Below are 262,316 nucleotides of genomic sequence, written 5' to 3'. Positions count from 1 at the left end.
GGCACCAGGGTCTACCACATCGTCACATGGAACATGCAAATACGTTGACCTGGGTAGGGCCTTTTATCCCCAGGGAATGGCAACTTTTCAACACCGTGAAATGTTCCTTCGGCTCCCCAGAGTGACCCCTTCCTCTAGCCCACTCTGGATGTCCAGAGGGACTCACTGAAATTGCCTGTTCGAGAAGGTGGCACAGCTCGTGTAGACATAATCTTAGGATCAGGAGAACCGGAGGCAATGCACTTCCAAGGAGCAGGGTCCCGGGTAGTCCTCCCTTTTCAAATCCCTACACAGGCTGTGCGAGGAGCTGCCTTCACAGAATGGGCCAGGCAGGACAGATGGGCTGTATGAACCAAGCCACTCAAGTGCTACACGTCAACTAGGCCCCTGGTGAGAAGAACTAGGCCTTGAACATCTCTTCTGCTGCATCCTGCATCTGACCTAAAGCCTGCACTGGAGCGAGGGTTTCCACCTACGTGGAGAAGATACCAGCTGAGTTTGAGCTTAGCCAGCTGGAATAACTCCACATTAGTGAGGGCCATAACAGGACACCCAAGTCTGTGGGGCTTATTCAAGGCCAGCGTTCCACTCTGGGGGCCATGGGGCTCAGTGCACTCTGTACAGCGACCGTGCTTCCCTGGTTCCAAGCACCTAGATGGAGAGTGCCTCAAGAGAGCCTCTTTTAAAGAGAGAATAGTTTGCATAGCTTGCTTTGCTTGCTTTTGCTCTTTTTTTTCTGTCTAGGCCTGTCCAGCCCACTAAGATGTATTCATCTCAGACATGTAAATATTGTTTGAACATGTGATTGATTGTGCCTTTAATCTGATTTACTACAAGGCCCATGTAATCACATTGTCTTACCTCCTGCTCTTTTCTGTCCGTCTCTTAAATTGTAAATCTGTTTGCAAATCTCCGCCAAGTTTGATAGAGCAATAGAGCTCTTAAAGATACTAAATTCTTGCAAGTGTTGTGAAAATTGGAAGCTGGGTAGATTAAAAGTGGGAACTCAACATTTAGCTGGTTTTGTGGCCTACTGGCAAGCTAATCAACACCCCCATAGCACAGAACCAGACACGGCACACCGCCTCCTGCCCAGCAGGGAGGATATGGGGAGGATAAAAGGATGGCATGGTTGGGAGGGCCATGGGGATGGCGTGGAGTGACTGCTGGGGAATGGTTTAATCAACTAACTCAGGGGAAAGCTGCTTTATTTTGATGGGCAATATCAAAACTACAGCTGACATCAGAGGAAGGGCCATTAGATCAAAATCGGGAGGGTGGGTTTTTGCGTCTACGTTGTTTGTGACATCTGTGAAATCACTGAACTCTTCTTCAGTTCCTCCATCAAAACAAGGTAGAGCGTTCAGAGCTCCTCATGTAGAAAGGGCCGCAGGTTGTTATTTATGAAAGTAGTTTGGTGTTTCTGATACTAGTGAGGGTGGGAAATGCTACAGCACTCACAAATCAAGCTCAAAAGTGTTGTATCCTTTCTTCTTGCCTTAGGAATAAAAACGACTGAGGGAGGAGGACTGGGCTTAGCGTCAGTGCAAGATGAGAGAAGGGTCCCGTTAGTCGGTGTTCAATCCAGCGCAGCGCCTCATTTCCCGAAGGCTCATTTAGAACAACAACAGTTCGTTTTTTGCAGCTTATGAAAGCCACGCTTGCTCCACACTCTCTTTTGTACGGCCGAAAGCAGCAGGAGAGCCCCGACACGTAAGTAACGCTGGTTTCTAACTACCAGCCTTCTTGTGGCCGTGGGGTAGGCGGCTCTTGAAAATTTGGCGTCTAATTTTAAAACAAAGGCTGGCGTTCAGCAGCCTCTGGAGGAAAGGCTGGGGTTTCGGGGTGTCTCCCGCTCCCCGAGTGGCTGCGGCCGGAGGAGGCTGGCTGCCTGCAGGGTGCACTGCTGCCCCGCACTGCGCCCGCCGCCCACCCCGCAGGGCATCCCCGCCGGCAGAAGCTTCTTCTCCAACTGGGCTGGCAGGGATTTTTTTTAAAGCGTAGCAATAAATACACCAAAATACACTGACTGCGGGCACGGCCGTGCTGTGTTTGTGAAAAATTAAACTTTACCCTTGTTAAGCGCCTGCGTTACCAGCTCAGCCCTTCAGTCACCGGAGGACAAAGTGAAGCCACTGTTACGGTTCTCCGGAAAAAGAGCCGAACGAATTATACTTAGATATTTTAATGTATGTGTCCAGTGGACCCTGTGACAGGTCTCAGTTGTTGATCTTGCAGTTTGTCCTGTTTAAACGTGAAGTTCATCGCAGGCTAAGGTAGAGGTCGTATTGCCACTTGAAAAGTCATCCTCTGGAGTTTTGAGCCTGTGGAGCTGTTTCACATGAGGCAGAGTATGACTCATGCTAATGAAAAGGGTAAAGAAGATTTTTTTAAAGAAATATATCGCAGTTAAATTAGTTTAGACAGCATGACATCAGAGAGTAATTAAATAGGTTTGTTGGAATTCCGTTTCCAATTCCTGAGTTCAGGTTTGTAAAAGATTTCTGAGCACCTGCAGGTCTCTGTGTGTGAAATATTTTCACTGGAAAGGATTCAAAACTTTAAAAAAACCTTTTAACACAGAGGCAGCATTACGCCATTCTTCCTTCTTGGAAAAAAACCCCTTGGATTTAAACAGGACTCCTTCAAGCTTTCAGTCAGTTTTACAGAAGAAAACGAGGTGGTAAACTTTCTCTTTTCAAGAACAAGTTCTTTATAGCTGCTAACTGAAGTCAGGGGAGATCGTATCTGAGTACATGAGCATTTCCACTATGGGACTGGATACAAGTATTGAACAACGAGATTTGAAATGTTTTAATCTCAAACGAAAACCATTTTTGCTGACTTTGGTTTTTAATTTCTTTCATGTTTTCTTCTGCCAAACTGGAGGAACCTTTTCTGATTTTTTCTTTAGTGGCATTCAGAGGAAGACCAGAGGATGAAAATCTTGCATTTTCTCACTTTACTGCTTTGGCATTTGACTTGGCTGTCTCTGGATCTAGTTCCTGGAGCGCTGAGTAATTCTGAAGCAGGCCAGAGTAATCCAGGATCTAAACTAGGTTTTTTAAAAGCAGAAGGAAAAGAGAGGAATCCCTCAGCACGGGCAGGTACACTGAGGACTGCAAGCCATGGATATAGTACTGGGACCTCAAAGGCTAGGACTAAAAGCAGTGCTGTTCAGGCTGGAGCTCTGCTGGCCAAGAACGATGAATCAAAGAAGGTTCTCTCAAGAGCAGCAGCCACGGAGGGCAAGGTAGGACATCTCCCCAGCAGACCTTCTGGAGTAAGGACAGTGACTCCAAAGGTTCCAAATCTTAGCAGCAAGGTGGCTTTGAAAAAAACTGGCACAAGCAGTACTGACACTGATTCTTTCAAAACCAAAAAGACTAAAGAGCCTGTAACCCAGAGGGAAACTAAGGAAACTTTCAGACATCCCCCTATAACGCCACATGAATACATGCTCTCTTTGTACAGGACTCTCTCAGATGCAGAAAGAAAAGGTGTTAATGGAAGTGTAAAACTGGAGGCTGGACTTGCCAATACAATAACCAGCTTTATAGACAAAGGACAAGGTAAGAAAGGAGCTCGTGTGTGTGTGGACAGAGAGAGATGTCTGAGTGCGTTTATACGTGCAGAGAGTATTAGAAAATAATCATACTGTGTTAAAGTCAAATAACTCTTTTTAATGTAAATGAAGTGGTACAACTTTGCTGCAGATTTCGTCTTCCTGCCTTATCTTGGAAAGTTCATTTAGAAGCAGAACTAGATGGTTGTGTGTCAGCCAAATAAAACATTTAGAAAATATTTTAGATGCATATTGTTGAAAATCAATCGGTCTTTGCATGCTTAGGTGTTTAAAAACCTTTTAAATTTTTGTCTTATTTTCTTTCCATAAAGAAAGAAGCTCCTGGAAACTGCTAACATTAGATTTCATTGTAAAGTATGTCTAAAAACACGTGATATGCTAAGAACAGGGCTATTCCATGAAAAAAAACACAAGTTTCAGTATCAAAGGGTCAGCCTGATTTGTTCAAGGTAGAACTGTGAGGAACTACACTGTAGACCCAGGAGTTCTTATAGCGTAGGGTGGGTGTCTCTGTATTAGCTCAAAGCTCGTGCTTTCAGGTACCACTGACCTTCTATCCACAGAAGCCCACAGCTAAGCACACACTAACAAGAGTAAATAACTCCTGGGACTCCAGAACTTGTGGTTCAACATTCTGGTTCCAAACATTTTTGGAAATTTGGACTAGTGTCTGCTTTCACACAAGAAATAACCAGGCTCCCAAAGAATGATGCTCACCTTGCCGCTCTGGTTGGAGACCCCCGTGTTGCTTCCAGTGACGTTAGTAAGAGTTTTGTCGTGTACTTAATGAAGCAACACAGGCTACAGCTGATAAGGCAACGGTGATGGAAGACTCAGCCGGGACTGGATTTGTTTGCCATTTAATTATGAATAGCTTGGCTTCTGGGAGGGGACGATACGCTCCTCACAAGTGGTGCAATCAGGTTCTCAGCTCGCCACTGGAAGGCATTGTTAACGTAACGTCGCTAAAACATTGGCTCAGCCATATTCCTTGTTAGTGCTGCTCACGAGCTTAACCAAGCAAATGTAACATCAGGTTAAAGGGAGGTATGTTTTTCTGCCCAATTTGAAAAAGTCGTGAATCATGTGGAGTTAAGTTAATAAGGCAATTATCCTTGTGTCTGGCAGTTCCTGAGGGATGTTGGTTTTAAAGGACTAATTCACTATTGTATCGTCTAAGGGTAAATTCGCTCATGTTTGGAGCCAGCATGAGGCCTGGGCACCACTGAAGCTCTGTTTCGGTAATTTAAGTAGGATATAAGTGGTGAATAGGCCCTGTGAGTTCTCAGCCCTGAAAAAGGACTATTTTTCAATTGGCTAATTGCTACTTTGAAGCTAGAAAATGCCTGCCGGTGAAAGAAATGAGATTTCTACAAGGCAAACTCAGAAACTCATTTTCCTGTTGAGTCACCGAGTTCTTCTGGGTCCCTGCACAGAGCTGATCCCTTACACAAAAATCACTCTTTCTGTTTGGTGGGCTAACTGAGGAAACTTCTAGGCTTATGAGCAAACTTCAGGAAAACCGTTAAGAATCGAATAGCTGATACTGATCTGTGCTTGATATACACTTAAAATTGTGTGTGCTTTTTTTAGATGAGCGAGCGCCAACTATAAGAAAACAAAAATATATTTTTGACATCAGTGCATTAGAAAAGGATGGTTTGCTGGGAGCAGAGCTTCGGATATTGAGGAAAAAGCCTTCTGATACGTGGAAGTCTCATTCTTCTGGAAAAACTTCCCAAGTGAAATTATTTAGTTGCTCTACAAACAGACAAGCAGCAACACTCCTGGACTCTCGTACTGTCAGTATCACAGATACACCAAAATGGGAAGTGTTTGACATCTGGAAACTTTTCAGGAACTTTAAAAACTTGGTTAACTTGTGTTTTGAACTGGAAACTTTTGACAGGGGGAGAGCAGTTGATCTCAGGAGTGTGGGATTTAATAGAACAGGAAGACAGGTCAATGAAAAGGCTCTCTTCTTGGTATTTGGGAGGACAAAAAAAAGAGACTTATTCTTCAATGAAATCAAAGCTAGATCCGGCCAAGATGACAAAACTGTTTACGAGTACTTATTCAATCAGAGGCGGAAGAGAAGAGCTCCTCTAGCAACGCGGCAAGGGAAGAGGCCCACTAAGAATCTGAAGGCAAGGTGTAGCAGAAAAGCTCTCCACGTGAATTTTAAGGATATGGGCTGGGATGACTGGATAATAGCCCCTCTAGAGTATGAAGCGTATCACTGCGAAGGGCTTTGTGAATTCCCCCTTCGATCCCATCTGGAGCCCACCAATCACGCAGTTATCCAAACATTAATGAACTCAATGGACCCAGAATCGACACCCCCGACTTGCTGTGTCCCAACCAGGCTGAGTCCTATTAGCATTCTTTTCATTGACTCTGCAAACAACGTGGTCTACAAGCAGTATGAGGACATGGTGGTGGAGTCGTGTGGCTGTAGGTAGCAGACGTAGGTAGCTCACGTGAATATGTTGTGAAAGGTAATATGACACACTGAACATAACCTCTGCTCAAAAAAGGTTAACTAGATTTCTTACCTCTAGGGTAAGCATGTTTACAAGGATATAGCAATAAATCCAGTGCTTCTCTATGCCTCTCCACCATGGGTGTATTTCAGTTGTGTTTGGATGCTGTCATGCAGCCTGATGTACGGCCTTGTGTCGGTGACGCGAGACTGGCTCTAACTGAAGTCCCTGATCGGGAAGATTATGCCTCCACGCCTCTAGATCGCCTGCTTTTAGCCTCGAGGCAGTGGGTAAAGATGGTATCAGTGAGCTGTGGATATGACCTGTTTGATCCTTTGAACAATGTTCTTGAGACTGAATTTATGTCCGAGTCCCACGTGCTTTGTCCATTAAGAAATGTAAGAAAAGAGTCCTGATGTCTACAAGAGAAGGCTGCGTTCTGGTGTGCTCCCATCTTGGTGTAAATAGTTACACTGTAATATGATTTCTTTCTGATTAGCTCTTGAACCTATGCATATATAAAAAAGGAGTCATTAAATATAATATGTTGATTTAGTTTTAAGTTTTACATGGAGATAGGTGATGCAGGAGATATTTGCTTCCATGTATGTTTTCCTCCAAGCTACATATCTTCCTTAAGTACCCACCTTACCATTATTATCTAGCAAGATATATTACTCTGTATAAGGTCCAAGTTGTTCTCAAATGCTCATAGTAAAAGTGTTCAATTATGGCATAAGATGTAATAAATTATTGACACAGTGCTACATTGTGTCTAGCTGTCCAACTCTGCATAATTATAATGCTATTAAGAAATGGTTTTTAATGTTTTTGTACAATAAATACAAGTGAAAGGGACTTTTCAGAGCAGCAGGATACCAGTGGTATGCAAAACATGTCCATGTATTTTGCTTGCCTCTAACTCTGCTGCCACAGAGAGAAACTGTGGAAACATTGGAAGAAAGATCTGAAAGTATGGCATGGTTTGATCTGGTGGGGAATGACACTATCACTTGATGTATCTGGGACAAAAATGAGTTATGCAGCCGATTGCAAAAGAGCTCTGGTATCCTTTCATTCCACCCTCCAGGGGCTGTGTGTTTGCATATCCCCTTTATCTATTTTAGACATGGATTATAAATTTGTTGTGGGATTATTCCATGTATGTTTCCACCTACAAAACTAGGTACCAGGTGTTCAACTGTAGACGGATCAGAAAGGCCATAAGAACCATCAGAAATTATTGAAGTAGCTTATCAGGAGTACAAAATATAAATGCTAAGGTCTGATATGGTTTCATCACAGTTTAAACCATAAAGTCACATCATTTCCTGGATCCGAACTCTCCTCCGCACAGCATCACTGGCATGGGTAGTGACAGGGAGCTGAACATGGCCCCTGAGGTCCTCCTGGTCAGTACCCTGGACTGGACGTGCTCTAGCTCACACTAGCGGCAAACCGTCCTAAATTCCTGGTCAGTAGCCATAGAGAAACAGTGACAAAAAGCTCTGCCCTTCCTCCTGCACTCTCGAGGCAGCTGAGCCTTTAACCAGCTTAAAATACCTGGTCAAGCATCCTTGCTGCCAGACACGTGGGCTTCCGCTGTGCAGGCAGACCTGTCATGTACCATAACCCACAGCATGGTGATACGGAAAAAGCACTGCAGGGAGCTTTCATATGTGTGATCTCTTTGTAATAGCTTAGGTGCTGTGATTTCGACCCGCAGGAATTGATATTGCTTGGTGCAGGCCATGCGGTAACACAAAACGAGGTGGGTCAGAATGCTCTACTTGCCAAGAGGGTGAATCACTAACTAGCAGGTTAATAGGCATGTAGAATGACGAGCGCTTGAAGCTACTTCATAACACGTGCATGAGAAATTCTGGCATCTCATGGATCTATTTTGTGGGTCAGGGCTGTCCCCAGAGCTCCTCTGTCGCCCTTCCGGACTCTCCGAGTGTGCATGCTTCCCAGGTCCTGCTCTTCCTTGTCCTGATGGAGTCTTAGGCCAGGACCAACAGTTGCTGTCCCCTGCACTAACTGCTTATCACCAGCCAGTCTCGTATGACTATCAAAACAAGGGTTTTTAATGCTAAGCTTTACTACAAGCTTATTTAGATATGATTTACCATTGCTACAGCTGGAGAGAAAACATTCTCCTGCCAAGTCCATAGCCAAGAGGGCATCTCAGACTTTTTTTGCCCATTCTGTTCAAGCAGTTCTTTCCTTGCTCCTGGCTGTTTTCTAGGTGACTGGCTTGCAGCTTTTAAGGATCCTTTCTCTAGCACTGACCACAGCTGCCTTCTGGAGAGGTTGGCTAGATGACCATGAGAAAGGGTTGTCTCGGCTAGATGACCACGAGAAAGGGTTGTCTCCTTTCCTCCTTGCGTGAAAGAGTGCTGCTCCCCACGCGTATGCCTGTTTGCACATTCCCAGTGAAATCTCCGTTCTCACGTATGACAGACACAGTTGTGCCGTGGCATTTGTTAACCACACAGGCACATTCCTCAACGGCTCAGGGGGATCGGTTTAAAAGAGCAAATACTGCCTATTTAAATTCACTTGAAGCAAATCTAAGTTGTTTTAACAAACACCTTAACTCCTGGGATTACAACTGCCTGCAAAGGGCAGTTTGCTTCAATTCCAGCTGGATTCATGAGATGCTGTGACAGCTTTGGAGGAAGGTGGGATTGGTGTTACACGCAATGCATGATAGTTTGGAAATCTGAGGAGGAAAATTGCTATACGCTTCACACCGCAGAGCTGTTGATCAGCCTGAGGATCCTGGTGAGGCTGGTCACGATAAAAAGTTTTAAAAACCTAGTAGGTCTCTCTCTGAGGTTCTTGATTCCTGTCCTTGTATGAATTTCTCAATACATGAATAAAGCAAGATAAAGATTCAGGTAAATGGTAATTAAATTGAGTATGTATCAGCATCTAAATGGAAAAAAAATGCTAAGGTTTCGCAGTTTTCCCAAAGCAAACAGTATGAGCTGAGGAAAAACTAAAAGACATACTGACATACTAAAGTCTTAAAAAACACCCTTTGGTAATGGTTCAAAAACCAAAATTCTGCCAGGTAGTAGTTATACCTTGAAGGGAGAAGAAAAAAAAAGCAACCACTAGTAGGTCTTTGATATCCGTTTAAACAAATTTGAAACTACAGACACAAAAATGCTAGAATTATAATGGATTATTACCACATGAAAATCGCCAGATATTGGGTTTGGCCTAAACGGAAGCAATTTCAGCCCATGTGTTCAGGTTAGGAGGTAACATGACATTCACTTCGCTTAGTTGGTCGCTCAAATGTGGTGACATCCAGAAGGGATGGGCCTGGCACTCCTCAAGTTTGGTCCAGCTTAAAATGAGGAGTTTATACTGGTGGGCATAGTAGATGGCAGGATTAGGGTAGTTTTTTCACTTTTAACTCTCAAATTCGATATTCTTGGTTTACAACACTGGTTATAAACCGGCGCTGCAATGTCCAGAGTATCCTTTTGCATTGACATTACTGAAATTGTTTGATAACTCTGGAAATTCCAGTTCAGCGCTATTTTATTCTGGAGTGGTCTACTGACTTTCCCCATGGTGTAAATGTATACTAGCCTATAGGTGCTTTATTGGTGTCTTGTTTGAGCCATTGGGATCATCTGGCACAGACTTCTGTCCCTGTAATTAATTATAAGATACTTACTGAATGGCTATGATCACTTAAATCTACGGTGTTGGAGGGAGCGACCTCTTTCACTGCTCTTCTCAAAGCAGTTTCTGTTTTTCTTAATTCACCTAAAATTTCAAGAGCAACAAAAAGATGCTGCCACAGCGAGCTGTCATTTTTTCCCCCGAATTCCACATATCCATTCAATTTCTACTCACAAACCGCTGCAAATCTTGTCAAGGCTTTACCTGGATCTCTGCAGTTTCAGTTACCTGGTGTGAGAACAGAAGCACGTAGCGGAACTTCGCAAGATGGGTGAATGGTGGCCATTACAAATTGCGTATCACCGATAAGCACAAAGGCACAGCCCAGGTGGACTTCGCTCAACCTTCGTTCCTCCCTGAAAACAGAGGTTTGGGGATAGGGCACGGTCTGGGGCTGGCACACAGCAAAGAAACTGGAAAGAAACAGAGAAATTGCAGAAGTTTGGCACGACTTTCTTTAGCCTGGTCATTGTATAATGTGCAAAGATAGACACCCGAAATGATTGTTACGGCTTTCTTCCCATGGGTGGGTTGGTGTTAGCAACTGGATGGCAGAAAGGCGCAGAAACCTGAGCTGTAAAGCAATACAGGTTAAAAGTTCAGCTTTCCACCTTTATGATGGCAGGTTTCACTCTCTCACTGAGAATGCCTCATTTGTATTTACTTTTTCGGGTCATTATCTGTCCCACGAGAGTCTTTGTGAACGTCCAAATTTCAAATAAACAGTACACTATAAGACAGGTATGTGTGGATAATTTTTGTTGTATTTGGCTAAAATATGGGTACTAAGCTCAATAGGTAAACATAAAAGTATGCCATTTAAAACAATGCATTCCCATTAGTGTTTGAATATGTGCCTAAACTCCATGTACACTTTTACATGGTTATGTCATTTCCTGTGTAAAATGTGCTTGTTTATACAGCAGCCATATGAAAGATGCAGTAACCCGCTATGTGGGCTATTTGAAGCTTTCTTTAAGAAACATAAAAACCCCTTGACCCTTGTATAATAAAAGGTGTTAAAAGATACTGCTTTTATAACATCTTAGCCAAGACTAATAAGAATGTACAAAGCAAACAATTTTTTTTTTTTACTCCATAGTCCTGGTCCATCACGTGTTATTTTATGAATTTACTGTTGCTGTTGGGTAATAAAATGATATTTAAAAATAAAATTGCATGAGATTTCATTGCTTCTCAACAAATTTAATAAACAAGGAAATCTTAACATTTTTTGAAAAACAGTAAATACACTTTGCTGAGTGCTCAGAATAGCCCATTTATTCTGTCATTCTGAATTCACTGATGCCCCTTAGTTTGCTGGGGTTTTTTTTCAGAACTAGTTTCAACTTTCTGCAATGATTTGGCTAGCTGAAGTAATGCAAATGGATTCAGTTTTCCCTGATGTCATTTTGAAGGGCACAGCCGTCAAGAAAAAAATCACTCAGTTAATAATAATAGTGATTAATTGGCTGACCCTCTGCTAGGGGACAGAAAATGCTCTTTTCCCTGTTTTTTCTCTAAGAGCCTCTTTGCTATAATATCTTATGCCAGGCTTTGCCATCCAGGAATCCAGGCTGAGCAGATTCCGCCCATTGTACTGCCAGAGAAATGCCATTAAAATGAGAGTATTGCTTCTGCACATTCAGTTACTGTCTGCCTGGTTTTTACAAGATGCCATTTATCACGGCATAAAGTAAAAAATAAGCCTTTTCTTGATAAAACCAGACACAGTTCATTTTGCTCATTCAGATGGCTTCGAAACATTAATCTTTCTGCAGAAATGTTGGAAGAGAAACACAACTTGGGTCCCGTCCCTGCCCCGCCGCTTAGAGGAGGGGCTGTATATCTTCATGGGAGCTCTCTTTTCTGCAAAGGTGCAGTAAGACTCATAAAGTTTAGATGGCAAAGAAGTCATTAACTCATATGGTTAGTGATCAGATTACAGGAACCCAGCTAGAGAGGCTAAAGGGCTAATGGCAGCGCGGGGAGAAGCACATGCCGCAGGAGGAGGTGCTCTAAAGAAACTCTCGAGGGTCCAGAGAAGGGCGACGGAGCTGGTGAAGGGTCTGGAGCACAGGGCTGGTGGGGAGCGGCTGAGGGAGCTGGGGGTGTTCAGCCTGGAGAAGAGGAGGCTGAGGGGAGACCTCATCGCTCTCCACAACTACCTGACAGGAGGTTGCAGTGAGTTGGGTGTTGGGCTCTTCTCCCACGTAGTTAGCGATAGGACGAGAGGAAATGGGCTCAAGCTGCGCCAGGGGAGGTTTAGGTTGGAAATTAGGAAAAATTTCTTCATGGAAAGGGTGGTCAAGAATTGGAACAGGCTGCCCAGAGAGGTGGTGGAGTCCCCATCCCTGGAAGTGTTTAAAAAACGGGCAGAGGTGGCACTTGGGGACATGGTTTAGTCTGGTCTACCCTTGATTGGCTTAGAGTAGACTTGGTAGTGTAGGTTAATGGTTGGACTGGATGATCTTGAAGGTCTTTTCCAACCTAAACGATTCTATGATTCTATGATGGGGCTTGGGAGAGAGGATGAGGGGAGAAGCGGCTTTCGGGGGGAGGCAGGTGGGCAGTCCCACAGCAGTGGAGGACAGCAGGGGCTGAGGGCCGGGTGAAAGATTGAATAATGAGATGAACCGAATGCAGGTTCATAACCGCAGAGTGAGGGTACAGCCAAAAGGAACAAGAGCTGGGTTGGGCGGCAGTGCTGCTGGTGGCAACAGATGTGTCTACGTGCCTGCATGGGGACAATCTTACTAGCAAGGGCTGTTGTGACGGGGTGTTGGGGTTCAGCCCCAGCAGCGGCTCAGCACCACGCAGCCATCGCTGCCCCTGCCCCGATGGGATGGGGGAGAGAATCGGAGGAGTAAGAGTGAGAAACACTCCTGGGGTGAGATCAGAACAGTTTAATAATTGAAATAAAATAAAGTAAAATAATAATAATAACAATATAATAATAATAGTAATAGCAATATCCAAAGCAAGTGTTGCACAATGCAATTGCTCACCACCCGACGACCGATGCCCAGCCAGTTCCCAGCAGTGATCGCTGCTCCCCGGCCAACCCCCCCAGTTTCTATACTGCCCATGACGCCGTATGGTATGGAATGGCCCTTGGGGCAGTTTGGATCAACTCTCCTGGCTGTGCCCCCTCCCAGCTCCTTGTGCCCCTGGCAGAGCATGGGAAGCTGAAAAGTCCTTGACTGGCATAAGCAGCACTGAGCAACAACTAAACCATCAGCGTGTTATCAGCGTTATTCTCCTGCTAAATCCAAACCACAGCACTGTGCCTGCTGCTAGGAAGAAAATTAACTCTATCCCAGCTGAAACCAGGACACGGGGCAAGGAATAATGGATTTAAACTAAAGAATAGATTTAGACTGGATATAAGGAAGACATTTTTTACACTGAGGGCGGTGAGGCACTGGCAGAGGTTGCCCAGAGAGGCGGTGGAGGCCCCATCCCCAGAACCATCCCAGGCCAGGTTGGCCGGGGCTCTGAGCACCCTGCTCTGGTTAAAGCTGTCCCTGGCACTGCAGGGGTTGGGCTGGGTGATCCCTAAAGGTCCCTTCCCACCCAAAGCATGCCATGATTCTGTGATTCTATGATTCTGTGATTCTACCAGGAAAAAAAACCTTTTTCTGAGGGCTTGATGTGAGTAATTCCTCTTTCTTTCCACTTGCCTGTCCTTCTCATGCTAGTGGTTTTCAGGGCTTAACTCGGACCTCTGGCCCAGAAGCTGCTGAAGGCTCGGAGCAAGAGCAGGCTGCTGACGCCCAGCGAAGGCAAATGGCTCCTGACGGTGGCACCGAATAGCCAGCAGCAGCGGTAGCCTTAGCACAGTACTGACGGTGGCCACGTGTGCTGTTGTGGGAGGCCCAAAGCAACAGAGCTGAGAAACCTGTCTGGATGATGAGGCACTTCCATTTGCGAGATTTTCAGATGGATCACAAATTTCACTGCTAGGCCACAGGCAGACCAGCAGTCTGGCTTCTCCGAGCCACGTGCAGCCTGAGGTTAAAAAGACCGATCACGCAGCTCTGGACGGTTACTTCGAGTGCCTAACTTTGGCATTTTGGTGCTTTTCGCACCGGCCCTTGGCTCCAGCAGCCTGAATCAGAGCACTACAGTAAGCGGCGTGAGGAAAGAGCCAGGCCCCGAGAGCGAACTGAAGTGTTGGGATTCAGCCGCAGGCACGAGAGGGTCTTACTGCCTAGGAAAAAAGAACGGTGGAGAGGCTCCCGTTAAGCAGAATAGTCCCTGGTTTTGTTTTATTTTTTGCTTGGCGTGGAGGGCTTGGGCCCAGTTCCTTTTCCCTGCTGCACTTCTACCTGGCTGGAGGCACCAGGAGGGGGGAACTCCTCACGTCTCCCACTGCGCAGCCGCGTTCGGACTGCTGCTTGGGAAAGCGACGTTCCTGCCCGCACCCTGCAGTGTGAAGCCGGAGAGCTTGCAAAGCAGGGCTGAGATAGGCATCTACGCCGGCACACCTCGCGGGGAGCGCGCCCTTTGGGGAAGAGGTGGTCTGACCTAGATTTCTGATATAAATCACACAGAGGAAGGACTCGTACTAAATGCTTCCACATTCAGCTGATCCCTTTTACTGCCGGGTCCTTAGGTAAACAGCTGTATTACAGACAGCCTGGTATTTTAGGTACATTGTGAGGACAGCTGCTGGATGAGTCCTACAGGCAAGAAATACCGAGTGCGAGGAGGGAGAGAGGAGAGAAAGAAAGGACTTGAGCGACTGGCAGCAGCATCGCTGATACTCAGGCTCTGGGCATGCATCCAAACAGCTACTCCGGCACATGAACGCGTTTGCAAGAAGGTGTCACTGACACCAGCGATGATACATGTCGCGGTATTTTTACAGATCCCTGAGCTATAGCCTGGTGCCCAGGCTCCGTCAAGGCTGAGATGTTTGAATATCCAGTGCCTACAGTCCACGCATCTTCACTTCATAGCATCTATACTGGAATTTAAACGCACCCGGTGTGGGTCGGTGGTGGAAGATGAATCTCAGATGTATGCAGAAATATTACAGAAATGGGACGAGTTTGTGGATGACTTAATTGTTTTTCCTTTGGAATAATGTTGTGTGAATAATATTTGATCAATAAGTTCCAGAAAATGTAAACTGGAATCTTCCTGAGGCATAGGAACTTTAAAAACAGATTGATGGGAGTTCTGAGAAAAATGGCCTGCTATTTATCTCAAAATATAAAGACAGTGGAGCTATCTGTCTCCCAAAACATTATAACATTTTTGGTAAGAGAAAAAGCTGTAAGAAATAATTCACTCCTTGCAACAGTAATGAAATACTCCCCATGCCAGTAAGATAAGAAAGTGATGAGGAGCATGTGCTGGCGTTGTCAGAGTTTTAAAACACTTAACGTGCCCCAATAAGCCTACTGATTTTTAATAAATCTTGGAATTCTGGGGAAATTCCAGAGGTTTGGGAGACTCAGGAGAAAAGGAATTTAATTCAGCACTATAAAGGGTCACTGTGCTGACCTGGCAATTATAAGCAAATTATGGGACTGTTGATACTGACTGAATCTTGCAATGTGATTGAAGGATGGTAGTTTAATTCACAGGCAATAAGGGCAGGGAGAACAATTAACGATCAGTTAGCCTGATGAGCTTTGCTTACTCTAGGTAAGAAATTTTACCTGAGTCCCTGAAATGTCAGCTCAGTTTTTACAGCAATCAAGGCAGCAAATGCGACTTTAGGAATGACTGGGACAGAACAAATGAGAAAACAATATGCAGGCACGCCAGGGATTTAGACGACTCTTGAACACTTTGTGATCCAGCAGAGCCGGAGAAGGGCAAGAAGAACGACTGGAAGTATGAAACAGCTTCTGTGAGAGGAGTAATTCGATAGACTGGAGCCCTTCAGTGGGAGGTGACTGGGGCAAGAAGGAAAAGTGTTGAGGGCTAAGAATGTGAACTGGGAGCGAGTTTTCTCCCAAACAAGAACCACAACGCACCAAATGAAACCAGTCCAGGACAGGTTTGAAACAAGCAGAAAGATGCCAATTCCTACAGCGTAGCCCAGCTGCAGAACTCCTGCCCACACTCTGGTTGGGATGCTGAAAGTCTACATATGTTTAAAAAAACTGAGCAAGTTCATGGAAGAAAAATCCATGAAAAGCTGCTGAACATGCTGAGCTACTGGTAGCTGGAAGCTGAGCAGCCGTGCCAGGAAAACCTCGCTGCACATTTGTCCTGTCCTTATTTTCTTTTTAGGGATCTGCTGTTGCCTATAGGAGATGGGCCAGATGGATCCATGGTCTAACTTGGCAAAACCATTCTTATGTCCTGTATGAAGCCCGAATCTTGCAGTGAACCTGTGACCAGTGGGACCTCCTGGCTTAACCTGTTGAGTAGGACTTAACAGGGCTTTGGCCACTGTCCTGTTAGAGAAGCATGGCTTTCTGATGTGGTCTCTCTTTTCCCACCATTTTTTTTTTTAAAAGGAAGTATATTTTTAAAGTTCCTTGGAATTAAATGACGGTACGTAATAGCTGGGCATTATGTATTTGGAAAGAGAGATCCAGGATTGATTTAAAGACCGAAAGTTTTAAAAAGCTCACCACATTCAGCTCTAAGCTAATTCTGTGAATATTAGCACTTCATTTTTTAATAAGCAGCTATTTCTACCTACTGTCCAGTTTCCACTTTGAATCAGTGAATTGGCTTCTTTGTCTGCTACATGAAAAAATGTTCTCCCATGGGCATTGTTCTACCTACGCAGACTGCGATGAATTTTTTTCTTTTATTTTCTATGGAAGAGGTAGATCAACTTGGTTATGCTTTTGCTGTGCACCTTCCTTACCCGATTTTTTTTCTTCTTCTTGTGTTTTCTTCTTTAGTCTCTCACTTCTCCAAATACTTTTTGTAGTGTGAACACCAGAACTCATTTAATGTTGCAGTAACAGTCTCATCAATGCCACAGAGACACTACTAACTCTGTATTTTTACTGGATTTTGACCTTCATTATAGTCCAGGGTTCAGCTTTCCGTCTCAGCCACAGCATCACATTAGGAGCTCAGTCTCAGCTTTCTATTATGACCAACACTGCTTTTCCATAATCACTGCTTTCTAATGAAAAACTTTCCATTTTATAAGTTCTTGCCTCATAGTTGAAAATCCTTGTTTACAGCTGAGTTAAAAAGCAGCTCAGTCCCACTAAAAAGTTCCTGCTTGACAAGATTTATATAATTCCTGTTACTCATTATGAAGTAAAAGTTACTTTGCTTTTTAGGGTGAGGCACTGAGACAAGTGAAGGCGCAATCTCACGAGCCCCGTCAGTGCTGGAGTCGGGAGCAGAGGCCAGTGTCCCAGGCTGGAGGGCTCCCCACCGTCCTGTGCCTCCAGGAGGGGTGAGCTCTTCAAGAAGCAACCGAAGAAAGATGCTGACAGCAACCTGTGCTTCTTGAATGTCGAAGCGCTGGGCTTCAAGAGGTGGGCAGACGACTGACAGACCTTCTGCTGCTCCCACATATTCGCTAAAACCCTTTCTCTCGGGACATTCTCCAGACATCCCAAGGATGTGAAGATCAAGATGTGCTCTCTTTGGCATGGATTTAAAGGTTACTTGAAAGCTGCTCTGGAGCAGATGCCTGGTTCATACAGATTTTGTTCTGCTGTCAGCCCTGAGAAGCACATGCCTCCTGGTCGCTGAAGGTTTGCACCTCTTGCTGCGAGTCCGTAGGGCTGCTCTGCAACCTGCTTGTACCTGCTTATTCCTGCCCAGAGGGTACGTGGCACGCAAAAGTCCTTACTGGTGCTCTGCTCTCCCTGCACAGTGCCGGCTGTCTTGAGGAGGCATTAATTCTGGACATCGGGTCATTTTTTTTTCCTGTGGTCTCCAGTGCAGACAATACGGAAGGTCGACAGCAGTGCTCGCGTCCGTGGGCTGGCAGGGGGGTGTGCGGCACACCGAGGACCGCTGTGCTGCTCCTGCTCAGCAGCCTCTGAGAAGCCGTGGCAGCGCACTGCTGGACAAAAAACGAGGCTGGGGCTTTTGCTTGTTCTTTCGGGATATGGGCGATGCATTGACGCTGCACGAGCCGTCCTGTCGCTCAGTCCCTCACGGATTCTTCAGAGCAGCAGGAGCCCCTTGCTGCCACGGGAGAGGGCCACTGTTCCGCCCTGCTCACAGCACATGGCCAACTCCCGTGGCTCTTGTTGGGAGCCACGTGAAGGGAGGGAAGAGGGAATGGCTGCTGGAAGGCGGTGGGGTGAGGGATGATGGGGACATTTCTTAGCGAAAATTGCTCAGTCTTTGCTAGGAGGGACTGACAGCATGCCTCTGATAGATTATCCTGGATAGCCAAACCTTGCCCCATATTATATGGTTTTCATCACAAACATAAATGTACTTGGTATAAAACAGAAGGTCAGGAAGGTTTAAGACATGGTATATGAGAAAACATTTTCCAGATTTCAGCTTCCTCCAAGGTAATATGCAAGTGTAATTAAAACAGAACCTGGAAATATAGAGTACAGTACCCTATTGAAAGTGTGTTGTATGAGCTGAACTCCCTTCATTGATAGTTTTCCAAAACACACAGCTGCAATAATCTTTATCCAGGAGAAGGGAATAAATTAAGTCTGAACACCTCTGCATATAGTACAGTACAGTGTATAGCACTGCACCCCATATAACCTCTTAGAGGTAATGGAAAGCTGAAGGAGGCGCAAGTGGAAAACCTCTCTGACCAGCAAACACTTTCTTCTTCAGAAAGCATACAGATGGGAAGAAAAGCTCATGAAGCAGAGGCGGCTTAAGTACTGGGATGTCTTGTTTCTGCGGCGGTCTGCTCAAGTCGTTGAGACTCTGCAGTGGCAGGGTGCCAAAGCACACTCCACGATTGACAGGTGGGGAGGGAAACGTCCTGGGCTTGCCCCAGCAAACACTGAGTACTGATGGCAAGCTAAAGTGAACAAATAGGAGTTTATCATATTTAACAGTAGCAGCAGCCACTAGGATATAGAAGCTCGGAAAAAGTAATCAGGTCCTATTTCTACTTCCCCTGAACAGTTCAGTCATGGAGTTCAGGTTTTGCTTGCGAGGCTTCACCAGACTCCGTGAGGTGCAGCACTGAGGAGCCTGTCCTGCTGCTTCGCGTCTGCTTCTCCTCCTGCAGCGCTGGTGCAGGAGAGGGGTAACTCCCTCCTGGAGACCAGAGCAAGGATCACTTTGCCCCCCTAGCCCAGGAATTCCAGATCAGGGAATTGTCTCCATACTTGCCAAACCTTTCAAGGTCCATAATGCATTGTAAGGATTGTACTTTTATTGAAAAATTCTCTTAATTTTCATATTTTAAAATAGCATTTATCCTGGGAAACAGCAGTAGCAAATGTATGCACGCTGACACCCCAAACTGAGTATTCAGTCTTATGGAGAGGCCTAAGCATCTTTAAGTTGCTAAAAATATAACTAGCTTCCATTCAAAGTCCTTTTCCAGCTTGTAATGTCATCCTAAGGGTGGACTTGGTGTCAAAGTTGTCCAGATTTACTCTATATGCAAAGGAGAAAAAATATGTGAAAGCGAAGTACGACGAATTTGTTATAAACTACCAGTTCAACCTTAGCAATGCCATCTTCCTTCAGCGCACAGCCAGAGCTAGGAATCCAGCGGAACTTGGGTTTCCCCACGCGGTCAGATGGCCCCTCGCTGCATTTCTGGAACTCAAGAGTTCTGGTAAGAGCGGTGCAGAGACATCCAAGTAAGCTCCGGAGGAAGTCAATCCACGTATACCAGGGCTCCAAGGGCCTGTTATCACTGATCTACGCTTCAAGTCCTAAAAGGGCGTGTTAGACAGGATGTAGTGCCACACCTGCACTGGCTCCGTTGGTACATACAAGGCCCTTTCAGAACCTGGAGCACCGGGCAAGTATGCTGCAACGACACTCAAATAGCTGCAGGGGCCAGCTGGCAGTCTTGCAGTATTGGCACTGAACCAGAGTTAATAAGACCTGCTGGACCTGAACTGAGTTTTCGCAATTGGGTTTCTCTTTATCATGATCTCCAGAGCATCCTGGAATACCCATACGGACTCTTCTCCCTCTTGTTGTCCGGAGTGCCCCAGCCCTGCTTGTCCCAGGTAACACAGAGAGATCCTGTTTCCCCAGATCATGCCACTTCCTTTCACTTTTCTTCTGCAGAAGCAGGAGCAGGTGGTTAAGAGGGAAAATGAACATAATTTTAAATCCACACTTAGACAGGAATTCTAGACTGAGCATTGGAAAGACTGAAGTTGAAAGATCTGTACTTTTGCCCTAGTCTAAAGTATGTTTGTTTTTCAGATGGAGGGAGCTCTCCGCAGCAAATGTTGGGTGAACAATTGCCTTATCAAGTTAATTTTGATTCTTCATGTGACCGAGAAAAATACAAGAAGTTGTTATGGGACTTTATATATTTAGAATATTTCAAAATGTTTGATTAACCTGCATAGTTACGTTTTAAAATATAAAAACACAGGCCTACATAAAAATGATCGGTCTGCTTTTCTGTGTGAAAATGGAAAAAGCATGTTCTACGATACCATCTGAAATAAAATGACGTGCCGATAGGAAATTAGGAGGACGGGAACATCAAATATTTTTAAATGCCTTTGTTTAAAAGTTATTTATTATTCCTTGTTAATTAAGTCAGAAAAGAAACAGAATTGTAGTAATGACCACTGAACCAGCTTGGGAGAGGTTAAACACGTATGTAATCTCAGGACCGCAACAGCCCCAGGACCTCTGTGCAGCGTATGGAGAGTCTTTTGAAAGTGGACAGAAATACACAGATTAAAAAACCACACAGAGAATCTGTTTCCTGGTAAGTTACGCACAGAAAGTCTGACTGCAGAGTGGTGTGCACAGAACACCATCGCCGCTGGAGAGGGGGAAATGTGGCGAGTCCAAAATACCAGAAGAGGTCATAGAGGTGCCTGTCTCTGAAGTTCAAAAAGTGGAAAATTCAGGAAAGATTTAACATGGAGATTCCAGCTTGGCAGATCAGGCAGTTCTCACCGTGCTAAATTCTTGGGTGCAGCCCCTTTGTCTTTTCAGTGCTGTATTGCTCACTCTGAAAGACATAAGCATTCCTCAAGGCAGAGATAAGTAGAGGCCACACAGGACCTGGATTGCTGGCTCACCATGCTATGTCTCGTATTTTTGACAATATAGTCTCCAGGTGCCCATTTGTGCTCCTTCTGATGGTGCAATGCAACAAGCTACTTAAAAAAAAAAAAAATCAAAACTGTTTCATTCTCTTTTATTATAAGGAAATATGTGCATATCCATTAACAGGGTGAAAAACCAAGTAATGTAATAAAGGTTATATAAGAAAAAGCTCGCAGAGCCGTGATATGAAGCCTCATCTCCAGAACAGCCAACCAAGAGTTTCTCCATAGCTCTACAATGCTTCTCACAGCAAATAGCCTGAGGCTGATTTCTTAAAGTATTAGCTAAACTCTGCTCTTACCTAATACCTTTAGGAACTTCACATCAAAGGCAGAAGAATGGGGCTCACACAGAGCATCTTGATGTTAAGTATGAGAAAACTTTCACAGCGAAAGATAGGAATGAGCTTCATACAGAAATTGGGAATCCCCTTACTGAAATTTTTAGATGCAGGTCAGAGAAACGTGCACCAGAGAGGTCGAAGCACATTTAGTACTGGAAATGGAGAATGGTCTAGATAATCTTTCTGGCTGCATACCTGCAGGATTTGCAAATGTCTGTAATTAATTATGCCAACCAAGGAATAATGTAACAACCCAGCATCAAAGTCTCAGTCTCTACCATAGCCTAGAACACCCAAGTGAGGGCAAACATTTTGAAACAAGCAAATCATCTAGGCATCATAGCTGGTGTGGAACATTTTGTCAACACTTCTTCACGTAAAAATGACAGTTTCTCAAAACTGAAGTTTTGGGGGTAGATAAATACCCAGTTTTGACAAGGTGGCATTCTGAGACCAGCATGGGATTGTTGGACAAAATACAGAGCCTTCGTCCCACTCTCCCCATGGAGAACAGCCGGTGACCTGGGCTGGGGTACTTCTGTGCAATACGATCAATCTTCAAACTTTACCCTGATTAAGATTAAAGGATTTTAATCTGCATTTTTCACACCGAGGGTGGTCATCGCAATTATGCTAGAGAGGCCTCTCTCTCACTTCCAGTATTTCTTGTGGCACTTTATATCACTAATTAGCAGTTCACTGAATCAAAAAGTCAGATTCTGTTCTGATAAATATTCCATTATCAGGTATCCCAGTCTCCCAGTTGATAATACTCAACTCTTCCGTTGCTGGAACTTTGCTGCCCTGTCTCTGGGACTCCTTGTTGCTGGTTAAAATGCTCTCCCAGGAGCAGTTCCGCACGGAAGATTCATTATGACTAAGACTTGCGCAGTTGTGGAGCAGAGCTGAATGGTAGGAATTTGAGGACAGCAAGGATTGTACATAAAGGGGAGTAAATTGCCTGTGCTCTGACTGAGGAAATCCCCTTAAGAGTTGAAATTGAAATTCAGATCCACCTAGAATCATAGAATCGTTTAGGTTGGAAAAGACCTTTAAGATCATCCAGTCCAACCATTAACCTACACTACCAAGTCTACTCTAAGCCAATCAAGGGTAGACTAGACTGAACCATGTCCCCAAGTGCCACATCTACCCGTTTTTTGAAACTTGTTTTTTGAAACCTCCGACTCTTCCATCTCCACGTCGCCTTCGGAAGCTGTTCTGTGCGTATGAGGTAGCTGTGTTCGGCAAGACTGACGTGAAGAGGGCTTAGCACTACATGGAGGGTGACATAACAGTGGTAGGCAGAGGAATCTTAGGTCAGACAGTAATTTTCTACAACTGAAATGTGTCAAAATCCTCCTGTGCATCATTAGGTAAGACTAACGCAAACCCAGGTGAGCGTCAGGAACCAGCATTCTCAGCGTATTGATCAGACACACGGCTCCGGGTTAGAAAGTGTCTGCTATGGTGGGCAGACTGCTGCACCCCACTGTGAGCCTCCTCTGCTGCTGACCGGAGGCTTGTCTCTGTTCGACTACACACTGGAGGGGTTCTTGAACTTCATAGCTTTTAATGACTCTAACTCATTAATGGCAAAGAGGAGGCTTCAGAAAAGCGTAATCGTTCTCCTTCATCGCCCTCTCACAAAAAATTTGCTGTTAAGAATGGTATTTAATATTGCTTTCAGTCTAATACACGGAGGACAGCTAAGCAAACAGAAGGAAGCAGAGCTAGCTTTAACCTTCCTCCCTAGAATTAGCCGCAGGCACAAGAGCGAAACAAAACGCAGCATATCCCTGACAGAGACCTACAGTTCCCTGCGTCGTTCAACACCCCGCCCCGCGTCAGAACAACGCGTTCACTAAACACGTTGTCAGATACAGCTAAACCCGTTTCAGCAGATAGCTGCGGTGAGCCAGAACATCTCGGGGAAGCCCGACTGCAGGCACAGGGATCTGGGATGCCTGTGGAAAGGAGGTCCAAGCAGGTGATTCCATTGGCCCCCCGAGGCCTGACATTTAAGAACATATGAAAGATTTCTAAGGACTACTGTGGAGTTTCAGGGCCATTAAAGCAGCTGCTACTGCCCTCTTGAGAAGCCGACATCCCAGTAAATATGCTGGGAAAGAGAGGAGTAGAGTATTACAGTCCCCCAAGCCCTTTAAGCCGGCAGCGCTGCTGGAAAGAGCAGCCCCGCTCTCCTCCCCAGCTGCTCTCGCCCACAGCTGCAGCCTCCCGTGTACCGGGACTAACATTTGCGAGGTGCTGGGGATGTGATCCAGATTAAGGCTAACCCGGCAAAACAAGCCAGCTCGTTTCAACCCGTCGGGCCGCTGCTCAGGTTCACCCTGCGGCCTCATGAAAGCTGGTGCCAGCAGAAGCCAGGAGCAGGGCAGAGGCACCAGGGACGGGCGGCAGCGCTCCTGGCAGCACGGTGCTGGCTGCGGGGGCTGCGGGGACGCTGGCGGGAGGGGCTCCGCCACGCTGCCCCGGTGCCACCCCCGCGAAAGCCCCGTGCAAGCTCACACGGGCGCTGCCTCCTGCCTGGGGCAGCCCGCACGGCCGCCATCAGCCTCCGCCAAGCGCCAAGCTCGCAGGGGAGCAGGCCGCGGCCGCCATCAGCCTCCGCCAGAGCCAAGCACCGCTGCCTCGCAGGGGAGCAGGCCGCGGCCGCCACCGCCCTCACGGGTCGGGCCTGCCCGGAGGAGGGGCCCGGCACCGGGATCGGGATCGGGATCGGGATCGGGATCGGGACCGGGACCGGGACCGGCGGGCAGGCGCGGCCCCGCCCCGAGCCCCAGCCCAGGCCCGGCGCCGCCCAGGCCGTGAGGCAGCGCCCGCCCCGGACCGCGCCTGCGCAGCCGGGGGGCGGAAGGGGCGGCGCCGAGGAGCCATGGCGGCGCTGGTGCGGGCCCTGGTGAGTGGCGGCGGCCGGGGTCGCCTTCTCCGCCCCGGGGCGGCGCGAAGCCGCGGGAGGGAGCGGCGGGCGCGGCCCGCGGGCTCGTCCCAGCGCCCCCGCCGAGCCGCCCGCCCCGCCCCGCCCCGTCCCGTCCCCGCCCGGTGCGCGGCGAGGCCTCTCCCCGGCGCCGTGCGTGAGGGAGAGGCCGCGGGGCGGGCGCTGCCAGGCCCGGGCGGGGGTTGCGGCAGCCGGCGGCTGCTCCCCGGGCCCCCTCGCCCGGCAGCGGGCTGTGGGGACGGAGTGGGCCGAGCTTTTCCTTCGGAGTTTGCGTTCACATAAGAGTTGTGCGAGGCCTTAGTGCTCGTGCCTGGGCGTGAGGAGTTTGCTCTTTTTTTCGGTCTGGTGCTTCTCGTGTTGCTTCGGGCGCGGCGGGTGTGCCCTGGGGGTGGGGGGTGCCGTCCTTCGGGATTCCCTCCTCACTTTAGAGGCGTTTGGCAGTGAGGATAATGTAAACCATTATTCCAATTTCTGTGTGAAGTGGGAGAGGCGGGGGTCCTATGAACGAACGAGAGTGGGTTACTAATCATGCAATCCCTTGCTTTCTCATGCGCTTGTGTACTTTGCTTTTTTTTCTATTAACCTCTAAAGTCTTTGCAGCAGACTACTGCTTTTTAGCACATAGTCTGGAAGAGGGAAGCTTGTGCCTGGGTCTGGCGTTCTGTCGCGACACAAATACAGGGGTGGCCAGCGCTGCTAGGTGGGGATGGATTTGCCGGGAAGGTGACAGGCCTTTAGTCAGAGGGCAATACCCGCTTAGGAAATCAATCACTGAGTTCTTGGAACCGATGTCTCAGGGTGTGGTTTTTACAAGCATGGTGAGTCCTGTCCTTCCAGCTCAAGCTGAGAGCAAACCTGCCCGGGAGCAACCGAAGCAATGAGCTCGAATTCCTGCTTCCTCCTCCCATTCCTGCTCTTTCTCCTTGCTCATGTCTTTGCACTGTTGCCTACCATTGCCTCCTCCGGCTTTTTTTCTTGGCGCCTATGCTCCGAATGCTGGACCAGCAGAACTATGGCAATATAAAAATAGGTTCCTGCAGTTCTAATGTGTTAAAGATGTGTAGACGTGTCACTCTGGGACATGGTGTAGTGGGCATGGTGGTGCTGGGTTGACGGTTGGACTGATGATCTTAGAGGTCCTTTCCTACCTTAATGATTCTATTCTAGCTTTACTTTCATTAAAGAATAATCCAGCCACCAAGCCAGGAAATGTGAAATTAATTATTCCTTTACCCTTAATTGGTTTAGTGGTGGACTTGGTAGTGTTGGGTTAATGGTCGGACTCGATGATATTAAAGGTCTTTTCCAAGCTAAACGATTCTATGAAAGAGGCAATCACTAGCAAAAAGGGAGGGAGAAGCCAGGCAGGAGGGGAGCAGGGAGGGTGGTAGAGAAGCAGTGGGTCACCAGATGGGCTCAGCTGTCCGTGGAGCCGTACGCCCAGGCTGCGGTTCGCAGCGAGGACCTACTTGCAGAAGGTGAGGGACTTGTCTCCTAGGCTTACCTGTCCCTGGGCAGCTCCTCTCCCAGCATCTGGCATTCATATGGCAAGTAAGCTGATTCAGCTTTTCAGCCTGGCCAGAAAAGTTTCTCTTTGGAGGGGAGGAGATGTAGTTGTTTGCCATTTTTGTGATCTGAATTGCCTTACTTCATAATCAGAGAAGCACCTGGGCTGTAATAAGTGGTGGGTACACAGCTGGGAGGCAGGGGAGTTCCGACAGCAGCAACACGCTTCAGCTCAAGCTTTGCTGATCCTTGGCATTTCCCGGCATCTGCTTTTGCATTAGAATTTAATAGTTGCCTAGTCGTATGAAAATAAGTCTTCAAACTTTCAGTGTCTCTTCTTTGTACTGGAAATAAGAAAGGAATTTTTTTTTCATCTTCTGTCTTAAAGCCTTCTCAGGAGCTCACAGTCCTGGTCATTGTCCAAACACTTCAGCTCTACTAGTTAATACTGCCGTTGTGATAAAGCTGTTCTTTACCTAAGAAGACAGCTTGGTGAATAGTTTGTCTGCTGCCTAAGGATTTTCTAACAGTTGCCAGGAGGATTTAGAAGACCATAGTGATACTCTTTCATCCGTATCTTGACAAGGCAGCTAGCCGCAAGAGGTGCTTGCGCTGTCTGCAGGCTACTCCTGAGTAATCCTGTTCAGTTTATGCTTGGTACATTTTCTTTCAGCCAAATGGAGAAGTAAAAGTAGCACTTGTGATTTCAAAGGAAGGTTATGTTCTGCAAACAGTGATGCTGGCTTAGGGAAGATTCCTTAGCTCACCGTGTTCCCTTTCTGTTGCTCTGCTGCTTTCTGCTGTTGTCTTTTTTTTCTTCTACCCATTCTAATAATATGTACATTATTTCCAGTATGAATGTAGAACATGTATGAAGGAGGCAAATATCGTGCTAACTTTAATATTGCAGAAAATGAAAGGTGCAAAGAACCCCCCCCCCTTTTCCATATTACCTGACATTTTCATTACAGAAAATAATTACCTTCACTGAAATTTATTGGGACAATATACACTTTTGAAATACTACAATTCTTAGCTGTGCCTGAGTAAAGAAAGACAAAGATGCATAAAAGCTGAGCGTTGGATAAGGGCTTTTTAGAGATCACTCAGTCAATTGAAGAATGTCTTAAGCATTTGAATTCATTGTATAGATATAAAAATTGTGGTGTAGTTTTATGATGTAGACAGCCCACCATTTCCTTTGACTGATATGTTTCTGCCATCAGACTTCGGTTACATGCTTGTTCTGGAAGGCAAGATTATTTTTAAAATCAAAATTTGTACTTCTGTCAAGTGCAAATTGGGAGTTTAATCTGAGGATTGTTGTATAAATGAATAAAACTTGTGGAAACAGGAGGACAGTTAAACTGTTTCTGAGTGTTTAGGGTCCTTTTCTTCATTGCTAGTGTCTCTGTTGCAGAGCTGCCAGACTGGAGTAACTCAATGGATAGCAGCATGCAGTGGATTATTACAGACGACAGCAGTCCAAGGCCAGTGTAGACGGATGCTCTATGGTATTTTCCAGGTAGGATATCAGAGTACATGAAAGTGTGTAAAAAATGGGATAAGTTTAATTAGTAAGAAAAAGTCGTGGCTTTTAAATAAAGAGGCTTCTAAAAGTGATGTCTTCACTGGCTGTGTATTGCTGAAGTATCAAGTCAACTTAAAAGCTTAGTAGTCTTTTAATGGATCCAAATGATCTGTCATGAGTGGATTAAATGCAGAAGTCCAAATGTAGGTGTCATTTTTCCAAAGCAGCTATTACAAGCTAGTCATGATTGCATGTAATTTCCAGCACTTTATTTTATAGGACATCTCCACTGTACAGTAGCCTTGGACTTACGTTTACTTAAGCACAACATTAAGTAGTGTTGTTTTAGTCGAAAGCACTGCTTTGCAGTTTTGCTTCCAGTTCTGTAATAGCATGCGTAGTGTCAGATTGTGTCTGTCCATAGTAAATTAACCAGAACATCATGTAATAGCAGTTAATAATAAAGAGGTGAAAAATGTGTAGAAAATGGGAATAGATGCAGGCTATCTGAATGGAATTAGAGTACATCTCTTGGTGTTTCCTTCTTGCATACAATGAAATGAGAGGAGATTAAGCTTCCTCTTTGTCCTGCTGTATATTACAACTTGTATCACAGAGCCATGACTTAGAGTTAGAAATTTACCTGTAAGCTCTTTGGTTTGGATGTTTTTTCTCAGATTAAGACCTTCCAGTCCTGGGAGAATTGCCTGTGCTTTTGTGACACAGCCATACTATTAAAGCACCAGTCCATATCCAGTAGCATACGATGTTGGGAGTAGAGAGGGAAATGAGCAGTCGTGAAGTTGATGGATAAAGCTGGGCTTACTCTGAGCTGCCAGTAGATTCGGTGGACTTGTGGGGATGACTGCTCTGAACAAACCAGCATATTTACTTTGTCCGAATGTATTCATAAACAAGTTACTGCTAATCTGGGTGTGCTGGGAGGCTGTGATAGGTGTTCTGTTCAGTGTGCAGCTTCTTACCTGGAGATCCCACTTGCTCCTACGTGATAGTTTTCTTTATTGTGCAGTAGCTCTGTAATACAAATCATGTGCTGTGAAGTTATAGTGGTTGTAGTGATAGCTTTTACCCTGTAACTTGTTTTGCTCAAGTCCTGGCCACAAAGACAATTGAATGGACTATAAAGTTGTAGATAAAAATAGCATAAACTGTTTCTCTGCAAGGCTAGGAGAAAGAATTATTCTTTATTAAGAGACAAAACCTGTAATTAGAAGTAGCGTATGAGAAAATCAAAGCAGGTAGCCTGTGGTTTTTGAGAGTGGAGTGTTCTGCCAGCCTGTTCCGTCAGTACATTTACGGAACACTAGAAAATGTGTGGTGTGGAGCATTAAGCATGGGCAACCATTTTGTTTGTAACAGTTATGATAATACATTTGTGCTTTGTGTGATATAAAGATTTTCAGGATTAGACTGAACTGTAATTGACTTGGAAGCAAACGAAGAGTCATTGGTGTGAAGTTAAGTGTTTACCAGTCAATGGTCTCCTAATTTTTTCTTTTATTTTCTTTTATCATTTTTACTAGAGACACAAGGCTGGCCAGTTCCAACTATCTAAATCCTGTGGTGGATTGATTCAAGCCAATGGAGCCGTTGCACAGCAAAACAGATTGTTTTACTATACAAATAAGGTTAGAAGAGTTTGATGTTTTTATTGTTGGAGGGCACATTGTGCTAGGGATTATACAGATACATGTAACAAAGCATTCCTCAAAACATGGAGGAGATGATTCAACTTTTTATATAAAATGTTTTAGTATAGCGTGAACAGCGAGTCCAATAATTTGGGAAGTGCTCTCTGTTCCTTTCCAGAAGATGAAGTGCTAGCATAGGAAGGTGCAGTTACAGTTGGGTTATCTGGGGTGAGTTTTCCAGTGATAAGCCTGAGGGCTTCTTTCCAGTGAGGAAAGAAACTAAGTTAAGGAGAGTAGTTATTGGGGTGGGGGACAGATGTTCCTTTCTTACCTTTAAAAAGGGAGACACTGAAGTTGCCCATACATATTAGAAGTGACAAGATGTTTTCTGATTCTTTAGCTTGGGAATAATGTGAAATGATAGTTTTGCTATCTGCTAAACACTGAAAATTGTCATGCAATCTACTAATAATGACTAACTATTGTGTAATAATTTGTTTACTGTTCGTCTGTAGTATTTTGTTAATTTGTGGCCTCTGCATCTCTTACATTTATTGTCTTTTGTCTCGGAATAGAAGGTTTCTGGAGCATGAATCATCTCCGTAAGATTAGTTTAGCACTTAACTCAAGGGAGTCAGTGTCTCTCAACTAATAAATATCTTGATCCTGCTCTTGTTAACGCAATGTGAAGAAAATGGCAAAATGGAATGTGTGCACAAGAAATGGGAGGACAGAAGGAAAAAAAGTTAGGGGTCGATGGGTAAAACTTGCATAAAAGCAACAATCCCAGTTTGCTGTCTGCCTAATTGTGTATTTTCATAGAATCATAGAATTGTTTAGGTTGGAAAAGCCCTTTAAGATCATCCAGTCCAACCATTAACCTACACTACCAAGTCTACTCTAAGCCAATCAAGGGTAGACTAGACTAAACCATGTCCCCAAGTGCCACCTCTGCCCATTTTTTGAACACAAAAATATCAGCGCACCTAACGTAAACATTACCTTAAAGAGTCTTTGTTCTGGCCATGTGTGACAGTCCTTATGTTGCTAAATTGCTTGCCTACCAAGAAAATTCTCTTCTTACTATGTTCATGTATTAGGAGGAAGTGTTTAGGGTAAAATTCCAGGAACTTAAAGCAATTTAACATTTCTTTGGTCAGGGAACTTTTCTCAGATTACAACGGCTCTCAGCTGTATTCCTCAAGTATATGTAGGAGATTCACATGCATTAGATCTTCGTTAGATGGGTTAAAAGTAGAGTAATTTGTTGATAACAAAATGTTTATACTGCATACTTAATTCGTTAGAAATTATTTGCTGGAGTACAACTGGTAGTTACTGGTGGCTGATTGCTACTGCCAGGATGCTCGGAGGCAGAATGCCACGGAGATTTCTTATCACTCCAGTGGTGTTTAAGGTGTGTAGTTAATCTGGAAGAGAACATCCATCTTCATGTTTGCAGGCACTGCAGATCACCGAGGACTAAATACTTTCCTGATCTAGATTTTCTGCAAGTACCATTTAGATAAACTGTAAGGGGAATAACAATCTGGGGGAGATTTGCAGTAAGAGCAGTGGGTTCCTGTAGCTTCAGTAGTTGTAAGATGGAGCTGATTGGTTTATATGATACATAATTACTCTAGAATGATATGCCTGTGAGAGTAAGAGAGGGAATGTGAAAGGTTGGCTTTATGTACTCTCTTTCTGCGATTTGTTGCTCGTTTTATCTACAAAAGGTTTAAGACCAAGTAAAGACATACATCTAGAAATAATATGAGAATCTGGAATGGGAGCCATATTTTGGGAAGCAGGTTTCTGTACAAACTATTTGAGTCTGAGCTTCCGATGGGATGCTTTTATCAAAACAGCTATGCAATGTTTGCGTTCATAAACAGAATAATGTCACATAGGAAAAACAATGTAATGTTTTGCAGAAAAGACCTAAATATGTATTTGTTTCATTGAACAAAGTAAACAAAACCCCTAAAATTCTCTATTAAACTTGTAGCTTTTCTAACTAAAACGATTTGTCAGATTTAATTGCTGAGACTGAAATATGTGATATTTCAATTTTACAGCATCTTTCTGCAAAAGATTCCTTGCAGCCATCTGAAGAGAAAGTGGGTGCTTTCACAAGGATAATAGAAGCAATGGGTTTCACAGGACCACTGAAGTACAGCAGATGGGTAAAGCATTCATTTAATAATTCTTTTGGTTGTTTGATACTTTCAGAGTTCTAAAAAGCAAACAAAAAACCCCCTGCTTTTTCTTATGATAGGAGCAGTACTTAAGGGAAAAGTTCCAGTTATTACCCATGTAAATTCCTGGTTTGTAATGTAAGGAATAATAATCCATAGCTTGAACCTCCCTTCATCTATCGTTGCGGTCATTGACATAAGTAGGAATATTGTATTTGGTTTGCAGAGTCTTAAGCCTTCTTTAATTTCTTCAGATATCTTATTTTTCCCTTCATTTGTGCACCAAAGAATGCAATAACAGCCTTGCTATCTAAGTCAAACACCCACATAGACCATCATCTTTTTTCTAATAATGACCAATTGCAGTTACCTAGAAAGAATTTAGTTACAGGAAAAGCATATTATGATACTTGTCTCATGTGTTCCTCCAGCCTACAAAGTTGTCTGTTTCAGGACTTCCTGCATGAAACTACACATTTTTCTGTAATATTTATTGATGGATTTTTCTTCTATAAATTTGTCCAGTTGCACTTTGACCTCTTGTAAGTTTATAGCATTCAATATTAGGGAGGTCCATAGCTTGAGTACCCACTGGGGAAGAAGTACAGTTGTTTTCAGTTGGTGCCTTTTAATTTTGTACTTTAAAAAAAATGGTGATTATTCTTTCCTCGGAGTATATATTCACATTCTCCCTTCCACTGATGATTTTAGACTCATATATTCCATAATAGCTTAGTCTTTCTCCGGACTGAGGAGACTTAGTCTAACTTGTTTCTCTTATTGAGGCTCTTTCATGTTTTGATTTTTGTTGCCCTGCTCTGAACCTCTTTCAGTGTTCTGTATTCCTGTCACAGGAGCATCTCCCAAGCGGACAGTAGTGAGATATGTTATAATTGCTGTCTGAGTCACTGTTCAGTAGTAGCTGACTAAGGCAGAGTCACATTAGATCCTTCTCTTTCGTGTTTTTTAAATAGTCCTTTCGTAAAGCTGTTGCTAATGTTGACTAAATGAGAGCAGTTCTGTAAGAGACACCTTCAGTTCCTTATATGCAGAAGGAAGAAGAGATGAAATTTGTAATTCCTTTGCTCTGAACTAGGACACAGTATAAATGAGTGAGAGGAAAAGGCGGCTTGACGGAAGGGCTGAGCCCAGCTGTGCAGGAATTAAAACCTATAAGGTGCTTTGAGTGTCTGCAAGGCGGAGTGGACCTCCTCCAAGACTGATCCGAAACTGTTGCTGATTGCCTCTCGCTCCTCAAAGAAAATACAAAGAAAAGATAACTGACAAAGGGGGTTAGGTATTTTGGTTAAAATCAGTTGCTTTTAATCAGGTGATGCTAAACCTCATGAGAGAGTAGTTTCTCTCCCATGCGCTTGTGTACATATTGTTGTAATAAAGATTCTTGTTAGCTCTAAGTGTTGATTCAGAGTTCTCCTTAATTGCTACTCTTTACTGCCTGCTTTTGGCTAGCGAACTTGGGTTTGGAGAGAGTTATTTTGTGGTTAGGGCCCAAGAGACCTGAGTTCATTTTTGGCCTTGCCAGTGCTCTCTATGAGATCTTAGGGAAGTTTCTTAATATTTCTTTGCTTTTTTTCCCCATTTTCTTCTCCCTTCCCCCACACCTCTTCTACACCCTAAAACTTCCATGATTAAATTTCACCAGTTTCTCCTGTGCTACCTGCCTTATTTAAGGGCTGGATTGCAGGGACTGTTCTTTACAATATGTTTTTAATGTCTAGTAATGCCTGGTCTGGGGCAGTGGCTTTCACCAGGGAGATCTCTACTCCCAGGCCAGGCAGCGTTTCCTTTAAAGAACTCCAGTAAGCAGTGTAAATTATTTTACTGGAAGAAGTTTAGATGTATACTTGATTTTTGACAGAAGCCTGAGATTATTGAATAAGAAATATAATGGCTCCTGTGTTTCCACAGCAGATCAGTTGCAATTTCCTTATTTTTCTTTTGGTTGGAGGAGGCACAAATAATTACTTTGGTAATTTGACCTGCCATTTGACAGGCATAGTGCTCATCTCTGTAGTATAGTGAGCACTGAGATGATTCTTCGTATATGTCACTAAAAATAAAAAGAAAAAAAAACCAAAACAGCCCAAACCCAGTGCTGCTTCCTGGCTTAGGTAGGGGAGTGGGCTCTGGAATTTTCAATTTTTTTATTTTTCTCCCCTTGATGTTAGTTTATAGGAATGGCTGACAGCTCATCTCTTTAAGATCTTTGCTATCAGTTACTGTGCTCTTTGAAGCTTCAAGCACATGTATCTTTGTTACAGATGATGCACTGAAGGTGTTCCTGGTGCAATGGCAGGCCAAGAATAAAATTAGAAGTGCCAAAACACCTGATTATACCTCATGTCATTCATCATTTGGGATTCCTTCCTCACTTGTGAAGCTTAGTTGGTCAATTTTCATTTTTGTAGGAAAAAAGACATTTTAAGGACATATCTGGTATGTCACTTCTTTAATATTAAAAACTTAAATTATACAAAACACTTTGAGTGGTATACATCAACCAAAGTTATTGGAGGAAACCAGGAATCGTGAATTGGGATATCTGGAGTCTCTGTAAGGAAAGCCATTCCATATATTTTTCTGTAATGACAGTATTATATTAAACTAGATTTGGAATGGTATTCAAGAAGCCATTTAATTATTTTTTTGCCTCAAAGCAGGATTGATGATACTTGTGTTGTTCCTGGGAGATACAATAGTTTAGCGTGCTCCTGAAAATCTTAAGTGATTGTGATTCTCAAAAGAAGTCTTTTCAGAAAATGATAATGTATGTATTTAACAAAACCAGTAGTGTTCACTAGCTCTCATGATGAATACTTTAAGTATTGTCTTTTCTTTTTCTTTAGAAAATTAAGGTAGCAGCTTTGCGCATGTACACATGCTGTGTGGAGAAAACTGACTATGAGGAATTTTTTAACAGTAAGTAATGGACTTGATGGTATTTGGACTACTGCCCTGGTGAGAGAACTTCTGATGAAAATTCATTAGATATACCAATAAATAGGACAGCAGGAAGACTTATCAGACACTAATAGTGCATGGTCAACTAGAAGCTCACTGTACTACAGCATTCCCTTAAGCTCTGAAGAGGCAAGGGCTCAAGGGCAGACTCTGGAGTCTGTGATTGTTACATTTTGCCCACTGAAATAGAGAACGAGAACAAGGGTGGGACAGGTAAAACCCAGAATATCCTGGACTTTGAAGGATATTGCCTTTTTTATTACCAGGGGTGGGATAAACTAAGAATCCAGATATCTCTTCCATTTTTACTGTGGTCAGATGGTCTCTGTGTCCTACCCTGTCCCATGAGCAGTTGTGAGAAGGCCCAGTATAACTGGGATGCAGGTATGAGAACCATCCCCGTCCACTGATGCACAACTTCCTTTATGATACAGGGTCAGCTGGATCACAGGGTCCTACCTGTCTCTCTTCCACATGGCTGGGGCAGGTTTGGCTAGAACTTAGAGACTTTCTACGCTTTACTGACCGTGACAGCGTTAAACCAGGACGCATCTCTTGACTGGGTAGAGAGTGTGACTAGAACAGAGACATAAGTTCCTCCTTTAGGTATATAGGAATAATATTGGCTTGAATTGGGATGGCTTTTCCATGTTGCACACAGTTTTTTAGCTATTGGCTAAAAAAATCTGTTGCTGCTTTTATTGGTATCAAATCTGGCTGGTGGATGGGGAAGGTGTGCTTTTGAGACGTACGTAGGCTTCAATAGTATTTTATTCTTAGGTGAATTATTTCCTCTGTCAGTGTGATTTAGCTGGTAGTAAACCCATTGCCTTGATCTGGCCTGTCGCCTGAATTCCTGAGCTACCAAATGCTTTCTTATGGCTTTACAATGCACCAGCACAGGCTGGGGCGGCTGCTGCCGCCTCTTGAGAGATCAACTGAAGGGACATCTTTGTGTGTTCATCTAGCGCAGAGCTTATTGAGGGTGGTTTGGTACATGGTGTTGCTGCTGCAAGATTTTCCAGTGGCTTTCAGAAGGTTTTCCAAAACTGTGATGTGGTTTCAGCGGTTGCAGGAGTGAGAGAACTCTGTGAGCAGTAGGATTCATCATTAGTGATGAAAAAATTAGAACCTCATTTTTCCCATGCAGGCACCTCTCCCCAGCTGTGTGCCCTCTCAGGCTTTCTCAGATAAGTTCGCTTCTGTTTGTCGTATTTGCCTCTCAAATAGAGGCTTTGCTATTTTTAACTGGTGTTTCACTATCTCTGCTTAACAGGTTAATTCTACAAAGATATATAAATGTTGCCCTAGATTAAAATTTAAAGGAATTTCAAAACATGTCTGTGAAAAAGATACTGGCACAGATTTTCAGGCTCAATACTGAGTAAAATTACTTCAGATGTATTCTTGGTATTGTCTTACTGTGAGAAAATTCGCAGAACTCCCCCTCACTTTAAACGTATCACAAACGGCAGGCAGCCTTTCCTTCAAGTTTCACCATTTTCTCCAGAATGTCCTTGTTGCTCCTTTTGTCTTTTTGCTCTGTCGTACAAGTTATAGCCAGTCCACCTCTGAATTTACATGCAGAGAAACCTATGTTTGCATTGACTTGAGTCTGTTGTTAGTTAGGGAACAAGATAGTTTGTTTTGCTGAGATTGACAGAGTGCATGATGCACCCGCTGGTGTTGTAAGAATGGCTGTGGCCTTGGGGTCTATGGTTCTGGTTCCAAAGAAATCATTGCTTTCATATAAAAACAGATATAAGAAGTTTCTGTTACTTCTGTCTGCTTAGAGCTGCAGCTGTTTGGGGGAATAGCTCTAAAATTTAACAGGCATGTGACCCATGTTTAGAAAGTAGTTCCCCTAAAACACAGACTGTGTGGGGTGGGCAGGAACCTTTTAAATTGATTTTTGCCAATGAAGAGGCTTTAGGCTGTGGTTCCATGGGCAGCTGAGTTGAAGTAGTGGCCAAAGGGAAGGGCTCACTTCATCTTCCCCTGCCTGTGTTCTGGGCTGGACAATTATCGTGTCCTCCGGTGAACTGTTTAGGTAACTGAAAGAAAACGTCCCATTTTTTTACTGACTTACTGTTTTGCTGTGTTAGTGAATTAAAGTGGCACATGGAGGGGTTTGATGGACAGCAGCTGTGGCATAAAGTAGGTGGTGAGGAGCACAGTATTAAGAGAGGGGAATGTGGCATGAAGCAAGATACCCAGCTTTGAGTTCAGTTCATCACGTTGTCATCAAACGAGGTCAGTCAGGAGCTGTTTTTTTTCTGTTCTGACTTGCTCCTTTTTCAAATAAAGATGGGCATTGCTTAAGTCAGGACTGCATCTCACTCCTAAAAGAGCAGCCTGGGGGACTAGTAGGAACAGGAAGCAATTGACTCTTAACTCTTTCTCTTGGTGATGCAGCAAGCACAGGGGTGCCTGCGACTATGCTGATGTGGGTGCTGCACACCCACACGATGAATTGCACTGCTTAGGGACCCTAAGGTCCGCCTGAGCCGATGCTGACTGTGTGTAGACCCAGCAGTGTCTTTAGGCTTTGCTGCCCCCAGCACTTCTGTCTGGTTGCCTGGTGTTGAGATATCCAAGTGAACTGCATAGAGGCAGCTCTGGTCTCTGGAGAGCTTATTAGCTTTCTCTCTGACGTTTGTGAGGGTTGTTAACCTACTGAGCTGACCTTGGAAACCGTACATCCATGCATGTGTAAAAGCATTTGTGGGCTCATTAACCCTGCGTGATCAGAACCAGTTCTTCATGGAGCCTTCTTCAGTGTTACTGGACATGCTTTTGTGATGTGGTTATGTTGTGGCGTGAATAACAACTGCAGTGTGACCTTATGGAGCTTGGATCGGTACGTGGATATTGGCAAGTAGTTCTCTGACAGAGGTGACATAGAGCGTAAAGACTGGATAGTGCGGTGTTGAGGACTAGGACAACAGTAATGTTTCATGTCTTATAGGCTATCTTGCTATCTCGGTGCATTTCTGCTGATACTGAGTGAAATTTCTGAGACTTTGTGAGGCAGTATGAGCCCTGTGAACTGCCTTTCTCTGTATTATGCCTTAGAACATCAGTTCCCAAAATATGGACTCTGGATATGCAAGTCATGAGGCCACTGTAGTATATAAGGGAGGTGTTCTAATAGACTTTCTAGTATTATACCACAGTTAACTTTGTTATACCTGCCATTCTGTTGTCTCTTTGTGATCATCCATAGACGAAACTTAGGGAACTCTGCTTTAGAGCCTACATCCCAGATGTCTGTACTGTGCTGCTTATATGGGAAGTGGAGCTGGTTTAGGACTTCAGCTGTTTCTTGTTTAAAGGAGAACAGAGAAGTAGTAGAGGGAGTAGCAAGATTACTGGTGCCAAGCTTTCTGTGCACAAAGCTTGCAGAGCTTGGGTAGTTCTGACAAAATGAAGGAGGGAAGGCACCTGTGAGGAGAGTGTTTCATGCCTAATCTTATACTTGAAAGGTCAAAAGAGCTTTTAGAATCAGGTAGGTGATTCTGAGAGCTGAGCTGAAGTTTGTCTGATGAACATGGAGTGTAGAGTGACCTTGAATTCGTCTTGAACTGTTAATACTGTTAATTGCTCCATGGTCATGCAGCTGCAGTAGTAAAGAGCTGACCCTATCAAAACAGCCTTTCAGATGGCTCCTAGTAGGGCTACCAAGCAGCTCGAAAGGGCTGGAGTTTACCTACAGGACCCTGGATGCTTCTGTCTCCCTTAGCCCATCCGGTCCCTTATAGGCACTTGCTGCTCTCTGTCATGCTCAGGGGAACGCTGACATAGTGCACCTGTTTTTTTGCAGGATGTGGGGATATTATCCCATTGCGTCCTTCCTAAAATTGTGGTAGTGGCAATGATGATCTGTCGTGAAAGAAAGTCCACGTTCAAGTTTTGCGTCCCTTACCTGATGAATTTTAAGTGCAGAATATGACTGGAGGAAGAGGTATGTCCTCATAATCCTGAGCATTCATGTCTCTTATCATACACAGACATGTGAACAGGATGTGTTCTGTAGGCATAATAGATTTATCCCCCAGCTGATAATATTCCCAGTAATTTCATAGGTAGCTTGACCATCAGACATTTTTTCTGTATCTAACTGTATTCTGAAAGGAATATTTTCTGTTTAATTATAGGATGGATCTTTCTCCCCAGTTAGTTTCCCAGAATAAGGTGTTCCAAACCCCCAAATTTTAGAATTGCGTTCTTTTTAAAAAGCTGATATCTGAGGGCAAGCCTGTTGCTTTAAAGGAACCATCCCTCCTTTAAATTTATGATGTAGACAGTCCTAATTTAGAAGTTAAATGAATTACAAAAATAGAAGTGCAACACTTGGAAAGTTAGAGAAAAAAATTCTTCACTCCTGGGTACTGAATAGGTCTTTAAAAACTTTCCGTATTTCCAGTAGTATAGTTGTGAGTTTTGCTTTCCACTGAAGAGTGATTTCTGTGGTGGGAGACTGATACATGGTAACTTCTACTTCAGAAACCTCTGTCTGTTGAACTAAGTATTTTACTCTGAATCTTGCCTGTGGAACCTTCATTTAATGAAACGGTTTGATTAATGCAAGCATTGTGTACTCTTGCCCTGGTTAGAGACGCCTTGGCATGCCTTTAGGTCAAAGTAGTCATTTCTAGGCACATGAACTATTTCTAATAGGAATGAGAGAGCCAAAAGTGGAGAAGGGTGAGGGAAACTTGTGTTTAATCTCCAAACATAGACTGTTAGTGTCTTTATACTGTCTCAGAGGTGGCATAGGTGATGTATGGGCACTGGTGCTGAAGCTTGGCACCTCCTAGGCACTGATGGAGTCATCTCTCTGGGGAGGGAGGAATAGTGATGATTTGCTTGGTTCTTCTGGTGGTTGCCTGACCATAGTTGGCATATAAAAAGCAAGAGGCTGTGAAAAGTATTGCTTCATGATCCAGGTGAATCTCCTCAGTAATACTTGAGAGCCAAGAGGTATAGGAGTCAGGAAGGAATATATTCAACACAGAGAAGACAAGGTTGATTTCCTTGGGGTACATCTGACTGGAGAGTCCATTTCTGAATACTCTCTGGCCTTCTTACAGCTGGGTTTGAACAGTCCAGAAGACAAGACCAAGTGCTGGGTAGGCCAAGGTGACTGTGTCAGATCCTTCTCATTAGGTACTCCTCTTAAAAACTTCTCCAGGAAACAGATGCAGAGGTGACTTCCTAGGAGGAAGGTTTAAGATTGACAGGAACTGAAGGACTTAATGTGCCCATGCTTTTCAAGCATGAGGAAGAGGAATATGGTTTCTGTGCCACATAGCCTAAATCTCCAGCCTCACATCCTAATGGCACGTGCAGATCCGTAGTGTGAACATGCATATGGACAAACCATCTCTGGGAAACCCAGTGGCTATCGGAGTAGAGCTAAATCTGGGAAGAGAAATTGTTTGTGTGGTTGGTTGGTGGTTTTAGTCCTAATGTAGAATGCCTAGAGGTGAGGTACGCTCAGAGTGCTGTGGGTTGTACAGCCGTGTAGTAAATCAGAACAGCAGAGTTGGGAGCGAAGACCCAGCTAGCACAGTATCCTGTCCCTGGCAGGAGGCAAGAGCACATGTTGAAGGAAGAGGGTGAGAATGGAGCAAAGCACCTATTGGTACTTCCCTGTTATTTTCTACTGCTTTGGGACTTCCTGAGCTAGAAGCCACATGTTTGTCTAATTCTCCATTTTGGAATTCTGCTGCCCCCTCCCCCGAAATGTTATCTAAGTGAGTTCTAAACACATGAAATCTTTTGGAATCTACAGCATCCTGTGGCTGCATGTTCTAGAGTTTAAGCGCAAGTGTGACAGTAAATTATGTTTCCTTCTGATATGTATGTACTGCGTAGGGCCAGAAATTAAATTATGAAAATGTATTTAGACTTTGGTATACTGAATTCTGTTAGGTGCAAAACGTGATGAAATTCATATTAATACTTAGTTTTGGTTTTGTGTTTTTTTTTCCTCCTCCCATCAAGGGTGCCAAATGCCTGATACTTTGAATTCATGGTTTCTGGTAGCCCAGCTTCATGTCTGGTAAGTGAAAAGTTACATAGTAATATAATATTTTCAGGAAATAGTGATATGTGCCTTAACGTGAGTAAAAGTAGACTCTGTGGTTATTGATAACAGTGGTTATATTCAGTTTACTAATTACTGAATTTTAGCCGTTTTCTACTAAAGAACAAAAAGTCCATAGAGAAGCTAACATCTTTTACATCTCTAAATTCCTTAGTAGTGGAATGATCTTTGCCACGAGTTTTCTAAAAGCCTTGCTCAGCCTATGTGGAAAAATCTTACTTGGGTGTTTTAGGAAAAGTTTAAATTTATGTAGAAGTGGTTTAAATTGGGAGAATTTGTGGTGATTGAAGTTGGTGCTTGTCAGAAGCATTTAACAAATTATAGCGTTGGCATTTATTCTTGCACCTCTGAAACATACATGCAGGTTGGTGAATGCCAGCTTGGCTACATGTAAAAATACTTAACACCTTAAAAGTTAAGTTTTTTCCTTTTTTCATTTGTGAAAATAGTAGCCAAAAAAATCAGGTTTTCATCTAGCATTACATACTTGTAAAGGTCAGAGGGATGCACAAGGGAGTACAGTAATTTTTGTTAAGTGCCAGATCTTTCAGGAAACTGAAGTCTATAGACTTACGTTCAGCTATCCAAAGGCTGAAAGGAAGTTTGTACTGAAATAGCTGCACTTAAGCATAGGCCCCTTATTTCCTTGCCTCCTTTTTTTCCCCCCTTCCCTCCTTTTAATTTCCTGTCTCCTCAATATATTAAAAGATGGGGCAGCTCCTTTCAGTAAAGAATGAATAAATTAGCTCAACCATTGAAATTATAATCAGTTGATGAAATCGGTAGAATCAAGTAAGGAAGACCCTTGAGATTTGCAGTTTGTTTATTTCTTACTGTTCCCTGTGGAAAAAAGGCTTTAAAAAATTGATAAGCTAATCATTCATACAGATATTTGGAAAACTACTGCAATAAATGTTCAAAACCAAACTGTTTGTAAGTATCTGGGGAAGGACAAAGAGCGGTAACAAGAATCTGCAAAGAACACACTTTTTCACATCATCTTGATTTCACATTGAGGGGAAGATGTACTCTGATACACAGCATCAAATTCAAGATACATAATCTTTCATGGCAGGCATAAAAATAAACAAGGGGACTATGATAGAGATGAAACTGGTATGGGATAGACAACAAAAATTCTGAGATCAAAGCTACATTGGAGAAGACCAAGAGTTGCCGTGCTTTGAGTGGTGATGTTAAGGAGACATTTAATGAGGGAAATTCAAGTACTCTTATGTTTAGGATATGGTGGACAGGTTGACAGCGATGTACTACACGAGCAGGAAGGAACCAAATCCCTCTACTTCGTATGACAGCAATGAAAATTCCAGTGTGGAGGTTAGCACTAAAGCTTAATTTTTTCAGGGTTTGTGTGCCTGGCTCCTCCATGTTCCTGGCAGCTTGACCTAAGGAGCGCTGTCGTTCTGGACCACAAATGAGAGATCCAGTTTGATACTCTAGGATACAGAGAAACCTGTGATAGGCCTGCTCACTACCGGGTCACTGGGAAATGCTGCAGGCTTTGCTTGTGATTAGCATGGTGACCAGGATCCTGCCATGACATAATTTTGCTTTCACAGTCAGGTTTATTGCTATGTTCTCTGTGATTCTCTTTCTTTAATCAGTTTGACCTCAGTAAGGTGGGAGCAGAACCTTATTGATTCTGCTAGCTCTGGCAAGGGGAACGACATCCTACCCCTGTCTGAAGGCTCCAATACCTCTGTCTTTCCTGCTAGAGGAAGAAAGCTAGAGACTAGAAAGCTTCTTCATCTGGTGGCCAACAACCTGACCATGTGGATTCCGATCACCGTCTGTTAAAGTGTTCCTGTTCCCCCTTGCGATGCAGTCTAGTCACTTTCTGGTGTACTTGCTGCTTCCCTCCTCTTCAGAGTTTTAGTTTCAGCTGATTTAGAGTGTCTTCTGGAGCTGGAGAAGATGAGAATTTTTCCTAGGTCAGTAAACCCCCCCTCCTTTCTTGCTGTTGTCATTGCCAATCACGTTCTAGTCAACTGTGTTTCTGGGCTTTCTGCATCCCACCTTTTATAGACTTAAGGAGCTTGTCAGAGCATATGTTCTTGTGTTACAGATTCTGGTGGGTCCTCTGTTTGAATCTCTGGCTCTTGTTTCTTCTTGTCTGTGAACAGTTTTCCTACTCACCTCCAGTCAGAAAGCGGGGAAATTCAGGCTCTTGTGTTTAGCCTCTACTTTTACTAACTTCTTTCAAGATAATGTTCCTTTAGATACACTCCAGTGCCTTCCAATGCAGTGCTAAAATTACACTTTAGAAAATCAACCTATCAATATTCTTTCCTGAATGACATGTTTTTACAGGACGTTGCTGTTACTTCACACCTTTGATGTTAGGAGGACTCTTTCTGTATGTGTAGAAGTCCACACCTTTTAGAAAATCTCAAGCTGTTCATCTCCACTGCTGGGTTTGCCTTTTCCCATGCAGTGGCAGTCTAAATGGAGCCTTGGTTGTGTCCACAGCTGTTATAGCTGTTATGAAACTGCCAAAGAGATTACGTTGGTGGCCGTACTAAGAAATGTCTTGGTGCAGGGTGTATCATGTGGATACCTAGAGCTCCCTTCATATTTTCACCGCACCAAGTATGGTGACATCTCTAAAGTATTTAGGATCAAAATAGAGTGGTGCTACGATTCCTGTTCTGAAAGACTCAAAGATCTGTCGCAAGAATTCATCTGAGCGTTGTTTTTCGTAAAGAAATCTGCACTTGAGAAAGTGTTGATCAGCCTGAGAGAGTCCAGAGGAGAACAAGAACCACCAAGTATGTAGAAAACAGTTCCTGCAGGAAAAGATTTCTCAGATTTTCATAGACAAGACTGAGGATACCACACCATTTTGAAAAGTGCTGCTTCAGAAGGGGAATAAACGCTCTGTGTTTCATGATAGAGAGGGCAGGGAGAAAGGGGTTTAAATTACATCGGAGTCTTTCTTGGGAGAGGTTTTAAGAACAAGTTTATGTGGAATGTCTTAGGCATTTGGTTGATCCTGCCTTAACGTGAGGGAATGAGCTGCATGGCCTAAGCAAAGGCACCAGGGGAAAGGAAGACTGCACAGCCAAGCTCGGTTCTATTAGCTTGTGCCCCAGCAAATGCCTGTACCCGGCTGTAAATACAGTAGTTGGTGAACTTGCTGGGCTGGGGCACGGGGTAACATGTAAAGCTAATCAGGAAGAGTTCAGAATTCTGCTCGTTAACCATTATTCATAGAAGTGTGCGTCACAACGTATAGCTGATGACAAAGTCGATTCAGGAGCTTCCTTCTCCTGGCCCCCAAGGTGCTGGCCATTTGTGAGTGGGTTAAACGGGATGAAGCCTTCCAGAATTGCTGCTGATACTTCCGTTAAGCCAGAGTAATTTCTCTGAACAAGTACAACGTAGCCCCAGAAACAGCGGCCAGGCAGGGGATAGCGGGAAGCTCCAAGTGGGCTTTGCCCTCAGGCATGCGATGCATCACCGCACCTTGACTGCACGGCCCCGAGCCGCCTCGCAGCGGTCGCCAGGGCGGTGTCAGCTGCCGCTTCTGGTGTTCAGGCGTGTGTCGGCACTCTGGGAATTCTGACAGAGGCTGCTGTAGCTGAGGCTGTTGTGGGAAACTGCCGCATCTCATCTAAGATGCGTCGAGTTAGAGGTGTTCCTTTTCAGGCATCCTTTCATACAATTTTCTTCTAACATAATCTCTCTGCGTAACTTAAATAGCATAAATTATCCAACCCAACCAGTGTCAGGTTGACAGCTTTCTAAAGATAGTTTGGAATAATTTTGCTTTGACGAAGATGAGTCAGTATTTGACTAAACTACGGAACAGATTCTGTAGTGAAACGATAAAATGTTTCACGCTGTGTTGATCTAGTTAGAAGGTTTATAGTCTTTAAAGAGTCTGTGTCTTTTAAACCTCAGACGGCAGGTGTAGTAACAAACTACCGAATTTTCAAATAAACTGCAAAATTCCATGATCTCACTCGTGGTGCTGCAGAGCAGCTCTGTGACAGCACTATGCATCCAAACACAGAGCTGCCTTTTAGGCTTCGTGGGTAGCAGGTTTTACTCTGAACACCGCTCCAGTCCTGCTCATCAGTGACCAATTGTTAGCTGTTGGTCTGTGCGCTGCTCTCTCCTCCTGCGTCACCACCACTGAAGGCAGACTGGATAGGAACCAGTATTTATGCTTGGGAGGAGGTTTTCTTGCCAAGCCACTCTTCCCCCCCGCCCCGAGCTTACGTGTTCAGCAAGAGAAGTATAAAAATGCTTTTCTTAGCCCAAAATTAGTCTTTTAAACTGAGTCTTTTTCTCTCTGACTCGTTAAGAGTGGGTAAAAATTTGGTATACAGTAACTCTTACTAATTAAGTTTTTCATGCAGCTCAATTATGTAAATGCACAAGAGGAACAAAGGTTTTAAAACTGGTGGGAATTAGATGCAAAAGTTTTAAGCTCTTTGTGCATTTGTTTTGTGGAAGGACTGGTAACAGGACAACTGTTCTCTGAGTTCTGGACCACTCTTTTAGCAGAAAGCTTTGTCCTCTTTCTGTGAGCGAGATGAGGATTCATTTCTTGATACAGTCTTAATTGCATTTGTTTGCTGCGACAGTGGTGCTGTTGGACAGATACAGAGTTGTCACTGCCACAATATAAACCTTGGGAATCCTTACACAGTTCTGTTTCCTGAGACAGAAATTGCCGCAGTCTTGCCAACGTTCCCTTCGCTGGCTGCTGCCTTTACCCTCCTCTACCCACCCCCTACCCAGATTCTCTCAGCCACTCCGCCCGCTCATCATCGCTCTCGTCGTGCCTCAGCCCCTCTCTCCAGTCGTCTGACCTCATTCCACCTGGCTTGTGTTGGAGCCCGAGCTGTCTCTTGTATGGCCAGCGTCATTTTCAGGTCTCCATCTAGAAATCAGATTCTGGTCCACGGGCTTTTCTTCTTTCAATTTTGGTGTCTCAGTTGAATGGCCCTTGTATGGGACTTAAATGTATGGTTCTAATCAGGAAAAAAGAATATAGGACTAATGCAGTTTTTGTTACCTTCAGTTTGTTTTGTCTCTGCGACTCATTGCTGGCAATAAGTTTTGCTTCCTTTGCAGGTTAAAACATATCTTTCCTTTACTAATCAGTAGACAAGATAGAATCCATCATAAAGATGGACCCATCATAAAGATGAACCCGTTGTGTTCAAAAAACGGGCAGAGGTGGCACTTTGGGACATGGTTTAGTCTAGTCTACCCTTGATTGGCTTAGAGTAGACTTGGTAGTGTAGGTCAATGGTTGGACTGGATGATCTTGAAGGTCTTTTCCAACCTAAACGAGTCTATGATTCTAAGATCAGCATCTGTCCTTTTACAGGTCAGCTCAACAGACAAGCTTGAAATGTTTGTCATTCTCCCTGTTGAGCTGGCATTCATAGATCACCAAATACTTCTAATGCCTGGAGGGAGGCACAGATCTTATGTCCACTGAAGAAATGAACAGATAAAAAACAAAAACATCATTTTTACTTTTCAACTCTTGGGGCACATTCACTGCTGTTAGTATGCAGCTGCTTCAGAGTGGCCTCCAGCAGCTCTGCCCTGTTGCTTTTACATAAGCTGTGAGAAGAATTCCCTGCGAGCAGTTTCCCACCTGTAGCATGTCTCTGTGCAAAGCAGTGACTTCTTTCAGCTCCAGTGTTTGAGCATCACCTTGTCTACAGTAGCTCACTCAATCCTGGACAGGCACTTCTGACTCGAAACACAGGAGCAGAGCTGATCAGTGAGGTAGAGAAGGTGGCGCCGGTGGTGGGACTGGTCTCTTCGCTTAGTGAGGGATTAGCCTGTATTTCAGTTCATGCTGTTTACAGATGTTGTAAAAGAGGCAAAATAAAATTTTTGGTCTGATGATTTATTTTTTAGACAGAACAGCAACAATTAAATTCAAGTGGCTTTAATGCTTAAAAAAAAAAAAGTAAAACAAGTCAACCTGGTATTCTCATTAAGATCCCACAATGCACTTACAAACTTGTGAGTTCTTCTAGCATGTACTGCGTGTAGGGGTTTTGCCAGGTGGTTGGACGTATATCCAAAGACCCCTGTAGCTGAAATAATTTAGGACATTGCTAATGTGAATTTGGGTGAAGTCTGTAACTTGCTTAAGCTTTCACAGCTTGGCTAGTTCGGACGCTTATAGCACTTTAGTATACCAAGCTGAATTACAGCTGGCTTGTAGCCTAGGATTAGACAAGCCATTTGTTCCTGCTCCAAAGGGTGATATGTTCTTAAGGCTGAGGAATTTAGGTTGCAGTACTGTTTTAACTAGATTACAGTACTGTCAGCCAAAATAGAGTCCGCTGTCACTCTTCCATAGCTGGATTGGCCAAAATCCAGCAGATACAGCTCTTGAATACAGAATAGAAAAGTTTGTGATAGTTAATTTAAAAAAAAAAAAAAATCTGTGTGTGTGTTTTTTCCTGATCACAAAACCACAAATACTGTAAGGAGAATCTTAAATGACCTGAAATATATGTAATTCACTCTTTACGTTTGAAGAAAAGCTGGAAGCTATGAATTTGGTGTTCGTCTTCTTGCAGGATGTGTCTGGTACGAATGAAGCAGGAGGGTCGCACAGGAAAATACATGTGTCGCTATATAGTTCACTGCATGTGGGAGGATGTCGAACAGCGTGGTAAGGTGATGGGGGTAAGTCACCTTTGGTGTTGATAATCTTGATGAGTCGCATCTTTCAATGCTTTTGTAACTTTGCATATCTTAAAAGAATGCCTAAGAATCAACCTGTAGCTGCTTGTTTGTTTCTTTATTAGCTTAAGCTGGTATACATAGCCCTTACTCCTGACCATTCATTCCCACAGCCGTACTGCCTGTTGTATTGCGCCACTGACCTTGTTTCTGAAACTGCACCGTGGCCTGGATGAAGATACTGATTTGTCTGAAAGCAATTGATTTTCCATGTGTTTTGCTGTGTGGTTGCAGAAACAGATGCTGCTATAGCAGAATGGGCATTTGTGGATAGGAATAAGCAGCTGAGGTAGGGAGAAACATGACTGGTGCCAAATGTGTAACTGCAACTTAAGTAATTCCAGCAGAGCTTTGCCTTTTCTCTGTATCTAGGATGGTGAGTAAAAGGTAAGTTAAGGGACAAGGGTCTTGTGTTAAGTTCCTGTACATGACTATAACCAGTCATTAGTTTATTTTTCAATTTGGATTCTTAGTATACCTAGTCTTTATCACAAAAGAAGCGTTGTAAGGAGCGAGTAGCTCCAAGGATAGTTCATTTGCAAGCCTGAAGGAGGAACAAGGTTGGATCTTTTTAGCCTATTCTGAGTAAGGTTATGCTAGTTAGTTGTAATGGTCATTTCTGGCCTTAAAGTCTGTAACTGCATTTCTCCAGCCTTGTGCTGGTGATAGTCTTCAGAGAAGGCAGTGCAGAAGCAGTGGAGCAGGAGATAGTTTTCATAACCTCAGCATCACAGTGGTGACAGGAGACCCGATACGGGTGAGGATGCCTACGTTCAGGGCACTTCTAGTGGGAGAATAGGGCTGGGGAAGATCTCCTGCGTTGTGGAAAAAGAAAAGAATTGTTCAGTGATTAAATAGAGGTTTGTCTGTGATGAAAGCAAGCTAGACTGTTAGAGAAGTGACAGTTTCCATGTAGCAATAATGGCATATTGTCAAGTTTTAGTTGTCAGCCAAATAACCAAGGGAGAGGCTGCTAGGGTATTCCTATTGGTGACAAACAAGGGAATTAACCAGTGAGTTAGGATTTGGTATGTGACCACATTAGTAATTCAAGAAGTTTCTCTCTGATCCTTTATTTTGTACGGGGTTTTAGAAAGTGTTGATGCTGGTGTAACTTCAGTTATTCCATCAGCTATGCTTTTTTTTACCTAGTTGTTGGGAATTTTGTAGCTTTACTATGTTACAGCTTGCTTTTAAAGACAAGTCATGCTCTTAATCTTCTTTTGGATTAAATCTAAATTCAGGCATCTTAGAATTTCTTGCCACATTAATGGGCTTACGTAGATTCCAATATGGGAATCTCCACTTATCCTGGTCAGATGCTATAAGGCAGTGTGAGTGAGCCTAGACGAATTAGATGATAGTACCAGAGAAAAAGATTGAATGAAATAGCTTATGCATTTTTGTCCTTATCCAGTGCCTTCCATATCATATCAGTAGTTGATTCTGCTTTCTGCAGGAACTGGAGACAGCTCAGGTCTTTGTTCCAGGTGTAAATTTAAGGCTGTTCTTGAAAAGAGGAAAAAAAAAAAAAAAAAACGACCAAAAAACCACTTCAGCCAAACACCCCACCTCCCAAAGCCCCTGAAAATCTCTTCAGGGATCTTTTGATTCCATCTGTGCGCAGAGAGAATGCTGCTTTGGAACAGAAAATTACTTCTCTGTTCCTTTTGACCCTACTTTTGCCTTATATGAACTAACCTCAAATACCATCTTGTAGTTTTCCTTGCAGGATTTGAAGCAGCAGCAAACAGCAAAGAGAAGCAAAGCTAGCTGTTTGCTACCCGTAGAAGCATGCAGAACTTAAAAGTGAAGCATGGTGTAAGTTAGACCTGTATCAAGATTTTTTTTTTAAGTAAACTTAAAAGGAAAAAATGATAGTGCTTACAGTCAGTTCTTTGTAAAGGGAAGCACAGGGTTTCCATTTCTGCAAACTAAACTATTCCATTGCTCCCCCAAATTCCCCAAGGTGTAAAGAAAACCCACCAGTGTCCTTATATTTTCATCCAACCTGGAGCCTCAAATGTTAATACATGCATATTATAATGGTATGGTTGCTGTATGATGAAACTGTAAGGAGATCTTAAGTTGTTTGAATGCCGTTCATTCTCTGCCTTGGCAAGTTAGGCATCTTTTCAGTTTATCCTTGAATTTACATTTTGCAATCTTTGTTTGTAATAATGATCATGCAATGTAATAATGAGCATGCTTAGTTTGTAATGATACGATTCCTATAATATACTTTTGACTGTAACCTAGTGTTAACATAGCTTTTATGTGGCAATAGCTGATGCTTAAATGAAGTATGTACACATTTAAAGGCTTGATCTCAAAAACAGTTACATCTGTGTGTATATTTAATATAGTTTAGCTGCACAGAGGCCCATTGATTTTAATGAGACTCCTTGTGAGAGAACGTGAACTCTTGAGGTAACAGCTAACTAGACCAGGCACTAAGGGTGTGTAAGAAAGCATAGTGAGCTCTCCTAGATTGTAAACTTGGAAATTAGGACTGTTCTCTTCCCCACAGTGTTTGTGAAGGCATAGGGCTTTCATAATCTTTTAGGGATTTTTTTTTTCTTTCATCTTTTAATTATTCCTAATCTTTCAGTCATTATTTTGTCAAGATGAAAGACCTTTTTAGTCTCTTCTGGTATGACTTATTGTACATTAGATGAAAATAATTTATGCATTGATGCTTGAAGAGATTAGCTGTTCCCTTGCTCCTTATCGTTGCTTTATTTTCCTTCCTTGGTGCCAGTGATCCTAGGTTAATATACCACTTCACCCGTGCCCCTGCACGGGCAGTTCCTGTTCCTTCCATGCTTGTTCACTCCTCTTCACTTACTTCCCTTCAGATGGATGTACCCTGGTTGAACTTTCTCACATCTCAGCTTTAGCAATTGCAAGGAGTTTTAAGTGATAAATAAGTAAAGGGCAATAACCCGAGGCGTTAGGTTCTACTTATTAATCTTGATGTATTTGTCCCTAATGGTTCTTTTAAAATGAAGCTGAGGTAATGACAAAAGGGTTTGTGAGCTGATTGAGGAATATGTGTAACAGCTATTTATTTTCAAGTAATTTAGTCCGGCGATCAGTATATATTCTACCTCCAAAAGAAGATAGTTAAGCATATCAAGATAAGAATAGTAGAGAGAAAGATGACATTAATGTTCCTCTGTTGATGCTTTCAAACTTCAGAATCTGAGCCTTTCTCAGAAGTGAGTTAAGTGAAAAGAAACTTTGCTGAATAGTTTTAGAGCACTAAGTTATCATCTGCATAGCTCCTAGGAGGTTAGGGAATTCCATTCCCTGCTTTTTCTCTCATGCAGGGTATCAAAGGTCAATATTTAGCTCTGATTGGTATGTTTCTGTATTGTGGTATAATATAGCACCTGTATGAAATTGCTGGTTGGATGCAATTAGTTTAACTTGTTGACAGACGAAGCTGCAGTTCTTCGACTCGTTTCCATATCTAGCAGCAATTCCAACACTTGATGCAGAAAATGGATACTGTATTCCTGAATCGATATTGATGGTTTATTAAAATATGCCATCTGCTCTTAAATACACAAGTTCATTGGAGCCGAAAGTGATAGAATGTAAGGCATTTTAACTACTAATTTACATCAGCTCCAACTCCAAATGGAGTTTGTATTATTTCAAAACCTGGTTGTTAAAATTGCTGAGATCTAAATCTCAGCTACAAAGTTTTGGGACCTGTTAGCCTGAGCTCCTTCAGCACTCCTGAATGTCGGCAAGAGTCAGAAACCAAAACTTGACACAGCTGTAAAAACACACGGAGAGCCTGTGGCCTCAGCAAATTCTACTGGTGCAGGCATATTTCAGATATAAATTTTACTCTGCTGTCCCTAGTACTAATGAAGTCAGTTTCTTTTGGTGGGTTTGCAGCCAGGTGTGTCCAGTTCTGTGGCTAACCAGCGCTCTTTACTTAATTTTTCCACTAGTGACATTTCTATCAAACTTTAAAAACAAACAGAAAAATTGGCTTGATGCAATGGCTCAAAGTGTTAATAGTAACATTAGGCTGGGTAAAAGACTTCCTTTCGATCCTACTTTGCCAGAGATCTCCACCTTGTGGCTTGCAGTGAATAGATTTATACTGTGCAGCCTGGCAGCTGCCGAATCGGGTCGTACGGGGAATTCGGTCGGTACTAGAAATTGCTGCTATTTCTCTTCCTAACAGAGTTCTTTAGCAACCTGAATATTAACCTTACTGACCTGAGTATTGTGTTTTAGTAACTGTGTGTATATAAAAGCAGTTTTAATAAGTTTAAGTGCATTTAATACCCTTAGATGAAGCTGCAGAGTTGATCTGAAGGACTTGTAGATGCTCGAGTTCCCTGGCACGGGATTTCAGCTGATAATTGGACAATAGATATGAGGTTAAAAAAAAAATGACACCCAAAAAAACCCCAAACCCAAAAACCCAAACACCCAAAAAAACCCAACACCCCTTCCCTGCTCCCCTCCTCCAAGAACCCCGCAATAATACTTCTGGGTGCAAATCGCATGCTGTCTTAGAAAGAGCCATCGGGCTTTATTCAAATACATGGAAATTGTTGCAGGCTCATTTGAACAGCATTAGTCTTGTGTGTTGTGGTGGCATTCTGCTTCTGAAATGAGTAAGGTTTTTTTCAGTGCAAAATAACAATTCGTTTTATAACCATACATGTTCTAAAAGCTGCAGAAGAGATAAGAATAGGAGGGGCTGTCAAGCCCCATGTGCCAAACCTGTTTTAATTTATCTTAATCTCACTTTCCTGTTTTCCCACCAGACCACTTAGACCTCTGCCCCCTTTTTTTCCAGGAACACATCTAGGTGTCTTTTGAATTCGTTTATTGGCTCTGCTGTGCATAGCACAATACAGTCTTTGTTATACTTTTAGCTAGAGCTGTTTATATACAGTGACCCATAATTTGCTCTCGGTTACATTGGTGTACATCTGAAGTAATGCCATCAGCATCAATAACGTGGTTCACATCAGTGTAACTGAGAGCAGAATTTAGCTCTGAACTTGAACACCATTTTCTGTCTTGATACTCTTTGCACAATTAGAAGACTTTGGCTGATTAAAAATGCCATTTTACCTTACAGTAGCTACAAAACGTCCTAAGTTTGATACAACTCAGTTTAAGTTATTCTTACTGCGGACAACAAAAAGCCCGACTCTTCTAACTAAAGACTCAGAAATCATGGTCAGAGTGAGACAAGTAAGATTCTAGAATGGCTTTAGGAGATGAGAGGATGTAAAATGGATAGAATTTTAAAATAGAACCTGATCTTTGTATGGATTGAACTATTGCAGTTGATTGACCTACAGTGGGACGCTACTGTGCGTGAATACTCGGGGGCTCCTTTCCAGGCCTGTCTCTAAAATCTGATGGGAGTCATGGAGGCAATTTGGGATGCACCGAACAGAAACTACGTTATCGTGGGAGAACAGGGGCAGAGCTGGGGCAGAAGGAAAGCGTGTGCGCTATTCTGGCAGCGCAGTGGAGGGGGGAGTAGAGATGGAGGAGGTGTACTGAAGCAAAATATTATAGAGAAGGTAGTGATTTTGTTTGAGGAAATGGATTGGGGTATGAGATAGAGGATAGTGTTTAGTACAGTTGAAAAAGGTTTTTAAAAACCTATAAAACTAAAGAGGAAAAGTTTTAGTTTCAAATGGTCTATGTGTATTTTGAAATGTATAACTTTACTAGGATGTTTTAAGGAGAAAAATGTTATGAGTTTTTTAATGACTATTTAGAAAACATAATATATAAAATCTTACCGGTTTCTCGTATTCCCTTTTAAAAAAAACCAAAAAACTTGCCAGAGTAGTGAGATACAAAATTGCTGTGTGTCATTTTTGTGCCTTTTTTGTTTAATAGAATACCAGGCATTGTATGATACGTTTTAACTGAACTTAGATTTTTAAGAACATCACAAAAGAAATAGCTGATCAATCCTTGATCCTTTCTCAAAGGGCTTGAAAGTTCACAGCATGTTTCCAGTATTTTGTCATTTCATAAATGAATAATAGTATCAGGTACTGTTCCAGAGTAAATTCAGGAAATTTGATTCTGGAAATCTTAATACCTTGAAAATATCTTGACCATGATCAGGTCTGGAACCAACAGTATGCATGGTGATGCAAATTTAGCTTTACCAGGTCATGGAGTTTTGAAATAGGGGTCCCTTTCTCATGTTGTTTTTAATGTAGTTGTTCTAGAACCAGCGTCGTGGAACTAACACACCTGGATGTCTGAAATACAGGCATGTTTGGGCCATGCTAAGGATACCTGGTGTTGAAATCAAGGTATAATATCTGATTGGGTTCTTTTAAACTGGCCTGCCCCAGTTTTCTGTAGAGTCTAGCATAAAAAAATCAGCTCAAATTTCCCAGATGTGTTGGATCCTGTTACTATAAGGTAGTGTCCTTGGTTTATTTTGTACCTCCCTCTGGTGCCTGCAAGAAGTACACTGGAAGCTGCTTTATAGCACCTTTTCTAGAAATACCTTTCTCATTATTCCCCACGTTCTGCACCAGTGAGACTCACATGCCAAAATTGATTTTACCAGGCAGTGCTGGTAGGTGTTAAGTGCTGCCCCGTGTTCCTCAAGGTCTCCAGAACATCGTGTAGTTGCCAAAATTCAAACGTTGAGCGATGAGATGACTGCTCACCGCAACTGCATTGTTTTTATTTTGACGGTGTAGAGATGATGGTGGAAACAGGAAAATGATCCTTACAGAACCCGCCGCAGTCTCCGGGCTCAGCAGAACGGGTAGCAGCTCAGTTGTCACTGTTGCCGGGCTCCTGCCAGCGCATTGTGTATCGCTCACGATCCAGTTTGTGATTTGCCTGTGGTCAGTTAAGGGTTAAGTAACCTGTTATTATGCTATGTATTTTGGACACTTACATTATCAGCTTCCTATCCTTTTGGAGTTTGCCCCAGAATTCCTTAACTGAGATCAGCTGGTCTGCTTGGCTAAGCCTTTTGAGACTCTTGGGAGAAAGGTATCTCATGTTGTCGTCGTAATTCTTTTTTAACAACTCTAAGCTGCTGCAGTGAAAACACAAATGCACTTTTAAGTTCCTTCATAAATACAGAAAAATACCAAGACCGATACCTCTTCTAAATCAGAGTAATCAAACAAACCATTGAGAGGTTCTGCGGCGTTCCCGGTACGCGTTAATCGTATTGTTGCTTGTGCTTTTTGCTGTTGGTAGAACGTCACTTCTGCTTCCTCTTCGGGAATGAACAACTTAACTTTTCCTTATGTTGTTGGTACCTGCCTGTCTTGAAAGACAATAACATAAGCATCAGTTAAGGTTCTGATACGGTGCAGGGGTGCTGCAGGGCTTTGAGGGGCTGCTCATTCCCTTCCCCTTGCACAACTTCTTGTCAGCCTCTGGCAGGCTCAACAGCACCCATGTGTCGTGGCTTTGATTAAAACAGTATGCGGCTGTTGTTGGCTCTCCCGGCTCACCCATTGCCACTGCCACCTTCCGCAGTGGCTCTGGCTGTTCCCCTCCTCCTGCATCGGGAGACTCCGGTTGCAGGCACTGGACGCTGTTTGGTAGCCGCTGCCGACAAGGAGAGGTTGGTTGGTTTTCTGTACACATCCAGCTTCCGCTGAATGCTTCCGCATGCTAATTGAGGCTAAACTAAGGAGTGGCTGAAGTGCTGCATTTTGCACAAATTCTGGACTTGTCTTCACAGGGCACAGATGGCACAAGTGAGGTCTGTTCAGTACTTGGGATCTCTTCTCTAACCTTTATTTTTGGGAAGAATTAGTAACTTTGTTTTATTGCTTTGTTTCCGAGAGCAAAACGTGAGTGCAGCTTTACGGACTACGGTGATTGTTTCCAGGAGAGAAAGAGGCACAGTGTGCAAGAGAAACTATTTTCTCTGTTTTCTCTGTGACAGCCAATGCAGTTGGGCTGATAGGATCTTCATCAAGCTTCTGTCTGTACAACTGTGGTAATTAGTCTTGTTCTCTTTCAGTCCTGCTATCCTGCTAGAAGAGCATGGTCCTGTTCTCTGGGTTGCCTTCCTTGCTTGACACTTTCGTTTTATCAGGTGCAGTGAAAATTTACTTCCCCATTGGTTGCTCTGCTCTGTGGTATGCTGACTGTATTCCTCTTTTCAGGTATGCCTAATTTTGGCATTTACTTGCAGTATATAAGCAACTACTTAAGATCTTAATTCATCGCACCCATTCTGAAAGTTTTTTCCCCTCCTTGTCCTTGGTCGTTTTTGTGTTACCCTGATGCCGGAATTCACTGGAGCTTGTGTCTGATTCCCTTCTCAGGGTATGCATCTGCTTTCACATTTCCCCTCTGTCAGTATGTCACATTCTCCCTTCCTACTTCTTATCTTGTAGAGATGTTAGTTTATCTCTCTACCTTTTCTTACCTCTTGTTAATTCTCTTTGTTTCTTTGCAGGACCCCTTCCTGTATGTCAGACTGGCACCACCACCTCTCTCCCTTCCCTTGTGTTCCTTCGTATTCAACTGATCCTTTTAATCATCCTTTAAAGTTGTGCCTGCTCTCCATCACTGGCATGCTGCTCCACTGCTGCCTTTATTCAGCATGGTCATCCAGCACCCTCCGGTTGCAAAGGTCCACGATGGAAGCTCAGGATCTGTCCTCTTGTCTGCTTGCTTCAAACCCACCCTTGCATGTTGAAACGTCGTTGTGACTTTGCTTCTTTCAACTCCAGATCTTTTGTTCTTCAATTCCTTTATTTCTATGTCTGAACGCTCGTTTTCCCATCCTAAATCCCAGTTGCGTCTTTGCCATCATCAGCGCTTTCTTCCACTGTTATCCTCGGGCCTCATCTCTTTCTCTCTCTGACCTAGACATCACTCGTATGTCTTCTGAAAACCACTGCAAGGGTCATCTCTCGGGCTTGTTGCTCACTATGACGTTACATCTCCCAACTGTCTCCATTAGTGGCTTTTTTTTTTTGCTTCCATAGCCTGTAGTATGTGCTGGGGGAGTGGGTTGGCAGTCTGCCGGTGCTGGCGGTCTGGATGAGCTTCTCCTGCAAGCAGCTCTGTGCCGCTTTGATTGCTGAACTCCTTCAAAGGCCAGTCTTAAATTCTGCTGCAGACACAATGTCTTCTTGTTTACAATGCACATACTACAGTGCCTTGTAGCCTGGCTAGGTAAGTGGGTTGCAAATGTTTATATTTTCCTATTAGAACTCAGTTTATTTTGTTCCTTCATTTTCTGGCTTCTCTGGCCCATTTTATCCATTTATGAAACTGGCAGCTCTATGAAGCGCCTATTTTTGACTGCTTCTGCTAACAGCTCCCACACTAGAATAAACGATAACGATCGGGAAGTGCAAATGCAATACATCCAATAATTCCAATGTTTGCTTTCATGCTTGCTTGCTTCTTTGGTTTCTTTAACTACTTTAGTATAAGAAACAGCATATGATGCTTTTGCACGCGTCTAGGTGAACTGATATGTTTTTCTGTTTTCCGTTCTGGTTTGGGAATCTTAGAGTCATAGAGTCATAGAATGCTTTGGGTTGGAAGGGACCTTGAGAGATCATCGAGCCCAACCCCCCTGCAGTAAGCAGGGATTGAACCTGTGAACTTGGCGTTATTAGCACCATGTTCTAACCAACTGAGCTAACCCGGCTGGTCAATCTCAGTAGATTCTTCCTATCCCTTGTCTGTCCTCAGTTGTTGTGTCTTCCTCTTCCATTTCTGGCCATACATAGCACTTGCTGTGTCTCTACTGATATTACTAGTTAATTATCATTACACTTCTCTAAGAACTTGAATGCTGTTTCCATATTCAAAGCGCAGGAAATAATTCAAAAGGTTAAAAGATTTGACCAAAATACCAGCCTATGTGATCTTGAGATCTCTGTGTTGCGTAAAACATACATCATGTTGATTTTTCAAGTTAGTCAGATGGCTTTGTGGCCACAAGAATGACTGCACGTAAAAGGGAGATTGAGCTAGTGGTATGGGTATCATGGATGGAAGATGGGGTCAGTACAGTCTTGGTGTATGTGAAATGAGCCACGCTGCTCTGAATTGGTTTTCCGATGGCTTGGGCATGGATTCCATAACTCCAAATACATTTGGTAGGTAACGAAGGCTGGCAGGCCTGTGAATGACTGGTGGTTTTAGGGGGTGTCACCTGAACTATATATTCGTCTCGTTTGTGCTAGAAGTGCTCCCAATTCCTTCTGTTTGTAGATGCTATTTGAAGACTTCACTTGTTAAAAGTGAGGAAATAGCAGAGACCCTGTAATTGCTAGAAGTCCATGGCTAAAGCCCCAGAGGACAGAGCTATATACCAAGGAGCTTGAGAAGAATGTGTCTCATTGAGAGCATCCCGAATTTGCCCTTTTGTGTTTCCTGTTTTACTGTGTGCTTGCAAGAGAGAAGATGGCCCGTACGTAGGTTTAATCTGTGCTAGTCAGCAAACAGTGTGTAAGGAAATTTTTGACTTCTTAAAATCCTTGCCCATGCTTTCAGGATCTTCTGGAAGTTTATTTATTCACAGCAGCATCAAGTCTGAATGAAATACAGACGTAAGATGGAAAACTCACAGTATCTTACCATACAGCTTTTGCATGGTTCGCTTTCCTCCTTTGCCTTTTACTTGAGGGCAGAACTAGGGTAGAGAAATAATTTTTGTTCGCTTCTGAAAGGTTACAGTAATAAAGAAACTCTTGTTAACATCAGAGTATATGGCAGGCAGGAGTTTTCACAGTCTGGCATTGTTTATTTTACCAGCAATCTGGAACCTTCTGCACTCTTAAAATATTGGCAAGAAAATATTTAACTGTTAACTATTCTGTGGCATGCGTGTGTTTGAAGCCCTGGGGAGGAGGAGTGCTTGGGGAAATCGGGTTTTTCTCAGCTTATGATTGAAACCAGAAGGTGCAGAATATTGGTAGAAGGTGAAAGCAATGTGACTTCAAATTAGAATTTTACCCAAATGTTTAACTGATGGGAGAATGTCAAACAGGTCACGTATGAACGGCGCTGTGCTGGGAAATAGCAGGAATTCTGATGGAGCAAATAGAAATAAGCCGGTCTGCTAAGCACTACAAAAATTAATTTGAAAGTGAGATAGTAAGAGTGGGTGTTTGCCTTTGTCCTGGCCTCAATCACTGGATAAAGGTGTTAGCATCAAGGATTGGGCTTGTTGATGGCTTACTAATTGTATGGACTCTAGCGATTGTCACTCCATTTTGAAATGAAATAAACTTTTTGTGAAGAGTTTTTTAGGAGAGGAGATATTGCTTGCTTTTTTGGAGGTGAGATGGGTGACATGCTGTTCCTATCCAATAGAAACCTGTTTGGGTCCCAAATTCTTGGAGAAAGAATGGGAGGTTTTAATTATTTTTTTTCCCCTAGGGGAGGATGATCTCTTTGGTATGAGCAGGATCATTCTTGCTTTAATTTCTACATAAAATGTAGCCTCTTCCCATGATGGTACTAAAAGCTATGGTAAAGGTAGCAATTTTTTTTTTTAATTGCACTAGCATATTTCAGGTGAAATTGCTATCAAGTCAGCAAAGTGACCTGATGACTGGTATCCAGGATCATCTAATGAGCTGTGGCTGTCTTGCTGCGTCAGGGCAGGAAGAGAGACAGAGGAGATAGCAGTTAATATCTGCAAAGATCAGCAAAACATGAACAAAACTGAACATACTCAGAAGTCATTCTTCTAATGTCAGATGAAGATCCAGTGTACTATTTCTAGCAATGATGAGAGATACTTGGAAAAAAGTATAAGAAGCAGAACTGTGGTTCAGTATTTCTGGTATATTCTCTCGGTATTCACTAACGAGTAATATGAGAGTTGCATGGGGACCATCATATTTACTGTCTACTAACAGAAATTCTCTGTGAATGCACAGTCCTTTTTTTTACCCCTTTCATATTTTTTGCTCTTTAATGTCCGGTGGCAATGACTTCTGCAGCTTAACGGTGTTGCATGAGAAGGTACATTTATTTTATTTTTCAAGTATTATTTGGTCATTTCATCAGCTTCTTTTCTACATCTTTTTTTATGAGAAACGGCGAACAGTAATTCCTTGTTTACCTGTTCAATACCACTCATGATTTTACCTCACCATCGTCTTCCTCCTCATTTCTTCCTGAATATAACTAGTGTTTCCTCATATGTCTAATCACCTTGGTCTTTTCCGTGTGTTTTCTATTTCTTTTAGATTTGTTCTGAGATGAAAAGGTGATAAATGTGCAGGATTTTTTATGTGGCACACTATGGATTTAAGGTAGAATAGGGTTCCTCTTTTGTTCTATATTCCTTTCACAATGATTCTTAAAATTTGTCTTTTTCTTCACTGTTGAATTGTTGAACTAAAATTTTCTTGAGATTTCTGCACAAAACCTCTTTAAGATCCATTTCCGGAATTGTAGCTGCTAAATGTGTGCACATTGTTATATAATTTTTATGATTTTTTTTTAACACCTGCTACTAGTACCTTTATCAGCACTGAATATTACTGGTCCTAATAATTATCTGTGACTTATTTTCAGTTACTGTGTTTTCTACTAATTTGTACTTACCTGGTTGTGCTGAAATACTTTTCAAAATGGATGCCACCTTTCATGGCTCTGCAGCCCTATTAAATGCTATCTAATACTTTTCATTTAGTTTAGTACTTTATGATCCCAGGGATTTTGTTGCTCTTGACTTTTATGGAGTTAAGTCTTTTTCTACGGGCAGATCATGTCACATGGAATATGATGGACTCTCAGAATCCCGAGTGCTATGAGAAGGTGATGGAGCAACGTGTAGTCACTGTCTCATCCAGTGAAAAAACTGGGCCACCGGATGAAACGAGCAGAAGCCAGTTTCAGAAGAAACAAACAGGAGGTGGTGGTTCTCATCGTGGGCAGTAGACCAGAGTACTTCTTGCTGAAGCATGTTCTGGATGCAGAAAGTTTACTGGACAAGTTGCTTGACATAGAGACCTTTTGAAGGTTACTATATAAACAAATATGAAGGGTTGAGAATAGTCCGGAGCTGAAATTGGTTGGGAGAATACTTGGAGGAAGCACATATCAGCGTATCTTTTCACTTTTCTCAGTGTATCTGGCTATTGTTGAAGGCCAGATAACCACGTTCGGCGGTCCCTTGGTCCGATCCAGTACAGTGTTTCTTGTGTGTGACTTTTTCTGATAGTTACTGGGATGATCTCAGTAAAGAGATTGAGTTTTACAGGATCTCTGTAAGTGCTCGTGGTGAATATCTACCTTAATTTATTTACCTTTACTCCTGGCTTCTCCATGTGCCTCTTTTAAACTTGGTTATGTAACTTCCTTTCAGTTTATCAGACTGAATTCTGGATTCTGGTGTGTTCAGAAACATGTTCATGATCAGTTTTAGGCTTTTAGTAAGTAGTTTTTTAATAGGCATTACAGGAAAAACCCTCTTCAACTCTTGCCCGTACAGAGAATCAGCACAACTAGACAGAGAGCACAGCCATTTGACCTCTTTTCCCCGATCTTGCTCTTCAGAGGTGGTCAATGAGCTGTGCCAGCAACGTGCTACAGAGAAAAAAGAATTCGGAATAAGCCCGCATATATTTAATACAGATTGCACTGTGATCTACTCTGTGTCTTTGACTGTTTCCATGGCAGAGTTTCCAAATTAATAGACTGCAAGATAGAAACATACCTCATTTTCTTGATACTAGACAGCTGGGGGTGACCATCTGTTTTTGCTGAAATATGTAGATAATGTTGTATAACTTGCTTTTCTATCTCTGCTGGAAATAAACATGCTCTAAGGAGCGTTACTGATGGTTATGCAATTGTTATGAAGGTAGCAGAGCATGCAAAAGTCTTTTTCCATTAACATGTTTTTATGGATTGAAGATTTTGGCAGGAACTGGTTCTGATACAATCTAATATTTAGCTTTTGTCTAGGTTAATACAATATTGAAGTAGGTTGTCACTGAACATCGAAGAAGGCTGTGAAGAATATTCTCTGAAGTTAATTATCTAGTGAGGTGCATTACAAAATTACTTACTTTTAATTAGAAACTTACAGAATTTGTCAGAAAAGTTAATATTTTAAAGTATATGGGGACTCACAGCTGTAGCTAATTACAAGCCAGTAAGCTTGTTTGCAGACAAAGTAACAGTTGTTAATAAAAGACTAAAAAAATGAAGATTGGAAAAATAATTTCTGGAATATCTTTGTCATTTCACAACCGTGTGAGATTGCCTGAAGGAACTGGCCTTTTCAGCCCCTTGCTACAGAGATTTTTAATCTGTTTTATTAATGTAATCTTTTTGATCCTAGCTACAGTCTCAGTCATTTTCAAAATTACTGTCCTACAAGTAATAGTTGTGTTATTGGAGGAAGTAAAAGGACTGTATGCAGGTTTTCCCATTTAATGTCATGTGCATTTATTAAAAGGGCAGCAAACACTTAAAAAGCCCACCACCAAATATGTGGTTATATATTATTTATAACTAACGTACACTATGTACTATAAGTCATTCTTTCCAAATGCAACTTGAGAGAAGGTGCGTAGAAAAGCCTAAGTGTTTGAGCAGTGACATATTTTTACCATGAAGGATTTGTCCTGTATCTCCTTCAAGAACTTCTGCCGATATTGAGTGGTCCAGCAATCAAAAGTGTCAGTAGGAGTTGATGGATGTTTATGGCAGTGTGGCTAACAGAAGTCCCCGGAGTAGACTCAGTCATAACCCCAAAAGTGTACTCGTACCTGCCTAATTTGTTTTGCACAAGAGACGGATTAATTTTTACTGTATCGGCATAAAACACTACCTTGCTGTTACAACTTTGACCACTCCAGGAGCGTGCTGATGATGTAGTGAATCATAGAATCATCGAATCGTTTAGGTTGGAAAAGCCCTTTAAGATCATCCAGTCCAGCCTTTAACCTACACTACCAAGCCTACTCTAAGCCAATCAAGGGTAGACTAGACTAAACCATGTCCCCGAGTGCCACATCTACCCATTTTTTGAACACAAAAATATCAGTGCACCTAGCGTAAACATTACCTTGAAGAGCCTAACCTTAGTTTGAAAAGATGACTCTGCTAACGCATCTACTGCGCACAGGTACAGGAGCAAGTACATTGTACAGAAGAGGCTTTTTATTCTGGAATGGTATAATGAGAATGAGGGGGTGGAAACTTAAGCCAGAAAATTCAAATCTGAAATGAGATACACATGTTCAACTGTGAGGGTGATACGCTTTAGCCAAACACAACTTACTGAGCTTAGTACTGAGGGAACTCAGTGAAATGTAATGGTCTGTGATACGCAGAGGGTCAGGTTCTATGATCTAATAATTTCTTCTGGCTGAAGTCTCTTCATAAAAAAATCTAGTTCAACCATAACTTACGGCCTAAAGAGAGGAATTGCTGCATGAAATTCAATGACTAGTGCATGTACAAGGTGCAGTTAGAAGCGTCCCTTCTGGCTTCATAGTCTACGGATGGATTAATGCGTCAAGGTAGCTTAAGGGTGCAACACATGCTGGCAAAAGCCGTAACAGAAAGAAACCCTGGTAAAGCGCTTTCAAATTGCGTAGCCCATGAACATCACAGCTATGTCTACGCGAGCGTTTAGCGTGGTCTGACCGGAACACGTCTGTTGAGTGAAACAGTTGGTTATCCAGCGTCCCTGCTCCACGGGGATGGCCTTTACCTTGGGCTGGTTCTCGGCTGATCCCGTGGGCTGGATGCCTCGTAGCGGGTAGAGCGCGTTAGAGCACGTTTTCCAGCCTGTGCATGCTGAGGCTTCTCTGCAGTGTAAGCCAAAGCATGGTAAGTGGGGATGAGGAGGAGATTCATTATGAAAGAATGCTCTCAGTCCAACAGATGACATTAATATGGACTAATCCTATAGCAGCTTTCACTTTAAAAACTGTGCCCACACATAAGATATTTTCATACATGTCCAGCATATAAAGTAGTGTGCTCTTACTTTCCTAGAAATGTTGTTGGAATACAGAACATTAACTGAGAGTTGATATTGTAAATTGTCCGATATAGCAGTAAGCCTCACCAGTTGGCCGTTGAATGATGCATATTGAACTCGTTGAGGCTGAAGATGAGGTTTCTTACTGCAATATAATAATGAAAACGCAGTAGCCCTATGCTGTAGTCATCTTGCAGGCAGAATGCGGGATCGTGGAGTCTTTCAATGAAAAGTTGTGACACGTAGTAGGAAGATACGTTAGCTGTACATTTCCTTTTTTTTTAAAGGTCTTGTAGATGTGAGAGATGTACCAAAAATGTATTCCTTGTTTTGAACCAAGATAGTTCTTTGTGTCGATTTAGACGGTGGTATATAAATTTATTCTGGTGACAGCTCTGCAATGGGTTGTTCCAAAGAAGGCAAAGGGGCTAAGTTCCTAGAAGAGCTCCAGATGTTACTGATTTTTTTCTTTTTATTAGCAATTACTCACTTGGAATTGTGTAGCGGTTTTTCTTCTTAATAAACTGTGGAAGAGTCAGCAGAATCATGACCAACCAGATCATGAAACTTGCCAGTGGTAAGAACATGTACAAGCTTAAAAAGAGGAAGCGTTTCCAACAAATGCTGATTTGGATTTACTCATTTTCCTTGTTTTATAAAGAGAGATTTTTTTTTTTTTCCCCTTACAATGTTTGTACTTAACCAATGCTGGTTGTATTCTTCAGGAACTGCAATATTCCTTTAAATGTAATTTTATTGCCTAAGATACTGCTCCATCCCCGAAGTCATATTTTATATTTTAAACTGTTTGTCTTTTAAGATGTATTTATTGCCATGTTTGTTTAACTTGGTTATCTCCTCCGTCAATCTATTTCTTGCTAAGTTAAAGCTGCTGCTCTTTGTTTTCAGTATAGAAAGCTGCTTCCCTAGGGATGTATAGTCCAGGACTTGTCTCTGTAATGGGACTATTTGTTTTCTTTGCCCCTTGCAGTTGCCTGCTGTAACATTTGTAGTATGTGTTAAGTAATCCTTGAGGTAACATTTTTATTATGTCATAAAAAGTGCGTGGCGAATATATAATAACTCATGGAATTTGTTTGTTTAAAATGGAAGGATAATTTATTGAGTGTGTTACATGAGACCTGCTCCCCCTTATTAGAGCTGTAGAAGTGCAGCTTATTTAGAAGTATGTTCTATTGAGAAAAACCACGATCTCTGACATGCATAGAAAGTTTGAGCATGGTTGGGTAGAAATGACATCATAGTTTATGTACTCAATAAAAATTTAATTAAGTCATTACAGAAGTTGCAGTCATCATTTAACCCTCTGATTTCTTATGTTTAGTTCTTTTTTTAAACATTCAGTAATAACCAGTCTCCAAATCTTGATAGCCTATAAAATATCTGCATGAATTTTAATAGTTTATATTAATGGAAAAATATGAGTAACTGACATAAAAGGAATTTTCCTTGTGTTTGCACTATATGCATTTCTATAAAAATCAACAGATGAAAAAAGATAGTGGTTTAATGGAAGAATATTTGAACTGGAGATTTGCTAGCGTGGCAAAAACTAGTTTATATTTTGATAGAAAAGCTGTTGCATAATTACGAAGGTGAGCACTCTTAAGGATACTAAGAAAGTGTTTAGGACACGTGGCTCGCACTGTCGTAAGTACTAAGATTTTAGATATGTGAGTTCTCACAGCTTTTTCTTAGCCTTGTGATAAGCTGTGCATCAAAGAGAGCAGGGCTTATTCCGTAGTAGAACTGGTGTCCTACCCTGTATTCCTGTTTGCAGTTGGTTTGTACCGTGTCTCCAAGACGCAGTCTCATACCCAAGCGTTCATAATGTTCTGCTAGTATGCAGGCGTGAAGAGCATGATCCTTGTCGTTGCATGTGAGAGCTGTAGAAAAGAAATGCTCCGTATCTCTTGGATCCCTCAGGAGAGTCAGCGCAAAGCAGCAGCTTTGCCAGTCGAAGGGCAGCTTAGCCCTCAGCAGAGGAGCTGTTTATGAAATCCTTTTGTTGCTAGAAGTAAAAAGTGCAGGCAACAGGAATGGAGGGTTTGCGTGAGGGAGGTGCACGCGAGGTGTTTCGCCATCACTCTGGACCTAGCAGTTTGATCTCTTGGTTCCCTCTTAAGCTCACGTGGGGTCAGTTGTGCAAGCCAAGGGGTGGCTTAGGCCAAACCAGCAAATAGTTAAGCAACTGTTCAATTCGGTTAGGTCAGTGTGGAACTTGGACTGAGTCACGCTCACAGTATAGGGGGAAGTAGCTGGATCATCACAAACTCTGAAAGAAATTTAGTCACAGCAAAAACTAGTAAGTCTGAGCTTCTAGTGGGATGCTGTAGAAACAGAAGGCCCATGATTCCTGAATGAGACAGTCAATATTGACAAGTAAGGTAGGAGTAGCGGTAGGGACGGTGCCTCTGTCTTTAGCGTTACGGTACTTTTACTGTCATAGCACATCCCAATATTGACAAGTAAGGTAGGAGTAGTGGTAGGTGCCTCTGTCTTTAGCGTTACGGTACTTTTACTGTCATAGCGCATCCCAATATTGACAAGTAAGGTAGGAGTAGCGGTAGGGACGGTGCCTCTGTCTTTAGCGTTACGGTACTTTTACTGTCATAGCACCTCCCAATATTGACAAGTCAGGTAGGAGTAGCGGTAGGAGTGGTGCCTCTGTCTTTAGCATTACGGTACTTTTACTGTCATAGCGCATCCCAATATTGACAAGTAAGGTAGGAGTAGCGGTAGGGACGGTGCCTCTGTCTTTAGCGTTACGGTACTTTTACTGTCATAGCACATCCAGCTCTGGAGTCCGTGCTTTAGAAAAAAAGTTGAAAAGCCTCCGAGTTTCCGAAAGACCCGTGTGAATGAGTCAAGGTCTGGAAAACCTGCTTAATAGTTAAAATACAGAGGAGTCTTCATTATCTTAGCCTGTGCTGCCACTGAAAGGACAGCCTTGCCTTCACTCTTTCCCCAGCTGCATTTTCTATATGTCAGCGCTGTTGGCTGAGGATTTTTCTGCCGTTCATATATTCTAATGCTGACTTTCATTTGTGTACAGAATTAACGGAGCTGTATTGCATGTTGCTCTAAAATGTTTGACTGCCCTAATGTCGTTACTTACAGCCGAATCCTAACCCACGTGGGCCAAGGCACTGTTTCTTCTTTGCCCGCTCGGAGCGAAACTGATAACGTTTTCTCATCACCTCCTCTAGAGCCTGTACAGATGGTTTTCTGGTTTGTTTTTCAGATTAATTCCGTTGTTCTAAAGGAAGATTTGAGAAGTATGGTAGAAAATTTCTACGCAGCTCTGTTTGGATATGATGAGGTAAGAAGGATGTTTTCAGAGAATGCGCAAGCACAAATAGACCGCCTAACTCATGAACACAGAATACTCCAGATGGGTAAAACATTTGCCATACATATCTTTGGAGAAACATTACCTTATGGACTTCTTAGTTATTGTGATCATCTTATGCCTTGAGTTGAAGTGCTTTTAAGACAAAAGAAAGCGGACAGTGTATTGATTTAAACCATGGGACATGGAAGGAGGGATGTTCTTTGTACTGCTTCACCATCACTGCTTGACCATCAGTAAATCGTTTCCTCCCTCTGAATCCCATTGTGCTCAGTTAGACTTTGAAAGCAAAGAGTGTATTTATAGGGACTCTATGTGAGAGGGTGTTTATAGGAAGTATCTAATAATGTGGGGAGGCAAAGCACCACTGTGCACAAGTGTCTGCAGGGCCTTCAAGAAGAAAATACAACTACATCATCTCTTTTAGTATTTATTTTTTTGCTCTCGTGGGTGTTGCTCTTCAGATGCTGCTCTTATTCACACGGTGATACTATTTTTTGCACAGTGATTTGCATTAGTAATATCTTGTAAATGTAAACTTCATAGAGTTGTGGACAGTGTTATGCATGCAAGTCTTTAATCTAGTTTTAAGTATAGCCAGGATGTGTCTGCCTGTGTCTCTCTTTTTTTTTTTTTTTTTTTTTTTTTAAATTTTCTCTTTTTTGTTGACACTCTTTTTTGGAAACAAAATGTCTAGTTAAATTAAAGACAAATGTTGACCTCTCTTATTTTTTAACTGAATATTTTCAAGTCCTCTCTTGCCTTTGGCAAATGTGTCCGCAGAAGGCAGGACTTACGAGACCATGGTGATAACACCGCATAATCTAGAAAGACAATAAAAGTGGGAGAGACTTTAGACAAAAAGTGCTCATGGATGTGATTCTTGTATAAGCCAAATTTAATATTAGATTTAACTGGAAAAATCTGGATAGTTCTTGATGATGAGGAGTTCTCTCTCTCTCTCATTTAGAATGAAAAATAGAAAAGCAAAGCAAAATAGCAAAGTCCTGACTACATTTCTGCAACATTGTATTAAATGTCCTGTAATTTTTCTTTTCCAAGTGTCATGGGCTTCACACAATTCTGTGAGGTGGTGCTGTCTTCTCTGTAAGGCCAAAATTTTTATGGTAAAGATTTTGTAACATAGACATGCAATTATCGGCTCCTACATTAACAATACCCTGACCCAGTTTTTTCGCAAATTAACTTGCCGGAGTATTTGTTGCAGGGTGCTCTGTAAATTAATTTAAGGCCGGGGTTGTTTTTCCATTATGGGAAAGAGTGATGTTGATGCCTTTTCATATGTACAGTCCATAGCAGCTGTGGGTTTTGAGACGGCTAATATTGTCAGTTGCCAAGTAGAGCAATGTGGTTGCCTTGTGTTCAGACCCTCTTCACGTGCGGTTTTTAATCCCGCTCTGTACTTCCTTTAGGGAATCTTGTCTGATGATCATGTTCTGGCAGCAGCACTTTGGAGAAACCTTTTTAACAGGAACTGTGAGGACCCTCGGCATCTGGAATTACTCGTAGAATATGTGCGCAAACAGGTACGCTACTGCTCATAGTGTGACTTCTCTTCATTCTCTTCTTTAGAGTATTAAATATTTTTATTGCTTGCATACTATGTAGCTCAGTTCTTCTCATAAATATAACTGATTTTATATTCAGTGATTATTTTTAAGGAGAAAAGGGTAAAAATATAAAAAACTAGCTGATATTTATTGCAATTTGATGAATAACGGCTGCAGAGAAATTCACTGAATGTTGAAAGCAATCCTGCTCACCTTTTTCCGGACCTGTGCTATGGAGGGGCTTGACGAAATGCGTCAGAAATGGGCTGCAACTTGTTGTAGAATTATAACTGATGTTGCGGAGTTGAGATCCTCTTCATAATGAAATAGCGCATAGAGCTTGAAAGTCTCCTGATGATCTTTGTGGGAAAGAAGTAAAAGGTTGTGTTTTCCAGAATTATTTCGGTTTCTTTCCATTATTACCTGGAGGAAAAAATACTAAGTAGTGTTTGTCTTCTCAACCCTTAGGAAGTTTGTGAACCAGGTTTCTAGGAAATGTTGGTAGGATATAGTCCAGGTGGGTACCAAAGACAGCAAAGGGGTGAGAGAGGTTCTGGAGAAAGAGTGTAGGCTGTTGGACAGGGAATTGAAGACCACAACCTCCACAGCAGCATTCTCTGTAATGTTTCTAATACCATATTCAGGACCAGACTGAGTTTTGGAGAGACGGTGTTTCAGAGCGTGTCTGAGAAAATGGTATGGGAAGTAAAGGGCTGAACTTTGTGGGACTGAGGACACTTTTGGAATGCTAGAGGGTTTCTCAGGAGGGACAGATTTAATTTAATGCTTAAGGCTGCTGGTGCTTAACATCAGAGAGGCTGTTGGGAAGTTTAAAACTGAAGATTGGCAGGGAGCAAACACATTAAAAAAGTATGTAATTTGGGGCAATTTGTTGCACTTCTGTATATTCAAGCAAGGGATAGGACAGAAGCTATCGGCAGTTGAATAGAAAACAGCGATCACACAGATAAATGTGGCACATTGGGGAAGAGTCAGCACAGCTTCTGTGAAGACAGGTCATTCCTGTAGACAGCTCTAAAGTGGTGCACTTGAGAAAAACAGTCCAAGCTCTACATATATATTCATGAGCTCTAAACTGTCTGTTACCACATGGGAATGAGTCCTTGAGATTATAACTGTGTTATCAAAATGTCAGCTCAGCACTCTGTAGTGTTTAAAAAAAGTAAAACAAATGCTCAGAACTACTAAGGAAGAAATAGAGAATAAAATAGTGTTGTCATGCCGCTTTTTAAATCCATGGTACCCTTGTGATCTTGAACATTGTGTGTGGTTTGGGTTCCGACCATCAAGAAAGATAAAAATCAAACTGCAGAAGGCTCAGAGAAGAACTGTAAGGATGACATGAAACAGCTCCTTGATTAGCAATGAGTAGGATCCCCTGCCTGAAAAACAGCTGAGAAAGAATAGGAGCCAGCTCTGGGAAATCTTGAAGGCGTATGAAAGGTGAGCAAGGAAAGACTGTTCACTGATGCAAGAATGCGGGGACATAACGTTGCCACGGGTTCGTTGGGATGCTGCAATTGCACGTGGGTTCCAAAGCCACTGGCAAGTTTATGGAAGAGAAGTCTGTCCAGGGCTATTAAATCCACAACAACCACTTCGGGCTCCAAATCCCCAAACTAACAAATTTTGAGAGGGAGGGAAGGAAAATAAACAAGGCAAATAACATTGTGTGCACGTGTTGTACTTAACTCCTGGGGAATCTGCTGCTGCTGACTGACAGAAACAGGACATTGTGCTTAGGTGGCTCTTCGCTCTGACCCTCTGCGGCCAGTGGTGTATTCTTTCCTCTGTTGAGCAACTCCTTGTCAAATTATCTTTTGTTTCCAGTAAGCATTGTGTACAAGGCCTTTCCTACAATTTCTTGCTGATCCTGTCTTTAACAGTGGCTATTAGTGGATGCCAGAGAAGAATATAGTAACAGGGCAAGCATGTGTACTATTTCCCTGGCCAACTCTCCTAGCAATCTGCATTTACAGACTTCCTGAGCCAGAGCTGGTGTTTTTGTCTTTTCCTGACCCTTGATGGACTTTTTTGCTCCCCGCCCCAAGCCATATTTACACTGTGGGTGGCAAGTTAACACTATGTTGTGTGACAGGAGGTTTTTTTTCTTTTGCTTACGTTGCACCTTAAAATTTCATTTGATCCCAAGTATTTCTTGTATTGCGAGAATGAGTGTTCATTCTGTGTTCATCTCCTCCAGCTCATGTGCTTTTATAATATAAATATCAGGTGTTCCCTGCTGGTCAGGCTTTTTTTCTATTGTGAAAAGACTTGGTCTATGTGAAACCATTTTTATGAGAGCACTCCATGCAGATGAGGTACTAGCAGTGTGTCATCTGAATTAACTGCTGGGAAGATAAAACGACTCATGCTAGCTTTGTGTGGCTCTTCTTTGTCCTGTTGCCAAACTTTCAGACGAAGCGTTAGCTGAGGTGTTAGTGGAAGACCTTATGCAGTTAACTCCAGTGGATCTGCAGATACTTATCTCCTAGCCTTTCCGTGACGCTTAAGCAGCCGTAAATTATCTTTTTAGGTCTACCTCACACAAATGGCAAAGTATGCTAAAATCAACCTGTTCTGCTTTCTTTTTGGAAAGCAGCGTGTTTGCATAGCTCTTGAGGAGCTTGAATGGGTGATGGGACACCTCGCACTAACGTCCTGTCCTTGCAGGTGCAGCACCTGGACGCGCTGAGCGGGGAGGACCTGCTGCTGACGGGCGAGGTGAGCTGGCGGCCGCTCGTGGAGAGCAACGCCCACAGCATCCTCAAGCCCATTTCCCCTGTTTACAATGACGAAGGACTCTGAGAGCGCCGGCGCCCGACGTTTCTATCAGTTTGTCAGATCAGCTTGGGAGGCATACCTGAAATTGAACTGGGCTGCGGCTGTGGGGGCAGGAAGGAAAATCTGCTGTTGAAAAGAAAATATTTAATTAGATGTCCTATCTGTGGTGACTCAGTAGCAAATTGGACGGCAATACTCTTCTGAATAATCACCCGCAAATAAATGGTGGTTTGAGAACCTCTGTCCTTTTTATGGCACTGAGTGGTCCTTGCTGACAAATTGGAAGACCTGCCTTCTGTCTTTAGGAAACCAGATATTTTACCATGAGTTAGAGTTATCTCAAGAAGACGTTTCTGTCCTTTGCCTCGTTTGGAGAGCTGCTACGTATAGACACAACAGTGTTCCTCTGCTCACTGAATGGTTGTGAATGCAAATCTGAGCTTTGCATACTAGATGTTAATGTATTTTAAAAGCCTGATCTCAGGATGGAATGGTCTGTTTTTTTGCTTTAGTGGAGTTAAGAATTGCTTTAACAGATTCAGAAGGGTTTTCTGTGAAAATCCTTTTTAGGAACTCTCTGCTCTGTTGCACAAGGATAGGAGGATGCAAAGAATAATGCACAGTCCCCAGTAATCCTCTCCGACTCTCGCCATCTTAATGAGAATAAAGTCCAAAACATGGCTGGGCTGTCACTGAAAGCTGCCCCAGAGTACGTGGTATTTCAGTCTGCCTTGCTGATATTTCCACATTCTTTTTAGACTTGTGGTCTAAGAATTTCTTTATGAAAAGAACATCCCTGTTTCTGTCCATGGCTCTCAATGGGACAGGACTATGGTATCCTCCATCCCCCAAAGCAGTGGTCCAGGGCTTTTTAACAAGACCTGTCATCCCCAGTGAAAACTTTATATGGCTGCGCAGGCAAATTACGCCACCGTGGTAATTACTGGAGCAAGAGCTCCGCTGATTAAATCAGTAGAGGCTAAGGTGTACTGCGTAGGTGGATGGTTCACTGGGCTGTTTCCAGGTCAGTGACAAAAACAGCTTTCATTTCTCTCCTGTCTAAAATCCTAGTCGATAATAAATGTCAGTCTGGGCAAAACTGGTGTGTATGTGTTTTCTGTGCCATGTGCGCTTTTGATAAGAATAAGCCCTATAATATCAGGACTTATTCCTAATAAAACTATTAAACACAAGTCGAAGCTGATAATCCTTAATTTGTGAAATTAATCCTTGATTTGTTAATCCTCAATCTGGTGAAAGTGTGACTGTGCCCGGCTGTGACTGTTCTTCCTTCTGAAGCTGCTTTCTTCATATTGTGTGTTTTGGGGAATATCTGACATATTCTTCTGTGTAAAGACCAGTGGGATGCAGAATATAGGCTCCCAAACACTGGCTTGCATTTTTTTTTTTTTAATCTTCTCTTAGGGAGCCTTCTGTGTATAAAAAAGGCATTTTGTTATTTTTTTTCCAAGGCGAACTTCCTCAGTTTAACTTGTTATAAAATGAGTCATGTAAAGAAACCCTCTATGTGTGAGGTGTATCCCTTCTCTGTGAAAACATTACAGACCAAACAACTTGCTTGCAGTTTATTTAAGATGCTTTTGTTGAAAGCTGAGCTAAGCAGAGAAACCTCTTATGTGTGAAGTATTATACAGTGTGTGTGAGATAATAACACCTTGTAATTCATTACAGCTGGGTTGTATTTACATAAAAGAAGGCTGAGCTGTGTAGGAATTTGCTGATTAATTTATTTTTAATGAGAGTGAAGTATACCAAGTACCAAAATAAACTTTACTTTGTGTATCTTACTGCTCCTGAAATAGGTGGAAAAATTAATGGTAGATATTTTGGCTCAAAGCTACATACATTAATTCATATACAAAACAGTCATTTAAACTTTAACCCCTTTCCTGCTATGTAATTTAAACCTAGACTCATGCCATGGGAACACAGGAGTGGGCGTACGCCATCGTCCGACCTGGTGCCGCGCACAGGTCAGGGATCAGGTAGTGTCTGTGGTGCCGATGATGTGAAGCCAGCAAGCTCGTAGAATTCATGGGACCACTGGTCTGGAGATGACAATGCCTTTTGTACTCTGAATATGGGACAGCCAGGTGGTCAAAGTTGAACCCTTTCCTATGTTTATGGGCAGGAGGCTCTAGAAATCATGGTGCCAGATTGTGGTCATTGGCATCTGCTTTTGCACTTTTTATTAATATGAGAATAAAGACCTATAATCATGGCTCTCTGCTTGTTCCATAAAATGCCTTCAGCCACCCCGCTGTTACAGAGCTGAGCCAGCAGTCAGGGTGTGTTTTGGACAGAAGTGCGTGGGGCCTGTTAAAAGACTAAGGCAGAAACTGTCTATGAATTAAAAGAGTAATCTGTTAGAGAGGAAAAACAGACTGGAGGCTACATAGGACAAGAGAAGACTTTGCTTCCCAGCCATGAGTTACCTGGAGACGGGATTTGGATGTAGAGTATGACCCCTCTTACTCTTGAGAGGTGCATGTCAATGGGCTAGAAACATGCTATTGCTAATATCTTATATATGACATCTTTACAACCAGAATTGAGAGTCCTTGAGAGAGAATACATTTCCAGAAGCAAAATCTGCACCTTGCAAGCATTACAGCAGCAATGGTTAGCAGTTAAAAAGTGATTCCTATGTACAGTACTGCTTCAAGTGAAGCAGAATGCAGGGGGTTTTAACCAAACATTGTAAAGCCCATCTTTTCCCATTTTCGAGGTTTTGCAGAGGGAGTGATTGAAGGTATTTTGCTTATGGAGAGTTCTTTGTTTATGCTGCTGCGTTTTTTGAAAGTGGTCTCGGAGCATCAGTAAATGTCCCCAAGCTGTATTTTAAGTGAATATATGCATGTGCATTTCTTCTGGAAGGAGCCATGTCGAGTTTATCATCCAACCTGATCTCCTGTCTCCTACATGGAATTTGGACATCGCTTATTATTCAAAAGGACTTCTTCCCCCAGCTTTCCTAGGTGTCTTGAGACACGAGCCTCTAGGAAGCACTCATTATTTCAGTTGGATCTTGGCTTTCTTATTTCTGTGAGCAGAAAAGAAGGGCCAGCGCTCAATGTCTTCCTCCTTTGTTGTTTTGCCCACAGGGTCAAACTTGGGAAGTCTCTTGCTTCAGACTGATATTCTGAGACAGTTTTGGGGTGGGGGGCGAGGGGGGAGTCATCTGATACCCTTTGATGCCTACTCTGTATTTGAGGTGGTTAAATGTTTTTCTGTGTCATCCTGGTTTCTGTGTTCACACCGCCTTTTGGTATTTGTATCTAACGGTTTTCTACTGCTTCTTTAAACAGCTGAAGTGCTAAGAGCACAGGCATCCTGATGGATCTCCACATTTCCTGTACTGTCCAGGTGCCTAAGCCCTGTTAAAGAGCAGTGACGACTTCCCAGATTTCTGACTCCTGTCCTCACCTTCCACAAAGTGAAGTTTTTAGTCATGCTTCTGCCACACCAAGCCCTCGGGTCAGAATTGCTGCTCCTGACATAGCAGTTGGACTTAACCGCTGACCTGTCTCACTTACCCTGCCTTTGGCTTGGCAAATAAGGTAAGCAGAAACTGGAGACTGAGTAAGAGCAAATTTTTCCACCAGAGCTTTAAATTAGATGAAGGTAGAGTAGATGAAGAACAGCAAAGCTGTGGGAGGGTAAGCATCAACTGGGAGGGGATGGTGACTGGTTCTGCAAGCATAGTCCCTGTGATGTATGCCACTGTGTTGACACCACTTTGAGGAGCAGTGGGAGCTATACCATTATGGCCCACTCATATTTTTCCATGCTCTCCTACTTCCAAAACCCTGCAGAGGAGGTCTTCCTTCAGAAATTCAAATCAACATGGACCTGGTGCAGTCTACTTGTAGCGCTTCTGGGGGACCAGTTTAATCCTGAGCATGTAGCAAATGGCTGCATCCCAGAGATGTGCTGAAGCATTTGGAGAAGATTGCTGATCCCCTCTACAGGTATGCTGAACAACTCACTGCCCGTCTTGAGCTCCAAAACTGGACTGTGTGTGCTTTCTTCCAGGAAGATTTAAATACCAGTTTTGGGAGTCGTAAATGTTTACGTTAATACCTAGAAATTACTGTCTTTCTAACTCTTTTGCTAATAGAGTTGTGCCACGAACACAGCCGTCATCTGTTGTGACGTTCTCCAGCTTTTCAGGCCCTGGTGCAGATGTTTGGTTGTGGTCTTAGCCTAGCACATGGGGTTTTTTGGATGATGCTGGTGGCAGCTAATTTCTGAGTAGACACCCCCCTGTCTACTGCCCTCCCCATCTGCCTCCTCACATTTGCCCTGCTTTGTCTGATCTCTGTTGTCTTCTTGGGTAATAAATTCTAATCAAGACGTTTTTTTGCTCTTTTCTCTACAAGAGACTGCGATAATCCTGTGCCCTGTTCTTTCTGCTCAACGGTGCTGCATCAGGCTTGACTGGGCCTTTGGTGTCCTAAGGCCAGATTAACACCTCTTCCAGCGGTCTGGGTGATGGTACTTCCACCGCTCTGCAGCATGCCTTAGGGAGCAGTATCTCCATCTTTTGGGCATTTTGTATCTGCACAGCCTGGCCTTTGGTGCTGTCTGTCTTTTCCTGAAGGTCTGAAAAGTCAAGGAGAGGGTAGAAGCTTACACAGGAGCCTGAGAAAGTTGGCAAGAGCATAGGCAAGACCCTGAGTTTCAACATGAGTGAGTGGTAGGCTCTGCTGCTTAGGCAATTGTGCTGTGCTTGTGAAGTATCCGCTTCTCTGCCCGCAAAGGGAGCATCACCCACTGGCGCGGTGGGCTGCCTGGCCTCCTGCACTATGATGGAGCAGTTGCGTATTAAATAGTCTCATGATCCTTCCCAGGCTCCGATAGTGAGCTTTTTTTTACCACTGCTCCTTCTTCAGGTGTTTAGGCTGTCCTGTGCATCCTACATTGTTCTTCCTGAAGTTGCTGAACATGTTGAGGGAGTACTTGCTTTGCTTACAGTCATTCAACCTGCTTAACAGCTTCCTCTGCTCATTTGATTTGTGGGACAGAAGAGATGTTTGGGACTCATCCTTCCACTGAGAACGCAGAGCAGGAGCTCCCACGAGCACGATTCCACCTTCTGCTGTTATATTTCAGTGGCTGCTCCAGGTACGATGTGCTGGGAGCAGCCAGGGAGTTTAGGTCAAGTGGCAATAGATCTGCTTGAGGGACCTGGGGCAGAGTAGCGTAAACAAATTCCTGCACACAAGTGCAGGAACCAGAAATATCTACTGTCCTGTTCTTACTGTGTTCTTACTGTCTTGTGCAGGTATGTTCATGTAGGAGGACCCTGCAACATGTTGCTGAGGCTGGATCCTGCTGGTGTTGGCGTACTACTGCAGCTCTCCCAGGAGGTAAGAGCTTCTTCGTGCTTATTTAGGAAGCAGGGAGTCTTGCACGTGCAAAGCCTTCATTAACCATTACGTCACTGACTAAAAGAGTGACCTGGGCTCTTTCATTCCTCATCCCACCTGCCAGCCTGCTGGTCTGCTCCACATCCTGTCAAAGCCAGGCATCTTAGGAGAGTTTGCTCATTGTCCCACATCCTGCCCTTCATACCCTCTTCCTGCTGGTAACTAGACCCATTGATGTTACAATGCCCAATTCTATTTCTGCTTATTTCCTTTGGAAGGAGAGAAGGAAGAGGTGTCTGAAAGTGTTTTTTCACATGTTCAGTACAGGGCAGCAGCCTGGGGAAGAGGCACGCTGTGGTCCTCCTCATGACAGCTGTGAATCAGCACCCCGAGCAGCTCAGGGCTGGACCTTCAAGGGCCACCAGAGCAACTCCATGGCCACACGTTGGCTTCACGTGGCACGTGGGTAGTAGGGACCTCAAAGCGGCAAGTGGAAAGAACCTATGTGCTGGGCACACCACTGCGCCGGGAGCCAGCGGAGGAGGTAGGCTTGTCTGCCTTCCCTGCCATCACTAGCGGTGAGATCATTTGGCCTGTAGCTGGCAACTGGTGTCCAGTGCCCTCCTTCAGCCGAGTGGGTGCAAAGCTGTCTCTCCCCTGGTTTGGAAGAGTCTTAACATACGAATGGAAAAAATGAAACAAGGAATCTGTGTGCTGCTGCTGTGTTTGGAAGAATGATTCTGTAATGCCATGGTCGGGAACCTCAGGCAAAAAACTGGGACGTGACTTTGCGCTGCTCTGTGAGTTCAGTGCTGACGCAGATCTCAGTGCAGTAACTAAAATGTGGACTTTTCTTATCTAGTTGCGTTTGCTGTTTACATCTGGCCAGTGAATTCTGCACAGTGGAACGTGGCTATGCAGATGCCTTCCAGAAATGCCTATAGATGTGTGTTTGAGCACCATGATGTTTTGTGGTGGAAGATGTGGATTTCAGTCTGAAATAAAGAGGTGGGGGAAAAAGCAAATCTGGGTTCTTGTGTTCCCAGGTGAGTGTTCTCCAAGAACTGTAGTATCATGAAACAAATTGGTAGGCTCCCTTCCATTTGTGCTTGAAGAGGAAGCAGCAGGTACATTTTGTGGAAAGCCCAGGCAGGGTGTTTGTGTTTGGTGAGCTCCAAGAACATCTGTAGTGGGACACAGGAATGAAGTATTGCCTAATGCTTGGATCCTGACTGAGCTCAGGTACCAGCCAGAGTATAGCTGCCTAGGGACATTGACTTGGAAGTGGGACTTGGGGTGTGTGTTTAGCCAGAGGGAATTTTCCCCATGGCTTTCTCTTGTTGATTGCAGTAGGTGTGTAGACAACACTTCCAGATAAGATCCTTGCTTTTAGCTGGCAAAAATTGGCTGATGGGATTCCCACATCCTGTGTTGGCCAGTCAGCCTGTGGAGCGCCGATTATAGACATCCCTTTGCCAGACAGCAGGGACAGGGTACCTCTCATCTAATTTTAGATGTCTGCATGGTAAACCTCTGTCACTGACTTTGGCAGCCTGAGCTCTCCTTCTGCTCCGTGGAGAGAGATAAGCACTTTTGTGGCACATTTCACCTGACCTGTTTCAGATGTCTGCTGCAGGGTGAGGTAACTGACTCCCTAGAAATCTCTGCCTCTCCCCACCACCATTGAAGAAGCCCAGCCTGACGAGCTTGGCTGGAGATGTTTACATCGTATGTGCTGAGGTCCATGAGAAATTATGGGAGCGAGAGTAGATCATTACCAAACACCAGCTGGAGACAGTGGAAATCCCTTTACAGAATCAGCAGCAGTTGTTTATCTGGCAGAAAGCATGCATTTGATGTCTTTTTTTAAAATTCACACTCTTTTCAGCTCTTTAGGAGGGCAAAAAGTAGGCTGATGGTACCCTTCTTTTATGTTATCACCAAGGTGACATTATCACCCTGGCAAAGCAGCTCCAGAAAAAGGCCCATCATGTTATAGCCCCTTCCCTTTGTTTTTTCCCCAAACTTCCTACATTGTGTTGGGCTGTTCACCTCACATTGTAAGTTAATGTTACTCTTTAAGCTGCTCTTAGACTTATTTACACCTGTAACACTTCTATGCCAGCAGCTTTATTATGATTTTGCCCCATATCTATTGTCCACAGCTGCTAACTCTGCACCTGTTTGCTGCATTGCAGCACAGCTCTGGCAGGCAACTTAGATTTTCTGATTAAATGTACCTTTGCTTCTGTTCTTGCAGTTTGCACAGTCCCGGTAAGAATTAGTTCTGACTTCAGGGATCTAAAGACTAGACAGCTAATCTAAACTCATCATCCCACCCCAGCTGTAGACCATGGAGAGTGATAGTCCCTTGGGGACACGATTCATCCCAGCTGACTTAGAACTTAGGGTCTGAATGTGCTGGTTCACACTGGGCATGGCTGCCTCTCTCCACTGACTATAGCCTGGTGGTTATTAGAGAGCAGACATTTAGCTTTTAGATGACTTAATTTATCCTGGATTCATTTGATCTGCAGGGTTTTTGTAACTTGTTGATAAAAGGCTGGCCGGTGAGATCAGCTATCCAGCCAGTTCTTCATTCTCTGGTTAGCCGCTGTGGAGTTCAGTAGCTCCAGGGTAAGTGAGCTGAATGGGGTGGGGGAGGTCCGCTCTGCGGTCTGGGGACTCCTGCGTGCCTCCTGCGCACAATTTTTCTGGTACTGCATTGTTTTCTGGGTGGTGCATTCCTAACGTAGCATTTTAAATCACATATTAATGTCTGCCTGTATTGTTTCTCCAAAAATAGCTCCATGATGCTTTTGGAAAGCTGGAGTTAACTAATCCAAAAAACCACAGCATGTGGGTAGTGTTGTCATTCACATAGCACCAGACTCCGAAGTTTGAATGTCCCTCCCTCGAAGGATTTCCAGGGAGGTGCTAAAAGACCACATGAGCTAGTGCTCTTGTAGCCTGTGGTACCTGATGAGATGAGCTGTGCTAAGATTCTTGCTGTCCTTCATACAAACACTGTGATATCAACAAAGGCGGTGTCTTGGCTTCTCTGCCGGCTGCCAGTCTAGCAGAGCCCGGGCTCCCAAGAAATGCTAAGGAGGAGCGTTAGCTATGGTTCAGGGATGAATAAGTTTCTTGGCCAAGTCTGATTACCCACTTGGGATATTTGTATTTCATTATAACTGACACTGAGAAGCGTATTTGATTTGGAACAAATTTCAAGCAGGAACAAGTTTCAGCATCTGCATTTCCACTGTGAGCACAATGAGGGACAAAACAGGTTAGAGCCTGCTTGGCCAAGGGTGGGACTTCTTGGCAGGGAAGGGGAGGGCAGTACATGAATCAGTTACAAGGAAATGGAAGGAGCGGCTTGAAGAGCTGATCTTCCTCCCCTTGCAAAAGGGATACTCTAAGCACTGAGTATCAGGTGTGTGTCTGAGGAAGCCAAGTGAGGGAGCTGGGGAAAGCCAGCTCCTCCCCCAGAGTGGGCGGCTGTACCTGGTGATTAACTCCCAAGCAGAGGAGTGGAGCTCATGCTGAGTCCTGAAGGAACTCGTTGGGAGGAGCTCAGGAGTGCAAGAGGGCCAGAAAAGACCTGGAGTCGGACAGAGGACTAATCCAGCTGGAGAGGCACTTCTTAGCGTTAGCAGCTCCGGTCATGTTCAACTACCTAGCAGTAGAGGTGAGACCCCAGTTCCACCGCAGCTATGGGGGCCAGCAAGGGGTGTCTGGGCCTCTGAAGAGCCGTCTAGAGCAGCTGAAGAAGCCGTGGTGGAGGGAGCCCACCCCGCTGGTGCTCCAGCACAGTGAAACAGCCAGGCTTGCCATAGACGCCTTTCTTGAGCAGGGGGAACGCGGCTACCTGAGTGCCATCGCTGAGGAACGGGAGCTGCCTTTTCTTTCTGCCCTGGACATGGAATATATGAGCCATCAGAGAAACCAAAGCTTTCCAGATCCCAATGCAGTGAAGGATAAAGAGGCTGACTCTGGCGACGCGGACACTGGAGACAGGTCCTCCCTCGACTCTGAACTAACGTCTGGCACCTACTTTCCGCTCATGTCTGATGTGCACCCTCCAGAGCTGGAGCTGGGGTGGCCAGGGATGCCGCTCCTCACGGTGTCTGGCCAGACTCAAGCCACTGTGATTTTCCAAAGAAACAAAGCTAACAGCATTAAGGATTTGCTCCGGTCTCTGATCAGCCGGGCACGGACGGTACGTATAGAGCTGCGTCCCTTGAGTGGGGTTTTGTGCCACAGCACCCGAGTCCTGGTGGCTGGTCCCACAGCTGTACACCAATGCTCCACGCTGTTGCTGCTCTCGAGGTGTCTGGCATGATGTGACTGCTTTTTCTCTAGCAGATCTGTAACTGTTCCTGCTCTTTTCCTTTGCTGTAATTTCTTTCTGCCTGGGATTCCATGTCATACAGGCAGTGCCCTTTATCTGCGGGTATGCAGAGCACGGTACCAAAGCCTGGAGCGAGTGAGTGGCAGGGTGTGCAGCGTTAACGCTTTGCTGTCCTCAGCTGGCAAGCGTGCACCGGCCGGCGCTTCTGCCCTCTGCCAGGGAGTTTGCACAGCCAGGGCTTGTCTCGATCCCTGGACATCATCTTAAATGGGACAAGAGGATACCACTGGTGAGTTGCTGTGGGAGAACATAGGACCTGAGTAAACTTGTGGGACTGAAAATCCCTGTCTGTGGTTTGAAGTAGGTTAGAATACAGCATCGTATCTTCTAGACTTGACATCTGTGCCTCTCTGAGGATGAGTAAGATCAGCCCGTTTTGCCCCATCACACAGTTTCTGCTGGGTAGAGATTGCCAACCCTCGGATGTAATAAAAACTGGACAACTACGATACTTGCCTACCAAGCACAATCGTGGTGTGAATTTACTCACTAAATTATCCTCCTTCTTGTTTCTTTTTAGTTTGCCGCTATACTGTGTACTAAAGCAGCAGCTCGGACAACTGTATCTCAGACACATTTTCAGCTTTTATTGTCTTTGTCCTCTTTACGGTTCTTTTAATCTGTTCCATGTTAATTTGCTTTTGTAGTATTTCATTTCAATAGCATGGCGATACTGAGTAAACTTTTAGTGCAAAGTTCACTTTTAACCAGTCAGCTTCTAGGCAATTTCTCTTATTACCCCGTTAGTTTCTTACTTAACTTTACAGTCACTCCTTAATTTCATTACTGCCTAGTGCAGAAAGCAGGAGATAAAGAATTGTTAAGCACGGACTTCAGTCGTGTCAAGAACACAGCTCAGGCAGGCTGAGCTGAAGTGTTATCTTCTATCACCATCTGCAGCATTGAGCAAACAAAGTTGTGTTGTCCCCAGCAGATGAAACAGGGGCCATGCAGCAGCTCAGATTGCTGTGCAGCTTCGTAGCATCATCAAAGAACCACGTATTGAAATTTGGGCGTGATATGAGGCAAATGGGGATCTTTTTTTCTTTTGTCCACAATAAGACTGCTTTGCCACGTAAGCTACTGCTCAGTTGTAAGCAGGCATTGCTTAATGCCTGAACTTCTGCTGCACCTTTGTAGGCAAATACAGGAAGTTTTGTCCAGAAAATAAGCGACAAAAAGCCTGTCCTGGCAGGCAGCTGATTTATGATATCTTAAATGATCTGAGAAGTCCTGTGACACTTACTGCATCCTTTTCAGCAATGGGGATTAAGACATAGTTATGGCAGAATGCATGTCACTTAGCACATGTCCCGGATCTCTGATGATAATATCCTTTAAACCACGTGAAAAACATCTTCCTGCTTCCTCAGTTCACAGGAACTTCTCTCTTGCTGCAGGGAGGTTGCCCAGCAGTAGGTGCTTTATTGTACTTGAAGTACACTTTGAGCTTTTCACTTTTTTTGCTTGGCTTGAGAAAGCACTGACAAATCTTCAGCCCTTTGTGTTCAAGCTGGGGATTTTCACGCAGTGTTTTTTAACTGTTGCGTGAGATGTGAGAATGAGTTTTCATCCATTTTATTGGTTTATTACTGGTGTTTTACTGGCTTCTAGGTTGGCAGCTCTGGCCAGCACTTCCCATGATTGCCTGTGTGATTGACAGCAGTTCCAGCTCTTTCACAACCCCAGTTACGCATCTTTAAGTAGTTACTGAGCCGTTTGGCTCATCACCCCATCCAAAAGCATGTTACCTGTATGTCTTTTAATGACAAAAGAGCAACCAGAGGTAAAACCATCTTTTGCTTGAAGTGCCAGTAGCAACTGTGTGGAGAACCGCTTGCTTTTTTGCTTTTCAACTGCTGGTTCTGCATTTCAAATATTTTCTCCACTAGACTTTACGCTCTCGTCATAGATCCCTCCTTTAGAGAGTTTCTCCTCCTGAGTGCTTACAGCTAACGTGGAAGGGAGATCCCCGAATGCTTTTCCTGGGTCCTGTAGACAGGAAGGCGTGTGTCTCGAAATGTTGTTTGCTGTTTTCTCCTGTACAGTCATACAGAACAACATCAGCTGACATATTTTGCAACACCATATTTGTACTGACAAATCAGCAAAAAGGGCATTTGTTTTATTGGTACCTTTTGCTGGTGTGGTTTGTCTTTCTATTTTGCTGTATTTAACCAGCTGTCTTTGAAGATGTATTTTCAGATTTGAGCTTTTCTCTTTGCAGACATAAGAAGATGCAGCGCAGCCACACCTTAGCCTTCATTTGATAATACTATTACAATTTTACTTTCGTTGGGTGAGCTCCAATCTATTTTGAACTGTCCATGCCGCTTCTTTCGCCCTTCTTGTACAGCTCTGAGACTGGCTGCGCGTATGCATTTACAGGCGATGGTAGAAGGGTCCCTGATGGTCCCCCAGAAAAGCAATGTATGGCTTTCAAATGGCAACACTACGGTAATGACCAAAACCGCACTGCTATTGGCAAATACCAGTAAAACCAGCTGTGCTGGTTAGAAACCAGACAGATGGCAACCCCAGTGGGGTGCTGGTAAGTGCTGTAATTCCCAAAGTGATGACTGCAGTAATTGCTGAATTGTGAGTTTCCAGAAGTTGATTTAGAAATGTCATGATTTAACCCTACAATGGCAAGGTGTGAATTTTCTAGAGCCTGTGGGGCAGCTGTGTCTTTGCAGTGTCCTGACCGTGGACTTGGAGGCCGTGATGAGCATGGTGAGGAAGCGGGATGCTCTGAGCCAGCCCCAGCCTTGCAGCTTCCACCACTGGAACCGAGGGGCTGGAGGCACTGGATGTGTGTTGCTGAGGTTTGTAAGGCCAGATTGACTTAAATGCCCAAGGCTTTTAAATGTGAGATACGAGTTGTCAGGAGCCTGAATTGGAGATGGTACTTAGGTACCTGACTTCCACTGCTTTACAGAGCTATTGGAACGAGAGCTTTACAGAACGAGAGCTTTACAGAGCTGTTAGGACGAGAGGAAATGGGCTTAAGCTGCACCAGGGGAGGTTTAGGTTGGAAATTAGGAAAAATTTCTTTACGGAAAGGGTGGTCAAGAATTGGAACAGGCTGCCCAGAGAGGTGGTGGAGTCCCCATCCCTGGAAGTGTTCAAAAAACGGGCAGATGTGGCACTTTGGGCCATGGTTTAGTCTGGTCTACCCTTGATTGGCTTAGAGTAGACTTGGTAGTGTAGGTTAATGGTTGGACTGGATGATCTTGAAGGTCTTTTCCAACCTAAACGATTCTATGAAATTATCTTTGAGGCTTTGGACCTCGCTTTTGTGACAATGTGTTCTTCAAGGGGAAGACTTCCAGGGTTATCTTCCCCCAGAAATTCTTGGCTTTGGGGTTGAGCTGATGTTATTATAAGAGCTGCCTGCTTTGTTTACGGAGAGGATATGGTGATCTGAGCGGCCCTTACGGTTCTCCTGTGGCACCCACGCTTAGAATGAGCAGCCCCACCATGGGTGCCTGCATCTCCACCATGCGAGGCTGTGGCAGGGCACAACCTCCCCTCTCTCCCTGCTGCAACGCTCCTCGCTGCAAACTGCAGAGCACACGGGGCTGCCAGCCTTCTGCCCCACATTGGCTGTGGGTGCTTGCCAGCACCACCAGCAGCAATTCTACCTACCAAATCCCTCCTGTGAAGGTATCACACGTGAGGAGGCTGTCAATAGCGCCATAGTCTGTTCCAACTCCTGATGCCAAGCAAAGACCCGCTTTGGAAAACATGAGTCTGACTATCACGCAGGGCTCCACCCAGCTTACACAAGCTGGCGTCCCGCTGCCTGGGGCACTTGCTCCCGCGCTGACGCCGGAGCCCTGCCGTGAGGCTGCCAGGAGATGCAGGTCTGCCTGGCCAGCTGCATCCAGCCCAGGGCACTGGGTGCCACGGGTGACTCTGTGCCACATGCTGCCATGCGCAGCCATGCTACTGCCTGCTCAGCCCCATCCCTCTCACAGCGAGCGCTGCAGGCTGGCAGTGCCATTTCTGGGCAAGCAACAGCCCCGAACTCTGCCAAAGCCTGTGAGCACTGGTAGAGAAAAGCAAGATGATGTGGACCTTCTGTGCACGCTACGCGCAAGCAGTGCCTCTGAGCACGTGGGGTCTGGGGACAAAGGAGCATCGGTGTCTCCTGACTCCAACACATTGACTTCCCAAGCCAAGTTTAGATTGTCTCCAGGGCCAAGCCTGCCTCAGACCTAAGCTTGAGATGAGCTGGAATATTGTGAGGCAAGTGTGGCTGAGAGGGACTTGCCTGAGGCCTTACACGATGCTTGGCCTATAGTTTTTTCTGGGTGCTTCATCGTTAGAGGATGGGTGGCCCATCAGAGTCATTTGGCTAAATTGCCTTTGGTCTTTGGCTGAAGGCCAGTATAGGAAGACATGGTGAAGTCCTACTTTTTTGTGCGGGTCTCAGCGGTACCTAATGCTGATAGCCCAGCAGTAGCATTAATTAGGGAAGCTGAAGATGCTTCTCACTGCTTTCAGAGCCCTTCCAGGGTTGATTCTGCTGCCTGTGCCAGACGGGCACATTTCAGGGGGGGAGAAGAGTTTGCCAGAGCCTCATGAGTCTTCTGGGAAGACAACACTGACACGGGCTACAAAAGAGGTGCCCTTCGGCGTCAGGCTCTGAAGCCTGTATCTCCCAGGGCCAGGGTGAGAGGGTGGAGATGTGGTTTTGGCCTGGACAGTAGGAATGATTGTTAGCTCTTGATGACAGCTGCCTTGTGTCCCATGTGGATGCCTGGGATCACACCAGCCTCCAGGAAAGTTCTTCCCCAAACCCCACTGTGGTCTTCTGCAAGATGTTGAGGATGAATGACAGTGTGTAAGGCATCATCGCTGAGATGGTCTTTGGGAACAAATCAGATAGAGCCAAGAAATCTTGTCCATCTGCAAAAGGGATAAATCCCCAAGGCAGCAGGAAGCAACTTTTTGGCATTGCTGCCATCTCTGCCATGGCTGCGGTGCAGAGGGTCTCTCCATGGTGTGTGCAGGCAGAGCGGGGCAGGAGAGCATGGGGACGCCAACGGGGCCCCTCTCTGCCCGTGGCAGCTGCCTCCACTCTGCACCTAGGCCATGATGGGCCTGGAAAGAGGCAGTTTATTAATGAAAACAGAGCAGAAGAGCTGCTGGGCAGTGGGCGATCTGGGGCCAGCGTGCCAGTCTGGACCAGAGACATGTCCCCACATCCAAGGGCAGTGATACTTGGAGCTCCTCTACTCTTTCCTGAAGCTTCACCCCAAAACTCAGTGCTTTTTGGGTCATCTTTATTTGGGCATTCTCTACTAGGTGCAGAAACTCAAAATCAGAGTTATGCACACAACTCACAAGTATCAAACAGTTATTATTTACTTATTTACTGCTAAGATATGGTAAAGACTGGGACTAATGTACTTGGTCACTAGTTCCATTATTTTTTCAGCTTTTGAAATGAAGCTGGCCTGTTGGTAAATACTTGACTGCTTTACCTTTTTCAGTCCTGCAGTGTGTTGCCATCTTCCATGAGTTCTCAATGTTAACTGTTAATGGTTCAAGGTCTAAGTCATGGGATTGCTCTGCAAGCACCCTCAGGTGAGTGCATCAGGCCTGAGAAATCATCCAGCTCAGCAAGTGCTCTCCTGCCTGTTCCTGCCTTCTCCAAGATGTCCCCCTGATTCCTGTCACTAATGGTGATGGCCAGCAGATGGATCCCAGCAGTTCCTTCCTGATCCAAATAATGGATCAAATAATGCCTTGATGTTGTCTGCTGGCAGCCTCACTCTGTGAGGAACAGTGGAACAGCTTCTCCAGTCATGTCTTAATATTTACTGATGATTGATCCGTTGTTCTGGTTGCAGGTCATACTGTACTTTGAATTTTGTAGTTCTGGGTCAACTCACTTGTAGTAGGTACTTGTCATGACCTACCTTCTAGTTTTTGGAGAATTCCTTTAGCCAAGATGGTCTGCTGCCTCCCATCCCGTCTCCACAGTGGGATGGGTTGTCATGGCCACCTTGAATCTCATTCTTTAAAGAACTGGCAGTTCTCTTTAAAATTATTTTCCCCTTTAAAACTCCTCCCTTGGAGACCTTATCTTGCAAGTCTTCAGTTTATTGAGATAGACTTTCTTGATTTTTTTTTTTTTATTTTTTTAAAATATTGTTAGTGTTATTCCTTCTTCCTACTGTTGGGTTTCATAACTATCGCTTGCATCCTGGGCTGCGTTAGCAGGAGTGCTGCCAGCAGGGAAAGGGAAGGGATCCTTCCCACGCATGTTATTCTACGATGTTGCCTAGTCACCCCTAGGATGTAATCCTGGAACAAGGACATGCACGTACTTGATCAAGATACCTTCTCCCTTACCTGGCAGTGTGTCCTTCCTGAAAAAAATGATACTTCTTTATATTAATATGCTAGTGATCTGTGGAGTCACTCATACTGATGGAATAATGATTTTGGTCAGTTTTGGCTCTTCCGTTTATATGCTGTATTTCTGGCCTATTTGCTTAAGGCAATACATACTTGTTGCATCAGTGGTATTCAGAGTTTGTGCACATGCATTAATTACCCTTTCAGCTATTTCTTTCTGTGACTGACAGATGAGAGAGGAGGTAGCTGGATGGGGAATGCTGTCATAGTTATTAGAAGTGATTTTATCTGCCATGGTGGGGTGAGGGCTGTTAAACACAAAAGTCCAGAAGCAATCTCCACTCATGCGGTCACAGGCGCTCAGTAACTCAGGAGGTTTGAATACTTAATTCATAGTTTAAAGCACAATTCACTTGGGCGTGAAATTTCAACAGTCTCTTGTTTTTTTTCCTCCCCACCTCTTTTCTCCTGGCTAGGTGATAGCAATTGTGATGGATCTGTTTACAGACATGGAAATACTGTGTGACCTGCTGGAGGCCTCAAGCAGACGGCACATCCCCGTTTACCTGATCCTGGATGAAAAGTACTTGAAGCATTTTGTGGAAATGTGCAATAAAATGGCTCTTACTGAGGACAGCTTCCCAGTAAGTTTTCAGTCACACGCTGGATATGATAAACAGGTCTTGGAATCAATGAAAACCAGGTACCCTGTGTTCTGTTCCCTCTGCCTGGTGCCTAGGACCTATCCTTTCTCCCACTGTCCCAGGCTAAGAGACCGTGGCTGTTTGGTCTAGGAAGTTGAGATCTGTCTAGAAGCACAGGGGAAGGAGTGGGGGAGCCTCCTAGTCCCATATCTTGACGTTTTGTGGTCCTCATTTCAGTTTTACACGCAAGAAGTGTGAAGTCAAGGCCAATAAGATGCAGTGCCTTACTGAACGCTTTGCTGGGCTGGTGCAGATAGGCAGACAGAGGTAGACCAGCAAACTTATATTCATGTGGACCTGGATGATCTCCTTTCCTTGTCCCCTCTCAGCCCCTGCTCTAGGACATAGAATTGCAAGGCTTAAATTGCTCATAATTTGGATCGCTGAGCTCAGTTTAGATTCTGGCCAGAGCTGCTGTAGTGCAATAGCTGGGTGGGGAAGGGGAACGGTGAGTCCCTTCAGATGTCCTGATGCAAAACCTACCATTTCCTCCTAGCCCTGCTGCACCGCCTCAGTGTAAAACCACATGTTAAAAACCTCATGTTAAGAGCTGCTTTTAGGCTTTGCAATTCAGTTGTGGGTTCATGAGGGATTTGTGAGGAGCCCGATTCCCCGCCCAGTGGGGTGCCCATCAGCAATGGTGTGTGGTTGCCCAGAGCAGGCAAACAATAAAAATTAATGTGTCAGTGTGACAAGCTCTCTTGGGAACTTGCAGACTCAGAAATGCACCCCAGCATCTTGCTGCTCCCCATATAGCCTTTCTGGCTACCACCTATCAACGGAAGTTGGTTTTTTGTTGTCATTTGTTAGTCCTGCAAGGCCAGCAGTCCTGGCTGTGCTCCTTCACCCGGTGCACAGGATTCCCTGGACTGATTCTCTTCCAGCCACTGATTTCATAGGTTTTCCCTTCATCTTGGTGGGGACTGCTTGGAAGTTATCCAGTTACCTCAAAGCCATTCTTAACTAAAAAACAGGCTAGGGAAAATGCAAAAATAATGTTTTACAGCATTCAAAATAGATGCAGTTACAAATGTCTTAATTTCCCCTCATTTTTAACCTGTCTGCACAAAGATTAATTTAGAGAGGCTTCTTTCCCCTGACGTTGGTGATGCTCTGTCCTTTCTTGCTTCTCGCAAGCCAGACCCATTTCATCCTGCCTCTTGAGATGGTGACTGTTAGGGAAAACTGCTTCATGCTGGAGCGTGTTTGCTTTCATGAACAACTGCATCACTGAAGTTACCTGGTGGATCCAGATAGATTCCATCTCTCCAAAATGCATTTTATTTGCTTCTTATCCAAGAGCCTGGCCATTGTGTTTAATTAAAATTAGAATGAGTTTACATCCATGGAGATGTCTACGTCCCTTTGTTAGACCTGATGTCATCTCTTGTGCTTGAATGGCTAATTAACGCTTGCCTCCCCCGTTCAGTGACTCATTGGCAGGTCTCAATGAGAAGTGCCTCTTAAGCTGATGCATCTCAAGCAGTGCATTAACATACATGCTTGATATTCACATCTAAGTGGAATGAGTGTACATACTTTATTCCTGGCTCTGAGGTGCGACAGGATGTGATGGTAAATCTCTATTTGGAATAATTGGTGACTATTTGGGGTTTAATGGGGAATTTGGGGCAATTGCCCCTCCAGCATCTTACTTCTAAGAACATTGTGTGAGCCTGCTGGTGTCAAATCCTGGTGCTGAACATCAGCAAATCCCACAGTGGTGCATCGAGCATTGGCAGCGGTCACAGCAGAAGACTTAACTGTTGGATTTTTTCAAATGGCCATCTGCTGAACCTAAAACTACTGTCTAAATCGAGTGAGAGTGGTACCTGGCAGTCTGGCTTTCCTGCAAGACTGTAGGATTCTCATCTTATTTGGACAATTCAGGACCTGGATTGCCAAGAGGACAAGAGGATGGAAAAAATGAGCCAGATATCAGAAACTCGCCCAGCCTTGGAAAGGATAAAGGGAGTGAAGAAATACTGTGGCAACAAATCTATGGGATATCCCTTACTTGAAGTGGTTTTAACTTCCTGGGGCAGGGAGAGGAAGCTCCTCCCAGGGAGAACTAGTATTAGTTAAACCTCAGCACTGGAAGAAAAAAAAAAAATCCCTGTGTTGATTTGCAGCAGGATTAGGTGAACACCTCCCCAGGCACCCAGCATATCTTGCTTTATATCAGCAACTCGTGGTGGCATTTCAGAGTATCACAGGTTAATGCAAGTTAGCAGGGACCTCAGGAAGTCATCCAGTCCAACCTCCCGCTCAAAGCAGCATCACCTGTGAGGTCAGAAATAGTTGGTCAGGGCCTTCTGGTCTAGTCTTGAAAACCTCCAAGCATGGAGACTGCACAACCTCTCTGGGTAACTTCTTCCAATGCATAACTGTCCTTATGGGGAAAAAGTTTCTCCCTTCTCATAGGTGACAGATGAGGACATGTTCTGGGACACAAGAAGGCAACAAGTGAGAGCCCCAGTGCAAAGATTGTGAAGCTTCAGCTCTGTCCCTGCTAAAAGTTTCCATGAACTCAAGAGAAGACTCAACAGGTATTTGGAGAAGAAGTCCAGGGGAGGTTCCCACTAAGACAAACCACAAGAGGCTCAGGAAATCCCCTGAGCAGAAAACAGTCAGCAGCAGTATTAGGTGGCAGCATCATAAATGATTGCCGCCTTCCTGCTCTTCCCCAGCTGCCATTGCCCATGGCGAGGGAGAGGCTCTTGGGTCAGATGGACCCCGGTCTGGAGGAGATTTGCTGCTGTTACGAAGCCCCGAAGGCAATGGTGCTCCTTGGGTGGGCAGGGAGGCTTCCTCAGCGCGATGCGAGAGTCAAGCCTTTCCCACCCTGCTGCGACGAGCTCCCCAGCAGATGTTTCCGGGAAGCCCACCTCCTGCCCTCAGGGGCTCTGACGGAAGAGGAAGGCCAACAGGAATGGAGTCACCTGCTGCAGGGTGACCGCCTCCCGCTCCTCGCCCCCGAGGCACAACTTCCGCGCCGTGAACCCTGCATGAGGCCAGAGACTGGGCGAGCCGGTCCCCGGCTGTGTACAGGCGGCCCGGGGAGCCCCCCCCTCCAACCCACCCGGGAGGAGGAGGAGGGGGACAACGGGGTGCAGCGATGCCCAGGAGCAGCTCCTGGAGCCGGGGCAGGGCCGCGGGTCTGCGCCCTGCAGAGAACATCTGTAGGCAAAGCACAACTCTTCGTGCTGGTACAAACTGCCGTGTCTGACCAGACCGAAATCTGCTGCGTGGCGGAGGGAAGGCTGCCCCCTCCACCGGCCACGGCCAGCGCCCGCCTCCCCCAGGAGCCAAAATGGCCCCAGCGGCGCGTGCAGCCCGTCCAAACTGCTGCCGGTCTTCGTCTTCCGCGGGGCTGATGCTGGGCGGGAATGAGCTGCCCGCTGAGGGACCTGCCGGGCCGAGCGCGGGTGGTGACGGTTTGTGACGGCTCCCGGCGTGCCAAGGCCGCTGCCGGTGGCGGGGAGCTGGCCTGGAGGGGCAGCGAGGGTGATCCGGCGAGGCCGGCCTAGGTGCAGCCTTAGGGATGTTTATTTACACACGAGATGTTTTGTTTGGCGCTGTATCGTATAGACCAGGCCGGTAACTGTTTGCAGAGACTGTTCTCCTCTTCTGCCTTCCCCAGCCGAGGTGCAAATAACTTTTATTATGGGCAAAACCCTCACATTACGCAAAAGGCTCCTGATGGATACCGAGAGCCTTATTTCCCATTTTGTACCGGGCAGTCGGTTTTACAGGCCAAAGTTGTGCCAGAGAACTTCTTTGCAGTCTTTAAAACAGATGAGGATCAGCTGAGTACAGCAGCTGAAAATTTTAATACAATTTTAAAATATACTGGAAAAAAGCAATTCTTAAAAACACAGACATGCCTTTCTGTAAATCTTTTGTATTGAGCGATGTTTTGGTTTTAAGAAGCCTGTCACTGTATAAAATCAGGACAGCACATTGACTTGATTAGAAACTGGCTAGTTGTTATGGGTCAAAATTTAGTTTAAATGCAGAGCCATCAGCTAGTGTGGTTAGTTGAATATTATCAATAATCTGGAAGAAATTGTATAGTCTTACATACTTTAGAAATTATCTGTAGGCTCATAGGATTCTCCAAATTTTTTTCAAACCAGCATTTGTACCTAAGTGCAACTTGTTAATATTTCCTGTTATTAATTTTATCTTATAGAAGCAGACAGTGTGACAAAATATTTGGTATGTAGAAGCCAAGGAATACTTAATGTCTTGCTGCATTCTACCTCTGGGAGCAGAGCTCCTGCTTGAGGGAGGCCATTCGTGATGCATAAGGGAACATTTCAGTTTAGTTCCATTCATGTCCCCTTACCAACTCTGCTTCCTTTGGTTTCAGAACATGCGCATAAGATGTCTGAGTGGAGACACGTACTACAGCAAAGCAGGCAAGAAATTTGCCGGCCAGGTTCTGGAGAAGTTTATCCTGATTGATTGTGACCAAGTTCTTGCTGGTACCTACAGGTAAGAAAAAGTAGCAACTACTGTGACAAAAACTGGTGACACTGAGAAAATATTCATTACCAAAATACTGAATGATGTAGCTTTTATATTTTTTTCTCCATGATAATGATACACTGTTTTCCCTCTTCATTTCCCCTTATAATGTCAGGTTTCATTTTGGTGCTTTACCTTCTTCTACTCCATCCTCTTGCTCTTACCTTGCTGTTTAGCTTTCAGATACCATTAACTGCTTGTCTGCCAACACCGACAATTCCTAGACACATCTGTCTATGAGTATCGCTTCATTTCTTAAAAATTTAAAAAATGTTCTGCCAGGTCAGATGATGCTCTGCCTAGCCTAGATTCTGTCTCCAGCTGATGCTGTTTAGGGAGAGCGGCTCAAACTCCTGTCTGTGGTCCCTCTCCCTTGTCCTCTCACAACACGCGCAATCGTTGCATTCATCCCTACGTACTCCCTTCAGTACCTGTTCTGTACCTATTGCCCGTGAATTTGCTCTAACTCGTTGTCCATTCTAAACCAATCTCCTGCTAATTTCATGAAGTGCCCCTAGTTCTAGTGCTGCAGATTGGTAAAACAGCTGTCCTACACTCAGTTAAGTCATTGCTTTCACAATTTTCCAAGCCTCCATCTTATCCACCCTCCCTGCCCTTTTCTTATCTAAAGTGAAGACCTCGGCCTTTTCAGTCTCTCCTCGTACGGCAGCTGCTGCACCCCTCAGTCATTTTAATTATCTTTCTCTGCACCCTCTCTAACCTCACTATGTCCTTCTTGAGATGCAGAAACCAGAACTGCATGCAGCCCCCAAGATATGGCTGCAGCAAGGTGTTACAGAGGGTCAAAATGATGCCCTCTGCTTTGTTTTGATCACCCTTGCTGACAGTGGCCCACATTCGTTGAATTTTTTAGCTGCCATTGCACACTGAGCTGATGATTTCAGAGAACTGCTGACGATGATTCCGAGCTTCTTCCTGAGCTGTTCCAGATTCAGCATCATACAGGCCCGATTCAGATCATTTTTCTCTGTGGGTACACCACATTTTCCTGCAGTGAAGTTCATCTGCCACATATTTGTCCACTTGCTCAGTTCTGTGAGGTCCTTCTGGATTTCCTCACCTTTGGTGAGGTATCCCACCACCTAAAGGAATTGAGGATCCTCTGCAAACCTGGGGATTTCACTGCGCCGCTCCATGCCTGAGGTCACCGACAGGATGAAAACCAGTCCCAGCACCAGTCTCTGGGGCCTCGCTGCTGACTCCTGCTCATCGCTGCTGAAAAACGACCATTAAGCGCTCCCCTTTGCGTCCTGTGCTTTCACCAGCTCTCGGTCCGTAACAAGACCTTTCCTCCATGCCCATGGCAACTCAGTTTCTTAAAAGGCTTTGGTGTAGAACCTTGTCAAAGGCTGTTTGAAAACCCCAAAATACGTAGTTGACTGGTCCCTTTACCCATGTGCTCACTGGCTCCCTCACCAAACTCCAGCAGGTCTGTGAGGCAGGGCTTGTCTTTCCAGTAGCCCTGTTGACCTTTTTGCAAGAGGCTGTGCTTCTCCATGCCATCAGTAATCTTGTTCTTCACAGTGCACTCTGCCACGTCCCAAGGTGGAGGTCAGGCCCAGTGGTACGTGGGCCTCAAGGTTACGTCCAGAGCCCTCTCTGTAGATGGGATCATGTTGGAAACCTCCCAGTCCTCAGCAAAGATGGCTTTGCAGCGGCCCTGGTACACAGCAGTGAAACATGTCTCAGTGCCACCAACATTAGCAATGGATGCAAAAAATTCATTGAGGTTCTCTGCTATGGTCTTGCCAGCACTGAATGCCCCTTTTGACCCATTGGTCTCAAATGGGCCCAGCAATTTCTTAACTGTCAGTACAGCATTTTTGAACAACCTACAAGCCGTAGTCATCTTGGGTTTTTTGGACCACTCCTTTTCATCTCTTTTTGACTAATTGCTGCATTTTTACATAGTTACCTTTCTTGAAATTGAATATCCATGTGCTGCTGCATTTATTTAGATCGCTCTCTCCAACTACAGAGTTAAAATTGCGTTGTGAGCGTTATTACAAATGGGCTCTTCCACTTCTACCTCTGGAACCGAGTCTTATGCATCATTCCAGACCACATCCTGAATAGCATCCTTTCTTGTGGGTCAAACAATTTAGACTAGTTAATTCTGGCAAGTAACCATTTATTGCTTCCAAAAAGTTTTTCTCCACAGCTCATCCCAGTGAAGCATTAACCTAGTATGTATATGAGTGGATGAAATCTCCCACTATTACTACCTGTCCTAATTTTGCAGCTTCTGTAATCTCAGTTAACATTGTCTGATCCCCATCACTGTTCGGATCAGCGGGTCGGGAGTACTGTTCTTGTACTAGATTTTTATTACTGACTCTGAGTTTTCCACCTACAGGTCTTTCCCACAGTATTTTCACACTGTTGCACATCATATCATCCTTCAGTGCAACTCCCCAGGACAGACTTCTGATATTTCTGTGAATTTGGTGCCCTGGCGATACTTTATTCTCCTTCCACCAGCTCTCCTTGAACACTGCTCTCCCTCTCCCTTTCTCTCTCTTTTCCATCTCCCAGCCAGCACATCTGCTACTGGGAGTACTGCAGCCTGGTACTATACCTAGTACAGTAGATATTTAGATTATTCTCCCTGCAGATGGGAAAGCTAGATTCAAAGGATGAGAATAGTTACTGAGTAAAGTCAAAGATCCAGGGTGGATCCAGGGGTGTCTTGGGATGATGCAGGAAAGAGGGTAAGAACGTTCCTACCCAGTGGCAGGTTTTACAGTTCAACAGTCTTGTGCACACAGATCAGAGGTTTCAGAACCTCCAGGGTTTTATGCTGTATGTCCTTCCTTATGTTCAATTTGCCATAGGAGACTCTTTCCCACCATGGTTGGCCTCCGCGATACCCTGTGGCAATGGGTTATACAATTTAATTTATGTTTTGTGTGAAGAAGTGATCCATTGTATTTACATTAGACCTACTGCTAGATAATTATATTTGATGCCCCCAAACTCCCATAACCTGGGCACAGTCAATCACTGTTTCCTGTTTACTTTCTTGACTGCATCCATGATTCCGTCCTCCTCCATTATAATCCCTCATGTGAATCATCTCTTCTCCAGCTGAAGTATCCTCAGCTGTTCAGTTGTTTCCCATGCAGGAGAGCTTCTAGACCTTTAATCATAATGTCTATCTTTTGTGAGACAAATTGACCAGAGCTGCATGAAGTGGTCAAGATATCCCCACCCGCTGCACGTTAGCATTGTTGCATCTGGCAGTTCCTAGTCTGCAGTTTGCCTTTTTGACTAGTGCTAAACATTGAAATGATCGTTGTTTTTTTAACTGTCCATGGGAACTCTGGCCTCTTTCCTGAGTGTTAATATCTGAGAACTCATCAATATATAGAGACTGTCAGGGTTTTTGCAACGGTTTGAATTTATTGACATGGAATTTTGTCTACCATTTGGTCACTTATTCACCCTATACCGTAAGATCCTCTTGCAGCTTCTGGTTATCCAGTTTTCTTTTGACCACGCATGGCAATTTTGTCATGAGCTCTGACATGGACGATGTTTCCACCATTTTTCAGGACTTTCTGAATATGTTGAACAGCAGCGATCCCAGCACAAAGCTTGTGGGATTCCAGTGGGTAAATTAAAACTATTGCTAGCATTTGTATCCCATTTTTAATCAACTGTTACTCCTTGGGAAGACCTTCCTTTGTAATCCATGACCACTTAATTTTTTCTAAGAGTCCTTGCTGAATGACTGTGTCAAAACCTCTTTGAAAATTCAGGTATCCAACATCAAGCAGATATATGCATCTGTGTGCTTGCTGCCTCCTTCAAAGAACTGCAAGAGGCTTTTGAGGCATGGCTTCCTTCCACAAAAATATGCTGAGTCTTCAGCGTTATGATTATAGTTATTTATGCATCTAATAATTTTACTCTCTATTTGCTTCTACCAGTTTGTTCAGTATGGAAATAAGACTGGCTGGTTTGTAGTTTTCCAGGAGCTCTTTAAAAGGTTCACATTTACTACTTTCCATTCCTCTGCTACTATGTTCAATTTTAAATGATAGGTTATTCACTGGTTAATAATTGGAAAATTGCTGACTTCCAGTTTCTGAAGGCTGTTTACTTTAATATTTTCCTTTAATGTGCCTTTTAACTATGGTGACTTTTTGGATGTTTTAAAATGCCTTTATTTTGATAGGTACATTTTCTCTGAGACTCTAATATAGCATCTTTAAACAATCTTAGTACTGCCTCAAGCATTTAACCTTTTTGGTTACTCTTTTACATTTCTTTTTAATAGCATTCCTCACTTTAAGTATTACTGTTGTGGATTATTTCAGTCCTGAAAGAATATTTGATATGGGTATGTCATGGTTATTTTTTTGCCGAGTGGCCTTTCCAAAGAAACTTTCTCAACTGGTACTGTTATTTCTCCTTTTGTTGGTTTTCTGGTTAGTTCTCCAAAAAGCAGTTATTTATAGTGTCTAAAATGCAGTTTCTGCAACTCTCCTAATAATGGCCCCCATTTAACATGGGTATAACTGAATCTCCCTTTATTCCTCCACTTTCTGCTGCCTTAGCCTCTCAGCACTTCCTTAGCATGGCATATTTGCCATCAGCACTCCGCTCAGAAAGTTCACAGTATAGCCCTAATACTATGGTTTTCCTATTTGGGAGTGGAATTTTAATCCAACAGAAATATATTTCATTTGTTAATATATCATTTACCTTATATGACTTTTTTTTTTTTAAATGTATTGTGCTACTGCCCCAGCAACATATCCTCTATTTGTCCTTTCTGTATAATTTCTACCCCTGCAGTTATACTGTTCCTTGATTTTCTTCTACCCAGTAAGTTTCTGAGATACCTCCTGTGTCAGAGTCATCATTTGAGCTCAGGTATTTCACAACATCTATTTGTTTCTTTAGCTCATAAAATGTATGTATGCATGTAAACATTTGTATCTGATCTGGTTGTTCACCACCGAGCACTTCTCTAAACACAGTTTTATTTGTTCAGATGCTCTTCATTGATTCTAATTTCTTACCTAAGTGTCATTGATTTCCATCCTGTCCTTATGTTTTCTTGCTTTTATTCCTAAGGCAAAGTGGGCAATCTCAAACTGTGTGGCCTTCTATACATCACAGCTTTGCTCCACATTCCAATTTAAAGCCTCCCTATATCTTCTGCATTATATTGTGCAGCAGCCAGGTTTCATTTAGGTTAAGATGGAATCCAGCCTTCTTTATGGAGTCACTATGTTCCTACAGTTTTCCATTTCCTTATGATTCTACCATTCGTTCCCTAACATCATTTCTCTAACCATGTCCTGAAATGCTCTTTTACTTCTCTGTCCCATTCTAAGTATGGAAGAGGGAGCATTTTATAAGGCTACCAATAAAATCCTGATCTTTTTTAGCTTCCTACTTAGGTGCTTTTATTTTACCCCCGAGACTCATCCTATCTCTTTTTATGTTAATGGGACCTATACAGACATTGACCGGTGGCTTCCCTTAGTGCTCCATAACTTGGATCCAAATGTCTCTACTGTCCTTCATCCCAGTGAGCAACTCACTCTTCATTCTTTGCTGTCATCCCGCCTGAGCACTGAATCATGGAGGACTACATCTGTGTGCTGTCTCCTATGGACACCAACACAATTTAGTACCTTCCGTATAGCTTGGTTTGTACAACCCGGGGACAGTTACCACGCTGACCGTCAGCTGTCTCTTTTCCAGACTCAACTTCTCCTGTTCCTCAGAGGATTCAAGTCGAGTGAAAGGATTACGCATGTCTTGTAGGCCACGATGTAGTTCATACACCCCCAGGATGTTTGCTTTTTTCCTCAACACTGTGACGCTACGGACGCGTGTTTTCCTTAAGACATACTCTAACCCCCAGAGCTGCTGCCTACTCATTCTCCAGCCTGTGTTTGTGCACCTGATGGTGACTGCCTGGAATGTATTTTCTTTGAATATTTTCCTGTTGAACTGCACCCATTCTTTTCAGAACCTTTTTCAACCTTGTGTCTGTGCAGTCCCTCTCCATTGGATACTATTTGTGAATTTAGAGAGTGTACACTTCCATTATTTATGCTGCTCATGAAGATATGGGATAGCACCAGAGCCAAGACACTAGATCCCTCTAGAGCTTCAATACATCCTTCTACACTGACAGTCAATCCAGATGTCTAGTCTCTCTGCATCCTTTCTTGCAGAGGGGTATTTTCCTACTCTATTCTTGACTATTCAGGTATTCAGTAAGTGTCTTTTTAATCCTTCAGCTGTAAGAGACTCTTTTCTCCTCAAAGGCATGCTCAGATCATGCCTGAAATCCATTTTTAGTCTCTAGTTACATCTCTAGCCATCAGATTCTCTCTTCTGAGAGCCCTATATGCAGTATTACATGCACGCAACAAGAGTAGTATACATATTGACATTCTCACATTGAACCCCATATGTTGATACTGTTCTCTATGCTGACATTTTCCTTGATAGTTTGGTAAGAACCCTTCTTATTTTCCAAAATACTCTTGGCAAGCTGAACTCATTCTGATATATTGCTGCCTATTGATATGAATCGGGCACTTTTTTGGAGAGTTTTCTAAATATGGGAACCAAGCTCACTGCTCTTATCTTACACAGCTGTAGGCAAATTTGTTTAGACCCCTCAACTCTTCCGTGTTTATTGATTAAATATTTCCCTGTGTTTTCCATCTTTAACATTATATTTCCTCTAAATGAAGACAAGGAGAAAATGGGGTTTATTGAGATATCTAGGAAAAGCAATAATCTAAAATCCTAAATATAATTATATATCTAGTTATTTAGTAGTATTCTGGGCACCAGAAGAAATAGTATGTTTCTTTGAGCACTTAACAGAGTGAAGGATGTGAAGACTAATTTACTAATGCAGCAGATGAGAGGAGCCTAAGGGCAAATGGGGCTAGAGCTAAACAGGATCTTGAACAGGAAAACTAGAGTAAACATTTACCAGGTTAGGAGTAGAGAAAAGACGTGGCATTGTCAGCCTGAAAGGGAGTTACGTGACTGTTTGAGTTGCCTTAGAGGAGATTAAATTTCTCAGCTCAAAATGGAAGATGGTCAAAGTATCGGTATGTGTCCTGGCACTGGCACAGAGAGGAAGGAGCTCATTGTTTGCTATATCATAGTGAAAGAAACTCAAGATTTGGGTTTGAAGCTGACACGACAACTGAAACTGAAAACTGAGAGGAGAAAGTTGAGGATTACAAAAGCTCTGCACCTGGCTTCAGTACAGAGGAAGAAAAAACTAAGTGCGTTAAGTGTTTGGCAAAGGACAGGTAAAGCTACGTGGGTTTGAAGCTGGAGGAAGCTTGGAATTTCTTTAAAAGAAAGGTGCTCGTACTCTCAGGTATCCACATCCCAAGCAATAGGACAGAGCTTTGAAAGTGAGTTCCAGGTCTAACTTGATGAACAGTCACCTCAAGAAAGAAATTCTAATGAAGCAGAAAGTGCGTGCATAAGGAACGGGAAGCACAGTTTATCAGCACGGAAACCCCAGGCTGATATGTACAGCAATAAAGTGAGCGTTGCCAGAAGATAAGTTATCTATAACCTTGCAGAGCACACCAAAGCAGAGGAGGAAGTCCTCAAGTGTATAAATAAAAAGTGAATCCTGAAGAAAGAGACGAGGCATGCTGCTGTAAGGATGAATAAGAAGTAAGAGATAACTGAGATGGGATGCCCAAATTAACCGAAGATATTGCACTGTTTTTAATCAAAATGAAGATGAAAAATGAGGAGTGGAAATGATTTCAAGTGCTTTGGAAGCAAGCTTAAAGAGCTTACTACAAGAAAGTCAGATTATTGTCATTTTACCAAAGAAAATGTCACTTGAAATTTAAGGTCTAGTAGTGAGTGTTGCGTAGTATCTACAGTTAGCAACGAGCAAAAATGATACACGGAAGTTTGTACCGGCAAACAGAAAGAAAAGAATGCCTTTGACAGCCAAAGTGACAGAAAAGCAATAACAATGAGTACGAGAAACTACTGAAAGTAGGAAAAAACCTGCTGCAAATTGGTATCTCATCAGGTGGAAATGGCTGAAGCAGAGACACTGGGTGTGAAGCCCTGCGGGTCACCCGTGCGGTGCAGCCGAGGAGGGGCCCTGCAGCCCTAGACCCTACTGCGGTGTCACCCAGGGGCACCCAGAACTGATCCTGCTCTGGAAAATGCTGCTGGGACTGAGGCTTCGGCTGGAATACCACAGGGCGCTCTTGCCACGGGTGCTGCGCGCCAGCCAGCGCAGCAGGGCAGGGGTGCTGCGGTGGGACGGGATGGTCTCCCACCTCCTGGGAGGTGATGTTGTGACTCCATCTCCTGGCCAAAGGCTGAGCTGCACGGGTTGCTGGAGGGTTCCTGCTCCAGGAGTGTCTGAACGCCAGACAAGGAAGGGATCCTATCCCACAGCGATCCTTTCCCGGACTCCCGTAATTTGTGCCCCAGGGTGATTCAGAACTGGATATGGGATCTCTGCATGCAGCAGTTTGTTATGGAAAAAAATAATGGCAGGGAAATCCTACTGGTTTTAGAAACTCGTGTGAACTTTTAGCATCCGCAGAGGCCTGCAGCGAGGAGCTCCACAGCTTGCCTGTGCGTTGTGTTGTGCACGGAAGCACCTCTTCTTGTCTGGATTGAATCTGTGACCTGTTCGCTTCATTCAACGCCTCATTTTTATACCAGAAGAGACCAGGAATGATCATTCCCTGGCTATTTCCTCCGTACCATTCATGGAGGAAAAGACCTTTATGGGTTTGTAGCAGTGGGAATAGCCATGGCTGGCAAGGCCACGTCATCCTATCATGGAAGCCTGTACTATGGCAAGGAGGAGGGCTGTGTCACTGGGGGGACTTGGATGATTCCTTCCAGGTCCTGCAGTGACACCGAGTGGGCAGGCCCCCGTTGGATGGGCATGGGAAACGGGGACACGGCAACGCCTGGGCTGGGAAAGAGCCGTAAGAGGCATCAGTGGCAGGGACAGCCATACGACCAGGGGAGTGTACTGCTGGATCTGAGGCTGCTCCCCTTACGGGGGAAGGACAGTCCGTGTGGATGAGAGGAGGTGGCTGGGTGTATCTGTCTCGGGGGTTTCTGTAGGGAGGCAGTGCTTGGGTCAGAGGGTGCTGGGAGAAGACAGAGGGTGGAAGTCACTTCGGCTGGGGAGGGAACGAAAACTGAAGCAAGACCTGGTGTTTGCCTCCTGCTAAGGTAAGGCCAGAGGCCTTGACGGGTAGCTGTTGCGATGTTCCTGCTCGAACATTTGAGTCTGAGACATGAAACCTCCTAGCCAGAATGAGGAGGGCAAACGTGACCGCTTGCACAGCTCTGTTTCCAGGTCTGCTGGCAACAGCGGTGCCAGGCTGGGTGAACAGGGATGGGAGTCGTTGTCCTCCACCCGGCTGACCCGGGTCCTCTTGCGGTTCACGGGACAACGCTCGCAGTGCGAGGGAAGCGAGCCCTCCAGACGAGAGGGCGCTCAGCCCTCTGAGCGCGGTGGTGGTTTTGAGGAGTTCAAGTGAACACAAAAGTACGTGTGAGTGGAGCGGGTCCTGAGCCGGGATACGTCTGAGCACTGTGCGGTGCAGATACAGCATCCTTCTGTGGAAGGGTAATAGCTGTAGGCAACACAGACGGGAATGCCAGCGCTGCTGGGAGCCAGGCAGCGCCCCTGGGATAGACGCCTCTGGCAAGGTCGATACAGGCTACGCGAAATCTCCCCTGTCTGCACTCCTGGGTTTCTTCAGAGAACTCTCACGGCTTTGAGAGAGAGAACTTTCCTTTGCAAAAGCCTCCTTTCCTATTATATCATATTTACCTATGTGGCCATTAATTGTAGTCTTTGGAAGAGACTCTACTAATTTGTGCTGTGCAGTTATGAGACTTAATGGTCTGGAACATTAAAAAAATTGTATCTCATTAGCAACTCCTCTGATAACCAAGGCACTTTCAAGTGAGAGATAACACATCCTGATCAGTAGTTGAGCTATTTCATCCTCACATTCCTTCGGTGCTCTTGGGTTAATGTTACCTGGTCCTGCCAATTTGTTACTCTCTGCTTCGTTATGTTTCCTAATCTCTGTAGAAGAGATTTCAAAATGAGACTGATCCTCCCTTACGTTCTGTATAAAGGTGGGTTCGGGGCAGGGATCATCCCAAGCTCCTGTACGATAAACACCAGGGATCATCCCAAGCTCCTGTACAATAAACACCAGGGATCATCCCAAGCTCCTGTACAATAAACACCAGGGATCATCCCAAGCTCCTGTACAATAAACACCAGGGATCATCCCAAGCTCCTGTACAATAAACACTGATGCAGAGGAATTATCTGAGCCCTCCTATTACGCATGCACCATGTGCTAGCCCCGCAGAGACCATGTTATTTCTTATGCCTTTCGCAATGTGTGACCCAACCTTTTGGAAAGATGGGCTTTCTGGTCTTAATAGCGTCTCCTGTGTCATTGCGCCATCCCAGCTATTTTCTGGGTTTTTTTTCTCATGTCTGTATGTGAGGTTGTATGCATTTGCTTTGAGTATGGTATTTCTGAATACTCTTCATGCCACCCGCAGAGGTTTTTCACTCTTACTACTTCTTCATTCTTACTTAATTTCCCTGTTTTGATATTAAGCAGAAGAGTATTGATCATTTTATGTTGCTCCTTGGGGGGGGAGCGTATGCTGAGCGTAAGTATACTACTTTCTTAAAACAATATTATGAACCGTAACAACTGCGCACTGCTCAGGAACAAGCCAAGAGCGGGTTTTCCTACTGCAAGTTCCCAAATAGCTGTCTTGTGAAGTAAACATTGATGAGGTCCCAAAAGGTAGCACTGCACGGGCTGACAGGCCTGCCCGCAAATGGTTAGCGGGTACTCTCCAGCACACGGACGGGGCGGGGAATGGGAAACGGCGGTTCCCTGCTTATGGGCAGAGGAAGCTGGAGAAGCAAAGCCCTGAAACGTGCTGCCGTGCTTTTTAGGCAGCGACCAGTTGCTGCTCTACATCCTTCATAAGGCTAAGGAAATCCGGCTGATTCTTGTTTGTTGTTTATATTTTCATACAGTTCATTACATCACCAAGCTGATAAATGACTATTTTAGGGTTGTTCCTTAGTAATTATGTAATGAGTACATTCATCTCTACAAGTAACCTCAGACTTGCATCCTTCAGAGAAAGTTTTAATGACATAAATTGGGTAGCAATGCAATCACTCAAATGTCAAAATCAATGCTAGGTATCTTGGCGCTCTGTGAGCAAAGTTACATGTGCGTTTTTTTTCTTTTTTCGCAGTTTCACCTGGCTTTGCAGCCAAGTCCACACCAGCCTGGTGACTCACTTCCGTGGTCAAATTGTTGCGGAGTTTGACAAGGAATTCCGGTACTTGTATGCAGAGTCCAGAGCAGTGACCAGCTTCTGTGTGCCAGATCCTGGAACGTGCCCCTCTTCTCAGAATACCTCAAACGTTGCCAACTCCCTTCTAAAACCCACACAGGTGAATGATGCTGAAACGTCGAGCCCCTCCAGCAGCCTTTCCAATGTGAGCATCAGAAGCATCAAAGTGTCTCCCTTTCTGAAAAACTCCAGCTGCAACGTACACCAGGAAAAGCAAGATTCAAGCTCTGATTCTGGTAATAAGAAGGGGAAGGAAGACACATCTCTGAAGCCCGCTTGCCCTAAGCAGCAAGGCGAACCACCAGACTCACCGAACAGTCCTCCCAATAAATCCACCCCAGCCTTGTATCACAAATCAAATCTCATCACAGGAAGGACATTCTTGCAGCCGGAGCCTTCCCCTGCCCTGAGCTCCAATAAACCTGGTTATGAAGGGGACAGTAAGGCTGACAGCAGCCACTGCTCCCCACTGAGGCAGGAGCAGACGTCGCAGTCCCTTTCAGAGGGTGCCAGTAGCGACGGGACAAGCGTGAAGCAGAAAGGGCCTGCTGCTACTTCCAGGGAAGCGACAGCAGAAAATGACAGCGCTTTTTATGGGATAGAAAAAAGGCAGAGTCCCGGACAAGGAAAATTGGACCTGCTGTCCCCATACAGCCAGCCAAAACGAGATAAAAAGCCTGTAGTTCCTTGCTACGATAAACTCCCTGAGGACATGCTGATGGAAAAGAGCAGCACATACGGGGCTGAGAAGAGACTGACTCTTGGGCACAGTAAGCTGGATCTGATCACCAAGTACAACAAGCTAAAATCTAAACACATACACAGTCGGTTCGAACTCTGACCTGGGCCTCGAGGTATCCTTTGGTCTTATTTTCAAGCGGTTGCTTTTCCCCACCAATCATCACGTCTGGGGCTTGAAATCAAAATATGGGTGGCAAATTAGCCTTGTTCCTATTAAAAGGTGTCTGTGCTGTTTCTAATATATGCAGAAGACTGATTCAGCTGAGATTAGCAAGTACAGTTCAAATTTTCAATTACAAGATCATGGCAGGAGAGAGAAAATGACATAAGCATAATCCACATTTGTAGGTTCTTTTTACCCGTTGGCGAAAGAACCGTTTCCCCCCAAACTTACAGCAAAACCATTGCTACAGCTGGAAACTGTTTGACCACTGAGGTCTTCAGGGCGAACCCAGGTTCTCTTTGTAGTGAGTGATTCCTCTCCCGCTGTCCACGTGCTGAATATGAAAGGGTCAAAGGCAGGGTAACGTTAAGAATAAAGGAATAAAGGCGCTGTTCTGCTGGAAAGAGCTGTGTTGGGTCCCTCGTGGGGAGGTGGCCAGGGCCCCTCTGTGCTGGGCTGTGCCGCGCCAGGAGGATACGGGTGGCACGTCCGGGTGCATGGTTGGCATCTCACGGTTGACATTGGCGTGTAAGTGGTGTCTGCACATGGGTGGGATCACCCCATGGGTGGTGTCTGCACACGGATGGTGTCTGCACATGGGTGGTAATCACCACACAGATGGTGTCTGCACACGGATGGGTGTTTGCACATGGGTGGGGTCACCACACAGATGGTGTCTGCACATGGGTGGGATCACCCCTTGGGTGGTGTCTGCACATGGGTGGGATCACCACACCGGTGGTGTCTGCACATGGGTGGGATCACCACACAGATGGGATCATCCCATGGATGGTGTCTGCACACGGATGGTGTCTGCACATGGGTGGGATCACCACACGGATGGGATCACCCCATGGATGGTGTCTGCACACGGATGGTGTCTGCACATGGGTGGGATCACCACACGGGTGGTGTCTGCACACGGATGGTGTCTGCACACGGGTGGGATCACCCCTTGGGTGGTGTCTGCACACGGATGGTGTTTGCACATGGGTGGGATCACCACACAGATGGTGTCTGCACATGGATGGTGTCTGCACATGAGTGGGATCACCCCTTGGGTGGTGTCTGCACATGGGTGGGATCACCACACAGGTGGTGTCTGCACATGGATGGTGTCTGCACATGGGTGGGATCACCACACGGATGGGATCACCCCATGGATGGTGTCTGCACACGGATGGTGTCTGCACATGGGTGGGATCACCCCATGGGTGGTGTCTGCACATGGGTGGGATCACCACATGGATGGTGTCTACAGACGGATGGTGCCTGTACACGGATGGTGTCTGTACACGAGTGGGGTCACCCCATGGGTGGGTCACCACACGGATGGTGCCTGTACACGGATGGTGCCTGTACACGGATGGGGTCTGTACACGGATGGTGCCTGTACACGGATGGTGTCTGTACACGAGTGGGGTCACCCCATGGGTGGGTCACCACACGGATGGGGTCTGTACACGGATGGGGTCTGTACACGGATGGTGCCTGTACACGGATGGTGTCTGTACACGAGTGGGGTCACCCCATGGGTGGGTCACCACACGGATGGTGCCTGTACACGGATGGGGTCTGTACACGGATGGTGCCTGTACACGAGTGGGGTCACCCCATGGGTGGGTCACCACACGGATGGGGTCTGTACACAGATGGTGTCTGTACACGGATGGGGTCTGTACACGGATGGGGTCTGTACACGGATGGTGCCTGTACACGGATGGTGTCTGTACACGAGTGGGGTCACCCCATGGGTGGGTCACCACACGGATGGTGCCTGTACACGGATGGTGCCTGTACACAGATGGTGTCTGTACACGGATGGTGTCTGTACACGAGTGGGGTCACCCCATGGGTGGGTCACCACACGGATGGGGTCTGTACACGGGCGGTGCCCCCCCACGGGCGGTGCCCGCACACGGGTCCAGTCTCGGCGCAGGTGGCGGCTGGCACGGGCGCTGCCTGGCCGCGGGTGGCCCCACCCCCCCCCACACGGGTGGCACCTGGCTGGCGGCCGGCACGCCGGGCACGCGCCTGCAGCGGGGCGGACCCCGGGGGCTGCCGCGACCGGTCGCTGCTGTGGGGCGGACCCCGCCCGGCGTGGCGGCGGCGGGCCCTCCGCGCCGCTGGGGGCGCTGTCCCCGCCAGGCGCGGCGGAGGCCGCTCTGCCCCACGCCTTCCGCTCTGCCGCCGCCGGAAGCGGAAGCGGTGGCGCCGCGTGCGTGCGGCAGAGGCTGCGGCCCCCGTTGCCTGCCCGACCCGGCCCGGCCCGGCCCGTCCCCGCCGCAGCGCCCGGCCATGGCTGTCCGCGCCAGCTTCGAGAACAACAACGAGCTGGGCTGCTTCGCCAAGCTCACCAACGCCTACTGCCTCGTGGCCATCGGCGGCTCCGAGAACTTCTACAGGTGAGGGAGCCCCGCGGGCCCGGCCGCCGCCTCGGCGGGCCCCGCGGCAGTGCCCTGACGGTGCTTTCTCCTTGCAGCGTCTTCGAGGGGGAGCTCTTCGGGACCATCCCGGTGGTGCACGCCTCCATCGCCGGCTGCCGCATCATCGGCAGAATGTGTGTGGGTAGGTGGCGGGGCGGCCCTTCGCCCCCGGGGCGCCCGCCCGGCCGGGCCTCGGGGCGAGGAGAGCCCTGGAGGGGCCCCGGTGGACACAGGGAAGCAGCCCCCTATTCGGTGGGTGCGCACCGTGACGGGCTGTGGGTTTGACTGCGGCGGGGAGCCCAAGGGGCTGCACCCCTCTTTCTCAGAGTTTTGACTTTAATGCTTCAAGTGTGCGAAGAGGGGGAGCGAAAATCGAAAAAACAAGGCTCGCCCAGTAACAGAGAGCTGGGGGGGCGGGAGTGTTTGCCTCTCGGGCCTTGAAGAGGGGCTAAAGACACGTGGAAGCCTACTTTCTGCTAAACTGGGGGAAGTTTCGTTTTCCTTGAGGTGAATGGTTCAGTGCCAGCACTGGAGGGGCAGAGCCCAGGGCGGGGGAAGGCACTAACAGATGTGAAAGTCAAAGAAAAGCCTTTTGTCTGTCTCTGGCTAGCGAGACCCTGCTCAGTCAGATGAACCTCTCGCTTGAGTCTTGTTCCTGTGAAAAGAACATCTTTGCCCGTCTTATCTTACTGCATTGCCTCGGTAAAGTGATACAAACAAGCAGCGTCTGTACGTTTCGTGGGGCAGTTGGCATCCGTAGGGGAAATTCCTAGTCCAAGTGTTTCATTGAGAACCTTGGGCTTCCTTGAGTTCTGTTGAAAAGGAAGAGTGATTAAAGACAGTGCCGTTCACCCATTTCTACTCTGAGATAAGTCTGTGCTTCCTCCTGGTTTTCCCTTATCTGCGATGCTGTGTTATTAAATGGTAACACTACTTCTTTTGGGCTGAATTCTGGGCTTGGGAGGAGTGGATAGGGCAAGGGCAATTCGAGCCATTACAGGAACATCAGGGAAGCAGGAAGCCCCGTGGAAACATTGGTTTTTCTTTTTTTTTTTTTTTTTTGGTGTCATTTTAGGAAACAGACATGGACTGTTGGTCCCAAGCAGTACAACAGACCAAGAGCTTCAACATATCCGCAATAGTCTTCCAGATTCTGTACGAATTCAACGAGTAGAGGAGCGTCTCTCGGCACTGGGCAATGTCACTACCTGCAATGACTACGTAGCTCTTGTTCATCCAGATCTTGACAGGGTATATGGCTCTATAAGGCTTTTAAATTCATAGCGGATGCATGTGAAATGATTGCCAAGCTGCAGTTCGGGTTTGTAGTTGTTGAGGATTGCTGTGTGTGGCACGAGGATCGGCAGACCTGTGCTGACAGCTGAGCTAATGTCACGTAGGAGGCTGTGCTGCCTTGTGTTTCCTTCTCAAGAGAGAAGTCTCCAGATTGGATCTTGGCCTTCTGACTTGGTTTCAGTTGATCTGCCTCTTTTCCTGTATTTACCTTTATTTGTGGATGTGGACCCTGCCCCAAGCATAGCGTGTGCCCTCTCGTTCAGCATGCCGTAGTGAACGCTCTTTGTAGAAGGGAAGGAGTGGGATATGGAAGTCTGTTGTCGGGTGCAATTTGCTTTGCATATGTAAAATTGAATGAATAAAAGAGAGGCTGCATGTGTCTGATGAAGAGAGCATAAAGAAGAGTTTAGCCAGGCCTACAGCAGTAGTTACAAGCTACTGCTGAGCCAGCTGAAATTTGTAACAGTTGAAGGAGGAGACAAAGTTGCTGCTACTTTATGTTTTAGAACTGATGTCTTGATAGCATTAGAGAGAGGTGGTGTGTGGCTACAGGTAGTGAAGGTCCTTAGAGTGTTTGATTTTGGTTTGTCCTGAAGGTGGTGAAGAAATGGGACTTGGTGTTAGGAGTGCGAAGAAAAAAAAAAAAAGAGGGTGGGGGGAAGGTAATGGTCTTTGCAGCATATTATGTTTTAAATAACTGTAGAAAGTAGGGTAAGATGGCTGGAGAGGGAGAAATCAGAATAATTCACAGTGAAAACCTGGAGGGGAAGTTGGTTCTTAGAGTTACAGAGAAGGGTAAGACGATTTTGTCCCAGCGGTCTGGTTCGCAGGGAATGCCTGGAGAACAGGTGCTGAGACAACTGACGTACTGCCAACACCCTCCGGAAAGAGGGGAGGAGAGCACTTCTCAGTGAAGGCACGGTGTTGTGTTTAGTGATGGTGGCCCAGCTCGGTGTGCACAGGTAACTGGAAACATCTGGAGTATAGAGGCTGAGTAAGCATTTCGTAACGATTGGCTTGCAGTGGGCTGTGAAAGCGTGGGCAGGCTTTCAAAGGGGAGGATCCCAGCTGATGGCTGCGTGCAGGAATAGCTTGACTTCAGATTCTACGATACCGTTTTGCTGAGGACTTTATGCTCTCTTTCTGTTTGCAGGAGACAGAAGAGATCTTGGCAGACGTACTGAAAGTTGAGGTTTTCAGACAAACGGTAGCAGATCAGGTGCTGGTAGGAAGTTACTGTGTTTTTAGTAACCAAGGAGGAATTGTGCACCCCAAAACTTCAGTTGATGATCAGGATGAACTGTCTTCGTTGCTCCAGGTCCCACTTGTGGTAAGGCGTTTGTGGGTTTGTGTTTTCTCTTGCCGCTCCCTTCCAACCCAGTTCTCAGTTTTAACATTTCTACATCTCACAGGCTCCTGGCTACTGTTTTCTCTGCAGAGCTGTTCCAAGTGGGAGATGAGAAGACTTGAATGGGGCAAATCTTCTGAGACATTCGCCCTGTCTCCGACTCTGAATAAGCTGCTTAGCACCTTCAGTTTGCTTCTGAAACGTTGCTGGGATTATGCAAGCTGTGCTGAGTGATTCATACAGAATGTGAGATTGTCTGTGGTTTGGCCAGAGGCAGTGTTTAAAAAAATTCAGTAATAAAATCCTGTGCCTGCTCAATTGGATTTGTGAGCGTCACGAGTGCTATGCCTTTACGCTTCCTACTTGTTAGATTTCATTTCACTGAATGTCACGCAATTTTCTCTCCAGAGATTAAAGGCTGACCGTTAATCTTTTTATCTGAAATACGTGTAACTTTGCTGGTGGCAGAAGTTTTAATCTTTTCAGGAGCATGAGCTGAGACCCTCCTCTAAGGACTTGTAATAAGGACGCGTAATGAAAGGTGTTGCTGTCAGCGTACCCTGTTAACTCTTGCCACTTTGTTTTTGCTAGGCCGGAACGGTGAATCGTGGCAGCGAGGTCATTGCAGCAGGAATGGTTGTAAATGACTGGTGTGCCTTCTGTGGGCTGGATACCACCAGCACCGAGCTCTCCGTCATCGAGAGTATCTTCAGGCTGAATGAAGCTCAGCCCAGCACCATTGCTACCAGCATGAGAGATTCCTTGATTGACAGGTAAGGAAGAGCCAGGTCTGTGTATAATCAAACCAGGCAAGATTTTACTATAAAACTAGCTGTTTTCACATTTTATCTTTTCTTTTTTTTTCTTTTTTTTTTAATTTTATGTTTTTTACTTCCTCTTTGCTTTTGTTGGGTTACTGACAACAATTAACTCGTTGCAGAAGGGTTTGTTTCCTTGTAGCTGATGAGCCTGCTTAGTCCTGTATGGAAGGTGTAAGGGTTTTGTTGCAGTTATAATACTTTTTGTGAGAAATAGTATCCCTTGCAACTTTCAGATACTTTTTTTTCCCTAGCTGTTCAGTGCTTAGCTATGACACGAATGGATGTTTTTAAACAAATCTTGTTTTAAAAGTTAAAATGCCAGTGACTTTGCTTGACACCTTGGCTTTTGATTGTTGTAACCCATAAAATTATTATTTCAAATGCCTGCTACAACCCTTTCCGGAGCCAAAAAGACTTTGGAGCTTGTCTGCTGCTGCCTTAAATCTTTTTAATTTTTTTAAGCCTTTTGGTCAAAGGCTTTGTCCAAGTTACCTGTTAACAGGAGACAGGCTTTCTTGTTTTCTGCCTGGAACAGTAGTGATGTAGGACCTTCCCCATTCAGTAATGCATGCAAATTTTTTTACACGGTTTAGGCGTACGCATAGATGAATGTCCTATGGAACTTCATTTGGGCTTTCATCTGATCACAACTCGTACAATCATTGCTGTGGTGCCTGAGGTGTGTTCTTGAGCTACCTAGGCCATTGTAACGTAGTGGCTGAGTTCTCAGTTATTGTAAGAATGCATGGGAATGGTTTATGGCATAAGGAAAGACACAGGAAATCCTTGAATGAAGAACCCTTTGAAAGAGTTCTTTGCTGCCCCTTCACAGTTCCTGTGTAAAGGCTCGGTGTCCCTGAGCACAACAGAGCCATAATTAAACCTGCTCTGAGCTTTTGAGAACTGCCTAGACCAGGCTGAGCGTACATTTTGCCTTTGCCAGCTTGACGAGCCTGTTCTTATGGCTGGCTGTTAGCCGCTAGGCCTGCTTCCTTCTTTTCATAGACCCTTACGTTCTAGGAGGGGAAATTTCTACTGGGCCTTGTAATTGGAGGTTGAGAACTGACTGTACTGCTGTTTTGAAATGCCTTCCGCACTCTCTGGCACTCGCCTGCTAAATCTCCTTTCTGTTTTGTCTTTTTAGCTTGACATGAGCAGCGTTGGTTCCTACTTTCCAGAAAGCTCCTAAGGAGTGAAGCGTCAAGCTGCACTTCGGATTACAGACATCTCGACCTTCTGATGTTGTTTCTGCAGGCCTAGTCCGAGGAAGAGGCTACAAAACCAACTTTTTGTAGTGTTTTGTAAACTAAGTATTATTACAAAAACTGACAAATAACATAATAAGTTACAAATAAGGAATGCTCTCTATCCCTTTGCTGACATTTTCCAGTTCTTCAGCTGTGCTTTCTGGTTTTGTGATGCTGACTGAGCCCCTCAAATTAGCCCACAGTATTTACTCTTGTGGCTCTTGGATGCTGATCACTAGAGATTATTTTGCCTTAAATAACGCATTGGTGTTCTGCTGCACAGCAAGCCGTTTCAGCATATCCATGGCACTGCCCTCTCTTTCCACACTCTTGCTAAAGAGTGGTGTTTCTGCTGTAGGTAGACTTAGGAGCCCCTTGCATGTCCAGTACCAAAAATATAGTAGTTTACTTGCCACAAAATAATTGAGAAGTCATCACCTGCTCTCTTGCCATGACTTGCAGCTATTCCCACAGGGCTGGTGATTCTGAAGTGATCAGCTCTGATTAAAACTGGAGTTTCTCAAAGTCAGTCCAGGGGCTTCTGACAGCAGCAGCGTGTGACTGCCACTGGAACAGCGGGGTTCGATCTGTTGTCCATAGATGCCCGGTGGCATGTGTGCTGCTGCTGAGGCGCCTGCAAGAGAGAGCCTAGAAAAGCATGCGATTGCCAGTGGGCTTAAAGTTGCTCTACAGGAGTTAGCCACCTCTGCTGGGAAACTCTTAGAAGTCAGCAAATCAAAAAAGATTTAAACCACCTCATCTTGAGTTATCTTGGAGACAAAGGTTCTAACCGGTTACGCCGTTCAGTCAGACATTACAGATTTGGGAGCTTGCTAATTAAGAGCTCTGCCCTTGCCATGGAGTGGTGATGACAAAAAGGAGCTGTAGATGCTGCTTTCAGGTAGAAGATAGTAACTTGCCTCTAAAGAGAGCTGTTGCTCGCTGATCTCTCATCTCAGTTGCTTGTCTTCTGCTTGCCCGCTAAAGGTGTGCCGAAGGGATAGAAATGCCTCCGCTTCCCGTCCTAAGGGTGTGTGGAAGCTCCTTGCTTGCTTCCACATGGCTGCGTTACCCTCAGCTGGGTTCTCTTGAGAAGTGCTGTCCTGAAGGCAGTGTGGGCAGAGCTCTTTTTTGGCCCTGGTGCTTCACGTGTTGTAGAAAATTAAGTAAACTCCCACTTTTGTTTTAATGTCTGGATGTTTAGGGAAGGTAGGTTGCCATAGGATCGTCTCCGATCATAGCAGTCCTGCCATCTGGTCTGTCCAGAACGGTAACTGAGCCAGGGGCTGCCATTTCCAGGCTCGTGGCTCCTTGCTACTACGGCTAATGATTTTTGGTGTTTATGGCCCCTTTGATACAGTGGACTACCTTTCTTGGCACTGACTCCAGGTCTCCTCCTCTTAACATGTCTCGGTATTTAGAGCGAGAAGCTGCTTTCCTTTGGCCGCCCTACAGGGCTCTGTTCTTACGTGTAAATGGCAAAGAGTCTGAACATTGCTGTCGGTGTTAGCACGTATTCGTCAAGTGTGAAATGAGTAAGGCTGAAGTTTTCTCTGAAACCTTTGTAATTCGTTTTCTTTTTTTCATTCTGATTGATAGGCAGGAATCCTGGTTTATATTGGTGATCTTGATCTGTGTTACATGTTAAAAATTGCTTAGAGGTAAACAAGAAAAATAATCCAGTCTCTGTGTAATCCAAATCCTTAAATAGGAAAGATACTGGTACAGTGTTGGGGTTGTGATACGCCGAAGAGGATCAGAGACAGGCAGCAGCATAGGGCATTGCTGACTGGGGTGTGTGACCTCTTGCAAAAGCTGCGTTGAAGCCTGGGAACTGCGAGGTGGCAAACGTGATACCTGCTCTAAACAAGGGTTTGTGGGAATTCTGAACTAGTAAGACGGACCTATGTAGAAGGAAACCAGAAACGATATTAAAGAATGGAATTAATAGAAACATGGATGCATGATATCATGAGAGAGCATAAACTTGGTGTTTTAATGGCAAGTCACGTCTTACATGTGGAGTTCTTTTAAAGGAGTCCACAGGGATGTGGAGAAGGGCTGTTGTAATGTTACTTGTATTTTCGAAAGGCATTTGGCAGGTTCTTGTGCCAAAGACTTTTAAGGACTGTGGGCCAATGATCCCATGAAATGAGAGGGAAGCCCTTTTACATGCTTGGGGGGGGGAAGTCAGAGTAAATGTTAGATTTTCCAGGAGTTTCACGGGGAGCTCTGCTGGGAGCCGCAAAGTTCAGCGTTACTGTGCCCTGTTTAGGAAAGGCAGCGGGTTAGTGCAGGGAAGTTTGCCAGTACTGCCTTATTCTGACTAGTAAGGATGGGGACTGACTCATGGGTTGACAGGTAAATTCAGTGCGGCTGAATGTGAAGTGAAGCATGCGGTGGTTAAGAATCCAAACTTCACACCCGCAGTGATGAACTCTGAGCAGCACAAGAGCAAATGCTTGGCCTGAAGGTACGTGGTCGAACAAAGACGTGTGCTCAGTCTTCGGTAACAGTCGAAAAAGCAAACTGAATGGTGGGAGTTAATTAGGAAAAGAAAGCCCAAACAAAGCATCGTTATCTGTAAATCCGTGATGCATCTTTGAGTACTTGGTGTAGATTAGATGCAAGTGTTGCGCAGCGGTTGCTAAGCTTTTCTGCAAATAACATATTTTTGTGTAATGCCTATCTACTTTGTTCATTAAATTTTGGTTCTTCTGTAAACTAAAAACTCCAAAAGAAGCCAGGGGAAAGGAGGAGTTTGATTCTCGTGCTATTGCCGATTACGTCCCATGAGAAGCCTGCCTGGTGGTGTCAGAGCTTGCAGGTGCAGGGCCCTGAGGATGAGACCGTGAGAAGAACAGCGTGGAACAGCAGCTCAGGTGAAGGGTTACGGGACGGCAGAATTACAAGTGGCAGGCCTGGGCATTGCACAGCTTGAGGCCCTTAAAGCGCGGTGCAACACCTGACTGACCCTTTTTACGTGCTTTATCTCAAAGGCGGCACTCTCCAGTGGTGATGCCAAAAGAAGGTGTTAAGGAATAGTCAATAAAATCAAGTCGTGTGTCCCCCGTGCTGGGTGTTGCTACCGCGAGTTCTCAGGATTCTTAAAAACAAAATTGCTGCGCTATGAAGCTGTGGGTTTACGTACCGCTGCCGTGTACCAGCGTTGCTGTCAGGCAGTGGAAGGCAACACGTGATGCCAGGTATTGGGAAGGGTTGCAGGAATGATCTGAGGGACTACAGCTGATTCCAACTGTGCTGGACAGATAAGTCTGATACTGAGAAGGGTTGGAATTGAGCCCTGGGATGAGCGTGACAGGATGGAGAAGAGTTGTCCAGAGGTTTTGAGGGAGGAACGAATGTCTTGCAACTCGAGGTTTAGTGAAGAAGTCATAGGGTGTGTAGCTTTGGCTGCCACAGCGTGCTTTTAACGTCCAAAAATTTTCATCAGGATCCTTCACAGAGGTTTTTAAAAACTTGAGTCCTCATGGTGTGAGATGGAAGATCCCCTTGAGGTTTAATGACTAATTGTAAGTCAGGAACAACTAATCCCTCTCACAGTGGAGGACCACCTCTGTTCTGGCTGCAGTGATTGTGTATCCCAGCACATTTCTAACATACTGCAAAAATGAGCTTACTTCAGTGGTGATGGAATGATTTGAAGTAATCAGAAACTGGGGGAGGGGGGGAAATGTGGACTGTTGAGTGCAGTACAGCGTGTGTAGTGGGCTGCAACTGCTGCGCTCAAGGTCAGCGTGTGCCAGGACTCCCCTGGGGCTGCACACGTGGCCGGCGCTGCAGGGCTGCGTGTCACGCCAGGAGCACGCCTGGAAGAGCCCCTCGCATGTGGGCTTAGAGCTGAGCAAGCTGCGCTGGTCCCCGCTCCCCTCTGGCGGTAACGCGTCCCGGTGCTGCAGTTCTGGGCAGGAGCTGGAGCGTGGCCGCCTGCCCGCGGAGGTGCTTTGGCCACGCTGGCGGGAGGCAGGTGGAGTCGGTGCTCTGCTGCAGAGGTGTTGGTAGCGTAACACAGGATCCCCAGCTGTGGGGAAGTTAAGGAGCTCTCCCTTACACAAATACCGATGTTTGTGCCCGGATCCCGGTCACCCCAGGGCTGCCCAGGTGCTAATCTTACCAAAAGAGAGGTGACAGCAGCATGAGTGGGCCTGTGCTCAGGGGAAGTGGCTCAACCGCTCGCCTGCCCGCCCCAGGCCCCGGTGCCAACGCGTAACCGTAAAGGGCTGCGTCTCGGCCCCCGGAACACCTACGCAAATACGTGCACCCCTGGGAAGCTCAAATACGAAACATCTGCAGCGGGAGCCAGTTACGAAGCAGTTCGAAAAGGCACCAAACTATTTCTCTGGTTCCTTGAAGAAGCAGTTCTTTGAGGAAGGCTGAATTTCGGCAAGGTAGGGCAGGCGGCATGCCGCCTTGCAGCGGGGTGCCCGGCTCCGTGAGGCAATACCCAGCTGCCTGCGGAAGCGGCTCAGCTTGCCGCAGCCCCCGGCGCTGTGCTGCCTGTACACCTTGTTACTCACTACACGGTTCTGAACAGACCAAGGAATCTACCTTTGGGCAGGAGGAAAAGAATACAAACAAAACCAGACGTTTCTCTAAGTTGTAAATTTTTTTTTTTTTTTTTTTTTTTTTTAATGATGGCTGTTGGAAGTTGCTCAAAGGTTTGGGCTGTCACAGCCCCAGAAGAGTTGGCAGCGTACAGATGAGTTCGATGTGCCGTGTGGCTGTGGCATTCATAGTGTGCATTCTACCACATACATAGTACACAGAGCAACGTACGGAGTAGCGTGTGTGGGGTGTCTATAATTAGTCGCTCCGATTTCATTTGGTCCTTTGCACTCCTTCACCCATCATGAGACATTATCACATATTTTCACTAAAATTCAAAGTTTTGCATCTACTAGCTTCTCACTTATTTTGTAATATGTTTGTAATATTTTTTTTTTTAATGTTTAAACACAATAAACAGCTTGGCTATGGAAATCAATTATGAAGGACAAAATACAGTTTGAGACCACGTGTTATGCAGTCCTAGTGGGCTTCACTAGAAATAGCTATTTGTCGATCCTGCTTCACCATAGCAATATTTGAGCACTAGTTAGAAATTCAGAATGCTAACAACCTTCCTGCTTCTTCTTCTCATCATTGTAATTAGGAATATTTTTAGCATGTTTGTCACCCTTGGATGATTTTTTTTTTTTTTTTTATAGCTGACATTATAAAGCTGTACTTTTTCTATACTAACCGGACATTCCGTGCATCGCCCTTCCATTGCACTGAATCAAATCCAGTTATAGGCAGAGAGCTCGTGCTGCTCACCCGTTCCTTACAGGGAGCGTGCAAAGCAGCGCGTACACTTAGGTGAATGGCACTTCTGCACGGGGCTGGACTGAGCCATTACAGTGCATTGCAAGAGACTCTTCTTCCACTCTTATTTAATGTGGTAGAACTATCAGCATCAACAACAAAACGGACTAAGTTTGTGGTTAGGATACCACCTCCTAAACCATTCACAACTGTAAGAGTGATAAACAGCAGCTATTGTTGTAGGAAGAGACTTGTGAAAAGTTACTAGCCAAAAGTTCCAATATTTATCTAGCCTTTACCTGATTTTTTTATATCTCAAATGTGGCTAGTGATGAACTCATTCTACTGTGTGGCGTGCTTCCTTTGGTCCTTGCCAAATATTTGCCTGTGAAGAAGTGAACAAAAACAAATTTCGAAGGCATACAATGTTTGGAACATCTACAGGGATTGGATTTAGTTTTATAAACAGGCCTAATTCTTACCGTGTCTTGACTATTTCAGCAAAATATAATGACGATCTCACTCCAAACAAACATTTCCATTCTCCTGAAACCCAACATACAAATTCCACAATCTAGTTACACATGCCACATAACAACAATTCATCTTTTCCCATCTTTTTAACAGGGGCAGAGTGCAGTCTACATCTATACATATTTTTCAGTGTATCGGTAACCATTGCTTCATTGTTTCTTGCCAATGGGAGCTTAAAACAACAGCGTATGACATTTAAATATTTCTTTCATGAATGGCTCCCAAAACAAAAACATGTATTCCCATGATTGCTTTTTTTTTTTTTTTTTTTTTTTTAGGCCCAATTACTTTGTCTTCAGATTGTCCCAACCTAGGGCTTGGTGTTGCCAGGTAACATTATGGTGTCTGGTTTGGTGCTCCTTGAGCTTCTGCTCCGCACTCATTTACCTCTTTGAGTGCTCAGTGGTTCCTCATGCACTGTACCGAGTGGCAGCGTTGATTACTTATGAATGTACAAAACATCTGACCAGCAGGTATTGGAAAATTGTATCCAGGTCATTCCCTGGATTTTGTAATAAACTAAGAAGCTCTTTTAGAATGGTTCAGCATCAGAATGTCTTCTGCTTACGATACTGAATTGTTCCTGTTCATAGGTTTCATGATCTTAATACTTTATGAGACAGCTATTAAAAAAAATGGTTCTGTTCAGAGGTGGTTTAGCTACACTGGAGAATGCTGGGTTTAACAGGGAGCACTGGTGCAGGGAACTGAAGGAAGTTTCCCAGCTCAGTTGAAACCTGTCTTGAAGACTGACGTTAGCAGAGTGAGCCTGTGGAGGATGGCACACCGAGACTGACACGCGACTGAGGCAGTAAGAAGGAAAGAGGCTCCACACTGCAAGGCTGCCTGTATTTTTTCCAGTTTTCCTGCTTCTTTCAGTCCCAGGCTGTCCAAAACTTGTAGGTCACTGAAGTAGTTTTGTTTGGTAGGCTTTTGAATGCTTTTTTTTTTTCTTTTTTTCTTTTTTTTTTTTTTTCCATAGTCCTCATCAGATCAATGAGTTGAAAAGTGCAGCGGGCTGTGTCATACCCATTCCTGGACAGGTCTTTTGTAATACACAACATTTTGCTGCACCTCTTTGTTTTTAAACTGGAAGATCGTGTATACCAAGACAAGGATACACAGAGACAAAATGCAAGGGATCACAACTGCAATTGCATTTACAGTGCTAGGCACATCGTTTATTGTCACCATAATATCCACATCGTCGTGGGGGAGGCGTCTGTCTTTGCTTCGTTCAACATCCTTCTGGTTACAGCCCATCCAGTCTTTGAGGATTGACCTGGGGTAGCCCGGCTCCACACTCAGCCTCTGGTTATCGAACTTCCAATACTCCTTCCCTTTGTAAAAGTAGGTGTAAACTAGGAGACAAAACAGAGAGTGTTTCTCACCACACCATTTCCGGCTGACAAGCTGCACCTGTGTGAGGCCGTGCAGAGAGCCTGAAAGGCTGGAGGTGGGCGCTGCCTGGGCCAATAAAACCTTCTAAGAGGGGGCTAAGAACTAACTGCAACACAGGGATGAACAAGGGGATTTCTAAAAGTTGTGTGATGCTCACTCTGTTGGGAAGCTTGCGCTGGAAAATAATTTTTTTTTTTTTTTATTTTTAATCAGACTTTATCTTGTACATGCTGAAGTCATCAGAAATGTGACATGGTTTATATTAAAGTGCATACACTGACGTGCTTAAAAAAATTTCTTTTTGACGGTTGGACTAGATGATCTTAGAGGCCTTTTCCAACCTTAATGATTCGATTCTATTCTAGTCTAGTCTAGTCTAGTCATCCAGGGCATCCCAAAACCATTGAAAAGTGACGGTGGTTTTGGAGCTAGGATCTAAAGAAGCCATACCCCCGGCTTGTTGGTGCGGTGTTGCCACAGAGCGCTATTCCCCTTGGCCAAGACAAGCTGTGAATGACATCCCCCTCCCCAACTTTAAAGCAAGTGTTCCGCAGTGAGTTATTTGTCACTAAAGTGTCTGTAAATATGTGCCCGTCGTTACCAAGCAATTAATGTACTCTGCAGAATGACGGTGTATGCCTGGGTGCGGTAGTGTTTGGAAGGACGCTTAAGGTTTCTGTTCACCGAGCCTGAAGGAGCAGATGCTGAATAAAATGAGTCCTTTTGCCACAGAATCCAGATTTGGCCTTTGATAAGGAGCAGTCTGATGGTTTATGCTGTCTGATGTACCCCTCATCTCCCCGATGACTCCTTTTCTAATCACTTGAGAGTGATTAGAAAAGAAAAAAGGAGAAGGGAACAGTGGTGAAAGCATTGGGTCCCCTGCATCTCTCCTCCAGCTGGCTCCCACTGCAGTCCCCCAGCCTAGCCCAGCCCTTGTCTCACACTGCAGCCCCAAATTTAAACACGGCCTCAATGGCACAAGCCCCTTCTGTTAGTTCTTTCCCCAACTGGAAGAAGAGGAAGAAATCTTCAAATTGGAGAAAGAAATGTGTTGGAAGGAGCCTCTGGAGGTCCAACCCCCTACTTGGAGCACGGCTAACTTCAGAGTACATCAGGCAGGTTGGACCCTTGGACTTCTGAGGCTCGATCCCTCTCTCAGGAAATATTCAAAACACCCCACATCCAACAACCCAACTCCCAAGGCAGACAAACTATTAACCGATCTAACAGGCGTAATGACTGCAGATACATACAGCCTTCTTTGCTGATAAAAGCTCCCTGCGGAGCCTGAGGGATTCCTCTCCACACAGTAATGGGCTTCGGGTATCCTGGATCCGTTGCTCTCTTGTCCTCGTTGTACCTCCAGTACCTGTCACCTTTGAAGAAGTAGGTTTTGCCTACCGGCTCCCAACGCAGAGCTGTGTCGATGCCTTCCCGGGGCAGACAGCTCCCCAGCTCCACCAGACTGTGTGGGTAGCCTGGCTCTGCTGTCACTTCTTTAAAAACCCAGTATTTATCTCCTAGAGATGAATGGGGACACAAACAACAAACAGATTTGCCTAGTTAGTAGCTGAATCGATAGAAATGTAAAATAGCCACAATGAACCACAGCATGTTGAGGACTTCCAGGCTTAACTGTATCATGTGAAAAAGCTGCTCCTCCTCTTCATTTTGAACCTGAAACCTCCTGACTTCAGTTGCTGCTCCTCAGCTCTTGTTTTGGAAGAGATGTTAAACCACCCTTTCCCATTTACCTTCTCTAGGCCAGTCATGATTTCAAAGACTTCTCTCATACCCTGTCTTTGTCATCCCTCATTCAGGGTGAGGAGCTCCTCGCAGGAGGTCAGCCCATACTTTTTGATCATTTCTGTTGCCTTGCTCTGAGCCTTCTGAAGTTTTAATACAGTTTATTGAGCTGAGGGACTGAAGCTCCAGACACAAATTCAGATGTACTGTGTTTTTGTACGGGGGCACGCTGATGGTTTCAGCCACTCTTCCTGCTTACAACTTGCTCTCAAGTTACAGGATCCTGTTCAGACACTGTCACAGTGCAAGGTGCTAATGTGGCCCCCAGCATAAGGTTGGTCATTTTGTCTCTTAAGGAGACAATTGTCCAGAAATGTGGTTTGGGGGTGCCCTATACCTGGAGAGAGCCTAATGCCCTGCCGAAACATGTTCAAGGAGATGATAGGCAGGAGACTGAGACTCCCTGGGAAACAGGAGCTATTTCTTGTTATCACATGGAAGTCAACTTCCACTAATCAGTATTAGCTTTATACAGAGATTGTCCTGGCAAGACCAGCCCGCACTAAACTATATTTTAAGGATTAGTGGCTGCTGGAAGAGTCCCCTTGGAAAAGGACTGGGATGCAGTCTGCCTGTTTGCACCATCTTCATCCCACAAGAGTGTGATGTGAGGCAGGTGTGATAGGCTTGTACTGAAATGTACTGTACCTTTGAAGAAAACGAATTTTCCGTCAGACCGCTCATAGGCTGCATCAATCTTTGCGGGGAGGCCTTTCCAGAACTGCTCGATTTGCATGGGATATCCCTCCTGCACTCGGTTGTTGCGCAAACGCCAGAACCAGCGATCCTGAGAAAACCAGAAGCGTCTTCAGACTGAGTATTTTTATCTTGCAGTCAAATCAGGCTGGCGTCCAGCATCAAGCATTACTAATCCCTGCCTAGGCCCTGTAACCATTAAAGACAGAAGTCCTGGTTCAGATGACAGCTCCAACCCAGCCCAACACTGTCTCCAGTGAGGGAAGCGCTTCGTGGGGAAGACGGCAGCCAAAAGGGTGAGAAGTTGATTGCTGGTGCTGTGAAAAAGGGTGGGAAGAAGGAGAGGAAAAAGGAGCAGGGGGAAGCAAGTCCACAGTTATAAGCGTTATGAAGTCATTTGTGAGTGACCTCTCTGCGTGTCTCGTCCCTGAGGTGTCACACTTGTCCTGGTACGACTGGTGCTCAACTGGCAGACCCCAGGAGAGCCATACAGCCTCAACGCTGCCTGGTGACCGTGTGAAGCACACAACGTCCAAAGGCACAAAGGAGTTATTAATATCCCATTAGAGATGAGCTCATTAGTAAAAGCCGGACTGGATGCTCAGGGATGAGTAAGAGCAGGACAGAGCCTGTGAGACTTCTCCCAGATACTGTCCCAGCCTTCAACTATTTTCAGTTCAGGCATTTTCTGCAACTGCTGTGGTTTGTCCATGTAATCACCTTCAATATATCCCTCTCCACATTCACACCCACTGGGCAGAGTGAACGCTCCAACTATTTTGGGAGTGGGACCATGGATTTCCATATTCAAGTGTGGGTTATCGAGCAAAGCCTCTCCTTCCTCCCTGGCTGTAGTTTACAAGCAAGGTTGACTCAAACTCCCCAAGAGCTTCAGGTTGGCTGAGCGCTCCCTGAAGCCCAGGGTTTGACGCATGCCGTCTCTGGAGGCAACGAGGCTTAATCCCTGGTATTGCTTTCTGGCTTTACGGGTGGCTCCTCTCTGAGCTTGATGGTGTCTGAATTCTCTGCCAGCGCATCCAGTTCACACTTTGGTGCACAGGCTGCCTGGGCATTTTGTGAATCCCATCAGGCACTGTTTCCAAATATTACCGAGCCAATCCGCTTACATTTCCTTCTAATATTGCTCATTCATCAGCCTCAGAGGAACAGAGCTATTTTCACAGACATTTCAAATCTCACTACCTTATACTTCTAGTAATCTTTTCCAGCAATAAAACTAAAGAAAGACTCATGGGTAAGCAGGAATTCTTAGTACCTTGAAAACAAACATTTCTCCTCTGAAGAGAGCCACGGTGTTAAAGTTGCCATCACAGATGTTCGGTTTCGTGCCGGGAGGAGATGGCCTATCACCCAGAGGAGGACTAGGAGGTCTTGGCTGTCTCTCGTGTTTTCTTTCCGAAGTGGAGTGAATTCTGCGAACAGGAAGAGTCGGTAAAGGCCTGGTTGGCTCCAGGGGCTCAACAGGAGGACCTAGAAGTGAAAAGAAAAATGTTTAGCGATGTGGACAAATTTGGATTTTCTGTGCTTCCCTCGTAGGTTTTAAAAGGTAACAGGCTGGATGAACAGCATTGTGAGGAATTTACATACTCCTTATGCAGAGCTCATTCCCTAGAAATGGGGAGCAGAACGAGATGCATCCACGTGTGAAAGATGTCCCAAAACAGATGAGCGATAAGAACTGAAGAAGAGCCAGTATGTTTTTGTAGGTCTTCCCAAGGCGGCTGGAGCTAAAAGGAAGGAGGAGCCACACCAGTCACGTTCCCAACTGAAATGAAAGGTAATAACCCTTGAATAGAAATGTTTAGTAAACCATAAGAAAAAAAAACAAACAAGAAAAAACCCAAAACCCAAAGCAAAACCAGAAAAAAGTTAGGGTGTGAAAAACAATGCTACAATCTAAGGGAAACTGCAGGGGAATTTAGAAATTAGAAAGCAATTACTTTATTACAGTTTAGCCACCAATCCTTGCTTTCAGAACACCCTGGGAACTCTGATGAACAGCCGTGCTGAGGGACCGTGCTCTCGTTCAGATGATGCCCCCACAAGCACAGCTCTGTGATGGGGTTCGTGAAAACAGGCTCCATGGACATTATGTTCAGAAAGTACCACTCAGGTACCACAGCCCAACTTCCTGAAGTGCCAGGCCAGAAACCTCCACCTGCAAGCCCTGCGATGAGCCTCGTGTTTCTGGTGCAGGTACAGCACATTTTCCAGATTTCAAGCCATGGAAAATTCTCTATAACGCACAGCAAATTGTTCCAATGATTAAGCCCTGTCACTGCTAAAGTCTGTGTCTTACCTATGGTCTGAGTTTGTCCAGCTTTAGATTCAGCATTTTTTTCTTATCTCTAGTGGCTCAACATCTAATAATTTACAGATCTTGATGAGGATGCTTTTTAAATTCTCCTTAATGAGCTAGACCGACCAGTTCCTTCTGTCTGTTGCTGCAATGACTTTTGGTTTTAAGATCTTGAGACTTACTCTTACAGCTCTTTTCTAAAGCTTTTCAAATGGATCATTATATTTCTTCAAGGTGATTTATCCTCATAATGTCATATTTTGTGCCATATGCAATTTTTGTTAGCAACTATTTTTTTTTACTTTTATTCCAGAACTTTAATAAAAGACATCAAATATTACTCACAGAAATCCTTTACATGAGGATTCTCTGTTGGTAATTGTTCTTGGAAAGCTGTCTACATGAAACAGATAAAAATATTATATGATACTGTGTATTTCTCATCCACCTCCATTCTTCAGTGCCCAGTATCTTAGCAGACAATAAAGTTCTTTTAAATAAAATTCCCAAACTGTGATACTGCTACTGTTAGTGATCTGTCAATTTTCCCCAAACGCTACGCAGCAAAGGTTTCCAGACATTGCCTGTGGTAGGAGCAACAGGGTCGGACCCCTTGTTAGCCAGGCAATATGTGTGCATCTACACTAGTGTTCCAGTTCAGCTCAGGAGTGTGCTTTGGAAGAGCTGCTCCGTCATTTGCAATTTCCGTGCTTTGATTCACACTGAAGTTCATGAAATGCATTCTTTTTGGACAAAGCTAAACTTGAAGATGCACTTCTGGAGCGCATCTGGGATACTGCAGCTGCAAACAGGCATCACAGGGCACAGCTGGAGCTAATCCACAATGACCACCCCCTTCCCTGAAATGCATAGAGCTGGTGTCAAGTCCTCAGCCCTCTATTTACTTAACACCATCCCTAAATAGTACTGTACCTACAGCTGTGCTACTATTATTCTTGCTAGCAGCCACAGACCTTGTTTGCTAATGCAGCCATAAGCAACTTGTTGCAGCGTGAAGCACACGGGCTGTGCAAAGGCACCTCCTCCACCACTTCTGGTTCAGGCTGGAAGCCCATGGAGGCAGGATTCAGCTGGCAGTGGGATATGCTGCAGAGGAAGGGATGGGAATGGGGAAAGAGGTCCCGGAGAGATCTTACACAAAGAAAGCCGGGGTTTGGTTTGTTCAGATGGGACGTGGGAGCACGGTGTTCAGCTCCTGCTTTGGCAAATTAAAAGAGCAGGGAACCGGTAACCTGTTTTGGCTGCCAAAAATGGCGCTTGGTGCCAGTTATAGTACCTGAATAAATTAAGTCTGAAAACCAGCAATTTACATGCTTGGTGAAGATAGGAAATGCTTGCATCAAGGGAAGGTAAGTCTTGACTGGGACCTGAGCAAAGAAACAATGAGCAGTGACTTAGTGCACACTGCAGGTCTCATTAAAGAGCAGTGTGATCCTTTTACTCTTGTGCTGCCATCCCCATGGCTTTGAGTGGATGTGTTCTGTAGATAACACTGAAAAAACTCTAATACACGTTCTACATGACAGGATTCCCCTGCCAATGGACTGATACAAGGATCGTCTTTCTAAATGAGACTATAGCGTGTTGCTACAGAAGCACAAGAGAGGTGTAGTTGCTCGTTCCCTCCCCTTTGCAAGACGCTAACGCTGCCGTGCACTGACCAAATCAGAGAGGCGTTTCTGTTGCCATATGTGGATCAGAAAAGCCTCTTTGGCGGTCAGTTTAATTGATGCAGTGGAGCAATTTCATCAGACAGCTATTTGGTAGTTTGCAGAAGACCAACCACCCATTCTAGCACAGGACAGAGCCCTGTGTTGTGAGAGGCGGCTAGAAGCAAATTCACGTGATTGTAAGGAGGACTCCAAGGAGCGCTCTTGCCTTGGAGCAGGGGGAGATGCGTAGCAGTGCGCGCTGCAGGGAGGCACACCTGCTGGCAGAGGGAATTGCCTGGGAGGGACCCACGAAGTGACTGTGCCTTAAATATTCAAACCGCTTGCTGGAAAGACACAGAGTGCGAAAGGGAGTGATTGCCAAGTCAGGGTGGTTCTGCTCCTCAGACTCAGCAAACGGATAGAGATACTGAAATCAACAGCAGTTCTGGATTCCAGGAAACAACAAGCCAAAAACTGCATACTTTGAGAGGAAAAGAGAGCAAGAACAGAGTTTTATAGCAAAGACCATGAGCAGTAAGATGAGGACATGACATTAATTTTTTCCCCCTCTCTTAAAGGGAAAAAAGGGTGAGACAGAAGTAATATCTAAAGAAAATTATGATGAATGTGTCTGATGGGTCACAAAGACATACAGAATCTGATAGTAAGGTGCAGAATAGGGACTACAGTATTGTGGTGATATGCTAGAAATTTAACATCTCACGCACGATTGGAGTTATTAAAGATTCTCTCTTCACAAGTGAGGACCACTCATATACCAGGCTACAGCCTGCCCTGCCCCTGCTGCAGAACAGCAGTCATGTCAAACTCTCTCACTTTCAACTTAAGTGCCCAAAGTCTGTCACAGTCTTCTGTAGAGAAGAGCTAAGTTAAAATAGCACCTGCAACCGAGGGGACCGATGCAGAGGTTTTAATTAGCCCTAAGACGCCACTGAAACAGAATGCAGTAAACTTGGAAGGCAGAAGCAGTTGTACACACCGTGGTCAGGACGGTGCGAATCAGCAATGATTTCGGCATTAACCGAAACATTTGCTAGTGTAGTGGAAAGAGAAAAGTCAGGACCAACAACAGAAGCTGGGCCGCTGTAGGTACTCACTGCTTGCAGTGGCCAAACTAGCGCTGGCATATTGCTCTGAAGGAGGTACCCAGTGCTGACAAGGCTTCCCACACATTTTGCCAGTGGTACTGCAACTTGCTCGGATGCAGGCTTTGTCACTTCACTTAAAATATTCCTCTTACTGTCTTTCCCTGCCAGCCATGGATTTTTTCTTGCTATCTTTCGCTCCTCCTCTTGTTTTTATGCATTCTGGGCTTTCTAATTTATCCTGATTGAAGTCTTTATCTCCTCTTGCAGTTATACAGATTGCTTTTTTTTTTTTAATTCTGCCTTTGCTTTCTCACTGAGTGAGGGTGGACTTACAGCTAAAGGTGGAAGGCAATCCTACAGCTACGCACATGCAAAGAGCAGAGGAGCGTACATACAACGCGGAACTCCTCAGGTCCAAGTGCTAGGCAGGCAGATCTGGTCTACAGTTAGGGGGATGGAAAGCAGAAGCACAGCCGGTCTGTGGCTGAAGAAAGATGCTATCTCGTAAAACCTAAGCCACTTCAGAGCGCAACCTGGCATGAAAGCAGAATGAACAGACCCTGCATAGTTTGACAGTCATTACTATTTCCAGAATCTCATCACAGTAGCCTGCCTCCAAAACAGACAGCAAAAGCAGGATATAACAGGTTTATCAGCAGCAGAGATGACCATGTGAACAAAGAGTTCCTTAAGAGATGCTGGCACCTTGGTATTTATTACAGGAACTGATTACACCCACCACTGATATAACTAACCAGGCAGTATCGCACACAAATCACAGCCTCTACCACGACGTTTCCAAGCAACTTCAGAGAATCAGTCAGAGCAAATCTCATTGAGAGAAAAATTAAGTGAGGGAGGCTATTGCATGGGCCTGAACCCCATCACCTAGTTACTGCGTGTGATCCCAGCACCAGAGCCGAACCCACCCCTGGGGCTGAACCTGCAGCCACTTCCACACAGGAAGCAGGTAGGAAACCTCCTGGAGCTGGAAACTACGTTCTGGAGGGAAGCAACTTGCTGGGACTTTACAGACACTGTGTGGAGAAGAAGACTTTCTTCCTCTCTATCACAACCAAGGCAAAGAATGTCAGAAAGCTTTTGGGTCACAGCAGATCACCTTCAGAGTGTGACTTCCGCCACTGGCACTTAGCCTCCTCCCTTCATGCTTCCTCTGTCGCAGACCATCTGAATATCAAGGTGACCTGTGAAGATAACACAGAGAGAGGAGGCATTTAGGAGCCACTGTGTCGATAGTTGAGGACAAAATATAATTGTACTGTCCTCCCGGCTATTGACAGAGTGTTCCCTCAACTGCACAACACCTGCCTGGAGGCTCAGCATCTTGCACGGCTCAGCATCCGTCACAGCCAGCTCTGCGGAGCCCGGCGGCTCTCCAAGCCTGCCAGTGCAGAGGACGCCCTTTGCTTCAGATCAGGGGAGATAACGATCCACCTGCAAACAAAGGCCTGTCTTGATCTTCTTAATACTCACTCCAAGAATAAAACTGTCATCCAGACTACAGGCAGGCAGTTACGCTTTTGAATAACATACAGGGGTTTTTTGGTTGTAAAAAGCTGAGCTGCCTGCATGTTTCTGCAGGACTGTAGCAGCTGTCCAGGTACACAGGAAAGGCTCCTCAGTTTCAAATCCAACTGTATGATCCAAATGAGCCAGGAAGAGTGCGAGAATCCCACCCGGCTGCTCTGCAGACTCCAGAGCAGTGGAGAGAGGCCCCTGTTAATATTAAATGAGCTAGCTGCCAACAAGCTATCTCAGGGACAAGATGGTCCATCCACAACAGCTCAGAGCTCAGGAAGGACCCATTCCCCTCGCTCGCTTGCTAAACCTGTCCACAGACCACTTTGCACTTCTGGGGTTAGACTTTAGCAGTGAAGTGAATTAGCTATTTCAGTTAGTTTGGGTGTCCTTGCCACAGTGCACTACAGTCTGCAGAACAAGCTCCAGCACCCACAGTGTACCCAATGGTTGGGCAGTCGAGGCCCTCGTGATCATCACTGGGTGGTAGGAAGGGTTTCTTGAGCCCTTCTCACACAGATATTCTCTGAATGACCAGCTGCCGCCCAGGTGAAAGAGCGTTCACCTGGTAGACAAGCATCCATGGCTGAAATCCTTGCTCAAAGCCAAAGGGAATGCTCTCCTGGGCTCTGTAACAAGGCGATTCACCTTGCGGTTGGGTTCTCTGCTTTGGGTGCAAGAAAACTGGGTCCAAAATTCCCAGGCTTAGACAGGCAAATGCTGAGAGTTCGGGGCTCTGCAAGATGCTCCATCTGTGGTGCTTGCAGCCAGTTCCCCTCTGGAAAAACTTTAAGAAGCCTGGCATCTGTTCCACTGCAAAACATAACATTTTTTTATACTCAGACCTGTAGGATGAGAGAAGTATTTCATGCCCAGCCATAACATAAAGCAGTGTTTCTCCATCAGCTGAGAAACCTCCCAAGAGAGGTGCTTGCTGCAGAGGAGTAATGAGGCCGGCAGAAGGTGCTATTTGCTCATGGACACTGTGCCCTGATTCCCTGTTCCTGGATGTCAGAGCTGGTGCTGTCTAGTTTCTTGGCCAGGGGCTGGTGTGGTTTCACAACCACCCTGGGCCTCTGCCCTCATGGGATGCAGCATGTACACTGACTGGGAGCTTTTCTCTTGAGCTGCAGAAAAGATGTGGGAGGTTGACACGTCCTCAGTGGGATTTGGGAGGACCCAGATCCTTGAGATTGTCTCCAGGCATTAAGATTTGGTTTATCATTGAGTGACTAGGAGGCCTTTCCTTTGTGACCTTAGGCTTTGAAAGGGCCTTGAAGGCAACGGCCTGGTTTGCCAGCTCAAAGCATCCGTGTGGATATTTTTCCTGCACATCACGTCAGCCCCTCTGCTCCCCAGGCATAGTGTCAGAAGTCACTCCTAACGTGACAGGCTGCTTCACAGCCTACTGCAAAAGGGTACTTAGAGCAGGACGTGAAGAACAGGAGAACCAGTGCTGAAGGACGATCAGTTCAGGCTGTGTGATGAGGCCATGGCCGAGTACGTCTCCTCTCTGCCTCTGCACTGTAGCTACACGCAGTCCTGACTTCAACACTAGCAAAATTAAAAGAGCCAGTCAGCTTAACAGGATATCCAAGGGACCTACATAACAGTATTATTTCCAGTTTAATTCCTTCCTGGGCATGTCATTTGTGACATGGGCACATAAGTACAGTGGGAGATATCCTTCTGAAAAAGACATGTAAAGAAGAGTCATGATATTCTCTCATTTTGTCAAGGAACATGCTACAAGAAGCACCTATCAGAAGATGGAAATACTGCAGACTTGTCTTATAGTCTACTCTGTCACGCACTGCGAGCTGCTGGCCTTTTCGTCATTAGCTCATAAGTGGAAATAACATTTTAAACATTGACCTTATACTAACCAGCATGAAGCACAAACTCTTGTTCACATCATCTACTGTCTCTATAGGTGAGTTTTGAAATAAATCCAGCAGAAAATAACTCAATAATTCAACAAATCATTATATGACAGATTTAGACGTATTTCTTTTCTAATGAGTAAACACAGATGCAACATAAAAATACATGTGAAACGCATCATTCTCAAAAGAAGGAGACAAAATGGACTTAAGCTTTAGTAGAACCTCTGTTCTTTGTTCTAGCAACTTCAGTGGAATGAGAAATTGGAAGTTGTAATTTAACTTATTTTTAAAACAGGATGCTACAGGCAAGGCAGTGGCTCTAGCTCTATGACTTATTTTGCATAGTAAGCTCTTAAATAACACATATTGAGCACGTGCTGCTGCACTGTAGAGAATGTCAAAGCAGCAAGAAAGCAGGAGGTTTTGATTTTTGGACAGGTGCTCTGGTAGATGGGCTTTTGGCATTCCCAAGGCACAAGAAAGCAGCTTGGCACTGTGGAAATAAAACACATTAGTTGAATGTTCCTGCTAAAGCTACAGGAAGGATATTTCAGCAGTCCCTTCTCAGTTATAAGAAGCTCAGATGAAAGGATCTGTTCTCATATCTCCAGTTCCACGGAGACACATAACCCGCATTTTCCATCCTTTCTTTGTGAACCGTAAGAGTAAAACCTAGTTTTAAACTAATCTTTCGTTTTTGGACTGTAACTCTGTGCTAAGGGCCAAAATCGCTCCCTGAGGAATCAAAGCTCCTACTGCAGAAGCTGCTCCCTCTTCTCCCTGCAGGACTAGCTATCTCTACAACCACCACCACCATCCCCAACCCACTCCAGTTCAAAGACCTCAGAGAAAAGCCTTGCATGATTCCACAATAGTCAACAAACTAATTCATAATTACTACCTGCACCAGGTAGTAATTCATTCATACTGCTTTTTTCAAGCCGAGTTAAAATTTAAAGCATATTATATTGCATACAGAGAATCTTAACATAGTATGCGGCTAAAGTTTAATGTCACTACGTAAGTGAAAACTAAGTAGAAGTGTAGCGGTGCTGCTGCCAAGCCGTAGGCAGTACAGTCCTGAGCTCTCTGCTCTCTCTTAGCTGTGCACGAGACGCCGTGCAGGACTCTCACAAATTGTCAGGGCCCTGAGGACGCTAATAGGTCTTAATGGCCCTGACCAGCATCACCCGTGGGCCCAGGAGCCCCATTTCAGCTCAGCCCTGGGCATCGGGTCCCTGCCCAAGCTGTGTTGGGGGAGTGCTGGTCCCCAGCTCAGCCGCAGCTGTTATTGGCTTGAACCACAAATGTGAAGAGGCATGGCTGCCAATTCCTTATCTGCTCCCTTTCCAAAAAGGTATATGAAACCAGAGAAACCAGTATGTTTTTCTTGATTGCACTTTCCCTTTCAGCGATAAATTAAGATTATTGTTTTTCTTTCTGATTAGTAAAGTTCACAGGAACTAAATCAACATTTCAAAATAGAAACAGCGTAATGACATTTCAGCAGCTTTCAAAAATGAAAACTTAGCTATATTATTTAATTAAAGTTTAATACTTACTACCCCAGCAGTTTATTTCAAAACCATCCAGAGTCTCTGCTATCCTGAGTACTTGAATATATACTATGTTAAAGTACGCATAATTAAATGATACCATAGGACAATTGCCATGCAACTTCATCCTGGTAGTGACCAATAAAAAGAAATCTTCAGCTGTACTAATGGGAAGAGCCAGCTCCTGCTGCGTGTACTTCATTGAAGTCATTTTAAATGCTGGACCTTACTTGGGTATCTGCCTTCCAGTGAGGATGAACTGCACTTTACAAATGCCCTGGTTTTTCCCATGGCCCAGACAGGAGTTAGGGAAACTAGCCCAGAAAGAGATTTCTCTTCTTTAGGCATCTACATTTGAACAAATGAATCTCATTCCAGTCACCAAAAAAAAAAAAAAAACCAAACCCCCAAAAAACCCCAAACTCAAACAATTGACATACAGTTTAGACCTCTAAAGTCTTTCTGTACTGCTTTAGATTCTTATAGGTCTTGGCACAAACTCTGTTAGCAGCAATTTAAAATTCACTGGCAGATCACTGATGCAAACATTGACTAGTGTCAGGTCTGTCACTGATCCCAGCAGCAATCCCTTAGAAACATCAGCTTTCCCACTGACAGCCATCTTACAAGGTTTTTTTTTCAGGTCTAATTCATATAATATCTGCTCTACTGGTACTAGGAGCTAATATTTGACTCCAGATGTCAAGCAGCTGCAAATGTTGCAGAGCTACATAGCATAGTTGCTCTATGCTACATTTATTAAGTAACCTCTCTATCAAACTTGTACTCTCCTCAAAGAATGAAATCAGGAATGTTTGACAAAACCTGTTTTCCATGGGCTGCCGCAGACTGTATCCATTAGCATCTTCTAGCTCAGCCTTGACTGTGGCTCCTAAAACCCACATATTCCTCTGCTCCCAGAGTCTCCTTCAGCCAATAATTCTCTGAAAGTCCCCGTCTTCACACCCTGGTATCCATGATCCCGTCACATGGTACCATGTCATCTCCAGCCCCTTGGGTTTTCTCCCATAATCCCTCTGCCTCCTTTTCTCTCTCTTTTCCTTGAGCCCATTTCTTTGTGGCACATGTTGTACAACAATGTTCAGCTGGAGATTAAAAGAAGTAAAGTATTCCCTACGCAGATCCAAACTTTTATTCCCTAAGCAGATCCAAACTTTTTTTCTCTACCTTCTATATATGGAGAAAACAATGAGTGCATAAATACATTTTACCTTTCCTTGATGTTCCATGTTCTTCGCATTCTTCCCCTTATTTTCACTGGCTGTTCCTAATGGACAAACCTTGGGTACAGCAATTGCCTGTTTTTCCCTTTCTAGTGCTCCTTGATATTGGGGACATAGTGAGGGATGGAGCAGCAGTGAGATCACAGAGGTTTGGTTATCCTGACTTGTGCAAAGATATTGCCACTGGGACAGTCGTCTGATATTTGGCTGTAGATCAAGGGATTTAAACAGTTCCCTGTTCAGGTATGCTAGGAAATCCAGCCCACCAGCTGCAAGCATTTTGGGGGCTGTCTGTGGCTGTAAAATACTCGCTAGACTTGAGCTCAGTGTAAATAGACGAGTGGATAGTGTTGCTCACCATAGATTTTCTGAATTCCTTGGAGATCATCCTGGGGCAGTTTGAAGTTGTGTGTTTCCATGTACTGGTAGAAAGGAGCCATGATAGCACTGGGATCATTGGAATGTTCCAGACCCAGGGCATGTCCCAGCTCATGGACTGCGACGAGAAAGAGATCGTTCCCTGTGGAAGGAAGGCACAGCCAGGTTAGTACACAGCCACAGCCTGACACAATCCCAAGCCCCACTTACTCATAAAGCAAGAAGCAAATGCTTTGCTATCCTATTGCACAGCAGGTCACAGTGCCAGGGTCAGCTCCTGGAGATGGTTTTAGTCCTGAAAGTCTGTGCAGCTTTTACAGTCATTGTCACAGAATGGGCAGGAGGCTCCCAGCCCATGACCATCCATGACCATGAGCACCCTCAGACAAGGTAAAAGAGGTAGCTGCCTGCAGTGAAAGGATACTGATTGCAGACTCTTTTGTAGAGAGTTTACAGAAAATGGCCAACAATCAGGCTGCTTTGATACCATTGCCTCCTTACCCAAGTGCTCCCAGGAGAGGTGAGAGACTGCTAATCAACAAGGGTACATGGTGGGAAGGGAGCTTTGTCCCCCTTCTGGGTCAGCCGGTGCCATGCTCTGATCTGACCTGGACCACCAAATCCTAGGGGAGATCTGTAAGGCACCTGGCAAAGCAGGAGGAAGGACAGAGAAGAGCAGGGCTAACACCCACCGTAGCACATGTAGTACCTGGGACAACCCCATCTCCTCTAGCACAGGCTCCTCAACATGTTTTTACTTTGCCGGACTCCTGGCACTGGCATGTCTGCGGGAGGAGGTGAGCACAGGTAGCACCATCCTGCAGGAGGCAGAGCCCACAGGGAAAGGTTGGGTTGGATCCCAATGGCAGGGGAGAGAAGGAGGAAGGAGGAAAGAAGGGGCATGCTCCTGGACAGGAAGAGAAAGGGCTGAGGAGCCCTGTCTGGTGCAGAAGCTGGTAGGAGTGCAAAGTAGGGGTACCTTCAACTCTATGTTACAGGCATACACTCCTCTTCAGTCCCATGGATCTGGGACCCTCATCTCCTTGATCTAGTGTGGTCCCTGGATGTCCTACTCCGTGAGGGCACCTTGACATGGGAGGTGACACAGTCAATGCTGTGTGAGGGAGTGAAGACACAGCCAACAAGGACAGATGTAAGAGTCTCCCCATGCCAATAAAATGCCTGAGCCCTCAATTCTGCCTGAATCAGGCTTCTCTGCTTTTTTCGGCAAGGCACAAACCAAGAGCACTTGCAATCAGACACGGGAGAAAACAGTTGCAGTGACAGGTTCCCCACATCTCCAAATTGCACCTATCTTAGAGGTAACAAAGTTCAGTTTTGTGTACACGGCTCCTTGGGACAGGAGTTGCAACAGCAATTCAGGTAGAACTATCTTCACTTTTAAAATACTTATTGCTTCAATGTTACCCATAAAAACGTGACAACATAGGTTCAGGGGTCTGCAAGTCTTCAAAGCAGGGTGCTTTGCCAGCACCTCAAGATACCTAAAGTCAGTAACAAACAGTGCTCAAGTGGTCATACACACCACACCAAAACGGTTAAATTGTCTGAGCATCTGAGTTTGGAGGGCGTAAGCACCTGAATATGCAAGACATGTTAAAATTCACAAATACATTTAAAATAAATATTCAAATACATTTGTTCAAATATAAATGTCCAAAAACATACAAGGGCTAAAATTTAGCCCTATATGTATTTAAAGTTCCAGAATTTCTGTATTCGGGAAATCCAAATGGGGACTTACTTAATTTTTTCTCATCCGTTGCTGAAAAATCTGGTGTGTGGAGAGCAAGTCAATAAAATGTCCAACAGCATAGTATAAAATGCATTAAGTAGTTTCATGGCGAAGTCTGAAGGACTGATCACTGTTGATGGGTTTTCAAAAACACTCAAGCTTAGAAAATGCACCCAGTTTTCAAAAGGAATTCAAAGACTCAAAGTCCTGTTGAAAATTAAATGGAATTACTCTCCTATATCACTTAAATGCTCATGAAAGCATAGTTTTCATTGCTACCACAACTACTCACACATGGAAGTATGTGGTAAAAGTCACTCAGTACAGAGCTGACTTTCACAAGAGAAGAGTCCCTCTCTTTTACATGGCTGTGCCTGTGCTAACTGCTTGGAGACTTTTTCCCTCACCAGTTTGGTGGTATTTTCCTCTTTGATGAAGTATCTGAAGACTCTTTGTACTGACAGCACATCTAGAACTTGTCTCTATGTAAGTCTACACATAAATCTATGTATGTTACTTGCCTCTATGTGCTAAACCTTTATCAGGGGCATAAGATCAGACACTATCTCCATTTAAACTAGTTTTAAATAGCCTTCAATCACTTGTTTCTGCCCCCAGAAAACGCCAGCCCACTTTACAGCTGGAAAACAGAATCACACAGATTCACAGAATGGTTGAGCTTGGAAGGTACCTCTGGAGATTGTCTAGTCCAATTCCCCAGCTCAAGCAAGGTCAGGTAAAGCAGGTTGTCCAGGACCATGTCCAGTCAGGTTTTGAATTTCAAGTTTCTTGCATTGGGAAGCCCTGTACATAGCACTCGACACGTGCCGAGTAGAAAGGAAGGATCATCTCCCTTGACCTGCTGGCAGTGCTCTTCCTAATGCAGCCCTGGGTGCTGTTGGCCACCTGTGCTGCAGGGGCACGCTGCTGGCTCATGTTCAACGTGGTGTCAACAAGGACCTTCTCTGCAAAGCTGCTTTCCAGTCTGTCAGCCACTAACAAAGCCCAGGTGCAGGGCTTTGCATTTCTCTTTGCTCAACTTCATTGGGTTCCTGTCAGGCCCATTTCTGCAGCCTCTTGAGGTCTCTCTGAATGACAGCATCACTGTTTAGTTATCAACCACTCCTCCAAATTTTGTATCATCTTCAAACTTGCTGAGGGTGTACTCTGCCGCTTCATTGAGGTCATTCATGAAGATATTACACAGTATTGACCTCAGTATCGACCCCTCTGACACATATCCTGAACTCCACCATCTCATGGTTACTGCAGCCAAGGATGCTACTGATCTTCACACTACCCACCAGTTCTTCCTTTTTAAACATCAGGTCCAGCAGATCACCTGTCTTTGTTGGTTCCTTGATCACCAGTGAGACAACTAGGAAGAGTTCCGAGATGGTCAGCAAGCCCAGAAAGATGAAGGCTCGTACCTGAGGAAGTATGTCAACAACCATGGTGGTCAGGCCGACCAGCTCTTCCAGTATTGAACAGAAATGCACCTTGTCCTAGTTATCCGTATGAAATACCTTTATCTGGAAATATGGACAGCTGTGGAAAACAGCTGCTGCTGTCCAGTTTTAAAACATCATTTTGACTGACAGTGGTCTGTGAGGATGCCACAGAACATGGAAAATTTTGGCTGAGGAGCTCTGCTTCCTTGCATCTAGAGGTAAGGGACTCACTAAGAAATGAACCTTCCCAGTTCCAGCACAGCCACTGAGGACAGGTCAACACTGGAGTGGAAAAGCTAACCTCCTAAGGGAGGAGACATTGCTAGGAGGCCACTCAAACTGGAGTAGCGATGTACTGGGAGGCGGTGGCTGGAGCAGATGAAGTAGAGCTAAACAGAATTTCTAGGAAATGAAGTGACTTCCACAAGTATGACAAGAAGCTCCTCTTGCTTATCAACAAATACTGATTCTCAATGCTGTGGTTGCTTCTCATCTTAAAGCCTTTGCTGAAAGGCAGTAGAATGGCACTAGCAGACATAGCTCCCTGCCCTAGCCAAAGATTTCTCACCACTGTTTCATCCCCTCACCTTTCTTCCTGTTCTAGCCTCCTCCCAGACACATCCATAGTTCTCTTCCTTCCAGCATGCCCATGTCATCTGCCATCTTCACCCTGCTATATTCTACAAGAGGGTCCCAAGTCTGAAAGCACCTAAGTCATTTGCAAAGGGCAAGTGGACGGCATAGAATCATAGAATTGTTTAGGTCGGAAAAGACCTTTAAGATCATCAAGTCCAACTGTTACATGCATAAAGAGCTGGAAAACCCAGCTCTGAATTCATCATCCTGTTTCTCTTGAGGGGTCAGTTTATATCAAGAACATTGTTAAGCAAGAAGTTCCCTTTGAACATATTGTTAATTTTCTTTTCAAAGGGCGAGCTAGGATTTGCTCTGAAAAGAAAGTATCAAGGTATAAAACTATTGCCTGACAGCATACTTATCTCCTCCCACAGCCCTTAGCTTGGAGCCGTGATGGCTCTTTGTGTAGTTACCCACCGCTGTTTGTCTGCCATTTGGTTGCAAACTGTCCACTCAGCTGATCTGCAGGAGTCTTGACAGGAGCCTGTACCTCTCAAATTGCTTCTGTTAGTTCTTGAACATGCAGTAAGGTCTCTGACCCTCAGGTTCTCCACAGTTCTTGTCCAAACAGCACTCTTAATCATGTCCATCTTCTGGGAGCAAGATTCAGAAGGGAGAACTAATAGCCTAGCTTGACACTTTGCTACTCATACAGAAACAAAGTCAGGCAATCAGATAAAGCTCCTTAATTTCCTGTTCAACCCCCTCCCCCAAGACCAAGACACAGAAACAAGCAAAACTTGTATGCAGTGCATACCAGCCACTGGGGGAAGACAGTAGGGTGAAGAAGGAACTGCCTACCCCTGCTTTGTATTTGCAGGGAAAGGTCCCAAGAGAAATCCAACAATTTTTGCTCATTTGCACCATCTGTACAAAATGAACAGGTTTGGTCAGAGACTTGCCTAAGCCTTCTCCTTCCTAATTCTCAGGAGGCATCCAAAAGTCCACCAATAAGCACCAGAGAGAGGACAACCCTATAAAACTGGGGGTAGTTTTGTAAGCTGGTTCATTGAGTGAAATAGTTTGACCTGCTATGCTAAAGCATAAAGAAACACAGTTAATTTCGCTTTAAAGCTGCTGATGTGTTTTCCTTACCAAAATATGTTATCACCAGAGAAAGCTGTAATTGAGGACACACCTATACCAATATAAAAGCATCGCCCATTATCACGATGCCAAACCAGGTGAATACGCTGCTTATCTTACATTCAGTGCAATGTATATTTCTATACTTCCCATGCACACAGCAGACACAGAATACACACAACTTGAAACATATTTTTTAGTTGAATTTTCTTAAGCTATCTAAATTTCTGTTCAGAATAAACCTCCTGTTAGCTGATGTATTCCCAGTTGAGCTAACTTACTTAAGATAAATTGCAGTATCATCACACATCAAAACCAGCTCTTTGGTTAAGCACTCTCAAATTGTTTATAATATACTACCTTTCCCTGCAGATCTAAGAAACACATGGTTTTATTGCAACAACAGAGAGAACACTGTAGTCACAGATAAACCGTGCATGTTATGTATGATCTTCCTTCTCGTCATACACTCCATCACTCATGCTTCTTTGATTTTCACCTTCAGCTGGAAAAACGGCTGTTAAGTCAGGTAACAGACATCCTGAGAAAGGTTTTTCTCTGTGAAATTTCTAGCACATGCCTTCTTGTACAGTTTCATTCATTTTCATTACAAAAATCCATATCAAAACCTTTTCTTTATTTGGCTAAGTAACTCATTGCATAGTAGGGTATCCAATTGCTGTAGGTCAGCAAAACCACTCATTTAAATGCCTATCAGTTTACAGTAATAGGTCACAGGGATACTATTATGGCAATGTTGTGATATTACTATCAGTATTTATCCCTGAGCACCATAGCTGTATATATAGCTGTAATGAGCGTAGGTAGACTCTGTAGAGCACCTAGCACAGTGGAGTGTAAATCCAGGACAGAGCTTCTAAGATGTAAGTACAAATAACATTGTATATCTGATTAATAACAGAAAAGCACCTGTGAATCTCTGATCTTTGTCATATTAGTTTTATACTTTATGAACTGTATCATCATGCTAACGTATCTACGTATTACAGTTTACTCATACACAACTAAAAAGACGTATGGAGGTTAAATTTTGAAATTTTATTAAAGTAAGCATGATACTGAAGAAGTCAAATCATTGGGTGTGACAACAGCATGCCTAGGGTAATTACAGTAAAGATGGTGTGAACCAAACATGCTTTAAATACACTAAAATGATCCCTTCCACTCCAACAGCCATGCGGAGACAACTGTTTTCCAAGCACAACTTAAAGAAGCTTTAGGGCTACTCTAAGCTATGCCTTGGCTCTTGCATCTTCAGACGTGGTAGGCCTGAACCGTCAAACGGAAGAATGTGTGATTTGTCTGTACTCCTCCATTCACCTCCACAACATGTTCTGCTCAAGAAAAGCTTTTCAATCTTCTGAAGACCCTGAAGGAGTGGTGGTGCTGCTCTTCCATTTGTTTGCATCCAAATGAGATGTGGAAAACAGCTTTTCTGTCTAGAAAGGAAGAAAATACATGTTAAAAAGAAATATAGGTTTCATTTTGTTCATAAACTATTATCGTTATAAATGTAGCAATGAATATGATGCATCTTAAGGACTTCACAAAAACTCCCGAGTGTCTTTACACAGCTTCACTGGAGAAAGAAGAATGAGTGATAGGCAGTCTTAACAGAAATTGTACCACAGCCACATTAACAAACTGATCTCCATGAGATCAAGTGACTGCAGAAGGACAAAGAACCGCATTATGTTACCAATCATCATGAAAGACAGGTAGTTTGCCTTACTGTCCCTGAAAGGCAGTGTGCAAACTAGGTCTGTTAGTTGTGTTACAGACCTAATTAACGTTGCAAGCTGTGCTTTATCTGACGTGGCGCAGATGGCACCATGGGGGCAATCTCCTGTAGAAATTCACAGGAAAAATATAAAATATTTTTCTGGAATGGTGAGACTGGAACTGACTGAGTGATGTGGAGGCACGAGTGGGCAGCCAGAGAGAGGGGAAGCCGTGACTGCTTCAGCTGGCTCAGCAGCCTGACATTGAATGGAGTGAGAGTGTTCTGCTGAAAAATTTTCCTGTATCTTTCACAAACGTAGGTTGTTAATTCAGGAAGCAATTCAATACCAAACAATTACCAATCCCAGAATGAAAACTCATATTTGCCTATATTAGCATATCATACTCTAATTTGGTAGAACAGATGGTAAAGAGAAATACTCATAAAAACATGGAAAATGTAGATATGCCTTTCATTCCATCAGTCTTGAAAAGAAGCTATGCTAATGGTTTTATGTTTTAAAAGTATTCAAATACAGCAGGGACTACAGACAGAATTAGTACTTGACCCAGCTGTGGAACAGCCAGAAGGTAACTACAAAAAAAAATAAAAAGGATTTTGAAACAGTTAGAAGGCTGGCCCAGTGTATTCCAAACGGGTCCTGGCACAGGCACTGTGGATACAAACCAGTTTGTGCTGTTTGGGATTCTTTTTTGCCAGTCAGGTTGAAATTATATTTAACTCCTGGTGCTGGCAACAGAGAAAGTGCTGTTCTGGAAGCTATGAGAGTAGCTCTTTGCCACAGAGAGGGTGTTTTCTACCTCGGACAGGAGACTTACTGTCTTTGTCCTCCCCTGACACGAAGGTTCCTGATGGGGCTGTAAAGACTGAGAAGTAAGAGAACTGGGATGTAAGAGACATTCCCCCCTCAGAGTGGTATTCTTGGTGGATTTGGGTAGAGAAGGCAATAGTAGTTAAACTGTCTTCAAACCTTGTGCTCTTCTTCAGAAACCAGGGGGAGGGCGGAATGTAGTTTAAACAACTCCCAAGCTTGCCGCTTGGTTGTGATGCCAAAATCTCGAGTATTGGGTGCCATTTCACTGCTGATGCTGCAATCCACCTCTGGCTGCAATGACCAGCAAACTCTTTTCAAGAATTCATTTATTTTTCTTTTTTTTTTTCTCTTCCCAAACGCCTGTTATTTTACTCCTCTCCCCTTCAGCAAGTGGAATGCAGCAAGTTTATTAGCGATACTGCTGCGTTTTGGCTCACATCACATCATCTGTTCCTGCTTTACAAAGGAAGGCGGCAAAAAGAGACCTTTTGGCTCACCTTGATTCTCATGACCTGCCTTTTTCACAGTTGGGTTTTTTCTTCCTTTTTAAGGGAATGACACATCATTTTGATCCCTACTGGCTCCTTCCTACGAATCTCAGAGTATCTCATTCTCTGTGGAAAGAAGTAAAACATTTTACTTTGATTATACAGATATCAATAGGATTCCAAATACCTATATAACTACATTCATACTCTGTGTATAAAACAATCACTGACAAAAGCAATGGATAATAATTTTCTTTATAGAACACTGTGAACATCAGGTGTATTTACAAGTGCATTGTTTTGAAAGTGGAATTTGCAGGTGATCCTTATTAATGAATTTCAGCTGTAATCAATAACTAGCACTGTCAATACTGCAAAGCTTTAAAATCCAGACTGCACTAGCACAGCACTACTGTAATGCCACCTCTACGTTTGTATAATGACAGCATATACAACAAAAGAAAGCACTACTTACAGAGATGCTGTCCAGTAGCGAAGAAGAAGAATCTGAAGACAGAAGTCTTCCATGTGTGCTGGTGGGCTTTCTCTCTTCACTTTACTTTTGTGAAAAAAAAATTAACTTGCAAGTTCTCTATTTACGGCCTTCTATGTTTGGATTGACATGACAGGGATGTAATCTCAAACTGTTGCTGATTTAAGCCACCTGATTTGATTTCTTTTTACTGTGGCTGGCTGTCTTGAGACCATGTGTCTATATGCTTGCTCAAATTTGGTTCAACATTAGCATCTGATTTTAGACAACTCTGGCTTATGGGAACAAGTCTCTCTAAGCAGTTACAGGATGAAATCAATGTTATGTAGGTATGTTCTAGAGACTAAATACTGAACTGGTCTTCTTCAATGAATGAAAGCACTGACCAACAGCATGATCTGGTGAAGCATCATAAAAAGGCCTGTTACAATAAATTGAAATTTTAATACAATTTATGCCCCACGACTTCCAACATCTATATGAAAGTCTTTCAGATAACAGGTCTTCTATGTTAAAGGACACATGAGGAACTTCAAAGCAGTTCTGATTTTTGCTCTGAAAAATACTGATGCTCGTTTTCAGCGATACTCAGAAGCCTGAAAAACAATGATGGATTCAAAATGCCATTTGTTAGAACAAAACTCTTTAGATGTGGAGATGTTCTGTACCTGAGAAATCAGAGAAAGAAAATTAAAAAAGTATTTAACAGCCAAATAGCACAAAGATTATATGTGTACTGTGTTGTGAGTACACGCGCTCTCTGTCAAGTTGCTCATTGTATTGGTACTTTGTAGATTGTCTTTGCTGGCCTCAGCATTTCCATAGAAAATGAACATGAAAAAAGTGGTAAAATAAGAAAGGAGACGGAAAGCGAGGCAAAACGCAGAGGAAACAGGAATTAATCAAGGATAAAAGACTACCAAGTTCAGGCAATATGCTGCGTGAAGGTACAGGGGTTAAGGGAAGCTGTATTTTCTTTTTCAGCAAGCATGCACTGTACCTGTACAATTCAGGTAAGTGGGTTGCAAGTAGATAGTAGAGAGTCAACCTAGAAAAGTGGATACCAATACAAATCTCAAAGGAAAATAAAAAAGCAACAACTGGATACTCTTCACTCCTCTTAGTCCCCTCCCTCCACCTAAAATACCATGACTGTAATCAAACAAGTCAAATAGGATAAAGAATGTTTAGTCAGCAGTGTTTCCAAAGTGATTGGAAACACTGGGAAGTCTTTGATAATAAAGAACTACCTGACCAGGTAAAAAAAATGCCAAACCTACTTACATATACCGCTTAACACTAGGGGATCTGTATATAATGTATCCTAACATACATTCAATGCTTGTATGATTAATCTAGTGAATGCTTACAGAAATCTTGTACATTCTTGCACTTAAAAGAAAGTAACAATAAGAGGTGGTACTTCCAAAGCACGAAACATCTGGCAAAAAGTATTACTATCTACCTTTTTATGCACCTATGAGCATCACTAGTCCTCCTTCATGAGGAATCTCAATATTAAAAGATTCCTGGTTTTAGAAGGGAATCTGGTGATAGAAAACAGAATTTTATGAGCTGAATACCTTGTTACAGCTCAGAGTTGCCATGAGAAGTAGCTGCAATTTGCTCTTAAGTTCCAGGAACTAAAATTCTATCCATTTGACAACGCTAAAGAATTATGGAAAAATTTAGATTGAAAGGTATGTCTGGAGGTCATCAAGTTTAACCTTCTGCTTCAAGCAGGTCTAATTTCAAAACTATATCAGGTTGCTTAGGGCATCATCTGGCCAAGTTTTGAAAGTCTCAAAGGATGGAGTCTCCACAACCTCTCCAGGTGCAGCCTCAGAGTTGTACCACTCTGTTAGTGAAGAATCTTTTTCCTTGTGCCTAGATGGGGTTTTCCTAGTTCCAGCCTGTGCCCACTGCCTTTTGCTCCTTTCTCTGTTTACCTCCAAGAAGAGTGTGGCTCTGTCCTCTCTATAATATCTCCTCAGGTGGAAGACTGCTATTAGATGCTTCCTCCCCACCCCATCCTCCTCCTCATCACTGGGCTGAACAAGCCCAGTTCCCCTGGCTGCTTCTTGCTCCAATCCCTTATCACCTCAGTGCTCCTGCACTGGACTCTTCCCAGTTTGCTGACACCTTTCGTGTACTGGGGGCCCCAAACACCACACTCCATTCTTCTTAAACTCAAAACATCACTGGTTTCAACCATGCACTACCAACAAAAGCGAAGCTGGCTTTGCAAAAAGATTCAGCTAAGGAACAAGGAAAGCTTTCTGGATGAAAAGTGCAAAGAGCGGGAAGAAAAAAAGGCAAGCAGAACAGCAGGCAGAGACTAACAGATAGGTTTGAAGAAATAAAACTCTACCCAGAATGTAGACACTCAATAGTTCTGCTGTGTTTTTATGATCAAGATGTGCATCTTGCAGCTGAAAGGGCAGCAGCCCTTTTTCCTGCCCCAGCCACCCATTCTACCTACTCTTTCATTTGGGCCCAAGAGATGGGGCAGCTCTAAGGTTAACCAGATCAGGAGAAAGGAAGAGAAAGACAAACAGCATTTGGCTACATTTGTTCCCTTGCCTGCTTCACACCGTGGCCACTTCAACCTTCCCCTGGCTCAAAGGGGAAGAAAGACATGCTAGGAAAAACATGACAGTGATGGGGGAAAGCATGTGCATAATTCCTTGTGTAGGAGTTTAAACTCAGTGGAGACCTAAAGCATCTGACTGGAGACCTAGAACACTAGTCTGCAAACTAAGTTCCAGAAGCTGAGAATGAAAAGCATGGTACTTGAATTCAGTTTCTCATTCAAGGTCAAATTATTTAGGGCTATGAGAGACACTCATCCCTCCAAGACCCAGGAATCTGAACAGGGAAAGCCATACACCTATTCCTTTAGGCAGTCTGCAGAAGAAGAATCTGTTCTAGCTAGACACAGTCCATAAAGTATAATGACATCGCTCAGTAACTGCATTTTTAGAGAAGAAACCTTCCATATTGTATCTCTAATGGCTTCTAGGGTATTTGAGACAAGCGAGCAGATTCAAGTACTCAGATATAACAGCAAAGGCAACAAGTATCAGAAGCATGGGACATCCTCCATAAGACACCTAAGATGGACCAAATGGATAAAGGCAAGGGTCAGTGATCTAAATGGGACCGACTCCAAGCAGAGGCACTGCTGTGGCAGAAAATCTGTAGGTGCCTGGGCAATTTTAAGAACTTTGTACTCATAGCAGGAATAAAGAGAGTACCAGGACATTCAAGCTCAAATTAATTTGGCACACCTGATTTCTTAACAAGAGCAGCCCAAGGCGTGACAAGAGAGCGGTTCTCTCAAAGCTTGGCTAAATGCCTGTTTGCGCAACTGAATTCCACTGTAAACGTAGAGGTGAGAGAGAGGATCCCATCTTTAGGAACAGGGATACAAATGTCAAAAGAATCAAGAAGGTTTGCGATATTAATACTGCCAGGATAGAAAACAGTAAATCTCCAGTGAAGACACCACTGTGAACATGCTGACTGGCAGATTAAACGTCAGCTCAAAGCTACGCATGCCCCCCACCAAAAGGTACAACAGGCTGTCATGCTCACCGGCTATCAGTAAGACCCTCCGCCAAAATGAGCTATTCTAATCAAAACTTTCTCTGTGAGATGCTTGCTGAACGTTCATATTAGTCAGCTTAGACAGTATTTGGCTGTCCTGAAAAACCGGCTCAGATTCCTGAACATATGCGATGTCCAGATGGTGCCTTCAGGAGTGCTTGCTCTGTTGTCCAGGTAGATGTCCACTGAAACAATGCTAGTCCTTGTGGTGGAATCATAGAGAAAAATCTGTCCCACTCCTCTCCTCTGTGGCTAACAGAAGCCTTTCCAGAAGGTGGTTCAGGCCCTTTTCCTCCAGAACTTCTGCAGAACCTCCTGCACTGATTTGGCGCTGAAAGCGACCCATGAAGTCTCATCTCCTGTACCAGTTCTGGCAGTGTCTTGTAAACACTGGCACTCTTTTTGGTTGGCTTTTCTTCAGAATCCCTGAACAAGAAGCTTTCCAAAGAAGCCTCTGTAGGAACTCACCAGGATCTATGGGGACAGGTTTGTTGTAATGATTACTATTTCTTTACTTGCTGTTAGCAAAGCTCAGCATTTCTTGACAATATCTAAAGAGCGGTCACAGTGGTAATCTTACATTTACAAAGAGAACTTGATACAGGTGTGAAGCTGGATACTGCAAGATGAATCCTGTGAACTGCAAAATGATCAAACTTGATGTGAAGTTGAGTTACACTAGAGTCACTACGGGAATAACTTGTCAGCTGGGGTTGTTTCCTGAAGAAGCTGAAGTGGCTGCCCTTGGGCAAACTGCCACTTACAATGCCACATGACAAGCAGATGATAGGGAGGCTCTTACAGGGCATGAAAAACAGTCCGGTGATCCCTGGCAGGGCACGGATACCTCTGTACTTACCTTGCTCCAGCATTAAAAAAGTTCTCCAAATGTCTTCCCTAAATCAATCCTGCTCCACTTTAAGCCTTCTACTACTGCTTCAGTGCATTTCCTGACCGGCATAGTATCTGGTACACATAAGCTTTGGAATGACATCTGTATTGCACAGGAAGACTGACAGCAGGTATCACCATTGCAGATGGGATAGCCCCAGCTCTGGTTACCCACCCTGCAGTGACAGCAGCGCTTGCTGCAGCCATGGGTAGTTACTGCAGAGGTGGATGACGTCAGTACCAACACTAGTAAGACACGGGCACTGCTATTCGCAGTGATGGCGACACAGCAAGCATTGTCACTACCAACAGAGGAACATAGCTAATAGCTATATACAGCTATGTCTATAGAGCTACAAAGCTAATATCTGCAGCGGGTTGGCAGATGCCACATATTTAGTGGTGTGGTGTTGACAACATGCATAACAGCAACGGTCTTTTACTTTTAAAAGACCATCAAGAAGATTTGCCTAGGATTATTATCGATACTATTTGCAAAGTTAAACTGGAGATTAAAATTTACTTCCTGTAATTAACCTGGATTAAACAAATGTTTGAGTTGTCAGAGGGGTGTAAGAGCAGTCATGTGTGATGTGGGTATTTAAACTGACAGAACTTACATTCAGCCACTCAGGATTCTTTTTCAACCTGTTGTTGGAGATACATACATATATAACTTATTTTCACAAAAAGGCTAGGAAATACTTGATTTGGCCAGATAATAATGGACTTCATGCAGCACCTCTATGCTTGAGCCAAGTCAGGTAAGATACCGAGGCAGCCAAGGGAGACAGATCCCAGCACGGCCAAGTCCATTTACCCTCTTTCAGGCACAGGCTGTGCTGCCTACAGTGAGCAATCTATGTCTTGAAATCGGCGGTTTAAAGTTTGCTTGGCTGTTCCTATAGCACATTTCAAGTCAAAAAAAGCCCAAGACTTGGAGAAAGTAGAGCAAAGTCACCTTTGGTGTCCCTTCTGGTAATGCAAGCAATTGGGACACTGAGGCTGCCTGTGCTGACAGGTAACTCGGTGGCCAAATGCTGCGTCTAAGCAGCCAAGAGGGGCCACTTGGCCTGCAAGCAGCTACACACAATGTACGCTAAAAGACAATGACTCCAAAAACGGCTTCAGTTGCCTCCAAGTGCCCATACATCGAAGTCTAATACACTGGAGCCCTTGCTGTTACAAGTCTGGGATAAGCTAAAGGCTGAGAGCTGTTTTCATCTCTGTCAAGGAGCACCTTCCAGGAAAAACATGAGGTAAGTCCCCACAACTGTGACCATAGCAGTTGCTCCTCATTGCGTGGTCGTGCAGATGATTTATCTCTAAATGTAACACCACACTCCTCTTTTTCAGTTGCATTCTGTTTGCTGTCACTTCTCTGATTTGCCTTGATCCTTCCAAATTCCAATATTCTGCTTCATGCTTCTAGCTGCTCCCATTGACATTCTCATCTGAAAACTTAACAAATGAATTTTGTACCCCACGTTCCCAGTTAATAAGGACTGCTCCAGGAATTCAACTTCCTACCTGGTTTTGCACATGCTCATCATAATACTATCTAAATTAATGTTCCACAGCTTGCTTATGGGAATGTCAGAGCAAGCAGTACAATTAAGATGATAAATCAGCAATCATGAATTGGAAGTACAGTATGACTCAGCTAAAGGAACTGTATGCATGAGTGGAACTGCAACTAATATCCAGGGGGAAGGAAACTTTGCATTCACTTTGAAAGCAAGCCTATGCAGGATCTTTCTTCACAGCAGAAGATAATAAAAGTGTTGGTGCATGTGCCCCTATTACCATAGTCTCAGAAAGACAACCAACAGCATCATAGCTAGTACGATTATACTAATAATTTTAAGGGACATGGCAATGGCCATGCTGTCCACAAAGGGCAAAAATCGGTGTAATAATGATCATGCAAAATGATAACGAGTATATAAATCCCAACTATCCACTAGCTGGTATGATAAAGTTGCTAATGAACCCTAGCTGATTACCACAAGGTATCTTTACAAGATAGAAGCTTTCATCAACAGGATGTATCACGTTCTCTGTAGAAATTGGAGATGGCTGTTTTCATAGAAAGATCTGTTCAAATCATTCTTCCTTTTTTCTGACTGGATGAGACTTCATGTGAAATGCTTTGCTTTTATCCATATAATTTGCACTGCTAGTGAAGACTCCAAAACAGTTCTGTGGGGTGACAGCTGCATCCAAACATGGACTTACTGAAACTCTTCAGGTGCCACAACACAGGTAGACAAACGTAGACCAACAAAAGCAAAGCTTCAGATCGTACTCGTTTGTAACAAAACTATATGGACTAAATAGATCAGCCAAATATTCTGACGACCTACGGTGCCAGTTTCAGCATCCTGCTCTGTTTACCAGAGATTTACCTTTACAATTGTTGCAAGGCTAAGAGAGCTTTGAGGCAGACTGTTCAAATTTTCCCTTCAACTAATACACATTCTTGTCAGGAATGGAACGTGATATTTTGCGGGTTGATGTAAAGATACTATGGCTATTTTAAGAGTTCTATAATCATTAAATGGATGCTGAATGGCCAAAAAAGTTCCTTTTTTGTATCTGAATTAATGAGAGCTTTGCTACTGATCTACTGGTAGGGTATTTCTATTCTTTCACTGAAAGACTTCTTCAGTTCCAGACTGAACAACCCCATTGCCCCAAAATACAGATCATAAGGACAAGCAAGACCATGTTTGAAGAAACACTTTCTGTTAAAAAGACAGTATTGCCCTCGCTAACACCTTACTTCCAACGAAAAAAGGCAGTGAACTGATCACAGTGCGGGAAGCCTCTGACCAAGAAGAAACTCTTTAAGACCTGCTAACAGAATTTCAAGTAAAACATGTCAAAGGTGAGAGCCTGGAGCTAGTGAGACCTCCAATGACAAGAAATAGTGAAACAGAAGGAAAAACCCTCCTAAAAAGGCCTGGATCATCCAGTGAGGAGACAGGACACTGTCACATCTGCATACCAAGGCTAAGAACACAGGCAAAGCCAAATTCCTCGCATTTAACACTCAAGCCTATAATGCTCTGACTACAAGCTTACCCCTGTCATGCTCAACACATGAAATTCCCTTTCTATCATCAGCGCTTCCCCCAGGAGGAGGGGACAAATATGACCCCACCATTCCCAACATCCTCGCTGGTGACTTTTTTAAAAGAGTTTTCAAATAACCGTGCCGCCCAGTCTATGAATGGTGGTTATTTGAAAACAAATACACAAATGACATTTATCCTCCAGAATGGAAATCTCAACTCTTCTATCAGTTTTCACACTCGGAGTGTACACCAGCCCCTCAAATATCAGTTACATGCACTTTGAGGACACCACTCATGACAGTCACTCAGCACAGCAGAGAAATACATGATGTTTTTGAAAGAGCCACATGGATACTGCATAAGAAATAGCTTTTATAAAAAAAGAGACCCTCTACTCACTGTATACATTGCTCTCAAACACCATCCCAAAAACTATACACAAATTATCACTGAAAAGTGATAATCTATGTTAGAACATCCTACGCAGTGGAAAATTCTCCCCAGAGCCATCCCTGCCAGTCTTTAAACTGCCTCCCAACCTTGCTAAGCTTATTATCAGAAGGAAGCTTTTTGTGCGGAAAAAGAGAAAAGAAAAAAAAACCCAAGCACAACTTGTCAAAACCTTCCCTTCCACCTTCCTGTAAGGAACTTCCATCCCAGACACCAGCACTCCCAGGTCTCATATATGGGCTTACCTGGGAAGTCATAACTGGCACACAAGCCACCCTCACACCCCACAGTTGAGAGCAAATAACTACTAAGACCAGACTGAACTCACACAGACGGTGATAAAGCACAAACACACCTAACTGCTGCAAAAGCAGCTCTCACAAGGTAATCACTCAGTCTCTGATTGTCAATCCCGATCCTCAAGGGAAACCTATAAACTGCCCCTCCAGCCACAAACCTGGGAATAAAAATTTGTAACATTTCAAGATAGCAAGACTGTGCTTCTCTGCCACACCATAACCTCCCACACTCTCCACACTATGCCCCCTCCACATCCCACAGGCTATAACTGCTCTCCTTCTCTGCCCACATCAAATCTAGTCATTTAAACATGCCAGGAAACCTTACATCTTTCCCTGAAAAGACAAGTATCATATCACTTCTGCTTTCCTACAAATTAGCATTCCCACTTTGAACTTGCCAGCTCCATTTCCTTTCAAAGATGATCTGACAGATACCAACTCAAAACTATGAGGGATTTTCTCAATTTGCATTCCGTTCTGAAAGCAAGCTGTCACTTTTAGATCAGGCCTGAAGGTGGCTTGCATGCCTGAAAGCTTTTCTCCTTTCCAAACTACACTGTTTGGTCTAACATTACCTCTGCATATGTCCTTAGACATCATGGCCACAACAATGCTACTATGTTTTTATACAGTTTAAAAATCAAGCCATATTTACATTCCAAGTACACTGCTAATCCTTATAAAATGCTTCAAAATGTGACTTTGAATCCCTAAAGGTTTAAATACACTTTGTCCTTCCCAAATTACTAAGACTCTGGAAATCGGAGTGATATTTTATGAGGCCACTGTAAAACTCTGCTTTTCCAACTTAAACTTTTTACAAGTCACCTCTATCCTCAATCAAAGGTTTGAAAGCAGATCAGAAAGTGCTCATTGCCATTAGAGAGTAAGATAAAGCTAGAAAGATGCAGAAACTCTTCATTGCTTAGTATCACAAAAACAGCTGCCCTAATCATCAATCTTCCTTAACAAATCAGTCAGCCCCAACCTCTGATGGGAGGAATTATGACCATACTCAGACTGTGGGAAAACAAATATGGATCAAAACGACTTGACATTTGAATGCCTTCACTCTCTCAACTCTGATTGCCCTTGTTAAGTATTCCATGAGACACAGAGTTTGCATTTCAACACACTCTCGTTCACCTTTCCCCTCCCAGAGCCGTGGTTTCTGTAGCAACTACGGTCCAAATCTTCAGAGATGTAAAAAGCCAGCAGGCACACGCTTCTGTTCACTCCTCAACATTCACACGTGTGCACAGAGGCATGCAGAGTCACAAACTTGCTAATAAAATTATTTACCTATTTAAGATAGAACATGTTTTGGAAAACATTTGAACCGTTGTATGGGAGGCAAAAGCTCCACTAACCAAATACCTTCTAGCTGAAAGCCTGTCAATGTGTCTACATTCAACTTATCCTTCTTTTGAAAAATGACCTGCTTTCTTACCATCATGATTAGAATTTCCCAGGGTCCATGGCTCATCTGAATCAAAGTGAGTGTCTCCTCCTATTCCCGGTCCAGGAAAGTAAGCATGAGCTAGGAATCCACCTTCTCCATCAAACGGAGAACTGTCTCCATGGAAACCAGAAGCAAAAAATATCATAATATCTGCCTCCTTTCTGTCATTTTTAATTTCATGGTAAGGGACCTCTTCAAAGGTAAGTGGTGTCACTCTCTGCCAAACATCAAACGCCTGACGAATGGCTCTCCTTGTATCAATCTCTCCAACCTTGGGGGTATAGTTGTGTACACTGTGAATGAGAAAGAAGGGTTGTTTAAATTTGCAGAATACATTCACGACTTCTTATTATAATTCCAATAGATAACCACATCTACACAGTTTCCATTTCCAAAGGGTCGTTATTTTTTGCAGGCGCTACTTTGTGCATGCAAAGTTTGCTGTTACAAATAAAGTTACCAACAAAACTACAGCCCTGATGTGAAGTCTACATTTATTAATAAGAATCTTCCCAATGCTTTGGTTGATCTTGCATCACTTCCTAAAAACGTGACAGCCTTTCAAATCCTGGTGTAGACAGCTAAAGTAACTTAATTTGAAAATGTAAATTACTTCAGATTCTGTCTGAAATTATCATGCTAAAATGGAATCCAGTGTATGAAAAAACCTGACTACTAAAATTCTTTTTGAGAAACAAACCTTTCAGTAAACTCTACCACCTTACTTATACAAGGAGCTTCATTCTCAGGACTACTCAAAATACTTAAGAGCTTACAGGAGTGATGGACCTGCCAGTTTTGTGCAACCCAGTCCATGACAGCTGATGATACAGAGTTTATGGGGGTTGGGGAGTTCAACTGCACATAAATTTCCCATAATTATAAACTTTAGCTTAAAAAGTGCTGTTCATGGGGTGTTTTTTGTGTGTGCATATAATAGACTCAAGACCTATTAAACTTGGCTTGGGGAATATGAAATATCTATGTCATGGGAACAACTTTCAGTCTTTAATGAAACTGGCTCAATTTAATATAATGATTGACGGCTGAAAGACACTGTAATACATTCAGTGCTAAAACAAGATATCTGTCACTTGAATGGCACAGCACAAATACTGAAATTGGAAAGTTAAACAACTATCAGTTTGACAATGACAGAAGTGAAGCTATCTGCCAAGCTGCTCCCTGTGGTTATGCATACGCTTAAGATATGTTTTATTTATATGATTATATACCAGTTTTCCCTAAGGTCCAGAAAAGGTTAGAAGCAGGATCTGACTCTCAAATCTTCACGTACAGAATGTGTCCCTTTACAATTTGAGTTAAAGGAATGATTATTAGTGGAAGCTTTGAACTAGTCCCCAGGACTAGTCCTTCATCCCAGCCTCTGCAGTCCCTCACTGCTACTTGAAGAATCCTCCTCCTCCTTTCTCAGAGCTCTCGGCAGAAGTAACCGAGTGTCCCAGCCCCTGATTCTCTTTCCCTTCACACCATCACATCTCTTCCTACGCATTCTGGCACGTTCCCCAGGCTGGTCACTCATATTTCTACCTCCTCACCACAGAGTTTCTTTCTGTCTTAGCCTTGCTCACCCATATCTTCTCCCTAATGTCTACATTCCTAGCTTTTATTCCTCTGCAACCTCCTTTCCCCCTCCAGAAAAATTAAAAGGCTGTACTTTCAACTAGACGGGGGTCTAATTTTATTTTAAAGTTACATTCTTATTGTCAGAAACTTCCATGGGCATCATTCGGCAACTGCCTTTCAAAAGCTAAGGGCCTAAATGACTCAAAACACACCTCTGGGAAACAATCGTCACTACATAACATTCATTTGATGCCTGTAGCCCACTTCAGCACATTGCCTGAGCAGGCCTAAGTCTGGACAAAAGCAAGAGTTCTACTACATGAACAAAAGTAAAACCTCTGCAAAAATAAACATTCAGTAAAATGTTGCAAATCAGTAGAGGGAGAAAGCATCACACCTTTAGACAAAGATGTTCCTTCTGCTTTAACGGTTTGTTAAGGACACATGATCTAAGGGATAGAGACTTAGATTTCTAAGGGAACAGTAAGGGGCTTACTAGGATTTTCCTGCCGAAATTACCCAACTGATGGCTGGGATTTAGGCGTCTTTACTGATGAGTTATTTTCCAATTGAGAATAGACTCTTCAGTTACTTCAGTGCTCTGAAAGTATTCCCCCCCACCGTGTTCTGAGAATGAAAGCCTCAACTAGGCATTACAGGGAAAATCCAGTTTTTAAAAGTACTTACAAAATTTGCATACGAAACAAGTACAGAACATTTTTTTCCCCAAACAAAAAGGGGCAGGGAGGGGGCTATACCTGTAGGTTATATGCTTCTGCCTCCACTTTTGTCCAGTTAGTGCATACCGCTTTTTCCTCCGGCTATGGCGTAGGTGGGGATGATCTGGAACTCCACATCGAGGCTTCTTCATCCACCTGGAAAGGAAGGAAAGAAAAAGCAAGCTAACAAAGAGTTTGGAAAAGAGATTCAAAAGAACTCAGGGGGTGACTGGAAGACCTCTGAGGGATGGCCAATGCAGACACCAAGCAGGGCTCAGTCTTCCCTCTCTCTGGTTCAGCCTCTTTGCACAGAGCTGTACACCCCACCTCTGCTGGCAATCCACACACCTCAGCACACCAAAAAGAATTCATTTTTCCTTTGGACACACAGATACCAGATCAGTTAGCCCTTATGCTTGACAGGAGCTTAACGAGGATAATGCCACAAGAGAGACCCAGATCAAAATTCGACGTGTGTGCACGCTGGCATCAAACTCTCCTGTCACCTACTCTATCCACTCTCCATTTGTTAAAGAGCCCCTGTGCCAGTAAAAGAACCAGAACAGATCACTCCAATCTGTGGGTCACAGCCACCAAATTCTGTTAGGTCATCTGCATAACCCTTGACTCTTTTGATGTCACTCACGACGTAAGAAACTCTTGCCTCTGTGGCCAGGTGAACCGGAAGAGCAAAGGATGCTGTCCCTTGCACTATTACCAGAGAAGTCAGGCCTCCTCCCCTATCTCCTTGACCTCCAGCATTAACAGATCTTTTGCTTGTATCTTGGACCAGCTTGAGGGTGGTCAAACACTGGTACAGGTTTGCCAGAGAAGCGGTAGAGTCTCCATCCTTGGAGGTATTCAAAACCCAACTGGACACGGTCCTGGGCAACCTGCTCTAACTGTCTCTGTTTGAGCAGGGGGTTGGCGCAGATGGTCTCAAGAGGTCCCTTCCAACCTAAATGACTCTCTGACAAGGAGAAACAGACTGTACCCCAGAATACTATCCCACTTGCTGGTGTGGGCACACTCCACAGAAGTCAGAAGTGGCTTATGGAGGAACGAATCTGCCCATCACTGCATGTGGCAGCAGGGGAAAAAGGAGACGGGGAGAGAAACAGAGGAACTACAGGTACTGGTCTCCAAAGGTCCCAGCACAGCAACTTTCTGTCCTAGCCACATTCTCTAGGATTTTGCAGTACAGCCCAGGACAGGAGACCAGAGCCCAGGAATAATGCACGCAGTCTCTGGCCACAGCCTCCCAAGCACACCAGCACTGCCCTCAGCCTCCTGCTTGGGCTGCTGCTGGAGACAGTGCTGCTGGCATTCTTCAGGCGTTTTATGCATTTGATCCGCTTACTCTGATGGCAAAGGCAAGTATCCACTGTGGCACAATGCCTTAAGAACACACTGCAGGACAGGGGATGCAGAAACACGCCACTGCCTGGTCACACACGAGGAGAGCATCGTAGCCAATCCTGGCAGGTTTCTCTCACAGGACATCAAATTCTCTCCCCTCTCCTCAGCAGGGCTTCCCCCACATCCCTGGCCACCTGGGGGACAACTTTCAGCCTCCACATGCAGACGTTCCTCCATCAACTGCAGCCAGCCAATGGCAAGTAGTCCATACGTGCCCACACGCTTGAGCCTAAACAATGTACACCTTATCTATCAAAAATATTAGCCCCACACCTTCAGGAAGGGAGTGTCTTCCCATGACCAGTAGATTGTTTGCAGGACTTCTTTCTGGAACGCCTTTTAAATAAAAACACAAATAGACAGACACTTTGCCTGGTACAGCCTCCCAAGAACATTCTTTCACAGCACGCACACCCGCTCCCAGTTCAGGCAGTCAAGCAGCTGACCTTTCCTTAGTCCACTTCCTATATGTAAAAACTATGGGTGCTTACAAATTTCAGTGCAGTCATCTGTCACCTTCTCCCCACCAACAACAGAGCAAATGAGAGTTGTTATACATATTGTGCTGTACCTGACAAGAACCCAAGCTGTGTATATAAAGCTAGCACAGATCTTCCCCACTTACATTACCTTACATTTGTCAGTATGGTTATGTCTTTCAGAAATCTAAGCAACCTGTGGAAATCAGATCTGTCTTGCCCACACAACTGCTGCCACCTTCAAAGGAAAGCGGTACATCTAAGGTTTGCTTTTAGAAAAGCTATATAAATTCAACCTCAATAAACTGTGTTTTTCCAGGTGTCCTTTATTTGTGTTCTTTTACATTGCTTTTACCACTTTGCTAGAGAGATGCTAGGCTTACTGTAGCCTGTATTCTCCTAGATATTTCCTGAATGTTTTTTTTTTTTTAAAATCCAGTCATATGACATGGTGCAGAGTTTTTAGCATAATCTTACACAAACCATAGTGTGAATTAGCTTTTCATCTCTTGAGCTTCATGAGAACTCCAGTACTCTGAACATCACCATCATCCGGCCCTGATTACAGTCAGAAAGTGACCTTCTGTTTTATCTTTACTAGTATCATCTGGAAGACAAAAAGGTAACCCGGAGTGCCTCCAAACCAACATGGATGCGTAGAACAAGCCACCGGGACTTTCCAGGACAGTGCTAGCTGTGCTGACACACTAGGAATACATCACCAAGTCCCTCACACCTCTACATCATGGATGAACACCGGCTGCCCCTTCCCAACGCCTGCCCTACGCTGAGCAGGCTGCAGGAAATCAGCCCCCGCGCAGATTAGTCCCGTGCTATCAAAGCCAATCAGAACTGCACGCAGACCCGACCAAGACTTAATTCCCTCAAAGACAGCCAAATTCACTGCCCCTCTGCCAGCTCCATCACAACATACGGACACAGGGCAGGGCACAGAGCTGTTCCAAAGGCAAGCTGCAATACTGGCACCCTGGGCTTCTTGAGCCAAAGCTTCCAAGGTATCAGCATTTGCAGAGCTGCTGATAGACTTATGCTATGCACGGCTGCCTAACTCCTCTTTCAACCCCATTACACTTAAGCCTGTCTGAATGCCCATATTCTACCACATTTTGCTCCAGAGCTCAGCTACACGCTTTCTGAGACAGACCTAGTAAAAAAGCCCAAGTACCTGGTTAGAGCTAGGCAGTACCCAAGTTGTCAACAGCCTGTGCTAATGTCAAGCTGAGAACGTTTATCTGGATCAGTTCCCTGATTCAGCTTGCTTCCCAGACATGTGGGCCCTAGTCTAATCACATGGGCCAGGCTACAAGTCCAGCCATCTCTTCTTTTCTCAGCAGGGCAGATCTATGGCAAAATAATCACAAAACTGTAGCTTGCTGCCACTGATCTTCTTTAGCTGAGCTTTTTGACAGCCATTCTCTGTTGAGCAGTTTGGATAACCCTTTCTGTGTTCCAGGGGATTTATAAAAACACATCACATCAAAAACAACAACAAAAGACAATTACTTGAAGCAGGATTCAGATACTTATGGTTGCTTCCCCCCTTACCCTCTTTTTTTTTTTTTTAAATGGGGGCACCAATAACACTGGATCATCAAAATTTATACTTGGCACTGTTTATGCATAGACTATTGCATTCCTCCAGCTGCTTGGGCATGCAGAAAACAGGTAATTTCCAAAAGCAGGGACACCCAGCTCTTGTCCAGATACAGCAGCTTTCCCCAGTTCAGGCTCCAAGCCCTCCACAAGACTCTCCTAAGTAGAGGAAGCTGTCACTCTCGATCACCTATTATTGAGCTGGTAGGAACGGTATCTTTAAACGGCTGTGTCGTGCATCCCAAGGTGAGGGACCTACACAGCAGGCTCAAGACAAAGCACAAGACACACAAGACACTTCCAACACAAGTAAGACTATTTCTTGGTGCCCTCCAGAGCCATGTGATTGATTACGACAAACACAATAGTCACCACTTTTGTTAGGTGCTAGCGTGCCTTCTCTCCCGGCACACTCCTTGCCCAGCTGCTGAGCAAAATTGCAACTCAACCCACTAGCTGCACTATCAATGGCAGGGCACGAGGAGGCCATTTTACATATCCTCCCCTGCTCTCCTTACAGAAAACCACGTATCCTCAACCTGCCACCTCAGGACAGCCCCTCCACCGAGCAGACCCCCACGCCACCTTCCTTCCGGGTAGCCGTAAGCCAACACCGACGGTGTTGTTCCTTCCCATTTCCCACTCCCACTGGCAGCACCTGCATGGCAGCTTTCACTTGGGTACCACTCTTGCAGGAAAGAACAAGCTCGGGATCTGGGGGCGTGTGGGAAAGGAGATGAAAAACTTCAGGCTTCCATAATAAGTGTAAACAAAATATGCAGAATTTGTTGCCTAACAAAGAAACCATAGAAAATAGTAACTTTGCACTGTGATTCTAAAGTCACTTTAAAGGGACAGAGCTTATGACACTGACAGAAGCGACAGGAAAATTCATAATTGCAATCTCAAAACTCATAACAGACTGAAATACCAGCTTAGCAGACGCCTGAGTAATTCAGAGCTCTCGGAGCCCGCCTGCCTTGCCAGCTCTTCTCCTTTTGCTCAGCTTTCACAACCAGGTCTGAAGAAGCGACAGCCCAACAAGGCCCAGTCAGACGTGCCCCTCCATCTCAAGATACAGGCTTACTGCTAACAGCAATTAGGACCTCTTCTTCCTTCCATGTAATTTCTAGGTAGGCACTCCTGCTCCACCCTGCCATACACCATATGGACCTACTGATTCAGGACAGATGGAGGTAGAGCAACCCAACAGGCCTGCAAAGCACACCCACATTTGGTTGCAGCTGAGGTTTCAAGCCTTTGGAGACTTGAGTTTCAGAAGAGGAAACCCATCTAAGGTTTTCACCCATCAGCCTTTGGTGTTCATGCACCACTCAACCCCTGTCCATATATAAACTTAGTAAAACGTGGGCAACACCTTCCTTTCCTCCAGAAAAATGCTTTTACTTACTAAAGCAGGGACTCCCACATGCAGTTTGCTCCCTCCCCGTCACCCACAGGGCAGCAGAAGCAGCTCCCTAACTTTCCAAACTAGCACCCCAACATCATAGCCCCTTCTTCCCCTACCCCATTCCAGCTCACAAGCATCCCAACTGCAAGCTTCTACACACCAAGTGCACATACACAACCTTGCTCTCCGGCTCTGCTTCAGCATTCACTTACAAACTGTGTTATGAATGGCAAAAGAGATCTCAGATGGAAAATCCCCAGCTTTAAAAAGCATTTCATTTTCAACTCCTTTGAAAAGCAAATAAGCAGGACTTTCTCTATCCCTCAATGGAGAACAAGGGGCTTTTCCTGTGAGCTAAAGGAGGGAATGTTACATTCACCAGAGAGACACTCCCAGTCCAGGATGATCCCCTCCTGCCTAACACACTAATTTCTTCTGTTTCTCCCTCTTCTTGCAGTCTGGAAGGCATACAGCCAAACCCCTTTGCTCTTCACAATATTTGGTTACTTTGTGCCCCCTTCTTTTCTGCTACTGTGTCCCTTTTGCCAGCAGAGGAGAGATGAAGAACTAGGCAGAGCACACTCTAAAAGGGTCTGCTAATGCAGTAAGAAAAGGTCAAGGGAAAACTCTTAGGCAGGGCCTAAGCAAGTTCTATTATTTGTGCTTTCTTGTTTTGCTCACCATGAGATACTTCTTTCCCCCAGAAAGCATTAGTAAGACCTTATCTGCATTCTGCTTTAGTCAACAGTTGCTCCCTTAGTCCAGACCAACAGCAGACAGATGCAGCCAACACACGACATCCAGGCAATCGGATAACAGGAAGCCAGTCAGGCAGCAGCAACAAACCCCGCCACCTCCACACCAGAGCACCGCCACTTCCACACCACCCTTCGCAGTACACGCTGAACAGCAGACTAAAGGCAACAGCCTTCAAAGAACAAAGTCTCCCCCAGCCTAGGTGACTTAGGCCAATGCTTCTGTGCCATCAAAACACTGGTCACAAACAACAAATAACACATGGTCAACATACAGCAGAGAACATCTAATGTCCAACAAACAGCAACTATCGACAGCTAACTAGTCTTGACTATCGTCATCAGACATTCAACTTGGAACTACAGACCTCCATAAGTAGCATCTACGGAGATCCACAACTCCAATTAATTAAGAAATACATTAGAAGCCATTTCTGAAGCCAGTTTTTCACCTAAATCCAGACAGAGATGGAAATAAATGAAACCCTTGACGTTGTCTGCTTTCAGAAGCTCGCAGGATTCACACTCTGCCTGTGCACCAGCAATGGGGACCTATGTACAAAGAACGACATTTAACAAGAGCTTCCCCTCACGCTCATAAACAGTACTGTTGGCAAAAAGAAAAGGTGGAGTTGTCCACATGTTTTAGGGACACCTTTTCACAATCAACACTTCTCTGGCTGAGTCAGTCAAATCTGTCCCTTTTGAGGGCTTCTTGTAGCTGGAATAATTACCCAGGTAATATGACAGTGCATTAAGAAATGGAAAGACAAAATTAGCCTACGTTAATCTTACTCAATAGTTGTCTGGTCCAAAACTCCTGTTACTGGGATCCCATAAAACTGTTGCATAGTGGCAACTGCAGACTGCACAGCTTTTCCCGACTGCAAGGCAGACATTTGGCTGTCAGATGGAAGTAAGTAGCCGTAAGTTTTTAACCAACCCTGAAAAAGAAAGAAACAGATGGTGAGATGCCACGGTAAGTTTTCAGCTTAACAGATCAGAACATTTCCTCAAAAGAAAAAGTGATGAACTAGCCCAAAAAATTCAACCACCTCTCTTTTTTTGGTTACGTTTGGTAATACCATCTAATCCCCGGGAAGGGCTGAAGACCCAGCTTAATATCACCTGTCCTGACAGGACAACACAGACTTGCCAGTTAAAATTGGCCATCATCCCTACTGAGTAACTGGGGCAGACTTAGGTCTTTGGAGCACCAGAAGTGCCCAAGCAGCTCTGCCCTTGTTCCAGAGACCTCCTGTGCACTGTCACCTTGCCATCACGAGATTTCTCGGTCCCCACGGCAGCACGTTCCCAATAACCCACTGCCCACCACCTACTGCTGCCTCCGGACCATGACTCCAAGCAAACAGCTTAACAGGCCTGGGCAATCCCCGCAAACACAGGTTCAGCTTTACACCTGCACTGAGCACAGGAGTATTTCTTTTTTTTTAAAAAAAAAAAAAAAAAAATCCAAACCAAAAAAACCCCACACTCAGAAAGTTTGTAGGGACTCTGGTTACATGGACTTTTCCTCCACTAATAGCAGATATCTAGCAAATTGTCAGAACAGGAAAACAGCCAGCTCTCCTCAAGGAGCTTTGTCCCTTTTCCCCACCTCCCCCCGCAAAATGCCGCCTTGGATAAAACCACATGTCAAACTTGTCAAAATGCTAAGGACAGCACTTTCAAAAACACCCATTAATTCAGGATTTTTGTTTTCCTCCCCTCACTTCGATACCACGAGAAGAACAAATATTAATTCACCATTAAGTGCAAATGCCAATAAAACCTGAATGAAGGCTTGCTTTCATAAACGTTTCACCATAACTCTTCATGCACACGCCCCAGTGTTTCTTTCTTCTGGCCAATACCCCAGCCCCCCGATTCAACACTTAGACCAGGATTACTACGAGATCGACATATACCCCGTAAGCTTTCTGCAGCCACGAGGACAATCCACCCGACCCCAGGACATGGTCCTCAACGCACAAGCACCGATGCGTGCGCTGCCCTCACGTCGGCAGCCCGATCGCTCGGAGCAGGGGGCGGAGGAGAGGCGTCTTCCCTCAACGTAACGCAGCAGTAGGAAAGGGGTTCAAGTCAGGAGGAGCACAAGAGGGAGGACAATCCCCATTTCCTAGCGGCAACAAGAAAACACCAGACTCCACTGGGAAGAGAGAAAGGTCTTGTTTCCAAAGCAGGAGAAAGAAAGTGTAAGACGGCATCTGGGCTGGGCACGGAGGTTGTAGCGAGTAGGGCTCTTCTCCCATGTAGTTAGCGATAGGACGAGAGGAAATGGGCTCAAGCTGCGCCAGGGGAGGTTTAGGTTGGAAATTAGGAAAAATTTCTTCATGGAAAGGGTGGTCAAGAATTGGAACAGGCTGCCCAGAGAGGTGGTGGAGCCCCTATCCCTGGAAGTGTTCAAAAAACGGGCAGATGTGGCACTTGGGGACATGGTTTAGTCTAGTCTACCCTTGATTGGCTTAGAGTAGACTTGGCAGTGTAGGTTAATGGTTGGCCTGGATGATCTTAAAGGGCTTTTCCAACCTAAACGATTCTACGATTCTATGTTAAAGTTCACCAAGTAAATGGACATACAGCGCTATTCAACACGGACATTGCCGATGGCTCAAGACAAAACCAAGCTGCAAAACCGCTTGGAGACTTGGTTTGCCACCACCGCCGCGGCATTTAGCCTCGGCCTCGACAAACACAGTGCGCTGGCACGTGCGGACCGCGGGTCTGACCAAAATAAGCTGTCCTTGAGCGGCAAGGGCAGAGCCCACCAACCGAAAGGGCTGTGAGTGGGGCTGCCCTGGCGCGTCCCCCTTCCCGCCCGGCCAGACTGGGACGCGGAGCGGGCGAGGGAACGGGACACGACGCGATGCCCGCGCAGGCACTCGGACCCGCTGCTCCCGGGAGGCCGGCGGTGCCCGGGAGCAGGCTGGCCGGGCACGGCTGCCCTCGCCTGCCCGCTCCCCACCTGCCCAGGCACAGGCAGAGGAGCCGCCAGCGACCGCGGCCACGCACCTGAGCCCGGCCCGGCCGCAGCCACCCAGGCCGGCCGCTCCGGAGAGCGGCACGACGAGGCCTGCGAGCCACGGGGAGGCTTCGGGCGGGCAGCAGCGCCCGGGCGCGGCGGCGGGGCCGCAGCCGGGCGCGGAGGAGCCGGGGAGCCGCTGCCCGCCCAGCCGAGCCGCCACAGCGCAGCGCCCGGGCCCGCTCCCAGCTGCGGCACCGCCGGCCTGGCCGCCCCGCAGAGCCGCCCGGCCCCGCTCCCCTCGGCGCCCGGCCCCGCTCCCACACCTACCCGGCCGGTGCTGGTGTCGGCGGCGGCGCGGAGCAGGGCGCAGAGCAGCGGCAGCAGGGAGCCCGCCGCGGCCAGGCCCCGGCGCCGCCTCGGCGCCATGGCAGCGCGGCGGGGCTCCGGCCAGCGCTCCGGGCCAGCGGCGAGGGCTGCGGCTGCGCGGCGCCGGCGGAAGTGGAAGGCAGCGGCCGCCGCACCGCCCCTTCCCCCGGCGGGCCGGGCCGGGCCGGGGCTGCCCCGCCGAGGAGCCCGGGGCTGCCCCGGGGAGGAGCGCCCGGCCGGCGGGAGGGCCCTGGCCGCGCTTCCCCCGCGGGAGCGGCTCGGAGCCGGGCACCGGCAGCCGCGGGTCGCCGTCCCTCGGGGTTTTTTTCCACGCACCCGCCTCTGGCTGCGGGCAGGGGAGAGCGCGGAGGGGCTGGCAGCGGCCCCCGGCCTTTGTTGCCTGCTGCAAAGGCCCCGCTCCCCGCCGAGGCCGCCTGAGGCTCTCCAGCAGACGTGCCTGTAGAAGGCCCAGGTGCAGGGGGCCAGCTGCGCACACCCCACAAACCAGCCTGAGGAGAAGAGGGAAAGCGGGGCTGGGAGTTTGTTGGCCACTGGTCCTGCCCTGAAGCTGTCCCAGCCTGAAAGGAGGTTGCGTGCTTCCGAGAAGGGCACCCAGGTGGAGGCACGGGTTTCCACGCTACCTCGGGCTGGCCCAAGGGCTTTGTCACGCTCCACTTCTCGCCTTCGTTTCACTCGGCACAAAAAATGGTGCCTTGTGGTGACAGGTTGGAGGAGGAGGCTGTGGATGGCAGCCCCCCTGGCCCAGCCTCATTGAGTTCAGAGGGTCCAAAAGAACAGTCGGCAGCCTGCGCTTTGACACGTGTTTAATAAATTATTACTATTAATAACTTATTTTTTATCAGGGATTTTGGGTGGGGGAAGAGGCTGTGCCACCAGGCGAATCTCTTGCTCTGTCATTTGCCTAACCGTACTGACACCAGAAGTTTAAATTCCTCTCTGCTGGGAAGGGAATCTTGGAGCACCGCTCCCACAGCCAGTCTGGCGCACAGGGCACGTGGCTGGCGAATCTGAGCTCTGCAACAGGCATCAGTGCACCGGTGACAGGCTTGGAGCCGGAGGAGTCACTGTGCCTGGGAATCCCAGGCCAGAATAGAATCACAGAATCATAGAATTGTTTATGTTGGAAAAGACATTTAAGATCATCAAGACTAACCATCAACCTAACACTACCAAGTCCACCACTAAATCAGTTAAGGGTAGAGTAATAATTAATTTCATGTTTCCTGGCTTGGTGGCTGGATTATTTTTTAAAAGTAAAACTAGAATAGAATCATTAAGGTTGGAAAGGACCTCAAAGACCATCAGTCCAACCAACAAGCCAACACCACCATGCCCAGTAAACCATGTCCCAAAGTGCCACGTCTACGCATTTTTTGAACAATTACAGGAATGGGGACTCCACCACCTCTCTGGGCAGCCTGTTCCAATGCTTGACCACTCTTTCCATGAAGAAATTTTTCCTCATATCCAATCTAAACATCCCCTGATGCAACTTCAGGCCATTTCCTCTTGTCCTATCAGAAGGTGCTGCTGCTCCCCCGCAGAAAGAGTGAGGACACTGCGTTTTAGAAATGCGGGACAGGAATTTCATCTTTTTGTCAAAGGAACTTTCTGAACATGCTCTGCTGCATCAACAGCCAGTGCTGGCCTTTTCCCTGCTGACTCAATCTGACAGCAGCTCAGCGAGCATGCCACTGAGGTGGTGGCTGCACTCAGGATAAACTCCTTGCCCTGCCTGAAGAACCTGGAGGGGAACTCTTCAACAAGACAAGCCAGCTGAGCTCCCCCCACTCCTCAATGGGGCCTCTGGAGATGGCCTCTCACAGCCGGGCCAGCAAGAGGGGTTGCCCCACGGGCCTGTCCAAAGGGGCTTCCCGGGCGGGCCCCCCCCACAGGGGCCGGTGCGCAGCAGCCGGGCGGCGGCACGGCAACGCGGTGAGGTGACAATGCGGCAATGTGACAACGCGACGACGCAACAATGCGCGGCTGCTATATAAAGCCGCCCGCTGGGAGACCGGCCGGGGCGTCCGCAGTTGGGAGCCTCGGCAGCGAGAGGAGCCAGCGCAGGGTCGCAGCTCCGGGACACCTCTTGGAAGGAGCCGCGGAGCACCGTCTCGCTGCTGGCGTCCGAAAGGCAGACGCACTGCTGAGTGCCCCGGGAAAGAGGAGAGAGGTGAGCAGCGGGCCGATGGAGAGGGCTCAGCCGGGGAGCCTGGGACATGGCGGGGCTGCTCTGGGGCCTCGGGACGTGGCCTTTCTCGCAAGTGCCGTGCAGCAGGCTTATTGAGCTAGCGCCTGAGCGTGTCTCTCCTCCCTAGCTCGGGCAGAGAAGACAGCGCCTGGGAGAAGGAGCTACTGGGCTGATGGACCCTGAGCTGCTGAAGCTCCCACTCGGGGTCAAGATCCCTGTGCCGCCTGGCTCCAAGCCTGTCTTCACCAGGGCAAAGCTGGGGGAAAAGGTAAAGCAAGTCTTGGAAAGGGGCAGAAGAGCTCTCCTGTTCCGCGGCGTCCCCGTCATTCAGAGAAGTCCTTGCGGCCACCTGCTCTACAGCGGGAGCTGCAGCCCTTCAGTCGGACAGGGCCGGGGAGGCGAGGGAAGCTCCTGGCTCCTCCGTGGTGCCGAGAGAAAGAAAGGAGGACTTGCCCATAGCAGTGCTCCAGGCTGGCCAGAGCTGGATGGAGAAGAGCGTTGGTGTCAGGTCTTCAGACTACCTTCGCCTTTCCACAAGGACAGCTTGGCGCCTCTGGGGAGCGCGATCCCGTTTTGCGATCGGAGCGAATGGCCAGAGGCAAAGCCACGGCCGTAGGCAGCGCTTCAGCTTAGCTCCTTACCGCTGCAGCGCTGGGCGCAACCCTCTCACCCGCGCAGCGAACGGCTCCCTGTATTCCTGCAGCGACGGTAGACAGGCACCAGGCAGAGGGTGTAGGCCCAGGGTTTCTCCTCCGTCGGAGAGCCTCTGAAGTCAAGAGCTCTTTCCTCTGGGTGGGAAGCAAGCCAGGAATTAGTCTGCACCTCGGAGGTTTGCAAATGCCACCCTGTGTGCGTGAGGAGCTGGGAAGCGCGTTCGTCCCTGCTGCTCCCTCCTGCCCCGAGATCATTCTCTGCGAGATCTCTCTTACAGCTCCGGCGGCCCTTACGCTATTTCGACCTGGGAGATCCCTACTCTCGCCTCCTGCGCCCAGACTACAACAGCCTGCACGACCCGCACCTGCGGGCGTACCACAACCGCAAAGAGAACATCCAGAGGCTGAAGAGAGGGGGTTACGTCACCGGCGATGGCAAAGTAGGTTTGGACGCCGCCGGGCTGGTAAAAACGGTTCCCTCCGAGCGGGGTTCCCCGCGCGCAGAGGGAGTGCGTGCAGAGGAGCAGCTCCCCTGCCGCTGGGCTCGGGCTGTTTTGGGGAAGGCGGTGCGCGTAGCTGGCTTGACAGCGCTTGGGTGATTCCGCCCCTCATCTCTCCATAGGTGGTCTGCAATCTGAAGGAGTTCAATGAGTACAGGCAGTATCTGACAAAACTCAAGCTGGAGGAAGAGCAAATGTTGAGGCGAGAAGAGGTAGGCAAAGCAGGGCGTTGGCGGGCACCTGTCAGCGGCACGGTGCCGAGGGCTGGGGCTTTACTCGCTGCATCCCGGGGAGGCGGTTGGTGCGGAAGAGGTGAGGGCGGTGTCGCTGGGCCGGGCGTTGTGGCGGGGAAAGGCCTACCCGGCTCGGAGCTGAGCTAGCGCAGGGTGCCGGGGTGGGCACGGGCAGGAAGGTCGCGGGCAAGGACGCGGAGTCCCCGAGGGAAGCTAGAACCTGGTGTCACCTTTCAGGAAAGGCTTCGGCAACACCTGGCCAAATTAAAGGATGCCCCCAAAGTGCCAGGAGGGATCGACGCTGCTTGCCTGCCAAAGCGGCTGCTGCAGCCTCCAAGACTACGCTGCCCACCACCACCCAAGAGCAGAAAGAGCGGCCTGAAATCGGGGCGAGGCAGAAGAGTGAAGGCACCTTCGGACGAAGGGCAAACCTCCTGCCCGCCTGAGCTGGGACAGGAAGGTGTCAAGCTGCCCAGGATGGTCAGCAGGGGTGCTGACTCGGAGAGGGAGCCAGACGTCGCCGCAGACAGCGCGTTGGAAGCTGCGTTTGAACAACAAGCGGCAGCTCACGTCCAGAACCTTGAAGAGGTGGTCCAGAGTGTGGTGCAGGAAGTGTTGGAGAGGGTGAAGGCTCCCAGCGTTTTAAGGCGGGCTGCCCTGGGGATCCGAGGAAGACTGTGCGGCGGCGCCGGAGGAGCAGAGCCCTGGGAGACTTCTCCTCCAGATCAGCGGCAGGCAATTGGACTGGTGGCCAAAGAGCTCGTAGCGACTGCGTTGGAGAGCTTGGGGAAGCGTTTGGCGTCCGGCACGTGCGAAGCATCTGAGCCGGGGCTGGCAGCCAGGCGGAAGGAGCAGCCTTTTGCCAGAGGAGCTACCCGGGCACACAAACGCAAGGAAGAGAAAGCGGGGCAAGCTGAAATAGCGGCTTCCGACAGAGCATCTTCACAGCCTTCCCTTGACAAACTGACCAGGGAAATTGTTGACACTGTTTGCTCCACCTTGGAATCCTTTGCAGCTTCTCAGGTTGCACGAGACTCTGGCTGCAAATCTTCCAAAATCCTGGAGCTTCACAGGACGAATCTCTCCAGCAGACAGCCGCAGCCGTCCCAGGCGCCTTTCTCAAGGCAGGGTGTGGAACAAGGCCAAGGATTCCCCAGAGCGCCTGAACAGCAGCAGAGCCTGGAAGCAAGCAAGGGAGCAAAGTTGCCTGTGATACGACCACTGCCAAATACAACCGCTGCCGATGTCTCGCGACCGAGCTGCACGACCGCCAGGGAGAGCATCCAAAATGCCACCTCCAGAGTTCAGCAGCGCCACGCAGAATGGACTGGGTATGCCAGAACCACTGCCCGTGAGGGTCTTGGAATGGCGGAGAAATTAGAGAGAGAAATGAAGCCAAAGCCAACAGCCTTAGGCAAGTCCACTTTGGCTATAAGGGCCATGGCAAGTCGGATCGTTGACTCTGTGTTAGAGCGGACCTCTCAACCTGGGCCCGCAGTGCCCCCCGAACTGAACTTTGGAAGGTGCGGCGCGAAACCGCCCGCACCATGAGACGGAAAGGAGAGCTCCCCCGCCGAGGACGGCCTCCCCTCCACGGGCCCACCGTTTTCCAGACGGCCTGTCCCCCCGCCCAGACAGGAGCACGGCATAGACCAGTGCGCGGAAAGCCCGTCGGAGGCAAGCCCCAGCAGCCCGTGTCAGAAGCGAGGCGATAGCTGGGAGGCTTGCGGGCGATGCCCTGACGAGGTGTGTGGCGAGAGAGGTGTAGAGCCCCGGGGCGGTCCCCCAGGCGGCAAACACAGACTCGACACTTTACCTGCGCTGGCAATAAAGAGTTTACTCCCAAGCGCTTTTGCTTGTGCCTGCCTTCTTTCAAGCCAGGCCATGCTGCGGCCTCCTCAAGGCGCCTCTGTTTGCCTTTGCAGGTCCCCCAGGGCCCCTCGTGGGCCTTCTGGGGCAACCGAGGGGCTGCTCTTTGCTTTTTGGTGCCCCCGACGGTCCTCCATTTCTCTTTGCGTGCCTCCTAGGGCCCTCCGTGTGCCTTTTAGTGCCGCCCAGAGCCCTCCGTGTTCCCTCTGGTGCGGCTCAGAGCCCCTCGCGTGCCTTTCAGGGCCCAGCCCCAGCCCTTTGCGTGCCTCCGGGTACCTGCCTCAGCCCTCCGTGTGCCCACCCAGAGCCCTCCCTCTGCCTTTCTTTATGCCCTGGGGAACTCCTTTTCTTCTCCTTTCCTCTCCAGGCTGCCTGGAGTGCCTGGAGCTTCATAGGAGGAGGAGGAAGGGGGAGAAAGTCAGTGCAGTAGCCTTGAGCACAGCAGCAGCCAGGAAAGGGCACCAAGCCGCTCTGCCACGGCACAGTGCTGGCTGAAAGCGGAAAAAAAATGTTTCCAGGGATGGGGCCTCCACTACCTCTCTGGGCAACCCCTTCCAGTGCCTCACCACCCTCATTGTAAAAAACTGCTTCCTTACATCCAGTCTGAATCTACCCTCCTTTACCTTAAAACCATTACTCCTTGTCCCGTCGCAACAGGCCTTGCTAAAAAGCCTGTCCCCGTCTTTCCTGCAGGCCCCTTTCAGCGCTGCCAGGCCCGCACTCAGGTCTCCCCGCAGCCTTCTCCTCTCCAGGCTGAACACCCCCAGCTCCCCCAGCCTGGCCTCGCAGCAGAGGGGCTCCGGCCCTCGGATCATTTTTGTTGGCTCCTCTGGGCCCGCTCCAACAGCGCCACGTCCCTCTTGTGCCGAGGGCCCCCGAGCTGGGCGCAGGGCTCCAGGTGAGGCCTCACCGGAGCAGAGCAGAGGGGCAGAATCCCCTCCCTCGCCCCGCTGGCCACGCTGCCTGTGAGGCAGCCCAGGATAGGGTTGGCTTTCTGGGCTGCGAGAGCGCAAAAGGAGGAGAACGGGGTAGAAAGTCAGTCAAAACAAGGGGGCGTTAGCAAAAGGGATTTGCCCGCCTTTTCTGTTCTTCCGGTTTGTGCGCGGGTACCGGAAAGAAGGCGGCAGAAGTACACCCTAGCTAAACCCACCCCTTTTATTGCCAGCAAGAAAGGTGCGTCTCGGCTGGCAGCCCGAGAAGGACCCCGTAGTGCACTCTTGATTCCTTACGCACAATTTTAAGACCACTCGCGTGTTCATTTTTACAATTTGCATAACCTCTTGGCTTTGGCCATGATAATCACTCGTTGCCATTCACTTCTGAGCATTTGTCACGTGTCCCCGCTGGGCAAGCACGCTGAATGCATATTTATGAGCTGAGTTTGCACAATTTTCTTGCAACTTTGCTGCTTTCGGCCGGTTTGGTCTGGTTTCTTCTAAGAGCAGACCCTCTGGTACAGGCGGGGTCTCTGTCAGTCAAGTTCTCTTCAACAGGGATTGCTTCCCTCTTCCAATATGGCTCCTCTGGTAGTAATGCAATCAAAGCGGAGGTGGCGTTCAGAGCTTGTGCTAGCGTACAGGCCACCTTTGTCGGCTGGAGGTTGGCAGCCAGTGCGAGTGCAGGGACTCCCACTAACGACAGGCTTCGTGCTACTGCTTCCGCTTTGCCCAACACATTTACAGTTGAGTCACAATCCGGTGGTGGAGCATGAGGTGGGCTCCTTCTGCCTGAGCTGGGCTCCTTCTGCTTGAGCTGGGATGCTTGAGGTGCAGCGGAGCCGCAGCCGGTGGCCCAGCTCCCACCCTGTCCTCTACAGGAGAAAGGCGGGGGATGCCCGGGGCACAAATGGTGGCGGCTGGGCGCTATGGCTCTGGCTCTGGCTCTGGCTCTGGGGGGCCGCATGAGGGCCGGACACAGCCCGTTCCAGCCGGCTCAGCCAGGGGTGCTGCAGCCCCTCGGTGCCAAAGCTGGGCCCAGTCGGAGGAGCCCGTGGCCTAGAGCTGCGGACAATCAGAGCAGCGCGCGGCGCCGCTGCTGCGGCTGCGTGGAGCTGCCGGGGCAGGAGGAGACCTGTGGGGCGCGGCGGCGGGGGGGACCGTGGGTGACAGGCAGCAGTAGCGAGGGCGGGGGAGACCGGGCAAGGGGCACAGACGTGTCTGGGCTGAAGGGGAGACGGGAGGAGAGGGGTTTCCTCATCCTTTGTTTGTCCCCGGTGTTTCTCAAGACGCCAACCAGGAGTCACATGTTGACAGCGATGGGCCACCGGTCCAATTCAGTGCAACTCCCCGAGCTGAGGCTGCTTTGCCCGCGACAGGGAAGAGGTCTGAAAGGGAAGAGGGGGTAAACGCGAGCCAAGACCGAGCGTCTTTGGTGTGGCAGTTCCTTGCGCTTCTTCCCGGTCGCTTGGCGAGGATGCCTGCTTTGCTTCGCAGAATGGCAGAGCGGCTGGGGTGGGCAGGGGCCTCTGGAGATGGCCTCTCACAGCCGGGCCAGCAAGAGGGGTTGCCCCACGGGCCTGTCCAAAGGGGCTTCCCGGGCGGGCCCCCCCCCACAGGGGCCGGTGCACAGCAGCCGGGCGGCGGCACGGCAACGCGGTGAGGTGACAATGCGGCAATGTGACAACGCGACGACGCAACAATGCGCGGCTGCTATATAAAGCCGCCCGCTGGGAGACCGGCCGGGGCGTCCGCAGTTGGGAGCCTCGGCAGCGAGAGGAGCCAGCGCAGGGTCGCAGCTCCGGGACACCTCTTGGAAGGAGCCGCGGAGCACCGTCTCGCTGCTGGCGTCCGAAAGGCAGACGCACTGCTGAGTGCCCCGGGAAAGAGGAGAGAGGTGAGCAGCGGGCCGATGGAGAGGGCTCAGCCGGGGAGCCTGGGACATGGCGGGGCTGCTCTGGGGCCTCGGGACGTGGCCTTTCTCGCAAGTGCCGTGCAGCAGGCTTATTGAGCTAGCGCCTGAGCGTGTCTCTCCTCCCTAGCTCGGGCAGAGAAGACAGCGCCTGGGAGAAGGAGCTACTGGGCTGATGGACCCTGAGCTGCTGAAGCTCCCACTCGGGGTCAAGATCCCTGTGCCGCCTGGCTCCAAGCCTGTCTTCACCAGGGCAAAGCTGGGGGAAAAGGTAAAGCAAGTCTTGGAAAGGGGCAGAAGAGCTCTCCTGTTCCGCGGCGTCCCCGTCATTCAGAGAAGTCCTTGCGGCCACCTGCTCTACAGCGGGAGCTGCAGCCCTTCAGTCGGACAGGGCCGGGGAGGCGAGGGAAGCTCCTGGCTCCTCCGTGGTGCCGAGAGAAAGAAAGGAGGACTTGCCCATAGCAGTGCTCCAGGCTGGCCAGAGCTGGATGGAGAAGAGCGTTGGTGTCAGGTCTTCAGACTACCTTCGCCTTTCCACAAGGACAGCTTGGCGCCTCTGGGGAGCGCGATCCCGTTTTGCGATCGGAGCGAATGGCCAGAGGCAAAGCCATGGCCGTAGGCAGCGCTTCAGCTTAGCTCCTTACCGCTGCAGCGCTGGGCGCAACCCTCTCACCCGCGCAGCGAACGGCTCCCTGTATTCCTGCAGCGACGGTAGACAGGCACCAGGCAGAGGGTGTAGGCCCAGGGTTTCTCCTCCGTCGGAGAGCCTCTGAAGTCAAGAGCTCTTTCCTCTGGGTGGGAAGCAAGCCAGGAATTAGTCTGCACCTCGGAGGTTTGCAAATGCCACCCTGTGTGCGTGAGGAGCTGGGAAGCGCGTTCGTCCCTGCTGCTCCCTCCTGCCCCGAGATCATTCTCTGCGAGATCTCTCTTACAGCTCCGGCGGCCCTTACGCTATTTCGACCTGGGAGATCCCTACTCTCGCCTCCTGCGCCCAGACTACAACAGCCTGCACGACCCGCACCTGCGGGCGTACCACAACCGCAAAGAGAACATCCAGAGGCTGAAGAGAGGGGGTTACGTCACCGGCGATGGCAAAGTAGGTTTGGACGCCGCCGGGCTGGTAAAAACGGTTCCCTCCGAGCGGGGTTCCCCGCGCGCAGAGGGAGTGCGTGCAGAGGAGCAGCTCCCCTGCCGCTGGGCTCGGGCTGTTTTGGGGAAGGCGGTGCGCGTAGCTGGCTTGACAGCGCTTGGGTGATTCCGCCCCTCATCTCTCCATAGGTGGTCTGCAATCTGAAGGAGTTCAATGAGTACAGGCAGTATCTGACAAAACTCAAGCTGGACGAAGAGCAAATGTTGAGGCGAGAAGAGGTAGGCAAAGCAGGGCGTTGGCGGGCACCTGTCAGCGGCACGGTGCCGAGGGCTGGGGCTTTACTCGCTGCATCCCGGGGAGGCGGTTGGTGCGGAAGAGGTGAGGGCGGTGTCGCTGGGCCGGGCGTTGTGGCGGGGAAAGGCCTACCCGGCTCGGAGCTGAGCTAGCGCAGGGTGCCGGGGTGGGCACGGGCAGGAAGGTCGCGGGCAAGGACGCGGAGTCCCCGAGGGAAGCTAGAACCTGGTGTCACCTTTCAGGAAAGGCTTCGGCAACACCTGGCCAAATTAAAGGATGCCCCCAAAGTGCCAGGAGGGATCGACGCTGCTTGCCTGCCAAAGCAGCTGCTGCAGCCTCCAAGACTACGCTGCCCACCACCACCCAAGAGCAGAAAGAGCGGCCTGAAATCGGGGCGAGGCAGAAGAGTGAAGGCACCTTCGGACGAAGGGCAAACCTCCTGCCCGCCTGAGCTGGGACAGGAAGGTGTCAAGCTGCCCAGGATGGTCAGCAGGGGTGCTGACTCGGAGAGGGAGCCAGACGTCGCCGCAGACAGCGCGTTGGAAGCTGCGTTTGAACAACAAGCGGCAGCTCACGTCCAGAACCTTGAAGAGGTGGTCCAGAGTGTGGTGCAGGAAGTGTTGGAGAGGGTGAAGGCTCCCTGCGTTTTAAGGCAGGCTGCCCGCACCACGAGACGGAAAGGAGAGCTCCCCCGCCGAGGACGGCCTCCCCTCCACGGGCCCACCGTTTTCCAGACGGCCTGTCCCCCCGCCCAGACAGGAGCACGGCATAGACCAGCGCGCGGAAAGCCCGTCGGAGGCAAGCCCCAGCAGCCCGTGTCAGAAGCGAGGCGATAGCTGGGAGGCTTGCGGGCGATGCCCTGACGAGGTGTGTGGCGAGAGAGGTGTAGAGCCCCGGGGCGGTCCCCCAGGCGGCAAACACAGACTCGACACTTTACCTGCGCTGGCAATAAAGAGTTTACTCCCAAGCGCTTTTGCTTGTGCCTGCCTTCTTTCAAGCCAGGCCATGCTGCGGCCTCCTCAAGGCGCCTCTGTTTGCCTTTGCAGGTCCCCCAGGGCCCCTCGTGGGCCTTCTGGGGCAACCGAGGGGCTGCTCTTTGCTTTTTGGTGCCCCCGACGGTCCTCCATTTCTCTTTGCGTGCCTCCTAGGGCCCTCCGTGTGCCTTTTAGTGCTGCCCAGAGCCCTCCGTGTTCCCTCTGGTGCGGCTCAGAGCCCCTCGCGTGCCTTTCAGGGCCCAGCCCCAGCCCTTTGCGTGCCTCCGGGTACCTGCCTCAGCCCTCCGTGTGCCCACCCAGAGCCCTCCCTCTGCCTTTCTTTATGCCCTGGGGAACTCCTTTTCTTCTCCTTTCCTCTCCAGGCTGCCTGGAGTGCCTGGAGCTTCATAGGAGGAGGAGGAAGGGGGAGAAAGTCAGTGCAGTAGCCTTGAGCACAGCAGCAGCCAGGAACAGGGCACCAAGCCGCTCTGCCACGGCACAGTGCTGGCTGAAAGCGGAAAAAAAATGTTTCCAGGGATGGGGCCTCCACTACCTCTCTGGGCAACCCCTTCCAGTGCCTCACCACCCTCATTGTAAAAAACTGCTTCCTTACATCCAGTCTGAATCTACCCTCCTTTACCTTAAAACCGTTACTCCTTGTCCCGTCGCAACAGGCCTTGCTAAAAAGCCTGTCCCCGTCTTTCCTGCAGGCCCCTTTCAGCGCTGCCAGGCCCGCACTCAGGTCTCCCCGCAGCCTTCTCCTCTCCAGGCTGAACACCCCCAGCTCCCCCAGCCTGGCCTCGCAGCAGAGGGGCTCCGGCCCTCGGATCATTTTTGTTGGCTCCTCTGGGCCCGCTCCAACAGCGCCACGTCCCTCTTGTGCCGAGGGCCCCCGAGCTGGGCGCAGGGCTCCAGGTGAGGCCTCACCGGAGCAGAGCAGAGGGGCAGAATCCCCTCCCTCGCCCCGCTGGCCACGCTGCCTGTGAGGCAGCCCAGGATAGGGTTGGCTTTCTGGGCTGCGAGAGCGCAAAAGGAGGAGAACGGGGTAGAAAGTCAGTCAAAACAAGGGGGCGTTAGCAAAAGGGATTTGCCCGCCTTTTCTGTTCTTCCGGTTTGTGCGCGGGTACCGGAAAGAAGGCGGCAGAAGTACACCCTAGCTAAACCCACCCCTTTTATTGCCAGCAAGAAAGGTGCGTCTCGGCTGGCAGCCCGAGAAGGACCCCGTAGTGCACTCTTGATTCCTTACGCACAATTTTAAGACCACTCGCGTGTTCATTTTTACAATTTGCATAACCTCTTGGCTTTGGCCATGATAATCACTCGTTGCCATTCACTTCTGAGCATTTGTCACGTGTCCCCGCTGGGCAAGCACGCTGAATGCATATTTATGAGCTGAGTTTGCACAATTTTCTTGCAACTTTGCCGCTTTCGGCCGGTTTGGTCTGGTTTCTTCTAAGAGCAGACCCTCTGGTACAGGCGGGGTCTCTGTCAGTCAAGTTCTCTTCAACAGGGATTGCTTCCCTCTTCCAATATGGCTCCTCTGGTAGTAATGCAATCAAAGCGGAGGTGGCGTTCAGAGCTTGTGCTAGCGTACAGGCCACCTTTGTCGGCTGGAGGTTGGCAGCCAGTGCGAGTGCAGGGACTCCCACTAACGACAGGCTTCGTGCTACTGCTTCCGCTTTGCCCAACACATTTACAGTTGAGTCACAATCCGGTGGTGGAGCATGAGGTGGGCTCCTTCTGCCTGAGCTGGGCTCCTTCTGCTTGAGCTGGGATGCTTGAGGTGCAGCGGAGCCGCAGCCGGTGGCCCAGCTCCCACCCTGTCCTCTACAGGAGAAAGGCGGGGGATGCCCGGGGCACAAATGGTGGCGGCTGGGCGCTATGGCTCTGGCTCTGGCTCTGGCTCTGGGGGGCCGCATGAGGGCCGGACACAGCCCGTTCCAGCCGGCTCAGCCAGGGGTGCTGCAGCCCCTCGGTGCCAAAGCTGGGCCCAGTCGGAGGAGCCCGTGGCCTAGAGCTGCGGACAATCAGAGCAGCGCGCGGCGCCGCTGCTGCGGCTGCGTGGAGCTGCCGGGGCAGGAGGAGACCTGTGGGGCGCGGCGGCGGGGGGGACCGTGGGTGACAGGCAGCAGTAGCGAGGGCGGGGGAGACCGGGCAAGGGGCACAGACGTGTCTGGGCTGAAGGGGAGACGGGAGGAGAGGGGTTTCCTCATCCTTTGTTTGTCCCCGGTGTTTCTCAAGACGCCAACCAGGAGTCACATGTTGACAGCGATGGGCCACCGGTCCAATTCAGTGCAACTCCCCGAGCTGAGGCTGCTTTGCCCGCGACAGGGAAGAGGTCTGAAAGGGAAGAGGGGGTAAACGCGAGCCAAGACCGAGCGTCTTTGGTGTGGCAGTTCCTTGCGCTTCTTCCCGGTCGCTTGGCGAGGATGCCTGCTTTGCTTCGCAGAATGGCAGAGCGGCTGGGGTGGGCAGGGGCCTCTGGAGATGGCCTCTCACAGCCGGGCCAGCAAGAGGGGTTGCCCCACGGGCCTGTCCAAAGGGGCTTCCCGGGCGGGCCCCCCCCCACAGGGGCCGGTGCACAGCAGCCGGGCGGCGGCACGGCAACGCGGTGAGGTGACAATGCGGCAATGTGACAACGCGACGACGCAACAATGCGCGGCTGCTATATAAAGCCGCCCGCTGGGAGACCGGCCGGGGCGTCCGCAGTTGGGAGCCTCGGCAGCGAGAGGAGCCAGCGCAGGGTCGCAGCTCCGGGACACCTCTTGGAAGGAGCCGCGGAGCACCGTCTCGCTGCTGGCGTCCGAAAGGCAGACGCACTGCTGAGTGCCCCGGGAAAGAGGAGAGAGGTGAGCAGCGGGCCGATGGAGAGGGCTCAGCCGGGGAGCCTGGGACATGGCGGGGCTGCTCTGGGGCCTCGGGACGTGGCCTTTCTCGCAAGTGCCGTGCAGCAGGCTTATTGAGCTAGCGCCTGAGCGTGTCTCTCCTCCCTAGCTCGGGCAGAGAAGACAGCGCCTGGGAGAAGGAGCTACTGGGCTGATGGACCCTGAGCTGCTGAAGCTCCCACTCGGGGTCAAGATCCCTGTGCCGCCTGGCTCCAAGCCTGTCTTCACCAGGGCAAAGCTGGGGGAAAAGGTAAAGCAAGTCTTGGAAAGGGGCAGAAGAGCTCTCCTGTTCCGCGGCGTCCCCGTCATTCAGAGAAGTCCTTGCGGCCACCTGCTCTACAGCGGGAGCTGCAGCCCTTCAGTCGGACAGGGCCGGGGAGGCGAGGGAAGCTCCTGGCTCCTCCGTGGTGCCGAGAGAAAGAAAGGAGGACTTGCCCATAGCAGTGCTCCAGGCTGGCCAGAGCTGGATGGAGAAGAGCGTTGGTGTCAGGTCTTCAGACTACCTTCGCCTTTCCACAAGGACAGCTTGGCGCCTCTGGGGAGCGCGATCCCGTTTTGCGATCGGAGCGAATGGCCAGAGGCAAAGCCACGGCCGTAGGCAGCGCTTCAGCTTAGCTCCTTACCGCTGCAGCGCTGGGCGCAACCCTCTCACCCGCGCAGCGAACGGCTCCCTGTATTCCTGCAGCGACGGTAGACAGGCACCAGGCAGAGGGTGTAGGCCCAGGGTTTCTCCTCCGTCGGAGAGCCTCTGAAGTCAAGAGCTCTTTCCTCTGGGTGGGAAGCAAGCCAGGAATTAGTCTGCACCTCGGAGGTTTGCAAATGCCACCCTGTGTGCGTGAGGAGCTGGGAAGCGCGTTCGTCCCTGCTGCTCCCTCCTGCCCCGAGATCATTCTCTGCGAGATCTCTCTTACAGCTCCGGCGGCCCTTACGCTATTTCGACCTGGGAGATCCCTACTCTCGCCTCCTGCGCCCAGACTACAACAGCCTGCACGACCCGCACCTGCGGGCGTACCACAACCGCAAAGAGAACATCCAGAGGCTGAAGAGAGGGGGTTACGTCACCGGCGATGGCAAAGTAGGTTTGGACGCCGCCGGGCTGGTAAAAACGGTTCCCTCCGAGCGGGGTTCCCCGCGCGCAGAGGGAGTGCGTGCAGAGGAGCAGCTCCCCTGCCGCTGGGCTCGGGCTGTTTTGGGGAAGGCGGTGCGCGTAGCTGGCTTGACAGCGCTTGGGTGATTCCGCCCCTCATCTCTCCATAGGTGGTCTGCAATCTGAAGGAGTTCAATGAGTACAGGCAGTATCTGACAAAACTCAAGCTGGACGAAGAGCAAATGTTGAGGCGAGAAGAGGTAGGCAAAGCAGGGCGTTGGCGGGCACCTGTCAGCGGCACGGTGCCGAGGGCTGGGGCTTTACTCGCTGCATCCCGGGGAGGCGGTTGGTGCGGAAGAGGTGAGGGCGGTGTCGCTGGGCCGGGCGTTGTGGCGGGGAAAGGCCTACCCGGCTCGGAGCTGAGCTAGCGCAGGGTGCCGGGGTGGGCACGGGCAGGAAGGTCGCGGGCAAGGACGCGGAGTCCCCGAGGGAAGCTAGAACCTGGTGTCACCTTTCAGGAAAGGCTTCGGCAACACCTGGCCAAATTAAAGGATGCCCCCAAAGTGCCAGGAGGGATCGACGCTGCTTGCCTGCCAAAGCGGCTGCTGCAGCCTCCAAGACTACGCTGCCCACCACCACCCAAGAGCAGAAAGAGCGGCCTGAAATCGGGGCGAGGCAGAAGAGTGAAGGCACCTTCGGACGAAGGGCAAACCTCCTGCCCGCCTGAGCTGGGACAGGAAGGTGTCAAGCTGCCCAGGAGGGTCAGCAGGGGTGCTGACTCGGAGAGGGAGCCAGACGTCGCCGCAGACAGCGCGTTGGAAGCTGCGTTTGAACAACAAGCGGCAGCTCACGTCCAGAACCTTGAAGAGGTGGTCCAGAGTGTGGTGCAGGAAGTGTTGGAGAGGGTGAAGGCTCCCTGCGTTTTAAGGCAGGCTGCCCGCACCACGAGACGGAAAGGAGAGCTCCCCCGCCGAGGACGGCCTCCCCTCCACGGGCCCACCGTTTTCCAGACGGCCTGTCCCCCCGCCCAGACAGGAGCACGGCATAGACCAGCGCGCGGAAAGCCCGTCGGAGGCAAGCCCCAGCAGCCCGTGTCAGAAGCGAGGCGATAGCTGGGAGGCTTGCGGGCGATGCCCTGACGAGGTGTGTGGCGAGAGAGGTGTAGAGCCCCGGGGCGGTCCCCCAGGCGGCAAACACAGACTCGACACTTTACCTGCGCTGGCAATAAAGAGTTTACTCCCAAGCGCTTTTGCTTGTGCCTGCCTTCTTTCAAGCCAGGCCATGCTGCGGCCTCCTCAAGGCGCCTCTGTTTGCCTTTGCAGGTCCCCCAGGGCCCCTCGTGGGCCTTCTGGGGCAACCGAGGGGCTGCTCTTTGCTTTTTGGTGCCCCCGACGGTCCTCCATTTCTCTTTGCGTGCCTCCTAGGGCCCTCCGTGTGCCTTTTAGTGCCGCCCAGAGCCCTCCGTGTTCCCTCTGGTGCGGCTCAGAGCCCCTCGCGTGCCTTTCAGGGCCCAGCCCCAGCCCTTTGCGTGCCTCCGGGTACCTGCCTCAGCCCTCCGTGTGCCCACCCAGAGCCCTCCCTCTGCCTTTCTTTATGCCCTGGGGAACTCCTTTTCTTCTCCTTTCCTCTCCAGGCTGCCTGGAGTGCCTGGAGCTTCATAGGAGGAGGAGGAAGGGGGAGAAAGTCAGTGCAGTAGCCTTGAGCACAGCAGCAGCCAGGAACAGGGCACCAAGCCGCTCTGCCACGGCACAGTGCTGGCTGAAAGCGGAAAAAAAATGTTTCCAGGGATGGGGCCTCCACTACCTCTCTGGGCAACCCCTTCCAGTGCCTCACCACCCTCATTGTAAAAAACTGCTTCCTTACATCCAGTCTGAATCTACCCTCCTTTACCTTAAAACCGTTACTCCTTGTCCCGTCGCAACAGGCCTTGCTAAAAAGCCTGTCCCCGTCTTTCCTGCAGGCCCCTTTCAGCGCTGCCAGGCCCGCACTCAGGTCTCCCCGCAGCCTTCTCCTCTCCAGGCTGAACACCCCCAGCTCCCCCAGCCTGGCCTCGCAGCAGAGGGGCTCCGGCCCTCGGATCATTTTTGTTGGCTCCTCTGGGCCCGCTCCAACAGCGCCACGTCCCTCTTGTGCCGAGGGCCCCCGAGCTGGGCGCAGGGCTCCAGGTGAGGCCTCACCGGAGCAGAGCAGAGGGGCAGAATCCCCTCCCTCGCCCCGCTGGCCACGCTGCCTGTGAGGCAGCCCAGGATAGGGTTGGCTTTCTGGGCTGCGAGAGCGCAAAAGGAGGAGAACGGGGTAGAAAGTCAGTCAAAACAAGGGGGCGTTAGCAAAAGGGATTTGCCCGCCTTTTCTGTTCTTCCGGTTTGTGCGCGGGTACCGGAAAGAAGGCGGCAGAAGTACACCCTAGCTAAACCCACCCCTTTTATTGCCAGCAAGAAAGGTGCGTCTCGGCTGGCAGCCCGAGAAGGACCCCGTAGTGCACTCTTGATTCCTTACGCACAATTTTAAGACCACTCGCGTGTTCATTTTTACAATTTGCATAACCTCTTGGCTTTGGCCATGATAATCACTCGTTGCCATTCACTTCTGAGCATTTGTCACGTGTCCCCGCTGGGCAAGCACGCTGAATGCATATTTATGAGCTGAGTTTGCACAATTTTCTTGCAACTTTGCCGCTTTCGGCCGGTTTGGTCTGGTTTCTTCTAAGAGCAGACCCTCTGGTACAGGCGGGGTCTCTGTCAGTCAAGTTCTCTTCAACAGGGATTGCTTCCCTCTTCCAATATGGCTCCTCTGGTAGTAATGCAATCAAAGCGGAGGTGGCGTTCAGAGCTTGTGCTAGCGTACAGGCCACCTTTGTCGGCTGGAGGTTGGCAGCCAGTGCGAGTGCAGGGACTCCCACTAACGACAGGCTTCGTGCTACTGCTTCCGCTTTGCCCAACACATTTACAGTTGAGTCACAATCCGGTGGTGGAGCATGAGGTGGGCTCCTTCTGCCTGAGCTGGGCTCCTTCTGCTTGAGCTGGGATGCTTGAGGTGCAGCGGAGCCGCAGCCGGTGGCCCAGCTCCCACCCTGTCCTCTACAGGAGAAAGGCGGGGGATGCCCGGGGCACAAATGGTGGCGCTGGGCGCTATGGCTCTGGCTCTGGCTCTGGCTCTGGGGGGCCGCATGAGGGCCGGACACAGCCCGTTCCAGCCGGCTCAGCCAGGGGTGCTGCAGCCCCTCGGTGCCAAAGCTGGGCCCAGTCGGAGGAGCCCGTGGCCTAGAGCTGCGGACAATCAGAGCAGCGCGCGGCGCCGCTGCTGCGGCTGCGTGGAGCTGCCGGGGCAGGAGGAGACCTGTGGGGCGCGGCGGCGGGGGGGACCGTGGGTGACAGGCAGCAGTAGCGAGGGCGGGGGAGACCGGGCAAGGGGCACAGACGTGTCTGGGCTGAAGGGGAGACGGGAGGAGAGGGGTTTCCTCATCCTTTGTTTGTCCCCGGTGTTTCTCAAGACGCCAACCAGGAGTCACATGTTGACAGCGATGGGCCACCGGTCCAATTCAGTGCAACTCCCCGAGCTGAGGCTGCTTTGCCCGCGACAGGGAAGAGGTCTGAAAGGGAAGAGGGGGTAAACGCGAGCCAAGACCGAGCGTCTTTGGTGTGGCAGTTCCTTGCGCTTCTTCCCGGTCGCTTGGCGAGGATGCCTGCTTTGCTTCCCAGAATGGCAGAGCGGCTGGGGTGGGCAGGGGCCTCTGGAGATGGCCTCTCACAGCCGGGCCAGCAAGAGGGGTTGCCCCACGGGCCTGTCCAAAGGGGCTTCCCGGGCGGGCCCCCCCCCACAGGGGCCGGTGCACAGCAGCCGGGCGGCGGCACGGCAACGCGGTGAGGTGACAATGCGGCAATGTGACAACGCGACGACGCAACAATGCGCGGCTGCTATATAAAGCCGCCCGCTGGGAGACCGGCCGGGGCGTCCGCAGTTGGGAGCCTCGGCAGCGAGAGGAGCCAGCGCAGGGTCGCAGCTCCGGGACACCTCTTGGAAGGAGCCGCGGAGCACCGTCTCGCTGCTGGCGTCCGAAAGGCAGACGCACTGCTGAGTGCCCCGGGAAAGAGGAGAGAGGTGAGCAGCGGGCCGATGGAGAGGGCTCAGCCGGGGAGCCTGGGACATGGCGGGGCTGCTCTGGGGCCTCGGGACGTGGCCTTTCTCGCAAGTGCCGTGCAGCAGGCTTATTGAGCTAGCGCCTGAGCGTGTCTCTCCTCCCTAGCTCGGGCAGAGAAGACAGCGCCTGGGAGAAGGAGCTACTGGGCTGATGGACCCTGAGCTGCTGAAGCTCCCACTCGGGGTCAAGATCCCTGTGCCGCCTGGCTCCAAGCCTGTCTTCACCAGGGCAAAGCTGGGGGAAAAGGTAAAGCAAGTCTTGGAAAGGGGCAGAAGAGCTCTCCTGTTCCGCGGCGTCCCCGTCATTCAGAGAAGTCCTTGCGGCCACCTGCTCTACAGCGGGAGCTGCAGCCCTTCAGTCGGACAGGGCCGGGGAGGCGAGGGAAGCTCCTGGCTCCTCCGTGGTGCCGAGAGAAAGAAAGGAGGACTTGCCCATAGCAGTGCTCCAGGCTGGCCAGAGCTGGATGGAGAAGAGCGTTGGTGTCAGGTCTTCAGACTACCTTCGCCTTTCCACAAGGACAGCTTGGCGCCTCTGGGGAGCGCGATCCCGTTTTGCGATCGGAGCGAATGGCCAGAGGCAAAGCCACGGCCGTAGGCAGCGCTTCAGCTTAGCTCCTTACCGCTGCAGCGCTGGGCGCAACCCTCTCACCCGCGCAGCGAACGGCTCCCTGTATTCCTGCAGCGACGGTAGACAGGCACCAGGCAGAGGGTGTAGGCCCAGGGTTTCTCCTCCGTCGGAGAGCCTCTGAAGTCAAGAGCTCTTTCCTCTGGGTGGGAAGCAAGCCAGGAATTAGTCTGCACCTCGGAGGTTTGCAAATGCCACCCTGTGTGCGTGAGGAGCTGGGAAGCGCGTTCGTCCCTGCTGCTCCCTCCTGCCCCGAGATCATTCTCTGCGAGATCTCTCTTACAGCTCCGGCGGCCCTTACGCTATTTCGACCTGGGAGATCCCTACTCTCGCCTCCTGCGCCCAGACTACAACAGCCTGCACGACCCGCACCTGCGGGCGTACCACAACCGCAAAGAGAACATCCAGAGGCTGAAGAGAGGGGGTTACGTCACCGGCGATGGCAAAGTAGGTTTGGACGCCGCCGGGCTGGTAAAAACGGTTCCCTCCGAGCGGGGTTCCCCGCGCGCAGAGGGAGTGCGTGCAGAGGAGCAGCTCCCCTGCCGCTGGGCTCGGGCTGTTTTGGGGAAGGCGGTGCGCGTAGCTGGCTTGACAGCGCTTGGGTGATTCCGCCCCTCATCTCTCCATAGGTGGTCTGCAATCTGAAGGAGTTCAATGAGTACAGGCAGTATCTGACAAAACTCAAGCTGGAGGAAGAGCAAATGTTGAGGCGAGAAGAGGTAGGCAAAGCAGGGCGTTGGCGGGCACCTGTCAGCGGCACGGTGCCGAGGGCTGGGGCTTTACTCGCTGCATCCCGGGGAGGCGGTTGGTGCGGAAGAGGTGAGGGCGGTGTCGCTGGGCCGGGCGTTGTGGCGGGGAAAGGCCTACCCGGCTCGGAGCTGAGCTAGCGCAGGGTGCCGGGGTGGGCACGGGCAGGAAGGTCGCGGGCAAGGACGCGGAGTCCCCGAGGGAAGCTAGAACCTGGTGTCACCTTTCAGGAAAGGCTTCGGCAACACCTGGCCAAATTAAAGGATGCCCCCAAAGTGCCAGGAGGGATCGACGCTGCTTGCCTGCCAAAGCGGCTGCTGCAGCCTCCAAGACTACGCTGCCCACCACCACCCAAGAGCAGAAAGAGCGGCCTGAAATCGGGGCGAGGCAGAAGAGTGAAGGCACCTTCGGACGAAGGGCAAACCTCCTGCCCGCCTGAGCTGGGACAGGAAGGTGTCAAGCTGCCCAGGATGGTCAGCAGGGGTGCTGACTCGGAGAGGGAGCCAGACGTCGCCGCAGACAGCGCGTTGGAAGCTGCGTTTGAACAACAAGCGGCAGCTCACGTCCAGAACCTTGAAGAGGTGGTCCAGAGTGTGGTGCAGGAAGTGTTGGAGAGGGTGAAGGCTCCCTGCGTTTTAAGGCAGGCTGCCCGCACCACGAGACGGAAAGGAGAGCTCCCCCGCCGAGGACGGCCTCCCCTCCACGGGCCCACCGTTTTCCAGACGGCCTGTCCCCCCGCCCAGACAGGAGCACGGCATAGACCAGCGCGCGGAAAGCCCGTCGGAGGCAAGCCCCAGCAGCCCGTGTCAGAAGCGAGGCGATAGCTGGGAGGCTTGCGGGCGATGCCCTGACGAGGTGTGTGGCGAGAGAGGTGTAGAGCCCCGGGGCGGTCCCCCAGGCGGCAAACACAGACTCGACACTTTACCTGCGCTGGCAATAAAGAGTTTACTCCCAAGCGCTTTTGCTTGTGCCTGCCTTCTTTCAAGCCAGGCCATGCTGCGGCCTCCTCAAGGCGCCTCTGTTTGCCTTTGCAGGTCCCCCAGGGCCCCTCGTGGGCCTTCTGGGGCAACCGAGGGGCTGCTCTTTGCTTTTTGGTGCCCCCGACGGTCCTCCATTTCTCTTTGCGTGCCTCCTAGGGCCCTCCGTGTGCCTTTTAGTGCCGCCCAGAGCCCTCCGTGTTCCCTCTGGTGCGGCTCAGAGCCCCTCGCGTGCCTTTCAGGGCCCAGCCCCAGCCCTTTGCGTGCCTCCGGGTACCTGCCTCAGCCCTCCGTGTGCCCACCCAGAGCCCTCCCTCTGCCTTTCTTTATGCCCTGGGGAACTCCTTTTCTTCTCCTTTCCTCTCCAGGCTGCCTGGAGTGCCTGGAGCTTCATAGGAGGAGGAGGAAGGGGGAGAAAGTCAGTGCAGTAGCCTTGAGCACAGCAGCAGCCAGGAACAGGGCACCAAGCCGCTCTGCCACGGCACAGTGCTGGCTGAAAGCGGAAAAAAAATGTTTCCAGGGATGGGGCCTCCACTACCTCTCTGGGCAACCCCTTCCAGTGCCTCACCACCCTCATTGTAAAAAACTGCTTCCTTACATCCAGTCTGAATCTACCCTCCTTTACCTTAAAACCATTACTCCTTGTCCCGTCGCAACAGGCCTTGCTAAAAAGCCTGTCCCCGTCTTTCCTGCAGGCCCCTTTCAGCGCTGCCAGGCCCGCACTCAGGTCTCCCCGCAGCCTTCTCCTCTCCAGGCTGAACACCCCCAGCTCCCCCAGCCTGGCCTCGCAGCAGAGGGGCTCCGGCCCTCGGATCATTTTTGTTGGCTCCTCTGGGCCCGCTCCAACAGCGCCACGTCCCTCTTGTGCCGAGGGCCCCCGAGCTGGGCGCAGGGCTCCAGGTGAGGCCTCACCGGAGCAGAGCAGAGGGGCAGAATCCCCTCCCTCGCCCCGCTGGCCACGCTGCCTGTGAGGCAGCCCAGGATAGGGTTGGCTTTCTGGGCTGCGAGAGCGCAAAAGGAGGAGAACGGGGTAGAAAGTCAGTCAAAACAAGGGGGCGTTAGCAAAAGGGATTTGCCCGCCTTTTCTGTTCTTCCGGTTTGTGCGCGGGTACCGGAAAGAAGGCGGCAGAAGTACACCCTAGCTAAACCCACCCCTTTTATTGCCAGCAAGAAAGGTGCGTCTCGGCTGGCAGCCCGAGAAGGACCCCGTAGTGCACTCTTGATTCCTTACGCACAATTTTAAGACCACTCGCGTGTTCATTTTTACAATTTGCATAACCTCTTGGCTTTGGCCATGATAATCACTCGTTGCCATTCACTTCTGAGCATTTGTCACGTGTCCCCGCTGGGCAAGCACGCTGAATGCATATTTATGAGCTGAGTTTGCACAATTTTCTTGCAACTTTGCCGCTTTCGGCCGGTTTGGTCTGGTTTCTTCTAAGAGCAGACCCTCTGGTACAGGCGGGGTCTCTGTCAGTCAAGTTCTCTTCAACAGGGATTGCTTCCCTCTTCCAATATGGCTCCTCTGGTAGTAATGCAATCAAAGCGGAGGTGGCGTTCAGAGCTTGTGCTAGCGTACAGGCCACCTTTGTCGGCTGGAGGTTGGCAGCCAGTGCGAGTGCAGGGACTCCCACTAACGACAGGCTTCGTGCTACTGCTTCCGCTTTGCCCAACACATTTACAGTTGAGTCACAATCCGGTGGTGGAGCATGAGGTGGGCTCCTTCTGCCTGAGCTGGGCTCCTTCTGCTTGAGCTGGGATGCTTGAGGTGCAGCGGAGCCGCAGCCGGTGGCCCAGCTCCCACCCTGTCCTCTACAGGAGAAAGGCGGGGGATGCCCGGGGCACAAATGGTGGCGCTGGGCGCTATGGCTCTGGCTCTGGCTCTGGCTCTGGGGGGCCGCATGAGGGCCGGACACAGCCCGTTCCAGCCGGCTCAGCCAGGGGTGCTGCAGCCCCTCGGTGCCAAAGCTGGGCCCAGTCGGAGGAGCCCGTGGCCTAGAGCTGCGGACAATCAGAGCAGCGCGCGGCGCCGCTGCTGCGGCTGCGTGGAGCTGCCGGGGCAGGAGGAGACCTGTGGGGCGCGGCGGCGGGGGGGACCGTGGGTGACAGGCAGCAGTAGCGAGGGCGGGGGAGACCGGGCAAGGGGCACAGACGTGTCTGGGCTGAAGGGGAGACGGGAGGAGAGGGGTTTCCTCATCCTTTGTTTGTCCCCGGTGTTTCTCAAGACGCCAACCAGGAGTCACATGTTGACAGCGATGGGCCACCGGTCCAATTCAGTGCAACTCCCCGAGCTGAGGCTGCTTTGCCCGCGACAGGGAAGAGGTCTGAAAGGGAAGAGGGGGTAAACGCGAGCCAAGACCGAGCGTCTTTGGTGTGGCAGTTCCTTGCGCTTCTTCCCGGTCGCTTGGCGAGGATGCCTGCTTTGCTTCGCAGAATGGCAGAGCGGCTGGGGTGGGCAGGGGCCTCTGGAGATGGCCTCTCACAGCCGGGCCAGCAAGAGGGGTTGCCCCACGGGCCTGTCCAAAGGGGCTTCCCGGGCGGGCCCCCCCCCACAGGGGCCGGTGCACAGCAGCCGGGCGGCGGCACGGCAACGCGGTGAGGTGACAATGCGGCAATGTGACAACGCGACGACGCAACAATGCGCGGCTGCTATATAAAGCCGCCCGCTGGGAGACCGGCCGGGGCGTCCGCAGTTGGGAGCCTCGGCAGCGAGAGGAGCCAGCGCAGGGTCGCAGCTCCGGGACACCTCTTGGAAGGAGCCGCGGAGCACCGTCTCGCTGCTGGCGTCCGAAAGGCAGACGCACTGCTGAGTGCCCCGGGAAAGAGGAGAGAGGTGAGCAGCGGGCCGATGGAGAGGGCTCAGCCGGGGAGCCTGGGACATGGCGGGGCTGCTCTGGGGCCTCGGGACGTGGCCTTTCTCGCAAGTGCCGTGCAGCAGGCTTATTGAGCTAGCGCCTGAGCGTGTCTCTCCTCCCTAGCTCGGGCAGAGAAGACAGCGCCTGGGAGAAGGAGCTACTGGGCTGATGGACCCTGAGCTGCTGAAGCTCCCACTCGGGGTCAAGATCCCTGTGCCGCCTGGCTCCAAGCCTGTCTTCACCAGGGCAAAGCTGGGGGAAAAGGTAAAGCAAGTCTTGGAAAGGGGCAGAAGAGCTCTCCTGTTCCGCGGCGTCCCCGTCATTCAGAGAAGTCCTTGCGGCCACCTGCTCTACAGCGGGAGCTGCAGCCCTTCAGTCGGACAGGGCCGGGGAGGCGAGGGAAGCTCCTGGCTCCTCCGTGGTGCCGAGAGAAAGAAAGGAGGACTTGCCCATAGCAGTGCTCCAGGCTGGCCAGAGCTGGATGGAGAAGAGCGTTGGTGTCAGGTCTTCAGACTACCTTCGCCTTTCCACAAGGACAGCTTGGCGCCTCTGGGGAGCGCGATCCCGTTTTGCGATCGGAGCGAATGGCCAGAGGCAAAGCCACGGCCGTAGGCAGCGCTTCAGCTTAGCTCCTTACCGCTGCAGCGCTGGGCGCAACCCTCTCACCCGCGCAGCGAACGGCTCCCTGTATTCCTGCAGCGACGGTAGACAGGCACCAGGCAGAGGGTGTAGGCCCAGGGTTTCTCCTCCGTCGGAGAGCCTCTGAAGTCAAGAGCTCTTTCCTCTGGGTGGGAAGCAAGCCAGGAATTAGTCTGCACCTCGGAGGTTTGCAAATGCCACCCTGTGTGCGTGAGGAGCTGGGAAGCGCGTTCGTCCCTGCTGCTCCCTCCTGCCCCGAGATCATTCTCTGCGAGATCTCTCTTACAGCTCCGGCGGCCCTTACGCTATTTCGACCTGGGAGATCCCTACTCTCGCCTCCTGCGCCCAGACTACAACAGCCTGCACGACCCGCACCTGCGGGCGTACCACAACCGCAAAGAGAACATCCAGAGGCTGAAGAGAGGGGGTTACGTCACCGGCGATGGCAAAGTAGGTTTGGACGCCGCCGGGCTGGTAAAAACGGTTCCCTCCGAGCGGGGTTCCCCGCGCGCAGAGGGAGTGCGTGCAGAGGAGCAGCTCCCCTGCCGCTGGGCTCGGGCTGTTTTGGGGAAGGCGGTGCGCGTAGCTGGCTTGACAGCGCTTGGGTGATTCCGCCCCTCATCTCTCCATAGGTGGTCTGCAATCTGAAGGAGTTCAATGAGTACAGGCAGTATCTGACAAAACTCAAGCTGGAGGAAGAGCAAATGTTGAGGCGAGAAGAGGTAGGCAAAGCAGGGCGTTGGCGGGCACCTGTCAGCGGCACGGTGCCGAGGGCTGGGGCTTTACTCGCTGCATCCCGGGGAGGCGGTTGGTGCGGAAGAGGTGAGGGCGGTGTCGCTGGGCCGGGCGTTGTGGCGGGGAAAGGCCTACCCGGCTCGGAGCTGAGCTAGCGCAGGGTGCCGGGGTGGGCACGGGCAGGAAGGTCGCGGGCAAGGACGCGGAGTCCCCGAGGGAAGCTAGAACCTGGTGTCACCTTTCAGGAAAGGCTTCGGCAACACCTGGCCAAATTAAAGGATGCCCCCAAAGTGCCAGGAGGGATCGACGCTGCTTGCCTGCCAAAGCGGCTGCTGCAGCCTCCAAGACTACGCTGCCCACCACCACCCAAGAGCAGAAAGAGCGGCCTGAAATCGGGGCGAGGCAGAAGAGTGAAGGCACCTTCGGACGAAGGGCAAACCTCCTGCCCGCCTGAGCTGGGACAGGAAGGTGTCAAGCTGCCCAGGATGGTCAGCAGGGGTGCTGACTCGGAGAGGGAGCCAGACGTCGCCGCAGACAGCGCGTTGGAAGCTGCGTTTGAACAACAAGCGGCAGCTCACGTCCAGAACCTTGAAGAGGTGGTCCAGAGTGTGGTGCAGGAAGTGTTGGAGAGGGTGAAGGCTCCCTGCGTTTTAAGGCAGGCTGCCCGCACCACGAGACGGAAAGGAGAGCTCCCCCGCCGAGGACGGCCTCCCCTCCACGGGCCCACCGTTTTCCAGACGGCCTGTCCCCCCGCCCAGACAGGAGCACGGCATAGACCAGCGCGCGGAAAGCCCGTCGGAGGCAAGCCCCAGCAGCCCGTGTCAGAAGCGAGGCGATAGCTGGGAGGCTTGCGGGCGATGCCCTGACGAGGTGTGTGGCGAGAGAGGTGTAGAGCCCCGGGGCGGTCCCCCAGGCGGCAAACACAGACTCGACACTTTACCTGCGCTGGCAATAAAGAGTTTACTCCCAAGCGCTTTTGCTTGTGCCTGCCTTCTTTCAAGCCAGGCCATGCTGCGGCCTCCTCAAGGCGCCTCTGTTTGCCTTTGCAGGTCCCCCAGGGCCCCTCGTGGGCCTTCTGGGGCAACCGAGGGGCTGCTCTTTGCTTTTTGGTGCCCCCGACGGTCCTCCATTTCTCTTTGCGTGCCTCCTAGGGCCCTCCGTGTGCCTTTTAGTGCCGCCCAGAGCCCTCCGTGTTCCCTCTGGTGCGGCTCAGAGCCCCTCGCGTGCCTTTCAGGGCCCAGCCCCAGCCCTTTGCGTGCCTCCGGGTACCTGCCTCAGCCCTCCGTGTGCCCACCCAGAGCCCTCCCTCTGCCTTTCTTTATGCCCTGGGGAACTCCTTTTCTTCTCCTTTCCTCTCCAGGCTGCCTGGAGTGCCTGGAGCTTCATAGGAGGAGGAGGAAGGGGGAGAAAGTCAGTGCAGTAGCCTTGAGCACAGCAGCAGCCAGGAACAGGGCACCAAGCTGCTCTGCCACGGCACAGTGCTGGCTGAAAGCGGAAAAAAAATGTTTCCAGGGATGGGGCCTCCACTACCTCTCTGGGCAACCCCTTCCAGTGCCTCACCACCCTCATTGTAAAAAACTGCTTCCTTACATCCAGTCTGAATCTACCCTCCTTTACCTTAAAACCGTTACTCCTTGTCCCGTCGCAACAGGCCTTGCTAAAAAGCCTGTCCCCGTCTTTCCTGCAGGCCCCTTTCAGCGCTGCCAGGCCCGCACTCAGGTCTCCCCGCAGCCTTCTCCTCTCCAGGCTGAACACCCCCAGCTCCCCCAGCCTGGCCTCGCAGCAGAGGGGCTCCGGCCCTCGGATCATTTTTGTTGGCTCCTCTGGGCCCGCTCCAACAGCGCCACGTCCCTCTTGTGCCGAGGGCCCCCGAGCTGGGCGCAGGGCTCCAGGTGAGGCCTCACCGGAGCAGAGCAGAGGGGCAGAATCCCCTCCCTCGCCCCGCTGGCCACGCTGCCTGTGAGGCAGCCCAGGATAGGGTTGGCTTTCTGGGCTGCGAGAGCGCAAAAGGAGGAGAACGGGGTAGAAAGTCAGTCAAAACAAGGGGGCGTTAGCAAAAGGGATTTGCCCGCCTTTTCTGTTCTTCCGGTTTGTGCGCGGGTACCGGAAAGAAGGCGGCAGAAGTACACCCTAGCTAAACCCACCCCTTTTATTGCCAGCAAGAAAGGTGCGTCTCGGCTGGCAGCCCGAGAAGGACCCCGTAGTGCACTCTTGATTCCTTACGCACAATTTTAAGACCACTCGCGTGTTCATTTTTACAATTTGCATAACCTCTTGGCTTTGGCCATGATAATCACTCGTTGCCATTCACTTCTGAGCATTTGTCACGTGTCCCCGCTGGGCAAGCACGCTGAATGCATATTTATGAGCTGAGTTTGCACAATTTTCTTGCAACTTTGCCGCTTTCGGCCGGTTTGGTCTGGTTTCTTCTAAGAGCAGACCCTCTGGTACAGGCGGGGTCTCTGTCAGTCAAGTTCTCTTCAACAGGGATTGCTTCCCTCTTCCAATATGGCTCCTCTGGTAGTAATGCAATCAAAGCGGAGGTGGCGTTCAGAGCTTGTGCTAGCGTACAGGCCACCTTTGTCGGCTGGAGGTTGGCAGCCAGTGCGAGTGCAGGGACTCCCACTAACGACAGGCTTCGTGCTACTGCTTCCGCTTTGCCCAACACATTTACAGTTGAGTCACAATCCGGTGGTGGAGCATGAGGTGGGCTCCTTCTGCCTGAGCTGGGCTCCTTCTGCTTGAGCTGGGATGCTTGAGGTGCAGCGGAGCCGCAGCCGGTGGCCCAGCTCCCACCCTGTCCTCTACAGGAGAAAGGCGGGGGATGCCCGGGGCACAAATGGTGGCGCTGGGCGCTATGGCTCTGGCTCTGGCTCTGGCTCTGGGGGGCCGCATGAGGGCCGGACACAGCCCGTTCCAGCCGGCTCAGCCAGGGGTGCTGCAGCCCCTCGGTGCCAAAGCTGGGCCCAGTCGGAGGAGCCCGTGGCCTAGAGCTGCGGACAATCAGAGCAGCGCGCGGCGCCGCTGCTGCGGCTGCGTGGAGCTGCCGGGGCAGGAGGAGACCTGTGGGGCGCGGCGGCGGGGGGGACCGTGGGTGACAGGCAGCAGTAGCGAGGGCGGGGGAGACCGGGCAAGGGGCACAGACGTGTCTGGGCTGAAGGGGAGACGGGAGGAGAGGGGTTTCCTCATCCTTTGTTTGTCCCCGGTGTTTCTCAAGACGCCAACCAGGAGTCACATGTTGACAGCGATGGGCCACCGGTCCAATTCAGTGCAACTCCCCGAGCTGAGGCTGCTTTGCCCGCGACAGGGAAGAGGTCTGAAAGGGAAGAGGGGGTAAACGCGAGCCAAGACCGAGCGTCTTTGGTGTGGCAGTTCCTTGCGCTTCTTCCCGGTCGCTTGGCGAGGATGCCTGCTTTGCTTCCCAGAATGGCAGAGCGGCTGGGGTGGGCAGGGGCCTCTGGAGATGGCCTCTCACAGCCGGGCCAGCAAGAGGGGTTGCCCCACGGGCCTGTCCAAAGGGGCTTCCCGGGCGGGCCCCCCCCCACAGGGGCCGGTGCACAGCAGCCGGGCGGCGGCACGGCAACGCGGTGAGGTGACAATGCGGCAATGTGACAACGCGACGACGCAACAATGCGCGGCTGCTATATAAAGCCGCCCGCTGGGAGACCGGCCGGGGCGTCCGCAGTTGGGAGCCTCGGCAGCGAGAGGAGCCAGCGCAGGGTCGCAGCTCCGGGACACCTCTTGGAAGGAGCCGCGGAGCACCGTCTCGCTGCTGGCGTCCGAAAGGCAGACGCACTGCTGAGTGCCCCGGGAAAGAGGAGAGAGGTGAGCAGCGGGCCGATGGAGAGGGCTCAGCCGGGGAGCCTGGGACATGGCGGGGCTGCTCTGGGGCCTCGGGACGTGGCCTTTCTCGCAAGTGCCGTGCAGCAGGCTTATTGAGCTAGCGCCTGAGCGTGTCTCTCCTCCCTAGCTCGGGCAGAGAAGACAGCGCCTGGGAGAAGGAGCTACTGGGCTGATGGACCCTGAGCTGCTGAAGCTCCCACTCGGGGTCAAGATCCCTGTGCCGCCTGGCTCCAAGCCTGTCTTCACCAGGGCAAAGCTGGGGGAAAAGGTAAAGCAAGTCTTGGAAAGGGGCAGAAGAGCTCTCCTGTTCCGCGGCGTCCCCGTCATTCAGAGAAGTCCTTGCGGCCACCTGCTCTACAGCGGGAGCTGCAGCCCTTCAGTCGGACAGGGCCGGGGAGGCGAGGGAAGCTCCTGGCTCCTCCGTGGTGCCGAGAGAAAGAAAGGAGGACTTGCCCATAGCAGTGCTCCAGGCTGGCCAGAGCTGGATGGAGAAGAGCGTTGGTGTCAGGTCTTCAGACTACCTTCGCCTTTCCACAAGGACAGCTTGGCGCCTCTGGGGAGCGCGATCCCGTTTTGCGATCGGAGCGAATGGCCAGAGGCAAAGCCACGGCCGTAGGCAGCGCTTCAGCTTAGCTCCTTACCGCTGCAGCGCTGGGCGCAACCCTCTCACCCGCGCAGCGAACGGCTCCCTGTATTCCTGCAGCGACGGTAGACAGGCACCAGGCAGAGGGTGTAGGCCCAGGGTTTCTCCTCCGTCGGAGAGCCTCTGAAGTCAAGAGCTCTTTCCTCTGGGTGGGAAGCAAGCCAGGAATTAGTCTGCACCTCGGAGGTTTGCAAATGCCACCCTGTGTGCGTGAGGAGCTGGGAAGCGCGTTCGTCCCTGCTGCTCCCTCCTGCCCCGAGATCATTCTCTGCGAGATCTCTCTTACAGCTCCGGCGGCCCTTACGCTATTTCGACCTGGGAGATCCCTACTCTCGCCTCCTGCGCCCAGACTACAACAGCCTGCACGACCCGCACCTGCGGGCGTACCACAACCGCAAAGAGAACATCCAGAGGCTGAAGAGAGGGGGTTACGTCACCGGCGATGGCAAAGTAGGTTTGGACGCCGCCGGGCTGGTAAAAACGGTTCCCTCCGAGCGGGGTTCCCCGCGTGCAGAGGGAGTGCGTGCAGAGGAGCAGCTCCCCTGCCGCTGGGCTCGGGCTGTTTTGGGGAAGGCGGTGCGCGTAGCTGGCTTGACAGCGCTTGGGTGATTCCGCCCTTCATCTCTCCATAGGTGGTCTGCAATCTGAAGGAGTTCAATGAGTACAGGCAGTATCTGACAAAACTCAAGCTGGACGAAGAGCAAATGTTGAGGCGAGAAGAGGTAGGCAAAGCAGGGCGTTGGCGGGCACCTGTCAGCGGCACGGTGCCGAGGGCTGGGGCTTTACTCGCTGCATCCCGGGGAGGCGGTTGGTGCGGAAGAGGTGAGGGCGGTGTCGCTGGGCCGGGCGTTGTGGCGGGGAAAGGCCTACCCGGCTCGGAGCTGAGCTAGCGCAGGGTGCCGGGGTGGGCACGGGCAGGAAGGTCGCGGGCAAGGACGCGGAGTCCCCGAGGGAAGCTAGAACCTGGTGTCACCTTTCAGGAAAGGCTTCGGCAACACCTGGCCAAATTAAAGGATGCCCCCAAAGTGCCAGGAGGGATCGACGCTGCTTGCCTGCCAAAGCGGCTGCTGCAGCCTCCAAGACTACGCTGCCCACCACCACCCAAGAGCAGAAAGAGCGGCCTGAAATCGGGGCGAGGCAGAAGAGTGAAGGCACCTTCGGACGAAGGGCAAACCTCCTGCCCGCCTGAGCTGGGACAGGAAGGTGTCAAGCTGCCCAGGATGGTCAGCAGGGGTGCTGACTCGGAGAGGGAGCCAGACGTCGCCGCAGACAGCGCGTTGGAAGCTGCGTTTGAACAACAAGCGGCAGCTCACGTCCAGAACCTTGAAGAGGTGGTCCAGAGTGTGGTGCAGGAAGTGTTGGAGAGGGTGAAGGCTCCCTGCGTTTTAAGGCAGGCTGCCCGCACCACGAGACGGAAAGGAGAGCTCCCCCGCCGAGGACGGCCTCCCCTCCACGGGCCCACCGTTTTCCAGACGGCCTGTCCCCCCGCCCAGACAGGAGCACGGCATAGACCAGCGCGCGGAAAGCCCGTCGGAGGCAAGCCCCAGCAGCCCGTGTCAGAAGCGAGGCGATAGCTGGGAGGCTTGCGGGCGATGCCCTGACGAGGTGTGTGGCGAGAGAGGTGTAGAGCCCCGGGGCGGTCCCCCAGGCGGCAAACACAGACTCGACACTTTACCTGCGCTGGCAATAAAGAGTTTACTCCCAAGCGCTTTTGCTTGTGCCTGCCTTCTTTCAAGCCAGGCCATGCTGCGGCCTCCTCAAGGCGCCTCTGTTTGCCTTTGCAGGTCCCCCAGGGCCCCTCGTGGGCCTTCTGGGGCAACCGAGGGGCTGCTCTTTGCTTTTTGGTGCCCCCGACGGTCCTCCATTTCTCTTTGCGTGCCTCCTAGGGCCCTCCGTGTGCCTTTTAGTGCCGCCCAGAGCCCTCCGTGTTCCCTCTGGTGCGGCTCAGAGCCCCTCGCGTGCCTTTCAGGGCCCAGCCCCAGCCCTTTGCGTGCCTCCGGGTACCTGCCTCAGCCCTCCGTGTGCCCACCCAGAGCCCTCCCTCTGCCTTTCTTTATGCCCTGGGGAACTCCTTTTCTTCTCCTTTCCTCTCCAGGCTGCCTGGAGTGCCTGGAGCTTCATAGGAGGAGGAGGAAGGGGGAGAAAGTCAGTGCAGTAGCCTTGAGCACAGCAGCAGCCAGGAACAGGGCACCAAGCCGCTCTGCCACGGCACAGTGCTGGCTGAAAGCGGAAAAAAAATGTTTCCAGGGATGGGGCCTCCACTACCTCTCTGGGCAACCCCTTCCAGTGCCTCACCACCCTCATTGTAAAAAACTGCTTCCTTACATCCAGTCTGAATCTACCCTCCTTTACCTTAAAACCGTTACTCCTTGTCCCGTCGCAACAGGCCTTGCTAAAAAGCCTGTCCCCGTCTTTCCTGCAGGCCCCTTTCAGCGCTGCCAGGCCCGCACTCAGGTCTCCCCGCAGCCTTCTCCTCTCCAGGCTGAACACCCCCAGCTCCCCCAGCCTGGCCTCGCAGCAGAGGGGCTCCGGCCCTCGGATCATTTTTGTTGGCTCCTCTGGGCCCGCTCCAACAGCGCCACGTCCCTCTTGTGCCGAGGGCCCCCGAGCTGGGCGCAGGGCTCCAGGTGAGGCCTCACCGGAGCAGAGCAGAGGGGCAGAATCCCCTCCCTCGCCCCGCTGGCCACGCTGCCTGTGAGGCAGCCCAGGATAGGGTTGGCTTTCTGGGCTGCGAGAGCGCAAAAGGAGGAGAACGGGGTAGAAAGTCAGTCAAAACAAGGGGGCGTTAGCAAAAGGGATTTGCCCGCCTTTTCTGTTCTTCCGGTTTGTGCGCGGGTACCGGAAAGAAGGCGGCAGAAGTACACCCTAGCTAAACCCACCCCTTTTATTGCCAGCAAGAAAGGTGCGTCTCGGCTGGCAGCCCGAGAAGGACCCCGTAGTGCACTCTTGATTCCTTACGCACAATTTTAAGACCACTCGCGTGTTCATTTTTACAATTTGCATAACCTCTTGGCTTTGGCCATGATAATCACTCGTTGCCATTCACTTCTGAGCATTTGTCACGTGTCCCCGCTGGGCAAGCACGCTGAATGCATATTTATGAGCTGAGTTTGCACAATTTTCTTGCAACTTTGCCGCTTTCGGCCGGTTTGGTCTGGTTTCTTCTAAGAGCAGACCCTCTGGTACAGGCGGGGTCTCTGTCAGTCAAGTTCTCTTCAACAGGGATTGCTTCCCTCTTCCAATATGGCTCCTCTGGTAGTAATGCAATCAAAGCGGAGGTGGCGTTCAGAGCTTGTGCTAGCGTACAGGCCACCTTTGTCGGCTGGAGGTTGGCAGCCAGTGCGAGTGCAGGGACTCCCACTAACGACAGGCTTCGTGCTACTGCTTCCGCTTTGCCCAACACATTTACAGTTGAGTCACAATCCGGTGGTGGAGCATGAGGTGGGCTCCTTCTGCCTGAGCTGGGCTCCTTCTGCTTGAGCTGGGATGCTTGAGGTGCAGCGGAGCCGCAGCCGGTGGCCCAGCTCCCACCCTGTCCTCTACAGGAGAAAGGCGGGGGATGCCCGGGGCACAAATGGTGGCGCTGGGCGCTATGGCTCTGGCTCTGGCTCTGGCTCTGGGGGGCCGCATGAGGGCCGGACACAGCCCGTTCCAGCCGGCTCAGCCAGGGGTGCTGCAGCCCCTCGGTGCCAAAGCTGGGCCCAGTCGGAGGAGCCCGTGGCCTAGAGCTGCGGACAATCAGAGCAGCGCGCGGCGCCGCTGCTGCGGCTGCGTGGAGCTGCCGGGGCAGGAGGAGACCTGTGGGGCGCGGCGGCGGGGGGGACCGTGGGTGACAGGCAGCAGTAGCGAGGGCGGGGGAGACCGGGCAAGGGGCACAGACGTGTCTGGGCTGAAGGGGAGACGGGAGGAGAGGGGTTTCCTCATCCTTTGTTTGTCCCCGGTGTTTCTCAAGACGCCAACCAGGAGTCACATGTTGACAGCGATGGGCCACCGGTCCAATTCAGTGCAACTCCCCGAGCTGAGGCTGCTTTGCCCGCGACAGGGAAGAGGTCTGAAAGGGAAGAGGGGGTAAACGCGAGCCAAGACCGAGCGTCTTTGGTGTGGCAGTTCCTTGCGCTTCTTCCCGGTCGCTTGGCGAGGATGCCTGCTTTGCTTCGCAGAATGGCAGAGCGGCTGGGGTGGGCAGGGGCCTCTGGAGATGGCCTCTCACAGCCGGGCCAGCAAGAGGGGTTGCCCCACGGGCCTGTCCAAAGGGGCTTCCCGGGCGGGCCCCCCCCCACAGGGGCCGGTGCACAGCAGCCGGGCGGCGGCACGGCAACGCGGTGAGGTGACAATGCGGCAATGTGACAACGCGACGACGCAACAATGCGCGGCTGCTATATAAAGCCGCCCGCTGGGAGACCGGCCGGGGCGTCCGCAGTTGGGAGCCTCGGCAGCGAGAGGAGCCAGCGCAGGGTCGCAGCTCCGGGACACCTCTTGGAAGGAGCCGCGGAGCACCGTCTCGCTGCTGGCGTCCGAAAGGCAGACGCACTGCTGAGTGCCCCGGGAAAGAGGAGAGAGGTGAGCAGCGGGCCGATGGAGAGGGCTCAGCCGGGGAGCCTGGGACATGGCGGGGCTGCTCTGGGGCCTCGGGACGTGGCCTTTCTCGCAAGTGCCGTGCAGCAGGCTTATTGAGCTAGCGCCTGAGCGTGTCTCTCCTCCCTAGCTCGGGCAGAGAAGACAGCGCCTGGGAGAAGGAGCTACTGGGCTGATGGACCCTGAGCTGCTGAAGCTCCCACTCGGGGTCAAGATCCCTGTGCCGCCTGGCTCCAAGCCTGTCTTCACCAGGGCAAAGCTGGGGGAAAAGGTAAAGCAAGTCTTGGAAAGGGGCAGAAGAGCTCTCCTGTTCCGCGGCGTCCCCGTCATTCAGAGAAGTCCTTGCGGCCACCTGCTCTACAGCGGGAGCTGCAGCCCTTCAGTCGGACAGGGCCGGGGAGGCGAGGGAAGCTCCTGGCTCCTCCGTGGTGCCGAGAGAAAGAAAGGAGGACTTGCCCATAGCAGTGCTCCAGGCTGGCCAGAGCTGGATGGAGAAGAGCGTTGGTGTCAGGTCTTCAGACTACCTTCGCCTTTCCACAAGGACAGCTTGGCGCCTCTGGGGAGCGCGATCCCGTTTTGCGATCGGAGCGAATGGCCAGAGGCAAAGCCACGGCCGTAGGCAGCGCTTCAGCTTAGCTCCTTACCGCTGCAGCGCTGGGCGCAACCCTCTCACCCGCGCAGCGAACGGCTCCCTGTATTCCTGCAGCGACGGTAGACAGGCACCAGGCAGAGGGTGTAGGCCCAGGGTTTCTCCTCCGTCGGAGAGCCTCTGAAGTCAAGAGCTCTTTCCTCTGGGTGGGAAGCAAGCCAGGAATTAGTCTGCACCTCGGAGGTTTGCAAATGCCACCCTGTGTGCGTGAGGAGCTGGGAAGCGCGTTCGTCCCTGCTGCTCCCTCCTGCCCCGAGATCATTCTCTGCGAGATCTCTCTTACAGCTCCGGCGGCCCTTACGCTATTTCGACCTGGGAGATCCCTACTCTCGCCTCCTGCGCCCAGACTACAACAGCCTGCACGACCCGCACCTGCGGGCGTACCACAACCGCAAAGAGAACATCCAGAGGCTGAAGAGAGGGGGTTACGTCACCGGCGATGGCAAAGTAGGTTTGGACGCCGCCGGGCTGGTAAAAACGGTTCCCTCCGAGCGGGGTTCCCCGCGCGCAGAGGGAGTGCGTGCAGAGGAGCAGCTCCCCTGCCGCTGGGCTCGGGCTGTTTTGGGGAAGGCGGTGCGCGTAGCTGGCTTGACAGCGCTTGGGTGATTCCGCCCCTCATCTCTCCATAGGTGGTCTGCAATCTGAAGGAGTTCAATGAGTACAGGCAGTATCTGACAAAACTCAAGCTGGACGAAGAGCAAATGTTGAGGCGAGAAGAGGTAGGCAAAGCAGGGCGTTGGCGGGCACCTGTCAGCGGCACGGTGCCGAGGGCTGGGGCTTTACTCGCTGCATCCCGGGGAGGCGGTTGGTGCGGAAGAGGTGAGGGCGGTGTCGCTGGGCCGGGCGTTGTGGCGGGGAAAGGCCTACCCGGCTCGGAGCTGAGCTAGCGCAGGGTGCCGGGGTGGGCACGGGCAGGAAGGTCGCGGGCAAGGACGCGGAGTCCCCGAGGGAAGCTAGAACCTGGTGTCACCTTTCAGGAAAGGCTTCGGCAACACCTGGCCAAATTAAAGGATGCCCCCAAAGTGCCAGGAGGGATCGACGCTGCTTGCCTGCCAAAGCGGCTGCTGCAGCCTCCAAGACTACGCTGCCCACCACCACCCAAGAGCAGAAAGAGCGGCCTGAAATCGGGGCGAGGCAGAAGAGTGAAGGCACCTTCGGACGAAGGGCAAACCTCCTGCCCGCCTGAGCTGGGACAGGAAGGTGTCAAGCTGCCCAGGATGGTCAGCAGGGGTGCTGACTCGGAGAGGGAGCCAGACGTCGCCGCAGACAGCGCGTTGGAAGCTGCGTTTGAACAACAAGCGGCAGCTCACGTCCAGAACCTTGAAGAGGTGGTCCAGAGTGTGGTGCAGGAAGTGTTGGAGAGGGTGAAGGCTCCCTGCGTTTTAAGGCAGGCTGCCCGCACCACGAGACGGAAAGGAGAGCTCCCCCGCCGAGGACGGCCTCCCCTCCACGGGCCCACCGTTTTCCAGACGGCCTGTCCCCCCGCCCAGACAGGAGCACGGCATAGACCAGCACGCGGAAAGCCCGTCGGAGGCAAGCCCCAGCAGCCCGTGTCAGAAGCGAGGCGATAGCTGGGAGGCTTGCGGGCGATGCCCTGACGAGGTGTGTGGCGAGAGAGGTGTAGAGCCCCGGGGCGGTCCCCCAGGCGGCAAACACAGACTCGACACTTTACCTGCGCTGGCAATAAAGAGTTTACTCCCAAGCGCTTTTGCTTGTGCCTGCCTTCTTTCAAGCCAGGCCATGCTGCGGCCTCCTCAAGGCGCCTCTGTTTGCCTTTGCAGGTCCCCCAGGGCCCCTCGTGGGCCTTCTGGGGCAACCGAGGGGCTGCTCTTTGCTTTTTGGTGCCCCCGACGGTCCTCCATTTCTCTTTGCGTGCCTCCTAGGGCCCTCCGTGTGCCTTTTAGTGCCGCCCAGAGCCCTCCGTGTTCCCTCTGGTGCGGCTCAGAGCCCCTCGCGTGCCTTTCAGGGCCCAGCCCCAGCCCTTTGCGTGCCTCCGGGTACCTGCCTCAGCCCTCCGTGTGCCCACCCAGAGCCCTCCCTCTGCCTTTCTTTATGCCCTGGGGAACTCCTTTTCTTCTCCTTTCCTCTCCAGGCTGCCTGGAGTGCCTGGAGCTTCATAGGAGGAGGAGGAAGGGGGAGAAAGTCAGTGCAGTAGCCTTGAGCACAGCAGCAGCCAGGAACAGGGCACCAAGCCGCTCTGCCACGGCACAGTGCTGGCTGAAAGCGGAAAAAAAATGTTTCCAGGGATGGGGCCTCCACTACCTCTCTGGGCAACCCCTTCCAGTGCCTCACCACCCTCATTGTAAAAAACTGCTTCCTTACATCCAGTCTGAATCTACCCTCCTTTACCTTAAAACCATTACTCCTTGTCCCGTCGCAACAGGCCTTGCTAAAAAGCCTGTCCCCGTCTTTCCTGCAGGCCCCTTTCAGCGCTGCCAGGCCCGCACTCAGGTCTCCCCGCAGCCTTCTCCTCTCCAGGCTGAACACCCCCAGCTCCCCCAGCCTGGCCTCGCAGCAGAGGGGCTCCGGCCCTCGGATCATTTTTGTTGGCTCCTCTGGGCCCGCTCCAACAGCGCCACGTCCCTCTTGTGCCGAGGGCCCCCGAGCTGGGCGCAGGGCTCCAGGTGAGGCCTCACCGGAGCAGAGCAGAGGGGCAGAATCCCCTCCCTCGCCCTGCTGGCCACGCTGCCTGTGAGGCAGCCCAGGATAGGGTTGGCTTTCTGGGCTGCGAGAGCGCAAAAGGAGGAGAACGGGGTAGAAAGTCAGTCAAAACAAGGGGGCGTTAGCAAAAGGGATTTGCCCGCCTTTTCTGTTCTTCCGGTTTGTGCGCGGGTACCGGAAAGAAGGCGGCAGAAGTACACCCTAGCTAAACCCACCCCTTTTATTGCCAGCAAGAAAGGTGCGTCTCGGCTGGCAGCCCGAGAAGGACCCCGTAGTGCACTCTTGATTCCTTACGCACAATTTTAAGACCACTCGCGTGTTCATTTTTACAATTTGCATAACCTCTTGGCTTTGGCCATGATAATCACTCGTTGCCATTCACTTCTGAGCATTTGTCACGTGTCCCCGCTGGGCAAGCACGCTGAATGCATATTTATGAGCTGAGTTTGCACAATTTTCTTGCAACTTTGCCGCTTTCGGCCGGTTTGGTCTGGTTTCTTCTAAGAGCAGACCCTCTGGTACAGGCGGGGTCTCTGTCAGTCAAGTTCTCTTCAACAGGGATTGCTTCCCTCTTCCAATATGGCTCCTCTGGTAGTAATGCAATCAAAGCGGAGGTGGCGTTCAGAGCTTGTGCTAGCGTACAGGCCACCTTTGTCGGCTGGAGGTTGGCAGCCAGTGCGAGTGCAGGGACTCCCACTAACGACAGGCTTCGTGCTACTGCTTCCGCTTTGCCCAACACATTTACAGTTGAGTCACAATCCGGTGGTGGAGCATGAGGTGGGCTCCTTCTGCCTGAGCTGGGCTCCTTCTGCTTGAGCTGGGATGCTTGAGGTGCAGCGGAGCCGCAGCCGGTGGCCCAGCTCCCACCCTGTCCTCTACAGGAGAAAGGCGGGGGATGCCCGGGGCACAAATGGTGGCGCTGGGCGCTATGGCTCTGGCTCTGGCTCTGGCTCTGGGGGGCCGCATGAGGGCCGGACACAGCCCGTTCCAGCCGGCTCAGCCAGGGGTGCTGCAGCCCCTCGGTGCCAAAGCTGGGCCCAGTCGGAGGAGCCCGTGGCCTAGAGCTGCGGACAATCAGAGCAGCGCGCGGCGCCGCTGCTGCGGCTGCGTGGAGCTGCCGGGGCAGGAGGAGACCTGTGGGGCGCGGCGGCGGGGGGGACCGTGGGTGACAGGCAGCAGTAGCGAGGGCGGGGGAGACCGGGCAAGGGGCACAGACGTGTCTGGGCTGAAGGGGAGACGGGAGGAGAGGGGTTTCCTCATCCTTTGTTTGTCCCCGGTGTTTCTCAAGACGCCAACCAGGAGTCACATGTTGACAGCGATGGGCCACCGGTCCAATTCAGTGCAACTCCCCGAGCTGAGGCTGCTTTGCCCGCGACAGGGAAGAGGTCTGAAAGGGAAGAGGGGGTAAACGCGAGCCAAGACCGAGCGTCTTTGGTGTGGCAGTTCCTTGCGCTTCTTCCCGGTCGCTTGGCGAGGATGCCTGCTTTGCTTCGCAGAATGGCAGAGCGGCTGGGGTGGGCAGGGGCCTCTGGAGATGGCCTCTCACAGCCGGGCCAGCAAGAGGGGTTGCCCCACGGGCCTGTCCAAAGGGGCTTCCCGGGCGGGCCCCCCCCCACAGGGGCCGGTGCACAGCAGCCGGGCGGCGGCACGGCAACGCGGTGAGGTGACAATGCGGCAATGTGACAACGCGACGACGCAACAATGCGCGGCTGCTATATAAAGCCGCTCGCTGGGAGACCGGCCGGGGCGTCCGCAGTTGGGAGCCTCGGCAGCGAGAGGAGCCAGCGCAGGGTCGCAGCTCCGGGACACCTCTTGGAAGGAGCCGCGGAGCACCGTCTCGCTGCTGGCGTCCGAAAGGCAGACGCACTGCTGAGTGCCCCGGGAAAGAGGAGAGAGGTGAGCAGCGGGCCGATGGAGAGGGCTCAGCCGGGGAGCCTGGGACATGGCGGGGCTGCTCTGGGGCCTCGGGACGTGGCCTTTCTCGCAAGTGCCGTGCAGCAGGCTTATTGAGCTAGCGCCTGAGCGTGTCTCTCCTCCCTAGCTCGGGCAGAGAAGACAGCGCCTGGGAGAAGGAGCTACTGGGCTGATGGACCCTGAGCTGCTGAAGCTCCCACTCGGGGTCAAGATCCCTGTGCCGCCTGGCTCCAAGCCTGTCTTCACCAGGGCAAAGCTGGGGGAAAAGGTAAAGCAAGTCTTGGAAAGGGGCAGAAGAGCTCTCCTGTTCCGCGGCGTCCCCGTCATTCAGAGAAGTCCTTGCGGCCACCTGCTCTACAGCGGGAGCTGCAGCCCTTCAGTCGGACAGGGCCGGGGAGGCGAGGGAAGCTCCTGGCTCCTCCGTGGTGCCGAGAGAAAGAAAGGAGGACTTGCCCATAGCAGTGCTCCAGGCTGGCCAGAGCTGGATGGAGAAGAGCGTTGGTGTCAGGTCTTCAGACTACCTTCGCCTTTCCACAAGGACAGCTTGGCGCCTCTGGGGAGCGCGATCCCGTTTTGCGATCGGAGCGAATGGCCAGAGGCAAAGCCACGGCCGTAGGCAGCGCTTCAGCTTAGCTCCTTACCGCTGCAGCGCTGGGCGCAACCCTCTCACCCGCGCAGCGAACGGCTCCCTGTATTCCTGCAGCGACGGTAGACAGGCACCAGGCAGAGGGTGTAGGCCCAGGGTTTCTCCTCCGTCGGAGAGCCTCTGAAGTCAAGAGCTCTTTCCTCTGGGTGGGAAGCAAGCCAGGAATTAGTCTGCACCTCGGAGGTTTGCAAATGCCACCCTGTGTGCGTGAGGAGCTGGGAAGCGCGTTCGTCCCTGCTGCTCCCTCCTGCCCCGAGATCATTCTCTGCGAGATCTCTCTTACAGCTCCGGCGGCCCTTACGCTATTTCGACCTGGGAGATCCCTACTCTCGCCTCCTGCGCCCAGACTACAACAGCCTGCACGACCCGCACCTGCGGGCGTACCACAACCGCAAAGAGAACATCCAGAGGCTGAAGAGAGGGGGTTACGTCACCGGCGATGGCAAAGTAGGTTTGGACGCCGCCGGGCTGGTAAAAACGGTTCCCTCCGAGCGGGGTTCCCCGCGCGCAGAGGGAGTGCGTGCAGAGGAGCAGCTCCCCTGCCGCTGGGCTCGGGCTGTTTTGGGGAAGGCGGTGCGCGTAGCTGGCTTGACAGCGCTTGGGTGATTCCGCCCTTCATCTCTCCATAGGTGGTCTGCAATCTGAAGGAGTTCAATGAGTACAGGCAGTATCTGACAAAACTCAAGCTGGACGAAGAGCAAATGTTGAGGCGAGAAGAGGTAGGCAAAGCAGGGCGTTGGCGGGCACCTGTCAGCGGCACGGTGCCGAGGGCTGGGGCTTTACTCGCTGCATCCCGGGGAGGCGGTTGGTGCGGAAGAGGTGAGGGCGGTGTCGCTGGGCCGGGCGTTGTGGCGGGGAAAGGCCTACCCGGCTCGGAGCTGAGCTAGCGCAGGGTGCCGGGGTGGGCACGGGCAGGAAGGTCGCGGGCAAGGACGCGGAGTCCCCGAGGGAAGCTAGAACCTGGTGTCACCTTTCAGGAAAGGCTTCGGCAACACCTGGCCAAATTAAAGGATGCCCCCAAAGTGCCAGGAGGGATCGACGCTGCTTGCCTGCCAAAGCGGCTGCTGCAGCCTCCAAGACTACGCTGCCCACCACCACCCAAGAGCAGAAAGAGCGGCCTGAAATCGGGGCGAGGCAGAAGAGTGAAGGCACCTTCGGACGAAGGGCAAACCTCCTGCCCGCCTGAGCTGGGACAGGAAGGTGTCAAGCTGCCCAGGAGGGTCAGCAGGGGTGCTGACTCGGAGAGGGAGCCAGACGTCGCCGCAGACAGCGCGTTGGAAGCTGCGTTTGAACAACAAGCGGCAGCTCACGTCCAGAACCTTGAAGAGGTGGTCCAGAGTGTGGTGCAGGAAGTGTTGGAGAGGGTGAAGGCTCCCTGCGTTTTAAGGCAGGCTGCCCGCACCACGAGACGGAAAGGAGAGCTCCCCCGCCGAGGACGGCCTCCCCTCCACGGGCCCACCGTTTTCCAGACGGCCTGTCCCCCCGCCCAGACAGGAGCACGGCATAGACCAGCGCGCGGAAAGCCCGTCGGAGGCAAGCCCCAGCAGCCCGTGTCAGAAGCGAGGCGATAGCTGGGAGGCTTGCGGGCGATGCCCTGACGAGGTGTGTGGCGAGAGAGGTGTAGAGCCCCGGGGCGGTCCCCCAGGCGGCAAACACAGACTCGACACTTTACCTGCGCTGGCAATAAAGAGTTTACTCCCAAGCGCTTTTGCTTGTGCCTGCCTTCTTTCAAGCCAGGCCATGCTGCGGCCTCCTCAAGGCGCCTCTGTTTGCCTTTGCAGGTCCCCCAGGGCCCCTCGTGGGCCTTCTGGGGCAACCGAGGGGCTGCTCTTTGCTTTTTGGTGCCCCCGACGGTCCTCCATTTCTCTTTGCGTGCCTCCTAGGGCCCTCCGTGTGCCTTTTAGTGCCGCCCAGAGCCCTCCGTGTTCCCTCTGGTGCGGCTCAGAGCCCCTCGCGTGCCTTTCAGGGCCCAGCCCCAGCCCTTTGCGTGCCTCCGGGTACCTGCCTCAGCCCTCCGTGTGCCCACCCAGAGCCCTCCCTCTGCCTTTCTTTATGCCCTGGGGAACTCCTTTTCTTCTCCTTTCCTCTCCAGGCTGCCTGGAGTGCCTGGAGCTTCATAGGAGGAGGAGGAAGGGGGAGAAAGTCAGTGCAGTAGCCTTGAGCACAGCAGCAGCCAGGAACAGGGCACCAAGCCGCTCTGCCACGGCACAGTGCTGGCTGAAAGCGGAAAAAAAATGTTTCCAGGGATGGGGCCTCCACTACCTCTCTGGGCAACCCCTTCCAGTGCCTCACCACCCTCATTGTAAAAAACTGCTTCCTTACATCCAGTCTGAATCTACCCTCCTTTACCTTAAAACCGTTACTCCTTGTCCCGTCGCAACAGGCCTTGCTAAAAAGCCTGTCCCCGTCTTTCCTGCAGGCCCCTTTCAGCGCTGCCAGGCCCGCACTCAGGTCTCCCCGCAGCCTTCTCCTCTCCAGGCTGAACACCCCCAGCTCCCCCAGCCTGGCCTCGCAGCAGAGGGGCTCCGGCCCTCGGATCATTTTTGTTGGCTCCTCTGGGCCCGCTCCAACAGCGCCACGTCCCTCTTGTGCCGAGGGCCCCCGAGCTGGGCGCAGGGCTCCAGGTGAGGCCTCACCGGAGCAGAGCAGAGGGGCAGAATCCCCTCCCTCGCCCCGCTGGCCACGCTGCCTGTGAGGCAGCCCAGGATAGGGTTGGCTTTCTGGGCTGCGAGAGCGCAAAAGGAGGAGAACGGGGTAGAAAGTCAGTCAAAACAAGGGGGCGTTAGCAAAAGGGATTTGCCCGCCTTTTCTGTTCTTCCGGTTTGTGCGCGGGTACCGGAAAGAAGGCGGCAGAAGTACACCCTAGCTAAACCCACCCCTTTTATTGCCAGCAAGAAAGGTGCGTCTCGGCTGGCAGCCCGAGAAGGACCCCGTAGTGCACTCTTGATTCCTTACGCACAATTTTAAGACCACTCGCGTGTTCATTTTTACAATTTGCATAACCTCTTGGCTTTGGCCATGATAATCACTCGTTGCCATTCACTTCTGAGCATTTGTCACGTGTCCCCGCTGGGCAAGCACGCTGAATGCATATTATGAGCTGAGTTTGCACAATTTTCTTGCAACTTTGCCGCTTTCGGCCGGTTTGGTCTGGTTTCTTCTAAGAGCAGACCCTCTGGTACAGGCGGGGTCTCTGTCAGTCAAGTTCTCTTCAACAGGGATTGCTTCCCTCTTCCAATATGGCTCCTCTGGTAGTAATGCAATCAAAGCGGAGGTGGCGTTCAGAGCTTGTGCTAGCGTACAGGCCACCTTTGTCGGCTGGAGGTTGGCAGCCAGTGCGAGTGCAGGGACTCCCACTAACGACAGGCTTCGTGCTACTGCTTCCGCTTTGCCCAACACATTTACAGTTGAGTCACAATCCGGTGGTGGAGCATGAGGTGGGCTCCTTCTGCCTGAGCTGGGCTCCTTCTGCTTGAGCTGGGATGCTTGAGGTGCAGCGGAGCCGCAGCCGGTGGCCCAGCTCCCACCCTGTCCTCTACAGGAGAAAGGCGGGGGATGCCCGGGGCACAAATGGTGGCGCTGGGCGCTATGGCTCTGGCTCTGGCTCTGGCTCTGGGGGGCCGCATGAGGGCCGGACACAGCCCGTTCCAGCCGGCTCAGCCAGGGGTGCTGCAGCCCCTCGGTGCCAAAGCTGGGCCCAGTCGGAGGAGCCCGTGGCCTAGAGCTGCGGACAATCAGAGCAGCGCGCGGCGCCGCTGCTGCGGCTGCGTGGAGCTGCCGGGGCAGGAGGAGACCTGTGGGGCGCGGCGGCGGGGGGGACCGTGGGTGACAGGCAGCAGTAGCGAGGGCGGGGGAGACCGGGCAAGGGGCACAGACGTGTCTGGGCTGAAGGGGAGACGGGAGGAGAGGGGTTTCCTCATCCTTTGTTTGTCCCCGGTGTTTCTCAAGACGCCAACCAGGAGTCACATGTTGACAGCGATGGGCCACCGGTCCAATTCAGTGCAACTCCCCGAGCTGAGGCTGCTTTGCCCGCGACAGGGAAGAGGTCTGAAAGGGAAGAGGGGGTAAACGCGAGCCAAGACCGAGCGTCTTTGGTGTGGCAGTTCCTTGCGCTTCTTCCCGGTCGCTTGGCGAGGATGCCTGCTTTGCTTCCCAGAATGGCAGAGCGGCTGGGGTGGGCAGGGGCCTCTGGAGATGGCCTCTCACAGCCGGGCCAGCAAGAGGGGTTGCCCCACGGGCCTGTCCAAAGGGGCTTCCCGGGCGGGCCCCCCCCCACAGGGGCCGGTGCACAGCAGCCGGGCGGCGGCACGGCAACGCGGTGAGGTGACAATGCGGCAATGTGACAACGCGACGACGCAACAATGCGCGGCTGCTATATAAAGCCGCCCGCTGGGAGACCGGCCGGGGCGTCCGCAGTTGGGAGCCTCGGCAGCGAGAGGAGCCAGCGCAGGGTCGCAGCTCCGGGACACCTCTTGGAAGGAGCCGCGGAGCACCGTCTCGCTGCTGGCGTCCGAAAGGCAGACGCACTGCTGAGTGCCCCGGGAAAGAGGAGAGAGGTGAGCAGCGGGCCGATGGAGAGGGCTCAGCCGGGGAGCCTGGGACATGGCGGGGCTGCTCTGGGGCCTCGGGACGTGGCCTTTCTCGCAAGTGCCGTGCAGCAGGCTTATTGAGCTAGCGCCTGAGCGTGTCTCTCCTCCCTAGCTCGGGCAGAGAAGACAGCGCCTGGGAGAAGGAGCTACTGGGCTGATGGACCCTGAGCTGCTGAAGCTCCCACTCGGGGTCAAGATCCCTGTGCCGCCTGGCTCCAAGCCTGTCTTCACCAGGGCAAAGCTGGGGGAAAAGGTAAAGCAAGTCTTGGAAAGGGGCAGAAGAGCTCTCCTGTTCCGCGGCGTCCCCGTCATTCAGAGAAGTCCTTGCGGCCACCTGCTCTACAGCGGGAGCTGCAGCCCTTCAGTCGGACAGGGCCGGGGAGGCGAGGGAAGCTCCTGGCTCCTCCGTGGTGCCGAGAGAAAGAAAGGAGGACTTGCCCATAGCAGTGCTCCAGGCTGGCCAGAGCTGGATGGAGAAGAGCGTTGGTGTCAGGTCTTCAGACTACCTTCGCCTTTCCACAAGGACAGCTTGGCGCCTCTGGGGAGCGCGATCCCGTTTTGCGATCGGAGCGAATGGCCAGAGGCAAAGCGCCGTAGGCAGAGCGCTTCAGCTTAGCTCCTTACCGCTGCAGCGCTGGGCGCAACCCTCTCACCCCGCGCAGCGAACGGCTCCCTGTATTCCTGCAGCGACGGTAGACAGGCACCAGGCAGAGGGTGTAGGCCCAGGGTTTCTCCTCCGTCGGGAGAGCCTCTGAAGTCAAGAGCTCTTTCCTCTGGGTGGGAAGCAAGCCAGGAATTAGTCTGCACCTCGGAGGTTTGCAAATGCCACCCTGTGTGCGTGAGGAGCTGGGAAGCGCGTTCGTCCCTGCTGCTCCCTCCTGCCCCGAGATCATTCTCTGCGAGATCTCTCTTACAGCTCCGGCGGCCCTTACGCTATTTCGACCTGGGAGATCCCTACTCTCGCCTCCTGCGCCCAGACTACAACAGCCTGCACGACCCGCACCTGCGGGCGTACCACAACCGCAAAGAGAACATCCAGAGGCTGAAGAGAGGGGGTTACGTCACCGGCGATGGCAAAGTAGGTTTGGACGCCGCGGGCTGGTAAAAAACGGTTCCCTCCGAGCGGGGTTCCCCGCGCGCAGAGGGAAGTGCGTGCAGAGGAGCAGCTCCCCTGCCGCTGGGCTCGGGCTGTTTTGGGGAAGGCGGGTGCGCGTAGCTGGCTTGACAGCGCTTGGGTGATTCCGCCCCTCATCTCTCCATAGGTGGTCTGCACTCTGAAGGAGTTCAATGAGTACAGGCAGTATCTGACAAACTCAAGCTGGACGAAGAGCAAATGTTGAGGCGAGAGAGAGGTAGGCAAAGCAGGGCGTTGGCGGGCACCTGTCAGCGGCACGGTGCCGAGGGCTGGGGCTTTACTCGCTGCATCCCGGGGAGGCGGGTTGGTGCGGAAGAGGTGAGGGCGGTGTCGCTGGGGCCGGGCGTTGTGGCGGGGAAAGGCCTACCCGGCTCGGAGCTGAGCTAGCGCAGGGTGCCGGGGTGGGCACGGGCAGGAAGGTCGCGGGCAAGGACGCGGAGTCCCCGAGGGAAGCTAGAACCTGGTGTCACCTTTCAGGAAAGGCTTCGGCAACACCTGGCCAAATTAAAGGATGCCCCCAAAGTGCCAGGAGGGATCGACGCTGCTTGCCTGCCAAAGCGGCTGCTGCAGCCTCCAAGACTACGCTGCCCACCACCACCCAAGAGCAGAAAGAGCGGCCTGAAATCGGGGCGAGGCAGAAGAGTGAAGGCACCTTCGGACGAAGGGCAAACCTCCTGCCCGCCTGAGCTGGGACAGGAAGGTGTCAAGCTGCCCAGGGATGGTCAGCAGGGGTGCTGACTCGGAGAGGGAGCCAGACGTCGCCGCAGACAGCGCGTTGGAAGCTGCGTTTGAACAACAAGCGGCAGCTCACGTCCCAGAAACCTTGAAGAGGTGGTCCAGAGTGTGGTGCAGGAAGTGTTGGAGAGGGTGAAGGCTCCCTGCGTTTTAAGGCAGGCTGCCCGCACCACGAGACGGAAAGGAGAGCTCCCCCGCCGAGGACGGCCTCCCCTCCACGGGCCCACCGTTTTCCAGACGGCCTGTCCCCCCGCCCAGACAGGAGCACGGCATAGACCAGCGCGCGGAAAGCCCGTCGGAGGCAAGCCCAGCAGCCCGTGTCAGAAGCGAGGCGATAGCTGGGAGGCTTGCGGGCGATGCCCTGACGAGGGTGTGTGGCGAGAGAGGTTGTAGAGCCCCGGGGCGGTCCCCAGGCGGCAAACACAGACTCGACACTTTACCTGCGCTGGCAATAAAGAGTTTACTCCCAAGCGCTTTTGCTTGTGCCTGCCCTTCTTTCAAGCCAGGCCATGCTGCGGCCTCCTCAAGGCGCCTCTGTTTGCCTTTGCAGGTCCCCCAGGGCCCCTCGTGGGCCTTCTGGGGCAACCGAGGGGCTGCTCTTTGCTTTTTGGTGCCCCCGACGGTCCCTCCATTTCTCTTTGCGTGCCTCCCTAGGGCCCTCCGTGTGCCTTTTAGTGCCGCCCAGAGCCCTCCGTGTTCCCTCTGGTGCGGCTCAGAGCCCCTCGCGTGCCTTTCAGGGCCCAGCCCCAGCCCTTTGCGTGCCTCCGGGTACCTGCCTCAGCCCTCCGTGTGCCCACCCAGAGCCCTCCCTCTGCCTTTCTTTATGCCCTGGGGAACTCCTTTTCTTCTCCTTTCCTCTCCAGGCTGCCTGGAGTGCCTGGAGCTTCATAGGAGGAGGAGGAAGGGGGAGAAAGTCAGTGCAGTAGCCTTGAGCACAGCAGCAGCCAGGAACAGGGCACCAAGCCGCTCTGCCACGGCACAGTGCTGGCTGAAAGCGGAAAAAAAATGTTTCCAGGGATGGGGCCTCCACTACCTCTCTGGGCAACCCCTTCCAGTGCCTCACCACCCTCATTGTAAAAAACTGCTTCCTTACATCCAGTCTGAATCTACCCTCCTTTACCTTAAAACCATTACTCCTTGTCCCGTCGCAACAGGCCTTGCTAAAAAGCCTGTCCCCGTCTTTCCTGCAGGCCCCTTTCAGCGCTGCCAGGCCCGCACTCAGGTCTCCCCGCAGCCTTCTCCTCTCCAGGCTGAACACCCCCAGCTCCCCCAGCCTGGCCTCGCAGCAGAGGGGCTCCGGCCCTCGGATCATTTTTGTTGGCTCCTCTGGGCCCGCTCCAACAGCGCCACGTCCCTCTTGTGCCGAGGGCCCCCGAGCTGGGCGCAGGGCTCCAGGTGAGGCCTCACCGGAGCAGAGCAGAGGGGCAGAATCCCCTCCCTCGCCCTGCTGGCCACGCTGCCTGTGAGGCAGCCCAGGATAGGGTTGGCTTTCTGGGCTGCGAGAGCGCAAAAGGAGGAGAACGGGGTAGAAAGTCAGTCAAAACAAGGGGGCGTTAGCAAAAGGGATTTGCCCGCCTTTTCTGTTCTTCCGGTTTGTGCGCGGGTACCGGAAAGAAGGCGGCAGAAGTACACCCTAGCTAAACCCACCCCTTTTATTGCCAGCAAGAAAGGTGCGTCTCGGCTGGCAGCCCGAGAAGGACCCCGTAGTGCACTCTTGATTCCTTACGCACAATTTTAAGACCACTCGCGTGTTCATTTTTACAATTTGCATAACCTCTTGGCTTTGGCCATGATAATCACTCGTTGCCATTCACTTCTGAGCATTTGTCACGTGTCCCCGCTGGGCAAGCACGCTGAATGCATATTTATGAGCTGAGTTTGCACAATTTTCTTGCAACTTTGCCGCTTTCGGCCGGTTTGGTCTGGTTTCTTCTAAGAGCAGACCCTCTGGTACAGGCGGGGTCTCTGTCAGTCAAGTTCTCTTCAACAGGGATTGCTTCCCTCTTCCAATATGGCTCCTCTGGTAGTAATGCAATCAAAGCGGAGGTGGCGTTCAGAGCTTGTGCTAGCGTACAGGCCACCTTTGTCGGCTGGAGGTTGGCAGCCAGTGCGAGTGCAGGGACTCCCACTAACGACAGGCTTCGTGCTACTGCTTCCGCTTTGCCCAACACATTTACAGTTGAGTCACAATCCGGTGGTGGAGCATGAGGTGGGCTCCTTCTGCCTGAGCTGGGCTCCTTCTGCTTGAGCTGGGATGCTTGAGGTGCAGCGGAGCCGCAGCCGGTGGCCCAGCTCCCACCCTGTCCTCTACAGGAGAAAGGCGGGGGATGCCCGGGGCACAAATGGTGGCGCTGGGCGCTATGGCTCTGGCTCTGGCTCTGGCTCTGGGGGGCCGCATGAGGGCCGGACACAGCCCGTTCCAGCCGGCTCAGCCAGGGGTGCTGCAGCCCCTCGGTGCCAAAGCTGGGCCCAGTCGGAGGAGCCCGTGGCCTAGAGCTGCGGACAATCAGAGCAGCGCGCGGCGCCGCTGCTGCGGCTGCGTGGAGCTGCCGGGGCAGGAGGAGACCTGTGGGGCGCGGCGGCGGGGGGGACCGTGGGTGACAGGCAGCAGTAGCGAGGGCGGGGGAGACCGGGCAAGGGGCACAGACGTGTCTGGGCTGAAGGGGAGACGGGAGGAGAGGGGTTTCCTCATCCTTTGTTTGTCCCCGGTGTTTCTCAAGACGCCAACCAGGAGTCACATGTTGACAGCGATGGGCCACCGGTCCAATTCAGTGCAACTCCCCGAGCTGAGGCTGCTTTGCCCGCGACAGGGAAGAGGTCTGAAAGGGAAGAGGGGGTAAACGCGAGCCAAGACCGAGCGTCTTTGGTGTGGCAGTTCCTTGCGCTTCTTCCCGGTCGCTTGGCGAGGATGCCTGCTTTGCTTCCCAGAATGGCAGAGCGGCTGGGGTGGGCAGGGGCCTCTGGAGATGGCCTCTCACAGCCGGGCCAGCAAGAGGGGTTGCCCCACGGGCCTGTCCAAAGGGGCTTCCCGGGCGGGCCCCCCCCCACAGGGGCCGGTGCACAGCAGCCGGGCGGCGGCACGGCAACGCGGTGAGGTGACAATGCGGCAATGTGACAACGCGACGACGCAACAATGCGCGGCTGCTATATAAAGCCGCCCGCTGGGAGACCGGCCGGGGCGTCCGCAGTTGGGAGCCTCGGCAGCGAGAGGAGCCAGCGCAGGGTCGCAGCTCCGGGACACCTCTTGGAAGGAGCCGCGGAGCACCGTCTCGCTGCTGGCGTCCGAAAGGCAGACGCACTGCTGAGTGCCCCGGGAAAGAGGAGAGAGGTGAGCAGCGGGCCGATGGAGAGGGCTCAGCCGGGGAGCCTGGGACATGGCGGGGCTGCTCTGGGGCCTCGGGACGTGGCCTTTCTCGCAAGTGCCGTGCAGCAGGCTTATTGAGCTAGCGCCTGAGCGTGTCTCTCCTCCCTAGCTCGGGCAGAGAAGACAGCGCCTGGGAGAAGGAGCTACTGGGCTGATGGACCCTGAGCTGCTGAAGCTCCCACTCGGGGTCAAGATCCCTGTGCCGCCTGGCTCCAAGCCTGTCTTCACCAGGGCAAAGCTGGGGGAAAAGGTAAAGCAAGTCTTGGAAAGGGGCAGAAGAGCTCTCCTGTTCCGCGGCGTCCCCGTCATTCAGAGAAGTCCTTGCGGCCACCTGCTCTACAGCGGGAGCTGCAGCCCTTCAGTCGGACAGGGCCGGGGAGGCGAGGGAAGCTCCTGGCTCCTCCGTGGTGCCGAGAGAAAGAAAGGAGGACTTGCCCATAGCAGTGCTCCAGGCTGGCCAGAGCTGGATGGAGAAGAGCGTTGGTGTCAGGTCTTCAGACTACCTTCGCCTTTCCACAAGGACAGCTTGGCGCCTCTGGGGAGCGCGATCCCGTTTTGCGATCGGAGCGAATGGCCAGAGGCAAAGCCACGGCCGTAGGCAGCGCTTCAGCTTAGCTCCTTACCGCTGCAGCGCTGGGCGCAACCCTCTCACCCGCGCAGCGAACGGCTCCCTGTATTCCTGCAGCGACGGTAGACAGGCACCAGGCAGAGGGTGTAGGCCCAGGGTTTCTCCTCCGTCGGAGAGCCTCTGAAGTCAAGAGCTCTTTCCTCTGGGTGGGAAGCAAGCCAGGAATTAGTCTGCACCTCGGAGGTTTGCAAATGCCACCCTGTGTGCGTGAGGAGCTGGGAAGCGCGTTCGTCCCTGCTGCTCTCTCCTGCCCCGAGATCATTCTCTGCGAGATCTCTCTTACAGCTCCGGCGGCCCTTACGCTATTTCGACCTGGGAGATCCCTACTCTCGCCTCCTGCGCCCAGACTACAACAGCCTGCACGACCCGCACCTGCGGGCGTACCACAACCGCAAAGAGAACATCCAGAGGCTGAAGAGAGGGGGTTACGTCACCGGCGATGGCAAAGTAGGTTTGGACGCCGCCGGGCTGGTAAAAACGGTTCCCTCCGAGCGGGGTTCCCCGCGCGCAGAGGGAGTGCGTGCAGAGGAGCAGCTCCCCTGCCGCTGGGCTCGGGCTGTTTTGGGGAAGGCGGTGCGCGTAGCTGGCTTGACAGCGCTTGGGTGATTCCGCCCTTCATCTCTCCATAGGTGGTCTGCAATCTGAAGGAGTTCAATGAGTACAGGCAGTATCTGACAAAACTCAAGCTGGACGAAGAGCAAATGTTGAGGCGAGAAGAGGTAGGCAAAGCAGGGCGTTGGCGGGCACCTGTCAGCGGCACGGTGCCGAGGGCTGGGGCTTTACTCGCTGCATCCCGGGGAGGCGGTTGGTGCGGAAGAGGTGAGGGCGGTGTCGCTGGGCCGGGCGTTGTGGCGGGGAAAGGCCTACCCGGCTCGGAGCTGAGCTAGCGCAGGGTGCCGGGGTGGGCACGGGCAGGAAGGTCGCGGGCAAGGACGCGGAGTCCCCGAGGGAAGCTAGAACCTGGTGTCACCTTTCAGGAAAGGCTTCGGCAACACCTGGCCAAATTAAAGGATGCCCCCAAAGTGCCAGGAGGGATCGACGCTGCTTGCCTGCCAAAGCGGCTGCTGCAGCCTCCAAGACTACGCTGCCCACCACCACCCAAGAGCAGAAAGAGCGGCCTGAAATCGGGGCGAGGCAGAAGAGTGAAGGCACCTTCGGACGAAGGGCAAACCTCCTGCCCGCCTGAGCTGGGACAGGAAGGTGTCAAGCTGCCCAGGATGGTCAGCAGGGGTGCTGACTCGGAGAGGGAGCCAGACGTCGCCGCAGACAGCGCGTTGGAAGCTGCGTTTGAACAACAAGCGGCAGCTCACGTCCAGAACCTTGAAGAGGTGGTCCAGAGTGTGGTGCAGGAAGTGTTGGAGAGGGTGAAGGCTCCCTGCGTTTTAAGGCAGGCTGCCCGCACCACGAGACGGAAAGGAGAGCTCCCCCGCCGAGGACGGCCTCCCCTCCACGGGCCCACCGTTTTCCAGACGGCCTGTCCCCCCGCCCAGACAGGAGCACGGCATAGACCAGCGCGCGGAAAGCCCGTCGGAGGCAAGCCCCAGCAGCCCGTGTCAGAAGCGAGGCGATAGCTGGGAGGCTTGCGGGCGATGCCCTGACGAGGTGTGTGGCGAGAGAGGTGTAGAGCCCCGGGGCGGTCCCCCAGGCGGCAAACACAGACTCGACACTTTACCTGCGCTGGCAATAAAGAGTTTACTCCCAAGCGCTTTTGCTTGTGCCTGCCTTCTTTCAAGCCAGGCCATGCTGCGGCCTCCTCAAGGCGCCTCTGTTTGCCTTTGCAGGTCCCCCAGGGCCCCTCGTGGGCCTTCTGGGGCAACCGAGGGGCTGCTCTTTGCTTTTTGGTGCCCCCGACGGTCCTCCATTTCTCTTTGCGTGCCTCCTAGGGCCCTCCGTGTGCCTTTTAGTGCCGCCCAGAGCCCTCCGTGTTCCCTCTGGTGCGGCTCAGAGCCCCTCGCGTGCCTTTCAGGGCCCAGCCCCAGCCCTTTGCGTGCCTCCGGGTACCTGCCTCAGCCCTCCGTGTGCCCACCCAGAGCCCTCCCTCTGCCTTTCTTTATGCCCTGGGGAACTCCTTTTCTTCTCCTTTCCTCTCCAGGCTGCCTGGAGTGCCTGGAGCTTCATAGGAGGAGGAGGAAGGGGGAGAAAGTCAGTGCAGTAGCCTTGAGCACAGCAGCAGCCAGGAACAGGGCACCAAGCCGCTCTGCCACGGCACAGTGCTGGCTGAAAGCGGAAAAAAAATGTTTCCAGGGATGGGGCCTCCACTACCTCTCTGGGCAACCCCTTCCAGTGCCTCACCACCCTCATTGTAAAAAACTGCTTCCTTACATCCAGTCTGAATCTACCCTCCTTTACCTTAAAACCGTTACTCCTTGTCCCGTCGCAACAGGCCTTGCTAAAAAGCCTGTCCCCGTCTTTCCTGCAGGCCCCTTTCAGCGCTGCCAGGCCCGCACTCAGGTCTCCCCGCAGCCTTCTCCTCTCCAGGCTGAACACCCCCAGCTCCCCCAGCCTGGCCTCGCAGCAGAGGGGCTCCGGCCCTCGGATCATTTTTGTTGGCTCCTCTGGGCCCGCTCCAACAGCGCCACGTCCCTCTTGTGCCGAGGGCCCCCGAGCTGGGCGCAGGGCTCCAGGTGAGGCCTCACCGGAGCAGAGCAGAGGGGCAGAATCCCCTCCCTCGCCCTGCTGGCCACGCTGCCTGTGAGGCAGCCCAGGATAGGGTTGGCTTTCTGGGCTGCGAGAGCGCAAAAGGAGGAGAACGGGGTAGAAAGTCAGTCAAAACAAGGGGGCGTTAGCAAAAGGGATTTGCCCGCCTTTTCTGTTCTTCCGGTTTGTGCGCGGGTACCGGAAAGAAGGCGGCAGAAGTACACCCTAGCTAAACCCACCCCTTTTATTGCCAGCAAGAAAGGTGCGTCTCGGCTGGCAGCCCGAGAAGGACCCCGTAGTGCACTCTTGATTCCTTACGCACAATTTTAAGACCACTCGCGTGTTCATTTTTACAATTTGCATAACCTCTTGGCTTTGGCCATGATAATCACTCGTTGCCATTCACTTCTGAGCATTTGTCACGTGTCCCCGCTGGGCAAGCACGCTGAATGCATATTTATGAGCTGAGTTTGCACAATTTTCTTGCAACTTTGCCGCTTTCGGCCGGTTTGGTCTGGTTTCTTCTAAGAGCAGACCCTCTGGTACAGGCGGGGTCTCTGTCAGTCAAGTTCTCTTCAACAGGGATTGCTTCCCTCTTCCAATATGGCTCCTCTGGTAGTAATGCAATCAAAGCGGAGGTGGCGTTCAGAGCTTGTGCTAGCGTACAGGCCACCTTTGTCGGCTGGAGGTTGGCAGCCAGTGCGAGTGCAGGGACTCCCACTAACGACAGGCTTCGTGCTACTGCTTCCGCTTTGCCCAACACATTTACAGTTGAGTCACAATCCGGTGGTGGAGCATGAGGTGGGCTCCTTCTGCCTGAGCTGGGCTCCTTCTGCTTGAGCTGGGATGCTTGAGGTGCAGCGGAGCCGCAGCCGGTGGCCCAGCTCCCACCCTGTCCTCTACAGGAGAAAGGCGGGGGATGCCCGGGGCACAAATGGTGGCGGCTGGGCGCTATGGCTCTGGCTCTGGCTCTGGCTCTGGGGGGCCGCATGAGGGCCGGACACAGCCCGTTCCAGCCGGCTCAGCCAGGGGTGCTGCAGCCCCTCGGTGCCAAAGCTGGGCCCAGTCGGAGGAGCCCGTGGCCTAGAGCTGCGGACAATCAGAGCAGCGCGCGGCGCCGCTGCTGCGGCTGCGTGGAGCTGCCGGGGCAGGAGGAGACCTGTGGGGCGCGGCGGCGGGGGGGACCGTGGGTGACAGGCAGCAGTAGCGAGGGCGGGGGAGACCGGGCAAGGGGCACAGACGTGTCTGGGCTGAAGGGGAGACGGGAGGAGAGGGGTTTCCTCATCCTTTGTTTGTCCCCGGTGTTTCTCAAGACGCCAACCAGGAGTCACATGTTGACAGCGATGGGCCACCGGTCCAATTCAGTGCAACTCCCCGAGCTGAGGCTGCTTTGCCCGCGACAGGGAAGAGGTCTGAAAGGGAAGAGGGGGTAAACGCGAGCCAAGACCGAGCGTCTTTGGTGTGGCAGTTCCTTGCGCTTCTTCCCGGTCGCTTGGCGAGGATGCCTGCTTTGCTTCCCAGAATAGCAGAGCGGCTGGGGTGGGCAGGGGCCTCTGGAGATGGCCTCTCACAGCCGGGCCAGCAAGAGGGGTTGCCCCACGGGCCTGTCCAAAGGGGCTTCCCGGGCGGGCCCCCCCCCACAGGGGCCGGTGCACAGCAGCCGGGCGGCGGCACGGCAACGCGGTGAGGTGACAATGCGGCAATGTGACAACGCGACGACGCAACAATGCGCGGCTGCTATATAAAGCCGCCCGCTGGGAGACCGGCCGGGGCGTCCGCAGTTGGGAGCCTCGGCAGCGAGAGGAGCCAGCGCAGGGTCGCAGCTCCGGGACACCTCTTGGAAGGAGCCGCGGAGCACCGTCTCGCTGCTGGCGTCCGAAAGGCAGACGCACTGCTGAGTGCCCCGGGAAAGAGGAGAGAGGTGAGCAGCGGGCCGATGGAGAGGGCTCAGCCGGGGAGCCTGGGACATGGCGGGGCTGCTCTGGGGCCTCGGGACGTGGCCTTTCTCGCAAGTGCCGTGCAGCAGGCTTATTGAGCTAGCGCCTGAGCGTGTCTCTCCTCCCTAGCTCGGGCAGAGAAGACAGCGCCTGGGAGAAGGAGCTACTGGGCTGATGGACCCTGAGCTGCTGAAGCTCCCACTCGGGGTCAAGATCCCTGTGCCGCCTGGCTCCAAGCCTGTCTTCACCAGGGCAAAGCTGGGGGAAAAGGTAAAGCAAGTCTTGGAAAGGGGCAGAAGAGCTCTCCTGTTCCGCGGCGTCCCCGTCATTCAGAGAAGTCCTTGCGGCCACCTGCTCTACAGCGGGAGCTGCAGCCCTTCAGTCGGACAGGGCCGGGGAGGCGAGGGAAGCTCCTGGCTCCTCCGTGGTGCCGAGAGAAAGAAAGGAGGACTTGCCCATAGCAGTGCTCCAGGCTGGCCAGAGCTGGATGGAGAAGAGCGTTGGTGTCAGGTCTTCAGACTACCTTCGCCTTTCCACAAGGACAGCTTGGCGCCTCTGGGGAGCGCGATCCCGTTTTGCGATCGGAGCGAATGGCCAGAGGCAAAGCCACGGCCGTAGGCAGCGCTTCAGCTTAGCTCCTTACCGCTGCAGCGCTGGGCGCAACCCTCTCACCCGCGCAGCGAACGGCTCCCTGTATTCCTGCAGCGACGGTAGACAGGCACCAGGCAGAGGGTGTAGGCCCAGGGTTTCTCCTCCGTCGGAGAGCCTCTGAAGTCAAGAGCTCTTTCCTCTGGGTGGGAAGCAAGCCAGGAATTAGTCTGCACCTCGGAGGTTTGCAAATGCCACCCTGTGTGCGTGAGGAGCTGGGAAGCGCGTTCGTCCCTGCTGCTCCCTCCTGCCCCGAGATCATTCTCTGCGAGATCTCTCTTACAGCTCCGGCGGCCCTTACGCTATTTCGACCTGGGAGATCCCTACTCTCGCCTCCTGCGCCCAGACTACAACAGCCTGCACGACCCGCACCTGCGGGCGTACCACAACCGCAAAGAGAACATCCAGAGGCTGAAGAGAGGGGGTTACGTCACCGGCGATGGCAAAGTAGGTTTGGACGCCGCCGGGCTGGTAAAAACGGTTCCCTCCGAGCGGGGTTCCCCGCGCGCAGAGGGAGTGCGTGCAGAGGAGCAGCTCCCCTGCCGCTGGGCTCGGGCTGTTTTGGGGAAGGCGGTGCGCGTAGCTGGCTTGACAGCGCTTGGGTGATTCCGCCCTTCATCTCTCCATAGGTGGTCTGCAATCTGAAGGAGTTCAATGAGTACAGGCAGTATCTGACAAAACTCAAGCTGGACGAAGAGCAAATGTTGAGGCGAGAAGAGGTAGGCAAAGCAGGGCGTTGGCGGGCACCTGTCAGCGGCACGGTGCCGAGGGCTGGGGCTTTACTCGCTGCATCCCGGGGAGGCGGTTGGTGCGGAAGAGGTGAGGGCGGTGTCGCTGGGCCGGGCGTTGTGGCGGGGAAAGGCCTACCCGGCTCGGAGCTGAGCTAGCGCAGGGTGCCGGGGTGGGCACGGGCAGGAAGGTCGCGGGCAAGGACGCGGAGTCCCCGAGGGAAGCTAGAACCTGGTGTCACCTTTCAGGAAAGGCTTCGGCAACACCTGGCCAAATTAAAGGATGCCCCCAAAGTGCCAGGAGGGATCGACGCTGCTTGCCTGCCAAAGCGGCTGCTGCAGCCTCCAAGACTACGCTGCCCACCACCACCCAAGAGCAGAAAGAGCGGCCTGAAATCGGGGCGAGGCAGAAGAGTGAAGGCACCTTCGGACGAAGGGCAAACCTCCTGCCCGCCTGAGCTGGGACAGGAAGGTGTCAAGCTGCCCAGGATGGTCAGCAGGGGTGCTGACTCGGAGAGGGAGCCAGACGTCGCCGCAGACAGCGCGTTGGAAGCTGCGTTTGAACAACAAGCGGCAGCTCACGTCCAGAACCTTGAAGAGGTGGTCCAGAGTGTGGTGCAGGAAGTGTTGGAGAGGGTGAAGGCTCCCTGCGTTTTAAGGCAGGCTGCCCGCACCACGAGACGGAAAGGAGAGCTCCCCCGCCGAGGACGGCCTCCCCTCCACGGGCCCACCGTTTTCCAGACGGCCTGTCCCCCCGCCCAGACAGGAGCACGGCATAGACCAGCGCGCGGAAAGCCCGTCGGAGGCAAGCCCCAGCAGCCCGTGTCAGAAGCGAGGCGATAGCTGGGAGGCTTGCGGGCGATGCCCTGACGAGGTGTGTGGCGAGAGAGGTGTAGAGCCCCGGGGCGGTCCCCCAGGCGGCAAACACAGACTCGACACTTTACCTGCGCTGGCAATAAAGAGTTTACTCCCAAGCGCTTTTGCTTGTGCCTGCCTTCTTTCAAGCCAGGCCATGCTGCGGCCTCCTCAAGGCGCCTCTGTTTGCCTTTGCAGGTCCCCCAGGGCCCCTCGTGGGCCTTCTGGGGCAACCGAGGGGCTGCTCTTTGCTTTTTGGTGCCCCCGACGGTCCTCCATTTCTCTTTGCGTGCCTCCTAGGGCCCTCCGTGTGCCTTTTAGTGCCGCCCAGAGCCCTCCGTGTTCCCTCTGGTGCGGCTCAGAGCCCCTCGCGTGCCTTTCAGGGCCCAGCCCCAGCCCTTTGCGTGCCTCCGGGTACCTGCCTCAGCCCTCCGTGTGCCCACCCAGAGCCCTCCCTCTGCCTTTCTTTATGCCCTGGGGAACTCCTTTTCTTCTCCTTTCCTCTCCAGGCTGCCTGGAGTGCCTGGAGCTTCATAGGAGGAGGAGGAAGGGGGAGAAAGTCAGTGCAGTAGCCTTGAGCACAGCAGCAGCCAGGAACAGGGCACCAAGCCGCTCTGCCACGGCACAGTGCTGGCTGAAAGCGGAAAAAAAATGTTTCCAGGGATGGGGCCTCCACTACCTCTCTGGGCAACCCCTTCCAGTGCCTCACCACCCTCATTGTAAAAAACTGCTTCCTTACATCCAGTCTGAATCTACCCTCCTTTACCTTAAAACCATTACTCCTTGTCCCGTCGCAACAGGCCTTGCTAAAAAGCCTGTCCCCGTCTTTCCTGCAGGCCCCTTTCAGCGCTGCCAGGCCCGCACTCAGGTCTCCCCGCAGCCTTCTCCTCTCCAGGCTGAACACCCCCAGCTCCCCCAGCCTGGCCTCGCAGCAGAGGGGCTCCGGCCCTCGGATCATTTTTGTTGGCTCCTCTGGGCCCGCTCCAACAGCGCCACGTCCCTCTTGTGCCGAGGGCCCCCGAGCTGGGCGCAGGGCTCCAGGTGAGGCCTCACCGGAGCAGAGCAGAGGGGCAGAATCCCCTCCCTCGCCCTGCTGGCCACGCTGCCTGTGAGGCAGCCCAGGATAGGGTTGGCTTTCTGGGCTGCGAGAGCGCAAAAGGAGGAGAACGGGGTAGAAAGTCAGTCAAAACAAGGGGGCGTTAGCAAAAGGGATTTGCCCGCCTTTTCTGTTCTTCCGGTTTGTGCGCGGGTACCGGAAAGAAGGCGGCAGAAGTACACCCTAGCTAAACCCACCCCTTTTATTGCCAGCAAGAAAGGTGCGTCTCGGCTGGCAGCCCGAGAAGGACCCCGTAGTGCACTCTTGATTCCTTACGCACAATTTTAAGACCACTCGCGTGTTCATTTTTACAATTTGCATAACCTCTTGGCTTTGGCCATGATAATCACTCGTTGCCATTCACTTCTGAGCATTTGTCACGTGTCCCCGCTGGGCAAGCACGCTGAATGCATATTTATGAGCTGAGTTTGCACAATTTTCTTGCAACTTTGCCGCTTTCGGCCGGTTTGGTCTGGTTTCTTCTAAGAGCAGACCCTCTGGTACAGGCGGGGTCTCTGTCAGTCAAGTTCTCTTCAACAGGGATTGCTTCCCTCTTCCAATATGGCTCCTCTGGTAGTAATGCAATCAAAGCGGAGGTGGCGTTCAGAGCTTGTGCTAGCGTACAGGCCACCTTTGTCGGCTGGAGGTTGGCAGCCAGTGCGAGTGCAGGGACTCCCACTAACGACAGGCTTCGTGCTACTGCTTCCGCTTTGCCCAACACATTTACAGTTGAGTCACAATCCGGTGGTGGAGCATGAGGTGGGCTCCTTCTGCCTGAGCTGGGCTCCTTCTGCTTGAGCTGGGATGCTTGAGGTGCAGCGGAGCCGCAGCCGGTGGCCCAGCTCCCACCCTGTCCTCTACAGGAGAAAGGCGGGGGATGCCCGGGGCACAAATGGTGGCGCTGGGCGCTATGGCTCTGGCTCTGGCTCTGGCTCTGGGGGGCCGCATGAGGGCCGGACACAGCCCGTTCCAGCCGGCTCAGCCAGGGGTGCTGCAGCCCCTCGGTGCCAAAGCTGGGCCCAGTCGGAGGAGCCCGTGGCCTAGAGCTACGGACAATCAGAGCAGCGCGCGGCGCCGCTGCTGCGGCTGCGTGGAGCTGCCGGGGCAGGAGGAGACCTGTGGGGCGCGGCGGCGGGGGGGACCGTGGGTGACAGGCAGCAGTAGCGAGGGCGGGGGAGACCGGGCAAGGGGCACAGACGTGTCTGGGCTGAAGGGGAGACGGGAGGAGAGGGGTTTCCTCATCCTTTGTTTGTCCCCGGTGTTTCTCAAGACGCCAACCAGGAGTCACATGTTGACAGCGATGGGCCACCGGTCCAATTCAGTGCAACTCCCCGAGCTGAGGCTGCTTTGCCCGCGACAGGGAAGAGGTCTGAAAGGGAAGAGGGGGTAAACGCGAGCCAAGACCGAGCGTCTTTGGTGTGGCAGTTCCTTGCGCTTCTTCCCGGTCGCTTGGCGAGGATGCCTGCTTTGCTTCGCAGAATGGCAGAGCGGCTGGGGTGGGCAGGGGCCTCTGGAGATGGCCTCTCACAGCCGGGCCAGCAAGAGGGGTTGCCCCACGGGCCTGTCCAAAGGGGCTTCCCGGGCGGGCCCCCCCCCACAGGGGCCGGTGCACAGCAGCCGGGCGGCGGCACGGCAACGCGGTGAGGTGACAATGCGGCAATGTGACAACGCGACGACGCAACAATGCGCGGCTGCTATATAAAGCCGCCCGCTGGGAGACCGGCCGGGGCGTCCGCAGTTGGGAGCCTCGGCAGCGAGAGGAGCCAGCGCAGGGTCGCAGCTCCGGGACACCTCTTGGAAGGAGCCGCGGAGCACCGTCTCGCTGCTGGCGTCCGAAAGGCAGACGCACTGCTGAGTGCCCCGGGAAAGAGGAGAGAGGTGAGCAGCGGGCCGATGGAGAGGGCTCAGCCGGGGAGCCTGGGACATGGCGGGGCTGCTCTGGGGCCTCGGGACGTGGCCTTTCTCGCAAGTGCCGTGCAGCAGGCTTATTGAGCTAGCGCCTGAGCGTGTCTCTCCTCCCTAGCTCGGGCAGAGAAGACAGCGCCTGGGAGAAGGAGCTACTGGGCTGATGGACCCTGAGCTGCTGAAGCTCCCACTCGGGGTCAAGATCCCTGTGCCGCCTGGCTCCAAGCCTGTCTTCACCAGGGCAAAGCTGGGGGAAAAGGTAAAGCAAGTCTTGGAAAGGGGCAGAAGAGCTCTCCTGTTCCGCGGCGTCCCCGTCATTCAGAGAAGTCCTTGCGGCCACCTGCTCTACAGCGGGAGCTGCAGCCCTTCAGTCGGACAGGGCCGGGGAGGCGAGGGAAGCTCCTGGCTCCTCCATGGTGCCGAGAGAAAGAAAGGAGGACTTGCCCATAGCAGTGCTCCAGGCTGGCCAGAGCTGGATGGAGAAGAGCGTTGGTGTCAGGTCTTCAGACTACCTTCGCCTTTCCACAAGGACAGCTTGGCGCCTCTGGGGAGCGCGATCCCGTTTTGCGATCGGAGCGAATGGCCAGAGGCAAAGCCACGGCCGTAGGCAGCGCTTCAGCTTAGCTCCTTACCGCTGCAGCGCTGGGCGCAACCCTCTCACCCGCGCAGCGAACGGCTCCCTGTATTCCTGCAGCGACGGTAGACAGGCACCAGGCAGAGGGTGTAGGCCCAGGGTTTCTCCTCCGTCGGAGAGCCTCTGAAGTCAAGAGCTCTTTCCTCTGGGTGGGAAGCAAGCCAGGAATTAGTCTGCACCTCGGAGGTTTGCAAATGCCACCCTGTGTGCGTGAGGAGCTGGGAAGCGCGTTCGTCCCTGCTGCTCCCTCCTGCCCCGAGATCATTCTCTGCGAGATCTCTCTTACAGCTCCGGCGGCCCTTACGCTATTTCGACCTGGGAGATCCCTACTCTCGCCTCCTGCGCCCAGACTACAACAGCCTGCACGACCCGCACCTGCGGGCGTACCACAACCGCAAAGAGAACATCCAGAGGCTGAAGAGAGGGGGTTACGTCACCGGCGATGGCAAAGTAGGTTTGGACGCCGCCGGGCTGGTAAAAATGGTTCCCTCCGAGCGGGGTTCCCCGCGCGCAGAGGGAGTGCGTGCAGAGGAGCAGCTCCCCTGCCGCTGGGCTCGGGCTGTTTTGGGGAAGGCGGTGCGCGTAGCTGGCTTGACAGCGCTTGGGTGATTCCGCCCTTCATCTCTCCATAGGTGGTCTGCAATCTGAAGGAGTTCAATGAGTACAGGCAGTATCTGACAAAACTCAAGCTGGACGAAGAGCAAATGTTGAGGCGAGAAGAGGTAGGCAAAGCAGGGCGTTGGCGGGCACCTGTCAGCGGCACGGTGCCGAGGGCTGGGGCTTTACTCGCTGCATCCCGGGGAGGCGGTTGGTGCGGAAGAGGTGAGGGCGGTGTCGCTGGGCCGGGCGTTGTGGCGGGGAAAGGCCTACCCGGCTCGGAGCTGAGCTAGCGCAGGGTGCCGGGGTGGGCACGGGCAGGAAGGTCGCGGGCAAGGACGCGGAGTCCCCGAGGGAAGCTAGAACCTGGTGTCACCTTTCAGGAAAGGCTTCGGCAACACCTGGCCAAATTAAAGGATGCCCCCAAAGTGCCAGGAGGGATCGACGCTGCTTGCCTGCCAAAGCGGCTGCTGCAGCCTCCAAGACTACGCTGCCCACCTCCACCCAAGAGCAGAAAGAGCGGCCTGAAATTGGGGCGAGGCAGAAGAGTGAAGGCACCTTCGGACGAAGGGCAAACCTCCTGCCCGCCTGAGCTGGGACAGGAAGGTGTCAAGCTGCCCAGGATGGTCAGCAGGGGTGCTGACTCGGAGAGGGAGCCAGACGTCGCCGCAGACAGCGCGTTGGAAGCTGCGTTTGAACAACAAACGGCAGCTCACGTCCAGAACCTTGAAGAGGTGGTCCAGAGTGTGGTGCAGGAAGTGTTGGAGAGGGTGAAGGCTCCCAGCGTTTTAAGGCGGGCTGCCCTGGGGATCCGAGGAAGACTGTGCGGCGGCGCCGGAGGAGCAGAGCCCTGGGAGACTTCTCCTCCAGATCAGCGGCAGGCAATTGGACTGGTGGCCAAAGAGCTCGTAGCGACTGCGTTGGAGAGCTTGGGGAAGCGTTTGGCGTCCGGCACGTGCGAAGCATCTGAGCCGGGGCTGGCAGCCAGGCGGAAGGAGCAGCCTTTTGCCAGAGGAGCTACCCGGGCACACAAACGCAAGGAAGAGAAAGCGGGGCAAGCTGAAATAGCGGCTTCCGACAGAGCATCTTCACAGCCTTCCCTTGACAAACTGACCAGGGAAATTGTTGACACTGTTTGCTCCACCTTGGAATCCTTTGCAGCTTCTCAGGTTGCACGAGACTCTGGCTGCAAATCTTCCAAAATCCTGGAGCTTCACAGGACGAATCTCTCCAGCAGACAGCCGCAGCCGTCCCAGGCGCCTTTCTCAAGGCAGGGTGTGGAACAAGGCCAAGGATTCCCCAGAGCGCCTGAACAGCAGCAGAGCCTGGAAGCAAGCAAGGGAGCAAAGTTGCCTGTGATACGACCACTGCCAAATACAACCGCTGCCGATGTCTCGCGACCGAGCTGCACGACCGCCAGGGAGAGCATCCAAAATGCCACCTCCAGAGTTCAGCAGCGCCACGCAGAATGGACTGGGTATGCCAGAACCACTGCCCGTGAGGGTCTTGGAATGGCGGAGAAATTAGAGAGAGAAATGAAGCCAAAGCCAACAGCCTTAGGCAAGTCCACTTTGGCTATAAGGGCCATGGCAAGTCGGATCGTTGACTCTGTGTTAGAGCGGACCTCTCAACCTGGGCCCGCAGTGCCCCCCGAACTGAACTTTGGAAGGTGCGGCGCGAAACCGCCCGCACCATGAGACGGAAAGGAGAGCTCCCCCGCCGAGGACGGCCTCCCCTCCACGGGCCCACCGTTTTCCAGACGGCCTGTCCCCCCGCCCAGACAGGAGCACGGCATAGACCAGTGCGCGGAAAGCCCGTCGGAGGCAAGCCCCAGCAGCCCGTGTCAGAAGCGAGGCGATAGCTGGGAGGCTTGCGGGCGATGCCCTGACGAGGTGTGTGGCGAGAGAGGTGTAGAGCCCCGGGGCGGTCCCCCAGGCGGCAAACACAGACTCGACACTTTACCTGCGCTGGCAATAAAGAGTTTACTCCCAAGCGCTTTTGCTTGTGCCTGCCTTCTTTCAAGCCAGGCCATGCTGCGGCCTCCTCAAGGCGCCTCTGTTTGCCTTTGCAGGTCCCCCAGGGCCCCTCGTGGGCCTTCTGGGGCAACCGAGGGGCTGCTCTTTGCTTTTTGGTGCCCCCGACGGTCCTCCATTTCTCTTTGCGTGCCTCCTAGGGCCCTCCGTGTGCCTTTTAGTGCCGCCCAGAGCCCTCCGTGTTCCCTCTGGTGCGGCTCAGAGCCCCTCGCGTGCCTTTCAGGGCCCAGCCCCAGCCCTTTGCGTGCCTCCGGGTACCTGCCTCAGCCCTCCGTGTGCCCACCCAGAGCCCTCCCTCTGCCTTTCTTTATGCCCTGGGGAACTCCTTTTCTTCTCCTTTCCTCTCCAGGCTGCCTGGAGTGCCTGGAGCTTCATAGGAGGAGGAGGAAGGGGGAGAAAGTCAGTGCAGTAGCCTTGAGCACAGCAGCAGCCAGGAAAGGGCACCAAGCCGCTCTGCCACGGCACAGTGCTGGCTGAAAGCGGAAAAAAAATGTTTCCAGGGATGGGGCCTCCACTACCTCTCTGGGCAACCCCTTCCAGTGCCTCACCACCCTCATTGTAAAAAACTGCTTCCTTACATCCAGTCTGAATCTACCCTCCTTTACCTTAAAACCATTACTCCTTGTCCCGTCGCAACAGGCCTTGCTAAAAAGCCTGTCCCCGTCTTTCCTGCAGGCCCCTTTCAGCGCTGCCAGGCCCGCACTCAGGTCTCCCCGCAGCCTTCTCCTCTCCAGGCTGAACACCCCCAGCTCCCCCAGCCTGGCCTCGCAGCAGAGGGGCTCCGGCCCTCGGATCATTTTTGTTGGCTCCTCTGGGCCCGCTCCAACAGCGCCACGTCCCTCTTGTGCCGAGGGCCCCCGAGCTGGGCACAGGGCTCCAGGTGAGGCCTCACCGGAGCAGAGCAGAGGGGCAGAATCCCCTCCCTCGCCCTGCTGGCCACGCTGCCTGTGAGGCAGCCCAGGATAGGGTTGGCTTTCTGGGCTGCGAGAGCGCAAAAGGAGGAGAACGGGGTAGAAAGTCAGTCAAAACAAGGGGGCGTTAGCAAAAGGGATTTGCCCGCCTTTTCTGTTCTTCCGGTTTGTGCGCGGATACCGGAAAGAAGGCGGCAGAAGTACACCCTAGCTAAACCCACCCCTTTTATTGCCAGCAAGAAAGGTGCGTCTCGGCTGGCAGCCCGAGAAGGACCCCGTAGTGCACTCTTGATTCCTTACGCACAATTTTAAGACCACTCGCGTGTTCATTTTTACAATTTGCATAACCTCTTGGCTTTGGCCATGATAATCACTCGTTGCCATTCACTTCTGAGCATTTGTCACGTGTCCCCGCTGGGCAAGCACGCTGAATGCATATTTATGAGCTGAGTTTGCACAATTTTCTTGCAACTTTGCCGCTTTCGGCCGGTTTGGTCTGGTTTCTTCTAAGAGCAGACCCTCTGGTACAGGCGGGGTCTCTGTCAGTCAAGTTCTCTTCAACAGGGATTGCTTCCCTCTTCCAATATGGCTCCTCTGGTAGTAATGCAATCAAAGCGGAGGTGGCGTTCAGAGCTTGTGCTAGCGTACAGGCCACCTTTGTCGGCTGGAGGTTGGCAGCCAGTGCGAGTGCAGGGACTCCCACTAACGACAGGCTTCGTGCTACTGCTTCCGCTTTGCCCAACACATTTACAGTTGAGTCACAATCCGGTGGTGGAGCATGAGGTGGGCTCCTTCTGCCTGAGCTGGGCTCCTTCTGCTTGAGCTGGGATGCTTGAGGTGCAGCGGAGCCGCAGCCGGTGGCCCAGCTCCCACCCTGTCCTCTACAGGAGAAAGGCGGGGGATGCCCGGGGCACAAATGGTGGCGCTGGGCGCTATGGCTCTGGCTCTGGCTCTGGCTCTGGGGGGCCGCATGAGGGCCGGACACAGCCCGTTCCAGCCGGCTCAGCCAGGGGTGCTGCAGCCCCTCGGTGCCAAAGCTGGGCCCAGTCGGAGGAGCCCGTGGCCTAGAGCTGCGGACAATCAGAGCAGCGCGCGGCGCCGCTGCTGCGGCTGCGTGGAGCTGCCGGGGCAGGAGGAGACCTGTGGGGCGCGGCGGCGGGGGGGACCGTGGGTGACAGGCAGCAGTAGCGAGGGCGGGGGAGACCGGGCAAGGGGCACAGACGTGTCTGGGCTGAAGGGGAGACGGGAGGAGAGGGGTTTCCTCATCCTTTGTTTGTCCCCGGTGTTTCTCAAGACGCCAACCAGGAGTCACATGTTGACAGCGATGGGCCACCGGTCCAATTCAGTGCAACTCCCCGAGCTGAGGCTGCTTTGCCCGCGACAGGGAAGAGGTCTGAAAGGGAAGAGGGGGTAAACGCGAGCCAAGACCGAGCGTCTTTGGTGTGGCAGTTCCTTGCGCTTCTTCCCGGTCGCTTGGCGAGGATGCCTGCTTTGCTTCGCAGAATGGCAGAGCGGCTGGGGTGGGCAGGGGCCTCTGGAGATGGCCTCTCACAGCCGGGCCAGCAAGAGGGGTTGCCCCACGGGCCTGTCCAAAGGGGCTTCCCGGGCGGGCCCCCCCCCACAGGGGCCGGTGCACAGCAGCCGGGCGGCGGCACGGCAACGCGGTGAGGTGACAATGCGGCAATGTGACAACGCGACGACGCAACAATGCGCGGCTGCTATATAAAGCCGCCCGCTGGGAGACCGGCCGGGGCGTCCGCAGTTGGGAGCCTCGGCAGCGAGAGGAGCCAGCGCAGGGTCGCAGCTCCGGGACACCTCTTGGAAGGAGCCGCGGAGCACCGTCTCGCTGCTGGCGTCCGAAAGGCAGACGCACTGCTGAGTGCCCCGGGAAAGAGGAGAGAGGTGAGCAGCGGGCCGATGGAGAGGGCTCAGCCGGGGAGCCTGGGACATGGCGGGGCTGCTCTGGGGCCTCGGGACGTGGCCTTTCTCGCAAGTGCCGTGCAGCAGGCTTATTGAGCTAGCGCCTGAGCGTGTCTCTCCTCCCTAGCTCGGGCAGAGAAGACAGCGCCTGGGAGAAGGAGCTACTGGGCTGATGGACCCTGAGCTGCTGAAGCTCCCACTCGGGGTCAAGATCCCTGTGCCGCCTGGCTCCAAGCCTGTCTTCACCAGGGCAAAGCTGGGGGAAAAGGTAAAGCAAGTCTTGGAAAGGGGCAGAAGAGCTCTCCTGTTCCGCGGCGTCCCCGTCATTCAGAGAAGTCCTTGCGGCCACCTGCTCTACAGCGGGAGCTGCAGCCCTTCAGTCGGACAGGGCCGGGGAGGCGAGGGAAGCTCCTGGCTCCTCCGTGGTGCCGAGAGAAAGAAAGGAGGACTTGCCCATAGCAGTGCTCCAGGCTGGCCAGAGCTGGATGGAGAAGAGCGTTGGTGTCAGGTCTTCAGACTACCTTCGCCTTTCCACAAGGACAGCTTGGCGCCTCTGGGGAGCGCGATCCCGTTTTGCGATCGGAGCGAATGGCCAGAGGCAAAGCCACGGCCGTAGGCAGCGCTTCAGCTTAGCTCCTTACCGCTGCAGCGCTGGGCGCAACCCTCTCACCCGCGCAGCGAACGGCTCCCTGTATTCCTGCAGCGACGGTAGACAGGCACCAGGCAGAGGGTGTAGGCCCAGGGTTTCTCCTCCGTCGGAGAGCCTCTGAAGTCAAGAGCTCTTTCCTCTGGGTGGGAAGCAAGCCAGGAATTAGTCTGCACCTCGGAGGTTTGCAAATGCCACCCTGTGTGCGTGAGGAGCTGGGAAGCGCGTTCGTCCCTGCTGCTCCCTCCTGCCCCGAGATCATTCTCTGCGAGATCTCTCTTACAGCTCCGGCGGCCCTTACGCTATTTCGACCTGGGAGATCCCTACTCTCGCCTCCTGCGCCCAGACTACAACAGCCTGCACGACCCGCACCTGCGGGCGTACCACAACCGCAAAGAGAACATCCAGAGGCTGAAGAGAGGGGGTTACGTCACCGGCGATGGCAAAGTAGGTTTGGACGCCGCCGGGCTGGTAAAAACGGTTCCCTCCGAGCAGGGTTCCCCACGCGCAGAGGGAGTGCGTGCAGAGGAGCAGCTCCCCTGCCGCTGGGCTCGGGCTGTTTTGGGGAAGGCGGTGCGCGTAGCTGGCTTGACAGCGCTTGGGTGATTCCGCCCTTCATCTCTCCATAGGTGGTCTGCAATCTGAAGGAGTTCAATGAGTATAGGCAGTATCTGACAAAACTCAAGCTGGACGAAGAGCAAATGTTGAGGCGAGAAGAGGTAGGCAAAGCAGGGCGTTGGCGGGCACCTGTCAGCGGCACGGTGCCGAGGGCTGGGGCTTTACTCGCTGCATCCCGGGGAGGCGGTTGGTGCGGAAGAGGTGAGGGCGGTGTCGCTGGGCCGGGCGTTGTGGCGGGGAAAGGCCTACCCGGCTCGGAGCTGAGCTAGCGCAGGGTGCCGGGGTGGGCACGGGCAGGAAGGTCGCGGGCAAGGACGCGGAGTCCCCGAGGGAAGCTAGAACCTGGTGTCACCTTTCAGGAAAGGCTTCGGCAACACCTGGCCAAATTAAAGGATGCCCCCAAAGTGCCAGGAGGGATCGACGCTGCTTGCCTGCCAAAGCGGCTGCTGCAGCCTCCAAGACTACGCTGCCCACCACCACCCAAGAGCAGAAAGAGCGGCCTGAAATCGGGGCGAGGCAGAAGAGTGAAGGCACCTTCGGACGAAGGGCAAACCTCCTGCCCGCCTGAGCTGGGACAGGAAGGTGTCAAGCTGCCCAGGAGGGTCAGCAGGGGTGCTGACTCGGAGAGGGAGCCAGACGTCGCCGCAGACAGCGCGTTGGAAGCTGCGTTTGAACAACAAGCGGCAGCTCACGTCCAGAACCTTGAAGAGGTGGTCCAGAGTGTGGTGCAGGAAGTGTTGGAGAGGGTGAAGGCTCCCTGCGTTTTAAGGCAGGCTGCCCGCACCACGAGACGGAAAGGAGAGCTCCCCCGCCGAGGACGGCCTCCCCTCCACGGGCCCACCGTTTTCCAGACGGCCTGTCCCCCCGCCCAGACAGGAGCACGGCATAGACCAGCGCGCGGAAAGCCCGTCGGAGGCAAGCCCCAGCAGCCCGTGTCAGAAGCGAGGCGATAGCTGGGAGGCTTGCGGGCGATGCCCTGACGAGGTGTGTGGCGAGAGAGGTGTAGAGCCCCGGGGCGGTCCCCCAGGCGGCAAACACAGACTCGACACTTTACCTGCGCTGGCAATAAAGAGTTTACTCCCAAGCGCTTTTGCTTGTGCCTGCCTTCTTTCAAGCCAGGCCATGCTGCGGCCTCCTCAAGGCGCCTCTGTTTGCCTTTGCAGGTCCCCCAGGGCCCCTCGTGGGCCTTCTGGGGCAACCGAGGGGCTGCTCTTTGCTTTTTGGTGCCCCCGACGGTCCTCCATTTCTCTTTGCGTGCCTCCTAGGGCCCTCCGTGTGCCTTTTAGTGCCACCCAGAGCCCTCCGTGTTCCCTCTGGTGCGGCTCAGAGCCCCTCGCGTGCCTTTCAGGGCCCAGCCCCAGCCCTTTGCGTGCCTCCGGGTACCTGCCTCAGCCCTCCGTGTGCCCACCCAGAGCCCTCCCTCTGCCTTTCTTTATGCCCTGGGGAACTCCTTTTCTTCTCCTTTCCTCTCCAGGCTGCCTGGAGTGCCTGGAGCTTCATAGGAGGAGGAGGAAGGGGGAGAAAGTCAGTGCAGTAGCCTTGAGCACAGCAGCAGCCAGGAACAGGGCACCAAGCCGCTCTGCCACGGCACAGTGCTGGCTGAAAGCGGAAAAAAAATGTTTCCAGGGATGGGGCCTCCACTACCTCTCTGGGCAACCCCTTCCAGTGCCTCACCACCCTCATTGTAAAAAACTGCTTCCTTACATCCAGTCTGAATCTACCCTCCTTTACCTTAAAACCATTACTCCTTGTCCCGTCGCAACAGGCCTTGCTAAAAAGCCTGTCCCCGTCTTTCCTGCAGGCCCCTTTCAGCGCTGCCAGGCCCGCACTCAGGTCTCCCCGCAGCCTTCTCCTCTCCAGGCTGAACACCCCCAGCTCCCCCAGCCTGGCCTCGCAGCAGAGGGGCTCCGGCCCTCGGATCATTTTTGTTGGCTCCTCTGGGCCCGCTCCAACAGCGCCACGTCCCTCTTGTGCCGAGGGCCCCCGAGCTGGGCGCAGGGCTCCAGGTGAGGCCTCACCGGAGCAGAGCAGAGGGGCAGAATCCCCTCCCTCGCCCTGCTGGCCACGCTGCCTGTGAGGCAGCCCAGGATAGGGTTGGCTTTCTGGGCTGCGAGAGCGCAAAAGGAGGAGAACGGGGTAGAAAGTCAGTCAAAACAAGGGGGCGTTAGCAAAAGGGATTTGCCCGCCTTTTCTGTTCTTCCGGTTTGTGCGCGGGTACCGGAAAGAAGGCGGCAGAAGTACACCCTAGCTAAACCCACCCCTTTTATTGCCAGCAAGAAAGGTGCGTCTCGGCTGGCAGCCCGAGAAGGACCCCGTAGTGCACTCTTGATTCCTTACGCACAATTTTAAGACCACTCGCGTGTTCATTTTTACAATTTGCATAACCTCTTGGCTTTGGCCATGATAATCACTCATTGCCATTCACTTCTGAGCATTTGTCACGTGTCCCCGCTGGGCAAGCACGCTGAATGCATATTTATGAGCTGAGTTTGCACAATTTTCTTGCAACTTTGCCGCTTTCGGCCGGTTTGGTCTGGTTTCTTCTAAGAGCAGACCCTCTGGTACAGGCGGGGTCTCTGTCAGTCAAGTTCTCTTCAACAGGGATTGCTTCCCTCTTCCAATATGGCTCCTCTGGTAGTAATGCAATCAAAGCGGAGGTGGCGTTCAGAGCTTGTGCTAGCGTACAGGCCACCTTTGTCGGCTGGAGGTTGGCAGCCAGTGCGAGTGCAGGGACTCCCACTAACGACAGGCTTCGTGCTACTGCTTCCGCTTTGCCCAACACATTTACAGTTGAGTCACAATCCGGTGGTGGAGCATGAGGTGGGCTCCTTCTGCCTGAGCTGGGCTCCTTCTGCTTGAGCTGGGATGCTTGAGGTGCAGCGGAGCCGCAGCCGGTGGCCCAGCTCCCACCCTGTCCTCTACAGGAGAAAGGCGGGGGATGCCCGGGGCACAAATGGTGGCGCTGGGCGCTATGGCTCTGGCTCTGGCTCTGGCTCTGGGGGGCCGCATGAGGGCCGGACACAGCCCGTTCCAGCCGGCTCAGCCAGGGGTGCTGCAGCCCCTCGGTGCCAAAGCTGGGCCCAGTCGGAGGAGCCCGTGGCCTAGAGCTGCGGACAATCAGAGCAGCGCGCGGCGCCGCTGCTGCGGCTGCGTGGAGCTGCCGGGGCAGGAGGAGACCTGTGGGGCGCGGCGGCGGGGGGGACCGTGGGTGACAGGCAGCAGTAGCGAGGGCGGGGGAGACCGGGCAAGGGGCACAGACGTGTCTGGGCTGAAGGGGAGACGGGAGGAGAGGGGTTTCCTCATCCTTTGTTTGTCCCCGGTGTTTCTCAAGACGCCAACCAGGAGTCACATGTTGACAGCGATGGGCCACCGGTCCAATTCAGTGCAACTCCCCGAGCTGAGGCTGCTTTGCCCGCGACAGGGAAGAGGTCTGAAAGGGAAGAGGGGGTAAACGCGAGCCAAGACCGAGCGTCTTTGGTGTGGCAGTTCCTTGCGCTTCTTCCCGGTCGCTTGGCGAGGATGCCTGCTTTGCTTCGCAGAATGGCAGAGCGGCTGGGGTGGGCAGGGGCCTCTGGAGATGGCCTCTCACAGCCGGGCCAGCAAGAGGGGTTGCCCCACGGGCCTGTCCAAAGGGGCTTCCCGGGCGGGCCCCCCCCCACAGGGGCCGGTGCACAGCAGCCGGGCGGCGGCACGGCAACGCGGTGAGGTGACAATGCGGCAATGTGACAACGCGACGACGCAACAATGCGCGGCTGCTATATAAAGCCGCCCGCTGGGAGACCGGCCGGGGCGTCCGCAGTTGGGAGCCTCGGCAGCGAGAGGAGCCAGCGCAGGGTCGCAGCTCCGGGACACCTCTTGGAAGGAGCCGCGGAGCACCGTCTCGCTGCTGGCGTCCGAAAGGCAGACGCACTGCTGAGTGCCCCGGGAAAGAGGAGAGAGGTGAGCAGCGGGCCGATGGAGAGGGCTCAGCCGGGGAGCCTGGGACATGGCGGGGCTGCTCTGGGGCCTCGGGACGTGGCCTTTCTCGCAAGTGCCGTGCAGCAGGCTTATTGAGCTAGCGCCTGAGCGTGTCTCTCCTCCCTAGCTCGGGCAGAGAAGACAGCGCCTGGGAGAAGGAGCTACTGGGCTGATGGACCCTGAGCTGCTGAAGCTCCCACTCGGGGTCAAGATCCCTGTGCCGCCTGGCTCCAAGCCTGTCTTCACCAGGGCAAAGCTGGGGGAAAAGGTAAAGCAAGTCTTGGAAAGGGGCAGAAGAGCTCTCCTGTTCCGCGGCGTCCCCGTCATTCAGAGAAGTCCTTGCGGCCACCTGCTCTACAGCGGGAGCTGCAGCCCTTCAGTCGGACAGGGCCGGGGAGGCGAGGGAAGCTCCTGGCTCCTCCGTGGTGCCGAGAGAAAGAAAGGAGGACTTGCCCATAGCAGTGCTCCAGGCTGGCCAGAGCTGGATGGAGAAGAGCGTTGGTGTCAGGTCTTCAGACTACCTTCGCCTTTCCACAAGGACAGCTTGGCGCCTCTGGGGAGCGCGATCCCGTTTTGCGATCGGAGCGAATGGCCAGAGGCAAAGCCACGGCCGTAGGCAGCGCTTCAGCTTAGCTCCTTACCGCTGCAGCGCTGGGCGCAACCCTCTCACCCGCGCAGCGAACGGCTCCCTGTATTCCTGCAGCGACGGTAGACAGGCACCAGGCAGAGGGTGTAGGCCCAGGGTTTCTCCTCCGTCGGAGAGCCTCTGAAGTCAAGAGCTCTTTCCTCTGGGTGGGAAGCAAGCCAGGAATTAGTCTGCACCTCGGAGGTTTGCAAATGCCACCCTGTGTGCGTGAGGAGCTGGGAAGCGCGTTCGTCCCTGCTGCTCCCTCCTGCCCCGAGATCATTCTCTGCGAGATCTCTCTTACAGCTCCGGCGGCCCTTACGCTATTTCGACCTGGGAGATCCCTACTCTCGCCTCCTGCGCCCAGACTACAACAGCCTGCACGACCCGCACCTGCGGGCGTACCACAACCGCAAAGAGAACATCCAGAGGCTGAAGAGAGGGGGTTACGTCACCGGCGATGGCAAAGTAGGTTTGGACGCCGCCGGGCTGGTAAAAACGGTTCCCTCCGAGCAGGGTTCCCCACGCGCAGAGGGAGTGCGTGCAGAGGAGCAGCTCCCCTGCCGCTGGGCTCGGGCTGTTTTGGGGAAGGCGGTGCGCGTAGCTGGCTTGACAGCGCTTGGGTGATTCCGCCCTTCATCTCTCCATAGGTGGTCTGCAATCTGAAGGAGTTCAATGAGTATAGGCAGTATCTGACAAAACTCAAGCTGGACGAAGAGCAAATGTTGAGGCGAGAAGAGGTAGGCAAAGCAGGGCGTTGGCGGGCACCTGTCAGCGGCACGGTGCCGAGGGCTGGGGCTTTACTCGCTGCATCCCGGGGAGGCGGTTGGTGCGGAAGAGGTGAGGGCGGTGTCGCTGGGCCGGGCGTTGTGGCGGGGAAAGGCCTACCCGGCTCGGAGCTGAGCTAGCGCAGGGTGCCGGGGTGGGCACGGGCAGGAAGGTCGCGGGCAAGGACGCGGAGTCCCCGAGGGAAGCTAGAACCTGGTGTCACCTTTCAGGAAAGGCTTCGGCAACACCTGGCCAAATTAAAGGATGCCCCCAAAGTGCCAGGAGGGATCGACGCTGCTTGCCTGCCAAAGCGGCTGCTGCAGCCTCCAAGACTACGCTGCCCACCACCACCCAAGAGCAGAAAGAGCGGCCTGAAATCGGGGCGAGGCAGAAGAGTGAAGGCACCTTCGGACGAAGGGCAAACCTCCTGCCCGCCTGAGCTGGGACAGGAAGGTGTCAAGCTGCCCAGGAGGGTCAGCAGGGGTGCTGACTCGGAGAGGGAGCCAGACGTCGCCGCAGACAGCGCGTTGGAAGCTGCGTTTGAACAACAAGCGGCAGCTCACGTCCAGAACCTTGAAGAGGTGGTCCAGAGTGTGGTGCAGGAAGTGTTGGAGAGGGTGAAGGCTCCCTGCGTTTTAAGGCAGGCTGCCCGCACCACGAGACGGAAAGGAGAGCTCCCCCGCCGAGGACGGCCTCCCCTCCACGGGCCCACCGTTTTCCAGACGGCCTGTCCCCCCGCCCAGACAGGAGCACGGCATAGACCAGCGCGCGGAAAGCCCGTCGGAGGCAAGCCCCAGCAGCCCGTGTCAGAAGCGAGGCGATAGCTGGGAGGCTTGCGGGCGATGCCCTGACGAGGTGTGTGGCGAGAGAGGTGTAGAGCCCCGGGGCGGTCCCCCAGGCGGCAAACACAGACTCGACACTTTACCTGCGCTGGCAATAAAGAGTTTACTCCCAAGCGCTTTTGCTTGTGCCTGCCTTCTTTCAAGCCAGGCCATGCTGCGGCCTCCTCAAGGCGCCTCTGTTTGCCTTTGCAGGTCCCCCAGGGCCCCTCGTGGGCCTTCTGGGGCAACCGAGGGGCTGCTCTTTGCTTTTTGGTGCCCCCGACGGTCCTCCATTTCTCTTTGCGTGCCTCCTAGGGCCCTCCGTGTGCCTTTTAGTGCCGCCCAGAGCCCTCCGTGTTCCCTCTGGTGCGGCTCAGAGCCCCTCGCGTGCCTTTCAGGGCCCAGCCCCAGCCCTTTGCGTGCCTCCGGGTACCTGCCTCAGCCCTCCGTGTGCCCACCCAGAGCCCTCCCTCTGCCTTTCTTTATGCCCTGGGGAACTCCTTTTCTTCTCCTTTCCTCTCCAGGCTGCCTGGAGTGCCTGGAGCTTCATAGGAGGAGGAGGAAGGGGGAGAAAGTCAGTGCAGTAGCCTTGAGCACAGCAGCAGCCAGGAACAGGGCACCAAGCCGCTCTGCCACGGCACAGTGCTGGCTGAAAGCGGAAAAAAAATGTTTCCAGGGATGGGGCCTCCACTACCTCTCTGGGCAACCCCTTCCAGTGCCTCACCACCCTCATTGTAAAAAACTGCTTCCTTACATCCAGTCTGAATCTACCCTCCTTTACCTTAAAACCATTACTCCTTGTCCCGTCGCAACAGGCCTTGCTAAAAAGCCTGTCCCCGTCTTTCCTGCAGGCCCCTTTCAGCGCTGCCAGGCCCGCACTCAGGTCTCCCCGCAGCCTTCTCCTCTCCAGGCTGAACACCCCCAGCTCCCCCAGCCTGGCCTCGCAGCAGAGGGGCTCCGGCCCTCGGATCATTTTTGTTGGCTCCTCTGGGCCCGCTCCAACAGCGCCACGTCCCTCTTGTGCCGAGGGCCCCCGAGCTGGGCGCAGGGCTCCAGGTGAGGCCTCACCGGAGCAGAGCAGAGGGGCAGAATCCCCTCCCTCGCCCTGCTGGCCACGCTGCCTGTGAGGCAGCCCAGGATAGGGTTGGCTTTCTGGGCTGCGAGAGCGCAAAAGGAGGAGAACGGGGTAGAAAGTCAGTCAAAACAAGGGGGCGTTAGCAAAAGGGATTTGCCCGCCTTTTCTGTTCTTCCGGTTTGTGCGCGGGTACCGGAAAGAAGGCGGCAGAAGTACACCCTAGCTAAACCCACCCCTTTTATTGCCAGCAAGAAAGGTGCGTCTCGGCTGGCAGCCCGAGAAGGACCCCGTAGTGCACTCTTGATTCCTTACGCACAATTTTAAGACCACTCGCGTGTTCATTTTTACAATTTGCATAACCTCTTGGCTTTGGCCATGATAATCACTCGTTGCCATTCACTTCTGAGCATTTGTCACGTGTCCCCGCTGGGCAAGCACGCTGAATGCATATTTATGAGCTGAGTTTGCACAATTTTCTTGCAACTTTGCCGCTTTCGGCCGGTTTGGTCTGGTTTCTTCTAAGAGCAGACCCTCTGGTACAGGCGGGGTCTCTGTCAGTCAAGTTCTCTTCAACAGGGATTGCTTCCCTCTTCCAATATGGCTCCTCTGGTAGTAATGCAATCAAAGCGGAGGTGGCGTTCAGAGCTTGTGCTAGCGTACAGGCCACCTTTGTCGGCTGGAGGTTGGCAGCCAGTGCGAGTGCAGGGACTCCCACTAACGACAGGCTTCGTGCTACTGCTTCCGCTTTGCCCAACACATTTACAGTTGAGTCACAATCCGGTGGTGGAGCATGAGGTGGGCTCCTTCTGCCTGAGCTGGGCTCCTTCTGCTTGAGCTGGGATGCTTGAGGTGCAGCGGAGCCGCAGCCGGTGGCCCAGCTCCCACCCTGTCCTCTACAGGAGAAAGGCGGGGGATGCCCGGGGCACAAATGGTGGCGCTGGGCGCTATGGCTCTGGCTCTGGCTCTGGCTCTGGGGGGCCGCATGAGGGCCGGACACAGCCCGTTCCAGCCGGCTCAGCCAGGGGTGCTGCAGCCCCTCGGTGCCAAAGCTGGGCCCAGTCGGAGGAGCCCGTGGCCTAGAGCTGCGGACAATCAGAGCAGCGCGCGGCGCCGCTGCTGCGGCTGCGTGGAGCTGCCGGGGCAGGAGGAGACCTGTGGGGCGCGGCGGCGGGGGGGACCGTGGGTGACAGGCAGCAGTAGCGAGGGCGGGGGAGACCGGGCAAGGGGCACAGACGTGTCTGGGCTGAAGGGGAGACGGGAGGAGAGGGGTTTCCTCATCCTTTGTTTGTCCCCGGTGTTTCTCAAGACGCCAACCAGGAGTCACATGTTGACAGCGATGGGCCACCGGTCCAATTCAGTGCAACTCCCCGAGCTGAGGCTGCTTTGCCCGCGACAGGGAAGAGGTCTGAAAGGGAAGAGGGGGTAAACGCGAGCCAAGACCGAGCGTCTTTGGTGTGGCAGTTCCTTGCGCTTCTTCCCGGTCGCTTGGCGAGGATGCCTGCTTTGCTTCCCAGAATGGCAGAGCGGCTGGGGTGGGCAGGGGCCTCTGGAGATGGCCTCTCACAGCCGGGCCAGCAAGAGGGGTTGCCCCACGGGCCTGTCCAAAGGGGCTTCCCGGGCGGGCCCCCCCCCACAGGGGCCGGTGCACAGCAGCCGGGCGGCGGCACGGCAACGCGGTGAGGTGACAATGCGGCAATGTGACAACGCGACGACGCAACAATGCGCGGCTGCTATATAAAGCCGCTCGCTGGGAGACCGGCCGGGGCGTCCGCAGTTGGGAGCCTCGGCAGCGAGAGGAGCCAGCGCAGGGTCGCAGCTCCGGGACACCTCTTGGAAGGAGCCGCGGAGCACCGTCTCGCTGCTGGCGTCCGAAAGGCAGACGCACTGCTGAGTGCCCCGGGAAAGAGGAGAGAGGTGAGCAGCGGGCCGATGGAGAGGGCTCAGCCGGGGAGCCTGGGACATGGCGGGGCTGCTCTGGGGCCTCGGGACGTGGCCTTTCTCGCAAGTGCCGTGCAGCAGGCTTATTGAGCTAGCGCCTGAGCGTGTCTCTCCTCCCTAGCTCGGGCAGAGAAGACAGCGCCTGGGAGAAGGAGCTACTGGGCTGATGGACCCTGAGCTGCTGAAGCTCCCACTCGGGGTCAAGATCCCTGTGCCGCCTGGCTCCAAGCCTGTCTTCACCAGGGCAAAGCTGGGGGAAAAGGTAAAGCAAGTCTTGGAAAGGGGCAGAAGAGCTCTCCTGTTCCGCGGCGTCCCCGTCATTCAGAGAAGTCCTTGCGGCCACCTGCTCTACAGCGGGAGCTGCAGCCCTTCAGTCGGACAGGGCCGGGGAGGCGAGGGAAGCTCCTGGCTCCTCCGTGGTGCCGAGAGAAAGAAAGGAGGACTTGCCCATAGCAGTGCTCCAGGCTGGCCAGAGCTGGATGGAGAAGAGCGTTGGTGTCAGGTCTTCAGACTACCTTCGCCTTTCCACAAGGACAGCTTGGCGCCTCTGGGGAGCGCGATCCCGTTTTGCGATCGGAGCGAATGGCCAGAGGCAAAGCCACGGCCGTAGGCAGCGCTTCAGCTTAGCTCCTTACCGCTGCAGCGCTGGGCGCAACCCTCTCACCCGCGCAGCGAACGGCTCCCTGTATTCCTGCAGCGACGGTAGACAGGCACCAGGCAGAGGGTGTAGGCCCAGGGTTTCTCCTCCGTCGGAGAGCCTCTGAAGTCAAGAGCTCTTTCCTCTGGGTGGGAAGCAAGCCAGGAATTAGTCTGCACCTCGGAGGTTTGCAAATGCCACCCTGTGTGCGTGAGGAGCTGGGAAGCGCGTTCGTCCCTGCTGCTCCCTCCTGCCCCGAGATCATTCTCTGCGAGATCTCTCTTACAGCTCCGGCGGCCCTTACGCTATTTCGACCTGGGAGATCCCTACTCTCGCCTCCTGCGCCCAGACTACAACAGCCTGCACGACCCGCACCTGCGGGCGTACCACAACCGCAAAGAGAACATCCAGAGGCTGAAGAGAGGGGGTTACGTCACCGGCGATGGCAAAGTAGGTTTGGACGCCGCCGGGCTGGTAAAAACGGTTCCCTCCGAGCAGGGTTCCCCACGCGCAGAGGGAGTGCGTGCAGAGGAGCAGCTCCCCTGCCGCTGGGCTCGGGCTGTTTTGGGGAAGGCGGTGCGCGTAGCTGGCTTGACAGCGCTTGGGTGATTCCGCCCTTCATCTCTCCATAGGTGGTCTGCAATCTGAAGGAGTTCAATGAGTACAGGCAGTATCTGACAAAACTCAAGCTGGACGAAGAGCAAATGTTGAGGCGAGAAGAGGTAGGCAAAGCAGGGCGTTGGCGGGCACCTGTCAGCGGCACGGTGCCGAGGGCTGGGGCTTTACTCGCTGCATCCCGGGGAGGCGGTTGGTGCGGAAGAGGTGAGGGCGGTGTCGCTGGGCCGGGCGTTGTGGCGGGGAAAGGCCTACCCGGCTCGGAGCTGAGCTAGCGCAGGGTGCCGGGGTGGGCACGGGCAGGAAGGTCGCGGGCAAGGACGCGGAGTCCCCGAGGGAAGCTAGAACCTGGTGTCACCTTTCAGGAAAGGCTTCGGCAACACCTGGCCAAATTAAAGGATGCCCCCAAAGTGCCAGGAGGGATCGACGCTGCTTGCCTGCCAAAGCGGCTGCTGCAGCCTCCAAGACTACGCTGCCCACCACCACCCAAGAGCAGAAAGAGCGGCCTGAAATCGGGGCGAGGCAGAAGAGTGAAGGCACCTTCGGACGAAGGGCAAACCTCCTGCCCGCCTGAGCTGGGACAGGAAGGTGTCAAGCTGCCCAGGAGGGTCAGCAGGGGTGCTGACTCGGAGAGGGAGCCAGACGTCGCCGCAGACAGCGCGTTGGAAGCTGCGTTTGAACAACAAGCGGCAGCTCACGTCCAGAACCTTGAAGAGGTGGTCCAGAGTGTGGTGCAGGAAGTGTTGGAGAGGGTGAAGGCTCCCTGCGTTTTAAGGCAGGCTGCCCGCACCACGAGACGGAAAGGAGAGCTCCCCCGCCGAGGACGGCCTCCCCTCCACGGGCCCACCGTTTTCCAGACGGCCTGTCCCCCCGCCCAGACAGGAGCACGGCATAGACCAGCGCGCGGAAAGCCCGTCGGAGGCAAGCCCCAGCAGCCCGTGTCAGAAGCGAGGCGATAGCTGGGAGGCTTGCGGGCGATGCCCTGACGAGGTGTGTGGCGAGAGAGGTGTAGAGCCCCGGGGCGGTCCCCCAGGCGGCAAACACAGACTCGACACTTTACCTGCGCTGGCAATAAAGAGTTTACTCCCAAGCGCTTTTGCTTGTGCCTGCCTTCTTTCAAGCCAGGCCATGCTGCGGCCTCCTCAAGGCGCCTCTGTTTGCCTTTGCAGGTCCCCCAGGGCCCCTCGTGGGCCTTCTGGGGCAACCGAGGGGCTGCTCTTTGCTTTTTGGTGCCTCCGACGGAAGGCAGACATTTTTTACCATGAGGGTGGTGAAACACTGGGAATGGGTTGCCCAGAGAGGTGGTAGATGCCCCATCCCTGGAAATATTCAAGGTCAGGTTGGATGGGGCTCTGATCAACCTGATCTTTTTAGAATAGCATGGAATCATCTAGGTTGGAAAAGATATTTAAGATCATCCAGTCCAATCATTAACCTAGCGCTGCCAACTCCACCACTAAACCATGTCCCCAAGTACCACGTTTATGTTTAAATCCTCCAGGGATGGTAACCAACCACTTCCTTGGGCAGCCTGTTCCAGGGCTTGACAATGCTTTTGGTGAAAAAATTTTTCCTTGTATCCAATCTAAACCTCCCCGGGCACAACTTGAGGCCGTTTCTGCTCATCCTATCACTTGTTACTTGGGAGAAGAGACCAACACTCACCTTACTGCAACCTCTTTTCAGGTGGTTGTAGAGTCAGTCTCCTTTCTCCAGGCTGAACAACCCCAGTTCCCTCAGCCGCTCCTCATAGGACTTGTGCTCTAAAATTTTAAAGGGGGGTTGACTAGATGACCTTTAAAGGTCCCTTCCAACCCGAAGTATTCTATGATTCGATTCTATGACGATGTGCCGACACACGCAGTAGTTTTGCCTCTCCCATAGCTCTGCCTTTTGAAAGCATCCTTTCGCTGGCTGAGGTCACACGTAGCAGAGCCATAGTTGGCGAGGGGAATTGGCACATCTCCAGGTGACTGCCTTCATGGCGGAGAGAGTGGGACACCTCAGCTCCACTACCGTGCCCCACCAAGGGCTCCAGCCCACTGCGGTTAAGCACATCTGCTACTCCTCCACCAGCTCCCGCAGGGAGAAGCCTCAGCTGGGCTGAGCTGCTGTGGGGCCGCTCCCATCACCTGCAGGAGCCCAGCCCACGGGGAGGTAGCGGGGAGAGGACCTTAGCTCAGGGACTAGAGTTTGAAATGCCCTGGGGTTGGTGCTTAACAAGGGGCAACCCCCATTGCTGCTCCAGCTGCCAGGACCAGTGGGGCAACTGTTCTCACCTGTACTCTCCTGGGTGCCGTGCTTCCAGCTGGCTTCCCACCATCTTTCCTCAGCAGTTACCCGTGTGCACTCTGCTGGATCTGTCCCTTACGCCAGCTCCTTCCCTGGCCAGAAGATTCCCTGCAGGCGTGCAACATAAACAGGACAGTCAGCTGCAACTCAGGCAAACAGTATCCAAACCCATCTCCGCTGGGCAGTGCAAAGGAAGCAGAGCAAGCCCAGGGGCAGGGAAACACACTGACATGCTAAATGGCCACCAGCCCCTGGCTTTGGTTGGAAAAGAGTTTTGACTGAGTGCTCAGGGCGATTCCCTGCACAGCTCAAAATTTCCTTTAAAAGCAGACACTTTGCAAATGCCCTCCACCTCATTTTTTTTTTGTTTCCCCCAGATGAGGTCACAGGACAAGAGACTTACCTAGCACTATGTCACAGGTCGGGCAAGGATAGCCATGTTTCCCACATCACCATCCAGTGCTCTGTCCTCTAAACCAAGCTTCCGCCTTTGCCGCAGCCCCTCAACCCCAGCCAGCTGCTTTTGCCGTCGCGTGGACTAACCAGCTCCAAACCTGGGCAGGCAAACAATGCACCAGCGAACGTGGGGAACGCGCGTCACTCTTACTTGATACTAGGGACATTAACATAGACAAATGAGATGGGAACAGAACATTCCTACAAGACACGGCTTGAATTTATGTTTATTTTATATATATATATTTATATATATATACCTTTGTATAGATTAAACTGGGTGGGATTTTATCATACATTTTTTTGGTATAATACATGAGAAACAGGAACATAGCAAATATAAATCAGTACATTCCTTGAGCGAACTCTTTGCCACACTGAGACTGAAAAATTGCATGCAATGGGGAGACAGAGAGAAGGGAAATCAATTTTATTTAACAAAAAAAAAAAAGACAATCTAGATACAACTGTCAACAGAGGAGCAGCACTATATATGGCAAACCTGTATAAATTAAAAGTAAATTCCACTCTGACATCTACTATGCTTTAAAGTGCAATGAAGCCCGATTTATTTACCTACAGAATACAGGAAAGATTGCCCCCTCTCCCCATTCCAATCTATCTCTAAAAAAAAACCAAACAAAAAAAACAATAAAATAAATCTGAAGGATATACATTATCCACAGTCCTATAGAGACGCCTACATCTACTCAGTAGCACCAAGAATCTGATATGGGTGTAATTAAAATCAATTAAAACTTGGGAGCAATGTAACATCTGTTTGCTGCTTCTGCAGACCTCCTGCCCTTTATTATAGTGTCTTGGAGGAGAGGTGGCTCTCCCTGTGCTGAAAGCGAAGACGACAGCGTCCTGTCCGCCCTCCGTCACCGGCTGAAGTATTTTGGCAGTAGGCTACAAGCACGCACACGCACACGTACACAGCACAGTGAGAGCAGCCGAAGGTTACACGAAGGGGATGGGGTGGGAAGCTGAGGCCCCATGCGTGCGCGTGGGTGTCTGTACGTATGCGCGCACACGGGTGCGTGTGTGTGGAGGGAGCGGGACTAATCTACACAGAGGTGAAGGGTTGCGCGAGTCCAACACACGCCACGAGCCTCTTTGGTGACAGGGTGATGGGAAGGGGAGGGAGGGAGAGAAAGGGAGTCAGCACAGTCCCCCTCTTGCGAGCCTCTGGTTGGGTTGTCTTCCGAGGTCGGGGGCCTGCGCGCCACAGTTCATCTGTCTCCACATGCCACCTCTCAGCAGGCCTCAGTAGCCAAAGGTCTCCTGGGAAGCGTAGACCATGTAGAGGAAGCCATCCTCATCCTTCTCCTGCTCGTAGATCTCCGAGATGGGGGTAGACACGCTCACCATGCTGTGCTGGTTCACCAGCAGGAAGAAAGCCTGGGTGGGATTCAGCTGCAAGCGACGCCTGGGGGGACAAGGGCAGGAGGGCCTGGGTCAACCCACCTGGGGTAGGCACCATGACAGCAAGGTCTACCTCCCCCCAGGCCTGCACAGCTAGGACCTCCTCCCACACGCTCCGGACGTGGCGTCTGCGAGCCCAGCTGAGCTGCTTGGGGCTCCAAGGCCTCCTGAGTCAGGACTCTGCAAAAGCCCCTCTCTCCAAGCGCTGCTGGCAAGGGCAAAGCAGAGGGGCCACTTCCATCTGAGCTGAAGGATAAAAGAAGGGGATTGGTGTCCCCCTCATCAGCTCATGGAGTGTCCCTGTGAGGGGGAGGTCACAGTCCCTCACCAGATGCTAAGAACCTGCCCCCCTTCAACCCCCCCAAACAGTCTGTACCACAACACAATGATGCTGTGGTTGTCACGTCCCCATCCCCACGCTCAGCAGCTGCCTCTTCCTCATCCCATGTAGTTAGCGATAGGACGAGAGGAAATGGGCTCAAGCTGCGCCAGGGGAGGTTTAGGTTGGAAATTAGGAAAAATTTCTTCATGGAAAGAGTAGTCAAGCATTGGAACAGGCTGCCCAGAGAGGTGGTGGAGTCCCCATCCCTGGAAGTGTTCAAAAAACGGGTAGATGTGGCACTTTGGGCCATGGTTTAGTCTGGTCTACCCTTGATTGGTTTAGTGTGGACTTGGTAGCGTAGGTTAATGGTTGGACTGGATAATCTTAAAGGTCTTTTCCAACCTAAACGATTCTGTGATTCTATGATTCTCTCCTCACCCAATCGCTCCACGTTCAGGGCCTGTGGGTGAGGACAGGTTCACTGCATGCCAGCTGGGGCCACCCCACTCACCGGATTATTTTGACCAGTTCACTCATGTTGACATGGTCTGGGACAAGGAACTTGGTCTTGTCCAGGACTGGCAGCTGTTTCTCCCCTTTATAGCGTTCGATGATGACCTGGGGAGAAAGTCAATGGTAGGGTTAGCCACAGTCCACAGTGCCACAAGCACTGGCCTCAAGGTCAAACACAAATCAAACTAGCACAAGTGGAAAAGTTGAGGTAAGGCCCCACTTTGCTTCACCCTCACAGGAAAACAAAAAAACCGGGACATGAGCAATGACCATCAGGTTGGCTGCAGACAGCTCTTCAGCAAAGAGTCGTCTGTCTGCCTGAGCCAGACAGTGGAGAGCAGCCAAGACGAGTGAACTAAAGCATCAGGTGCTCTGGCTGGCTGAGAAACAGCAGGCATTAGTGGATTGATTTAGCTACCTCCCCTGACATGCGGCAGATCCGGAAGAGGAGTGAAGTGTATTTTAACATCACCTTCAGACTGACCAAAACCACAGGTTTTGCTGCCTTGCGCTAAGGACTGAACTCATGGTGCACAGCAAGAGACATTTTCCTTCCCTTTTGTGCCACAATTCTGGGCTGCTGCCGTTCAGTATCACCCTGCTTGCTCAGGAAGAGCTGCGAGTATTCCCAAACAAGCGGCTTTTAGAAATCACTGCAAAGCCACCCACGGCATTCCTTCAGAAAGGGGGAGTTTGGATTTCACCAGTCCCACTCCTCATGTTAACACTCAGACACACTGACTCCAAAAAGGATCAGAAGCCCATGGCCACTTCTCCCCGGTGCCACCACAAGCGTGGGGAGAGCTTCCAGGGCACTTCAGCACAGTGCTGCCACGGGGACAGCCCGGCCTGTCCTCCCCTGCAAGAGGTCTTGCTTGGGAAAGCTCCTACCACACCAGCATTCTGAAACGGCTGAACAATGATTTCTGTTCAGTTTTCCTGCTATTAGAATTTAATTTCTTCTGTTAAGGGGTGTCTGCTGACAGCTACAATTGCTATTCTAAACCAGCTTGGAAATGTACTATTTGTATTCTAAGAAACAAGGTGCTAGGCAGTTAAAATAAGTAATTATAGTACTTTAAAGCTCAATACGTTCCCATTACAGTGATATTCTGACTCTCACATCTCTCCACTACGTAGTTATTTTCTCCACAGAAAGACGCTTGTATACTAATCAGTCCATCGCCCTCTCCGAGTTGAGACTGAACATTATTTTTCACTATAAGGTAAGGAGTTCCCATAAATCATTTTCCCAGGTCTTTTCCAAAAATATACGGGAGACTGCAAAAGCCTTTGGACAGTGGAAGGATGGAGCAGCATGCAGAGATCAGGATCCCCAGAAGATGGCTCTGTGGAGCCAAAAGGATCAGTGAACCTCTGGGAACATCGATTTGCCTTTCCCTTTATCATTTGTTGACACACCAGCTCCTGCTGCCTGCCTACACCAAAGCCAAATCGGAGACTGGTTGGGACGCTGCGGTATCCCCGGTGAGCTGGGCACGTCTGACTCGTTCCCCAGAGCGCAGGGCTTGTCTGCAGGCCCACCATGCCAGGCCAGGCTACGTCGCAGGCAGTTCCCAGATGAGGGAGGGGTGCGAGGCGCCTTGGTGAGAGCTCCGCACCTGAATGCCCTCTGAAGAGCCCAGCCTGGACAAAGCTCACACAAGGGGAACCCAGGAGCCCGAGGGCTGGACAAGCAGCGTATGAAGGCCCGCAGGAGTCCACCAATGTATTCTTATATGGGCCATGTCTCCTCTTGATACTGACCAAGAGTGCCAGAGAAAAGACCAGGGAAAGCCAGGTATTGCTCCTTCAGCCTCTTTGCAAGATGGGGACCTGATGAAAGAACAATTTTCTGCAATAGACTAAATCATGCATCAGGATGCCCCTTACCGAGCTGCTAACGTCCTTCCTCCCTCCAGGAGGAGGGCAGAGGAAGGACAAAGACAAGCAGAACCATCCTGCTGTGTTTAATTTGAGTCCTACTTGGACAGGTGAGTATTTTGGCCATAGGGAGATGAACAGTCTCAAGGGGCTGGACACTCACAACAGCCACATACAGGGATGCTGCTCTGGCCACTGGGAAACACAGAGGCAACGGCGGGACCTCGAGTTTTTAACAGTAGTTTGCACAAAGGGGCAGCAACTGTTTGTGCATATACCTTTACATCCAGAGAGGGCCCTGTACACCTGGACTATGCCTCATTTCTCACTTACATCTAGCAGGAACAGAAGCAGACGTCTCTAATTACCAACCAGTTCCATCCCACAAAGAAAAGCCTCTCAATTAGTCCAAGAACGGGCCAAGGAGGATATCCTGGCTATCAAAGCAGCAGCTGCCTTGTGCCCTGAGCAGACAGAGGGCCTGTCATGCAGAACAGCTTCACGAGTTTCTGTTTCCAGAACATGAGCTGCTATTTGGGTAACCCAGCTAGGGGAACAGGTGGCCAATGGACAACACGTTCTTGTCTAGCTTTGGAGGGAAATGCATGACCAAATGCTAATATTACATCCCTGTGGCCACAGGGCTTGTACACAAAGCCACCTCCCCTCCCGTATTCTCTTCCAAGCTGCTGCCTCAGGCCAGGGGGTTCCTCAGTGTGGGACACCAACTCTTGCAGCAGGAACCCACCACAGGTCTCACTGCAGAAATAACACGAGCTGGGCACAAGTGGAAAGGCTTAGGGCAGAGCCTGGGGTCCCAGTTCCATTGCAGAGGGGACTTGGGCAGCATTTATAAACTCAACCCTTGTTCTAGGGCCAGTCTGAAGAGCTGGAAAGGGGTTTTGGTCAGGAATGGGGCCAGATCTGGCAGCCCAACAGAGGCAAGGCTGCCACCGCGCCATGCCCCAGGTCCAACCAGCAGCAAGGCTGAGAATGTATTCCCAGCAGGCACACACACAGAGGGGCAGCTGGAGGCTCCTTCTCAGCAGAGCGAAGCGTGCGCAGCGCCTCGCTGCCAACACAACAGTGCCCTCTGCAAGAGCTGCGTGCTCCTGCGGTCAGCACTTCTCACCATGGAAGTGCAGCCAGCTTTGGGGAATGCAGAGACAGCAAAGGAGCCCTGGCATGAGGTGGATAGGGAAACACTGGGGAGCCCCTAGCTCCTGCCTATCTCCTTATTACATGTGCCAATGAGGCATCCTGGGATGTGATTTCCCTTCAAACACAAGCAGAGAACTCCACGCCTCAGGCGGAGTCCAGGTTACCTACCACTTTGTCTCTGGAGGGCTCAGGCAGACAGACCGCCAGCTCTCTCCACACGCAGTCCCCCCATGCGTATGTGGCACAGCCGCCTCCTCAGCCTCCTCTGGAAGTACCCTCATGGAAACAGGGGAGAAATGCCTTTCCCTGGGCACAAAGCCAGGCCATGCGCTCTGCAAATCCTCCTGGTCCTCTGTCAAAGCAAAAGAGGACTTGCCCAAGGGCTCTGAGTGGAAACTGGAGATGCAAGAAGAGGGCAGCAGCTGCAGCACAGCTTGCTGTGATTTCTGCCAGCAGTAAGGGTGTGACCTGGGCCATCTTCTCCCTAACTCCCCCTGGGCTGTGGGCTCAAACCCCTTTGCTAATTCCAAAGTGTCTCCCTAGGGAAGCCAGTCACTTGGCAAATACAGCTCCTGCCTTTCACAGAAGACCAAGACCGTCCTACAGCTGATTTGCCTGCACCGCACCGCTCAGACCCACTGTTATCCCCCACATCACGCCCCGTTTTGCAGTGCGAGGCTTTGCTCACAGCCCCAGCACTGAAAGCTACATACAGTGACCTGCAGAAACTTTGCTACGTAAAGGAAAGAGAAAGCATCAAACTCGGTGTCAGGGTCTAATTGGGACCAAGCCTTTAGAGATACCAATGACACAAACACAGCTGGACCGCCCAAGGCCTTCAACACCCTTCTCTCCTGATTCTTTTTACTGCTCCAGCAAAACTTGCAGCTAAACGTATCCTCCCGTCATGTCAGCCCAGGAAAGCAAAGCGGCTGAGCATTTTGCCGAGTCCCTCATCCTCTCACAACGCTGGCACTCAGGACACCATCAGGACAATAAGGCACTGAACAAAGCGGCGTGGGAGGGCTCGGGTCTCTGCCTCGGCTAAACCTCCCCGCACATGTACAACTCCCCAGACCCACACCAGAGGCCAGGTCCTGATGACGCAGCAGCCTTCTCCTGGGGCATGCTGTGTTTGACCCCAACACAATGAGCACTCCAGCCACGGAAGCTCTCCCACCACGTTTCCGTAATGCTGGTAAAATTCTGCATGTGGATGCAGAGCTCTGGCTCCTTCTGTTGATTTCCCAGGCAACACACATTTGTGTACAGGTACCTGATATACGCATGTGTACATATTTTATGTGCAACTTATTTCTAGCCTGTCCTTATTGCTAGAGCCTTAAGGCATTGTAATTAGCTCTGCCACAACTCTGGAGAAATGCAGAGCCAACCTAACACCATGAAAGCCATGTTAAAAGCAGTGGTCAATAAATGTGTAGATGATACGGCACACTGGTATTCAGCCGTGCTGCAAGGGGCAAGTCCTGCTCTGCTGAGCTGACAACACGTAGACACCACAGTGGTAGTGGAAGAGAAGGAAGAGAAAGAATTCTTTTTGCTAGAAGATGCTGTGCTAAAATCAAAAGGAGAGGCAGGAATGGACTAGTATGTGCCAAGAGCAGTTTGAGACGTTAAGCCTTGAAGGCTAAATACTGAGAGATTGTATGCAATTTTAAGACAAGACCGATGTTCATCCAACACCAAGCAAGCTGAACTAGGAACACGTCCCATTTTTTGGTCATACATGCTACGGTATTGCAAATACTAGCTCAAGGAACCGCCGAGTATGTTATTTCTCTAAGTTCTCCATCTTCTCCGGAAGAGAAGAAAATACTCAGCTAGGATATCAAAAGCACACTCACAGCCAAAGAAAGAGCAAGACAGCATATCAGGTCTGACACGGGCAGGAAGAACCAGAGGCAATTCACGGAGCCTCACCTACACAGGTCAGCAACAGCTGCTGGGAAAGCACAGAACGCGTGTGACTGACTGGCTGTGGGAGGAATTATCCTAACAGAGTCTCTTTGCCTTCAATACAGCGAAGATCATCTCACACATCTTTCTCTGGGCAGATGCAGAGAAATCCCTACGGGGTTATCCAGGAAAAGTCAGGTAGCTACTGCACCACCATCAAAAAAACCCAAGGCCGTTTCAGAGTTTTCTCCTGCTGCACTAGCTTGGAAGTAGATTTGAGATCAATCAGTTCCTTGCCTCTAGAGCAGGCATGAAGCTTAAGAGAAAGACTGTATTCCGCACTGCTGCGAACACTATTGAGCTGCTGGCAAGCACAAGGCACCGGCGGCTTATGGAGAGCGTCCTGTGTTGATTCTGGGGAGCAAAGTTTTGTAACCTCCATGGCTGGCTGGTGGAGGCTACCCAGTGGCACAGAGGGGTCATGAGAACAAAATCTGATGCAGAACAGCGAGAATGATAACTTACCGGGATTTTGTTTGGATGCTGCTCTCGGATCTGCTGTACTTCTTTACAACGATCCGCTGGAAAGAAAGAAGTAAAGAAACAAAGTTAGAAACACCTGGCTGTGCTAGTTTGGGCAAAACCGATGTTTGTGTGCACACTACAAACTGACAAAGAGGGACATTGCAAAAGAACTGCAAATTCTGTTCATCAGGCCTTTTCTGAACATTTTGCAGCAGTGAGATGGTCAGCCAGATGTCAGCTTCCGTGATCAACCCTTCACGGCTTCCTACCACCCCAATCATCCCCCAAGGCAGGGCCGTGCTACCCCGCCGGGTAAAACTGGGCAACACACATGGAAACCAAATGACTCAAATGAGACCGTAAGGATTACAAAACCGTATTCCTAAGTCTCCCTTAAGCAAATGCAGCTCATGAGCATCAGCACCAGGCACCAGCACAGCTTTAGGGTCTCAGCTCTGGAAGTTCAGGCTCTTTGTGTATCCTGGCTGCTTCCCCAGAGGAGATGATTCTCCAACTGGGGCTGGGTTTTAGCCATTTCCTTCTGCCTGTTGCGCACTTCCAAGCACTATCTGGCACGGTGCCTCAGTCCAACAAAGACAGGCCTTGCCAAGGAGGACTCCGCTATCACAGATCTACACAGTAGCTACAATGGCTATTGGCCTGACAGAAGTATTTCTAGACCTGTCGCGGAAACAGGAAGAAAAGCTTAACCAAGGAGATGACCCACATACTAAAAGATTTTTTTCTGCAGTTGTTCTCACACTGTCTAACCCATTTTCTTCCAGAGTTCACATGTACTGACACACACAACAGGCAGCACATAAAAGCTCATATGCTCTTCAGGCTTACAGGAGAATTCCAGTGCCCCCTCACTGCTTTACCACAAAGCCCTCCACCTTCCACAGTTCGAAGCAGCAAAGGAGGGGAAGAAGCCGTACCAGGGCCAGGTACAGCTCTGTGTGCACTCTTCCTGGGACACTACAGACCTACACAGCTCCTTGCATTACCATCACTCTGGAAGCGCTTCGCAGCCTACAACGGCCCATCTGAAGTGCCCAGGGGAAGCAGTTTCACGAATCGCAGTAGGTAAGCCGGGGGGTGAAGGCCAACGATGAAGGATTGCCTAGAAACGCAAGATGTGGGTATCGCAGGATCCGTCGTGGGATCATCCCGGCACACGCACAGTGGCCGGCACAGCACCTCCTTCAAGCCCGACTCCCCTTACCTGCTTCATGCAGCCCCGGTTCCTCACAACCCACCAGGATCATGTAGGTCAGGATAAGTGCGTGTGTTTGAGTGTGTTTTCCCCCCACAAACATTGAGCATTTCTCCTCTAACCATTGAATAAAACCTTATTGCTTATAAATTGAATTTGGCTAGATAACTACTTAGGGAAGAGAGTGGAGTTTCTTTAGTGGTCACCAGACTACAAAATCACTGGATCACAGAAGCTTTTGAGTACCATTTCTGTCTCCTCCAAGAGAAAAATATCCCTCTGCTAGGAATTGCTAGCCCTTTCTTCTATAGGACTGCACGGGCTAGCAAGACAGGGCAAGATTATTTGGATTTAATGGAAAATTCAGGCATATTTGGTTTAGGTTTTATGACTGACTACGTAGCTCCTCATGTTTCCTTTTCACCCCATCCAATGCTCCAGGGCATCCAGAGTTATCCTTATGATACAATTTTCCCCTGAGGTCTCGATCAGCAAGCAGTTACGCAGAAATCAGCACTGTACATGACGCTGGTACAGCAACGCCTCTTCAGGAACGCTGACAAGAAGCACCCAGCACACAAGCACCCAACGCACAGCACCCAACTCAAGCAGCCAGCCAGGAGCGCGTGCTCCCCCTTCTGCAGAGCTCCGCTCCCACGTGTTTGTTGCGTAGAAGCTTCAGCAGGACAGATCATCCGAAAGCCTGGAGATCCACAGCATGAGTGGACAACGCTTATCAGCATAAGTACTTCAGGCAGACTTGCTGGGTATTAACGGAGCCTGCAGAAAGCTGTCTGTCCCCATGGCTGGCTCGTTTTTCAGCTTCAGTATCCACCCTATCCTGCTTCTCTCTCCATACTATCAGATAGCCATGTGGATGAACTTCCTAGACATCATGCATTTCCCTGTAGGGTCATGGAACTGTTTGTGCAGGAAGCCCCAACAATGCAGGTCATTATGAGAAGGGTCTGAGAAGCAATTCGCCGAAGGCAAATGTGCAGCTTTTGCATATTATCACGGCTAGTACTGTAAATAATCTCAGAGCATCCAACCAGTCTAGGCTGCATGCGCCAAAGGGCAGCCACACGCCTGACAACCCTTCCTGCTCTCTGGAAGCATCGCCAACTCCAGCAGAAGGCGGGCAGCCATCACCACCTTCGCTTCCACAGAGGAGCCAGAGGTGCCCCCTGCCCATCACACTGAAGAAGATGCCACATGGAGAATGCAACGGTACATCGTCTATCCAGCTACACGCCAGCGTCTCGGGATCCCACCCCTGAAACCAAAGCCCTTTGTCCCCCAAGGGGTGCAGACCGCAGGTGCCTTGGACAGAGGCAGGCCAGGCTGCTGCTGCAGCATGTTTCTTTCAGGTCTTGCTGACTCCCACGCTCAGCAGGAATTAAGGGCATGAGCCACATAAAGCTCTCAACTAGCCTCAAGTGTGGTGCACCACAGAGGCAGCTCCCCTGTCCTGCTCTTTAAGACCTGCCATGACCCAGGACCTGGTCACTCTGGTCAGATGGGCCCAGGGCTTTTGCAGCCTTTCTCAGAGGACCCTGTGGGAGGTGACCAATTTGCAGGTCACCACAGTGCAATGACAGTAGCTGCTGCTTTGCTCCAGGGGCTTCTGGATCCCTTCGACAGGTACGTGTGATTGCAACTACAAGCACTTCCTCCTCTGCCCAGGAGATGCCCCTTTCAGAAACTTCATCCAGGAAGGCAGTTGGGAGCAACCCCACCTAAGCTGTTCAAGTGCCTGAAGATTCAGGCAGAAGTTTCCAGGACATCTGAAGCTCTGCTAAGGAGCACACTCAGTCCCATCCTAGCCTTGGAGATCCAACCAAGCAGACTTGGGAATCAGGAGAAGCTATCCTGCATCAAACCCTGCACAAGGGTAATTTCTGTGCACACAAATAGTTCAGGTGCTGGAGATCTCCCACAAGAAATAGGTGATGGTCACCCACACCCTCCTCAGCCTGGAGTGGGAACTAGAGGTTGATCCTGTGTCTCATGAAAGCATCTTCAACATCACACAGCAAGGAATAGCTATAAATACCACCTTTAATTTAATGTATATGTAGTCTCAGTCACAGGAATAAAGAGAAGACCATTAAAGGGCACTTCAGAGAGACACGATGGAGAAGCCAGCCTAGCACCCAAGCTCACGCCACATACAGCACCGCAGACAGGTACGCTCCCTCCACCCTTTCACCAGCAGCGTCTGCACACTCATTTCATACACGACAGGTCTGATTTTACAAGCCTTGTTCTTCTCCTGCAGCTCTCCCAAATTCTAGCTGTGCTAACTGAGGTTAAGACTTTCCCCTTTCTGTAGCACCTGGCTATAGATAATCCATAGCCTGTATGCAAAGTAAACCAGAACTGTTTACACAACCTAGGCTGTATCTACATTTTTTTCTCTGGCCCCTCCTCCCTGCAAGGAGAAGCAAAACATCACACCTGATTTCGGCAGCTCAGGGACTCCAAGCAAGAGGGGATGAAGGGGCTACAGCCAGCTGCTGTTTTGAAGGAGCTGAGCAAAGATTAATGAACTGCACACAGAGGGAAGAGCACCATCCCTGCTCCCAGGTGTGGGCACCGCACAGCTGCCACGACGGAAGCCGGGCTTCTCCCCAGTGCCAGGATGTGAGAGCTCAAGGTAGCAGCAAGATGAAAAACACATGCTTTTTATTGGTTATTCCTACAAAATTTCACTGCTAGGGCCTACTGAAAGACAGGAGTATTTTTGTAGCACCACATAGGCCAGAAAAATTGCCTTTTTCTCCTCCAACTGCTGTTTCAAGTGTTAAATACCAACAGCAAAGCTTGCAAATTGCCCAAAACACCAGAATCTCAGCTGTTTTCTTGACTGAGGTCCTTCCCAAGCTGTTCTCCCAAAGATGTGGGCACACACAGCGTATCCCATGGCAATGCAGGATGAGATCGTTATGACAGTTAAGGAGAAGAGTAGAAAATTTTAAGCCAGACTTTCCGAGCATTAACCTTTTTTATCAGCAGTGCTCAGGAACCCTGGCTACGGGAGGCAGGTCTCTGCTGTGCTGGGTGCTGTGCAGACACAGGACGAAAGGACAGCCCTGGATGCAAAAGAGCTTAATCAGACAGAAGATACAGATGGTGGAACAGAAGGAAAACACATGGCAAGTTCTCCAACAGCGCAGTTGCATAAGGGACAGCATTTTTCAGGAGACACTAGACAAACACTGGTCAGGCACTGGTGCTGCCCTGGGGCGCGGATGGTCTCTATGGCCAGCCCTGCTGCCTGTGACCAACAGGAATGCTGTTAAGAAAACACCATTAAGAAAAAACACCACCTGGAAACGTCATCAGCATGCTACCAGGTGAACAGCTCCTGAGCTGAGCAAGGGCTGCGTGTGGAAAGCAAAGCAGAGAGAGCAGAAATTCAGCCATCAGCTACTGCTTCTCCCCATGGTCCCATGTCCCAGGGCGCCGGGTGCAGCTGCCCACGGCACGAAGGGAGCGTGCAGACGTTCCTGCCACTTGCAGCAGGCTTCCAGCCCTGTGACTTTCTCACTGCCATGCACAAGACACTCTGCCAGCCAGCCTGGCGGTGGATCTGCCTCAGATCTGAAGCAGATGCAAAAATGACCATGTTTCTTCAAGAAGCTGCTGCGTCAGTCCCAGGGCAAAGGGTTGCTAGGACGTGGACCCCTCTCCAAGAGATCTTCTGCAAGGACAGGAGGAATGGGATGGTTTGAAATCAGGATATGTCTGGGATGAGCTGGCAACTGCTGAACACACAGGCAAGTTACGCAGGTCATTCCAGATGAACATCAATAAATATTTTTGTAATATCACACCACCCTAAGGCCAGGCACCTCTAACCACCAGGAAATACACCCCTGTGTATGTGTCATGGCTGACCCAACAGCTGACCTGGCCTCTCCAGTGCTGGAAAGCTTGTTCTCAGGCCAGGGGCACTGCAGGAGGAGCAAGAGGAGACTCCCACATCCAGGAAAGGAGGGCAGAGCTTGCCAGGCCAGCCGTGCCCTGGGAAAGCTGTCCTCGCTACTAAGAAAAGGTTGTTGTCCCAGGCTACGTAGGACAGCAGCGTTGCAGAAACTTGAGAGTGATTCTGATCACTGGTCATATTTTACTACTTCTGTCTGCAAAGCTGGGGAGGACTCTGGACAGGACAAGTGACCCAGGGCCAAAAACTGCACTGTTTTGAACTTATCAGACAGCTAGAAAGTGTGTCTCTGCAACGTGGTGTAGGTAGAGCCTGATGCTCCACTGTCACCGGAAGGTATTACCAACATGAACATGAATCAACTGATGATCTGTCTGTGTGACTATCCATTTCATTGTTACAGCTTCATTACAAGATGCGTCATGTCTGGAAGGATTTTCAAATGCCTGACTCCTGGAGCCCTGTGGTTGCAGAAGGATCTCAGCAGTCTTGTTCATTTGCATAGGTTCCCAATCTTCCTGGCTCCAGAGTAGAGCTTGAAAATGGATTTTAAAAGACAAACAGGAACCACTGTCATTTTTTTTTAGCAGTTTCAAAATTTAACTGAGTATGACTTTGAGCCTGGCTGCAGGAATGAGTATTTGTACCTGGCAAATCCAGCTCATGACAAAGCAGAGCCACATAACAACTATGAAGCCTAAATTCACGTCAAGACACTAGTTCTCTGCTTGCACAGTACCATGTCACCCCTGCCATGGGCCACGCAGGATGAGCTCTGGACCTCCACCATTTGAACAGCTTAAAACAAGGCTTGCAACTCACTACACCCCTGAGCAGGGGGCGGAAAATGGGCAATACCTTCTGTGCCATGTTTGGGTGGCATACGGAGTACTTACATCAGAGTTCCAGACAAGGAACTGTTTTTTTCACTCAATATTTAATCAGTTTCACTAGCCTTGGAAGAAGAACGGCAAGTTCCGTCCATGTGAGCCGTCAGGAGGCTGTCCTCTGCAAGGGCTTCCCTCTAGCTTTTGTTTGACCTTTTCCTCCGTCTTTACAACCTTCACAGTTACAAGCCTCCAAGACAGCAGGAATGCACTCACATTTCTCAGAACTACTCAGGACACTTCAAATTGCTCAAACAAGGAACTGGCACTCTTGACAGAGCTGTATTTTAATACAGACCACCACACACGTGCATGCACAGAGACTTTGCACAGCCTGGGTCATTGCTATTTGTGCACAAACATGCCTGGACATGCATGGATTTGCAGGGCCTATTTGGGGAGACGCGCCAGACACAAGAGTCTTGAATTTATTCCTTCGTTTTCTCTCACAGCCTATTTCCAAACCGCCTTCTGAAGACAAAAGGCAGCAAACAACTGCATGACCACAGCGCTGGAGGTGTTTACAGGCTGCAGGTCGACCGCAGAACGTCACGCAAGCAGGGTGACACACAGGAAGACCTCCTGAGTGACTCCCCTGACCGTGATCCCCACCAGGCCTGACCAAGGAAGGAACACAGAAGCCAAGGGAGATGACTTGCCTGCGGTTCATGGCTACTCGATGACAGAGGCAGCAAGAGTCTACCAGTCTTACAGCTCCTAGATTCATCGGTCTCCACCGTTCTGACTCAAGGGGACATCTGAAGTTTTTGTAGTGAAGAAAGTATTAAGTAACGAACAAAGGACATACAGGTTTTATTATTCCTGGCTGCCAGTCAGGACCTTTTGTTATATAAAAGAATAATAATAAAAAAAATCAATATTTGTGGTCTACAGGTCTAGCTGGCATCTGTTCTAGATGTTTGTTCAGTTCTTCTTGTACCAATGTTTTCTTCAATGCTGATAATTAACCCCACATCAAATCATGTCACAGAATGGCCTCGGTAATTAACACAACCAGACACAGGCAGCTAAGCATCAACTTGCAACAGCAGCCTCATTTCAAGGAATCCCAGCTCTTAAAGCACAACTGCTAGAGCATGAGTACCCCGAGGACAGAGCATGAGGACAAGCTGACTCACTAAACCAACCTCAGATCAAGATCAAGGTGTTTTTCCAAGCCGCCAACAAGCAAAACCATTATGAGAAGCACAGGATGGTGTGCGAGACAGGCAATTCATCCACTGTTGGTCTTTCAGCTGGTACAAGCAAGGCTGGCTTACACTAGATGAGTTCCCAGAGAAGGCAGCGCTTCACTTTTTCCCAGAGCCAAGAGAGGGAATTCAGCTCCACACACTGCCTTTATCTACCACTGCCTTTCCTCTAAATAGAAGTTAAATCTAAAGGCAGATCTCCCAGAGGACTGAACCTGGGATGGGAATACGCAGTCCAGAGAGGCTGAGGTCAAAGCTCTACGTTTGTCACCTAGTCAAGGGCTCCAGCTGGCCAACAGGACACCCGTGTATGTGTCTTGCCGCGAAGTGCCTCCGTGTCGGCAGGATGCTGGGGCACGAGGCCAACTTACTTTCAGTTAGGCGACCAGTCCTAAGGTCCATGTCTGGAACCATGCTGTTTATGCACTGCACTGAAAACAAAGCTTGAAGCCTGTTGGCAGCCTTGCGACAGCAGAGCAGCCAATTCAAAACCACTTCAAGAACAGTGGGAGGTGCGAGCGCTACCCAATGCTCCGAAGGACTCACGCTCTTTATGGGAAGTGCATCGGTGTCATCAGGCTGCCGCACACTCTCGCTGCTGCCAGGACACCCTGTTCTTTGACGCAGACCACAGCTTTGTTCTGGGAATTGTTTTGGACTCCTACAATGGATCTTCCTACAGGGAAGACAGCCGCCTCAGCGTCTACAGTCAGATTCAGCACATGAAAGCAGAGGGTTACTGTCAGATTCTACACCCATGCACCCAAACCAAAGATGCCCCGCTGCAGATGTGCCGAGGACCGGACCAGGTCACAGCGCATCACCCTCTCACCACTAATGGCACATCAGGTGACGGGAGAAGTCAGTTCTCTCTGCCCTCAACACACCTTGGCTCAAACCCCTAGCATTTTCCAGCTAGTGCCTTTTTCAAGTCCTCAGCGATGATGAATAGAAAGCCAGAAATTTTATTCCGGATAGACCCAAGACAAAGCCGATGAACAAGCAGAAGAATTTCATGGAAAAACAAAGCTCAAAAATACAAGAAGGGGGAAAACATGCATTGAGGAAAGCAGAATCTTCCGCAAGGGGTGGCAGACCAAGACCTAAGCAAGCCACTTGCTGTGAAACTGGAGCCTGGGTGCCTTTTGTAAACAGACATACTCCTGACTCTGCCTTTTCTCTGTGTTTTTGGAACCGTTCCACTTCATAGAAGTTTTGAAGCCTTAAAAATTAAGCCATTCTGAGGGCACAGTGTCACTGGGGATGTTTTCCATCAGCCCTCTCCAACTGCATTGTAAACAATCGCTTCCTGCCCCTGTTGTGTAATGATTCAAAGACAAAAACAAGCTGTATTTACTTTCTCCAACCGAACAATTCCAGCCCTGACCCAAAGCAACTGCGTGGGCTGCCAGGCCTCCGCCTCCTCCTCTTTCCCCTCCTCCTGCCTGAGCCCTGCAGACCAGTCAGCTGAGAGAGCAAAAGGGCAGAGGAAAGTACACAGAAACAAGGAGCACTTGCAGTTGCCGGCACCAAACTCCCTCACCCCCCTCTTTCCCTCCTGGGCTATTTTAATCCTGCTTTCTTTCAAGTACTCTGAGCCTCGGATTTTGTTTTCCTTCTGGCTCATACAAAGCCTGAGCAATCTGCAAAGGCAAACCAGGCTCCTCCTGACCATAAGAAGCTGATTCTCCCCAGTTTAACAGCAGGTAGTTACTAAGGGTTTGGTTTAGGACTTGACTGCTTTTAATATGGAGCTTCGGAGAACACAGCAGGGTCCCAAGCAAGTATCCCAGGGCACCCAGACTTCATTTTATTCTTGTTTGTGCATGCTCACTTGGCTCGGTTGCTGTGGTGGGAGAAGGCTGGGTAAGCATTCAAGGCCAGAAGGGTTGTGCCAATAAATTACCAAATATTTACAGTTTCCAAGAGAGTGGTGAGGGGTTGGATCAGCAGCTCAGTAGGATAAAGCTCCAATTTTAAAACTCATGTAGGAAACACACCCTCACCCGCATTTGGGCAGTATCTGACACAAAATGAGGCCTTGTTTGGCATGAATACACCGATTTCAGCATTATTCAGGCAGTAAAGTTCAACCGATACCCTCCTCGGGCTGTAACCTGCAAGAAACATGCACCTTTCCCAGTGCCAGCTGGCAAAGGGCAAGAGAAACAGCAGCTGATGTTCCATCTGATTTCACTATCAGGTCTGCCCTCAAATCGGGTACCTTCTGTGGCAACCTCCTCCTCACTTGAGTTCTCTCACCACGTACATTTAACAAAGGGACGCGTACGATGCGAGCATTAACTCTTCCGGGTCTCAGGAGCAATTAGAGAGGGTGTATCAGATTCTTGGGACGACGACGACTCTAACGCTGATGAGATGGGGAGCACGGAAGGTAATTTTTGAAGAGGTCCCTGTGCTCTGACAAAAAGCGTGACGACCAGATGCGGGGCAAGAGCGAAAGAAGCACGTTTAGCTCTTGACTCCCACCCTCGCCCTGTGATTTTAGGGCCCTCGCCGTGGCCGGCCCACGCCGGCGCCCCCGGCTCCTCGCACGGGTGCGCAAGGTGCGAGGCGGGAGGGCGAGGGCTCGGCAGCCGCCGCGCACGGCTTTCCAACAAGGGCAGCCGCCCTCCGACCGCGCCCGCCCCGCACCAACTTGTTCGACGCTTTACAAAGCGGGGAGGCTCCTTGCGCAGGCATCTCCCTGTCGAGGGATGACGACCGAGGCTGACGTCACGCACGCAGCGAAATACTTTGGTAAAGCGTAACGCTGCTGGCGCTGCGGGGGCGAGGCCTTCGGCTCGGGAGCGGCCCCGCAGAGCGGCGCAGGGCTCCCGCACACCGGCGGCGGAGGCTCCGCACGCCCGCGCCCCGTCCCCAGCTCCAGCCCCGGGGCTGCGGCCCCGCCGCGCTGCCGGCCGGGATGACATCACCGCGCCGCCGCACCCCCCCCCCCCCGTCCCGCGGCCGAGCCCCCCCCCCAGCCCCGGGGGGCTCACCGAAGGTGCGGCGCTGCTTGAAGGGCCGGTCCGAGGGCATGGCGGCCGGGGGCGGCGGGCCGGGCCGGGCCGGGGCGCGGGTGCCGGCGGGCGGCTCCGTCTGGCGGCGCGGCCTGCGCTGGGGCTGCGGCGGAGCGGGCCGGCGGCGTCACGGCGTCACGCCCGGCAGGGGCGGGGCTGGGGCCGCGGGGGCGGGGCCCGACGGAGCCCCGCCCCCGCCGGTCTGAGGCGGGCTCCCCTCAGGCGGGCTGGCCCCCAGGCGGGTGGTTGTCCCCCTCAGGCGGGTGTTTATAGAATCATAGAATCGTTTAGGTTGGAAAAGACCTTTAAGATCATCCAGTCCAGTCCATTCGTTCTGAGGCAGGCTCCCCTCAGGCGGGCTGCCCCCCCGGGCGGGTGTTTGTCCCCCCCGGGCGGGTGTTTTCCCCCTCAGGCGGGTGTTTGTCACCCCTCAGGCGGGTGTTTTCCCCCTCAGGCAGTGTTTGTGCCCCCCCGGG

The 262,316-nt window shown here is 50.6% G+C and overlaps 6 protein-coding genes across 7 annotated transcripts; 4 read left to right on the top strand and 2 right to left on the bottom strand.

The window, feature by feature from the left end:
* The first annotated feature begins 2,938 nt into the window (after positions 1-2,938).
* GDF5 (growth differentiation factor 5) lies at positions 2,939-6,048 on the top strand. Its single transcript, XM_009480564.2, has 2 exons — positions 2,939-3,572; positions 5,180-6,048. Exons 1-2 carry the CDS (start codon positions 2,939-2,941, stop codon positions 6,046-6,048), a joined length of 1,503 nt encoding a protein of 500 aa, XP_009478839.1.
* An 18,149-nt stretch (positions 6,049-24,197) lies between these two features.
* UQCC1 (ubiquinol-cytochrome c reductase complex assembly factor 1) lies at positions 24,198-71,810 on the top strand. The gene is made up of 10 exons (XM_075721147.1): positions 24,198-24,227; positions 27,193-27,297; positions 28,848-28,952; positions 31,034-31,141; positions 34,021-34,093; positions 40,145-40,202; positions 46,832-46,940; positions 66,245-66,322; positions 67,786-67,899; positions 70,618-71,810. Exons 1-10 carry the CDS (start codon positions 24,204-24,206, stop codon positions 70,750-70,752), a joined length of 909 nt encoding a protein of 302 aa, XP_075577262.1. The 5' UTR covers positions 24,198-24,203; the 3' UTR covers positions 70,753-71,810.
* Positions 71,811-79,679: 7,869 nt separating this feature from the next.
* FAM83C (family with sequence similarity 83 member C) lies at positions 79,680-104,424 on the top strand. Its single transcript, XM_075721400.1, has 4 exons — positions 79,680-80,346; positions 87,387-87,554; positions 91,990-92,114; positions 103,482-104,424. The coding sequence occupies exons 1-4, from the start codon at positions 79,792-79,794 to the stop codon at positions 104,422-104,424; spliced, it is 1,791 nt and encodes a 596-aa protein (XP_075577515.1). The 5' UTR covers positions 79,680-79,791.
* A 2,361-nt stretch (positions 104,425-106,785) lies between these two features.
* Positions 106,786-112,405, top strand: EIF6 (eukaryotic translation initiation factor 6). The gene is made up of 6 exons (XM_075721114.1): positions 106,786-106,892; positions 106,970-107,055; positions 107,989-108,164; positions 109,363-109,539; positions 110,149-110,330; positions 111,523-112,405. The coding sequence occupies exons 1-6, from the start codon at positions 106,786-106,788 to the stop codon at positions 111,530-111,532; spliced, it is 738 nt and encodes a 245-aa protein (XP_075577229.1). The 3' UTR covers positions 111,533-112,405.
* A 6,102-nt stretch (positions 112,406-118,507) lies between these two features.
* On the bottom strand, positions 118,508-162,774 carry MMP24 (matrix metallopeptidase 24). The gene is made up of 9 exons (XM_075720949.1): positions 162,676-162,774; positions 160,158-160,306; positions 153,724-153,840; positions 151,367-151,671; positions 133,076-133,237; positions 122,667-122,881; positions 121,343-121,481; positions 120,142-120,408; positions 118,508-118,845 (listed from the first exon to the last, which is right to left on the bottom strand). The coding sequence occupies exons 1-9, from the start codon at positions 162,772-162,774 to the stop codon at positions 118,508-118,510; spliced, it is 1,791 nt and encodes a 596-aa protein (XP_075577064.1).
* A 79,947-nt stretch (positions 162,775-242,721) lies between these two features.
* On the bottom strand, positions 242,722-261,870 carry MAP1LC3A (microtubule associated protein 1 light chain 3 alpha). 2 transcript variants are annotated; one of them, XR_012831625.1, is made up of 7 exons: positions 261,820-261,870; positions 251,555-251,610; positions 246,066-246,172; positions 244,381-245,236; positions 243,752-243,961; positions 243,336-243,456; positions 242,722-242,819 (listed from the first exon to the last, which is right to left on the bottom strand). XR_012831625.1 is itself a non-coding variant. In XM_075721103.1 (4 exons), the coding sequence occupies exons 1-4, from the start codon at positions 261,857-261,859 to the stop codon at positions 245,074-245,076; spliced, it is 366 nt and encodes a 121-aa protein (XP_075577218.1). In that variant the 5' UTR covers positions 261,860-261,870; the 3' UTR covers positions 244,020-245,073. The 2 variants fall into 2 exon arrangements, 1 of the variants encoding a protein (XP_075577218.1); XM_075721103.1 differs by lacking the exons at positions 242,722-242,819; positions 243,336-243,456; positions 243,752-243,961 and having other exon boundaries at positions 244,020-245,236.
* Between the last annotated feature and the right edge of the window lie 446 nt (positions 261,871-262,316).

The sequence above is a fragment of the Pelecanus crispus genome, chromosome 14, assembly GCF_030463565.1.
Source record: "Pelecanus crispus isolate bPelCri1 chromosome 14, bPelCri1.pri, whole genome shotgun sequence".
In the NCBI taxonomy this organism is placed as follows: Eukaryota; Metazoa; Chordata; class Aves; order Pelecaniformes; family Pelecanidae; genus Pelecanus; species Pelecanus crispus.
This window is presented reverse-complemented; position numbering and strand designations above follow the sequence as displayed.

Coding starts and splice junctions, on each gene's coding strand:
- GDF5 (XM_009480564.2), top strand. CDS start 2,939: ATGAAAATCTTGCATTTTCTCACTTTACTGCTTTGGCATTTGACTTGG. Junction 3,573..5,179: donor CTTTATAGACAAAGGACAAG/GTAAGAAAGGAG, acceptor TGCTTTTTTTAG/ATGAGCGAGCGCCAACTATA.
- UQCC1 (XM_075721147.1), top strand. CDS start 24,204: ATGGCGGCGCTGGTGCGGGCCCTG. Junction 40,203..46,831: donor GTAGCCCAGCTTCATGTCTG/GTAAGTGAAAAG, acceptor GTCTTCTTGCAG/GATGTGTCTGGTACGAATGA. Junction 67,900..70,617: donor TAGAATATGTGCGCAAACAG/GTACGCTACTGC, acceptor CTGTCCTTGCAG/GTGCAGCACCTGGACGCGCT.
- FAM83C (XM_075721400.1), top strand. CDS start 79,792: ATGTTCAACTACCTAGCAGTAGAGGTGAGACCCCAGTTCCACCGCAGC. Junction 80,347..87,386: donor TGATCAGCCGGGCACGGACG/GTACGTATAGAG, acceptor TCTCCTGGCTAG/GTGATAGCAATTGTGATGGA. Junction 87,555..91,989: donor TTACTGAGGACAGCTTCCCA/GTAAGTTTTCAG, acceptor CTTTGGTTTCAG/AACATGCGCATAAGATGTCT.
- EIF6 (XM_075721114.1), top strand. CDS start 106,786: ATGGCTGTCCGCGCCAGCTTCGAGAACAACAACGAGCTGGGCTGCTTC. Junction 106,893..106,969: donor GGCTCCGAGAACTTCTACAG/GTGAGGGAGCCC, acceptor TTCTCCTTGCAG/CGTCTTCGAGGGGGAGCTCT. Junction 109,540..110,148: donor TGCTCCAGGTCCCACTTGTG/GTAAGGCGTTTG, acceptor TGTTTTTGCTAG/GCCGGAACGGTGAATCGTGG.
- MMP24 (XM_075720949.1), bottom strand. CDS start 162,774: ATGGCGCCGAGGCGGCGCCGGGGCCTGGCCGCGGCGGGCTCCCTGCTG. Junction 133,238..151,366: donor GGGAAATTCTAATCATGATG/GTAAGAAAGCAG, acceptor TTCCTTCCACAG/GGAACGATCTCTTTCTCGTC. Junction 118,846..120,141: donor TTTTATCAGCAAAGAAGGCT/GTATGTATCTGC, acceptor TTTGTCTCCTAG/TTTACACCTACTTTTACAAA.
- MAP1LC3A (XM_075721103.1), bottom strand. CDS start 261,859: ATGCCCTCGGACCGGCCCTTCAAGCAGCGCCGCACCTTCG. Junction 251,611..261,819: donor CAAGCAGCGCCGCACCTTCG/GTGAGCCCCCCG, acceptor CTTTCTTTCCAG/CGGATCGTTGTAAAGAAGTA. Junction 245,237..246,065: donor GAACTGGTCAAAATAATCCG/GTGAGTGGGGTG, acceptor TTGTCCCCCCAG/GCGTCGCTTGCAGCTGAATC.